Source organism: Panthera leo, chromosome D3 (genome assembly GCF_018350215.1).
Source record: "Panthera leo isolate Ple1 chromosome D3, P.leo_Ple1_pat1.1, whole genome shotgun sequence".
In the NCBI taxonomy this organism is placed as follows: domain Eukaryota; kingdom Metazoa; phylum Chordata; class Mammalia; order Carnivora; family Felidae; genus Panthera; species Panthera leo.
This window is the reverse complement of record NC_056690.1, coordinates 1,401,438-1,683,103: the sequence shown is the minus strand read 5'-3', so window position 1 is coordinate 1,683,103 and position 281,666 is coordinate 1,401,438. Positions and strand designations below refer to the sequence as shown.

Sequence of the window (281,666 nt, the reverse complement as noted above, 5' to 3'; positions counted from 1 at the left end):
GGGGGGGGGGGGGGGGGGGGGGGGGGGGGGGGGGGGGGGGGGGGGGGGGGGGGGGGGGGGGGGGGGGGGGGGGGGGGGGTGGGGGGCGTCTGGGGGGGGGGGGGGGGGGGGGGGGGGAGGGGGGGCGTCTGTTCAGGCCGACCACCCCGGGCTTTGACTCCGGGAGGGGAGGACCTCGAAAGTTCTGCCCGAGTCCTGTGCTGCGTCATGACGGGCACCGTTCAGGACGGGCTGTTTTCTACAGAGTTTCATAAAACAACAGCTTCGGAGGAGCTGTTGCCGTAGTTTCAGGAATAGCTGGTTGTTCTTTCAATTGTACTAAGTTTTGGAGGTTTTTCTTTTTTTCCGTAAAATGTTTGACCGCGGTTACATTGTTGTATCAAACAAAGATGGATACAGAAACTGCCTCCTGAAATCTCACTCCTGTGATGAAAAATTTGTTGGGAATCCTTTCATACCTTTAGCCTGTTTTGAATATGTACAAATATGTGGATTTTTTGCCGCCCCCCCCCCCCCCCCCCCCCCCCCCCCCCCCCCCCCCCCAATCTTGAGCTAAAAAGCTACTAGACTACATACTTGTGGCTGTTGTCTTACTGTGACTTTCCTTCTAGGTCAACATGGAGATTTGAGGGTTTTGGTGGGGCCCCCCCCTAAATTTTTTAAATGTTTATTTTTGAGAGACAGAGTGCAAGCAGGGGAGGGGCAGAGAGAGAGGGAGACATAGAATCCAAAGCAGCTCCGGGCTCTGAGCTGTCAGCACAGAGCCCGATGCGGGGCTCGAACCCACAAACCGTGACGAACCCACAAACCGTGAGATCATGACCTGAGCAAAGTCAGACTGAACCGACTGAGTCACCCAGGTGCCCTGAGACTTGAGTGTTTTTAACCAAAGGAATAACCTGTTTTGCTATGTTTAGTCATTTTAGGACCTTTAAAAGTGGGTTCTTAGACCTTTCGAATAAAGGAGGGGAGTTGTGTGGAATGCTGACTTACTGTTGATCTACTTCAGATTTGGGGACGAGGTGGAATTAATGAAGCATTACGGGGACAGATTGGATGTGGCAAGCTGGTCATTCACACTTGAGCAGGAAGTGGGATTCTAAATCTTGTGTGTTACCGTGATGTAAGAGTTTTCGACTTGGAAGAGGCCTTGAGAACGAATGGAGCAATGCAGATGACCTGGTTTGGGCCTGAAGTGAAGCCCGTGGTCCTTAGCAGTGTCATCTGTGTGGGACGTTCTACGCGCGTAACAGTCACTGTCAATCTTTCTTTCAGCCCAGTGTGCCATTATAATGTTTGATGTCACATCACGGGTTACTTACAAGAATGTGCCTAACTGGCATCGAGATCTGGTACGAGTGTGTGAAAACATCCCCATTGTGCTGTGTGGCAACAAAGTGGACATTAAGGATAGAAAAGTTAAGGCAAAATCTATTGTCTTTCACCGAAAGAAGAACCTTCAGGTACGTTTCTTGAAACTTCTCCTTTACTGCATTATGGCTTAGTCTAACATAAAATTCAAAGTAATAGGGTGCATTAAAGTGATGCGTAAATACGTGTTGTACGGATCAAAGGAATTTTATTTAGTTTGGAGCATACTCTAGAATGATCCCTGAGGAGTAGGTATTTTGTAACTAGTTTTTGCTTTTTTTTTAACTTATTTTTTTATTTATTTTTGAGAGAGAGCACTAGTGGGGGAGGGGCAGAGAGAGAGGGGGAGACACACTCCGAAGCAGGCTCCAGGCTCCGAGCTGTCAGCACAGAGCCCGATGCGGGCCTCGAACCCACGAACCGCGAGATCATGACCTGAGCCAAAGTCTGATGCTTAACCGACTGAGCCACCCAGGCGCCCCTAACTTTGCTTCCTTCTTAAACAGTACTATGACATTTCTGCCAAAAGTAACTACAACTTTGAAAAGCCCTTCCTGTGGCTTGCGAGAAAACTAATCGGAGACCCTAACTTGGAGTTTGTCGCCATGCCCGCTCTCGCCCCGCCAGAGGTGGTCATGGACCCGGCGTTGGCAGCGCAGTACGAGCACGATCTAGAGGTGAGATGCCTGTGCGCCCGGCGCGGCTCTTGTCGTGCCTCGGTGGACGCCTGGTGGCTCGAGCCTCACTGCGTGTGTCTGTCCCTAGGTTGCTCAGACGACTGCTCTCCCGGACGAGGACGACGACCTGTGAGAGCGGCTGGAGCCGGCGTCAGAAGTCTAGTTTTATAGGCAGCTGTCTGTGATGGCAGTGGTGCGGTGTGTTTGCCACTTTATTACATAGCTGAGCAGAACGTGTGCTTCGTCTTGGGGATGCTGAATGAAGGAGACGGATGGGCTTTGGAGTGAATGTGGCAGTTGAAAAAGTACCTTCATTTTTTGGACCTGCGTATTTAGCTGTTTCGGAGCGCAGTTGTTTCCTTCCTGAGTTTCAAATATAAGACTGCTATGGTCACAGTATCCAGTGGTGAAATTCATTGTCACTGTCCTTCCCATTCCTTTTCGTTTAGAATCAGAATAAAGTTGTATTTCAAATATCTAAGCAAGTGAGCTCCTCCCTTGATTGGTAAGCATTTTAAAAACCACTAACGGGGAAAATTGTGCCATGTTACTGTGTAAATTGCTATGTTGTTAGTGTCACTTAGTTTGAAGTTTTCCAGGTTACATTCTTTTTTTTTCGTACGTTTGAATCATTTCACACAAACGATAGGAAAGATGTCCCTAGTATTCTGTTTGGTAAGTTGTCATGGGGTGTGAATACTGTTAGTGCGGTTAAGCTACAGTGATGTTCATCCCCCCTGCCTCGTGACTAAGTAGCGTCACTTAGGGAAGAGCTTGAGACGTACGTGATCTCTCAGTAAAAGTGTAAAAGTGGTCCGTGTTTTATTAAAGGACGTTTCGAATAGGTATTTTAAGAATTACAGTTGCTATTTGTGGCAAAAGTAACCATGTTCTAATGTAGAGCTTCTTGAAGTCCACTGAAACCATACAAATGATGGCAGGAACTTGAGAGGTCTCGTTTGTTAAAAATGAGTATAAGCTGTGCATTTACTTGCTTTTTGTCTCGATGTTCCATGTTTGATGTAAAGCTGGTCTCTAGGAAGGTGGTCCGTGTTTACCCGCTGCTTTCAAGTATTCCCAAGCTTTAACGATGCCCAAGATGAAGGATTTCCGTTGGACACCCCACAGCCTTCCCGGTTTTTCCAAAAGGATTTCTGTGGCCGGTTCAGGGGCACAAATACAGCAGGAAGGTAGATCTTAGAATGGCTTCTCCGTGACCGTGAAAGCATTGCAGAATTCCATTGGCTTAAGCCATTTATTTTTGTATGATTTCCACATTTAGAAATGAGTGTTCCCTTGTTTGAGTTTGGCCCCATCCTCGCCTATACTGTAGCAATTAAGTCTTGAGTAAGCTCTTTTGCTCACGTGAGGACTGCTGTAGTTCAGTTTACCAAAGTTGTCTAGGTGTCCGCTTACCCTTAGACAATGACTTTCCTACCTAAAAAGATAGGGATCACTTAAATACATGGAAAGATGAGATCCAAAGGGTAGAATCGAAGAAAATTCAATATCGAGTAAATGTTATCAATAGATTGAATTGCTGTATGTGCTACACTGCTTAGTTCAAAACCAGATTTTGAGTCTGAGACGTGATCAGATTCTTCCATCATCGGGATGAAACTTCATTCAGATCCTTAACACAAGGCACATGTGTTTGTGACCCACGTGGAATGCCAGCGTGACGTGAATATTCAGAATCTGAACTGTAAACGTTAAATTTGGAAGCTGCTTCACTTACCTGTTTAATATGGGGTGGGAGAGAATTTACAAGTCTTAAAAATTTGCTGCAAAATACATTGCTTCTTTTTGTCTGGATTTGCTGAATTCTCTGTGGGAAGGACCGAGCAGTTAGCACGATCGCCGTCGTGTGAGGGGTACGTTTCTCCCTCCATTGAAATCTGCGGCCTAACGGGGGAGCCTTGCATTGAAAGCCTCCTGTGCCCTTATTGAGTTAATGCAGACCCGGGATGGTCTATTGGGAAAATCCGTGAGGCAGAGTTTGGGTTCACACAGTGTGGAGCGTTGGTGCCTTTGGGTGGCGTTTGTCCTTTCTGGTGACCTGTCACGAGCAGAATAAGTAACGGAGCACGGGCAGGGTGTAGGAAAGGCAAGATGCGTGAAAAGCAGTTTGACGATGTGCTGTGTCCTATCAGCACCTCCGGGAAAGGCAGAGGGTTGCAAAAATCTGTTAAACCTCTAAAGGAAACCTCTCGGCTGAGAAGTGTGTGTGTACCTGAAGCAACTCACTTGAGGATTTCTGGCGTTTTCTGTGAGAGCGTCCCTATCTTGGGAAGTTCAGGGTTGAGCACCTGCTTCAGATCGGCTGGACTTGCTAGCCGTGCACGTGGGACACACGCAACCTGCTGTGAGGACCCCCCCCCCCCCCCCCCCCCGCCCCGCCAAGTTGGGCTGCAGGTTCCTGCCGGACTAACTCCAGAATCAGGCAGGCGCCGGTCCGAGAGGTTCACTGCCACCCTTCCCGCACCCTTGACCCTTGAACTGAAGCCTGAAGCCCTGTTGGGGACTGGAAGGTGGGCCTGCCCACCGTACCCCGCGCTCTGAGTCCCGCTCAGGAACGGGTGCCCCGTCTGCAGCTGCACGGCCCCTGGGACGCCCCTCTCCGCCGAAGCCGCCCGCGGGTGCCGCGCTCTAGCTGCCCTGGTCTCCCGCAGCCGCCTGCAGATGGCCAGCTGTCCCCTCCGCCCTGGGTGAAGGGGTAAGTGGTGTCCCTCCCTGGTCTCTGCTCTCGCCGGGAGGGCAAGGGTCACCTTCTCCCTCCTCTGTCCCTGTCGACTGACTTTCTGAGGGACCCCTGAGGAGGAGCACTTGGGGGTTGGGGATGGGGTGGGACCACGGGGGATGGGGATCTCCCTCCCGGAGTTGGCAGTTTGCAGCCTCTCCCACCCACTTATTCTAGAGGAGTTAAGAGTGTGATGGGAACCTTGCCAGGCGGGTCTAGGGAGTTAGAACCTAACAGCTGAGCCATGGGAAGGGGACGGAAGCTCAGATTGCATTGGTCTTCGGTCCCTGCCTTTAACGAGCAAAGGAGAAACCACCCCGGGCGAGGGGTCCTTCTGCGATGTGGACAGAGGCTTTCCTGCGCCCTGAGCTACGCGCTCTGCCTGTGCTTGAGCGGGCGTGGGGGCCGCAGGACGCTGATCTGGAAACCACGGCTCAGAAAGCGGGGACTGAGCCCACTTGGGAAGGAACTGGAGGAGAGAAGGCTTTGGGGGCACAGGGGGTGGGGCCCCGAGGTGAGCCGGGCTGGGGGCCTTGCGGGGGGGGGGAGGGGGCATTAGCCCCCTACCTGGGACGCAATGTTCAGAGCACTACGGGAAGGGCCCTGAAGGGTCGAAGCAGCATTTCGGAGACCGTTGTGGCAGGTGTGGGGGCAGGTGCCCCGCCAAGGTCCCCTCCGTGCCACAGCGTTCCCGGAAAGGAGGGTGGCTGGTGGCCGTGACCAAACCCTTACCTGTCCAACACCCGTGTAGCAGACACGTGAACGGACACACAGTGTGGGCCCCAGGTGCCAGCTGTTCGTCGAGTACGCCTTTCCCTCCCATCCGAGGTGTAATTGGCAGCTCGAACTTGGGCACGTCTACGGCGTGTCTGGCGTGCGGTGTGGTTGGTATTTGACGTAGGTGAGACGGTCGCCCCGACCCAGCTGTTCGACGTGTCCGCCACCACCGTTGTTCGTGTGTGGCGACGGCATTTGTGGCCTGTGCCGCGGTCTCCATGCCGTGCGTGGGGTCCCCAGAGCCTCCTTGTGCGGAAGGGCTCTGTGCCCACCACCACCTCCCCGGCCCCGACCCCAGGCCGCGTCCATCTGCCCTCAAGCGGGCTGCTTTAGGTGGCCCTCCCGACTCTGCCTGGCGTATCTCGCCCAGCAGGTGTCCCCAGGGTTCACGCACGTGGACGGCAGGGTTTCCATTCTTAAGGCTGAGCGATGCCCCATTGTCCACATACGCCCCATTCCTCCGACGGGGCGCCGCGGCTGACGCCGCATCTCGTCCACTGTAACGAAGGTTGCCTCTGGGGCGGAGGGGGAAGGAGCCAAGCTCCCCCCAGGCCGACAGTCGAGTGTAGTGCGCGTACAGCTGGTGATACGCTCGGTGAGAAGAGCTCACGCGGCACATACCCAGAAGTTCGGGGATTCGGACAGTTGAGAAGTGCAGCCGCCACCCTTCCCTACCACGCAGAGGTGACTGTCGTGGATACTTGGTCGCGTGGCTTTTCAGACGTTTGTTTTCCCGAAGGGCAGGTTGTGCTAAGATACCGTTTCGTGACCATTTTTTACTTTTTATTATGGGCGTTTCTGTGCCAGGCGGTTTTATACCACTTTGGACGTTTGCTAGGGACCTGTAGGGTGTGGGCATGGGCCACCTTGGCGGATCGTGTCTCCGTGTCCTCTCGCGCCTTTCAGAGTGGGTTGAGCGCTAAAAGCGGAGTTTAATGCCACTGCTTAGAACTGCCGTGCACTACTCAAACAGCCGTGTCTTTAATTGTAACCTTCGAAGATGTGCTCTGCCCTACCAAATCCCGGCAGTTGGAAAACCAAAATTGGTCTTTATTTTTCTTTAAAAAAAAAATTTTTTTTAATGTCTATTTATTTTTGAAAGAGAGGGAGAGACAGAGCGTGAGCAGGGGAGGGGCAGAGAGACAGGGAGACGCAGAATCCGAAGCAGGCTCCAGGCTCCAGGCTCCGAGCCGTCAGCACAGAGCCCGACGCAGGGCTCGAACTCACGAACCACGAGATCCCGACCTGAGCCAAAATCAAGAGTCGGATGCTCAACCGACTGAGCCACCCGGGTGCCCCCAAAATTATTTTTTAGAAAGTTCTATGGGGGTGTCCGGTGGCTCAGTCGATTGAGCATCCGACTCGATTTTGTCTCAGGTCGTGATCTCGCGGTTCGTGAGTTCGAGCCCCGCGTCGGGCTCTTCCACGGTCAGTGAGGAGCCTGCCTGGGGTTCTCTGTCTCTCCCTCGGTCTCTGCCCCTCCCCAGCTTGTGCACATGCACGTCCCCGGCCTCTGACACGGTGCAAGACGCGCAGACGCCAGTGTGTGCTGAATCAACCCTTTTATCAAATGCCTCCCTTGCTGCCACTGACCGTGAGCTCCTATTTTGTGTTTTCAGAGGTCTTCTAAGCGAGGGGCACACTCTCGCCCCGTCTTCAAGTATTCGCCTCGTGCTGCGCTCCCATTTGGAGCCTTGGAGACGCCTACTGGTGACGTTGGGGTTGGATTTGAAGGGAGAAGATCCGGGTGGAAAGTAGGGCTACCCAGAGAGCTGGCAAGGAAACACAGAAATCGAGAGCTTAAGTTGCAAAATCACCCCCACCTAACGGCCCAGATCCCTCGAAACACCGCACTGAGTCTGAGGCACGACGGGTCCTTTGGTCAGCGTGGTTACCACGTGCGTGTGCTTACCCTGTGCTCTGTTAGCAGCTGCCGGTCGGTCACCGTGTGAGGAGCCGAGGCCACCCGCTGCCCGGTGCTGTCCCAGCAGCACAGACCGAGGGCAGGGCAGCAGTGGGCCTGGGGGGCTTTTTAACCCAAGTGCCGTGATCCGTGTCCCCGGAAGGAGCCTTTGTCATAACAGACAGTGAGTGGCGATTACCTGAAACCGGTCCCCAGCCATTGCTCTCCCTCCACTTGGGGCTCACGTTCCCCTAGACCCTCTTCCACGGGGGCCTCGATGCCCGAGGCTGCGTCCTGTCCCACGCTTGCCGGGGTCAGGAATGCTGTCCCTTCTGGTAACTCCTGCCTGAAGACCTGGGGTGGCTGGCTGAGAAGCAGTCTCCGGACCGCCTCCCCATTGGCAGTCAGAGGGGGGAGTCCAGGAGTCCGAGTGGGGAGCCCAGAGGCGGAGTCTCAGCCAAACCCCTCATGTGACAATCAGAAGGGGGAGCACAGAGGCAGAGTCTCAGCACCCCCCCCCATGTGGCTGTCAGAAGGGGGAGTCCAGAGGTGGAGTCTCAGCCAAGCCCCCCATGTGGCAGTCAGAAGGGGGAGTCCAGAGGCAGAGGCTCAACGCCCCCTCCCCCATGTGGCTGTCAGAAGGGGGAGTCCAGAGGTGGTCTCAGCCAAGCCCCCCGTGTGACAGAAGGGGGAGCCCAGATACAGAGTCTCAGTCCCCCTTGATGTGGCAGTCAGAAGCGGGAGCCCAGAGGCAGTCTCAGCGCCCCCCCACGGATGTGCATGTGGCAGTCAGAAGCGGGAGCCTCAGACCTCAGGACACACAGCTGCCTGTACAGATCGGGGCCTCCACCCACAGGGCAGCAGGGAGGAGGCGGTGAGCACCGAGCTGTCACATTGTAATGAAAATGGTTATGTATTCTTCAAATAATTGTTAATAACCAGCTGAACTGTTTATACTATTTTTGCAGAAATGAACATTTTTGTGTGTATGGCTTGAACAGTGTTTCCTTTCCAAGAAGTTGGAACGGGATTATTTGGTCAGAGTTTATTAAAGTCTCTGAGTTTTAAAAGGCCTCGTCCCACTGCTCTTTTGGGACCTGATTTATTTTTTTAATACCTTGGATTATGTTAATAATTTCTTCTGGCTCATCTTGAAACATTAAGGCTACTGTTGTAATCATTTCAAGAGGACGCGTCTCTCCGGCCTGTGTTCACTTCTGTCCCCTCACCCTCCCTCCCAGATGTCCCCTCCATGCATCCTAACACCTTGGTGCTGTTTTGGGGAACTCCGACTCCCTGAACTTCCAGAAAGGGGGGGAGGGGTGGATTCGGGCAGCCTCGCTTTTCTGTAGCATTCCTCATCTTTTTGTTTTAGAAGATTTGTTTTTATTTTATTTATTTATTTATTTATTTATTTATTTATTTATATTTTATTTTTAAAAATTTACATCCAAATTAGTTAGCATATAGTGCGACAGTGATTTCAGGAGTAGATTCCTTAATGCTCCGTATCTATTTAGCCCATCCCCCTCCCACCACCCCTCCCGTAACCCTCAGTTCTCCATATTTAAGAGTCTCTTCTGTTTTGTCCCCCTCCCTGTTTTCATATTATTTTTGCTTTCCTTTCCTTATGTTCATCTGTTTTGTCTCTTAAAGTTCTCATATGAGTGAAATCGTATGGTTTTTGTCTTTCTCTGAGTAATTTCACTTAGCATAATACTCTCCATTTCCATTCACGTAGTCGCAAATGGCAAGATTTCATTCTTTTTGATTGCCAAGTAAAACTCCATTGTATATAAATTCCACATCTTCTTTATCCATTCATCCCTCGATGGACATTTGGGCTCTTTCCATACTTTGGCTATCGTCGATTGTGCTGCTATAAACATTGGGGGGCACGTGTCCCTTCAAAACAGCACCCCTGTATCCTGTGGATAAATGCCTGGTAGTGTAGTTGCTGGGTCGTAGGGTAGTTCTACTTTTAATTTTTTGAGGAACCCCCATCCTGTTTTCCAGAGTGGCTGCACCAGCTGACATCCCACCAACGATGCAAAAGAGATCCTCTTTCTCCGCATCCTCGCCAACATCTGTTGTTGCCTGAGTTGTTGATGTGAGCCATTCTGACAGGTATCAGGTGGTGTCTCATTGTGGTTTTGGTTTGTATTTCCCTGATGATGAGTGAGGTGGACCATTTTTTCATGTGTCGGCCATCTGGATGTCTTCCTTGGAGAAGTGTCTGTTCACGTCTTTTGCCCATTTCTTCACTGGATTATTTGTTTTTTGGGTGTTGAGTTTGATAAGTTCTTTATAGATTTTGGATACTAGCCCCCCCCCCCCTTTTTTTTTAATCTTTTTTAATGTTTATTCTCAAGAGAGAGACAGAGCGTGAGTGGGGGAGGGGCAGAGAGAGAGGGAGACACAGAATCCGAAGCAGGCTCCAGGCTCCGAGCTGTCAGCACAGAGCCGGTTGCGGGGCTTGAACCCACGGACTGCAAGATCATGACCTGAGCCAAAGTTGGACACCCAACTGACTGAGCCACTCAGGTGCCCCTGGATGCTAACCCTTTATCTGATATGTCGTTTGCAAATATCTTCTCCCATTCTGTCGGTTGCCTTTTAGTTTTGCTGATTATTTCCTTCGCTGTGCAGATGCTTTTTATTTTGATGAGGTCCCAGTAGTTCATTTTTGCTTTTGTTTCCATTGCCTACGGAGATGTGTTGAGTAAAAAGTTGCTGCGGCCAAGATCAAAGAGGTTTTTGCCTGCTTTCTCCTTGAAGATCTTGATGGCTTCCTGTCTTACATTGAGGTCTTTCATCCATTTTGAGTTTATTTTTGTGTCTGGTGTAAGAAAGTGGTCTACGTTCATTCTTCCAGATGTCGCTGTCTAGTTTTCCCAGCACCACTTGCTGAAGAGACTGTCTTTATTCCATTGGATATTCTTTCCTGCTTTGTCAGATTCATTGGCCATACATTTGTGGGTTAGCATTCCTCATCTTTAAGAAACATCTCCAGGGGCGTAGTACAAGGAACCAGTACAAGGTCAGGGTTCCGCAGGGATTGGATTCTGCTGAGGCTCTGTCTCAGGCCATCAGTAGTCCTACCCCGTTAGAGCTCTGCCCCCGTGACTTCCCTGCATCCCGGCCCCCAGTTCCCAAACCAGCCACCCTGGGGGTTAGGGCTTCGGAATGGGATTTGGAGGCGTACAGACATCTGTCCCTATGGCTTGTCAGTTTTGAGAGTTCTTGAGGTGCAGATGGTCCTTTAGCCCTGCTGGCAACTGCTTCCTGATGTGCGGAGGGCAACCCGCCCTCAGTGCTGCCCTCGACTGGCCAGCCCTCCGCTCCCAGGGCAGAGCTCGGCCGCCCTGCGGCATTCAGTCCCCCGTCCTGTTGCCTCTCCCCCCCTTCCCCCTGCAGAGATGCCAGTACCTTGGGGGTGGGGGGGGCTCATGGTATCAGGATTTACCCCTGCAGTTGCTTTGCTTTGGTTTGATGAGATGGATTGGTTTCGCTGCCCCAGCCAAGTGAAAATATGCCCCCACCGCCAACCCCACCCTCCAAAGTCCCGCCTGTGAAATATTACTGCCCAAAACATTGAACCTGAATTGGATGCAGCTCATCACCATCAAGTTATAGAAATATGGTAAATTATGCTGCGCAGCTGAGTCCAGAATATGGGAAACTCAACAGAAGAATCAACTCCCCCCTCAAGGGGGGAAGTTGTGGCTTAAAAAGAGCCCTGAAATGAACATGAATGGAAGCAATCTGCGTGCCTTGTCTGATCTCGATTTTGCTGAAGTCTAAACACAACTGCTGGATGGTTCAGGAAACTCCGTGTGGCTCCCATGAGTGATAACACTGTGTCGGTGTGATACGTGTTCTGCAAGCTGGCTTTTGTCTGTGTAGGACATTTCTGTGGTGAGAGACAGTCCGGTCGGTCCTTGATCCCTAGCCTCAGCGCTCACACCAGTGCCGGCGCCATCGTCCCGCGAGGGACTGCAGGGTGGCAGTTTCCTAACCCGTCACCCCTCCTGTGACTCTTTGAAGAAGAGTGACTGTTTTTCATCACCCGTTTGGTTGCCCTAAGCAGCGGTCTATAGGGACGGGCAGAATAAATACTTGAATCTTGTCCTTTATCAGTCTTCTGGATAGCGATTTGATGTCCTAGCAACCTCCAGAGCTGACCCCCAAGATTGTTTTGTGTGTGGGATCATTATGCACTTGTATGGTTCTGTGTGTTTTGTGTCCTTCAAGACTGCGGTGATTAGTTTCCGATTTGGTGGTCAGTTGTGCTCTCTCTGGCCAGTGGGGAACTCCTCAGGAGAATTCCATATCACTTGGATAGGACCCTTTTCTCTTTTAATAACGTTTTTGCTTGCAGGCATGACAACGTCCTGGGGTCATCCTGACCCTTCTTGCTTTAGACCCAGCAGCAAGGATTTCCCCAGGAAGCCCTGGAGGAATGCTGTTTGGAGACCAGGATCTGGGTGTCTGGGCACCTGTCCTTACTAGTTGGCCCTTGTGTCTGGCCTTGTGGTTGGTAAAGACAGGAAATACATATTTTCTGAAAGGAAGAAATGAAATCAGTTCATAATGTTATATTCAATTAAAATTAAGATTATGCTTTTTACTTCTTTGACTTTATGTTTACATATTGTTAAACTGTAAAAAGATTACTGCTGTAATCTTGGTTTTTAATAATGTCAATGTAATTACATAATTGCTTTATCCTACAGCACATCATAGATCTAGGATAACGATACCAATACTCCCACTTAAGAGAATAACATGATGTAGTTTAAGATTTCTCTCTTTCTCTGTGTTTTCTTTCTGACTAACCACATGCAGTCAAAATGCGGGGTTTTAAAATCACTTGAGGGGCGCCTGGGTGGCTCAGTCGGTTGAGGGTCTGACTTTGGCTCAGGTCACGATCTCACGGTCCCTGAGCTCGAGCCCCTTGTCAGACTCTGTGCTGACAGCTCGGAGCCTGGAGCCCGTTTCAGATTCTGTGTCTCCCTCCCTCTCTGTTCCTTTCCTGCTCACACTCTCTTTCTCTCTCTTTCTCAAAAATAAATAAACATTAAAAAAAAAAAAAAAAAGAGAATCACTTGAAATAATTCCATCAACTTGATACAGAGTTAGGTTCATTTATTTTGGCTTTTCTAAAGGTTTTTTTTTTCTTTCTAAGTTGCTTTTTGTTTAAAGGGGAAGAAATATTTATGGTTCTAACACCAAAACCAGAGAAGGAATTAGAGAGGTCAAGATTTTATTTCCAGTGTTTCCCCTTCCTCATGGGAAACTGGCTTATTAGTTTTTGCTTGTCCTTCCACTGTGTCTTTTGGAAAACAAAAATGCACATTTTTATTTTATTTAATTTTTTTAGTGTTTATTTATTTTTGAGAGAGAGAGAGACACAGAGTGCAAGCGAGGGAGGGACAGAGAGACAGAGACACGGAATCCAAAGCACGCTCCAGGCTCCGAGCTGTCAGCACAGAGCCCGACGTGGGGCTCAAACTCATGACCCCGAGATCAACAAGAGTCACACGCTCTTCCCACTGAGCCAGCCTGGTGCCCCAGGTATATCGTGTTCTGTAACACTCAGGGATCTATTCAACAGACCCTCTGGATAGACAGTCTTCTGAAAGAACCCTTCTGAAAGGGTAAAGGTCCAAGGGTCGGTTTTGCTAGATATTGCCAAATTCCTTTCCAAAGGGTCACAGACGTTTTTGTTTCCACCAGCAGTGTGTCCTGTTTGGGCCACGGTAATTTTTGTCTGACAGTTACACATCTTAAAACACATCACATAAAATTTAGATTTCCATTTTCTCCTGAGAAATGGGAAGATCTGGGGACACGCCAGTCCTTACAGGGTTGGGATGGGTTCTCCAGGTTTTCACCACATTGGCTTCTGACAAACTTGAGCCTGTTTGCTGATATGTGGCCCACGCCTTGGTGTGTAAGCATTTGGATCTGTGAATTCTTTTTTTTTTTTAAGTTTATTTATTTATTTTGAGAGAGAGAGAGAGGGAGAGAGACAGCATGAGCAGAGGAGGTGCAGAGAGAGGGAGAAAGAGAATCCCAAGCAGGTTCAAGCTGTCAGCGCAGAGCCCAACGCAGGCTCAACTCACGAAACTGTGAGATCGTGACCTGAGCCGAAACCAAGAGTTGGAGGCCTCACCAGCTGAGCCACCCAGAAGCCCCTGGGTGTGTGAATTCTTGTTACCAGTTGTACTTCATGGTTTACATTTCCGTTACCCATGAATGAGCCAGAAAATGTAAATCTACTCGGGAATGTGTGTGTGTGTGTGCGCACATGCAGAGAAGGCTTAGCACGGTTGACACGGTTTTTATGTATTGTAGGAATCAACCTTTTGTTATATCTGTGCATCTTTCTCTGCGTTTTCACTGTATTTCTGTACCCTTGAATAGGGTTTGAAATAGTGGAACTATCACTTTTGTTTTAGGACTTTTACCTTAATTTTAGTAAGAAGCCAGCACAGAGGAAAAGGTATTTGCGTGGATTAAAGCAGGTGTGTGTGGGGCCTGGGCCTGACCTTGAAATCCAAATTAAGAGCAAGGATTTTATGTCGAACACCTGAGAATCGCCCCAGGCATCTGGAGGGCAGGCTTCGAGTGGTGTTTTTGGTAGAAATAGTGTCACTGAGAGGCTGAGAAAGATCTAGATTTTGCTGGTGAGCCATTCTTTTTTTTTTTTTCTTTTTAATTTTTTTTTTTTTAACGTTTTATTTATTTTTGAGACAGAGAGAGACAGAGCATGAACAGGGGAGGGTCAGCGAGAGGGAGACACAGAATCTGAAACAGGCTCCAGGCTCTGAGCTGTCAGCACATAGCCCAACGCGGGGCTCGAACTCACGGACTGCGAGATCATGACCTGAGCCGAAGTCGGCCGCCCAACTGACTGAGCCACCCAGGCGCCCCGGTGAGCCATTCTTTTAAAATGAAATTACCAAATATTTCGCAGTATTCAGTCCTTAACAATACTCTAGATTAGTAAAGCTCTTTAATATGCCTCCTTGGTATCCGAGCATAATTGGTATTAAAAGTAGTCACTTGAAATAAATCCATTTAAAACAAGCATCAGAATTTCAGAGTGAAGAATGAAAAATGATTGGGACTTTGTTTTGAAAAATGAAACAAAATTATGACAAGTTTAGTGTTTATTGCCATTGAGCTTGTCATTGTTATTATACGCCGATTCCTGGAACAGAACAGAAACGATTTGTGTGACTTCAAGAAGAACACAGTTCTTACAGAAGAAATATGGTATATTCTTGAGCACAACTTGATTTTCACAGCATAATCATATATATATATATATATATATATATATATATATATATATATATATATATATGTATACACACACACACATATATATATGTATATATATATTTTATCTACAAATGTCTGAGGCCTTTGTTAGTGTTTTAGCATTCAGATTATTCCCTCTGGAGCGCTGACCAGCCTTCTGATTTCTCTGCTTCAGTTTTAGCCAGGCTGCTTCTGCCACTCTTATTTCTTGGTGACTTTGCATGAACTTTTATACGGTTTACCAAATCTTGCTTGCGTCCTTTGTAGTACTTAGAATCTCTTAACCGATTTTTGCTGCCCTTCTGTTCATCACGGACCCCGACGCCAGTGTGGCTCACCGACTGGGGCAGTGGCAGACGCAGGCTGGCAGCAGGAGTCTTACAAGTGGTCTTCAGGGAATATTCCTGCGTTTGGGCGATTTTTGCCTGTAATCGCAAACTCAGGAGTGTTGGATGCTGGGCGCCTGGGTGGCTTAGTTGGTTGAGCGTCTAACTCTTGGTTTTGGCTCAGGTGGTGGTCCCGCGGTTTGTGAGTTCAAGCCCCACGTCGGGCTCTGTGCCGCCTGTGGTCCCCAGAGTGGTCCCGAGAGCCAGCCGAGGCCTCGAAGGTTCGCACTGTGGGGCACCGAGGGCCTTCGTCCCGCCCCTGGGCTCCACCTTGGGACAGGTACTCTGGAAAGACCAGTATGTTGGATTACCAACTACGTTAACAAAATGCATAGCTTTAAAAAGTCTTGAATGTGAGGGGCGCCTGGGTGGCAGTCAGTTAAGCATCTGACTTCAGCTCAGGTCATGATCTCACCGTTTGGTGCGAGCCCTGCATCAGCCTCTGTGCTGACAGCTGGGAGTCTGGAGCCTGCTTCAGATCCTGTCTCTCTCTCTCTCTGTCTCTCTCTCTCTGTCTCTCTCTCTGCCCCTCCCCCACCCATGCTCACTCGCTCTCTCTCAAAAATAAATGAAAACATTTACAACTTTCAAACTTTGTATTGAGGAAAATGTTAAGGGACTAGTAAAGTTAGTCTGATGGTTACTATAGTTAAGAGGATGTAGAAAGAACCCCGTCTAGCGCCATCTAGCGTCCTCAGGTAACAAATATGCTTATAAATGTTCACAGTACACACTGTTTGAGATCATATAATTATCCAAATAATGCTTCATAAGCCCTGAAACTGTATCTGGCATTTCCTTATCTCTCTAAGACAGGAGGGTTCTATTTCTCTCTCCTTGAGTATCAAGAGGTTTTTTAAGAGAGTAAAAAAGTATGGGATAAGTAAAAGATACAACGGAATTGAAACTTGTTATTTCCGCCTAAAAACATATTAAACTGTTTTCAATAAGAAAAAAAATTTCCTTTTGAAAAGAGGGTACCCATGTTTCTGATTTCCTGATCTATTTTTTCCAATGAAGGGGTTGTTTTCTTTTTAAATGTAAAATCTGTTTGGTTTCTCCTCTTGAGAAATAAATGGTATTTTTGACTTACAGTTTTCTTAAAAATGAAAATAACCATGTTCTGATTATACAGTAGTAGATATTAGGATTTTTGAAAAATTTTTTAAACGTTTATTTATTTTTGAGACAGAGAGAGACAGAGCATGAACAGGGGAGGGGCAGAGAGAGAGGGAGACACAGAATCTGAAGCAGGCTCCAGGCTCTGAGCTGTCAGCACAGAGCCCGACGCGGGGCTCGAACTCACGGACCGTGAGATCATGACCTGAGCCGAAGTCGGATGCTTAACCGACCAAGCTACCCAGGCGCCCCAGTAGTAGTTATTAGTTTAAAAAAAAATCCATACAGGGACGCCTGGGTGGCTCAGTCGGTTAAGCATCCGACTTCGACTCAGGTCATGATCTCGTGGTTCACGGGTTCAAGCCCCATGTAGGGCTCTGTGCTGACAGCTCAGAGCCTGGAGCCTGCTTTGTGGGTTCTGTTTGCTGCTTTCTCTGCCTCTCCCCTGCTTGTACTCTGTCTCTCTCTCAAAAATAAATTTAAAAAATGTTAAAAAATTAAAAATAATCCATCCAATTTATATAAACATGAAGGCCAAGTACAATCAGTCACATGTTGTGAGAGAAGCGCCTTGCATGGCCTCACGGCTCCTGCCCTCTTCTGTGTCCTTTTTCTCGGGCACTTTTAAATTTTATCGTTTTAATTTCCTTCCCTCCTCTTCCCACCCAGGTAACGAATGGCAACAAACTGGCAGGTTGTTGTTCCATAGCTTTCTCCAGTATCCTATCGTGTGCGTGTATACAAGTTTGAGTTTGTGATACCTTTAGTTCTTTGAACAGAACATGCATAACACTCCCCTGGTCCCAAAGCCAAGAAACGTACAAGGCAGGCTGGTGACAAGTCACTTCCTCCGTGTGGCTCTGGCCTCTCCCCACGAGGTCATGGCTTTAATTAGTTCTTACGAATCCTGCCGTAATTTGTGTCTGCATCACAAACACTCCTCTTTATTTTACTGCCATTTAAGAAACACACCAGGTAACTTGTTTAGACAAGACGCCTTTTGCTTTTGGTGCACAGCAGCATAGCTTGGGGACCTTTTCGTTTTGTCCGTCGAGATTTCTCTTTAAAATAAGCGCATAGCATCGTGGCTGCAGGGTGCGTTGGAGGTTAGGTAACCAGTCCCCTGTCGGGGATCTTTGGGTTGTTTACAGTCTTTTCCTATTAGAGACACGGCTTCAGATATAGCCTTGCACATCTGTCATTTTGTGGACGTGCGGGTATATCCGCGGGTGTTCCTAGCCTGGAGAGTTGGGTCACAGACCTGCTGCTGGCTGTAGAGCTGGTGGTCCCGCTGGCGGGGCGTGAGGGTTCCTGTTCTCCCATGGCGTCAATAACAACGTGTGCTGTTAAACTTTTGTAATTCTGCCATCACGATAAGTGAAAAGGTAATTCAGTGTGGTTTTAATTCGCGTTTTTCTTACTACTGGTGAGAGCGAACCATTTCTCGTGGTTTCATGTGACGCTCAACCGACTGAGCCACCCAGGTGCCCCATTTTCTCATATTTTTGGATCAGCGGAACCGCTAACCAATTTGAATAACAGTGGCAATTATAGGTATCAATGTCTTGTTCCTGATTTCATTTACTTATTTATTATTAATTTATTTATTGTTCCTGATTTTAATGGAAAAAGTATTAGTGTTTACTTTTTTTTTAAGTTTATTTATTTTGAGAGACAGAGAGAGAGAGAGAGCGCAGGCGCAAGCAGGGGAGAGGCAGGGAGAGAATCCCAAGCAGTCTTCACATTGTCAGCACAGAGCCCGATGCAGGGTTCAAACTCACGAACCATGAGATCATGACCTGAGCCGAAATCAAGAGTCAGATGCTTAACCGACTGAGCCACCCAGGCACCCTGCGTGTTTACTGTTTTAAGGGATTTTTTCTTCTTGGTCTTTGGCAAGTAATCTTGAGCATAATTAAGATTTTTATTTATAGAGATTTTTATTAGAAATGGTTAGTAATTCCGACAATGCCATTTCAGCCTGTACTCAATAATTTGGTTTTATTTACAAACTTTTTATTTACATTTACAAACCGTGAGATCATGACCTGAGCCCAAATCGAGAGTCGAACGCCTGACTAAGCCACCCTGGCACCCCGATGTAGCTTTTTAATGCCGATGGATTTCCTAATGCCAACCATTGTTGAATTTCTGGAATAAACCCTGCTTGGCCATCGAGTTTATTTCATGTATTTCTGCATTCTCTGTGAATTTTCGTGTCTGTGTTCCTAAGGGAGGTTGATAGGTCTGTGTTACCGTCACTCAGCGGCAGGGCCAGGCTGGAAATGTGTGTGTCCCCTGCACTGACTGCTGGGTGCCCGACCACTCGTCCTCTTTCTGTCCACCGCCTCCCCCATGAAACGAGGTTCTGGGTGATCCTCCCCTCACCCGCCTGCTCTGAGGATGGCAGGAGGTGAGGCCGGAGAGGCACGCAGCCCGGCTGGCCTATGGTACACTTTTAAATGTCAGAAAAGGTTGTGTTGTCTTAAAATGAACCACAGCTCTCTCTAGATTTTCTGCAGTCCAGAAATTCGAGAAGGGCTCTGTCTGCTGGCTTCAGCCTCGTACTGGAGGCATAGAGGGTTTGTATCAGGGTCTTGAGGTGATGAGGAATCTGAGGTGGGAAGGAATCATCCGAACTGCCTGTGTTTTTATTTGTTTCTTTTTTTTAAATTAAAAACACTTTTAAATGTTTATTTATTTTTAAGAGAGAGACAGTGTGAGAGAGGGAAGGGCAGAGAGAGAGGGAGACACAGAATCCGAAGCAGGATCCAGGCTCTGAGCTGTCAGCCCAGAACCCGACGCGGGACTTGAACTCATGGCCCCGAGATCAAGACCTGAGCTGAGATTAAGAGTCGGGTGCTTAACCGACTGAGCCACCCAGGCGCCCCACTGAAAGGTCTTTGAGTGGCTCCTTCTTAATGTGGCGTCTCTGCACGGATGCACCTTACTGGCCACCCCCTCTGTGGTCTTGCCACAGGCTCCACGAGCGGTCTTCTCTCTCCCTAATGGTGTCGGGACCGTGGGTCGGTGAAAACACCAACGTGCCGGTGGCTAGCCTGTACCCACCAGTGTTCTGTGTTCTTCACTGTGGCCGCAAACTGTTTTGCAGCGGGCCAGTCAGCTCATTGCAAAACGTGGGAAAAAGTATTTTGTCAAATTGTATGAAATTACTGATATTTTACACTTTGACCCCCAAAGTGGCAATTTCGTATGATTGCTCCAAATAGTTATGATTTGGCATCTTCCCGGCTTTTTATTTAAGTATTTCCCACAAATATTCTTCCGCAGAACACATGTCTGCCTTCTTCCCATCCAGCTTACTCGGCTTCTTCCCCAGGTTCCTAATTTTTTCTTTCCTTCCCCCAACCACTATTTCCGTTTTTAGTCCTGCCCATCTCAGCTACTGGGTGGAAAGCCGTCAGAAGCCATCTGTATCAACTTGAGACGAGTTGGTGGCTCTTTGCTCCTACTTGAGTACTGGCACTCTAAAAAGATTCCGGGTGACGCACGCACATCTTCAGTTGACATAGCCTAAGACGCTTTGACAAAGTGAAATGAAACGATCCGTGGTGGATGGTTGTATTTGTCAGGGTGTTTTTCTTCTTATTTCACATGACAGAAAGCCTACATCACGATGGGGTAAATAAAGTGTATTTATTTATGTGTAGTGAGAAGCCAAGACTTCTAGCCAAGAGGGAGTGATGGATGCCGGAATCCTGCCTTCCACCCTCCACACGCACAGCTGAAACAAGTGGAGAAAAAAAAAAGGCTGGGCAAAATAGATAAAACAATGGTTTTTAGGACGTTGAATTTCAGGCAGTAACAAAGAGGATCTCTGATATGGCCAAGAAATGAGGTGAGCCCCTCAAAGCCTCCAGCTTACTGCCTGGAGAGAGTGTGCATGCTGCGGCCTGGGAGCGTGACCCACGTGGAGCCCAGCAGTCCCCCTGGATTCGAGGGATGGACTTGGGGGTCGGAGGAGCAGAGGCAACTAGAATGTGCAGGCAGAGTGCTGGGAGGGAGTTGCAGAGAGAGAACCTCACCGATCAGCAGGGCGTCCTTCTTCGTGTGTCCTCATCCGAGTACCCGTGTGGGGCATGGCGGGAACTACCCAAGGGATTAGAGAGAACACATCTCAATGCACACACGGGGCTGGTTATAGTTCCTCTTCTCTCCAACCGGAATAAAAACTTAATAATTTACGGGCATTTTATGTAAATGCTTTTGCCTCAGAAAGGGTGCAGAATGGGGCTGAGACCTAAAAGTTGCTCAAATCTTACCTAAAAACTTAAAATCAAGACCTGAGGGGATTAAGTTGTTTCCAAAGAGCTGAATACATCCTAGAACAAAGTTCAAGAATATGTGAAAATGTCCAGCAATCGACAGTGTATAATTGACAATGCTCGGCAACGCATGAGAAATTACGAGGCATGCGGAGAAGCTGAAAAATATCACCCATAATGAAAGGAAGTATCAGCCAAAACCGACCCAGAAAATGGGACAGATCATAGGATTATTAGGAAAAGACATTCACACACTTATTGTAGCTATATCCATACGTTCAGGAAGCTAGAGGAAAGATTGAATGGGGGTATGGAACACTGATCTCTAGAGATGAAAACAATTTTATTAAAAAAGTACGTTGGATGGGATTAAGGGCGAAGGAGACACAACAGAAGATTAGCGAACTGGAAGATGCACAAGTAGAAAATATCCTAAGTGGAACAGGGGAAAAAAAAACCTGAATAAAATCAGCAGAGCATCAGTGACGTGTGGGATAACTCCAGTGTCCTGATATGGGTACACTTGGAGTCTCTGAAGCAAAGAAAGCGGAAAGACAAAATAATTGAGGAAGGACAGGCTGAAAAGCTCCCACATTTGAAGAAAGCTACACACCCACAAACCCAAAAATCTCAGTGAACTCCAAACACAAGAGACATGAAGAAAACCACGGGAAGGGAGACTATCATCACATTCCTTAAAAACCAGAAAGTCTTAAAAGCAGCAGGTGATGTTTTCCGTGCTGAGAAGTGCACATAAGAAGGGCAGCAGATTTTGCATCCGAAATGGTGCGAATGAAAAGACAATAGAGCGACATCTTTCAACAGCTGGACAGCAAACAAAGCCCCCAACTGACTCTTTGGAATTCTATCTAGTTAGAAAAAAATAGCTTTCAAAAACAGAGGTGAAATAAAGACATTTTTGGACGTGCAAATGCTAGAAGAATTCGTTACCTGGAGACTCTACTGTGAAAAATGCCGACCAGTGACACCAGATGAAATCTGGACCTATTCGGGGAACAAAGAACCCCGGACAAGGTGACTATGGGGGTACGTATGTTTCCTACTGTTTAATCTCTTTGGAACATAACTGGTTGTTTGATTTTTTTTTAACATTTATTTTTTGAGAGACGGAGAGTGAGCAGGGGAGGGGCAGAGAGAGAGAGGGAGAGAGAGAGAATCCCAAGCAGGCTCTGTGCCGCCAGTGCAGAGCCCGATGTGGGGCTTGATCCCACGAACCGTGAGATCGTGACCTGAGCTGAGACCAAGAGTTGGACACTCAGCCGCTGAAGCCACCCAGGCGCCCTCTTTTAGCAGCTTTCGAATGTACAGTACCGTGTTGTTAATGACAGTCACCGCCCCACACATTACATCCCTGGGGTGGGCAACCCACTTTAAATATAGAGTCACAAATAACTTAAAAGGATGGAAAGAGATATACCATGCTAACACTAATCAAAGGGAAGCTGGGTCGACTGTATTTCTCTCAGACAGTGGAAAAGCTTCTTAGTAAAGAAAAATGTTTCTCAGCAAAGAAACAGGAAGAAGTGGAGCATTTTATAGTCATAAAGGGAATCAATTTATCAAGACGTCTCAACAAGCATAACAAGCATCTTCACATGCCCAGTAAAAGACCATCAAACCACGTGAGGCAAATTTGACAGATGTACAAGGAGGAGTAGAAAAGCCCACCATCACGGTCAGATTAAGTCACCTTCTCAGTAACAGGCACAACAAGGGAAGATCCACGGCACGTTATCACGCAAGCTGAGCCGGCCGAGCCTTCTAGAACACTCTACCCAACAAGAGGAGAGCGCACAGTCTTTCCAAGTGCACACAAGCATTTGCCCAGAAAAGCCACATTCTGGCCACAAAACAAGTCTTAGTAAATTTACAAGGACTTCATACAAAATGTGTTCTTTAACCACAGGGGGTGAAAAATTGGAAACCAATCAGAGAGAAACCTCAGCCAAATGCCCAAGTATTTGGAGACTAAATAACACACTTCTACCCATGAGTCAAAAAAAAAAAAAAAAAAAAAAATCAAAACAGAAATTAGTGTTTTGAACTGAATGAGAATAGAAACAGTGTATCAGAACTTGTGAGATGCCCTTAAGGCAGGTCTTTGAGGGAATCTGTGGCATTTTGTTTACCGAGAGGGACAGTTAAAGCACGAAACACCGAGATTTGAGTAGACAAAAGGCTCCGTTCCATGACCTCAGCTTTCACCTTACGGATTCTTTTTTTTTTTATATTTTTATTTTTTTTTAACGTTTACTTATTTTTGAGACAGAGAGAGACAGAGCATGAATGGGGGAGGGTCAGAGAGAGAGAGGGGGACACAGAATCTGAAACAGGCTCCAGGCTCCGAGCTGTCAGCACAGATCCCGACACGGGGCTCGAACTCACGAACTGTGAGATCATGACCTGAGCCCAAGTCGGACGCTCAACCGACTGAGCCCCCCAGGCGCCCCTCACCTTACGAATTCTTAACAAGGGAGCCAGTGAAGTTCACTGTGAGCAGGACAAAGAAAATGGTTAAATGTCAGACTGGATTCAACAAGACAGGCAGTAGGAAAAAGCCAAGCCGAGCAAGAGCCGGTTCTTGGAGAGGATCAATAAAATTGATAAACCTCTAATCAGGGTTAAAAACAAGGCACGGTGTTCGGAATGGTAGGTAAATTAAGATATTGCAGGGATAATGACATCAAAATGTCATGCCATTAAATCCAAAAACGTAGAGGACAGACCCCGGAACACAAGCATTACTTCAGCAGCCCGTGGGGACCGAGAGAGACAGAGAGAGGGGCAGCATGAGTGGGGGAGGGGCAGAGAGAGGGAGACACAGAATTCCAAACAGACTCCACACTGACCGCGTGGGGCTCGATCCCACGAACCTCGAGATCATGACTTGAGCCGAAATCAAGAGTCAGATGCTTAACCGACCAAGCCACCCAGGCGCCCCTCCCCGCATCTGTTAAAGACACGTCGTTATACACTAAAGATATTGAAAACGTGTTAAAAATCCTCACCAAGAAAACTGTAGGCTCAGACGCTTCTGTGGCGGATTCTGACAAAGATCTGAATAAGGAACAGTGCAGTTTCTACACCAATGTCCGGACACTGAGGAGGAGGGACGACTTCCCGAGGCAGCTGAGGCCGGCATTACGTTGGTACCAAAAGCAGACACAGACACTGCTTGAAGCAAGGAAAACAGCGATCACCATCACTCAGAGACATTTATGCAAAGATTCTTAAAGTTTCAGCAAATCCAGTCCAATAATACATAGAGGACTCTTCATGACCAAGGAGCCATTAAAAATTAAATTAATTAAATTAAATTAATTAATTAAAAATTAATCAGTGTAGTTACACATCTCACACACCACGCCATGCGACCATTCCAATAGGATTCCAGTGAGCATTTGGCAAAACCCAGCACCCGTGCCCGGTGCAAAATGCCGGCAAAGTAGCCGTAGGAAGAAGTGTCTTTGGGTTTGTCTCTCGCAGCTTTGTTCTCCTTCCTCTGTCTTCTGTTGAGAACTTTGGTCATGAAAGCAGGTTGAATTCTGTCAAATGCTTTTCCTGAATCTAGTGAGACGATCCTATGATTTTTATCCTTCATTTGCGGATATGGTGTGTCCCACCCCCTGGAATAAATTCCACTTTATCGTGCTTTTTTTTTTTTTATGTTTATTTATTTTTGAGACAGAGAGAGACAGAGCATGAACGGGGGAGGGTCAGAGAGAGCGAGAGACACAGAATCCGAAGCAGGCTCCAGGCTCTGAGCTGTCAGCAAAGAGCCTGATGCGGGGCTCGAACTCAGGGGCCGCGAGATCATGACCTGCGCCGAAGTCGGAAGCTCAACCGACTGAGCCACCCAGGCGCCCCCATCCACTTTATTGTGCTTTTAATGCGCACCGTTGAAATGTTCGCTGGCCTTTTGTGGAGGATTTTTGCATCCACGTTCATCAGGGGTATTGGCCTAGGATTTTTATTTTCTTGTAATGTCCTTGTCTGGCTTTGAAATCAAGGTAACGCTGGCTTTGTGAAAGGAACTTGGAAGGTGTTCCCTTCTCTCTTTTTTTGGAAGAGTTTGAGAAGGGTCAGTGTTAATTCCTCTTTTTGCGTTTGATAGAATTCACCCGTGAAACCAGCCGGTTCTGGGCTTTTCTGGGAGGCTTTGGATGACACTTCAGTTAGTAACCCTTCTTGTGACCGGTCCGCTCAGATTTTCGATTTTGAGTCATGCAGGGTGTCTGCTGGATGTAAACATTCCCAGGCTCTACCCGGTACTTAGAAGCCAGCGTCTTCAGGGAATCGGGCTGGGAATCTGCAATTTTTTAAACAGTGCCTCTGAATTACCTTCCCATCGGTCAAGTTTGGAAAATCACCAAGATGAATGTTTTTTCACCCATGACGATGAAATGCTTCTTTCATCAGAGGATTCGCCTCGTGGCCCGGCGGCTGTGTCCTGGCCGGGGCCCTGGGTAACGAAAGCACGAGGGGCCATGGCTCTGCCCGTCTGGTGAGCAAGTTCGGCTCCACTGGGTTTCCCTGCGCTCACACGGAGTTCTGTTAAACGGAACGAACACCTCGTGGGCCATCTTTTAAAAAATTTAAGCTACTTACATAACCGCAATACTTGAAGCCTTCTAGAAGAAAATCCGGGCTTCCGGAGGTCACAGGGTCTGTGCCTCCCTCCCCAGCTCCCCTTCAGGCCGGCCAGCCCCCTGCAGACCCCAGGGTCTTTGTTCTTCCTGTTCTGTGCCTCCTCCCTGCAATCTCTTTCCCATTTGTTTGTTTTCCTCTCCCTCTTTTTTTCAAGTGGCCTCAAACAAGTTTATTCTCTTAAGAGTTCTGGGCGTCCGAAATGCAAGAGTGTCTGCAGGCTATGCCTTCTGGGGGCTTCGGGGGATAATCCTTCCCTGCATCTTCCAGCTGCTAGAGGCACCCCTTCCCTGGCTCGGCTCGGCTCATGCCCCCCGCCGCCCCCCGAAGCCCTTGACCTCTGCTTCTGTCAGGCAGCCTCCTCCCTCTTACAGGTCCCAGTGAGGCATCTGCACCCCATCTCAAGCTGCTTTAACTTAGTCACACCTGCAAAGCCCCTGTGGTCCGGTGGGGACCGGGACAGGGGCATCTGTGGGGCCGTCACTCACTGACCGGCCGCCTCGCTGACCGTCCCTGGGCTGGCAGGGGTGAGGAGCAGGCCCTGTACTCGCCCGGCGGGAGGGGGGAGGGTAGAGGGGCCAGCTTCCAGCCTCCGTGACTCTGTCCTCACCCCGGTCACACTCTGCCATCGCGGTGGCTTCACTACCCTTTCTTATCTGTTTTCACGTATCCGTTTACTACCTGTGTCGGGCCCCGTTCCCCACGCTCGGTGATCACGGGGGAGCCAAGCAGAAGGTTCCTGTCCTGGGGGGATTGGCTGTCCGCGTACCTTGCCCTTAACACAAGCACCCGCTGCCCCGCAGAACGTAGGCTCCCAGGGTGTGGGACCCACTCTCCAAGCCCCAGGAATTAGACCGCTGTGGGGCAGGAGCACCTGGGTGGCTCAGTCGGTTGAGCAACCGACTTCAGCTCAGGTCGTGATCTCACAGTCTGTGAGTTTGAGCCCTGGGTTGGGCTCTGTGCTGACAGCTGGGAGCCTGGAGCCTGCTTGGGATTCTGTGTCTCCCTCTCTCTCTGCCCTTCCCCTATTCACGCTCTGTCTCTCTGTGTCTCTCAAAAATGAATAAATGTAAAACAAATTTCAAAAGAACACTGGGGGGCAGCTCGGAGTCGCCCATTTACTGGCGAGCCACCCTACCGCCACAGGGGGGCGCCCACGCTCCACACTTGTGGCCACATTTCTTGGGCGGGAATCTGTACACAACAGTCCCCGGTTATCACCCCTCCCTCCTCGGACAGGGGGCGCGGGGCCCTTGTTATCAGTGACCGCGACAGGGCGGGAAGTTCTTGGGGAAGAGGCGCCACAGCAGGTGCGTGTCCGTGGGAGCGAGCCAGCCGCTCGGGCCGCCGGGGGCCGCGCCCTGGGCCAGGGTTCCTCTGTCTCGGTTCTTGGGTCCGGGCAGGGAGCTTGCTTGTTCCGTGAGGCCCGTGGAGGTCGCTCGCCGCGCCGTCGCAGGTGCCCGGCCTCGGACCGCTTGCGCTGCCTGCGCGCGTTTGGGGCGGCGGTGTTCAAGGAGATTGTTCCGCGTCCTGCCACCGCAGAACGTTCTGAGCTGAAAAGAGACTGGGTCTCTGGCCGAGCAGGGATTGGACGCACGAACCAAAACGCAGCAAAGCGAGCCAGACCTCGTGGAGGCTCCTTAGGCCAGGGTGCCCCGGGTCACCGGCGGGTTGGGCAGCTGCGCTCCCTGCGGCAGCCCCCCACTCTCCCCACCCCCGCGCCGGGTCACCGGGTCACCGTGTCACCGTGTCACCGTGGGTGGGAGCGATTGGCGCTCCTAGGACTGCAGGGCTCGGTCACCCGCTGCCCTGCAAGGAGTCCTAAGCTTCTAGAAGTTATCGGCTCTGGAAGCTGGGAGGGAGGGAAGGCGGCAGGATGTTAGCAAAGGAGGCTGAGACCCAAGCAGCGGGTGGCCCTGGTTTCCTGGGCTTCTCCAGCTGTGCCCCGAGGCACCCCCCCCCCCCCGCCCCGGGGAGTGGGCCAGGCTGCAGGGGGACCCCCAGGCCTGTGTCCCTCACCGGTTGTGCTGCAGGGCCTTGGGCCGCCCTTGAGAAGTGTGCTACAGCGGGGAACCTCACGGCCTCGTCCCCAGCCGCACCCGTGGCCTGCCTGCTCTCCAGCGCCCAGCGCCCGCCGCGTGGCAGGTCGCCCAGCTGGCACCGGTGGCTGGATGGAAATCCTGAGTCAAATGGAGCTTGGTCCCTGTCCCGCTGAGGCTACTGTTGGATTTCGGGAGACGCGGACGGGTCAGTGCTAACGTTTCACCAGCAACGTGGCGCAGCCGAGGCCGGGCGGGAAGGCACAGGCCAGGGCGTGAGCCCGGCTCAGGTCGGGAGGGAACGTGGAGCCGGGGATCGCAGGGTGCACAGGGGCTGGCGGGGAGGGCGACCGGCCGGGGCGGCCCTGGGGCAGGAGGTGTCCCCCTGGCTGCGACAACCGTGAGATTGTGGCGGGAGGCACGGGACCCGGCAGGATGCGGCAGGGCGCCGGGTGGCGTGGGGACCGCGGGCACTAAGGGGAAGGGTGAGCTGGAGGGCCCCCTCCCCTTACGGGAAATTCCGCATTTCTGTGGACAAACCCGTCTCTGCAAAGAGCGCGCACAAATCCTACGCCTGACCTTGGGCCTAGGAAACCGAGATGCGGCCTGGACTCCCCACCAGAGGGCGGCCTGAACCACGCGGCAGGTGCCCGCATAGGCTTCTGTGAAAGTCTCGGACACGTGGTCCCCGCGTCCCGAGAAGCCGGAAGCCCTCGCAGACAGCCGGCTCGCCGCATGTCCCCCTTCCCCGCTCAGCCCGGTTGGTCTCCAGGGGGAAGGAGGTACTGAGCTCTCTCCCTGATCTGTGGCAGGCGTCATAAGCTCAGGCGTGACGCCCCCCAGAGCCACAGGGGGGTATTATTCCCATCATGATGCGATCCCGACTCCAGAGGCGCAGAGATCTGCCAGATGGTGCGAGTGAGCCCTGGGGGGCACGTACTGCGTGTGCTGTGTGTCCCCATCTTAGAGGCACAGGGGTGGCCTTGGCTCTGTGCCCCCCCCCCCCCCCCGATCCTGTCTACACTCGGAGAAAGACGCTGGTGGAGAACAGGCCTCCCAGGGGAGGCAGGAGGCAGCCGTCAAGTGCAGGGCGTGAAGGGCGCTGTGGGAACAGGGTGTGGGCGTAGCCGTCCCGCTTCTTACATTTCCTGCTGTTCGTGTAGGTGGAAATAACGGGAGACCAGGAGCCCCGTGACCTCAGAGCGCGGAAGGAAGGTCAGCCAGTTTCCGGGAGGCGGCCGTATGTTCAGTGAGGGCACTGCCACGCTGACTCCCTGACGCTCATCATCTTGAACAAGTGCTCTTGTGGCTTTCCACGCTGAACGGGGGCCGCCAGTGGGGGCCCCGCGTCTCGTCTCGTCCTGGACTGAGCGCCCGGGAGCGGACAGGCCGCCACTGAGACCCCAGTCCCATCAGGCGCCTGTTCAGGAGGTGCCTGGAACAGCTTCTTGCTGGGCTCTGGCTGATTCCAGCCTGGGTCTCCAGGCGGCAGGGCGGGGTTGCTCTCGGCCACCACCTTCCTTTCTCCCTGGGAACGCAGTGTGACGTCCCCGCCCCGGCAGGGAGTCAGGCGTGGCCGAGGGAATACGGGGAGAGCCGGTGTCCCGATTCGCAAGCCTTCCACTCGCCAGACGTCCCCTGGCCTTGCAGTGGCTCTGTGTACGGCAGAGGGTCCCTGACCACCACACGAGGGAGCTGCACACGGGGGTGTCTGCAGACGAGGACGAAACCTGTGTCCTGTGTGAGCGTCCTACGCGTTTGGATTTCCTTGTTTGGGCAGCGGGCATGGTCTTACCTAATACAGACTTAGGTTTCTTCCGGATCTGGGGAGAGAGCGCTGTGAGAATCATACAGGGGTGCTGTCCCCACGGCCTGGTGGCCTCTGGCATTGGGGCCACAGCGGGCCTGACTCGATGCAAGAAGACTGTGTCCCTCAGGGTCCCTGAGAGTCTCATCCCCTGAGATGTCCTGTTCAGCATGCAGACACGTGCACTGCTCCGAATCTCCCAAGGAAGCCTTGCTCGGGCCCTTGTCCTCCAAGAATCAGGTTCTGTGTCTGCTCTCCGAATGGGAGGTGGCCCTTGGGGGTTCAGCACCGCCTTCACGGGCCCGTCTCGGCCAGTGCATACTGTATGGCCAAATGATGACCAGACCTGGCTGTTTGGACTGTCGTAAATTCATAAGACAAGTTCATGGACACCTTGCCAAGGGCGTGCCCGTTGGCTGCTGCGGCCCATGTAGTTGTGGGGAGGAGGGGGTGGCCGGCTTGGCAGAGCACAAAGTATGTGTAAACATTTCCCCCCGCTGATATCAAGTATATTAGTCAGGTCCTTGGTCGCAAGCCGTGGGCTGACGCTGGCTCTCTTGTGCCAAAAGGAACATTTGGAAAGGATGTTGAGAGCTCACAGAATCATCGGGCCTGGAGGCTCAGGCTTGGGAAAGAGAATCGACCAAGGTACCAAGGTGGCTCAGGATGGCCAGGCCCGAGGAATCCCGGCCGAGGCCGGGGTGTGAGAGCAGACTGCCTGTCTGTCATCTGGGATGTGAGGGCCCCTCCCGGGGCTCCTGGGGCTGGATGTGCACCTGGAGGGGTCCTGGGAACATGGACCTTTCTTATGCTCTGAGGCGACAGGGGAGGACGCTGCTCTCGGCCGAGCGGCCGCTCTGCGTCAGGCACTTTGTAAGTGAATCTCTCCCAGGACCGAGCACGGCCCTTTGGAATACACACACTTCTTTCCCTTTTGCGGGGGAGTCAACAGGGTTCCCAGGCTGGGGGGCGGGGGTGATTCAGCCAGCAGGTGGCAGAGGTTCACACTGGGCCTCGTCCGTGTCCCGTTCCGTCTACCACCCAACGTGGGGATCGCTGGGCACCAGCCATGACTTGAAATACGCTGTGCTTTTCACCGGGAGGATTTGGAATGAGACTCTGCAATTCGGATCAAGATAACACACAGCCAGTAAGAGTAAGCTGCAGGGGACAGAGGTTAAATTTCCCCACGGGGAGGCAATTTGGGGAAATCTGGAAGGGTTGGAGGGGCCGGCGAGGGCGGGGCAGGGAAAGGGGATAACCTGGCCCCAAAGTGAGCTGCTATCATCATCAAATATTTCCCTAATTGCGAAAAAATGAAGGGACTGAGGGATGCCAGGAAAATAAAGTCCAAGTGTACTAGGCGTTGGCTTTTTTGGCAAAGCAAATTTCTCTGTAACAATTTTTAAGAAGATATAAAAGGCATTGCCTCACACAATGATCTCTGAAGCCTGGCTTTCATCTGCCTCTTTAGAAACATTGCATTTCGAAGGGAGCCGTTAGCTGAGGTGGTGAATGTGTCTGCTAATTGCTTTCTGTTCTAAATCTAAGCAACACTGAACTCCACGAGGGAATGCAAACTTATCAGGGAAGCTAAAAGCAGAAATCGCCTTTGGCTGAGTTACAAGTGCTGTTTTCCTCATCGAGCCTGAATGTCTTCACGTGTTTCTAGAACATTCTTACGTATCACTTGGGAAGATCACAGGGGGGTTGGGGAGTGGGCAAGGGACCCTGTGCAGGTTCACGCACCGTGTAAGAAACGCTGGAACAGATCGGCTGACCGACTCAGCAAGGTGATGCCCAGGGAGACTCAGGTCTGTGGACAAGTGTTTAATCCCGAGCGTGGAAGGGACAGAGGACGGGGCGATGGGGCCACGCGGCTCGCTGCCTTAGGCGTTTAAACACCCGCGAGGATCCCTGACCCAGTGGTTTTATGTCCTTGTCAAACGCCGTTGGCAAATCGGTCGACACCACTCTGCACGGAGACTCCTGGCACCACTCGTCTTCTAGAAGAATCCAAAGTAGTTGGCAGTGTTGAAGCACACACAGGCTTTACCAAAAATTTGGAATTCCCAGCTTCTCCAAAAAACCCCACAAAACTCGTAAGGTCTCGCAAAATGGAGCCCTCGCTTCTGCCTCGTGCGAAGGACCGTCCTCCCAAGACAGGCGTGTAGCTTCCGGAAGCCCGGCGCCTTCCTCCTTCGCTGCGGCAGACACGGCTGGTCTCACCTTCCTAGCAGCGTGTGTGAGCCCAGACCCTTCCCTATCCTTGCCAACGTTCGGGCTAGTCCGCCTTTGTGGTTTTAGCCCTTCTGGGGTGTGCGTAGTGGGAAGTCGCCGTGGTTTTAATTTGTGTTTCCTAATGAGTAATGTGTTGCTCAATTGTTCGTGTGATCAGTGGCCCTCTGTACCTCCCCTGTTGGGAAGCGTCATTGCCCCAGACGTGGCTCTCTCCCCCGAGTTTTCGAGCTTCTTCCCGCCCGCCCAGAATCAGCTCCTCACGCCCCTCCCCGGACACCAGCCCTAGCTGGGCAGCCCCTGAGGCGCAGAGGGCTGACTCCCCGCTCCTCGGGGACCCCACTGACGCCAGAGGACAAGAGATCCCTTGCTGACACGGTCTCAGCAGTTCGGCCTCCTTGGACACGGAGTGCGAGGAAAACACATCTGAGCCTTTTCTGGTTCCCCATCGGGTGACCCAAGCCTTTGTTTCTGGCCCGGAGGCAGAGAGTTGGGGATCTCCCGGCACAGGTGAACAGGTGCACGGGGGAGAGATGGGGGGGGCAGCGGGAGCAAGACACATAAATACTGAAAACGCTATCCTTCCCAGCGTGGGGCTCATGTCCCAGAGGAAATCTTCTGCAGAAGTCTAGTCCATGCGGCGGAGAAGAACCCCCACAGCCCGGCCCTCTGCCTCTGCATCGTGTCCCCCCCCACCCAGGTAACCGAGAGCGGGGACAGACGCCCTTTGGCCGAGTGCCGTCTGCCCACGGCGGCTCACCACGCGCTGCCTGTGTGGCGCTCGCGCGGTGGGCGAGCACAGCCGTCACGTGGCGAGGTGGCGGGTCCTCGGGGCCGCGCGTCCTGCCTCGGCTCACCCGTGTTCCTCCCCGCTCTCCGCCAGGGGTGACGCGCCGCCCTTGAGGCTCGTGCCCCGCTGACGGCCGATTCCCGCAAGGGCCACCTGGGCCGTACCCGGGAGGGGCTCGTGGTTTTCCAAACACTTTCGCGTTTCTGACTAAAGAAGGCAGGCGCGGAACGGGGCGGCTGACGTCTCCGCAAACAAGCGGTTATTCATCTGAAGAGCCTCGTGCTAAATATAGACGCGAGGGGAGGTCAGGAGCTTCCCGAACGTACGCATCCTTTCGTCTGCTGGTTTAAGGGCCCTGAGTTGGTAGGGAATAGTCTTTGTTTCTGTCCGTAGGCAGAAGCAAGGGGCCTGGGGGGGCGAGACCGCTTCCCTGCTTTTCATCTCACATTCGGCAGCGGCAGGCAGACGGGTGGATTACGTGCGTTTGGAAAAAGTGCATTTGGAAAACACGAGGGAAGAACTCAGCATACGAGGAGGACGGGCGAAGAGGCGGGTTTCTTGAAATGCCGTGTCCCCGTCGGCGCCGTGCTTCCCGGAAGGAGGTGAAATGTCACCTACCAGGGCCTCCGACTTTCTGCCCTTCCTCCGTTTCCAGAGGCGTGTTCTCTCCTCTGCCTCTCCTTCCAGAACATTCCTGTGACTCTACATACGCTTGTGTAGAGACAGAGCACGCGTCTGTCTGCGTGTTTTACACCGCCGTACCGATGGCCCCGTAACTTGTGTTTTGTTTCTTCGCGCAGCCTTTCTCGGAGCCTCTCCTCGTCGGTACCTGTGGACCCCACCCCTTCTCTTGGCTGCTACACCGTCTTGCAAAACATGAATGCTTATCCAGCCAGTTCTGAAGCATTTGGGGGAATTCTGAAGCCTCTATAATTTACACAATTTGACAACTGGCTTTCGTTGCCAGGGGATCAATGATCTTGGATTTCCTTGTGTTTCCTAAAATCCCTGTCATTGTGAGGATGTCCCCCCCCCCCCCCAAATATCTGCAGCAAGTCAGGGTTCCTTTCTGGCAGCATTCTCCCCTGCGAGGTGCCCTCTTTCTCCTATATATTCATTTGCCTCAATTAGGCACTTTCTCCCGTTCCTTGATGACTGAGATTTAAGTACTCACGATTATGATGTTTATCAGCAACTAGTCTGGAGACATGATCACGATGAGTCAGAGAGGGAGCCCACGCCTGGAGCTGCTAAGGACTTCCCACATCTCTCCAGCACGAGGAGAGGGGCCGAGGGTAAGGCTGACGTACGGAAGGGCAAAGTTGCTGGACGGGACCTCACGCCAATGCGCCTGAGCTCCTGGATGCCGCCGTGCCTGCAGCCAGAGGCGCCACCGGCCTTCACCCCCACTGGACCAGTAATACGTTTCCCTTTTGCCTCCATCAGATGGGTTGGTAACGGATCCGGCCCTCCCCCAGACAGCGCGCCGATGTCCGATTCCGTCACTATCTTGGTATGTTTTGTTTTTTTTTTTCTGGTTTCGGCATCCTCCGCGAAGCTGTTTTTCTCTCTGATACCAATGTTGGTCTTCAGTATGTATTTCCCCCTTGCAGAAGGCCAAAGTGCCAACTGCGTATACAGCTCGAGTGTAATGGTTACTGTGTGTCCTCGTGTATTATTTCATGTTTGGCCTCGGAAAAAAAAAAAAAATCCAGCAAGAATTCTCTTCTGTGCACGGATGGTATAACCTATCTGGGAACACATTTTATGGCGATCTTAACTCAAGTGAGCTGGGAAAATAACAGGGAGAGGTTTTGCTGGCTGCTCGTTACATTTGTGTTTTCTTGTATTCGTCACTCTTGAGTCCCTGCCAAGAGTTTACATCTAATTGCCTCTACATCATACTTCCCCCCTCAAAGAGAAAAAACAGCGCCCTGTAAATTGGTATAAACACTTTGGCTGCACGGTAATTTTGTTTTCTTGTTCCACATGGACTCGCAAACTTGAAATTCTTTAAGGCGCCTCAGACTTAATCTCAGGCAGAGCGAAGTGTGAGGGGTGCTATTTCTCCCTTAATCAGAGTGTGCCGGGCACATTGGCCCACAATTCCCATGCTTTATTACTGTGGCGAACCAGAAGGGGCTGTGGGTAAAGGCTCAGGCGGGGAGAGAACACGAAGGGCTTTTTATGTTAAAGGAAGAAGCATTCTCTTGCAAGGAAGATGCCGCGAGACTGGGAAGGTTTCCAAAGCCTTTCAACCGTCGCACACAAGATCCCCGTGAAAACTTAAAAATAGCCCCTTCGGTGGTGCGTGTAAACGTGAGCCTGCGTGTCTGAGATGCGCGTGTGAGAAAGGGGAGAGAGAGAGGTGATCGCTACCTGTTGGTGCGCTAGCAGAAGAGAATGGCAAGGTAAGGTGGCCTTTAAGAGTATATGCCTCTTGGGGCGCCTGGGTGGCTCAGTCGGTTGGGCATCCGACTTCAGCTCAGGTCATGACCTCGCGGTCAGTGAGTTCAAGCCCCGCGTCGGGCTCTGTGCTGACAGCTCAGGGCCTGGAGCCTGTTTCAGATTCTGTGTCTCCCTCTCTCTGACCCTCCCCCGTTCATGCTCTGTCTCTCTCTGTCTCAAAAATAAATAAACGTTAAAAAATAAATAAATAAATAAATAAATAAATAAATAAATAAATAAATAAAAGTATATGCTTCTTTTTGCAAACGATTTTTCTTTTGGACACAGAGTGGCCGTACAGAGCAGTGGTTGGGAACGTGGGTGTTGGAGTATGACTTCCTCGTGTGAATCTTTACTCCCCTCCTCATAAATCGTGTGACCTTAGGAACTTATGTCACCTCGCTGGGCTTCGTTTTCCTGCAAAGCAGTGATTAAAAGTCACATGTACCAGGGCACCTGGGTGGCTCAGCCGGTTGAACGTCTAACTCTTGATTTCAGCTCGGTGATCTCACGATCATGAGATTGAGCCCCACGTCAGGTTCTGCACTGAGTGTGGAGCCTGCTTGAGGTTCCCGCTCCCTCTTTCCCTGCGCCCCCCCTCTTGCGGTCTCTCTCTCTCTCAAAAAAAAAATCACATGTACTCCAATAGTGTTGTTGTAGGGATTTAATACAGGACTGTCCGTAGGCACTTTGAACAAGGTCTGCATACGGTTGCTGGGTTGTAAGTGTTTGCTGTGAGGATGAAGATGAAGATGATGGTAATGAAGATGGTGATGAAGATGATGATGAAGGTGATGTCTGTGATGATGATGCAGATGTCTAGGATGGTGGTGGTGATGGTGGTGATGATGGTGGTGATGGTGGTGGTGATGGTGGTGGTGATGATGGTGGTGATGAGGATGAGGATGGTGATGGTGATGATGATGGTGATGATGGTGGTGATGAGGATGAGGATGATGATGGTGGTGATGATGGTGGTGAGGATGAGGATGATGATGATGGTGATGATGGTGGTGATGATGATGGTGATGATGGTGGTGAAGATGATGGTGGTGAGGATGAGGATGATGGTGATGATGGTGGTGATGATGATGGTGATGATGGTGGTGAAGATGATGGTGATGATGATGGTGATGGTGGTGATGATGGTGGTGATGATGATGGTGATGAGGATGGTGATGAGGATGATGGTGATGATGGTGGTGATCATGGTGGTGATGATGATGGTGATGAGGATGGTGATGAGGATGATGGTGATGATGGTGGTGATGATGGTGGTGAGGATGAGGATGATGATGGTGGTGAGGATGAGGATGATGATGATGGTGATGATGGTGGTGAAGATGATGGTGATGATGGTGGTGATGATGGTGGTGATGATGGTGGTGATGATGGTGATGATGATGGTGATGATGGTGGTGATGATGGTGGTGAGGATGAGGATGATGATGATGGTGATGATGGTGGTGAAGATGATGGTGATGATGGTGGTGATGATGGTGGTGATGATGGTGGTGATGATGATGGTGGTGATGATGATGGTGATGAGGATGGTGATGAGGATGATGGTGATGATGGTGGTGATGATGGTGGTGAGGATGAGGATGATGATGATGGTGATGATGATGGTGATGATGGTGGTGATGAGGATGAGGATGATGATGGTGATGATGATGGTGATGAGGATGATGATGATGGTGATGATGGTGGTGATGATGATGGTGATGATGGTGGTGATGATGGTGGTGATGATGGTGGTGATGATGGTGGTGATGATGATGGTGATGAGGATGATGATGATGGTGATGAGGATGAGGATGATGATGATGATGGTGATGAGGATGATGATGATGGTGATGATGGTGGTGATGATGGTGGTGATGAGGATGATGATGGTGGTGATGAGGATGAGGATGATGATGATGGTGATGGTGATGACGATGATGACGAGGATGGTGATGATGGTGCTGGTGGTGATGGTGGTGAATATATGAAGGAATGCAGAATCCAAGACCTTTGAGCACAGTGGAAGAGGCAGCAGAGCCATGGGGTCTTCCTATTCTGGAAGATGAAGATATGCATCTGAAGCCATAACTTTTTTGAGATTTTTAAGACAAACATATTCTTCGTTTGATCTTAGACGTTTTGTCTCTGCACTCATAATGAGGAGCTCCCCACTCAGGCTGTACCAGGTAGCACGAAGTCCTGGTGGGAGGAGGTAAAGTTGTTGCCCTTTCTTCACGTCAGTGTTGATCACCATCGTCTTCATCATCACAGACATCACCTGCATCATCACCACCATCACCAGCATCACCATGTTCCCCACCGTCACCATCATGACCACCATCATCATCATCACAGACATCACCTTCGTCATCGTCTTCATCACCATCTTCATCGTCATCCTCATAGCAAACACTTCATACGTTCAGCTCAGCAGCTGCACAGACTCAAGGTGATCTTCCTACCGGAAGGAAAACAAGACTGGTTGTAGACGTAGCAATACTCGTGGGTGGGGCTACAAGCCAGGGTTTTCCCTCCCATCTATGCCCTGATGTTCCTGTAGGTCTGAGTAACGTGTTGCGCAGTCTGTTCGGTAAACGTTGGTCCGCTCTGCTGGTTTATAATCGGTGGTTTATTCCTTCCTCACACAACACCCTTCTGAGTGCTTTGCACTCCTTTAGAGAAATATTTTATTCTGATCTCGTGAATGATTTGGAAAGATTTGCCTGAAATTGTGAGTGTATACATTGGGCAAGTTTTGCCCGAGGACACGCCCTAGTTCTCAAGTGGACTTTGGCCAACCCACCATCCCCCGCTACAGGATGTGGTTTGGAACCTAAAGGAAACGATTTCAGAAGAATATACCTTCCAGTAGCTTTAACATCATTAGTTTATAGATTAGAGATGGTATTATTTCCTATGTTTATAATTATCACTGGGCATCCTCTTTGTCTGATAATCTCTGAGTACGTGTATGAGGGAAATAACAATGTTGTGGTTCCCGCTGTTGTAGGAATAACTTGATAAAGGCTCAGAAAAGGCACATAAATGATACCCATATGACCCGCATATTAACATTGATAATAGTAATTAACTAGTTAAAATAACCTCTGAGAGATTATGTTCAGGTTTCAGGAAATCCGATCTGTTAAAAAAAATTTTTTTTAACATTTTTTTTAAAAGTAAATTTATTTCCTGGGGGACCCGGATGGCTCAGTCGGTTAAGTGTCTGACTCTTGATTTCGGCTCAGGTCACGATCTCACGGTTCGTGAGTTTGAGTCCCACGTCGGGCTCTGCGCTGACAGCCCAGAACTTGCTTGGGATTCATTCTCTCCCTCTCTTTCCACTTCTCCCTCTCTTCCTCTCTCCCTCCCTCTCTCTCCCTGTCTCCCTGTCTCCCTGTCTCTTTCCCTCTCTCTCTCCTTCTCTCTCCCTCCCTCTCTCTTTCTCTCTCTCCCTCTTTCTTTCTTTCTTTCTTTCTTTCTTTCTTTCTCTCTCTCTCTCTCTCTCTCCTTCTCTCTCTCTCTCTCCTCCTCTCTCTCTCTCCCTCTCTCTCTTCCCCCCCTCTCCCCCTCTCTCTCTCCCCCTCTCTCTCTCCCCCTCTCTCTCTCCCCCTCTCTCTCCCCCCCTCTCTCTCCCTCTCTCTCCCCCCCCCTCTCCCTCTCTCTCTCCCCCCCTCCCCCTCTCTCTCTCCCCCTCTCTCTCTCCCCCTCTCTCTCTCCCTCTCTCTCTCTCCCTCTCTCTCCTTCTCTCTCTCTCTCTGCCCTCAGAGCAGGGGAGGGCAGAGAGAGAGATTCCAAACAGCCTGTCAGCGCAGAACCCAACATGGGACTCAAACTCACGAACCGTGAGATCGTGACCTGAGCCGAAATCAAGAGTCAGACACGTAACCGACTGAGCCACCCGGGTCCCCCAGGAAATATGATTTTTAGTCGTTGCATAAATGGTGTGTTTTTATTTAGTGATATAAACAACTTACAGTTGTGAAGTGTGAGACAAATAGATGAGTTCAGGACATAAAAACTCTGTTTCCAAAAATTCTTCACATTCTGGGTTAGGCAATTTCTTAAGTGTGGTTTATAGACATCCAAAATTCAGGGATAAGGAAGTGAAATAATTTGCACTAGAACACATTAACTATTTATGTGTCTTTGTTCCGTGACACAGAGGTTCGTCTCTGTGGCGAATGTGGACACTCGAGGTAATTGGCATTAGCCGTCCGTGGACGCGGCCGTTCCCCTCACCCCGCCGGGGCGCTGGGCGCTATTTCTGCGTCCTTACGCTGCCCCCGCTTTCTGTACCCACGTCTGCACGCGGGAGGCTGTGCGCCTCTGTACCACACCCCCAACACCGAACAAAATCGGCAAAATCGTTCCCCAGCACATCTGACTCTCCCGGTAAACAGTCCGTGGCACCGTCGCTTTATTTTAGAAACTGCAATATGAGAAAACCCATCTTCTCTGGAATCCTCCGTGGGCCGGAGGCTCTCTGGGAACCGAGGCCAGGCTGCAGCGAAGCCCAACAGCTGGGGGTTCCTTAAACTCTTCTCCCCCAGGATTTACTGCAACATTTTAGGAGCCTCAAGGCACAGGGATCTCCTACCTGTATGACCAGCGACGTTCCAAGTAAAATAGCCTCTTTTTTTTTTTGGGTGGGAGGGGGGGAGGATGTAACCACAGATCGTCTTCTTGCGAGGTCAAGTGAGAGGTAAAACGGCCGGCCTGAGACTTCTGTCAGCTGGAAGGGGACAGTTCTGATGAGTTCGCCCCTCCCCCCTTGTCCTGTCCACTCGCCAGAATAACACCTAATTAATGAATTCCACGTGATTTGTTGAAAGAGCAGGATTTGGCGGGGATGTGAGCGTGCTGCAGTGGGTTGGGGCTCTCAGGTCTCAGAAGAAGAGGGAACAGGAAAGTATCTTTCGTTCTGGAAAGATCGGTGATAGCTGAGCAGGGCAGAGGAAGGGAGAGGCTGTGACTTCCTCCTGGTTTTTTAAAAAGTGACTTTGAAGGAACTGACTGTCATGTAGCTGCCTCTTTCCCTGTTCTGTTCCAGCTCAGCTGGCAGGGGAGGTGCATTCCACGGACTCTCAGCAAAACAGCGCGTTGGAAACAAATAAATATGGGAGAGCCCCGCAGGAGGGTGCTGGGGGCGGCCGCGGGGACCCAGGCAAGGACGCGGCGCGGCCGCCCGGCTCGCGGGGAGACGGACGCACTTGAGAAAGCGAGCCGAGAAGTGGGTGCTTCCATCCCCTTCAAATTACAAACCAGAAAGTCAACAAGGACCGTGTTAGTTATGCAAGCGGTTTCTAAAGTGGTTCTTGTGGGCGACGTGTGAATTCTGCAGAGCTTCCCGGAGTGGAAGTCTGTGCTTCAACCCGGGGACGCGAGGCCTCCAGGAGCCCGCTGGGGTCCCCGTGTCCTTCCTCTGCCTCAGAGCAGAGAGGCTGGCGCGCCCCGGTGGTGAACCCGGTCCCAGAAGCGCTTCTTCCCCTTTTCCCATCTTCCCACCATACCCCGTGAGTCTCCCCAGCCACCCGGCCGCTCCTGAAGGGCCCCCAACGTGGTGGCGGGGTGACGACGGGTCCCGATCTGTCCTCGGGCTCTGGCAGTCACTCCCTCCGACCCGCGTGGGCCCCCTCTGGGCCCTGGCAGAGCGGGGGGCTGGTTATCTATTGAATTCTGGGCTTCTCGGGGGTTCGGCACCTGACCTTCCCCTGGATGCCAGCCTCCGGCTGCCTGTCCTGTCCGGGTTCGTTCTTCTGAAATCGCACGACCGTCTGTCTCGTTGCTCAAACCACACACCCAGGAGCCGCCGTTGGCTTCCCAGAGCCCCTCCTTGGCCTCCTCTGGCTCACTATTACGTCCCCACCACTCTGTTTCCAGAAGCACATCCTGAGTTATCCTAGATCTCTGCCTCCCATCCCCCCAACCCCCCCGGGCCCGGGCCGCCATTACCTCTTGGTTGGATGTCTCCAGAAGCTTCCAAATGACATGTTCTACTTCCAGGGATGCCCTGCCTTCCGGCAGTCTACCATCCGTACGGCAGCCAGAACATTCTCGTAAACACGTACATTAACTCAAGTGCCGGCCTCTCTAAACCTTCCAGTGGCTTCCCATTCCCCGTTGGGTCCAGTTCCGCCCCCGTCACGGCCTCCGGGGCCGGTCGTGGGCCAGCCCGCCTGTTCCAGCCTCCTCTTGGCCCTGCCTCCTTTGCTCACCGTGTTCCGGCCACGTCAGTGTTTCTAGTCTCATCAATACCGGGCTCATTTTAGGGACCCCTGCGTGTTCCCTCATCCGGCTCCTCCCTCAGAGTTTCGCGTGCCCGGATCCCTCCGATCATTCAGGGCTCAGCTCAGACGCCAGCTGCTCAGCAAGAATGTTCGTCCCAGACCCTCGGCTACAGCGACACGTGCTCGCCCTCCCCCCGGTGGGGAACTCCAAATGGCACCTTACTTTATTTAACGCGTTCACCGCAACGTTCAACGTCCTCCCTTTTTGTGTACTTGTGTGTTCTCCCCCTTCGCCCGCGAAGAGAAGTTCCTGGAGGGCACACACCTGTTTCCAGCACCATCCCCGGTGCTCGAAAGAGTGTCTGGTGTGCAGTCGATGCTCCATAAAGCTTTGTAATGAACGAACTCTCTGAGAGACGGTGGGAGATGGGGCGCACTGCACCCGGTCCCCTACGTTGACGGGCTTCCGGGCACGTGTGTTGGCGACCCGCAGATTGCTGCTGCTGGGCTGGAGCTGAAGCTTCTGCATTAAAAAAAAAAAATTCCAGGGGCGCCTGGGTGGCTCAGTGGGTTGGGCGTCTGACTTTGGCTCACGTCATGATCTCGCGGTTCGTGAGTTCGAGCCCCGTGTCAGGCTCTGTGCTGACAGCTCAGAGCCTGGAGCCCGCTTCGGATTCTGTGTCTCCCTCTCTCTGCCCCTCCCCCACTGGCACTCAGTCTCTTTCTGTGTCTCAAAAATGAATAAATGTTAAAAATTTTTTTAAAAAAGAGAAAAAAGGCAGGTGTTGAGTCGTATCTCATGACTTCTCAGCATCCACAATCACATGAGCTAATTCTCTGTCTCTCTGGAGAGCCCTAATCGATACACCTCCCCTCACCCCACAATTATGTACTAAGTCTGAATTTGATTCCATGGGAAGTTGATACGATGTGGCCTTTGAGCTCTGAGAGCTAACAGTCAAATAAGAAAGTTAAAATAAAGACACAGACACTCAAAATTCAAGGCAGAACTTAATGGAGCCATGATGCCCTGGGTGCTGAGAAAGGGAGGCCGACCGTGAAGGGGTTGTGGTTAAGGGCATTGATTCAGGAGCCAGGCTGTCTGGGTTCAATCACCTGCTCCCCTTTTTATGACTTGTGTGATCTTTGGCAAGTTATTGGATGGTCGGTGACTCCGTTTCCTCACATATGAAATGTAGAAACTATTAGTACCTACATCATAGGATTATCAGAAACACTAGACAACGCAGTGTATTTATGACACTCAAAACAGCGTCTTAGATCAGCGTTCCGCACGCGGGACTGAGGACAGAGAGGTGGGGCAGCGTTTGGGTTTAGGATGAAGCGGGGCAGGGGAGTCCCTGGGGCGTCGTGCGCACAGAGGGAACAGGAGGGCAAGGGGGCTGGCCGGCCGCAGCTGAGATGTTTAGCTGGGAAAACGGGAAGGCGAGGTGATGGGAACGTTGGGAAGCTACGTGCGGCCACGGTGGGGAGGGACGCTTAGTAAGCATCCTCTCCGGTGGGTAATTGTCACTGAACACTTTGAAGTGGAGAAATTGCTGAGATGCCTTTATTTCTGCAAGAACTTACCTGCTTAGAAATTTTTGGCAACATCCAATGACTTGGAAAGACTCACTCCTTTCCTTTTGCTTGATTTGGGTTGATAGTTTGCTTTTTCTTTTCCAGTTCCTTAACGTGGAAGGATTGATTTGGGACTGGGCCTTCCTTTAGCGTGAGCATTCAGGGCCCTGAGTCTCCCCCCCACCTCCCTTGCCCCCGACCTCTGATAGATCGTATTTTCATTTTCACCCGGTTGAAAACATTTTCTAGCTTCCCTTGAGCATTCGTTACTCTTGTACCTGTGGATTAGTTGGGAGCATGTTGTTTAATTTCTGAGTAGACGGAAATTTACCTGCTATTCTGTGATTGATTTCTGGTTCAGTTTCATGACGCCCCGAGGCATACCTGGTCTGACTCCACTTATCTACGTTAATTAAGATTTATTTTATGGCCTGGGATATGGTCTTTCTCCGTGAATGTTTCATGTGTGTTCTGCTGTTGTTGGGCGGAGTGTTCCATAAATGCCAATTAGATCCAGATGGCCCACCGCCTCGCTCATTTCTTGTAACCCCCTTGCCGATTTCCTGTCTCCCCGTCCTCTCTGTGGCTGGGAAAGCACTGCTCACGTCTCCAACCACAATCCTACATCTGTCTATTTCTCCTTCCAGTTCTGCCGGGTTTTCCTTCCCGTGTTTCAAAGCTCTGTGGACAGGTGCACACCCATGTGGTATTCTTAGGTCTTCTTGGTGAATTGACTCTTTTATGTATGTGTTATTCCTCTCTGGTGTATTTTATGTATGTATTATTCCACCGTCTTTGGTGACGTTCTCTGTCCTGATGTCTGTTTTGTCTGATATTAATAGAACGAATCCAGCTTTTTAATTTTTTTTTTTGGATTAGTGTTTGCATGGTGTATCTATTTCCATTCTCTTTTCACTTACCTGAGTCGTTATGTTTGAAGTGAGTTTCTTGTAGACCGCATGTACTTAGGTCATCATGTAGAACCTAGTCTGAAAGTTTCTGTCTTATAATCGGCGTGTTGTTGGTTCGCTTCATAATTGGTAAGTTTGGATTTACGTCTACCATTTTACACATTTTTTTTCTGTTTGCTTCTTTTTTGTTCCTCTTCTTTCCTCTTTCCTGACTTCTTTCACTTTGTCGGAGTATATTTTAGCATTTCATTTTACGTATTCTTTTGGTTCTGACTCCACCTCTTTGCATAATTTTTTTTTTAATGGTTGCTGTAGGGATTACTGAGTCTATCCTCAACTCTTCACACTTTAATTAGGATCAGTATTTTACAACTTCAATTTGAATATAGGAATCTTGGGGCACCTGGGTGGCTCAGTTGGTTGAGCATCCGACTTCGGCTCAGGTCATGATCTCGTGGTCTGTGGGTTCAAGCTCCATGTCGGGCTCTGTGCTGACAGCTCGGAGCCTGGAGCCTGCTTCAGATTCTGTGTCTCCCTCTCTCTCTCTGCCACTCTTCCACTCGTGCTCTGTCTCCCTCTCTCAAAAATAAATAAACACTAAAAATTTGTTTTAATTTTAAGGGGCTCCTGGGTGGCTCAGTCCGTTAAGCATCTGACTTCGGCTCAGGTCATGATCTCCCGGCTCTTGAGTTCAAGCCCCACGTCGGGCTCTGTGCTGACAGCTTGGAACCTGGAGCCTGCTTCGGATTCTGTCTCCCTCTTTCTCTGCCCCTCCCCTGCTCATGCTCTGTCTCTCTGTCTCTGTCCAAAATAAATAAACATTAAAAAAAAAAATTAAAAAGAAAAAAAAAGAAATTCAGTATTTGGTATGTCGGGAGAGGCTCTCCCGGGAACGAACCTCTTGAAATGCAGCACCATTTTTGAAGGTTTCTATGGAGCTTGACATTGTTATTCACCAAGACAGTGAGTAAAGAATTAATTGCTAGTTTTGCTGCAGTGGTTCAGCATGATTTCCTAAAAGGTGCAAGATAATTGATTGTCTTTTTCTCTGCAGCTGATTTCACCCCTTAATGGCGAACTATATCGTTTGCTGGATGATATGCTAATTGCTCATGTGATGACGGCGGTGGCAATGACAGATGATGATTACTTAACGCTTCACTGTCACTTAAGATCCCATCTGTTAATGAAATGGACTTGTGGGCAGGTACCCCATGACTGTTTAAGCAGCTGAGTCCAGAGACAAAGCAGAAAACTCACTGGGGACTGAGGAATTATCTTAGGTGAATGGTCAAGATGAGGTCCACATCGGCATGTCAACTGTATGTATCGGTTAGAGATTATTTTCAAGCGCACATGACAGAAAAGTACACTCCGATGGCTCAGCCGAACAGAGAGGATGGCAGCCCCATGACATCACCAAGGACCCAAGCTCCTTCTAACCTTAGGCTCTTCTCAGCCTACAGGATTTTCAGACAAGTTTATTTAGATGTAATTCACACATAGAAAAGAAATCACCTGTTTCAGAGTACAGGTCTATGGATTTTGGCAAACACGTAGAGTCATGTAACCACCATGGCGACAAGATAGAGAAGGTTCAACACCCCCCAGATTCCCCTCGTGCCCTTTCATAGTTAACATCTCTTTCCACGCCCACCACCGCTAATACCCACTGACCGGTGTTCTGCGTCTGGTTTGTCTTTCCGAGAACGCCGTGTAAATGAACTCCTACGGCTTGCAGACTTCTGGGTGGCTTGTTTTCACCGGGGATAATAAATTTGAGTTTGATGCTGTTGTGGGTATCAGTATGTTTCCCTTTTTAGAAAAGCTGTATCGTACTCTAATTTCTGGATATGCCATAGTCTACTGATCCATTCATTCACAGGGGAAGGACATCTGGGTTGCATCTGCCGTTCGGAGATAATGAGGAAAGCTTCCGTGAACATGTGCATACGGGCTTTTGCGTGAACCTGTGCGTTTCATGTCTCAGGGAAGCACCTGCGAGTGTGATTGTTGGGTCGTATGGAGGGATACATTTAGGTTTTTGTGAGACTGCAAAGCCGTATTGCAAGGGGCTGAGCCATTCTTGACAGTAATGTAGCAGAGGGCGAGATGTGTTACCTCTGTTTTACCACCAGCACTTGGACTTGGTCTTGGGGCTTTCTGCTCGTCTAATAGGGGCACAGCAGTATCTCCTGCTGGTTTTAATTCACATTTCCATCCCAGGCTAAAGCTGTGGAGCACCTTGTCATGTGCTAATTTCCATCAATGCATCTTTTTTGGTGAATTGTCTCCTCAAGATCCTTTACCCGATTTTTGTCGGGTTTTTGTCTTATTGAGGTTTGAGTGACTTTCATCAAGAGACACGTTTCGCAGATATTTTCTTTCAGTCTTTTGTTCTTTTTCTTACCGCTGTCTCTTGAAGTGCTTAGGTTTTAAATCTGAAGAATGTCTCATTTTTTTCTCGTATGGTTTGCACTTTCTGTGTCTTTTCTAAGTAAGTCTTCGCCTCACTCGAGGCCACAGAGATTTCTCCCTATGTTTTCCTCTAGAAGTTTTACACTTTTAGATTCTATGTTTGGGACTATGATTTTGTCACGGTGCGGGGGATGGGTCGAGTGTCTTTTTTTTTAATTTTATTTTTAATTTTTTAAGATTTACATCCAAATTAGTTAGCATATAGTACAACAATGATTTCAGGAGTAGATTCCTTCGTGCCCCTTACCCATTTAGCCCATCCCCCCCAACCCCTCCAGCAACCCTCAGTTTGTTCTCCATATTTATGAGTCTCTTCTGTTTTGTCCCCCTCCCTGTTTTTATATTGTTTTTGTTTCCCTTCCCTTATGTTCAGAGTGTCTTTTTTTCTTGCATGTGGACATCCAGTTGCTCTGATCCACGTGTTGAAAAGACTACCCTTTCTCTATCGTGATCCCTTGCACTTCTGTTGGAGCTCCACGGGCAGGGTAGGTGTGGGTCTATTTCTGCGTTCTCTCTTCTGTTTCGCCTGCACAGTCTTTTCGTTGGTTTCACGCTCTGTCACGACCGGCAGCTTTATAGAAAGTCTTGACATCAGTACAGAAGTGTTCAACTTTGTACGTATTTTTCAAAATAGTTTGATAGCCATTCCAGCTTCTTTGCCTCTCCGTGTACATTTTAGAATTAGTGTGTCGATTTCTATCAGAGATCCTCGTGGGATTTGAGTGGGGTCATTTGGGGGAGGATTGACGTTTTACACATACTCTGTCATCCAACCTGAGAGTGCAGTACATCTTTCCAATTATGTAGGTGCTCTTTGCACCTATTTTGTTAGATTTATACCTATTTCATTTGGGTGCTATTACAAATTACATTTTTCATATTTTAATTTCCAATCATTCATTGCTCGCCTATCCAATTCAATAGATTTTTTATGTTGGAAGTATTTCTTGTGCGACCTTGGTAAACTCACTTGTTCATTCAGGTAGTTTATATACTATAAAGTATGTCCATTTAAATTGTACAATTCAGTGTTTTTTAATGAACAGAGTCACGTAATTATCACTATAATCTAATTGTAGGACGTTTCATCACCTTAAACCCAGATTTCTTTCTCTCATTTGGATTTCTGTTTAATTCTATTATGATTAGAGAACATACTTTATATGCTTTTGATCATTCATATTTTTTGAGGTTCTTTTATGGATCAGAATATCGTTTATTTTGGCGAATGTTTTATGTGCGCTCGAAAAGGATTTCATTTCTCTGTTGTTGAGTGTTTTATAAACGTCATTAAGCCAATTAGGTTAAAAATGTTGGTCAGGTCTTCTGTATCCTTAGTGATTTTCCGTCTACTTATTTTATTGATTACTGAGAACAGTCTCTGAATGCAGCTGTGGGCTGGTCTGTTTCTCCTTTCGATTATAGCTGGTTTTCTACTGTGTATTTTGCTGATTCTTCTGTTAGATATATATGTGCTGTCGCTGAATTCATGCCATGGTCCTTCTATAATGATTGTCTTCACCCTGAAAATAAATAGCCCTTGTTCTGCAGTCTACTCTGATAACATGGCCATTCCAGTTTCCTTTTATTCGGCGTTTGCAAGATAGAGTTTTCCTGTCTCCTTTTACTTTTTAACCTAGCTAGGTGTTTATATTTAAAATGCGTCTCTTGGGGCGCCTGGGGGGCTCAGTCTGTTGAGTGTCCGACTCAGGTCATGACCCCAGGGTTGTGGGACTGAGCCCCACGTTGAGCTCTGCGCTGAGTGTGGAGCCTGTTTGGGATTCCCTTTCTCCCTCTGCCCTTGTGCCCTGCTCATGCTCTCTCTCTCTCTCTCTCTCTCTCTCTCTCTCTTTCTCTCTAAAATAAAAAAAAATGTGTTTCTTAAAATGTGTTTCTTGTGGACAGTATATATTTGGGTCTTTATCCAGTCTGGGAATCTCTATTATTTGGGGTGTTCAGATCATCTAAATTCCACGCAATGATTGATGTGATTGGTATTAAATCTGCCATTTTTGCCAACTATTTTCTATTTATCTGTTCTTTGTTCTTCTTTTATCCTTTTGTTGCTGCCTTCAACTTAATTCAGAATTTGTTAGGATTCCATTTATGCCTTATTACTAGCTTATTACTTGTACCTCTATAACCTTTTTTTCCATTGGTTGCCCTAAGGGTTATTAAATGGCTTTTCAGTGGCTGTCATAATATATGTGTATTTAAAGCATCACACACTAGGGGCGCCTGGGTGGCTGCGTGGCTCAGTCGGTTGAGCGTCCGACTTTGGCTCAGGTCATGATCTCTCGGTCTGTGAGTTCGGGCCCCGTGTCGGGCTCTGTGCTGACGGCTCGGAGCCTGGAGCCTGCTTCCGGTTCTGTGTCTCCCTCTCTCTCTGCCCCTCTCCCACTCATGCTCTGTCTCTCTCTGTCTCAAAAATAAATAAAAACATTAAAAAAAATCATCACATACTACACTCCATAATAGTATACCGCTTCTGGTGTGGTATACATACCTCACAGCTGTATATTCCCACCTCCTCCCTCCCATCCTTTGTGATTTTTTCCTACATGTTACTTTTACATATGCTACCAGCCCACAGCACATTCTACTCTTTTCCCATTAGATGATTTCCTTTTTGCAGCAATCAAAAATAAGTTAAAAATATCTTTCCTAGTCACATCAGCTGTAACCATTTCTGGATATCTTCGTTTCTTCATGCAGATCCCTGTTTGTCTAAGGTCATGATATTCTGCCCAAAGAATTCTTTTATGTTTCTTGTATTACTGGTCGGCTGGCAATGGAGTCTCCCAGTTTGTGGTCAGCTGAAAAATGTTTATTTCTTTCATGTTTTTATTGAGATATAACTGACGTACCATAAACTTCACTTTTTTTAAATGTAAAATTCAATGATTTTTATTGTTTATTTATTTTTGAGAGAGAGAGAGACAGAGAGAGAAAGCGGGGGAGGGGCACAGAGAGAAAGAGAGGGAGACACAGAATCCGAAGCAGGCTCCAGACTCCGAGCTGTCAGCACAGAGCCCGACGCGGGGCTTGAACTCATGAACCGTGAGATCATAACCTGAGCCCAGTCCGACGCTTAACCGACTGAGCCACCAGGCACCCCAGATCGTCACTTTTCTTGAACCCCACTAGTGAGCAGGGATTTGGGGAAGTTGCCCAGCTCAAAATCATGTCCCCCCCGAAGAAGGGACATGAGCGTTGGCTGGCACGTGGCAGGGTGCAGGAGGAAAACGGAGCCCCCGTGGATGTGAAGAATGCAGAGGAAGACTGGTGACGGGCTTGGAGAGGTCGGGCGCAGGCTGGCATGAGGGCCGGAGCCTGGGCAGCTGTGCACGGAGGGGAACACGCACCCCCCTCAGGCCCTTCTCCGGGACCCGGCAGGCACTGGGGGAAAGACGGGAGGCGCCTCTCAGAGGGGCACATGTGCGCAAGTGAGCGGCCGCCTCCGTGCCCGGGCAGGACGCCTGCCTCCACCCTTCTGCCCAGGAGACAAAGTCCCGATGTCTCTGGGGGAAGGACAGCCAATGCTGCACCCCTGGGGCATGGCGGGGAGGGGGAAGTCTCTGCAGCTGGAGAAGGACAGATCCCAGGAGCCCCCAGACATGGAAGCACGGGGCCCGGAAAACAGAACTGCTGCACCCCACCCCCCCCGATACCAGGCTAGCAAGCAGCAGCACCCTGGTTGTGGCAGAGGCCAGGGCTCGAGGACACACGGTCTGATGTCCCGGCACACGAGGAAGGCCTGGAGCTGAGTTGGAGCGGGAACACGGAGACCCCCTCTGCCAAACTGAGGCCCAGCCCAGAGCAAGGCTGTGCTGCGGGGACCTGGCCAGTCGTGCACCGACGGTGACACGGCCCAGAGCCCAAACCCAGCCCCGCTCCGGACTAGATGGACCTAACACATGCACACGTATGCATACACACCTACACGTGTGTGCACATGCACGCACATATGCACACGTGCACACACATCCATGTGCACACACCTGTGCACGTATATACAAACTGTGACGCGCACAGTCATACGTGCACACAGTTGTGCACACACGCGCACATGCATACCTATTGTGCAATGCACTCTTGGCATGTGTGCGTGCAAACACGTGCACGTGCACACCCACCCACAAATACACATGCATATACATGCGTGTGGTGTGCACATAGATGCGTGCGTGCCTACGTACACAAACGTGCACACCCACGTGCGTGCATGACCACACACGCACTAAGGGCTCAGCAGAAAATGCTACCAGCGTGAATACCAAGTGCCTCAGTCTCCATGGTCTCACGCGTGACGCCCGGCATTCGTTCTAAAAGAAGGACGCACACGACAAGAAGGGAAAGCCGACCCCCCCATCAGGAGACAGAGCGACCACAACAGGAGACAGAGGATTTGATCTGGCTGCACCCACCATGCTCAGTGCTCCAGTGGAAAAGGAGGACAACCCTCAGGGGCGAATGAGAAACTTTTGCAGAGAGGTGGCAGTTGCGGGAAGGGATACATATTTCAAGCAGAAATGGTGCCGCTGAAAACAGAATGGGTCACAGAGCAAGCACCCTCCGAGCTCGTCAGAAGACGACGAGCAGAGGAAGGGCCGGTGAACGTACCGTAGGCCCCTTACACTTACCCAGGCGGCGCACAAAATGAAAACTAAGAGAATAATTAAAAAAACAGGGCATGAAGGAGCAACGTCACAATATCAAATAATCTAACACTTGTCTAACTGAAATTCCAGAAGTAGAGCGTGACAAGGAGACAAAAAAATGTTCGAAGGGAAAATGGCCAAGAGTGTTCAGAAATAATTAAATACATTGTTACAGACCCAAGAAGTTCAGACAATCCCAAACAAGATGAATCCTTCACAACCCCCTGCCAAGGCACATGATCATCAAACTCCTAAAAATCAGATATAAAAGCAAAATCTTGGGGCGTTTGTGTGGCTCAGTGGGTTGAGCGTCTGACTTCGGCTCAGGTCATGATCTCGCGGTTCGTGAGTTCGAGCCCCGTGCCGTGCTCTGTGCTGACAGCTCGGAGCCTGGAGCCTGCTTCGGATTCTGTGTCTCCCTCTCTCTCTGCCCCTCCCCTGCTTGGGCTCTGTCTCTCTCAAAAATAAAAAAGCATTAAACATTTTTTAAAAAGGTGACCATTTTGTAGATTCGGGGCCTGCTCTTGTGGAGGGTGATGCTCTTTCCAGCCTTCTACGTCCTAGGACAAAAAGCATGTGGTCTCCATTCCCGTGACAGCCCGAGAGCCACTGCCCTCCTACTTAGCACTTGCGCGCTCCAGCCAGAAAGAGGGGTCAAGGTCAAGAGCCTTCAGGAAGAGCAAAGATCCAGAGGGACTGGCCTTTCAAAGCGTTTCCTCAGAAGCCCGTGCCAGATGCTTCCATCCGTGTCTTGTCGTGTGTGGTCACATGGCCACCCTGGCTGGGAGGGAAGCCATCCTTTTTTCTTCCAGCCTCCAAGTCTCCCTTTATTTATTTATTAAAAATTTTTAAAGTTTTTATTTTAATTCCAGTGTAGTTAACATACCGCGTTCTATTAGTTTCAGACGTATAACATAGTGATTCTACGGTTCCATAGATCACCCGGTGCTCATCCCAAGTGCACGCCTCAATCCCCATCACCTTTCCCCCCCCCACTTCATCCCCTCCCCCGCCTGTGGTTCCCCCCATCCCCTCCCCACCGACTCTGGTGACCATCAGTGTGTTCTCTGTGGTTAAGAGTTTGGTTCTTGGTTTGTCTCTCTCTCTTTTTTTTTTTAACTTTTTAAATGTTTATTCATTTTTTGAGAGAGAGAGCGAGAGAGTGAGCGGGGGAAGGGGCAGAGAGAGAGACACACACAATCAGGAGCAGGCTCCAGGCCCCGAGCTGTCAGCGCAGAGCCCGACACGGAGCTCGAACCCACGAACCACGAGATCATGACCTGAGCCCAAGCTGGACGCTTAACAGGCTGAGCCACCCAGGCGCCCCACCCTGTCTCTCTCTTTTTTCCCTTTGCTCCTTTGTTTTTTGTCTTAAATTCCACATATGACTGAAATCCTATGGTATTTGTGTTTCTCTGACTTTTTTTGCTTAGCATTATACTCCCGAGCTGCATCCTTGTCATTGTGAACGGCAAAATGTTGTTCTTTTTATGGCTGAGTAATATTCCAGTGTCCGTGTGTGTGTGTGTGTGTGTGTGTGTGTGTGTGTGTGTGTGTGTAATTTCTTCTTTCTCAATTGGTCAGTCCATGGACACTTAGTTGTTTCCATAATCTGGCTATTGTACATAATGCTGCAGTAAACACAGGGATGCTCGTATCCCTTCGGATCAGTATTTGTGTGTTCTTTGGGTAAATACCTAGCGGTGGAATTGCGGCGTCTCAGGTTAGCTCTATTTTTAACTTTCTGAGGAGCCCTCGTGCTGTTCCCCAAGGGTCCGCACCACTTTGCGTTCCCAACAGTGCCCGAGGGCCTCACCTCACCAGCGTCTGTTGTTTCTTGGGTTGTTGATTTTAGCCGTCCTGACAGGAGTGGGGGACGGCGCGGGGTTTTGATCCGCACCTCCTGGCGGTGGGTGACGGTGAGCGTCTCCCCTGAGAGCGTTGCCGTCCGTGGGAGGCGATCCTTTTTAGTGGAGTTTCCTCTACCAAGTACCCTGGGGGTTCTGCATAGACAGGAAGGAGGAGAAGAAGGGCAGTTCTCAGTATCTGCTGCACAGCCACCTGCTGGAACCAGTCCTCACCAACTAAGCAGTTTCTTTACCCCCACAAGTTCACACCTGTACGTCCAGGCAGAGCCCTGTGCGAAGGTTCAGGGCCGTCACGACTCCAGATGCCCATGACCCATGGGACCGATGTACCTGCTGGGCGGTCTCATCCCTGGTTCTCTGCAAGCAAAGACGTCAGCGTGGGGGGGGGGGGGGCGGATAAGCAGGCAGGAGGGGAGGTCACAGGGAGGTCACAGGGGGGAGTAAGCAGGCAGGAGGGGGGTCACAGGGGGGTTACAGGGGGGAGTAAGCAGGCAGGAGGGGAGGTGGGGGGGAGTGAGCAGGCAGGAGGGAATGTCATGGGGGGGTCACAGCGGGGAGTAAGCAGGCAGGAGGGGAGGTCAGAGTGGGGAGTAAGCAGGTAGGAGGGGGGGTCCTGCGGGGGAGTAAGCACACAGGAGGGGAGGTCACAGGGGGGTCACGGGGTGGGTAAGCAGACAGGAGGGGAGGTCATGGGGTGGTCACAGGGGGGAGTAAGCAGGCAGGAGGGGAGGTCGGGGGTGGGGTGGGGGGAGTAAGCAGGCAGGAGGGGACGTCATGGGGGGGTCATGGGATGGGTAAGCAGACATGAGGGGTGGTCCTGAGGGGGGAGTAAGCAGGCAGGAGGGGAGGTCATAGGGGGGTTACAGGGGGGAGTAAGCAGGCAGGAGGGGAGGTAAGAGGGGGGGAGTAAGCAGGCAGGAGGGGGGTCACAGGGGGGTCACGGGGTGGGTAAACAGACAGGAGGGAGGTCATGGGATGGTCACAGGGGGGAGTAAGCAGGCAGGAGGAGAGGTGGGGTGGGGAGTAAGCAGGCAGGAGGGGAGGTCCTGGGGCGGGGGGGGGGGAATAAGCAGTCAAGAGGGCAGGGAGGGGTTGGAGTAAGCAGACAGGAGGGGAGGTCATGGGATGGTCACAGGGGGGAGTAAGCAGGCAGGAGGGGAGGTGGGGGGGGAGTAAGCAGGCAGGAGGGGACGTCATGGGGTGGTCACAGGGGAGAGTAAGCAGGCAGGAGAGGAGGTGGGGGGGGAGTAAGCAGGGGGGAGGGGAGGTCAGTTCAAGGTTCTTGAGCTGCCAGAGGGAAGGGGAGGGGCTGTTTACCCGCAGGCCCCGACCCTCTGGTCAGCGGTGCTCACTAAGCACCCCCAGTTCTGCGTGCCGATGCCTGTGGCCCGTGGGCCCCCCTAGATGTCCATCGGCTGAGTGAGAGAGGCCACGCCGGCCCCCGGAGAATGGCTGCTGGAAGGGAGGCGATGTGGCAGGGGGAGGTGCCGTTCGGGGAGATGAGCATGGGCGTTAGGGCCTGTGGTCTCGGGGGGCCTGGGGGCTCGGTCGGTTGGGCGTCCGACTTTGGCTCAAGTCACGATCTCGCGGTCTGTGGGTTCAAACCCCGCGTCGGGCTCTGTGCTGACGGCTCGGAGCCTGGAGCCTGCTTCGGGTTCTGGAGCCTGCTTCGGGTTCTGCGTCTCCCTCTCTTCCTGCCCCCGCCCCCCACCTCAAAAATAAATAAACATTAAAAAAAAAAAAAGAACGTGTGGCCCCAACAACCGCCAGACGTCCCGAGTCTGGGCGGCTCCCCGTGCTCCTCACGAGGCCCCAAGCTGTCCCCTGTGGGGCACAAGGACGGTGTCCACTTGGAACCTGCCACCCATGTGTAAGTCACCCAGTGACGTCGCCCCGTTCAGCCGGCTTCGCGCTTTGCTTCATCCCTGGAAACGCTTAGTGAATTTAGAGCCAAATGAGGATTTAGGGTCACTTTCTTTTTTTTTTCCTTTTCAGCTTTGTTGAGGTATAATCAATAAATAAGATTGTTATATTTAAAGTACGCGCGGTGTGATCATTTGATACAGGCTATAGAGATAATAGATACATGGAGGGGTTCCCACAAGGGAGTTAGTTAACACATCCCTCACCTCACACCTGGCTTCTTTGTTTCTTTCTTTATTTATGTGTTTTTTGGGTTTTACGAGTTTTTTGAGTTTTATTCTCTCAGCCAATTTCAGTTCTACCACCCGGTGTTCTCAACGGCAGTCACCGCGTTACACATTAGGTCTTCAGACCTTGCTCATCTTGGTTTTTTTTTTTAAGTTTATTTATTATTTATTTTGAGACAGAGAGAGAGAGGGAGAATCCCAAGCAGGCGTGGTGCTGTTAGCACAGAACCTAGCGTGGGGCTTGAACCCATGAACCGTGAGATCGTGACCTGAGCCCAAACCAAGAGTCGGACGCTGAATCGACTGAGCCCCCCAGGCGCCCCAGACCTCACTCGTCTTGTGACCGCACCCCCCCCAGCCCCTGCCAAGCCCATTCTACCATGTTCTACTAGTACAGCTGTTTAGATCCTGAATATAGTGATACTACAGTCCGTTTAAAAGGCTTAAGTAACACCTGCCTCAATACAAGCCTGGTGCACACTTCCCAAAGCACGACAGAGCTTTTCTCCTTTAGGCGAAACACACGTGCACACATTCAGAAGGTACTGAATTTTGAGCACCTATCAAGTCCTGATATATCTCGACGGCCGAGACTAGGAGCCAACCGGCGTCCGTCGGGGGTGACTGGATACGGGCGATGTGGTGTTTCTGCGCAACGCAGGGTGGCTCAGCCATGAGGAGGACGGGCCTGCCATCTGCGACCACATGGGTGAAGCTGGGGGGCGCTGTGCTGAGTGAAATGAGTCAGAAAAGAGGCAGATGCCGTATGATCTCACCCGTGGACTCAGAACAGAACAGAACAAAGCACCAGACTCACAGAAGCGGAGATCAGGTGTGAGGTCACCCGAGGCAGAGGGTGCGGAGTGGAAGAAGGTGCCGAGAAGGTCCGGACGTGCCGCCGTGAGGTAAGGGCGGGAGACCCACGCTCAGCGCGCTGACCGCCGCCCTGTGCTTACGGGAACATCGTGCGGAGTGGATCCCAAGGGTTCTCAGGACAAGGAAGAAAACACTGATTCTCTTTCTTTTCTTTATTTTGAGAGAGAGAGAGAGAGAGAGAGAGAGCGCAAGCGGGGATGGGGCAGGGACAGAGGGAGAGACAAAGTCTTAAGCAGTCTCCACGCTGAGGGCGGAGCCCGACGCAGGGCTCGATCTCACAACCCTAGGATCATGACCTGAGCCGAAATCAAGAGCCAGACGCTCGACCGACTGAGCCCCCCAGGCGCCCCTCTTTTCCTTTTTCCTGCGCGTCTCTGTGAGATGGATGGTGACTGAGTTGTGGTCATCGTTTCACGGTGTATGTGAGTCAAACCGGCACGCTGTGCGCCCGGAACTCACACCACGTGGCGCGTCAGTGATGACGGCTCGGTAGAACCAGGGGACGGTACTGAGCCCTGTTCTCGGGCTGAGGATACGGACCCAACAAGACAGAAGAATGTCCCCACCCCCGGGGGGCTTGTGTCTCGGTGGGGAGAGACATGGCAATGCGGTGGGGACAGAAGACAGAAGGGGGCAGAGGCAGGCAGGGCTTCGGGGAGGGAGCCCCGGGGCCAGGCCGCTGTCTGGGGACGGCCTGAGGGAGGTGAGCACAGGCACTCACAGTGATGCGCCCCTGCCCAAATCTGCACCCCCCGGAAACGCCGCCCTCATTGAGAGCAGGCTCGTCTCCACACGGGAAGGACACGTGGGAGGGGCAGGCGATGTGAGTTAGCACGAGCTGTGCTCTGGGGTTCAGATCAAAAGCCAGTCCGCGGGTGAGTGTAGATGCCTGGGGGGGGGGGGTGGGCTGCTTAATTTGCTTCCTGTCCAGTTTTCATTCCCACGGTCGCGGTGGGTGCCTCCGTGATCCGATGCCACATCCACGGTTAAAACAGGAAGGTGCTGGCTTTGTTCGGCCGGGGAGACGGGAGAGGTCGCCCAGGAAGGAGAACCCTTGGGAAGACTTTAGGAAGTGCTGGGAATCAGGACGTTATTCCATTTGTAGTCAGGGCTTGGGGCACAGTACAATTTTCTGACATTTGCTGGGTGTTCTTGCCTACTTTATAATAATAATCACAGCCGGCGGTTATCGAGCGACACTTTTTCCTCGCAAAACATGGTGAGCATTTATGGAGCGCTACGTGTTTCCTTCACACGGCGTCAGGAGCCTTGCACGCATCGCCTCCTGTCTCATTACAACCCTGGCGGGGGAGGGGCCGCCGCCTCCATCGCAGAGACAGGGACTCTGCAACACAGAGAGGTTCAGTGACTTGCCTAAGAACACACAGCCAGCAGGCGCCGAGACGGCCCACGGCGGGAAGCACTGGTCAAGTCACCAGCAAATTACAGCGGAGACTAATCGTCTGCGTGTGAGCGCGGATTTGGGGTAGATTGGGTAAACTTCTGGTCTTGAGCAGGTCGAGGCGCAGGACGGGCGAGGGTCTGCCTCTGTTGCCGCACGGAGAACACGACCCGTGGGGGACGGCGTAGGTCCGCCGCGTGCCCTGTAAACGACCCCGTGCCTTTCCCGCGCCTCTAAAAGGGTTAAAGAGAGAACCGTGGTCGCGCTTATCTGGGGGCACGCGGGTGTGGTTGATTTCCTCTTTCCATCCTCGTATCGCCTCCTTCCTTCGGGCAAACAAGGCTCAGCTCGACGCAGGGCTTACGGCTCGCGGTCCGTTTTCCGTTCATGAACGTTTGCTCTGCTTTTGAGGGCGCTGGCAGGCAGCACCCGGTCGCCGCGGACACGCGTGCCTGTCCGGTCGGCCGGCTGTTCTGGACGGACTGGTGTTAGGACCCAGGAAGGACGCAGCAGCCAGGAGTATAAATAGAGAAGCAGAACGAAGTTTGAGGAGAGAGCCTGACATCATTCCCTCTCCACCCAGAGCTGGGGCCGGACGGGGCGTCAGCCTGAGTCAGAGCGGGAGCTGGGCAGCGGGGCGGGCGGGAGCTCGGGGACGACCTTCGGAGCCGTCCAGCTCCGCCCGCGTCCAGGTGAGAGACGAGGGTCCGAGGGTCCGACTGCCAGCCTGGCTGCAGACAGACAAAGACTCCGGAAAGGAAAGCAAACACGGACGGCCCCGCGGGGCTCTGTGAGCTGCGGCCAGTTGGGGACCGTCCTGGAAGGGCGCCGATCGCTGAGAACGCTCAGGTTTGGGGACGAGGAGGAAGACAGCCGCCGGCTCTCCGGGACGGCTGCGTTTCACGCGCTAAAGAGAACCAGATTTCTTGCTTTCCGGACCCTGTGAAAATGTCCCTTTCCCAGGGAAGTGAAAGTTAGGGAGCACACGTTGTCACGGACGCTCAGGAATTGCACTCGGATCGCCTTTCAGCCTCCGAGAAGCCATGAGGAAGCTGCTGTGTCTGTGCTGGGGGCACCCCTGGCTGCTGCTGTTTTATTGCGATTTTCAGGTAACGTCTCTGGGCGGCTCTCTGGGCGCCTGGACGAGCCCCCTCTGCCGGAGGCTGTCCCGAACGTCTCACGGTGTGATCTTTGTGTGCAGGTGCGGACAGTCTACTCCAGGTCAGTGGCCCATCCAGGTAAGGGGACGCTCTCCCTCCCTGCTCACCGCCGTCCGCTGGCCCCCGGGCGCCGAGGTCCCCGCGCGCTTCGGCTGCGCGTCTCCGTGGCCAGCGGAGGGCGGCCCTCCCGCGGGCCCCCCGTCCCCGGCCGGCTGCCCTGCCCTCCGTCTCCTGGCGCCCTGCTCATCCTGGCACCAGACCTCGCCGTCGCCGGCCGCGGCGGCCGCCCAGAGGCCTCTGGCCCGTGGCCGTTGCCATCTTATGATGGAGTCTTGGCTGCCGCCCTAACTTGTGCCGTGTATCTTCATGCAGACTCCCCGGGGCCGGCAGGGCTCTCTGTCCTTTCTGTCACCGTCCCAGCTGGGGCTCACTGTGCTTGGGCCGCGGTGCGTCCTCGGTCTGCAAGCTGACCGAGGTGTGGTCCCCGGGTGGTGCGGTCGCGTGGCAGGTGCAGGCCCGTGCAAGGCGGGGGCCTGGTGAGCGGCAGGAGCCCCGGCGGCCGCCTGCGCGTGGTCGAGGGGAGCCCGTCGAGGTCCCCGAGACCTTGCTCGAGAGCCGTGTGAACGACGCCTGACCCACTGGTGAGCCCGCCTCCAACTCGGAGCGGAGGGGGGGCCGCCTGGCTCCTACCAGCCACTGTCACCAGCAGCGCGGCCCCTACGGGCACCGCTGGCATCCCCGCGCGGCTGCAGCGTCTCCCTCGCGGGTGATGCAGCCGGGCCGGTGCCCGCCTGGACCTCCCGTGTCCGCGGACGGGGTGCCGCCATTTCTCTTGCACCCAAACGTCCAAGTTCACTCTTCCGTTGGAAAAGGTGTGAAGGCCGTGAATTTCCCCGTGCTCCCCTTCCCCCACCAGAACGCTCGCGGAAGGAAAACGGGGCTCTGTGGCTCGGGCATCTCAGTGGAGGGCACGCGTGTCCGCCCCGAGGCTCTCCCCTCGCCCCCTTCCCACTGGGGTTCCTGCTGGTTCTCCGGACGTGACAGGAGGTGCGGCGGTGGGAGAGGAAGCTGGGGGGAAGTTTCCAGATTGAGTCTTGGCCACGTCACGTCCATTCATGGATCCACCCGTGTGCACGTGCCCAGGCCCATCCACATATGTCCACACCCGTGCACACATCCCCCCCCCCACCTGCCCACACCCATGCCTGTGCACACACATGCACACGCGTGCACACACACCCACACACATGCACACGCGTGCACCTGGACCCTTGACCCTCCCCTGCAAGGAGGGTTTGGATCAGTCTCTGCTCCACATGGAGACAGGGTCCCTCTCACGCCCTAACTCCGGGCGGAACCGACCTGGTTCTTCTCCAACTAGTGCCACAGGGAGATGACGGGTGTGCAGACGAGGGGACGCTGCAGAGCGGGGCGGTGACCACGCAAGCCCGCGTGCGGAGCCAAGGTGCTCGGCCATCTCACCGACGTCCACGCCCACGGCTTCCCTTCTCGTCTCACCTCCCGCGTCTCGGGGTCTCTCCTGCTCTGCTCGCCCCTTCTTTGCAAGAATCACACGGGGGTTTGCTTGTGGACGAAACCCTGCTGCTTGTGCTGTCTTCCTCTGCCTTATCCCCCCTTCTTCCTGTGTCTGTCTGCCTCCGTCTGTCTGTCTGCCTGTGTCTCTCTGTCTCTGTCTGTCCTTCCCTGTCTCTGTCTCTATCTCTCTGTGTCTCTGTCTCTTTGTATGTCTCTCACTCTCTCGGTCTCTCTCCACATACCTATGTCTCTGTCCCTCTTTCTGTGTGTCTGTCTCTATCTCTCTGGCTCTGTTTCTGTGTCTGTCTCTCTTTCCGTGTCTGTGTCTATCTCTCTCCGTCTCTCGGTGTCTCTGTCTCTCTCCCTACATCCCGTGCTCGGCTCAACCCCGTTTTCCCGCAGAAAAGCCTGGCCCCCAGCTGACTGTGCGGCGCCTTCGCCGGGAGGCCCCCCCCCCCCCCTGCTCCTGCTTCTGGGCCCAGGCCTGCAGGGTCCCGGGAGCAGCCCCAGAGGGAAAGCCCGTCCCCTGCACCTCTCAAGGGCGTCCACTCACTCAGGACACAGAACACAGGCCCGAGCCTGTTCCTAGAGGGCAAACCTTTGCAAACAACCTAAATCTCCACCCCTACGGGGACAGCTGTGTCAATTGTAGCATTTTCTTCTCCGGAAGTCTGAGCAGGAATGTAAAAATCTTGGATGTGAACCTTGTGCGGTGCTCAGAAGGGTCCTCTGAGGCGGCCTCTCTGCCCTCCTGCGGACGGACACCCAGAGAGAGCGGGTGGTGTGGCCGAGGTCTGCAGGGCTAAGAAGGCAGTGGTGACCTCAGGAACTCACTGCGGGGCCGGACACGTAAGGAGACTATTTGGGGACGACAGGAGCGTGGTGGGTGCAGGGCGGGAGGTGTGCACAGGACTTTAGGTGGGTCTCCGGGAGGGTCCCCAGCCTGCCCGGAGCCTGGTCTTCTGAGCCCCGGCCTGTTTGCACCACAGACCACACCAGACTTTTCTTTTTCTTTTATTTATTTACTCAAAAAATTTTTTTGATGTTTATTTATTTTTGAGAGAGAGAGAGAGAGAGACGGAGAGACAGACAGAGCGTGAGCAGGGGAGGGGCAGAGAGAGACGGAGACACAGAATCCGAAGCAGGTTTCAGGCTCCAAGCTGTCAGCACAGAGCTCGACGTGGGGCTCGAACTCACGGACTGTGAGATCATGACCTGAGCCGAAGTCAGACGCTCAACCGACCTAGCCACCCAGGCGCCCCCAGACTTTTCTTTTTACGGTCTAAGCAGGACTAGTGAGCCCTCCCTGTCTTGTGGGGACCTAGCACACTGCCTCGCGTGCAGTAGGCACCCTCTGTGCTGTCGGTCGGTCATGAGAGAGCCGAGTCAGCGAAGACAGCTGGCGCCAGATTTCAGCTCCCAGGTGCGCGGTCATCTGCCCCGTGTGCCCGCACCCGCCCAGGCAGCTCCCTATCTCTACTGTGTCCATAGGTGTTCGGTTGTGTAAATAACCGAAAGGCAACTTGCAATCATTTTGAGCCTTCGTATTATCTGTGTCTATCTGTGGCCGCGGACTGTCATTTTGGAGAGATGACAGCGTGCTGTCTTTGAGCGGAACCCGGAGGCTGTCCGGCCCACGTCCCCATTTACGGCTGGTGACGGTGAGGCCCAGAGAGGGGAAACCGGGCCCCCCGCATCTGAAATTTTTCCTCTGGCCACCGAGTCCTCGCTGGCTCGCGAGTCCTTCCTGGCTGAGGACAGTGCTAAGAAGCGTGATGGTCGATGAATCTAAATCCATCAATGGCACCAGCCAAGAAATGGCAGGGCATTTATGCAACATTTACCAGCGTGCCTTTCACAGATAACTTTTGTAATGAGGAAAAGGGACCTTAAAAATCTCCCGTATCCCGAATTTCCTGGCCCTGGGGACACAGAGCGGCTGGTTCCCGCCCAGCTCTGGAGGCCGGGTACCTTACCTCACCGGCCCTATTTAGAGGTCTGGGAAGCCAGAGCAGATGATTATAGTGATTATAATTCCCTGGAGTTACGTACTAGGTTTTATTTTTTTTTTCTGTGCAAATCAATAGTTTGTTCCCTTTATATATTTTTTATTGAGGTATCATTGACATATAATATTATCTTAGTTTAGCCATACAACATAATGACCCGATACTTGTATATATTTCAAAAGAGTCCCTGAAATATGTTGAGTTAATGTGTGTCACCATCACGGTGTCATGTGGCTGCAAGGGACAGTCAGAATCGCTAGGTCACAGCAGAAACTATCATTCATCTTCCTGGTGCAAAAAAGGTGTTTATGATGGAATTAAAAAAATAATGTTTGTAACCTATTGAGTAAATGGAAATTTGACAAATAGAGATGGGGGGGTATATATATTTTCGTAATTACATATATATATATATTCTTTCTATGTTTATCCATTCGTTTATTCATTATTGCATTTCATCATGCATTCTGCCTATATAGTTCTTAAAAAGTTATTTGCTAAGATTACAATTTTGGGGAGGATCCAAATGCAAAAATCTGGATTACACAGGCACACAGGCACACACACCCTGTTTTAGCCGTGAGAATGTGGTACGTGTAGAACACGGTGTCTGCACGCGAGACTCAGACACAGGAGACAGACAACAAACAAAAATACTCGACTAATAGTAAGTTCCACAGGCAAAGCAATAAGGAGTCGGAGGGCGGCCGTCGGGGGCCCCAGTGGGACTCCGGGCGGGTACTTGCCCGCACAGCTTTGAGGGATTGGGGCTTCTGCTCAGCGACGCCAAGAACAAGTCCTGGGGCAGGGCTAGGCGTTCGGCACCTGGGAGAGAAACTGAAGAGGAAGAATGAAAGGTTCTCTCTCTCTCTCTCTCTCTCTCTCTCTCTCTCTCTTATTTAGGGCCGGGGCGTGTCGGAAGTCCCATAATGAGCCACCGTATCCCTGGACTTGCTGTCGTGTCTAACTGGACACACAGTTTTAATGAGGTTCATCTGGTGGAAAGCAGGTGCTTGTGCAACTCGGAGATGTCAGCCCCAGAGTGTCTTATTCCCAAAAGAATGAGATTTTCTTGTTTTGATGACACTTTTAGGGCTGTGGGTTGTTTACGCCCTAGGGTGTAAAGGGGAACCTTCCTGTTGAATTCAGTTCTTGGGTACGTCTTATCAGCACCATGCAATGTTTTAATTAAGATAACCACTTTTTAAAAAAATTTAATTTTCTTTTTTTCTTTAAAGTTTATTAATTTGAGAGGGAGAGAGAGAGTGGGGAGGGAGAGAGAATCCCAAGCAGGCTCCACGCTGTCAACTGTCAGCTCCAACCCACGAACCGTGAGATCACAACCTGAGCTGAAATCAAGAGTTGGACGCCCCCGACTGAGCCCCCCCCCAGGCTCCCCAAAATAACCACCTTAATTGCTAATATTAAAATTTGGGGAGATTTCCAAAAAAATCTGCGAAATCTGGGTCTCTAACCTCCCCCTAAGAGTTCGCAGACCTCCCGCCCCGGAGCGGCTCTCGTCCTCGGGACACACGGTTCCCAGTGGGCCGCAGCCCTCCCTCCCTCCCTCCCAAGACCCACAGCCGACACCTGTTTCCGGCACCTGTTGCGGAATTAGGCAGCCCGCCGGGTGGGTGACCCTCGGGCCCCCGCGCACATGACAGCTCGCAAACCCTCCAGCGCGGACTTCCAGTGTGCTGGTTATAAGACGCCAGGGGCGACGACGCAGTGGGGCTTTGCCCTCGTCTGAAGCACGGCGACAGAGGACAGCAGGCCCTCTGCGGACCCCAAGCCCCCTTCTCCCACGGCCTCTTGCTAGCTTAGGGGGTCTTTCTGTGTGAACAAGACCACCGTCGCTTCACTCCGTCAGCCCCTCTGCCCAGAGCGGGTGGTGGCCGTTTGTACACGCGGATGCCAGGGAAGGATCTGTCATCCACGGGGTTTATGTTCTGAAGACGTGGGTTGTGAAGAATCCGTCGCACCTGCCCTTTGTGCTACGGCCGCGGTTTCCTTTTCTGGTCCTCCCCCGCCCCCGACCCACCCCAGATGAATTGACTAACAAGCCAGTGATGTTTCCCCTCTCCAAAAAGAATATCCTACGTTTTGGGGTGGGGGGAGTTTGGCAGAAACAGAAATGGGTAGTTTTGACTTTTGCATTTCTGAGCCTCCATATTGCATTGTTAGAGTCGCGTCGTTGCCAGGGGACATCGGCGGAAGCCACAGGTCTCCGAATTTTGGAAGTTTTTAAAGGAATACATGCCCCAACATTTGACTAGAACAGAAATAAAAAGGAACAGAAATCTCCCTCTTACATCTCACATCCAGTGTTCCTCATTTTCCTCGCCCCTAAAATACTGCTATCAGTTTCTAAGGGTACCCATAGTATCCATGCAAAATCTCTCTCTCTCTCTCTCTGTTTCTCCTTCCCTCCCTCCTTGCTGGTGGGACAGCTGGGTTTTCCACAAATAGTTGATAGTATCACATTTTTCTCTCAAGTTGATTTTTTTTTTTTTTTTTTTAACAGTATAGCTTGAGGAACATTTCCCATCGACACATGTGTCCCAGCCTGGTCACTTCTCCTAGTGACACCCTTGTCTATTACGTAGATGTTCCGTACAGATTACAGCCCTTCTGCTGATGAGCATGAAGCCTCTTCCCACGCTTTTGAGATATACATATATCTGCAAGAAATGTCCTCGTACATAGCTCTTTGATCCCGTGTGTGAATCTGTCTCTAGAGTAAACTCCTAGGAGCAGAATTACTAGATCAAAGTGCACTTAAAATTTGTATGGCTATTGCCGTATTGCTCTCCGGAAAGGCTGTAACTTCCACCAAAAGCACAGTGAACTTGCTGACTGAGTACATCTAATGGTCTGTCTGTCAGTCAGCCGGGTGGGCTGGGACAGGGTGGCTCGCTGTCGTTTTAACATGCCTCTAAAAATTATGAGCGACATCTTTTCATATATTTAAAATAATTTGCATTTCCTTTCCTTTGAACTGCCTGTTTATGTCCATTGCCCCAGTGTTCTGTTGGCTTAAATTTTCTTAATAGTAAACATTTTAATGAATACAATGCATTTCATACAGTTCTTTAAAAAGACATCGGTACATTTCTGTCCTATGTATTACATAAACATCATTCTCCTGTTCAATTTAGCTTGATTTATTTTTACATATGGAAATTAAAAAAAAATTTAATGTTTGTTATTTTTGAGAGAGAGAGCATGAGCAGGGGAGGGGCAGAGAGAGGGGGAGACACAGAATCCGAAGCAGGCTCCAGGCTCTGAGCTGTCAGCACAGAGTCCGACGTGGGGCTCGAACTCACAAACTGTGAGATCGTGACCTGAGCCCAAGTCGGACGTCCAATCGACTGAACCACCCAGGCGCCCCTTACGTAGGGAAATTTAAAAAATTCACATAATCAAATTCATTACCTGGTTTTCTCAGAAGTTTTCATTTTTATTTTTTTTAATAATTACATTTATAGTTTGATCCTTCTGGAAATTGAGATGGTAAGGAGTGAGTTAGGGATCTTGAGTTTTTTTGTAGGTGGCTAACTGGCTGTAAAACCTTCTGTTGAGTATTCCTCTTCTGGTTTAAAATAGCACTTTTATCATAAACTAAGGTTTCACATGTGCTTGGGGATATTTATGGGTCTTTTCCATGGAACTTTCTATTCATGTGCGGTTGCCAAATTCTCTTTAGAACTGTGTCTTTACAACAGGTCCTAACTGTGTGCGAGCGCTGGCCCCCCACCGTCCTTCGCTGCCCCGCTCCTGGCAGGTTTTGTTGGTTATTTTTGCTTGTTTAGTTTTCTAGATAAGCCCCATAATGAGATTTCTCTCACACAAAATCTCTCAGCATGTTTACAACAGATTTCCTCATATTTATGTATTAATTAGAGGGTTGGTTGATAGTTTTATGATTTTGAGTTTTCTTTTCCACAAATAGGTTAAATTCTTTGTTTATTCAAGGGTTCTTGTACATCCCTTGGTATTATTTTATTGTTTTCTTTGTGAGAATTTTGTACAATTCTTACTCTTTTGGACCTCAACGTCTTCTTTCTGTCGGCTGCATTTACAAATGAGAACTTTTCTCCCGCCTCGTGTTAGCGTTAGCGTTGGAACACAGGGACGCTATTTATCGACTCTTCGCCTGTCACGTCCGTATAAACCTCCCTACTCAGATCTTTCCTTACGTGTAAGACTGTTTCACTCACCAAATTCTCTTCTTATTCGTAATGGCGTTTCGTTTTTTCGTGAACAGTCACACCTCATTTGAAAATAAGGATCGTGTTATCTCCTCTTTAAAAATAGTTTTACGATGAATAACGCAAAGACTCCTTTATTCATTTTTCTTGTCTATGGTCTGGCAGACACTTGGAGCAGATGACTGTTAGTTGGTCCCCTGGACCATCCTTTCCCCTTCTGGGAACTAACCCCAGAGAGCTGGTCCAGGAGCAGATTGGAGCCAGGTGAGGGGCTGGGTGCCTGGGGGTGCGCCCCGCCTTCGCAGAGGGACTGTTACCCAGACCCCACCAGGGAGCCGGGATAGAAGCAAATAAATGAAGTCGTTCACGTGGCATTAAGTGGGACGAGCAGGCAGGCACAATCTGTCTGCACAAAATCATGTCCACTCAAAGTACAAGGGTCACAAAGGAAATTCTGAAGTGGTTAATTGTTACTATGCGGGAAGCAGGATGAGAAGAGAAAGACTGGGATCCGTCTCAGGGAGACTGGGAGGGAGCATCGCACGCCAAACCAGCCGGCCGGGCGACTTCTGCGGAAGCACCGACCCCTCATCTCCACAAATAGGCTAATGATACAATTACCTTGCCTTCGTTGTTACAATGAACTGAGGAGGTGTTTGTCGAGAGCCTTACATGATGTCGACAATATTGCTGTTGGTGTCCTCCTCTTTTTAAATCATTTTAACCTGATTGCTTTCTCTCGCCTGGTTGCATCAGCTAGGTATCACAAAACAATATAAAACAATAGTGGGATAACGGCCATTCTTGTCTTTCTCCTGACTGCCTAACAGACACGCTCCTTGTGGGGCCCCACTAAGCCTGGTGGCTGTTAGTCCCTTCAGAGGTTCAGAGGTGTCTGCTCATTTGTACTTATCACGCTTTCTCATGTCGAGGAGATGGTCACCAATTTCTGTGTATATATATTTAATGTCGATTTATTTTTGAGAGAGAGAGGGAGCGAGAGACAGAGTGTGAGCAGGGGAGGGGCAGAGAGAGAGGGAGACACAGAATCTGAAGCAGGCTCCAGGCTCTGAGCTGTCAGCACAGAGCCCGACGCGGGGCTCGAACCCACGAACCGTGAGACCATGACCTGAGCCGAGGTCGGACGCTTAACTGACTGAGCCACCCAGGAGCCGATTTCTGTATTTTAAGAGTTCTTTTATTTTTTTTATTGTTTATTTTTTTTTTTTTACATTTATTTATTTTTGAGAGACAGAGTGAGACAAAGTGAGAGTGGGGGAAGGGCAGAGAGAGAGGGAGACACGGAATACGAAGCAGGCTCCAGGCTCTGAGCCGTCAGCCCAGAGCCCGACGCGGGGCTCGAACCCACGAACCGTGAGACCGTGACCTGAACCGAGGTTGGATGCTCAACCGACTGAGCCACCCAGGCGCCCCTTAAGACTTCTTTTTAAGGGGCGCCTGGGTGGCTCAGTCGGTTGAGCTTCCGACTTCGGCCCGGGTCACGATCTCGCGGTCCGTGAGTTCGAGCCCCGCGTCGGGCTCTGGGCTGATGGCTCAGAGCCTGGAGCCTGCTTTGATTCTGTGTCTCCCTCTCTCTCTGCCCCTCCCCCGTTCATGCTCTGTCTCTCTCTGTCTCAAAAATAAATAAACGTTAAAAAAAAAAAAAAAGACTTCTTTTTAAAACCAGGAGTGTGTTGAATGTATGCAAATGCCTTTTTAATGAATCCCATAGTCCCTGTGATACAGTTCCTCTTCCCTCCATTCATGACATAGAAGGAAAGCATTTCTTGCCTCCTAATGATGATTTAACATCTTTATTCTTTTCTTCCCCCAAGGGTTTGAGGTCTTGGCTTCTGCTTCCCATTACTGGCCGCTGGAAACTGTGGACGGGATCCACGAACTTCAAGACACGACTGGAGGTAGACGCGGGTGGTGAGGGTACCTGAGGCCGCAGGGACGGGGGGGGGGAGGGGCTCCACGTAGGGCCATCGGGGGAGGCAGACAAGGACAGCTTCCGCTGGGAGGCCAGGCCAGTGGCGATGAACACACGTTGTAGAGATCCCCCCAATCATCGTTAACCCAAAGTATTTTACTAGAACTTTTATATATTTTTGTCATTGAAGGACAGAGCTTAAGGTTCAAACTCTTATTAACGTGTGTGTGTTTTCCCCAGTAACCATAAAACAAAGCCGTGGTTGGAAGCTCGAAGCTTCAGATGGTGCATCAATCACACGTAGGGGTCTAGATGTGTGTTTTCTAGACAAAACTGGCCTCATCTGCATGTCTGCCAAAACAGGGTCCATTTGAGCTGAGTGCTGGGACTAACACGTGTGTTCGTGGGGTCACCGTTTCACTCACAAAGGTACCCCCACCTACCAATCAGCTTCTGCACATGTCACCAGCAGTTCCCTCGAACAGACCGAACATCACTTAAGATGCTCCCGTGGTCTCTGAGTCCATGGAAAATGAAGTCTCTATCTGACTCAATTCAGACATTTGCCGTAAGGAGAAACCCCAGATGTGTCCGAGCTCTTTATTCCGTTCCAGCAAGAAACTTCTTCCCGGTAGAAGTTTTGAGTGGCTTGGATTTTTACATTAAAAATTTTATTTCCTTATCGTTCTTGATTATGTCAAACGGCTGATGTGTACGGCAAGGGGTTTACTGGGCAACCAGTCTAGCACATGCCCGCACACTGCTGATTATTGCACTTTCCAGACCCGCACACTGGCATTTTCCTGATCCCCTGACTTAACGTGCTGCCATAAATTGCCACCGGAGATTCTAAAATGTTTCCCTCACATTTGCAAATTGAGAGGCGTTCGAGCTGGAGCCTGGGCGGATCCGCCGGGGGTGGAAGGACCCACCTGTGCAAGACTGCCTCTGGGCACCCAGCAGAGAACGCACCGCTGCTCTGCTTTCTCTCCAAACGGTCTGCGCTGCAGGGATAAGTCCCTGGGAAGTCATTATATGAGCAGCTCAGGTTAAAATAAACTGCACTCCACCCCCACCCCATCATTATCTCATTTTATTTCTCAGGCCCTTTATTTCAAAGCCTGTGAAAAGTGGAAATTCACTGTTGACATAATTCATCGTCCAGGTCACAGAGACCAACATTTTAGCAGTTATTTCAAATGATAACTATATCTCTCTCCTAATGTCTCAACACACCTCATTGTTGTGACCAAATCAGTAACTTTGGGCATCTTGAACTCCTTCACCGGCGAGGAATTCTCACCAAGCAGTGCGATCATGGAGACACAGTTACGCTGGGGCCAGGGTGTTAATTTCCCTGAGATTCTGTGTGTTCCTGTTTGCCCCGAACAGCCGGATGGTGACGTCTTGCCGATGCTTCCCCAGACCATTCTTCACGTCACGATGCTCTGCGGTCTCGTTTCAGCGTGATCACAGGCTTCTTAAGAAACAGGGGGAAACAGGATCGGTCAGCACATTTTGCTGCCGGGGACGGCCGGGTGGCTTTGGAAGCCGTCTGGTGGTCACGCTGCTCGTATCTGTCGCTGAACCCTCTGTTGTTCGGTCCATTTGTCGTAATATCGTGCCATTGTCTTCATGCTGTGTTTCTACCTCACCAGTTGTGACGTCACCACCATGATCCTTGTGTTAAGGCTGTTTTATTGCCGGGCTCAGTTTCATATCTCTCAACTAGGTGTCTCAGGGGGTTGCACACGGCACACTGGAGCCCACGTCTGTGGCGAAAGCCAGCAGCAGTCATGCCCTGGCAGGCCAGGGCGCTGGCCATGACGCTGCCCAGTACATGGGGAGTGGGGGCAGGGGGCGGGAGGGAGGTGTGAGGCCCGGAGACAAAATCCAAGGTGCTTGCTGGGCGAAGGACCGATTCTCGGTGCACGTCAAGTTGAGAGGTATGCCGGTTCCGTTTGTCATTCGTGTCACTCATCTGTTGTGCTTTTTTCTTGTTGTCCTACCTAGTGTTGCGAACCCACAACCTCACTGTGCTTCCTTCCCATAATTCTACCTTTGTTCGTACCAATGACTCTGCCTACTCAAATTTCTCTGCAACTGTAGGTGAGCACTTGTAACTTCTGTTCCCTGTTTTGTTTGGTTTGCATCTGCAATGAGTTTAGACGTCAATTTGATTTGGTTCTATATGAATTCATTTTGTCTTGGCCAGCAGACAAGCATATACCCAAGAACATATAGCCAAGAACACATACCCAAGAACACATAGCCAAGAACGCACACACAAGAACACGTAGCCAAGAATGTATACCCAAGAACATGTAGCCAAGAATACATACCCAAGAACACATAACCAAGAACACATAGCCAAGAACATATACCCAAGAACACATATCCAAGAACATATAGCCAAGAGCACATACCCAAGAACATATACTCAAGAACACATAGCCAAGAAAATATACCCAAGAACATATAGCCAAGAACACATAGCCAAGAACATATACCCAAGAACATATACCCAAGAACACATAACCAAGAACACATAGCCAAGAACATATACCCAAGAACACATATCCAAGAACATATAGCCAGGAGCACATACCCAAGCATATATACTCAAGAACACATAACCAAGAACATATACCCAAGAACACATAGCCAAGAACACATACCCGAGAACACATAGCCAAGAACATATACCCAAGAACACATAGCCAAGAATACCAAACACCCAGTGTATCAGGAATAACTGCTCTCAGCTAGGTCTAGAGGAAGTGCCACCATACATTAGAAGGGGCTTGTAAGCTTTCACATGAGCAGGGTCTTCAAACCAGCTGCTTGTTTTCAGAACGAGACAGACACAAGATGAGCTACAAAAATGGAAGTTGGGATTTTTAAATGGTGTATATTCTTTGGGGAGGAACAGCATAGCCTTTGAATGGAAAAACTGAAGTTGATTTTAAAAGATCTCACCCCAAAATTTGATCTCTTATAAACATTAAAATCAGCATTTGTTCTGTAGGTTGGTTTTTTTTTTTTTTTTTTTTTTTTTAATTATTAGAAGCTATTTCATAAACGCCCACTAGAGTCAGGGTTAAATTATTATCTTACTTAACAACCTCAGAGCCCCTATGTTTCGTGTTTTCTTATGCAGCTCAAAGCTCCAGGGAGAGTAGTGTCTGTGGCACGTACCCAAGCAGGACAGAAAGTTCAGATACTCAGGCATCGGCCTTTCTTCTGTTCTCAGCACAGCACATAACCCGATTGCTCTCTCAGCTGTGACCTGTTTGGCTCCCAAAATTAATTTTTCCAGTCAAACAGTCTTGTTTAGGGGTTTATACAGCCTAACTCAATGATGTAACTGATAATTTAATTTTGCAATAAATTTAATTTTGTAAGATATAGATTCCACATCCCCCCACCCCCAGCCATAAATGTGATAAATAAAAAAAGGAGCGTAAGACAGAAGAATACTGAGGCCCTTTTGAGTGGGCTATCCACTTGACAGTGGTTGTTGGAAAACTGGAGTGGGCGTAGCCGTCAGGCCCACAGACGTCGGTCCCTCTGCTGTTCATCTCCTGTTGCTTGATAGCTCAAGGGCAGTGGGCATGTGCCCGTATGCAGAGGAGGTATCTTTGGGCGACTTTGACCCCAATGAACAATAAATGCCTAATCATGCTGGGCTTTTATAGTCCTCACTTATCGATTCTGTAAACCATTTACTTCACACACACCATCGGTTACATTTGCCATGGGGATGAGGCCCAATGGGAGGACAGAGCAGTGAGCACCGGCCGGGGCTCATGGCCACTCAGCCTGGTGCTGGCGGGGGCGTGACTCTGGGCTTTTCTCCTAGAGTGACCATGGATTCTTTCAAAATTGTGGGTTCCCACGTCTAGGATTAGGGGCTTCCAATGAGGACTCAAAGGGTGTGGTTTTATGTTCAAACATGTGCCTAAGTGTTCCCCTTAGAAGATGGCCAGGAAGGTCTCCGGACGTTCGGGACAGTGTCGCTCCTGGGAACCCAACTCCTGGCAAATGTAACGCTTAGGGTGTCCTTACCGTATAGAGCCCATCGTGTGTGAGTGTAGTAGTAAGTGACGACGAAGCATCGATATGAATATTCACACTACCTATCCCTTAACTACTGCTAGTTAGGTGGTAGATAGCGAGTGTTAATATTAATGAGCGTGATATGTAGTATTATTATAAGCGTAAATAACGCAGTACGTTTATCTCTAAGTTCTCTGTAAGACTCTTAACCCCTGGCGGTTGCTGACTTGGCATTGCCATTCTTGTTGCGCAGACATCATGGAAGGAAAAGTCAGCAAGGGTGTTTACCTCAGAGAGGAGAAGGGAGTGACCCTTCTCTACTACGGCCAGTACAACACATCCTGCATCAGCAACCCGGCAAAGTGCGACCCCGACGGTGAGTGATGCGCCCTCGCCGCGGCGGCAGAGCGCGTGGACGCGTGGCGGGCGGGGGGGGGGGGGAGGGCCGGGGGTGCAGGCGCCTGGTTTTCTAACAAGAGACGTGTCCCGGAGACGGAGAGCTCGAACACGGTCTCACAGAGACGGGAGAGCAAACTATTTCATCTCGTAAAGAGAAAAGAGCCGCCAGAGAAGCAGATGCGGTGATGTCACATCGGCGACTTGGACGGGGCCGTGGTACTTGTGGGAAGTAAATTGGTGGTGTGGCTCGTACCACGTTATTTCTGACTCTGGGGTGTGGACGGCGAGCCTGGGCGGGGCGGGCTCTGTGAGCCTCGTTCCCTGGGTTTCTTTCTTTTGCCCCCGAGCCCCGGGGGCGGAGGGGGGCTGCAGGTGGTGCAGGCCCGTGGCGGGAACAGCGCCACGGACGAAACGCAGGTGGGCAGCAGAGAAGTGGAAATTGTGTGCCGTTTCCCCTTTGTCCTGTGAGAAGTGAGGCCCTGCAGTATCTGAGGTTCTGACAAAGAACGGGTGTCCGGGCCACACTGTGAACCCGGCTGGAAAGTTGTTGTTTGGCGTCCCAGCGTGCTTCACCCCTTCACGTCCCGATACCCCGGGCAGGGTGAGAGTTTTCATTCTGGGGGAGGAAGTAAGGAGTTTAAAACAAGCCGTTCCGAAAGCGAAGGCCCTTTGGACATCCCACGTTCTTCTCAAAAACAACCTTGTGAGGAATTCGTCGTACACAATTTTGGGACAGAAGGACTGCAGTCCAAGAAAAACAAACAAAAGCTTAACAAGGCAAAAACATGTCGAGGGTGGGGGGGATACGTTTTGGATTTTACAGAACCCAGAATTTCGAGAAATGGCTTCGAGGCCCTAAACCACGGCCAGGTTTACAAACCCAGCGTTTGAGCCGTTCCAGAGTTCAGACAGCCCTATAAACACACCAGGCTTCTTTGTTTCTGTAAATGAAAACCAGCGTGGGCTCAGCGGCCACCACCTGGAGGGCCAGCGGGCAGGAGGGCTGGGAGGCTGGGGGGCCAGGAGACTAGGGGGCTGGGGGTGTAGGGGCCTGGGGGGGCCGGGGGGCAGGGGGCTGGGAGACTAGGGGGCTGGGGCCTGTAGGGAGCATCTCCAGGTCACCAGCTTCTCGGCTTCCCCGGCTCCTGGCGGGGACTTAGGTCATCGGGATGGGGCCACGGGGGAGTCAGAGCTCTGAGGAAGTTTTACCTGAACTTAGAGACCCCAGACTTGAGGCTCTGGGCTGATCCAGTCTGTGGCTGTTTGGCTTGGCAGGTGTGGAGCTAAAAAATATTTAGCTTGCTGCCAGTGTGGAAAACCAAAAATTTCACATAAATATATGGATTTCTAGTTTCTCTTAAGAAATCCCCCCAATGACTCTGGCTGGGCCACTGCACAGTGAGCCCCTTTGTCATGGACACTGTCCCCAGGGCCATCATGGGGAGAGCACGGGCTCTGGTCCCAGTTCTCTAAGTGTCTGCGGTGACCTCGGGCAACCACCTCACCTGAGCCCTTGTCTGTGCGACGGGTCAGTGACGGTCCCTCCTGAGGTTGCTGTGATGCCTAAAGGAGCCACTGCGTTCCTTGCTGCTGTGGCCCAGCTGTGAGAGGCCCCTGGCGGCAGCCCCGCTGTGGGCATTTGCAGACCCAGCTCCTCCCGCCTACCTGCCTGGAGAGTGGACCCTGTAGAGGGGCTCACCTACAGTAACCACCCACCGGGGCTGACTGCATGTCACAGCCACCAGACCTGTGCCATCACACGTGTGAGCACAGTTCCTCCTCAAAAACAGGTGAAGCAGACAGGCACGGGTCGGCAGGGGTGAGGCAGATGGGTGCGGGCTGGCAGGGGTGAGGCAGACGGGCTCGGGACGGCAGGGGTGAGGCAGACAGGCGTGGGATGGCAGGGGTGAGGCAGATAAGTGCGGGGTGGCAGGCACAGATGGGAGCTTTGGCTTCGTGTCCGGCTCTAAGGGCTCCTTGTGTTGTGTAGTCAAACCATCTCGGGGCCACTCTGTTGACCGTTTGGCCAGATATAAAACGAAGCCAGGACGCTTGACATCACCCTTGGCTCCTTGGGACGATGCTGGCGCCAGGCTTGGTGCAGATGCAGACGGAGGCTGGGCCCCCCTCGTCCTGCCTCCCTCTGTCCACATCCAGCTTTGTGGCGACCGAGCGCACGCGTGACATCGGAGGACCGCTGTGCGCGCTCCGCTGCGTTATTTGCCCGGTGTTTGCTCGGGCCGGGTTCTCTGAGGCCTCTGGGAGCCTGTATTTCTCGGTTCCAGAAAAACCAGATGTGAGCAGGGAAGGTCCGCTCGGCGTTTTCCAAGTAAAAGTCCCTGCAGCACACGAAGTCTGTAGGATGATTTCGGGTGTCGCTGGGCAACTTAAAAAATGAAGGGTTATGGTTTTTATCTGAACTTCCTAGATGTTGTGTAGGATGAGTGAGGCTTCAGCAAGCAGGAAAAATGGGTTGGCTTTTAGAACCGCGATCAGCGATGATAGTGATGGAGGAGGTGGTCAGATGTGAACCTCGTGAGTGACGAAGATGTGGGCACAGGAGATGCGGGGCCTTTCAGGACACCTCTGTCTCGGCCTCCTCCACGTGCTCGCTCTGTTTCTGTTCTTTGGTGGTGCTAGTGGGCTCAGACTTAAAACCCATTACATTTATAGTAAAAACTAACGTCAAAATAAACAGAGACGTTCCCCACTCCCCATCCACCAGGTCAACTGTTTTCATATTTCTTCCAAATTCTCTTGGGGTCCCTATTCATGGTTTTGACTTTTAGAAAGAAAGAAAGAAAGAAAGAAAGAAAGAAAGAAAGAAAGAAAGAAAGAAAGAAAGAAAGGAAGGAAGGAAGAAATAGGACATTTTACGAGCAGAGTTGAAGTCTGAGCTTTCCAAAAAAGAGTAAACGTCCCAGTGGCTTAGCCACCGGCCCCTGTGTGCCCTCTGCCAGGCCACCCCCACCCCTTCCTGTGCCCACTCCTGCTCCTGCTGGACCCCATCTCCATCCGCTTTTCGGCCTTCCTGCACTTCTGTCAGCTCCCCGTGGGTCTCGCTTCTTGGCAGATGGTGCCTCCTGGGGAAGTTTTTCACAGGCACTGGGTGCAAACAGGGGAAGCTTTTGAGAGAAGAGGGCTATCTGGATGCCTGGCCATTCTTGAATGTTAACCGAAGGAATGTCTGTGTTCCTTGAGGGTGAGGTGTCTGACTTTCAACCCCCGCAGCCAGCAGGTGCACAAGCGGGAAACTCAGCGGAGGGAGGGATCTTCCCGGAATGTTCTAGCACCTTGTTTTATCTGCCCGTAGACCTTGAGGGCTCAGCTCAGGTGTTACTTCCGTGGAGACGAGCTCACACAGGTGAGTCCCTCTACCTGCGCTCCTGTGGCTCCCTGGACCTCTCCAGCACTGGCATGGCCGGTAACGGCCGGTTCATCGTCTGCCTCCCTGCTCGGCCACCAGCTCTATGAGGGCAGGGCCCTGTCTGTCTTGGTCAGTGCTGCATTTTCGGGGACGAAAACCAGCAAGGTAGATGCTTACTGTGTGTCACTGAGCAGATATGTGCAGTTGGTCTTTCCGATGCTTTATTTCTTTGAATGCTTCTCATCAAGTGTTTGACTGGCTGCCACTTGAATATTGCCATGAAGGGCCCCTTGCTGCTCCCAGAGGAGCCTGTTCTGGTTTTGTACTCCTCTGACTTCTAGAAGTTGTTTCTGATCTTGGACTACATTCCACCTTGAGCAACGTCCACCTGTTACCACTGATGCCAGTTCAACTCTGAATCAGCTCAGCTGCTCTCAGGAAAGACCGTCTTCCCATTTCACTCATCAGCTTTCCCTCCTCCCTGTAAACATGCCCCGTGCTTCCCTCCCGAGCATGAGAATGTTCTCTGCTTGTAAACACCGGGAAGGCCGTGGGAGCCTCGGAGCAGCAGCTGGAAACCCTCAGCACTCACACTTCCTCCTTCCCAGCCTTGAGGTGACTTCTCCCCCCTTTGCACGAGGTTACTAAATCCAAAAGGCTGCCAACAAAATGTTGAGAGACTTTCGGGATGGAGTTTCAGGAAAGAGATTTCCAGAGGGGTCTGCCGGATGCAGGCCGGGCGTGGATCCAGCCGCCGTCTTCTGCCGACGGTCTGGGGCTATGGGGACGTCGGAGTGTGTGGAGCGGCTGACCCTCAGAAGAGTATTCATCAGTACACTCGCTTCACAGATGGAGAAACCGAGGCCCAGAGGCAGGCAAGAGTGGCCTAGAGCTGCACACTGATTTAGCGCGGTGAATCTCAAAGTAGCATTCACAGACCATGGACAAGTCACTTGCAAAGATGGTGAAATACGGTTTTTGGGCTCCAGTCCAGGCCTTACGGAATCCAAATCTCCATGGACCAGGCCTGGGAACCTGCATTTTTAGCTGGGACCTCCAGGTGATTCTCATGGATCCTGTCCCCAAACTGGCCAGGGCTGACCATCCCATAAGTGTGTTTTGTTCAGTGGTGTTATGTTGGTCTTCTCGGTGTGTGTGTATATATATATATTTAAAGTTTATTTTGAGAGAGACAGAGACAGCACAAATGTTGGAGGGGCAGAGAGAGAGAGAGAGAGAGAGAGAGAGAGAGAGGGAGAGAGAATCCCAAGCCGACTCCAAAGTGTCAGTGCAGAGCCTGATGGGGGACTTGAACTCCCAAACCCTGAGATCATGACCTGAGCCTAAGCCAAAAGTCAGACACTCAGGCCCCCTGGAGCTACCCAGGCGCCCCTTGGTTTTTACATTTAAATGAGCTTTCTAAACTGTTTTTAGCCGAATATCCTAGCTCAGGAAGTTTGCAGAAACAGCCTCTGATGGTGCTTTAGATGTTCTTTTTTTTAAAAAAAATTAATGTCCAACTTGTATATGAGAACATTTCATTTAAAAAATCTGTACTTTTGACTTAAGAAATCGGAAAATCCAACAATATTCCCTGTGCGCCTGGTGGGAGTTGGCTGGAGTCGAGGGGTGGCCCCTGGGACAGGTCGCTCTCTCCTGACTTCCTCGGTCCCCAGCACTCTCTGCCGCTTCCCTGAGACTGAAGGGACTTGGCGCTCACCACCACGGCTCGTGCCGTTGCTCTCTGACAGCGGTAGCGACTGGGGAGTGGCGGAAGACAGTCCCACAGCACGAGGGGTGTCGGGAAGACGCTTGAGAGAACCTTGTTTCCGGTGCCGGGGTTGAAGTGCGTATTTGATACGTAAAAGGCTTGCTCTGGGGAAGAGTGTGCGTGCGTGTTGGAAGAGGACAGTCAGGGATGCAGTCCTCCTGGCTAGATGGGCTTTTGGGTTCATGGGCTCTGTCGTTCACGCTGGAGTCTGAGACACCATCCCTAGGTGTCTCTGCTGTGTTTCTGGCTTCATTTCACGGATCACGTGTTCTCCTACCATTTTAAACTCAAACATGCCCGAAGGTGGAAAGCCTCCTGAGTCACCCGGTGTCTGTGGTCCAGATTCTCCATCACTATGATCTTCAGCTCATTTTCGCTCCACATTTTGCTCTTTGTGATATCATCTCTCTCACCTCCTTTGGCTTTTACTTCTCGTGTTCTAATCACGGAGCTGGGAAAAAATCTGAGGACATAGTATCAAAGCGGCAAGGCGGGATGGTGTCTACCCAGAGGACAAGTCCAGGGGAGGGCCATTTACTTTAACTGGTTTGGGTCGAATGATGCAATTATCTACGTTTCCAGGAATGCTGGAATGTTTGTCAAGACCAGTGGTTCTGAAGTTTGACTCACTTTTAAAACATTTGTAATTTTTACTCATATACAGGTACCACCTGAACTATTATCATACTTTGTGTTTTTCTTTATTTTTTTTTTTAAGTTTCTTTCTTTATTTCGAGAGAGACAGAGACAGAGGCAGCACTAGTGGGGGAAGAGAAGAGACAGAATCCCAAGCAGGCTCCACAAGGTCAGCACAGAGCCCGCTGTGGGGCTCGATCTCCTGAAACCATAAGATCATGACCTGAGCTGAAATCGACTTGGAAGCTCAACTGACCGAGCTACCCAGGCACTCCTTAGTGTTTTTCTTTAAATGTCACTCACTTGGATTTAATTGAAAAAGAAACTATCTCCCTCCCATGAACTGAAAACCAGTAACAGTAATTCCCGTAAATGGGAGACACCTCATGACCGAGTCCTGCTTGGGCATCGTTGCCCGCCGGGGGCTCTACATCCGACATGTGGCGTTTCTTTGCTAAATGGGGATTAGCAATTGTTACTTACGCTCGGACGGATTTGCTCCTTGCCGCAGGCCAGAAGAGCCAAGGACAACTGAGAAGGCAGCAGCTTCTCGTGCTGTGATTCGAGTTGTGTAAAGGCGGGTCTTTGCGCTAAAATTCTCTTGGACAAAGTGTCCAAGGCCCTCGAGTGGTGGGATTACTAACTCTTAAGAATACAGGGGTCAAAAATGTCATTTTAAGCAGCACTCTGTTGGAATGTGGGGACAAAGATGACACTTCAGTGTCTTGTGGGATCAGAGTTTGGGACCGGAGGTGGGAGCCTTGCTGGGCTTGTGTCAGGCGAGCCAGAGAGCCCAACCCGCCCCAGAGAGTCTCTCCACCCCCGGCCTGTGCCCTGGGGAAGCTCCTGGCAGGTGTCCCCCTGTCGTGGACACGAGAGGCTGTCAGAGCCCTGCTTGCTTGTGTCCTCTCCTGAGCACAGCGGCCGCTCTGTGGGAAAATCTGCTTAGGACCCAAGTAACGCCTTACTTGGGCAGGAGATGGGTGTGTGTGTGTGGGGGGGGGGGGTCTGTCTGCACACGCACACCAGGGAGACCACTCCCCAGGAGCTCCAGCTTCCAGAATGGAGGGAGACCCTCAAGGCCCCCAGTCTGTGTGCACCGAGATGTGTCTTAGCCGAGACCACGGTTTAGCCCTCAGGTGGCGTTGATGGCACTGGATTTGGATGCCCTCAGTTTCCCATTCCAGAACGTTCTGCAGCCTGCCCTCTGGCTCAGGGTAATTGTTGTGCAGCTGTGCTCTTGGCTAGCTCCCAGGCTGACGGGGTGTGGACAGGTCGCTCTCTGCTGGTGTCACGGTCTCACAAGGGACGTGGCCACCTCCACCTTGACCCGAGCACAGGAGTAAGAAGGACAGGAGGGAGCGTCCGCTTGTCCCTCCGCACCTGCAGCGGCGGCTCCGTCATCCTCCCCAAACCTCTCCCCAGAGTGTGCGTCAGGAAGGAAGGAGGGATCCAGGCTCAGCTCCTTATGGGGGCCTCTGGGGGCACCATGGGGTCAGGAAGGGAAATGTCAGCTGAAGAGTCGTAAAGCAAGAGAAACTCAACTCAGAGAGGGAATCGATTTGCTTATGGAACGAACGGCTTCAGGTAAGATTGTGTTTGGTTGGCTGTTGCTGTGCAACACACACACCTGAACTTTAAAACGTAAAACACAACTTGGTGTCACTTTTCCCGGTTCTGTGGGCTGACTGGGCTCAAGGCACTGTCGTCAGACCACGGCCAGGCTTGGAGTCACCCAAAGCTCACCTAAGACAGTTCTGTCCCTCTGGCTCTGGCGCCCCTGTGCCCACGTGTGTGCACGCCCCTGTGCGGTCTTCCCCCAGCTGCGCGGCCTGGACTCCTCACGGCTCAGACCTCCCAGAGGCACACAGCAGAAGCTGCTGGACAATTAGGGACTGCAGCTGGGCCTCGGCCAGTGTCCCTTCTGTTGTCCCCTGTGGGTCAGGTCAGGCAGAGGGCAGGTGGGGAAATTCGCCCTGGGTGCTGGCGGAGAGTGGCGAGGTCACGGGGCACAAACGGACGGGACGAGGGATATTGCGGGTGTCTTTGAAAATCACAGTTGGCCTCAGGCCGGGTCAAGGGGCTCAAGTCCTCTCCTCAGAAACAGGCGTCTCTCTCCGCTGACTCTCCCCAAGAAGGCACAGCAGTGTGACACAGGGTCAGCCCAGAGCGGATGCTGATGGGCACGGCCTGGAGGGGGCCCAGGGTGTGCGGTCAGGGGGGCCAGACTGGCTCTCCCGAGGAACACAGCCGTGCTGTTCCTGGGGGAGGCGGGTGGACGCCACGCTGGCCACACGGCCTGCAGGTCACTTTGTCCTGACTCGCTGCTCAGGTCCACTTTGAACCTGGGGCATGCAGGACACCGTGCCGAGTCCCCTGGCCTGGGAAGGGCTGTTCCTCTACCTGGAAGGACCCCATACCTCCCCTCCCCCAGCCAGCTGCCCTCCCGCCCACCATCAGAGGGGACAGTGTGTTCACCGAGACTTCCTCCTTGGCCCGGGGCGTTGTTGTGCACTGTTTTCTTGGAATTCCCGGTATCTGTTTTGTCTCCTTCAGTGAGTGAACGAGTGCTGTCTCTGGGGGAGGGCAGTGACTACAGGTGCAGCCTCCAGAGCTGTGCTGCCTGGTTCGAGTCCTGCCTGTCACTAGCTGTGCGGCCGCCCATGAGTCACTCAACCCCTCTGTGCTTTGATTTTCTTACCTATAAATTGGGGACACGAGTGACACCTACTTCATAGGGCTGTTGGGAGGGTTAACAGCTCACACGTGTACAAGTCTTGGGAGAGTCTTTGCTCCCAGGTAAATGCTGATGATACTACTTTTCTTTACAAAGTGTTTTCACATAGTAAGGAAATCGGTTTCTTGAACGTTAAATGCGTTATTTGTTATTTTCCCCCCTAGAATGCTATGTGTCTTTTGGCTTTGTTCTGGTAAATTATTTGCCTTGCAGGATTTTACATTTCTGCGCTTGGAAGTGTCAGTCTTTCCTTATGGCACCCGGACAGTATTTTTCTTTTCTTTTTTCTGTGTCTTGTCGAGAAAGACCTTTTCTCATTGTATCCTTTTGGGTAGATGACGATATAATGCTCATAGGAAGTAAGTGTGGAAACAATGTGTCAATCATTGCACTTCTTTTCCCTTCAGATTGTCTCTTCTTCGTGTTAATGACCCAGGAGCGGGAAGCAGAGATCCTCAGGGCGCTGGGATTAGCGGCTCCTGGAAGCTGATGTTTAAATATAAAGATAGAAGCAATTATCGTGCGGGTTAAATTAGCCAAAATGAGACTTGCTCACGGGCACTGCCATCTGCCTTCCATCTACCCTTACCTAACGCCAAACCGACGTCTCCTTCTTCTTTTTCTTCCGGGACAGAAAGGCATTTGGCCAAAGCGGGACTGAATAGGAGGAATTTCTAAACACAGCAGTGTTTGGAAAAAATTAACTTCTATGAATCCTCTGGGATCTCGTTTCATAACAAGAATTTCACAATGTGTGTGCTAGTGTCCTCGTGAAGCGGGTTGTGTCTGAGAGCAGAGAGGCCAGGCGGGGAGGCGAGGTCTGTGCTGGGCTCTGCTGGCCATAGCACCTGGCGGGTGGAAATGACGGGCCCCCCGCGCAGCAGCGGGTCAGGCAAGGGCCCTGGGGTCGCACTCTGCCCTCCAAGCTGCCTTCCATCCAAAGCCCCAGCCTCGTGGCCGACATGGCATGGCACCTCGGGCACTTTCTGCCCTCCTTGATAGCCCTGAGAGCACAGTCCCTGTGACCTGGGGTTCTACTCGCCCTCCTCAGAGGTCAGCAAAGGTCCAGGTCCCAGCCATCATTTTGAGGTTCCTCTTATACTTAAAAATTGGGGGAAATTCCAAACAAGGGTTATAAAATTATGCCATGTTTTAACATGTTTATGATAATCGTAATAGGGCTTTGAGCCCACAAAAGTATGATGCAGTATGACTGTCACAAGACAGCTGAACAACTTGTAACGTGTCAGTTCACAAGGCATTACAGTGAAGATGGTTGGTAACGGGATGTATGTTTATATTTGCTGAAAGATGTCTTCCTTTAATTCAGTGACTCTCAGGCTGTGTCCATAATCTCATTTGAAGGCCCAAAGCCTAAATTTGGTGCCATTTGTATAAAAAGGCCCAGGACAAATGGCCCTCCGGCTCTGTCCTTCCACCGCCAAGTCCTTGGGCCTGTTTTGATCAACTCTGGGCTCCATCCTCTCCTGCCCGGGCCAGGCTGAGAGGGATGAGGCCACTGGGATTACTTCCTGCTCTCGCACACAGTCCACGCAGGTCGTCAGCTCTGCACTCACACGTGTGCACCTGTTCTCTCCCTCCCTCCATCTGTCTGTCTCTCTCTCACACACATGCGCAGGTTACCCATATAACAAGGAACTCCTCACCCCCAACATCTGGACTTGTTTTCAGGTGAGACGCAGTGACCACTGAGCCAGCTCGTTCATAGTAGCATCTGAGCAAAGACCATGTCGTCCACGCGGTACAACGTGGGGCCAGCTCGGGACTTAGGAACCTGACTACCTGTGGGCTGGGTGTCTTGAAGGAAAGTTTAGCGGCCACGGCCTCCGTGGGCCCCACTCCGTTCCTCTGTTGGAAATAACAATCGTAGATGTCAAAACCCTTAAAAGTGGGCTTCCCCTTTTGACAAGAAATTCCCTCCTAGGAATTTCTCCTAAAGGCATATAATCTGAGGTGTGCCAGGTTTAGCTGGCAGTTCTGTTTGGAAAATAAAAAGCTGAAGGAGACCATGTGATACCAGTTTCGATGTAGCGCTGTGCAGAGAACGGGATGACGTGAGGCTGTATGGACACTGGAGGGATTTCGTGGACATACAGTAAGTTATGTGGTTTATAAGCCAGTGTGCGTGAGCTGGTTCCTTTCTTTGTAAAATATGCTTGTAGGGAAGGTTTTAGGAAGACTTACCAGGAAGACGCTTCTGGACTAAAAGGAAGAATAAGAACAGATTGTGGGGGCCCCTGGGTGGCTCAGTCGGTTGAGTGTCCGACTTTGGCTCAGGTCATGATCTCATGGTCTGTGAGTTTGAGCCCCGCGTCGGGCTCTGTGCTGACAGCTGGGAGCCTGGAGCCTGCTTTGGACTCTGTCTCCTCTGTCTGCCCCTCCTCACGTGTGCTCTGTTTCTCTGTCTCTCAAAAATAAATAAATGTAAAAAAAAAAAAAAAAAAGAAAAAAGAACAGATTGTGCAGGCTTTTATATTTGGGGGCTCTGGGGTCACAAGGCTGGAGCTTGGATCTAACCTTAATGATGGCTGGTGACCTTGGGCAAGCTGGCCCAGTGTCTTCGTTTCATAACGGGGGTGGTAACAGGGTTTTCACAATATTTAAGGAGAGAAGTCCCTGAAGACTCTTGGAAAAGTGTCTGGTACTTAGTAAGCTTTTGCTAAATACTGCCTATTGCTGTTATCGGAATTTTCTGAATTGAACATGCACTGTCTCTAGAATGAGGACAAAAGGGCTTTTCAAACACAAAGGAGCTGCTTCTGAGTTCCTTCTGCTGTCATTCCTGACCCAGCGCCTCTTCTTCCCTCAGGGGTCACGTTTTCTTTTTTCTGGAAGACGCACGGAGAGCAGTCCAGACCGATCCCTTCGGCATACGGGGGACAGGTCATTTCTGAAGGGTTCAAGGTCTGCTCCAGTGGCGGCAAGGGCTCCGTGGAGCTGTACACGCGGGAGAACGCCAAGACGTGGGAGGCCACCTTCAGCCCGCCAGGTAAGGGACCCCTCGGCCTCTGCTTTAAGGGTTTGCCTGGGAAGATGCTGGAGAGCGCCTGGGCCCCTCCCACCCCAGCTGGGCCCTGCCTCCGTTGCCTGATGCCCCGTCTCAGCCTCTGCTTCCTGGGGGGAAGGTGCTGGCCTGACCTGCCTGAGGCCAAGGTCGGGGTGGGGCTGGGGGAGATGAAATGCGGTACCCTGCCTGGTGCTTAGCATGGCTCCTGCTCCATTTCCCCCTCCCTTCCCCCCTCCCCTCTTCCTCCTGCTTCTTTTTTTGCTCCCCCTCCTCCTCCCTATCATCCCTCGCCTCCTCCCCCTCCTTCTTTCTAGTGGTATAGACTCGGCAATGTTTATTTAGAGTATGATGTGAAGACTTTTTGGAAAAGTGGCTGAAGACTGGGGAGGAAGGGGGGTCTGGAAGACAGGAGTTGGAGCCGTGGTGGGGGTGCCCTGGGACACGTGGGGAGTAGCACGGTGGGCCCTGACGACGTGGGGGAGTTTGCAGGTGGGCGTTGCGGGCCAGTGTGGCTCGGTCTGGAGATTCCTGCTTTCTCTGTGCTCCGTGGGGTGATGTGGGGTCGTGCAGTGGGCACAAGTCAGGGGTGTGTGTGTGGGGGGGGGAAGCTTGGGGAGCAGAGGGTCTGAAGTGGACACTGGACAAGGTAGAGGTGACCAGGGCCCCAGAAGTGTTGGGGTGACATTGAGGGGGAGCCCAGTCCAGGCTGGGGACTAAGAGGGAACCACGGAGCTGGCCACGGGCTGGCAGAGTGAAGGCCTCTAGGAAAATGCATTTTCTGGCCCATGGAAAGGAGGCTGTATGTCTTAGTCGCTAAAAGACCTGGAACCAAACAGGTGTGTCCGAGCCCTCTCTGTGCCGGGCTACCTAGGGGAGTGGGGGAGCCGTGCTCACTCACTCACACCAAGCCTGAACCTTGTCTGCAAAAGAGTCTGGGAGGATCTCGCCTGCTTGCTTTCTCTGACCCCAGGCCAGGAGTCTCTGCCTCCCCTGCCCCCCCAGACGGAACTACCTGTACCTTGTTGCTGGCTCTTATCACCTTCTGCCCAAGGTCAGGTTCTTATGTAACAGCCTTATCCCCGTGATCCTCGGGGCTGACACTGTATGGGGCACCTAGTAGGTTTCCTCGACATATTTTAAGGTAAAGTCTACTGAACTCTGTTTTTCCACCCAGGGAAATGGGGGAGAATTGTAAACATTTCTGCCTGGCAGTACACTCTATTTGTTCATTGAAGAAAGTTGTTATTCTTGCTTTAAATTCAAGGGCAATACACTTTGGACCCATTTAGGACCCAAGGGCTCTCCAGAGACTCAAGATTATAAAGTTGCACAGTCCTGAGCAACCTGAGCAAGAAAGTCCTAAGTAACTGCTGAGTGATTGAATATATATAATATATATATATTTTAATTATTTTATTTTTCATCATGATACATGTACTCTTTAATCCCCATTACACATCTCCCCTCTGGTGACCATCAGTTTGTTCTCTCCGGTTAAAGAGTCTGTTTCCTGGACTGTTTCTCTTTTTTCCCCTTGCTTGTTTTGTTTCTTAAATTCCACATATGCATGAAATCATATAGTATCTGCCCTTCTCTGACTTACTTATCAGAATACTCAATAGCTCCATCCACGTCATTGCAAATGGCAAGATATCATTCTTTCTTATGGCTGAATATATATACCACTTCTTTATCCATTCATCAGTGGGTGGATGCTTGGGCTGTTTCCATAATTTGGCTGTTGTAGATAGTATTTTTGTATTCTTTGGGTAAATACCCAGTAGTACAATTGCTGGGTTGTAGGGTGGTTCAAGTTTTAACTTTCGGAGGAGTCTCCACACTGTTTTCCACAGTGGCTACACCAGTTTGCCTTCCTGCCAACAGTGCACGAGGGTTCCTTTTTCTCAACATCCTCATCGACACCTGTTGCTTGTTTTTGATTTTAGCCATTCTGACAGGTGTGAGGTGGTATCTGATTATGGTTTTGATCTGCATTTCCCTGATGAGTGATGTCGAGCATCTTCCCGTGTATCTGTTAGCCATCTGGATGTCTTCTTGGGAAAAGTATCTATTCATGTCTACTGCTCACTTTTAAATTGGATAATTTGTTTTTTGGGTGTTGAGCTCTATCAGTTTGTTATAGACTTTGGATAATAACCCTTTATCAGATTCGTCATTTGCAAACATCTTCTTCCATTCCATCGGTTGTCTTTTAGTTTCGTTGGCTGTTTCCTTCGCTGTGCTGAAGGGTTTATTTTGATGAAGTCCCAACAGCTCATTGCTGGATGATTTAAGATGATGCCGGGCTCAAGATGATACATGTCCTTTAACGGGCTGCCTTATTCCTTCCAGAAGTAAGCCCATGAGATAACCCAACACTTGCAAAACAAAGCTGGGCCCTTCGTGGGGCAAGCTACCACCAATGTCTGGTGAACATTCTTCTTATTGGGTCACTGTGGTTCTCAGGCCAGAGAGAATGAGCCCAGAGGGTGGCCCTGACTACCATGATACCATCATGTTTATTGGTCTTACATGTACCATAATGTCAGAGCAGAGGTGGATGCCAACTGCCCTGGGCTGAATCAGGCCCTCAGGTAGGTTTTATTGTCCAATGGGTTTTATTGACCTGCACTATGATGGCCCAGGCAGGACTAAAGAAAAAGAATTGTTTTTTTGAACAAGTTACCCCCATTAGCTATTATTTCCTTTTATTTTAAAATAGCAAAGGATCTAATTTAAAATAGCAAAGGGTCTCTCTGGACTGCTTCTGGAATTTTGGGGATGGGGACAATTTCTTCTCTGTGCTTCAAAGTACTGAGAAAAGTTAGATCTATATTATGCAGGACTCACCAAGATTAACAGTGACTAATCATCTCAAAAGGGATTTAACTCAGAAACGTGCTTCCCACATCAGCAGAACAGTGATCTTTGTTCTTTCCAGGTCCCTACTGGACTCATGTCTTGTTTACATGGAAATCCAAGGAGGGTCTGAAAGTCTATGTCAATGGGACCCTGAGCACCTCCGACCCAAGCGGCAAAGTGTCTCATGCCTACGGGGAGCCCAGCGTCAACCTCGTGATCGGGTCTGAGCAGGACCAGACCAAGCGTTATGAGGTCGGAGCTTTCGATGAGTTCATCATCTGGGAACGGGCCCTGACCCCGGACGAGATCGCGATGTACTTCACAGCTGCCGTTGGTCAGTGGGCACAGGGGTGGGGGGTGGGCTCGGGCCAGCTCTGCCCGTCTCTGGGAGGACAGGGCTCCTTCCGTCCGCCTCCCTCACTAGCATTTCTCGCTCTGCGCTCTCCTAAGGGGACCGTCTGCGCCGCAGGCTGAGAGGCATCCTAATGAACCTCATAAATACAGCCGTTTCTCTAGAACACCTGTTCCCCAGGATGGAGAAACTGGCACCTTAACGGAGACACACTGAGATGAATATCCTGCTGGTCGCCAGGGGGTTTTGAGGTGTATGTGATGGATGATTACAGACCCTTTGGGAACAGGCATTCTGGGTCCTTTAGTACATCTGATCAACAAATGCTTACCAGGTGCTTCCTGCATGCCAGGCTCTGATGGGCCCTCAGGGACAGGTGGCCTGGGTTCAAACCTTCACTCAGCCACAATGAACTCTGGGACGTGGGAAGTCACTTTTTTGGCTGAGGTAAAATTCATGTAACATAAACTTGACCATTTTAAGGCATATGATCTGGTGGTACTTCCTATGTTCACCAGCTGTGCAACCATCCCCTCTGGTTTAAAAAGTCTAATCACCCCAAAAGTAAATCCAGCACCCGCTAGCTTTCACTCCCCATGTCCCCTCCCAGCCCTTGGCCACCGCTTAGCCAGTGTCTCTACAGATTTCCCTCTTCTGGGTCTTCCAACCACATGGAATCATGTAATATATGACTTCTTGTATCTTAATCTTCCCAAATCACTGTGTTCTCCTTTGTAAATGTATGGAAACAGTACTACTCATGTCCCAGGGGTGGGGGGCTGTGGAGCCACAGTGTCACGGGTGTAAGGCATCAGCACAATGCCTGCATGTGGCAGGTTTTCACAACATTTTTGCTGATTTACGATTAATATTTACTTCCCCCATTCTATTTTCACTGTGAGAACGAGGGAATGCACTGGTCCTTGAACGTGAAATAATCTGCCAAAAAATGACAGTCACTCATAAACATTTGTTGGTTGGCCACTGCATGGACACCAGAGCAGCAGGGGCAGGTCGGGACCGGGAGGTGTAGGTGTTAATGCAAGGCCTGCCCCCTCTCAGGTTCTGACAGTGAGTCCCTCAGCTGTTAGGACCCTGTGATTATGTGACAGAAAACACAACTTGAGTGACTTACGCCAACAAGGGAAATTAAAAAAAAAAACACAAAAAAAACCTCCCACAATGGAAACAACAGGAGAAAATCCGCTTCAGGACCAGTTTGCTCTAGGTGCTCACATGTGTCACTGGGAATCTCTTTGTTTGACCCCGCTTCCTTCTGGTGGTGCCACTATGGCTGCCCTTCCCTCCAGGGTTCCACCCCATGCTCGCAGAAGATGAACTTCTCTTTTCTGTCTCCTCCTGCAGCAGGACTGGCCAGGAGTCTCATTTGACCAGATGGATCCATGCGTGTCCCAGTTTCCAGGAGCTGAGAACTGCGGCTGGGGGTGTGGGATATGCTGACTGCCTTAGGCCTGGGTCACAGTCCACCCTTGACATGGCAGTAGGGTTGGCTTGTCCCAAATGCAGAGGAGAGGGGACTCCCCGCAGATGACCGGGGCTGCTGGCATGGCCGCTGTGTGTGCAGGAAGTCTGTGTCCACAGCGGCCTTTGACACTCATTCTTCACTAAGAAAGTGGAATTCATTCCTGTCACACAAGTGACAGAAGGACAAAATATAGGTCCTTTACAAGAAAGAAGGATATCAATCTTCTGCATTTTATAGCTTAAGATTCAGAGATTTGTCACCAAGACTAAAATGTCATCTGTATTTGTATTACTGAAAGCCTGAAACAAATCCTTCTTTCTCCATACATTACCATTTTAATAACACTGGGAAGACGTGTTGCTCTTTCTGGTTCTTGTGTCTGTACCAGCAAACCCTTGTCCCCAGGACATCCCAGGGCTCAGAAATGGGGTGATCAGCCCCACACATGGCACAGCCTTTCAGGTCACCTCACCCTCTGTGCCCCATGAAGGTGGTATCTGATTTTGGGGGGGGGGCATTCAGGAGAGGTGTTGCATTAACACCTACATATCCCAAGAAGTGCACACATGCACCTTTGCTGAGCCAGAACTACACCCATCAGGCCCCCGTATGGCTTGGGGACTTGCTTTTGGAGACAGGTCACATGACATAAAACACGTATAGAGAAAATGATCTGGAAGTTCCTTAGACTGCTCCATGTGAGTCGGTCCATCAGAGCCAGGGTCATGCCAGCTGTGTGAAGACAGGCATCTGGGCTGAGGTCCAGCCTGCTCTCAGGCCAGGCCAGGGCCCTGCTGTGTCTGGTCTGTAGGAGGAGGCAAAACCTGGTCTTTGCATAAAGCCCCGTCTGCACACCAAGGGTGAGCCCAAAGCAGGCATTTCTCTGCATGACCGGCCCAGAGGGGGTGTCCCCTTCTAATCCATTAGCCAGAGCAGGCCAGATGCGGTGACTCTTCCTAATTCATACAAAGGCAGAGGGTTGATCATCCATCACCGGGTCAGCTTTGCTCCCAGTGCTACAATGGATGGCCACCCCTTCCACAGAAAATCAGAGGAAGTAGAAGGCTGCGTTCAGAGTCGTGTGATTTCCAAGTTACATATTTTTTGAACACTGAAAACACACCCACACAATCTGATGCCCACAAAACAAGAGCCCCTTGGGACCTGGGACTCACAGAGGACACGAAAGATTCTCATTTCTTCTCGTAGCCTTCCAGGGTCATCGATGGCGATGGTGGGCAGGGTTGCTGGGTTAGTCCTTACCGTCCTGCACTTTACTTTGTGGACTCACACAAGTTACATGTGAATTGGATGGGACTCCTCTGTAACTACTTGGCATTTGAGGAACGAATGTCACTCTGACTTGGAGAACCTAGCGTTTGGGTCTCTAGTCCTCTGGGCAGAGTCTCCCCTTTGGCGTCTTGTCCCCCAGCTACTGGGCCCCACATAACCCGAGGGGCCGGTTACTACTGGAGCTAACTAGGGGCGGTGAGGTCATTTCCTTAGATCACTTCAAGCAACCTTGAGAGATTTTTCCGAAAATGAGGTAGAGCATCTAGTCTGTGTTCTTACCAGGAAATGCTAAGATTCGAAATAGCTGGTGGAGAAGAGGAAGAGAAGAGCAAATATGGCTTATCTTTGGTGTTAGATGTCTTCGTTATTTGTAATTAACCAAATGGAAAAGAATAACCAGAATCCTCAGGGTTGAAAGGACTCAGGAGGACAGTGTGCCCCACCACTTTGTCTGTCTTGCTTCTTCTGTCTGGGAGGGATGGTCTGTCTTGGCCCAGAGATTAGCAGCACTCTGTATTCCATCTCCAACTAGTCCAGGTGTAATTGAAGGCTGTTTCTTTTGGTTCTTTATTTATTTGAGATCGGTAAAAGCTTACATAAAATCATCTTTTTATGTGACGACTTGCGTGAAGGGTGTTCAAAAGCGATTTGAAATATAAATAGAAAAGTAATGTGACCTGGGAAAATCCATACCATCCACCCATTAAGCTAATTTATTAGCCCTGTATCTGTGCAACAGCATTCCTGCTCAGCATTCTCAGGCTGTCTTAGACAGGTCTGAAGCTGGAGAGTTTTGAATAAAGGCAGGCCTTTCTTAGGCTGGGAGAGTGACCACGGCTTAGTCCTTAATTCAGTGTTATTGTTTTTTTTCCCCCCCAGGAAAGCATGCTTTGTTGTCTTCGACGCCAGCAAGCTTCTTCATGACACCCCCAGCCAGCACCGTGGTGAGCATGCACACCGATCTCGGTCCCCTCTTGCTGAAAGCCTTTCGGCTTAGACTGTATGCCAGGGCTGAATTCCATCAGACAGTCTGGCTCTCTCTTGTTGGCAGTGTAGTGTCTGGGGAGGAATCATCCCTGGAGGAGAAGCTAACTTTGGCACTAACTCTGGATGCTCAGCTGACTGAAGGGAAAGTCCTCTGCTTCTTGTGGCCTGTGGCCAGAGGGGTCGAAAGGAAGTAAACCAGACGCCCCGGGGACACAAACACAGAGACCGTCTCCTGGGCAGGCGGCACAGCGAGCGGAGAGCAGGGGGCTGTGCGTGGATGCATGCCTTCTGTTTGCGCCCCTCGTCCCGTCGTCTGAGGAGAGATCGGTCCACTCAGAAACGTCCCCCTCTGGAAGCAGTATTTGTGATCATGCTACTTACCTTACTCGGGAGCTTTAAGGGGACAGCGAGGGCGCAGACTCTTGCACCATTTGTGTGGGTGCAAATTCCAGTTGTTTCCCATGTGTTTCTGGGTCAGCATCTCTGTGCTTAGTTTCAACTCTCAAACAGGTGCGTGTTGCTTGAGGTGGTCAGTACGTGTCAGAGTCACGGAAGCGCCTCATATGCGATCAGAGCGAGTGCCATCGTCACGGGGCTTCACGAGGCACGCGGCCTGGGGCACACGCTGAGCTTCTTGGACTTGCATCCCCAGCCCGAACTCACACCTCTGATTCCTTTTAGCTGCCCACCAACGCCTACCACCCTATCATAACCAACTTGACGGAGAAGAGAAAAAACCTCCAGAGTCCAGCAACGGTACTGAGTTACCTGCGAAACGTGTCCCTCAACTTACCCAGCAAGTCCCTCTCCCAGGAAACGGCGCTGAACCTCACCAAGGTAAAGCTATTTTTTTTCTGCGCCTGGCAGATCAGAGCAGGCCAACTGCCAGATCCAGGAGCACAGGCGTGTTTTGTTTGACCTGCACAGAGTCATAGAAAAGTCGTGAGCTTTTAGGTAAAAGTCTGGGTTACAGACTTCTCGTGAACAGCCGGGTGGGGTGGCCCCTCCAGCCAGCTCTGCCCAGCACGCTGGGGCCTCCCTCAGCTCAGACTCAGCTCTTCACCTCCTGTTCCCAGGTCCGCATCCACCTGGCGGCTGGCCATCTGGGTGTGCCACCCGGCCGCCTCCCTTGGCAACAGGTGAAGGGTGGGGTTGGGTCTCGGGCAGACGTAGCCCTGGTGTGCACACAGCGTGACCCCCCAGTGCGAGACGTGCACGTCGGTGGGAATTGCCAAAGTTACCTAAAGTTAGGTGCCATTTATGGGATGGAATCAAGGTGCTTTTCACTCTGCAGGTCAAGGTGGGGGCCGATCCCTGGCTCTCGTGGCCTTAACTTGATCTCAGCACCAGGGCTCTCGGCCGAGTGGGTTTCCCTGGGGAGAGTGCAGTGTAAGGGTCCCGAGCAGGGTGCAGAGGGCTGACAGCAGGGTTGAATTTCCCTCCACGGCTGCTTGCCCAGTGCCCTTGGCCACGCTGCTCATTTACGATATGGGGGCGACAACAGGATACTCGGCTCGGGGGACCCAGGTGGGCTCGTGCGAGCGGAGAACAGAGTCTGGCACAGGTGAGCGCTCAGTTAGGGTTCTTCGTCCTCCCTGACCCGCTGGCTGCAGACGGACGTGGAGGAGCTCGGGACACCCGGGCGTCCTTAAGGGGGGGGGAGGGGTGAGTGCTGACATCTTTGGCGCGCTGGGTTCCGGGGTCCTGGCCCCTGCCCCGTGTCCCCGGCCAGGCACCCACCTTCTGCCAGCCTCGGCTTCTCCGCCAGCGCGGAGAGGCCATTCCGCCTCATCCGCCTCCTCGCGGGAGTGGTTCTGGCCGCCGGGGACTAGCAGCAGCACGAAGGACGTACTTCCAGACAGGGGCGAAGGAGTGCTCCACCTGGGCTCCAGCGCTTCGGTCTTCCCGCACGCCAGGGCTCTGGGCGGCAGCGCAGTTCTCCACACACTCCGCCGCGTTTCCCACCGGCTGCCGGGGTAGCGCCACACCCCACGCGTAACCGACCGCCTCCGGGAGGGAGCCGGAAATGCTTTCCCAGGGTTCCCCGTTCGGACCTCCCTTCACAGCTCATTGGGCAGAACTCGGTCACATGACCACCACCTGGCCAGTCGCTGGCCAAGGGGAGCAGGCGGGGCGTGATGGCTCAGCCAATCATAAGGAGATGGAGGCGGGAGCAAGGTGCTGTACTTGCACACTTCCAGGACACCCCCCCCCCCCCCAACCCGCTCCAGGCGGGAGCCCTGGGGTGGAAGGAAGGATTCCCAGGGGGCGCGGGTACGCGGTGGGTGGGCGGTAGCCTCCAGGGTATGTTTGTGTTGGAATGTGGAATCCAATCAATGCAGGTTTCCACAGGTCATTTTGAAGCTTGGTGATTTCCTCTTTCCCTGCGCCTCCCTCTTCGGGCCTCCTGACAGGGTGGGAGATTGCAAACTCGGCCCTGGTCGACCGAGGGCGGAGTAGAGGCAGCGGTTCACCCGCAGGGGGTGGCCGCAGCCTCGGATCCGCCGGAGTTTCATCTGTAGGGCAGCCTCTTATTTTGCAAGGGAAGCCGCATGCCTGGATCCTTCAAGTGGAAAATAATCCAATTTTTAAGAAGTGGACAGCTAACGGACATTTGAAAGCAGTTATTTGCGGATTTGTGAGGCGGGTTCAGCCTGTGGGCTCTCGGTTCGGGACCTCTGGTGTGGGCCCCGGCGGAGAGACCTGCCTGGGCGTCCTGCAGACGAATCCTGCAGATTTACTCCAAACCCCACCCATGTCTGATTGGGTGAGAAGTAAAAAACCCTTGGCATCCATTATCCAGTTTTCCATGATGTCCTGGCTTCTCACTGGCTCGCACTGGGAGGGGGAAAATGAGGAGAAAGCATTTCCCGTGCTGGGTGATAAGGACACCGTTACCGTATCTGGCTGTGGAGTACTTGAGCTGTGGCTAATTCAAATTGAGATGTGCCCTAAATGTAAAATATGGCCTGGATTGCTAAAACTTGGGACAAAGAAAAGAGTGTGAAATATTAAATTGATAATTTTTATGTTGAGCACGTGTTGAAGTGCTGTGTTAGGTATATAGATATAGGACTAAGTAAGATATATTCTGAAAATTAATTTCGACTGTCGCCTTTTAACTTTTTAAAATATGGCTACTAGGAAACTTAAAGTTTGAAATGTGGCTCGCATTATACGTTTATTCCACCAAACTGCGCTAGAGTAGGAGTCGGCAGATTGTAGCCCGTGGGCCAAATATAGTCTGTTGCTTGTTTTGCTAATCAAGTTTTATTGGAACGTGCTCGTTCAGTTCTGTGTTGTCTGTGGCCGCATTTGCACTACAATGGGAGGGTTGAGTGTTTGTGACAAAATTATACTCAAAGCTTAACCGCTTTACTAGGTGGGCTTTAAAAAAAATAAAAGTGCCAACTCCTGTTCCAGATTATAAATTCTAAGATGCGTGCTAAGCAGTGTCATTTTGTCTGCCTTTAGGCTTTCTTAAAAACCATGGGAGAGGTTCTTCAACTGCCCAGTTGGATTGATGTGTCAGAGGTAAGACAAAAAACATTTGAGCTTCAAAACGTACATACTTTGGGAACTGCCGCGTCTTCCCAGAAGTGGGATAATTGTGGCCCAATTCACATCTCTAAGAGAAATGATGCATCCCTCCGTCCCTCAATCTGGGACATTAGAGCTCAGACCAGATATACAACTGATTTGAAGCGCCTTGTCTTCTGTATGGCTTAAGGGTTGTGTGTCAATAACATGCCACTGTTCTCCACACCGAGCAGGGAGGGGGTTGCACTTCTCCATGAGGACTGCTTACTTGGTTGACGTTTATCATTTTTAAATGATAAATTTTTTACCGTCACTTTCTTCTCGAATGGCAATAAAAACATGTTTTATGCTTAAAGATCAGTAGCTTATGTGAAAAAAGTGGAACACGTGGCAATATGTACTTCGTGATAAGTGTAAGAACCAAAAAAGCTTCTCTTTTTCTCTGAACAGCAGATAGAGAATGGAATACTTTTTTTCTTTTTAAAAGTAATGTCATTGACTTTGCTGTTTGATAAAACAAGTTAATAAGCTGTAGAGAAGGTAGAAACTGCAGACGGTAAGAAATATATGAAAGAACAGTCACCTGAAGTCTTACGGCACACCGTGACCCCGAGCACTCTTGCGTACGTCCCTTTCCATCTAGTTTACGTTTTGCTCACGTGTATATATTCCACAAATACTCTGTATGCGTGATTTAACCTGGCTGTCCTTAACTATGTCCAGGGCAGTTTCCAGCAACAGTAGGTGTATCAGTCAGGCTAGGCGAGGCTGTGCTGCAGTAACAAAGAGGCCCCTGCATCTCAGTGGCAGAGCACAGGTGAAACTTTTCACTGATGCAAAGTGTGAAGTGGGTCTCAGGAGCCCTTTCTCAGTCCGGTGACCTGGGGTCCTGGCTCTGTCCATTTTCTTATGTTGTGGTCTTGACATGGGACCTACAAGGTTGCCTGGCGGGGTGGGGGACGCATAACTGCTTAGCAGGGCCATACCCACACCGGTCTAATATTAAAGTGCCTATTCTCCTGAACCCCTATAATGTTAAAAAATATTTGCCAGTTGCTGGCAGAAATGTTATTATGAGATTGCTACAGGATTTACATTTGATGAACTTTTTATTTGAACAGTTTCAAACGGAATGAGATTGGATTTCTAACCCTGGCAAAGGGAGGGGGGGAAAAGGATCCTGAATTTAAGATTGGGATAATCTTACCTAGAAACCTTTTCTAAAAGGCACAGCCGTCTAGAGTTCATGACCCCCGGGGGTGGCTCTGTACAGGGCTGCAGCCTGGGAAAGCCTGGGAACATGGCCAGCGGAGGACCTGAGTAGGCCCATTTTCTCAGCATCATTTTAAAGTGACTTTTTTTGAATGCTCTGCCACAGAACAGAAATGATCATGAAACCATTCAGGCTTAGGCAGGCTCAACTGTTCATTAGAGAGAAGGTACGAATCAGCCACTGCCCAACAGAACTGCCGGCCAGAAACACAGATCTCCATGTGCTCCACCGGGCTTAGCTGATTGAAACCAGGCCACAGGCCTGAAAGAAAATGTCTAAAATTGGCCTCCCTGTTCTATTTCCACCTCATTAGATTCCCACGGAGCGTGTGTTTGTGAGAGAATGCTAAGGTCGCTTAGCTGACAGATGGTTTTCAGAAAGGCGGGAAGGAGAGAGGGGCACGATGGCAGACGGGAACAGCCACTGCGTGCCTGGGTGGCTGAGAGGCCCTGTCCCTGGTAGATGAGTGTCTCACGATGAGGGACAGTCAGCCCAAGGTGGGCTGTCTGCAGAGATGCAGGGTGACCAGGAGGGACCCCTGCCTTCTTGGGGGCAGCAACCACTGGGATCCTCTCTGCTTGGGGGATGCAGAGTAAGTGGAGAGGGCCCTTGGAGGGAAGGGGTGCGTCAGGAAGGTCATGCAGAGAGGATCTGGGGAGCTGGCATCCGTCCCCTGCATGTAGAATAGGGTGAAGCCGCCGGTGTCCTTGTCCTGGAGGGGACTTGGGGCCAGTCAGCCCCTTCCACGGGAAACAGAAGGGGGCATGGCAGGGCCGGTCAGAGATTGGCTGAAGTTCCTGGTGACTTCAGGGTACAGCTGGGACTGGGTCTTTGTCACCTGGGGCTAGGCCTTGGAGCCAATGGCTTGGGTGGCCCGGGGGACTGTGTTCCGCGGGCTCGGTGGGGCGTTTGCCTGTGAGAGGGGTAGTGGCACGGCTCCTTCCCATCCGGTCATGGAGAGGTCAGGCCTGGCCCACCATGGCCTCGGCAGACGCGGGGCGCTCTTCCTTTGGAGGGGGAGGGGGCACCGGCGGCGCCAGTGCGGAGCCGGACCCCGCGAGCTCGGCGAGTGCGTCTGGGGAGGGCAGTTGTGCCCGTTCCATTTGCTCAGTTCCTTCACGTCGTGTCGTTTGCAGGACAACGCCATCGTGCTGGGCTTGATAGAGACCGTCGACACCGTCATGGGCCACATCTCTTCCAACGTGCACGCCAGCGACCCCCAGGTCACCATCATTGGCTCTTCCTCCATGGCAGGTAGTCGTCCGCCCAGGGCGGGACGCGGCCGTTGGTGGGGGCGGAGGCGCGGGAGCCGCGGGAGGGACGCTGGCCCCTGGAGTTCGCGCTGACGGCCCTGCGTCCACCTGCGCGCGCTCACGCGTGCGCAGACACTTCCGCACAGGTGCGCACCCACACGCGCACAGGCGCGCACACAGCGCACACACATAAGCGCACAGGTGCGCACAGACGTGCGCAAATGCGCGTGCGCAGGTGCACACGCAGCGTGTAAACACGCGGGCACAGGGGAACGCACAGCGTATGAACGCGCGGGGATGAGTGCACAGGCAGCGTCTACACACACGTGCAGGTGGGCACACACACGCGCACAGACGGAGCACCACGCCCATCGGCCCAGACAGACCTCGCTGCTTTTCTGAACTGGGTCGCCCTTACACAGAATTACACTTTGTGGGGAGAGTGAGATCGGGGCACACGTGCTCAGCCATGATGCGGACGCAAAGCTACGTAAGCATTTGATGGCGACTGGGGGGCCAGCCTGATCTTGTGCTCGGTCGTCTGTGCTCGGAACGGAGTCGAAAAGCCGCGGCTCCTTTGAGTGCCTGTGAAATAAAAGGTGCAGAATCGGGTTTCCGAGAGCCACCTGGAGGCTTGGCCTAAATCTGCCTCTCCGGGATGGTCGGAGCAGCGCTTCCCTCCTACAAGTCTTTACCTAGGGAGCATTGCTGAGCTCCACCGCAGCAGCCGGGCTCTGGATCAGAAGCCTAGTTGAGCCACATAGGATAGTTGTAGTGGGAGTTAGTCGGCCGCGATGGCTCCCTCCGTGCAATGACACGTTTGCCTGACGGCCGGAGGTGTGTGTCTCGGGTGCCTTCCTCCTCCTGTGTCTCACGGGGTCCCCCAGAGGGTGGTGAGGAGCGGCTCCCCCTCCGCACGGGCAGGGGGGGGTGCTCATCGCATAACTGAGAGCCATGGTGACAGAGGCCCGGAGGGAAGGAGGGGTCACCTCAGGCCACGGGGCCCCCACAGCGTGTGGCCGGATGGACACGTTAGCCACGCTCGAAATTACTTTCCCCGGACTCTTATTTTTTCAGGTCGTCATTTTCTAGAGGTAATTACACTACCCGGGGGAGCATGTTCTTTTAAAAACAGCAGAGGCAGATGGGGTTTTACAGCCCAATTTCCTGCGCCGCGGAGCTGACTGACTGTGGCTTCCTGTCTCTGGCTTGTTCTCAGAGTTCTCTGTGGCCAAACTCCTACCCGAGGCCATAAATTCCTCCCACTACCGCTTCCCGGCTCAGGGGCAGAGCTACATCGAGGTTCCCCACGAGGCTTTCTGCAGCCAAGGTGAGTGCAGCTGCAGGGCCTGCCCGGGAGCTCGGGCGGGGGGGCCCCGCCAGTCCTCAGCCCTTCCAGATGTGTTGCCAGCTGTTACCTGGCGAGCCACCGCCCTCAGACCTGCTCGCCTCTTCCTGCGCTCCGGGCCGGCACTTCTCAGGGTGTGGCGGGAAGCTCCCGAGACGCTCACTCAGAATGCTGATTCCCAGTGCCCTCCAGCCTCGTGAACTGGGACTTGGGACAGGGGCGGGGAATCTGCATTTTGGGGAGGCTCTTGAGGCGATTCTGATCCACCGGGAAAGACGCCTTGTGTCCTCCCAAATCTGCACTGAGACACATCAGCCGCATATGACTAGATGTGGCCGTCTCTCCCCTCCCCTTTCCCTGGCCTCGGGCTAGGTTTGGGGTTTGTCTGCCCAGGGGGCCTGGGTTCTGCTTCTGTCTCAGGGGTTGAGGCAACTCTGGCCATTTCCACTGTAGTCACAGTCCCTCCAGACTCCTTGAAAAGTGACTCGTCACAGACTCGTCCCTCGGGGTGTCAGGGGAGTCGTGGATTTGACTCAGCTCCTGATGCTCTGGCCAGAGGACATGGGATTCCCAGGGTTCTGCCTTAGAGACTGGGGACCAAGACCAGTGTGGGTGGTGTAGGATCACGGTGTCCCCTCCCCAGCAGGGAGTCCCCACTCACCAGCCCTCGGGAGCCCACCTCCGCTCCCTGCACCATCTTGCTTGCCTGTGTGAAAGGTGCCCGGGGATGTTACGTGACAGCCCCCTACACTTGGGGTGAACTCCAGAGAGGTCTGGAGATGATGCTCTGATCCGCCAGGGGCACACGTGACCTTTGCTCATCTCACACACCTGGCTGCATGAGCGGGAAACCCTCAGTGTTGCCGAGTGAGCTGGGCCGCAGCCTCGTGCTGTCCCCTGTGAAGGCTCCTCCCACCGGCAGCAGGACTTACTGGTCACGAGCACTGACCGGTGGCTGGAATTCCTGGGAATTCCGGGTTCAGCCACTTACGGGTTGTGCGGCCTCATGCAAGTTACCGAACCTGCCTGTGTCGCGGTCTCCTCATCTGTGAAACGGGGCCGGTGTTCGTACTGGGCTCATAATATTGTTTCGAGAGCTGAATGAGCAAAGCCCCTCTACGTGGCACATGCTGAGACTTAGAGGATGTTAAAGACATTCCTGAAATGCTAACAGAGTCAACAAATATCCCCGACGATCCCGGGAAGACAGCTAACCGCTTATGCTCCAAGCGCTCTCCGTGAAGCGGGTGGAGGGAAATAACAGAAACAATGATTCCTGCTTCAGAGCTGTCGCACGGCAGAGAGGTGGGACCCAGCCGAGAGGCATGAGGGGCATGTATGTGGTCACTGCCGCTTGTAAACCCTGCGTCTGCAGGCTCGTTCAAGCATGCGTGTTACTACAGATGCCTCATACGCCAGCAGCAAACAGGACGTGCTCACCCGGAGGAGCAAAGCTGGAGGCTGGCGCTGGGACCGCCCCTCGAGCGGGGCCCGGTCCCTTCGCGAGCTCTAGCGTTTCTGGCGAGTCTGGCTCCCCCCCTGGGAGCTGTTGTATCTGTCTGTCTGGAGTTGACTCAGGGGAGGAGCAGGGAGTCATTGTCACGGTTGAATCCACAGCTGAAGGGTCACAAAGTTTCTACTCAGACTCATGGAAAACTCTACCCTGAGAGTCCCTCACTTTCTCCCTCCCCGCCCTCCCCAGGAGCTGCCCCCGGGGTTTTGGGTGAGAGGGTCTGCACTGTGCGTTGCTGGGCAAGTGGGTTTGGCTGGGGGCTTCGTCACCAGGAAGATTGACAGGTGTCTGTGACCCTCTGCTTTTCCCCAGCCTGGACCACCATCGTGGGCCTCCTCTACCACACGATGCACAATTACCTGGACAACATCTGGCCAGCCAAGACCAAGTGAGTCCCTCAGGGTCACATGGTATGGAGAGGGCAGTGGGTGTGTGTGTGCTTGTTTGCTGGGTGGCTGTGACACCGCCACTTCCCTGCCATCACAGGCACACACAATATAGCCTTGGAGGACACTGGGGGTTCGGCGGGCCCTGGGTGGGCAACCTGAGAGTGCAGCAGTCAGGTGACCATATCTGCCCTGCCTGAAAGGACCTGCGTGACTGCGGGCGAGTGACCCAACTGCCTGAGCCTCAGCCGCCACTTCTGTAGAGTGGGAGGACAGCGGCACATGTCTCCAGCAGTCAGGGTGTATTAGATACGTTGGCTTAGGCGGAAGGTGGGGAGACTGGGGTCTCATGAGACTAAGGAGGCTTCAGGCACAGTTAGATCCAGGCACCCAGGGGATGCCTTGTGATCTGATCTCTCCATGCCCTGTCTGTGCTCACTTCTGTGTTGGCTCACGTCCAGGGAGGCCTCTACATAGAAGCATGGCGGGCTCCGGTAGCTCAGGGACTGCCCCCCCACCTCTGGGTCCTGAGGTCTCCGAAGGAGAGAAGCCTTTCCAGAATGTGCTGGTGGAAACTCAGGGAGGGCTGTGATTGGTCCATTTGGGTCATGTGCCCCTCTTGGCCGCCCCCTTCATGGTGCCCGGAGCATCCTGCTCTCTCATTGGTTAGGTCTGTTCACATGACCCTGTGGAAACACAGGGAGGGCTGTGATTGGCCCATTTGGGTCCTGCCCCCTTTTGGCCCTTCCACTCATGGGGGTGTCAGAGCATCCTGCTGTCTCACTGGTGGTGTCTGCTCACGTGGGGGTGGGTCAGCCCTCTCAGACCACAGGGAGAGGCTGATTCCTCCGAGAGGGGAGGGGAGGGGAGGGGAGGGTCTGTGCCTCCCTTTTCATAGGGTTGCCCTCACCCCGGCTTGGTGAGGCTCCACTTGGCTCTCTTGCCCCCCAGCTTCCCCCCTGCCCGGGAAGCTGCGGGCCCCCTCTGCTGCCCTGCCCTGCGGGGTGGGCTGCGGATGCTGGTGCTGGAGCCGGTGGTGTGGACCCCTCGGTAATGGGGCTGTGTGGATGTCGGCTGTGTGGACCCCTCGGTAATGGGGAGCAGGCTATTTGAACTGCGTCCGGATGAAGGGTGGGGGATGAAGACCTTGTGGAAACACGGGTGGCTGAGCCCCGGCGTCCTGTCTCCCAGTACTGCTCCTTCCCACCGCCTGGAGGGACGCAGCCTTTGGGGAGAGGGTGGCCTAGGGAAGGAGATGGCCACGATTCTGCTCTGGACCTGGGACCCATCGCCCTGGGAAGGCCTGCGCTTGGACAAGTTTCCTTATAACTAAGGAGAGGGGCCCTGCCAGTCTTTGTGTGTGATTTCCAGAATTCTTCAGGAGAGCCGTCAGAGGAAAACGCCACCGCTTTTTCTCAAAAAGATGCCCTCCCACCTCTTTGGGGGGACGCTTCTCCAATCCCAAGATTATGAATGAAAACGGGCCCTTCCCTGGCCGCCCTAATCTGCAGCTCTCATAGCTGAACGTTCAGGCCGATGCGGATTTGTCGTCGCAAAACAGGAGCTGTGTGTTCCTGAGGCGGAGCCATGGGGGCCAAGGGTAAGGGCGTGCAGGGAGAGCGGCATCTGGACCCCCGTCCACATCTTCGTTCTGCCTCAGACTAGCAGAGGAAAGAAAAGGTGGAACGCGCATTTCAGGGGACAATTTGCTGTGACCGAGTCGAATCATGACCCCAGCCAGGTGCCAGCAGACTTTTTCATAAAGGGCCAGATAGTAAATATTTTTGTCTTTACGGGCCATACTGTCTCCCTCACAACTACTCGTCTGCGCTGGAAGTGTGAAAGCAGCCTCAGACAACGCGGAAAGCAGTGGAAGCGGCTGTGTGCCAATAAAGCTTTATTTATAGGAGCAGGCAGCCGCCCAGGCCTGTGTTTGCACACCCCTGCTAGACGGTTCTGTCAGTGCTGGCAGCAGCAGATGGGGGAAGAGGCCGTGTTTGTCCTGCCCCGCGTTGGGGTGGGGGGTGGGCCAAGGCTCTGCCTGAAGCCTGCAGGTGGGACATTCAGGGCCTTCAGCCTTTAGCGCCCTGCTGCCCTCACTGCCCCGGCTGCCCCCAGGGAGGACTCTCGGACGCCTCAGAACCCTTGCTGGCGTGATCTGGACCCCCGCGGTCAGTTCCTCTTGTCTCTGAAAGTCGTGGGCTCTGAGACTCGCACACCAGGTGGTTCCCCTCCCCCCACGGCCCCCTGCCCCTTAGCAGTAACGCGCGCCGACTGCCGGAACCTGTCGGCCCCAAAAGTACACTCCTCTCCCAAAGTCCAAACATCTTGCAGTGATGAGAACGTGTTTTTCATGTGTGGGATCTTCAACCCGGGTGAAGGTCTAAGGTCAGCACTTGGTGCAAAAGTGTCTTCTTGTTGGCGACATTAACCTGGGAAACAAAGTCGCTGAAATGGCTTCTCAAGTACAGCCCCCATACGTGCGGCATCAGGGCGGGACGGAAGTCACCAGCAGCGTCGTGGATGGCAGCACAGAGTCGGTGCTGGGCTCCTGGCTCTCTTCTCCCGGCGGGGCCCTTACCGGCTGCGTGAACTGGGCAGATGCCTGGCCGTCTCCGTGTCGTCCTCTCTAGAGTAGGGGTGGGGACAGTACTGATGTGTGAGGCTGCCTTGAGCGCCAAGTGAGTTAATTGTTTAAACAAAGTGCACTGCTCCTAACGACATCTGTAAGTGCTTGCTTAACGAGATCTGTAATCACTCGATAAGAGGATTGGACGTCCTCGCCACAGTGACTGGAAGAGAATTCTGAAATTCCGCGCCCGGTTAGGGTTAGACTAGTAGAGCCAGCTGCCTGCTTGCCTCCACAGCCGGGCCCCTTCCCCTAACGTTCTGCACGGGGCCTCCGTACACGGAAGGTTTCCGTAAGAAGGGAAGGGGCGGTGGGGTCGTAACGTTCTCTCGGTCGCCCTTGGGGGCAGGGTGGGGCCAGCACGTGAGTCTAGGGCATGAAGCTGGGGGTCAGGCTGGCACGGGGTCACCAAATCCACGGCCACGCCCTGGGCGGGCTGCTGCAGGGGCCCCGGCAGCCACTGGCAGGGGCAGCGTCTCACTGTGCACGGGTCCTGGGGGCAGGTGGCCGGCCCCTGCCGGGCCCCCTGGACACGGAGGGTCCTTGGAGCGTCACGTGCCCCCTCGTGATGAGGACTGCTCTGCTCTTCCCAAGGGCCGTGCTGTGCCGGGCAAGCACCTGGGACGGCCGTGTCCCTCAGAGCGGGGCTGGGGATCCGCGCTGGGCACGGCGTCTCCGCTCCCCCTCCACAGGTGGAGACCCGGGCCCTCTGCGGGATGTTAAGGCTGCCGGGGGCAGAGGCAGGGCTGTGACTCGGGTCTCTAGGTCTCCGCGTCTTGTTGACGGAGTCACGTGTGCTGCAGGAGAAGCTCCCGGGGGCTGCGGCTTACTTAAGTGTCCGCTCGCGTCCTTCTTGTAGGGTAACGCCATCCGGTCAACGTGGGAGGAATGACAGAATCGGAGACGCCGCCCTGCATGCAGTCGCTGATGGGGGCAACGTCATCAGTGGGTGTTAGCACCGCCGGGTGAGGGGCAGTCGTGGAACGGGGTCGTGCCCTGTCGCCTCAAGGGTACTCGTTAGTTCACCAAGCGAGCAGGGTACCTGAGGCTGGAGACGGCTGTCAGGTGCCACTTCAGCCAGCTGGTCACTCTCAATATGGTCAGCGCTGGGGCGTGGTATCCTGTGTCCCCCCGGTGCGACGCCATGGAGGGAGTTAACGTGGCCCGTGGAGTGATCCTGCCCCCGGTGCGTGGCCTGAAGCCCCACGCGAGGAAACCGTCCACAGATCTAAAGTAAGGGCCATTTTGCAAACGGCGGTTTGCACTGCTGGACGTCCACGAAAGAGGAAGAACCGTGGGGACCGTCCCAGAGTTCAGGGGCCCGCGGAGCGGCGCTCCCTGGCGAACGCACAGGCCTCGTTGGGACGCAACAGCCGAGAGGCACAGGCGGGGACCAGGCGTCGCATCGTGTTAGCGAATCAGTGTCTGGCTTCGGAGTGTGGTGACTGGGCCTCGCTACGGAGGAGGCTGACTCTGCGCTTAGAAGGGGCTTGCTAGAGCGTTTAGGGGGAGGAGAGTCACGGCGTGCTTCCTCGCGGTGCAGCAAGAAGAAAGTTGTACGTGTGTGTGGAGGGCTTGAGCCCGTCAGGTGATGTGACTGTGACACTGGCAGGGGACCAGGGATGGGGCCCTAGGAGTAGAGCGAGTGTTCACTGCACGCTTTCTAGCAAAGCTTCTGCAGGCTTGACGGGGAGAGGGGTTTGAGCTCAGTCGAGGGAGGAAGAAGACTACGCCCAGCGCGTTGGCCGTCAGGAAGACGGCTCCGTGGGCGGACACACAGGAAGGTAGCAGAGTCCCCCGCCAGACTTTGGAGAGCGGGTGGCAGGCAGGCAAGGTCCCAACCAGGCAAGAAAGCAGCAGGTGACCGGGTGGCCCGTGCGGGATCCCAGGGACCCCACGTCTCCGGCGCTCCGGGGTGGCTTTCCAGAGTTGAAGTCCACGCAGCAGACGTTTGCCGCTCACTGACTGCGTGCAGGCGGGCTAGGACCGCGGTGAGGCAGGCAGGCGCCCGGGGCGCAGACCTCAGGGAGGCGCTCACTCGTGGGGTCGTACAGGGGCCGCGTGTGCCAGGCCCTGAGTGTGGGCACCTCCTTAAAACCTGCGTCCCGGGCTCCTTGCCTCGCCCCCGTCTTGGCCCTGAATGTCACTTTGACCTCATAACTCCATGAGGCAAGTGCCGTATACATCAGGTAGGGGTCTTTCGATCGGGGTGTAAGGAACAGAGAAGCTGGCTTGGACTGTCTTAAGTAGGAGGGTAGTTCATTGGATCGTGTCGGCTGAAAGGCGCATGGGCATTTTGGCTTCAGGAGCAGCTCGATCCAGCGTCCAGTTGACGTCACTCTGCTCGTCTCACTTCTGCCCTGGTGGGGGGCTCCTCTCCCAGTTCATCTCTTCCCTCCCGATCGAACGGCTGCCAGGGCACCTCCTTCAGGGCCGACGTGGAGCCGAGAGAACCGAGGGTCTCGGACCCAGCGTTTTCCATCTGAATCTTGTCACGTCTCCTTGGACTTTCCCGGGTCATGTGCCCACCTCTGCACAGTCACCGTGGCCCGAGGGAGGCAGTGCCCTGGGTGGTTCAGGCCTGGGCAGCAGGGCTCACTCCTGAGCCGATGGAGTCAGCAGCAGGGCACATTGGCTACAAGGGGGGCAGGGGGTGGTCACCTGGAGGAAACGGAGGGCCCTTCACGAACGCACGCCGGGCGGCAAGACCACAGGTGCCCACCACGCTACCGTTGATCCCATCTTTTTATAAGCTGGGAGGTTAAAGTTCAGACAGGGTAAGTCACTTACCCAGGGTCACACAGCTGAGTGAGTGGGATTGCCGAGATTCAAACCCAGAGCTTTGTCCTTTCCATCCGTCACGCTCCCTGGGCCACATCTTCTTCCAGCAGACTCTCTGTGAGGTCGCCCGGGGTGCCGGCCTCCAGCCTCGCAGAGCAGGTCCCGGATGACGGGACTCTCCCTGCAACATGGTAGTGCCCGCTTGTAGGTCTCCTCTGCGGGTCCTGGTGGGTACTGAGCGAGACCAGTCAAAGCTCCCCCCGAGAAAGATTTCAGTCTCCAAAGTTTCGGCCGTAACGTTGAATTCTGAGCCAGGTTCTAGCTGCGTTCCCTCCCCCTTTTCTGTTCTGTAATGATTTTCCATTTCCTTCCAAGGATTGCTGAGGCAGCAAATTACAAAACCCACCCGCTGTCTGCAGCCAGCTACCTGATTTCCCTGGAGGTGTCCCCACCGCCGACACTGTCCCAGAACTTGTCAGGATCTCCTCTCGTCACGGTCCAGCTCAGGCACAGACTGGTGAGTGAAAGTGAATCCGCTCTTGCCTCTGGTCTTTGATCTTGCACTGAGGAGACTGGGTTGTCTGTGGGGCCACAGAGAGACTCTCAGGTCGCCCTGGTGCTGGCCCACGCTGGCGTTTTCCTCTCCCCAGAGCTCCTTTCCTGAGACTGTTTCTGGGAAGTCCCTCAGTGGTCACACGGTGTAGACCCTGGGGAAAAAGGCCTTTGGGACCAGACGTAGCTTTCGTAGACGTGTGTGGATGGATGTTTCTGATTTACAGTAAACGTCCTTCTAGGGGCACCTGGGGGGCTCGGTCGTTTGAACATCTGACTTGAGCTCAGGTCACAAGCTCGCAGTTGGTGAGATCAAGCCCGGCGTTGGGCTCTGTGCTGTTAGCGTGGAGCCTGCTTGGGATCTTCTGTCCTCGCTGTGCACCTTCCCCGCGTATGCACGTGTGCTCGCGCGCGCGCGCTCTCTCTCTCCTAAAAATTAACATTAAAAACAAAGTCGTTCTTGGAGGAGGGGGATGTGTGTCTCGATGGTGCCATCAGTGTGTGCTCCGTGGGAACCACGCTTTGGAGCTGAGGGCGGGGGGGCCATTTCTGCGCGGTTTTGAGTGACGAGTTCTTGGTCCTGCTGTGTCGTAACGGGGACTCCGTCGCATTTGCTTCCCTGCCGTCAGTGGGTACGAATGGCAGGTGCGATGGGACACACATGTGCTCTGTCCTTTAAACAGCGCGAGCTTGTCTCGTGCCGGGATGCGTCCCGAGATTCGGTGTTGATTCAACACCCAGGCGGCGTGTTTTTTAAGGAATTTATTTCAGAACTCACCATATGTTCAGTCGTTTGCACTCGTGCCGAAGACATTTCCTTCCAGCATTTTCTACACCATCCTGTCCCATCCTGTTCCACCAACCTTAACTGAGGACTTACTGTGTGCCGACCGCTGTGTCCCAGGCCTCTCCTGTCCGTCCCCTCCCTCTGCACACACGGTCCTGACCTCGGAATGCCCCGGCACCCGGCCTCTCTCTCTTTTTCAAACAATCACGAACCATTAAGAGAATCTTAAACTGTGGTAAAATAGACATAATCTAAAACTTGCTGTCTTACCCATTTCTAAGCGCACAGTCTATGGCATTAGCACATGGATGCTGTTGTGCCACCCCCATCCGTCCCCAGACGCTGCCACCTTCCCAAAATGACGCTCTGCCCTCGCGGACGCTACCCCCTGCCCCAGCCCCCAGCGCCCACCACCTGCCCTCTGTCACCGTGAATTGACTCCTCTAGGGACCTCACGTAAGTAGAGTCCTGCACTGTCCTTCCTTCTGGGACTGGTTTATTCCATCTGGTGTCGTGTCCTCAAGGTCCATCCACGTGGAAGCACGTGTCAGAAGTTCCTCCTTTAAGGCTGAAGAGCACTCCGTTTTCCTGTACGTAAAACATGCATTTTCTGCGACCCCACATTTTGTTCACCCGGCCGCCCACCGATGGGCACTTGGGGTGCTCCCCGCTCCTGTCGGCAAGATGCCGAGCTTGTGGGTGTGCAGGTACCTCCTCCAGACCCTGCTCTGGTCCTGGGTGTGCGCCCAGCAAGTGTCCTGGAGCGACGCCGTGCCTCTGCGCGCTCTGTCCTGAAGCCTCTCTTCCAGCTACATAAACTTCTCCAGGTGCCCAGAGGTCTCGGGCTCACCGAGCGCAGGGCCCTTTCCAGCGTCTACTGTCTCCGATGTGTGGACAGGGTTGGGCCCCGTCGATGCCCGTGGCCCCTCGACCCCCTCACTGGCTTCCAGGACGTGTCCTCTTGGGGGGCCGCCCCCGTGCCCCTGGCCCGTCCCCGCTGCATCACCTCCTCTAACTCCTTGCACAGGTGTCCCTGTCACACGACCACGTAAGTGTTTACCTGTCCGAATCCACGGAAATGCTGACGTGTCAGTGTCGCCACATACAGAGGTCACTGAAGACCCAAACCTACGCGGCCCCCGTGGCCTCAGCACAAAGTGTCTGTTCCGGTGGGTTTCCCAACTCTGGGTGCCCAGCAGGGCGTTTCCCCTGGGCCTGCCACTCCTCTGCGCTCCTGGCTTCTGCCCCGGTGCCGCCCTTCCCTCCGTCTGCGCCTGAACCTTGGTGCCAGCCTGGGTTGCTGTCTCTGGTCCCCACCCAGGACCCGTCATCCCCTTATTCCCTTGGCTCAGAGCCCTTGTTCCTCCTTAGTTCTGCTGGGCCGGGGGCTTCCCGACTGCCCCCGTGGCCGCCTCCCCCCGCATGCCCAGACTGAGCTTCCAGAAGCCCAGACCACGTGAGCCCACCCACCTGGCCGGCATCGTCCGTGACTCAGGTTTCTCTGAGGAAGAATCTAAACTCTGGGCCTCGGGGACAGATCTCTGGCCGAGCGTCCCAGTCCGGCTTTCTGCGTGAAGCCTTCCCTCCAGCGAAACGGGAGAACGGTGGCTCCCAGCTTTGCTCAGGGCGGCGGCTCGGTGCGCGCTGAACATCGCCACCCCCCTCCCCCCCACCGCGTGAGCGGCTCTGTCCCCCAGCTGTCCTGTCGTCGGCACATGTTCGCACGACTCCTTCCAAGGAGAGGATACTGGTCCCCGGGACGGAGGTCCCCCCTCTGCCACCGCGGGAATGCCACCACCATGCAGAGGGAAGATCTCCGAGGCTCAGCGGCCTTGGAGGTTTGGTCTGCATGAGGGGGGCGTGTCTTTAGCGTTCCCGCGGTGAGGGTGTCACAGTGTGGCCCAGAGACAGCGCCGGCCTGCAATCGAGAGCGTGCAAATGCAGAGAAGGCTTCTTCCTCAGGACTCGGGCCGTCGTGGGGTTGAGGTTGAGGCTGCCCTAGTGGAGGCGGAGGCCGGGAGTCACGGCGGGCGTCGGGGCCCAGACTGGGCCTGGGGCTGAGGGACCCCGGGCTGAAGCCAGGGCAGCAGACCCAGCAGGAGGGCCAGGGACCTGCCTGTGGCGGGGGGGGGGGGGGGGGGGGAGGGCGACGGGGAAGACACGGGGCTCGAGTGCTGGGCTCTGTGGGGTCCAGACACCCAGTGAGTTCACACGGGCACACACACATGGCACACACAGCACACGCATGGATGTACATAGAGCCAAAACACACACACACACACACACCCATGCCTGGTACACACACAGACACACACATCTACATCAAGTACACACACACGCACATCCATACCTAGCACACATGGACACGGTACACGCCCCATACCCAGCACGTGCGCGCACACACACACACACACACACACACACACACCCCTCTATTGTGTGGTCAGGCGGGCGTGAGCCCTGGAACTGGCAAGGGGGGGAGGTGAATTTGTTCCACTTATCAGGGCTCCTTCCTCCTCACAGGCCCTCTCTGAGCAGGGCCACCCCAGGGTCCGCCACCCTCGGGACCCCACACCTCTGCCTGCTCTCCCACCCACACAGCCCCAGCCCTCCTGCCTTCTCCTCTTTCAGAACGGGGCCGCCCCTTGTCGACCCCACACGACCTTCCTCACAGCGCCCACGGGCTGCGGGCGGTAAACCGAGTTACTGCACATTGTTAGATTGTGGTGCTTACTGTTGGCGTTTTCCCGAGGGGGGGGCACCATCTATGGGACCCTGGCTCCCTCACCTCTGGCCTCTCCCCTTCCGGGGAGCACCCTCCCCCTCGATGCTGCCTGGTGCAAACTGTGCTTTTGAAGGGTGGCTCGTTCCAGGGTTTTCCCAAGGAGACTTTCCAGCCAACGAGACAAAACCTGAAACTTTTCCAGGGGTCCGCTGGCCCCGCGAGGGAGTATTTCTACCCCGCCAGTTCTTCTGCGCTGTCCTGCCGTCTGCTTATTTCCTGACGCGTGGACGCCTGCGTTAAAAGGGATAATCTCATTGTTTCCTTAAGAAACCAACTTGGGTCAGTTCCTGCTCTGAAACAGAGCCCAAACAGAGCTTGCTGGTATTGAGCAGTTTTGCTTTGAGACCCCCACGCGTATTCTGGTCCCGGGTGGGCCTGCGGGCGGGGACCGGGTCGGATGGATGAGGCAGCCGGGGTGGCCGGGCTCTGTGTCCCGTTCAGCATCGTGTGGCCGGCCGAGCCTTGAGCACGTGTGCGCGTCGGGAGTCCGGCATCCAGGTGCCATTGTGGTGTTTGCTTCTTTCTGGTAATCCAGAGTCCCACCCCTGTGCTTCGGCCCACGCCGCTGTGCCGATCCACGGCCGCTGTGCCAGTTCTACTGTGCCCGTCCCCGCTACGCAGATTCTCGGCCGCTGCGCCAGTCCTGGCCATGCCGATCACAGCCACTGGCCCCCTTTGCCGATGCAGTGTCCCGTCTGACTCCGGGGAGCCTGCTGAGCGAACACAGCTCGGAACGCTCGGCCGGGCAGCCGGTTAGAGGCTGTTGAGGGGGACGCGAGCGCGAGCAGATGCTCCCCGCCCTGAGATGTCCCTGAGGGCCCCGGCCGGAAGGGAGTGCTGCGGTCTTCTGACTAAACGTGGGTCAGAGATGTCGGCGTTCCCGCCAGTTAAAGTCGCTCACGGCATCTGATGTGGATTGTAATTTGCAGCTCAGGATTGAACCCTCACCTTTCCCTGGTCAATGAAGGCGAACCTTTGCTGCCCCCGGAAGGTGGCCAGGCCAGCGAGACGTAGATTCTTCGGGCGCTGTGAAAATTAGAAAACCCAGATGAGCATTTCAAAGAGCTAGGTGTCATCAGCTTTGAGTGCTGTTGTCTGAAATTCACTCATCAAACGGGCTTTCCCTTTGACTGCGAGTCCCCAGGACAGGCCATGGGTCAGGATTGTCCTGACGCCTGGAGGAGATCGAGTCTGATGACGAGATCCATGAGGTTCCAGCAGCAGGACTCTGAGAACAGGTGCAAAGGGAGGGTCTGCCCCTCTGTGCATTCTGACCTCACCCCCGGCTGAGCCTCGGGCACGGTGGGAGCACACACTGGCCCTGGCTCCCCATGGCAGCTGGCGAGGAAGCCCGGGCAGGACGGCGGGGGCTCAGAGACTCCGGTCAGCGCCTGCCGTCCCTGTGTGTGGCCATCGGAAGGCCCCTGCAGAGTTGGCTCGGGATAAGCACGGCGTGGCGGTTCAGGTGGCCGTGAAAGGTGTCCATCAGGAAGCCACTGCAGGTAATCACGAGGGCGTGTTAGTTCTCCAAGACACTCATGTGCTCACACGTTCGCTTGTTCGCTTGTTCCGCAGACACTGGCTCCTGATGTGGACCAAGCGACTCGCCTCTCTGTGCCTCTGTTTTGTCGTGCGTAGTAATGCGTGCGGGGGTGATAAGACATCCACGGGGTCAGTTAGCTCTTCCTGCTCCGTCTGGGTCTTCTGTGCAGAAACGGAGGCCAGCCGTGGCTAACTTTAGCAAGCAGAGTTTTCCAGAAGGACACCTGCTGGCACACAGGACTTGGGGGGAGGGGTCTCAGCCCAGGGGCCCTGCCCTGCTTTTGTCACCTCAGCCCTGTGAGGTGAGTGGGCGCTGCCCTGTGCTCTGCGCCTGTGGCCCCGACCCAAACGCAGAGCCCCAGGAGGGAGAGCGAGAGGCTGTCAGTGGCCCTGGGGGCCGCGTGCCTGCCCCGGGGCAGAAGGTGGCAGGGAAGCAGGTGTCGCTCCCCTAGGAGCACACGTGTGGTGCTGTCGGTCCAGTGGTGGTGGGCAGGCGGGCGGGAGGAGCACATGCCAGCGCCGACGCCCCCGCGCACTTGACCCCTGCCCCATCTGGGTGTCAGACGCAGCTCTGCAGGCTGAGGACCACGCGTCCAGAAGCGTGACCGGTGCCAGTGCCGAACGAACAGACTCTCCGAGTTGCCTTAAAAAACAAGGAGGAGAGTTTTATTGGCGCTCAGGTGAGGCATGCCGCCCGGGCCCCACGACCTGCGGAGAGGAGAGCGCCCCGGGACCGGGCCGGGCCGGGCCGTGGGGCCGCGTGTACTTCCTGCTGCATCAGGAGTGCTGAGTCGTGGCCGAGGACGTTCCCGAAAATCACGTTTGTCTCGTGCGTTAGCTCGGGCGAGGCTGCAGGCTTCGGAGGCGCCGGAAGGTAGGGAGGTCTCTCCTCTTCGGTGTCAAGTGTGTCCCGTAGGTTATTTGCTCCCGAAGCAGACGTGCAGGGCGTGCTCGGGGCAGAGGCTGAGCCCGGGCTCCGGAGCCTGACATCCGCCCGCGGCCAAGGCGGAGCTTCTCTGGGCGCCCGGTCCCCAGCGTGCAGCGTCCGGGGGCCTTCACCCCGGCGTCCAGACCCATCGGAGCCCCGGAGACGCCCGGGGCTGGTGGACGGAGCTGGTCTCCCAGGTGCTGGGCCCCCGGCCTCAGGAGTTGGTGCCCCAGGGGCTGCGGCTGTGACCGTGGGAACATGGTGCTGGGGCCGTTGCCTTGGTCCTGTGGTTCCATGGGGCATCGCCACAACTTGTGGTTTTGTGAAAAGAAGCCACGAATCTGGATTTTAAATTATATCTCTGCGTTTGTACCGTTGGCACTTAATTCGGATTTGCTTTTCGCGTTGTTGACTGAAATATACCTGTGGGTTCAAGTTCAGCTAGGAGGTCACCACTTTACAAGCTCTATTTTTTTTTTTTTTAGCTTTTAATTTGAAGCGATTTTAAACTTCCAGGAAAACTGCAAAACAGTAGCGTTTCCAGGTACCACTCACCCATGCCCCTTCCTGCTGCTGTTTTAAGTACGATCTCTGAAGCCTGGAAAGGAGCGCTGATGGTGCCTCGCTGCAGACAGGCGGTGGTTCTGTCCGTTCACCTGCTGGGGCTCGTTCCCGCGGCGGGTCCGGCTCTCGGCAGCTCCTCCAGCCCGTGGCAGATGTGCGGCTTCTTTGTCTCCGTGACCGTTTTGCTTCGCACGGTTAGTTTGCGGGGCGTCCCTCACTTTGGGGACGGTCTGATGTTTTCTCGGGATGCGAACCTGAGGGTCATGCAAACCTTTGGGGTTATGGGCCTTTGACGAGAAAACCACAAAAGCGAGATCAAGCTTTTCTTCCTGTGTCTCGTCAGCCTCTGTTAGTTTCCTGTGGCGTCTCGGAGTCCAGGTCCGGGTATGGTGGGGGGTCCACGTCCACGTGTGTGGGGGGGGTCCCGGTCCAGGTGTGTGGGGGTCCAGGCGCAGGTGCGGTGGGGCTGGCCCCTCCCCAGGCCTCCCCTTGGCCCACAGATGCCGCCTTCCCACCGTGCGCTCAGAGGTCGTGCCCTGTGTGCGTGTGGGCGGCCCGCTCTCTGCGTCTTACAAGGACAGCAGTCGGAGTGGACGGGGCCTCCCTGCACCTCGTCACCTCTGTGGGGCACTGCCTCCCCACAGAGCCCCATCCTGCGGTGCCGGGGGCCAGGAGCCCCTTCCGTGGGTTTGGGGACACACAGGCAGCGAAGGGTGTCACCTGCTGTTCCTGGTGACGTCCCCTGCGACTGCCTGGTCCGGGTGGCGTCTGTCAGGTTTGTCCCCCGTCAGCTCACCGTTGTTCCCTTTGCAAATTTCGAGTGTCCTGCGGAGGAGAGCACAGAACTCCACAGCTGCGCTTTGTCTCCTCGTATCTCACCGTGAATTTTATCTCCCGTTGGCGGCTACTGCCTGTAAAAACTAGTGCTGTACCGTTTGTCTAAAGGCGATTTCCCGTTTCTGTCATTGCTTCTACATTTGTTAAGTAGATTCTGTTATGAGAACAGCTTGCTATTTATGGGCCCAATCGCTTATTTATATCGATAGGACTCACAGATATTTATTTTATTCTGTAGGTTATAATCCAGTGATTATCCCATCCCTGAACATCCGGAGCTTTCTTCAGTTGGCTCCTGTGTCCCTTTGATATGCCTTCCTGGATCTTGAGTCTTTCCTTACCGTTAGAGGTGTTCTAGGCTCGTGGAAGCAACCTTTTCTCCAGGGAGCCCTGCTTCATCTTACTGGGGACTGGCGTTTAAACACCAGGGTCTGGGTGCCGGGGGCGCTCACGTCTGCCGGGGTGCCACTGCTGCTCGAGGCCCTGAGCGGACAGAGCCGGGAAGTGTGTGAACGCACGCACAAGCAAACTCGCGTCGGGCGTACGCATCTACATGCACGCGTCTGTACGTGTGGTGTTGAGACACGAATTCCTCCTGACAACTGTTTCCAACCTGACACCCAGGGGTCGTTCGGGCTTTTCTACATTCGGGGCCTCCTTTTCCCGAGTTAGAAACCTGGCTGTCGTGATTCTCAGTGTTTTCTCGTGTTTGTTCAAGCCGGGTGCATAATTCTGGAATTGCTCAGCCCTTCCCCTGTGGGAAGCAATCGTACTAACTGGAGGACGGTCTTCGTCCTCTTTGTCGTTAGCCATGTGCCGTGCGGTTCTGGTTGTTTGTCAGAGCGAGCCGGGCTGGTTTTCTTCCCTTCAGAGTGGCTTCGTGACTCCTTTGTGACACACTTAGATCCGCCTCTGCTTGTTTGCCTCGCGCGATGGGTGTGCCCCCCTTGTGGCCATCTTAGGGGCTGACTTATTTGGAGCGTGCGGACGTGGCCCCGCAGGGTCCTGAGGTGAGATGTGTACAGGCAGGTGCCCGGGGGCTCCACTGTGGGGCTTTATTCAGCCATCCGGGGCTTGTCGGGCTCCTCTGCTGCGCGTGGGCATTTGCGCTGTCACCCACATTTGTCGTTACAAACGATTTGTTGCAGTGAGTGACCTTGTTCTGCACCTTCCTCTGGGGAGTTCGTGTCTACGTGGAAGCGGGCCCTCCCAGGCCTGCCTCTGCCCTCCCTCGTGCTGGCCCTCTGCCGGCGTCCAGGGGCCGTGGAGTGACAGACTGTGGAGAGAGGGAGACGCTCGGGCCCTGCCAGCGCGCTGAGTCTGAGAATGAGCGCTCCGGCCCGATTCTGTCCTTTACCTGTCTTGAGATCTCTCTTGAGATCTTGGGTGTTTAATTCATCTTTGAAGATGCGACGCTGTGAGCCGTGAGCCACAGCTAATGAGGAGTGGATTTGCCAGATTAGGTACCTCGCTATGGTTTGGGGAGCGGCAAAGCCAGATGAGAGCGAATTCCTGCCCATGGTGGGGAGGGGGGAGGGGGAGGCTGGGAAGCAACAGGTGTAGGAAGCTCTGCGGGGCCGTCTGAGTCCAGACTCCGTGTGACCCGGGTCCCCGTGGACGGCAGTGGGAGGCGTGACCCGGGTCCTGGTGAGGGCGCTGGGAAGTGTGACCCGGGTCCTGGTGACGGTGTTGGGCGGTATGACCCGGGTCCCCGTGGACGGCACTGGGAGGTGTGACCTGGGCCCCTGTGGACGGCGCTGGGCGGTATGACCCCGGTCCCCGTGGACGGAGGTGGGAGGTGTGACCCGGGTCCCCGTGGATGGAGGTGGGAGGCGTGACCCGGGTCCCCGTGGATGGAGGTGGGAGGTGTGACCCGGGTCCCCGTGGATGGAGGTGGGAGGCGTGACCCGGGTCCCCGTGGATGGAGGTGGGAGGTGTGACCTGGGCCCCTGTGGATGGCGCTGGGCGGTATGACCCCGGTCCCCGTGGACGGAGGTGGGAGGTGTGACCCGGGTCCCCGTGGACGGAGGTGGGAGGTGTGACCCGGGTCCCCGTGGATGGCGGTGGGAGGCGTGACCCGGGTCCCCGTGGACGGAGGTGGGAGGCGTGACCCGGGTCCCCGTGGATGGAGGTGGGAGGTGTGACCTGGGCCCCTGTGGATGGCGCTGGGCGGTATGACCCCGGTCCCCGTGGACGGAGGTGGGAGGTGTGACCCGGGTCCCCGTGGACGGAGGTGGGAGGTGTGACCCGGGTCCCCGTGGATGGCGGTGGGAGGCGTGACCCGGGTCCCCGTGGACGGAGGTGGGAGGCGTGACCCGGGTCCCCGTGGATGGAGGTGGGAGGTGTGACCTGGGCCCCTGTGGATGGCGCTGGGCGGTATGACCCCGGTCCCCGTGGATGGAGGTGGGAGGTGTGACCCGGGTCCCCGTGGACGGAGGTGGGAGGTGTGACCCGGGTCCCCGTGGACGGAGGTGGGAGGTGTGACCCGGGTCCCCGTGGATGGCGGTGGGAGGCGTGACCCGGGTCCCCGTGGACGGCGCTGGGAGGTGGCTTTGAGGGAAGTTGGAAGTCACCAGGGCTTCAGATGGAAGGTACTGTTGACGTGCTTTTTTGGGAACACATTCTGTTTTCCGTGAAGGACGTCCTTTCGGCTTCTAGGTGCAAGAAGCTAAGGACAGAGTGTTTGGAGAGGCATCTCTTTGTCGTAGAAGGTCTTGCTGTCTTTCAGTGGCCCTTGATGTCTTCTTGCTACACACAGTAGCATCCTGCTGGGCCCAGAAGACGGTGAGAGTGTGGGGTGTGTGGTTCGGGGGGGGGGGGGCACAGACACTTCCAGAGTCTCTGAAGCAGCTTGCATTCCGGGTCTGCTGGTCTCGATGTGGCGCCCAGTGCAGTAGTGCTGGATGGTGGCTAGAAGTCTGCGTTCGTGTCTTCTGTGAAGTCGGAAGGTGCCGGTTTCAAAACCAGAGAAAAAGAAAGGGTAGATTAAAACGCAGCCCCTGTTTTAATGGTTGGTTACTGCAGTTATTTTTAAAAGAGAAAGGTTTTGAGCAAAGACTCTCGTCTCGAGGAGCGGCGGAGAGGAATTTTTATCATACCCAGAGAGGGTGGTAATTGAGGCTTGTCTTCGCCAGGCATTCTCTAGGGTTTTGGGGCTTTTTCTTTTGAAGATTGCTTTTGCATTTCTGAGGATGTTTTTGGAGGCAGGCTTTTTTGACTTAAAGCGATACGTCTGATGGGAAGCATTTCTCGAGGAGACCTTCGCCAGCGCGCCGTGTGGGGCGAGCTCGGAAGAAAAACAGGGTGCGGGTGGTCTCCCCGACTCTGCCGGGGGAAGCGTGGGGTTTGGCCGGCAGCTTTTCTGTTGCGGCGACGGAGCCAAGGCCTGAGGCCCCGGGTTGAGGCGCAGAGTGGAGTGTGGGCTCGGAGGGGTCTCCGAGGGATGGTGGAGGCAGGCCGGGCCTAGAGCTGTCCTGGGGGCCCCTTAGCGGACGCCTCCTTACCCCTCCGCCCCTGCTGCCCCCACCGCGGCATTGAGTCTGTTACCCTGGGTGCTGGGCACCATCGGTTTCTCTGCTCGTGAGCCCAGTCGGTGTTCAGACCCCGGGCTCTGGAACGTGCACAGTGAGAACGTGTGTCGCAGGCATGCCTAGGGCCGGGGCTGCCTTGTCTCGGGGCTCCGTCACGGCCTTGGGCCTGTTCAGTTCCCCCCGGGGCACTCACTGGTTTTCTTAAGCTTCCCTCCTGAGCCTGGCAGAAGTCTCCTCTCCCCAAAGTGCCCGCCTTACTGCCCGGGGGGCACGTTGGTCACTGAGAGCCAGCACACCTGTATCTCGTCGGCAGGGCTGATCAGCGCCAGGCCCCAGGCGATCAGGCCCCCAAGTGACGCCAAGCCCCCCGGCACTCACGTCTCCACGGGCACAGTGAGGCGCAGACACACGGGGGCACAGAGCTTCGGCCCCTGCTGTTCGCTGGTCTTTCAGGCAGGAATCTCCCGACTCCCTCGGCATCCGCCTCTTTCGCTCCCCATCGCACTGAGGAGCTGCTTCTTGTCAGGGCGTCCCCGCCGTGGCGCCGTTGTTGCGGGCCGTCCTGTGCATTCGGGGTGCTGGGCGGCGTCCCCGGCCTCTACCCTTCCGATGCCCGGAGCGCCCCAGTCCTGCTCGCTGCTGCGTCACTGCCTGCCGTATGAACGTGTGTAGCACTCTGTGCATGGTTTGGCTCTCCTGGTTTAGGCTGTGGAAGAGTCACTTCTCTGTGCTTCTCAAACTATGACCATCAGAACCAGATGTAAGAGAAGCGCAGGCAAGTGGGCTTGATTCCGGTCTGAGGCGTGAACCCTCCCGGTGGGTTGTAGTGTGCAGCCGTGACTTCTCTCGGATTCGTTGTGAGTGAGAAAGGCGCTTCCTTGTCTTCTTATGGTCACTTTTTGGTGCACTAGGGACCTAGAATATTCCTGCCTTGCAGGCTATAGTGAAAACCACGGTGCCCACATATGGCTGTTTGAAAGCACAGCACGCACACATGTATGAATGTACACACACACCTGCGCACATGTACATGAGCACAAACACACAGGCACGCACGCAGGCACACCCATGCACACACACACACACAGGCACATACACATAGGCGCACACATGCACGTATGTTCATGCAGGCACACACATGTGCATGCATGGCACACATACACATGAGCGTGCACACACACATGTACACGCAAGCAGGCACACGTACATACACGTGCACACATGCATGCACACACGTGTGCAAGGCACACACAGGAGCACACACATGCACACACGTGCGCACAGGCACACACACGTGTGCAAGGTACACACAGGAGCACACATGTGCACACAGGCACACACATGTATGTGCACACACGCATATCTGTGCACACAGGCACATGCGCACACACGTGAACACGTGCACACATGCACGCACGTGGACACATGGGCACATACATACATGGACACAGCCACATGCATGCACACATACATGCACACATGTGGACACGCGTGGGCACACGGGCACCCGCATGCATATGTAGTCCAGCATGGTTGAAATCCCACCAGCCGCGATAACCGATGTTCACATTTTGATGCTCTCCCCTCAGGAGCTTCTGCAGCTAAACTTATGGGCTGTACACATAGTTTCTTGTAAGTGGGGTACGCTCTCCCTGTTTTCATTTACCATGCACGTTTCCATGCTGATAACGAAACAGCGTAAGTCATTTTCGTGGCTGCGTTACCATGTGTCTCTTTGTCATCGTTCTGTGGCTACACGTTGTTTGTTTCGTGTTTTCATTATCGTGGACAACACCCTAATGGGCCTTCCGTGTTCCTGCTCAGTTACCGCTTCAGGTGAGCGTCGTAGGGTTGCTCCGTTAATGTCTGCACGTTGTTCTTCCACTTTATACTTCATCGTGGACGTTTAAGGCAGATCTGCATTTCCTCAGTGCAGGGGCCAGTGGAGTCCTAGAACCACATGTTGGAGCTGGAGTTCACACTCTCCAGACCCAGCTTCTCAATCCTCACAATTTTGAGATGTTGTGTGTCAGGGAAGTACAGCAAGCTTATGGGAATGCACACGCATGAGTGCACAGCATGGCAACTCTTCACAAAGTGAACACACCTGTGAGATCACCCACACCCCATCAAGGACCCCTCCCAGGTGGCTCCATTGGTCAGATGTGGGTGGGATGACAGTGCTGCTTGGGCACAGGCATGCCGTGTGGGAACCGCGCACACCCACAACCCACAGTTTGGGTGCAACCCGGGAACGGAACTGCCAGGTCCTAGGGCATGCATGTATTCAGCCTGGGTTGGTAATGCCAAGCTGGTTCCCAGAGTGGATGCTGATTTACCCACCACCATCAGCATGTGACAGTCCCAGCTGCCAGCATTCAAGGTGTCTCTTGTTCCCACCTTAGCTGTCCTGGTGGCTCACGGTGGCTCATTTCTATTTTTGCTTTTTCCTGATGACTAGTGAAGTTTGTCACTTTTTTGCATGTTTATTGAACATTCTGATATCCTTGTCTGTCCTATTCAAGTCTTTTGCCCATTTCCCTGTGGGTGGTCTGCTTTTTTTCTCTTACTGATTTTTTTAGGACTTCTTTATACATGTTGGGTGGGACTCATTTGTTGGCTACGTAAATGGCAAATACCTTTTTCACCTGGGTCTTGCCTTCTTATTCTTGGGGTATCTCCTGATGAGCTGCAGCTCTAACCTCTAACGCAGCGTGATGTGCCAAGCTTCTCTTCATACCGCGTGCTCTGTGTGCCCTCTCCCCGAACCTTGCCCCACCCAGCGTCGTGAAGGAACTCTTGTGTTTTCCCTCCTAGGCCTTCTCTGATTGTCCCTGTGTGTGCTGCGAAGCATAGTCAGGGTCTCCATTCTCCAGGAGGGTCAGCATCCCCTTCAAGGCAGTGTCACCTTGTTGTAAATCAAATGACTGTGTCTGTGTGGCCCTGTCTCTGGACTCTGTTCCTGCTGCCACTACCCACTGACCTAACCGTCTTAAGGCTCTAAGACCTACATGGGGCCCTGGCTTTGTTTTTCTGGGCTGCCTTGGCCATTTTGGGTGAGATACCCATTTTTACATTTGATACCCATAACACACTGCCCTTCAGAGGGTTGAGCAATTTGTGCTGTACACAGAGGGGCTTGCCAGCACCGATCTCCCTGCATGGTTGCAAACTCCAACGAGCACAACGTCGCATCGTGCTGGTGTCATTCTTATTTGCAGTTTTATTTTTTTTAAATTCTTTAATGTTTATTTTTTAAGAGAGAGAGACAGAGCGTGAGCAGGGGAGGGGCAGAGAGAGAGGGAGACACAGAATCCGAAGCGGGCTCCAGGCTCCGAGCCATCAGCACAGAGCCCGACGCGGGGCCCGAACCCACGGACCATGAGATCATGACCTGAGCCGAAGTCGGATGCTCAACCGACTGAGCCCCCCAGGCGCCCTGCGGTTTTATTTTTTATACCATTTGTGTCCTTACTGACTTCCAAGTCCTGTCTGCCTGTGACATCATTTACTAGCCTCGTTTGTTATTTTGACTGTTTTGGCCACGTGCCAGTCAAAACGTGTCTTTCGTCAGGTGTCCACTGCTTCTCCAGAAGAGGGGTGTGCTGGTTTCCTATTGCTGCTGCAACAGATTACCATCAGGCAAGGGTTTGAAACGACACGGCCTTACTGTCCTGCAGTCGGGAGGTCAGACTCCCGAGCTCGGTCTCATGGGGCTAATAACCCAGTGTCAGCAGGTCTGCGCTCCTTCTGGAGGCTCCAGAGGACGATCTGTTTCTTGCCTTTCGCTGCTTCTAGAGGCACACCTAAACGTCTCTTCCTGACCCGACTTCCGTAGACATGCCTGCCTCTCTGACAGGACCCTCCTGCCTCCCTCTTGAAGGGGCCCCGCTGGAGCCTCCAGGATAACCTTCCCATCTCGAGATCTTTAGCTTAAGTCCATCTGCAGAGTCCCTCCTGCCGTGTAAAGAGCATCCTCGGGTGCTGGGTATCTCTGGGGGATTCGGATGCTGCACATCAGCAGGAAGCCCCTTCCAGCTCCGCGGCGTCCAGATCCCTGGAGAAGATGCTCGGACGCCTCGGCATGCACAGCCACCACCGCGGGGCGGCACCGTCCCTCCTGGGAGCCGCTGCCTCCAGCCCTCCTCGCTCTGGCTGATTTGACCGGACGTGGAGACAGACAGATGCTTGCTGCTCGTCGTCCCTCGGCCGTTGAGGCCACGCTGATGTGGACACTGTCCAGCCGTGTATCGGGGCTGGGGCGCAAGGTGTCCTTCTACGTCACAAGGAACAAGTAGCCTGCTTGCTTCTGTGGGACGGCAAGGCGTCTCCCCTGGCTGGTGTGGCCACGGGTGGCTGCTGGACAGTTTGTCACGCGATACCTGCGGCGTGTCGCCGTGAGGCTGCGAAGGAACAGAACCCGTCCCTTAGACAAGCTGGAGTTCGCTGAACGCAGGGGGTCTGTTGCCTCAAGTGAAGCCGGTGATCGTGTGGTTCAGGGACCGGCGCAGCCCCCGGGCCCCTGGCGTCTTGTATGGCGTCCTAACCGCTGCCGTCCTCCCGTGAGGCACCGCAGGTGGCACGGGGATGCAGGAGACGCGCTCGGTCCCCGCGCTGCTCCGTCCGCATCCGGGGATGAGCGCAGGGCAAGGCCTCGTCCCTGCCTGCAGCGCCGCGCGTGGTTGGTGCGCTGTGCCTCGGGCAGCTGGGCTGGCCTGGGTCACGGCGTTCCCTTCGAGAAAATGGCTAAGGTTCGTGCTGCCTTCGCTCCTTTCCAGCTCATCCTCTGGCCCCGCTGCCTCGTGCCACAGCGTCGCTGTGTCCAGGTCTCTGACGGCAGGGCCAGCGAGAGCTCGGGACTGTCGTTCCCATTGGGCCCGGCCTGTTTTCTTCCAGGGTCTGAGCCCGGGGCCCTGGCGGGTGTTCAGGGGTCGGTGGAGACTGTGAGCAGCGCTGTTTTGACTTGTCCTTGAGATGCCCCGCCCCACAACTTGCACAGAAATAGCTACATCACACACATGTTCTGCTCAGTTATCACCCCCCACCGCATCCATGGTCCCACCTCTCACCCCCCCCACCCCCAGCGCCTCCGTGGTCCCACCTCTCATCCCCCCACCCCCAGCACCTCCGTGGTCCCACCTCTTACCCTCCCCACACCCAGCGCCTCTGTGGTCCCACCTCTCACCCCCCCACCCCCAGCACCTCCGTGGTCCCACCTCTCACCCCCGCCCCCACACCCAGCACCTCCGTGGTCCCACCTCTCACCCCCGCCCCCACCCCCAGCACCTCCGTGGTCCCACCTCTCACCCCCGCCCCCACACCCAGCACCTCCGTGGTCCCACCTCTCAGCCCCGCCCCCACCCCCAGCGCCTCTGTGGTCCCCCCTCTCACCCCCCCACCCCCCAGCACCTCTGTGGTCCCACCCCTCACCCCCCCCACCCCCCAGCACCTCTGTGTTCCCACCTCTCACCATCCCCCCAACCCTGTCCCACGGGACCCACAGTGCAAACGGCATCCGCTTGTCTCTCCAGGGCGGGGAAGTGGGGAGAAGGTCCAGCTTGGCCTGAGCCGAGCGTCTCCATGAAAACGGGCCACGTCTCAGCTAGTCGTCAGCGGGAAGGACTGTGATGAAAGCTGTCTGGAGGCCGCACTCACCATGTCGGGGGAGAGAGAATCCCAAACAGGGAAACCATCGTCCTCGTCCCCAGCAGACGTTCCAGCGCAGGGGTGGCTCAGGACGTCCAGCCCTGGTGGGCTCCTGCTTTGTGCCGGCCGAGTGTGCTCCTACTGAGAGCAGGGACGCACAAGCCGGCCCACCCATCCAATGGGGGCAGCTGGGCCCGGGGGAGAACATTCGTTTGGAGAAGGCTGCCTTTCCCCTGGGGCCCAGAGAGGTTTGCCTGCTTCCGAATCATGAATTCGTTGCAAACGTTTTAAAATTGGGAGATTCCACCTAAAAACTAGGACTTCTCTCTGTTTTCCCCCTGGGATGACAGGGGATCTGAGAAGGGCTCCGGACTTCACATCTGAGCTGCCATCCACTGGGCTCTGAGGCCCTGGGGTGTTCAGGTCGCCTTCTGGGCCTGTGGGAACCCAAGTTTGACACCCGTGATGTGACTCTGCCTCCAGGGGAGGCTCTGTTGTGGCTCCGCTGGCTTCCCAGAGTAGGGGGACTCATCTGAGGGGGATCCGCAGGTGGTGGCTGATGGGACAGCCAGTAAGGAGGAGGGCAGTGTCACCACCGGCTCCCCTTTTCTCTCCTCCTCCTCCTTGTTCCTCCTCCTCCTGAACTGATACCGCTCCTTGATAAGGGTCAAGTGTAAGCACTCATGTCCTTAGACCCTGAGTTTTCAAGTATACGTGAGAACAAACGCGTCACCATTAAATAGAAGATGCTCACGTTTGTCTCAGTTGTGTGGACCCAACATTTTGCAGTGCCCGGGGTGGGCAGCTGGCCCATGGGAAACAGTGTGCGAAGCAGCAGGGTTTTGGAGGCGGGCAGCTCTGGAAGAGCCCCAGGGGTAGCCCTGGACAGACTCTGTGATCTGGGGTGAGGCGCCCGCCCTCTGAGACTTGTCTGTGATACGGGCTCGTGATGGCGGTGAGCGTCCCAGCCCCAGGGGCAGCGGGAGGGACCGAGCACAGGGAACAGCACCGTGAAGCTGCGATGTCTTGTTCCCTCTGTGGCTGAGCTTGCAAAGCGGTGGCCCTTTGTGCTACGTCCAGCCTGAAGATGACCCGGAGTGTGTTTCAGATGGTTTGGAAGCAGTTGCCAATATTCAGTCAGGAGACTTTGACCTGAACATCCGACTTTCTGGTTTTTCTCCAGAAACCCGAGTTTCTGGTAGTGCCGGTCCTGCCGGAAGGCAGGATGGTTGGAGAGGAGAGGTGACTGTGCCCTGGGCCACCTGGAAGGGGCCATCATCCCAGCTGGCCTCCCCTGGGGGTGACACGTGTCAGTGGTGCGACCGTTTCTCGGGAATGCCCTTGCATCGCTGGGGAGCAGGACCTTCACGGAGCACAGAAGATCAGGGGTGCTGGGCCCTGGGGGGATGAGGTTCAGGCTCAGGCCTTGGGAGGTGCCCAGAGGGAGCCGTTCAGGACCCCGCGATCACAAACAGCTTCGTCCTGCTGGGTCAGGGCCGGGCGTTGGTCTGTAGCTGCAGCTACTCCGGACAGAAGTCAGTCAGTGACAGCAGGAGGGGCCTTCCCATCTGGTCTGCACACCCTGGGGCACGGTATGAGGCCATAAATGGCTCCCTTGGTGCTTTGTGGAAGGCCAGGGATCAGTGGGGGCAGGTTTGATGTCGTGTAAACCAGTGTCCCTATCAACAGGGAACAGTGGTCTCGGCAGCGGCTGCTTTCCTTGGGATGTGACAACCCCCCCAGGCTTCCAGGGTGGGGCCCCAGGGACTGAGCTTCTTCCAGAACCTGGCCCCCTCCTCCAAGCCCAGGATGGCTCTGTACTTGTCACTTCGTGGCACTCATCGGGGTTGGGGCTGCAGGGCCTCCGTCAGCTCCCCTGGAGAAGGCTCCTGGGGCCTCTACGAGGTGTATCTACTGACGTCCCACCGGGCAGACCCTTTCACTCTGGACAACGGAGAACAGGTGTCTACCTGTCACGGACCTATGTCCTGCTCCCACCTGGGCACATAGGGCTAGGCTGAAGGGGGGCAGCAGGGGCAGGAGACATCCAGGCCTGCAGCCTTTCTGGAGCATGAATGGGGCGTGGACGGTGTGTGGTTGGGGCCCTGGGTCATCTCTGAGTTCCCCTTCCCGGGGAGAGCGTTGCCTTTCAGCCCAGCCTGCAGCGGGCTGGCCGCGCTGGCGTCTCGAGCATGGGAACCCGGACCGTCCCCGGGGCTCGGCGGGGAGCCGCAGTGCGCCTTCCTGCGTGCTCAGCGGCTGCAGCTGTGCTGGGGCCCAGATGTGCCGAGGGGTGTGCCCGCCCTTCCTGGTTTGCACCCTCAGCCTCCGGGAGGAGCTGGGACCGGGTGGGGGCCCTTGGCGCATGGCCCGAGAGGGAGTTTCTGTGACCTGCGCTCCTTGGATTTGCAGGGTGGAGGGCTGAACCGGGCGCCGTCCCAGCTGACGCTCAGATCGGCAATTTATTCCACGATGATAATAGGTTGTTGATCCAGTAACTTTTTATAGTTCACATAAAAGGCTTTTGTTCTCTGAGAAACCATTCCTCATTTCTGGGCAGGACGGGATCTTTTTTAGATGTTGGCGTGGCCCTCCTGTGCACTGTGGGACAAACCCGCACTCGGGGCCGGGAGTGCGCCCTGGGCCCGTCCCGCCGGCGCAGGGCGGCGAGGCCTGCTGTCTGTGCTCCCCAGGCCGCCGGAGGGCCAGGCTTCTCCTCCTGAGCACTTCCTGGCGCTCAGAGACGCGGGGGATGCCGGCTGCCTTGTCAGACCCCAGGTCCTTGCTGAGGTCAGGCCAGGCCACGGCTTTCCCACGCGCAGGAAAGCAGCGAAGCAGAGGGAGGGGGCCCCGGGGTGGACGCAGGAGGAAACAAAGAGCGGGAGCACAGAGAAGCAGACGCCATCTCGAACCAGCCCCCTCCACCTTGTGTTAGCTGTGTGGCCCCGGGCTGGGCCCTTGGAGTCTCTGGCAGGCCCACGTGAGGGCCGGCGGCTGACGGTGTGGGGCAGGTGCCAGGCGTGGCAGCTGGCACTCAGCAGGGAGAGGCTTGCGGGCGCGGTGCCACCAGGCACGGCCCCGACTGCCCTGGGCCTCGCCCATCTGGTTCCCCCCTCGTCCGTACCCTACGCGCTTCCTCTGCGTGACAGCGATGAACTTCTTTTCAACCTGCACGCCCACTTTTCTAAGTAGCTGTGGGCAGAGATTCTGGGCGTGGGGCGGTCGCCCCGGCATCTTCCAGCGTGCAGGCAGAATGTGGCCTGAGTACCACCCGAAGTGGCCTCCTGCACCGGAGGTGCTCAGAGGAGCTGTTTCCTGGAGAATGCCGCCCCTGGGACTAGCTGAGCCACACGACATCCTCGTGAGCCACTACATGTGTGCTGCGTGGGGGCTGAAATACGGGGGCACCCGTGTGGTCTGTAGGGAAGCAGAGGGCGAGCCTGGTGCCTGCTCTGGGGGACACGTTTCGCTGGGTGGGACTGGCCTTGCATCTCCTGGGGGCCGGTGGCGAGACGGAGAAACCACCGGACCGGAGGGGGTAGCGGGGCAGTGGGAGGGACAGCGGGAGCCCGTCGGAACTGACCCCCTGAAGCCTGGAGAAGCGGGGTGGTTGCTTGGGGCTTGCAGCTGTCATCCTGGGTGGTCAGGAAGTCATCTTCGGACTTGTCTCTGTGGTCTGGTCCTTATGAAACCGGGCAAAAAGGCTTCTTTTGCAAGCGTTTGGAGCGTGTGTTATATGACGCGGTTCCAGGCGTTTGTGCAGGAGGCCGGGGACTCCGCGTGTCCCAGCTGGGCGTCATCTGCCCGCCGGTGGCCCACAACACAGCTGCGTCCCGTCCCTGAGTGAGAATCAACAGCGCCGCCAACGTGGCGGTCAGGCGGGACACGCTGGCGGCCTGTGTGGCTGGGAAGTGCTTTCGTCGGGTGGCCAGGTGTCCTGGCGCTGCTCACGCTGAAACGTGACTGGCAGCTTCCGGCCCAAATTTCCAGAGTCGCGAACCGCGCCCGTTTCCACGTTCACCCTCGGGGTTCAGCGGGAGGGACGGAGGCGGCCCGTCCTCCTGGGCCCTCATACCTGCCTGAGGTGGAGGGTTACACGGATCCACCCCAGGAAACAAGAGCTCCGTGTTCCTCTGATGGTGGATACTGGCAACCGGCCGTACCGCCGCATGCTGCCTTGCGTTTTCTGCTGTTTATTTGAAACAGAACTGGGGTGTTTGTGTTTACGTGGTAAATTTCCATCGAGAGTCCTCTCCGTAAACGATTAGGAATTCCAGTCATGACGTAATTTTCTGGAGTGTTCGATATTTCTGACAGTGGCAGACATCTCTTCAGCCTTTCCTGACCCGCAGGTGCCCATTCAAAGGCAGAGAGGGTGCTCTCGTGTCCGGGGGCTGGACTCTGGATTGAAGCCCGGTGGGGAGGGGCTCAAGCCCCAGCCGGAGGGTGGTCCCACCTCTTCTGTCTTCCCCTCCTTAACATACGCGGTTTGTGTGGATGTTTCCTCCTCCAGCGACAGAAATCACAGCTTTTGTGGCCCCAGGAGCTCTGAGCAGAAGCCTCCAGACTCATCTGGGTCTGTCTATACGGCAGACCCCTTGATCAGATCAGGAAGGACACGCTGCCAGGAGAGAAGGGCCCTCAGGAGCAGAGCTGAGGGGTTGCTGCCCACACCATCAGCCGGAAAGGCTTTGCCCACGGTGTCACCAGAGCCCCAGGCCAGGAGCTTGCTCTCCGGGTCTGATGGCATCGAGTCCATGCCGCGGCCACTGACTCAGAGGTCAGATGGAGGAGGCCAGCGAGGCCACAGCAGCCTGAGGGTACATTCCTGGGCAGGGTCTGGTCCAGGGCAGGGTCCAGTTCTGGGCCAAGTTGCCCGAGCTCCTGCCACCTGCCCCGAGAGGTCAGGGGCCACGGAGCAGCCATGGGTCACGCCACATTCCTCTCTCTGTGTCTTCTCGTGTCTGGAAATCGGCCCCAGGGCGAGCTCTTCTGCAGCCGGCAGGCACACCATCCGGTGGGAGCTGGAGTGCTGTGTCCTGAGGGCAGAATCGTTGCCCTTGGCCACCACCGTCACCGGCACTGCCTCCCCCCGGAGTCAGGGGGTGGCTGCCAGGGCTTCGGGTGAGGATGGTGAGGAGGCGGCCGTGTCGCCCAGCCTGGTTCCCTCCCCCGGCGGGATCGGGCTTCTCTTTTCAAGGCGTGGTCGGGGGAGAAAAACACTGACTAGCTAGGACCTCGTGGTGAGGGGCGTCTGCGGAAAGAAGGGGAGAGAGCCAGGAGCCAAGGTCACACTGAGCCAAGCGCGAGCGGTCCCAAGCCGCCGGAGCGACAGAGCGCTAGGACACGCGCTTCCTCGGTGGCTCTGTGGGCTGCATTGGAGAACACGGCGGTGCTGGCCACCGCGAGCAGGGCAGGGGCCACAGGGACTCTGAAGCCGCCAGGGGCCCCACCAGCCGCAGCGTGAGCCTCAGCGGCCGGACCTGCCAGTGGCCCAGCTGCGCCCACAGGATGGAGCGTGGCCCTTGTTCACGGCTCCTGACGCACGGGGGCTCTCCCGGCCCCGCTGTGCCGCGCTCAGGGCCAGCGGTCCCCGGGTCCACATGCAGCTGGGCGGGCTGGTCCCTCGGAGCTGGGCCCCGGGCCTCTGCGCTGGTTTTCCAGGCCTCTCTCTGGGCCGTGGTGTCACTGCCTCCTCGGAGGACCTCTCACCGGGTTGCCCCTGCCCCAGGGTGGGGCGGGGTGTCACGGGGCCGTGGGCCCCTCCGCCCTTCACTGCCCTGGGCCACGGCTGCCTCTTCCTCTTCTCGGTATTTATGCCTCTGAGTGTTACAAAGGTTTTATTCATTTTGTCGCGACACCCTTCCTTGTTCGAGGCTGCTTAATTCTGCCAGTGTGCTCTGCCCCAGCGGGAAAGCGTGTCTTTAAATAAGAGCTTTTCCCTAGAAGCAGGCACAGTGGTTTGGAAAGGCTCTGACATGCTTTCGGTGCCCCGAGAATGACAGGCTTTCATTTCAGAAGTTACTGCCGCGTTCATACCCCAGGACCTTTGGCTTTTGGACAAACCAACCATTCCCTGTCTGCCTCGGTCAGGAGACCTCCTGCTTCCTTCTACCTGCTTGCGTCACTGTTCGTGTTCAGGTCAGTTTGGCCACTGAAACCTTGTCTTCCAGGATGGACGTTCAGCCGGATGATTATTTCCCTGTGGACATCCGTCAGTTTTGACAGTTTTGTATCCATTAAGCAAATTTGTTCCGACATTCCTGGTGGCCTCCTATGTGCATGATTCTTTGACTCTTCCTTGGAGGTGGTAGTAACACAGTTCATGCCTCCTTCATCAGCGAGTTAGACAATATCTTTAATACGTGTTCATTTTGATCTCTCTGAGAGTCATGATTTTACCTTTGTGGAAAATTGTCTTTTAATGACTGGGAAGATAATTTAAGGGAAAGACTGTAATTCCTCTGTTAGAAAAGGAGTCTTTTTCATGTGTGTTGAATGTCCAGGAAAATTTGGATTAAGCTGTTTTGCTTATGAACTTGTAAAATAGAGCGGCAAATGGAAAATCTAGCGTCTCTGGTCTCACGGTTCTAGAATGCACATTGTGAGTTCGACATTCTTACCTTCTTCTCTAAGTTAAATTGCTCACCTTTCAGGGAAAATAGCATCACTTTTAATGTGGTTTATGGATGAGTTCAAGATCGAAAACACGATTTGTTATTATTAGCAGCCACAGAACCAGGCTGTAAAATAGATCAGAATTATATAACCTCTCCAGTCCACACCATTATCTACACAGGAATAAAAATATTACTCTCCTTGGTGTGGCCCCTCGGGGCATACCTATAACTGCAGTTTCCTGATTATCTGCAAATCCCGCAGCTAAAGGTTTATATTGAGATTTCTGCTTCCTAGCTTGTGTTATGAAAACAATACATTTTCCCCCCAGTTGAGGACAGCTGATAGACACGGAAACGGCATTTACTGTTCTGATTGTCAGCCCTTATTTTCAGACATACGTTAGAGGGCAAACTATAGTTTATGATCCAGGAAGATTTTCTTGCTGTAGGAAAAAAACCAGACATGTGCCATTGGAAACAAGAACCAGTGAGGATGATGAATTTAGGGACCACGGTCCCTCTACACTTACAAAGAACGTGTTCACGAAACTTGGGCCAGCCACGTGGGAGTCCTGGGTCTGCTGGCCGCACAATTCAGGGCCAGGAGGGAAAGGCGGAGATCGATATGGGAGCGACCAGCAGATCATTACTGAAGCCGTGTTTTAAGTTCTGAGTCTTTCTTTTCTTCCATCACAGCACGGATGACAGTAAAATTAAGTTTGCAGAACATTTTTGAAAAATTCAAACCAGGTGTCTAGGGAGAAATAACTTATAACCCAAATATTCCATGAGCAAGAGGCGTCTGGGAAGAAAAATAACACAGAAAGAGGTCTAGAAGCAAAAGCTGACCGCTTTGATGTGGGTGGAGGGTGGAATCTGACACCGGGGGCGGGGGGCTGTGGCCGGACCCTCCCCGGATGATGGATAATCGCTTCCCTTGTTTTGGCCCAGACCACACAGGAGACACTGTGCTTCACAGTGAGAACACAGCGTACCCCTCGGGATGCAAACGTGGGTGTTCACCGAGCCACCGGGGCCCCAGGAGGCGGGAGGAAGCCCCACGAAGGAGCGGGGTCCTGGGTCTGTTGTGTATCTGGGTGTGCTGGATTGTCTGTGTGGGACTCTCAGTTGGTGACAGATAGTGGAGACTCGAGGTGCTGGGGAGGCAGGGGAGGGTGATCCCCAACAAGAGTAGCATTGTCCACGATGATGGGAACAACACTCGGTGATCCGCGGTCCCCTTCGCTGGCCGACCGAGGAACCCCACGTTCCTGTGCAGAACGCGGCTCATCAACACGGGGCCTAAATACAGAAAGCCCTGCTTAGTGGGTCGGTACCTTCACCTCCCGCAAGCCTGTGTTTCCTCCGGCTGGCGAAGTGATGCGGTGGAACCCTTTTAAAACCTTTTATTTCGTGATGAGGACAGATTCACAGGAAGTTGCAGATTGCAGAGGTAGAAGAAAGAGGTCAGTGGAGCCCGCGCCTGGTCTCCGCCGTGGTTACGGACGACGGAACTGATTGTGCAGCTGCAGAGCCGGGGTGGACGTCGGCACGTGCTGTGGGTGTAGACGGTTGTTTTAAGTCAGGTGTGGGCTCCCGGAACCCCCGCGGTCACCAAGATGCCCACCTGTTTTACCCCCGCCCCAACTCCTGGCAGCCGGGGGTCTGTCCTTCGTCTTTATAATCCCGTCCTTCTGAGAGAGGAATAGTGAGAATTGCACCGTGGGGCACCTTTTGAGCTTGGTGGCTTCTCTCTCTCAGCCGAACGGGAGGCCTGTCCTGGTCACTGCTGCTTCGGGCTCGCGCCTTCTCGAGGCAGCTGGTCGCGCGGCGTGGCGGGCCCCAGCGCGCCCGGCGCTCACCCGGTACAGAATGTTCTGGTTGTTCCCAGGTGCTGGCTCTCAGAAGAAGGCCACTATAAACAATCGTGCACAGGCTTTTCTGAGGAAACGGCTTGTATTTCTGTGGGATAAATGCCCAGGCGTTTTGTGGGGTCACAGGGGAAGCATTCTTCATATTTTTCAACACTTCTGGACGATGTCCCAGAGCGGCTGTCCCCTTTCACGCTCCCAGCCGCTAGGTGTGAGCAGCTCAGCGTCCGTGCCCTCGTCAGCATCTGACAGGGTCACCACCTTCTCTCTCCGTTGCCCTCCTGGTGGGTCTTCATTGCCTGGCGGTAGCGTTGCTGACGTCTCCTCTGGGGCCTGCTGCCCGTACGTGCTCGTCAGTGCAATGTCTCCTTGTGCCCCGCGTTCGTTTTCTAACTGGATTCTGCGGAGTTTGTGTAGCTGAGTTGTGAGAGTTCTTTATATGTTCTAGACCGCACGCCTGCGTCACACGTGTGGTTCGTGGACGTTTCCTGCTAGCTTGTGTTGCTGTCCTCTTCAAGGGCTATTTCACAGAGCTGAGGTTGTTAATTTTTAGGAAGTCCAATTTACAGATTTTTTTATATTCAGTTTTTTTAGTGTTTGTTTATTTTTGAGAGAGAGAAAGACTGAGCATGAGCGGGGGAGGGACAGACAGAGAGGGAGACACAGAACCCGAAGCAGGCGTCAGGCTCCGAGCGGTCAGCACAGAGCCCGACGTGGGGCTTGAACTCATGAACTGTGAGATCATGACCTGAGCCGAAGTCAGACATTTAACCCACTGAGCCACCCAGGCGCCCCAGGACATGTTTTTATAACTCATTTTCTTTCTACAATTAACCCCGTGTGTTTGGGCAGTCATGTTATTTATTTCATGCTCCTGAGCACGTGCAGAACGTATTTTTAGAAGCGCTGCCACGGGAGTAAATGGCACCTGATGTTAATAAGGAGCCTATTTTCTAATGGGAGGAAATGATGCAAGAAAATTGAGGAAAACTGACGATCCCGCACCGAAAAGAGATTTTTGCGACTTGTGTGAATTTGTCTTAATTCAGATGAATCCCAGTGTGTTTTCCACCCTCCTCTCTTGGACTAGAAGGGAGAGGGCCGTGAGGGCTGGAGCCAGGGGGGGCCTGGGGGCCGCCCTTCCTGAGCGTTCTGGGACCCCTGACGTCTCTGTGTCTGTGGTTAGCCAGAGGGCGGGGGCAAGTTGAACCCTGAAGCCCGGGCCGGGAAGGTGCCTCGATTCTGTTTGAGGCAGACCGGAAGCAAGTGTGCGTGGCAGCTTCAGACTCGTGAAACAGCAGCAAGCACACGTGGCGTCTGGGTCCAACGGCCCTAAACTTGTGGCTCAACACGAGATCTTCCTTTACAAAGACAAGCATCTTTGCAGCTCATGCATGTGAAACGGGTGGAGGCTTCCGGAAACGCCCCCAAAGCCCACTGCCGACAAAAATGGACTCACAGCCGCCCTCCCTCCTCGCTCCTGCCTCCTCTCGGCCCCTCTGGTTTGCTCCGCCGGCTGGCCGTGTCGGCGCCTTTTCCGCTGAGAACCTCAGGACTAGGTGTCACCTGGGCACGGGGGTGACTTGGAAACACGTCGGGCTGTTTTGAGGGGCCTGTTCTAATTGCAGACCCCGTGTGACTTCCCAGATTTTTCCTCTGTTTTGGCCCCGAACATCCCAGCAGTTCCTGTGCCTGTTTCCCTCCGCTGCCGAGCCGGCTGACGGGCAGACTGTGAACTGGAACCCGACGGTCCCGGGTCCTCAGGCTGTTCCTCTGGAGTCGGGGGGTCAACGGGACAGGGTGTGGGAAGCCACAGAGGATCGCGCTTGAGAATTCAGACCCCCCTGGAGGGTCCCAGAGTCCCAGGGGGCAGTGGAAAGACCGAGAAACTTGTGTTCCGGGGTTGTGCGAGCCCCACGTGCCTGTGGCCCCTGGTCCCCAGGGCTCGGTGGGCATCTCTGACCCTATTCCCCAGTGGCCGTGGTGCTGACCTCCCAGCCGCACTCAGCTGCAGGTGGACAGAAGAGGCAGGTGGGGACGCTGGGCTGTCACCTGCAGGTAAAACGAGCTCACGCCAGCACCACACGGGCGTCTGCGTCGTGCGGTTGGGATGGGTCCTTCCACAGGACAGACCCGACTTCGCCACCTCCGACTCAAAGGGGCCTGGAAGGGTCGCGGGACAGGGAGGTTTGGGCAGCATTTGGGCAGGGGAGGAGGGCGGGTGCCTGTGTCAGGGCCTTGGGGGTGACCTCGGATGATCTGATTGTCACCTTGAACTAGGGTGCCTGTGGTCCACACGCACCTGGGGCGAAGGGGATGTTGTGTGCATGTGAGCGCAGCACGCAGGCACGTCCTCAGTGCCCCCCACCACCTACCTCTCCCCGGAGCCAGGAGGGACAGCCCTGTCCACGGACGGCGAGCCCCTGCTCCGCTGGGTCGCAGGCCTCTCCACCCCGACCTCTTGTCCTCTGGCCTGTTTCTGGAGGTGTTTCCTCAGTCGTCTCCTCCATGGGGCCCTGCTACCGGTGCCGGGGTCCGTGTGGGTGTCTGCCAGGAGGGGCTGCGTCCACCCTGCTCCCCTGCCTACAATTCTCAAAGACAAGGAACATCAGCCAACACCAGGATTTTGAGGCTGATTAAGGGGTTTCTTCATCACCTCTCCCCTCCAAAATTAACTTTGTTTTTCTTGCTTTTGTCAAAGATGGGACACCCCAGCCATCTTTTGTCAAAGATGGGACACCGACAGCCTGGCTTGTCGGGAGACGAGCTGGGTTGGGGACGAGGGTGGCCGGCTGAGAGGACTGCTCCCCACCATCCGCCGAGGTCCCTGTGCACTGCTCCCTGAGCTGGGAGTGTGGCATTTGACTCCTTCTGGGGCTTTCCTGAGGGTCAGAATTAAGGACCGTGGTGCCTTCTGTGTATTTGCTGGGAGCAGCGACAGGCATTTGTCTCTCCCCCTGCTTTGTAGGAAAACTATATACTTGGATGCGAAGCAAACAGATTTCCAAGCAAGGGACGTTCATGGGTTGTTATCTCGTAGATTTGTCTGCGCCTGAGATGCGTCTTCTGGAAGCAGACACCCTTCTGCACCGTGATTATGGTCGGTAGGCAGTGGATACTCGATTAATCCCGTTTTCTTCTCCCCAAATGGTTGAGTTTTCCGAGAAAGTCTCAGGCCCCGCAGGAGTCGCTCCTAGGGCCCATGTGACACCTACGTGAGTTTGGGGACGTCAGGTGGCTTGAAGCAGGGCCAGCTTCCTGCTGGAAGGCCCGCTCTCTGCAGACCGCAGCGCCTCGGCGTCAGGGCACAGGAGGCGTGCAGATGAGGGTGCTGCCCCTCGCCCCGGTGAGCACACCCCGTTTCCCGGTCCCGTCGCTCGCGAGGCTGCGGGGTGTCGGCGCCTCCCACGTTTCTCCAGGAAATGGGGCCGTGACACAGATGACTCACCTTCCTGTCTCTGGCAGCGCTGCTCCCCATGTGTTCACCAATCACGCTCCTGGGAACATTCTAGGCCTCCGTTCTTGGAGACGTGCTGAGGGCCTCCGTTCCAGCGGTTGCAGACTCCAGACATGAGGAGGCGGTCTGCTGTTCTTGGCGCAGGATGGCGCGGGGAGGAGCCTCGGGTGCCAGGGCGGGAGTTTCCCGGACCCCAGGCCCCGGGGAGCACCGTCTGCGCCTCCGCTCCTCTGACCACACGCGCGCTGGGCTTGCCGCGGTCGGGCTGATTTTTAAATCCCCTCGAATTCGGATCTGGAGTCAGAGCGTCGGGACTGGGAGAGGCCCCTTTGGCCAGAAGTGAGAGCGAGCCGGCTGCACGCTGCAGGCGGTGGGGGAGGGCATCGCGTCTCCCTCGGGCCTCAGCGCCCCCCGACGCGTGCGCCTGGCCGCGGGCTGCCTGCAGCCCTCGCTGGCGCCCACCCGCCTTTGCGGCACACGAGAACACACACACGCACCTGCCCGTGAACAGTGACGCCTGGTGCTCCTGGAGGGCGGGCCCAGGGCTGCCCGGGGCCAAGGGCACCCCAGCGATTCTAGGTGGGGGCCGCCACCTGGTCCCGATTGGACTTCGCACTTCGTGGGTTTGTGTGTCGCAGTTCCCCTGCTCACAACCTTCTGTGTCCCCAAGCGGCTGCAGGATGAGACTTTGCGCGTCTGAACACGATGTTCACAGTGGCTGGGACACTGAGGCGGGGGTGGGGGGGGGCAAGGGGCTCTCAAATTAATGGGCGTCACCCCAAGGTCTTGTGAAAACCCCACCCCCTGTTTCCGAGTGCCGGGGGGGCCTTGGATGGGCCACGCCAGGCTCCTGGGTGATGCCTTTGAAGAGCGTCCTCTCGGGGGGCGGGGTGGGAAGGGGCACCAGCAGGTGGCCCAGGTGGCGCGAGGTCAGGGGTCTTGGGTGGAATGTGGAAACAGAGTAAGAATAAGTGGAGGTTTGGCCTTTTTAGCTCTTCCCTGGACTCCCTTGGCTCTGCCGTTGCGTGGCTTGGCCCCTCCGCTTTCTCTTAGGGTTTGGTCAACTCAACTCATTTCCCTGGTACCAGCCCCTGTGCCCTGACGCGGCAGGTGCTCGGAGAGAGGATGGCCTGTTGGTTTCTGATGCAGCCCAGCCCAGTGGACCGGGCTGTGGCTGGACACCCCCTCGGGCACTCCTGCCCGTGTGGCAGTGCCGACCCCGGGGGGCAGCAGGCATCCCTGCCCTGGGGGGCCTCACTGTCGTGGAGGAACACAGGTGACGCACAGGCACGTTTCCGGTGGTGTTGAATGCCGTGTAAAAGGTGAACTGGGAAAGGGAGGGTGGTGGGGGCGTCTCTAGGCGGTGAACGTGTGAGCAGTTGGGGGACCGGCCACGGTCCCGGGCAGGAGGGGTCTACGGAATTTCCAGGCACAGACAACAAGGCATCAAGATAATGCTGGTACTAGAGGGAAACAAAAGGGGTGAAGATTCCGTTTTGCCAAGATACCGGTAATAAACGGCACACGTAACTGTGTTGTGCGCTCGGGGATCATCAGCCATGGTTCTGGCACGCAGCCAATGACAGATGACCCTCTGGTTTTTGCGGTGGGTCCAGAGGGCACCCGTCAGGGCTGCTGCAGGCACATCTTGGCGCCAGGAAAGAGGAACTTAGGTCCCGTCTGGAGCCGGGATGGCGAGGGAGCCGCCCTGTCGCTCACCTCTCCTGCAGCAGGTTGGCTCCCGCGCTGGCTCCCACGCTGGTTCCCACGCTGGCTCCCACGCTGGTCCCCACGCTGGTTCCCACACTGGCTCCCACACCGGCCCACACGGCCCCTCGACCAGGAGGGGTCTCGTGAGCAGCGCTGGTGGATGAGACGATGGGGTGAGTGGCGGGCGACCACGTGAGGGGTACTGACTGGGACTCTGTGAGACACCGCGAGTCCGGGGCGGCCCTGGCTTCCTGCCGCGCTCCCGCTTCCGGAGCTTCCCAGTGGCGGTTCTGGGCGGACCCCCCGCGATCCGTCTTGGGCAGAGCCGCTGCGGCCAAGTGCCCCAGCTGGCATCCAGGAAAGGTCCAGGGCTGGAATGTTCTCTCTTGGGGGAGAACGAGAGCCCCAGGTTGATCTGGTCTGCTCATTCCTCTGTCCTCATTCAACCAGCCCGTGGTAAGAGCCAGCTGGCCAGCAGGGCACAGGACAGACTTCCTGGTGGGGAAGACAGCACACAAACAAATGAGTGAATATGTAATCTGCTGCGTGGTGGTCGATGCTGAGGAAGGGGTGGACAGCGCAGGGGTTGGTACCGTTTCGACTGGGCAGGAAGGTCCCTCTGGGGTGACCAGGTGGCACAGACCTGCGGGAGACCATGTATCGTCGGGGGGGAAGAGCACTCTCAAGGGAGGACGGCAAGTACAAAGGCCCTGGGGCGGGGCCCTGGCTCCTGGGCTGGTGTGGGCGAAGGAGAGGAGGGGGTGTGAGGTGGTCGATGCCATGGCCTCTGTGACCACGACGGGGTTGAGCTGGAGGGTGGGTGGCCTCTTGTGGCACCAACCCAAGGTCTCCCGTGGGCTGGGGCGCGGTGCTCAGCTCAGTGCTAGGAGCCTGGCTTGTCCAGCGGCCTCATGAAGATATCTATCTTTTCGTTTCAGTCCCGCCGGCAGCGCAGCGAGGCCACCAACAGCAGCAACCAGGTCTTCCTGTATTGTGCCTTCCTGGACTTCAGGTACTGCCTGCTTGGGGCCACGGCAAGGACTGGAGGGGGGGGGGGGGGGGGGGGGGGGGGGGGGGGGGGAGGGGGAGCGGGGAGGGAGGGGGAGGGTGTAGGAGAGAGCAGGGGAGGGGAGCACCGGGTGGGCAGGGGGGAGGAACGTGGTGTTGGGAGAGCAGGGGTGGGGGGAGCACAGGGGAGGGGAGGGGGAGGGGAGGGGTGTGAGGATGGGGGGAGAGTGGAAGAGGAGAGCGGGGGGGGGGGGGAGACCGCGGGGGAGGGGAGCAGGTGCGGGTGGGCGCACCGCGTCCAGGTTACGGTCCGGGTCACCCTTCTGGAGGCAACACGGTAGCGTTGTCTGTAAATTCTGGAAACGCCTCGGGATGCAGGGCAAGACAAGAAGGAGGCACTGGTGCAGGTGTTCTCGGGGGCCACGTGGGACTTAGCAGGACTCCGCCCCTGAAAGCCCGGGCAACCAGTGCAGCCAGGGCGCCACTGCGGCCTGAGAAGGGTCCGTCGCCCTCGGCTGTGCCGCACTGGCCGGTGTGGGGGGGGGGGGAGGCTGGGCGGGGGGCGCTGGGCAAGCAGCTCTTCCCCGGCTGGCGTGCAGGCCTCCCAGGCCTTCACGGCCCACACTGGGGTGCGCTGTCGCACCTCAGCCCTGCTGGAGCTCGGTGAGCTGGAGCGCAGGCCAGGGGCGCCCTTCTCTGCGCCTGCGTGGGTGTCCCGGGATCCGCCGTCACGGACGATGTCGAAGAATGCCTGTCCCCTCCCGCTCTGCCCTCGATCCCCACACCGCCGGCGTGGTGTGGGCGTCCGCCGTCCGCGTCCCCACGTGTTCTTTGTTAGCCAGAAGCGCACGTGCAGAAACGGCCACACCTCTGTCACAGGGCTCTTGAGTTTTCACAGATGAGTGACCGTGGGGGTCAGGATGCAGAACGGGCCCGGCCCCTGCCCCATCCGTGTGCCCGCTTGTCACTCCTCCCCGGACTCCAGCTCCTGCAGCCGCCGATTTGTCTTCCACCAACACAGTTCTGCGTCCACGAGAACGCCGCGGGGACGGAACCGCTGTGTGCGTAGCCCGTGGAGTCCGGCTTCCTCCCGTTAGCATGAGGACACCCGCGTCGTCGTGTGTGTGAACGGCCCCCTGTGGTCATTTCCTGCCGGGCGGCCCCTCCCTGGCTCCCTCCTGTCCGCGGGCCGCTGCTGGGCAGCGTGAATGAAGCTGCACGCTGGCCTGCTTTGCGTCCCGGGGAGGAAGCCCGTTTGCCCGGGTGCCTTGTTCGTTCACAGGTCGTCGAATGTCATCTGCTACCGTGTCGAGGACTTCTGCGTCCGTGTCCGTGTTCGTGGAGGAAATTGGTCCGTAGTCTCCTTTTCTCATCAAGCCTTTGGGTTTGGTAGCAGGGTGACCGTACCATTGTAAAGGGTTCGTTCCGGACAGTGTAGGTCGAACTGGTCTTGTTTCTTCTGCAGCATTTGATCGAATTCACCACGGGGCCGTCTGAGCCTTAGTTTTTGTTGTTGGCAGGCTTTGAAGCACGCGTCACGCGTCTCTGGTTGGCACAGAACCATTCGGGCCACGTGTCCTCTGTGTTCTGGCAGTTACTTTTTTGAAGAACGTGTCCGGGCCACGTTTAAAGTGCGTGCACGGAGTAGCTCGCGGTGTCCCCTCGCAGCCTGAGTGCACGTCAGACGGTCTGTGTCCTCGTCCCCTCGCCACTTCCTCAGCTGGCGCCTGCCATCTGCAGCTCCCCGCGCCTTCTCGGCCGCTCGCACGAGAGGTTATCGGTCCTACAGATCACTCTCAAAGGCACCGCCGTTGGTTTGGAGTGTCTTCCCCTCTTGCATTTTTATTCTCGATTTTGTTGACGTAGTCTCTTCTCACCCTCTTGCCGTGGGATTCGTTTGCCCTTTACTGTCTAACTTCCGAGAGTGTGGGCTTCGGTCATTGGTTGAGGCCTCGACTCTTCCCTGACGCAAATGCTTCATGCTGTGAATTTTCCTGTGGACGCGGAGTTGGCTGTGTCCACGGTGTTGGCACGTTGCTCTTTCCCATTCGGCGAAACGTGTTTTCTAACCTTTCTCGTGACTTCTTCTTCAAGCCACGTGTTGCTTTGAAGCGTGTTGTTTGGTCCAGCTGCTCGGGGATTTTCCAGAGATCTTTCTGCTGTTGATTTCTAATTGATTTTTTTTTTTTTTTATGATCTGAAAACATTCTTTTTTTTTTAACTTCAGTCCTTTTAAATTTGTAGAACTTGCTTCATGACCCAGCATGTGGTCAGTGTTGGCGGATGCCCCTTGTTTCCTTTACGAGCGTCTGTTCCCGACGGGTGCTGTTCTTGTCACACACTCTCCACTGCAGACACGTCAGATGAGTGACCTTCTGGAGCCACTGGAAATAACAACACGACAATTACGTGTTTTCCTTCACACCTGTCTGTTTTCACGCTATTCTGACTCTGTGCGCGGATGGAAGTTTCTGTCTGGCGTCGTGGCCCTCGAACTCCTCACGTAGCGCAGGTCTGCTGCCACTTCCTGTTCGTCTCCGGATGCGTTTGTTCCATTTTACCTACGAAAGATGTTCACCCTGCGCTGAGAATGCCGGTCACTTCTTTCTAGACGTCAGGCATGGTATCAGCACGTTATTCCAAGCGGGCTTCCCTGGGGACCTTCTGACCTTCCTGACCCCTCCTGCTCCCTCGTGGCAGCCGCGCTGCCGAGACTCAGGAGTGCGTTTTCTCCGTGACCGGTGTATGAGTTAAACGTACGCTCAGAGGAAATCCGCGGTCTCGTTCCGATCCGTGTTCCGTGTCCCGTACCACCACAGTTTGGGCTGTGGTCTGCCCACGTCGCTCTTAACTGCCGTGTGGGACCTTGGTACATTTGCCCCACGTTTCAGCCACGCGTGCCAGCGAGTGGGCGTTTTGCGCGTAGACCCAGGCGTCCCAGGTCACGGGGTCGTGCAGGTTCTTGGTGTCGCTGGGCCCGGCGCCCGAGGCAGGTCCTTCGTGCGTGGCTGGGGAGCCCGCCTTCCTGTGGGTGTCCCCGGGAAGTGCGTGTCGCTCGAGGGGGGAGGTGCTGCGTGGGGCTCGGCTGCCCTGGCCGATGCGGGCGTCCTCACGCCTCTGCGGCTCCATCCGGGAGGATGTGACTCCCGTGGTTTTGAGATCCCAGTGCCGTTCTGTGTACAGAGAGGCGCACTGTCCATCCCCGTGACCCTGCTCATGTGGCCCAGCGTGTGCCGGTTCCAGGCCAGCCCCTCACGGGAGCGTGGCATCTGTGTGCTTCGCAGAGGGACAGAGGAGCCACGTGGAGCCCGGCTGCCGGCCTGGCTGGCTGTCCTCGAGGTCCCGGGAGCGTCAGGCTATGAGGCAGGGCCTCGGGGCCTCTGACTGACGGTGCTCGCTGGCCTCTGCTGGGTGCCCCACCTCCGTGTGGAGAGTGGACCGTGCATCCCAGAAAGTGCCTCTGAAGCCGCTGTCCCCACCCGGAGGTGCCCCGTGACCCTCTCCTGCCCCACCCTCGGCTTCTGTGGCAGAGCCTCACCCGGACTACGTTCGTGTGGGGTGGCAGTGAAAGTGCCACCAGGGCGTGCTTCCCTAGGGGACGTGGGCCCCTCCGGGGTGGCCTCGTTTCTCATCTGCTCCGTCCACGGCTGACAGTGCCACTAAAACTGAACGTAAAACAAAGAGAAACTCCCACCAGCTACTTTGTCCATCTTAGGAAAGGTTTCCCCGAGGACCCCGCCTTTGGCTGAAGCAAAGATCTATCTTTGCCCATGAGTCAAAGTTGTCATTTTGGGAGGGACCATGGAAACATCATCTTGAGAGTTAAAAAGTACAAAGAGACGTACCGAAGAGAATCGTCATCACTGATATCGTCACCATAAGAAGGAATAATCGTGGTTTGCTTGCGGTCACTTTAAGAAGGGTTACGAGTCCCAGGTCAATACGTTGATCTCTAAAAAAGTAAAATGTTGTGAAAAAACCGACATCCCTTTGGCTGCTATGCCTCATCCTCTCTTGGGAGGTCACCAGTCTGGGATGTTCTCAGTAATTCACGTGTAAGTTAGGCCCACGTTCACGGAGAACACACGATCTCTTCTGCTTCACGCACCGCGTGCCCCGACTGCACCTCGTGCACACGATGCGTTAGGGCTCGTGTTTCACCCACGTTCATACACATCCCTGACCGACGTGCTGCATTTTGTCACCTCTGTGAGAGCCACACGCTTTGCTCACCCAGCGCCCCATGGCGGCCACGGGGCTGCTTTAATGTTCTGTGGCGTCACTCGGCGGGGACCCCTGGGTGTGTCCTCTGGGCTCACGTGTGTCCCCTCGGAGCTCTCTGGAGGTGGGACTGCCGGGTCCAGGACGAGCACATCTTGTTTCTCTGGGCCGTGGGCCAGGGGCCTCGGGAGTGTGTCGGCCGGGAGGTTCCTTGCTCTCCTGTCCCTCGTTGCTGTGCCGCCCGGCCGGCACCGGCACGTCCACTCCCTCAGCCGGCTGCCCCTCTCTCTCCTGTGTCCCCAGCTCCGGAGAAGGGGTCTGGTCCAACCAGGGCTGCGTGCTCGCCGAAGGGAACCTCAGCTACTCCGTCTGCCGCTGCACTCACCTCACCAACTTCGCCATCCTGATGCAGGTGGTCCCACTGGAGGTGAGAGCCAGGCGCCCGGGTGCCCGGACCCGAGCAAGTGCCCTTCCTACCCCAGGCCGCGGGCGGCTGGGGCGAGTCACCTGCCAGAGTCTCGGGCGGGGGGTTTCCGCCGCAGCGGGGTGGACGGCAGCCTCCACTCGTCAGGGAGACCCTGTGATTAGGGACATTTGGGAAGCTCTACTTCTCTGGCAAACAGAACAAAAGGAAACAAAGCTTTGCTGCAAGCTCCCTAAGGCAGCACCTGTGCAGACCCCAGGTCCTTCTGGAAGACCTGTGTGCAGGTGGGAGGACAGGTGTGCCAGCATTCTCTGCCTTCGGTCACCGGGCTGAGAAGCCTGTGCTGTGGGAGAGTCGGGGTGTGTCCATCGCAGCATGGGGACGTCCTCGGCTGTAACCAGGGCGCACGAGTGTCCAGAGAAGGTGTGAGGTGGTGACACACAGGTGCACATATGCACTGTGTCCTCTGAGCGTTTCTGCCCTGGGATAAGAGGGGGGCTGCGGGCGGAGCTCTGGACTGTTTCCAGACCTGACTTCCAGCTCCAGGGTTAGCAGGTGCTGTGGTGGGGAAGGGGACATCCAGAACCTTCTGCTGTCCTCCTCTCTCACTGGAGCCATGACCTTCCCTGGAGACTCAGGTCAAGGGTGGAGGAAGGCCCTCCTGGTTGGGTTTCTCTGCTTCAGAATATTTAATCTTTATCTCCTGCCAGACCGCACAGTTGGCCCTAGGAGCTAGACGTTCATTTTATTGGTTTAAGGCGAGCAACGTTTAGAAGACAAAAAAAGTGCTCTTTAAAAATGCAGCTGCCTCAGGATAGGCTCCTTTGAACTGTTATCAGTCCCTGACTCCTGTGTGTGAATGACTTCATTGGCTTCTAGACCCCAAAGGAGACTGAATTTCTGTGTGCGGGCAGGAGGATGGGGAGGAGACGGGGATCGGTCCTAAGGCCCTTGGAAAACCAGGCACCTGTACAGACACGTTCTGTTTCATCCCAGACTGTGTTTTGGAAATTGAAAACTCTGACTTACAGCTTTGACTTTCTGGCTCCTCCTGAAGAGTCAGAGGGTTCGGTGATGCTGGGCCGAGCAGAGGCTCCCTCCTCCCGCACAGCCGTGCACCGTCCCCGCTCGGCACACGGCCCCCCCCCCCCCCCGCCTGCTCATCGGGGCAGGTGCCCGGAGCCCCCAGGCCCCTGTGCCGTGCCTGGGGAGTGAACTGGGGTCTGGAGGGCCCACTCCGCTATCGGGGCCCGCTGCGCCCAGTGCCACGACCGGCACATCCGGTCCATGGGGCACTGGTGGGAACCTGATGCGCGCAGGACTGTGGAAGTCTCGTTTGGCCTGGCGTGACTCCTCGCAACCCCGGGTCGCCACCTAAAGACTGGCTCTTCGTCCGTGACCACTGCACGTGCACCTGCCCTGGGGTTTGGCTGTAAACTAGAGAAACGGTGCGAGTTCGCTCTTGAGGGGTTTGTGTGCTAGTGAGAAAGACAGGTAAGGAAGTGACGTGGATGACGCGTGTGGGGGTGGGGAGGCCTTTTGATCGTGTGGTCAGGAGGGGCTGGGGGGGGGTGTGGGGAGAAGAATGCCCCAGGCCGCGGCACAGCGAGTGCAGACGCAGCAGGCGGGAGGGGGCTCGGGGGGCTCTGGGCGGAGGTGACGAGCACGGGAAGGGCTCCTGCCTTTGCAGGACGTGCCATGGATTTTGTGTCCGGACTGTGAGTTGCTTATAGAGGCTCCAGAGGGGAGTCCCTCAGGCACACGTGGAAGGGGACTGGCGACTGCTTTCAGGTGTCCTTCAGAACGTTCAGAGCTTTGCTGGGCGATGCTGTCACGGCTTGTGTGCGCCTGGTGCCCCGCGCGGTATATCTGTGTTCAGGAGGTGTGACCCCCAGGCCGTCCCAGTGGGAGTGACGTGCGGGCAGCAGCCGCCCCTCAGGTGCTGGGCACCCCCTTCCCTTCTGGTCCCTGTCCCCCGGGCCCTCTGTCACCCCCTGGCCCCTGGGGCTCTCTCTCACCCGCTTTCTCTCCCATCCCCCAGTCTCTGCCCTGTGCTGCCTGAGTCAGGGCATGGACTCTGGCTCTGCCCCATCAGCAGCCGGGAGGTAAGGGAGGTGGGCCGGGGCCAGTGAGGTGGGGCCAGTGAGGTGGGGTGGAATGGAAGATTCCAGAACTCCCTGAAGTGCAGAGGGGGCCTCGGCTCCCTGGGCTGCAGGAGGCACCCTGGGACACTCCACCCTTCCCGGTGTCCTGTGCCCACAAACACCCCTCACCAGGGGGCAGGCCGCGGGAGCCGTGCCTGCATTTCTCCCTGGGGGACGTGCCCTTCTCCTCTCCTGTCTTACCAGGGCCTCAGCCTGCGTGGCTCTGCCATGTCCCTCTGGGTCCCACGTGGAAGTCAGCGACCCGCCTTTGCTGTTCCGGAGGGGGGAGGCCCCAGGCTGCCACCCGCAGAACGTTTGTGTCTGTAGGGCGGGGAAGGTCCCAGGGTGCTGTGGCCAGGTCCCCTCATTTACAAGTGGAGACAGTGAGGCCCAGGCAGGGGGCTGGGCTGGGCTCACTCATTCATCCAACAAGAAATTACTGGATTCGAGGTGACGACCCCAGGCTTTGAAGGCATTGCTCTGGGCCTGGGGAACGCAGCCCTGGGACTGTCACGGTGCTTGGGATCTTGAGTGGGGACGCAGACGCTCCACACTTGAAAGCGCGCTGTCCTGTGGTGATGAGGACGACGTGGAAACCACGTGGGGTTGGGGAGGGTGCTGTTTGGAAGAGGGCAGCCCGCAGGGCCTCCCTGAGAAGCTGGTGCGGGTGGGCGGCCTCAGGGAGGAGGGCGTGGCCGCAGGAACCTGCGGGGACGGAGCAGGTACGAGGCTTGTGCACAGAGGCAGGGCTGGGTGGCTCTCGGGACAGGTGCCAGGCTCAAAGCCAGAGCTGCAGACTCAGGTGTTGGGGGCAGAGAGGTAACCGACGTCAGGGAAGACGGGAGTGGGGAGCAGGCCATGAGCGAGTGCTGGTGTGGACGGGACAGGTGCCTGGCGGGCACCCCGGCCGCAGCCTGCTCTCTGTCTCCAGGGGAGCTGCCGTCCTCCTGTCACAGGTGAGGGCCTCGGGGACTTGCCCAAGGTGACTGGGGGACGATCCTAAAGCCGGGGCCCTGCCCCCTGGAAAGGCCGCTGGCGGACAGGCGGGTGCAGGCAGGAAGCCGGCTCTGGGATGTTGGTGGGATGGAGTCAGCCAGCCCAGTCAGCTAGAAAAGCCAGTCACAGAGCATTTACGATACAAATCTGTCACCACTCAATGTAGGTGACACCAGATTTGGACAGTCTGTGGGTGTCTTCGTGGAAGCAAATCGTATCTACTCATTGCCAGGAAAGGTTGATTTGAAAATGATTCATAATTATCCGTGCTAAAAATGAACATTCTCAGGAACGTTAAAACATAAAGGCAGTTATCACACTAGATGCCAAATCTGTGGCAGTTAATTTAGTAAGAACAGCGGGACTGGCTTTCTTCCATCTTCCTGAGCCCCTCCCGGGCTGGGTCTTGGTCCAGGGTCTCTCCTGGGAGCTCACCACCTTCCCTCTGCGTGTCTCCCTGGGCCGCACCCCTCCCGTGAACCCCCCTCCATGTGGCGCCTGGGGCAGCGGGGCCGGGACCCCGAGGGATGTTCCAGGCCTCGCTCTGCTTGCTCTTCTCCGTGGGGCCCCCACCTGTTCGTCAGCAGGACCCCGGTGGGGGCACCATGGCGAGCGGGAAGCAGGCCCGGATGCCCTCCCACTGATTGCTGATCGTGCAGAGTCAACGTCCTAGACACCCCGGCACGGTCCCCGGGTGGCTGGTTTGCGGGGATCCTTTTGGCCCAGAGCACTGGTCACCCTGGCTGTGGCTGGCTTTGGTGGCTGTCACTCTGCCGGACCTTACGTTCTCCTATTAGGATCATTTAGTTAATATGATAGCCGATACACGTGTGTGTTCTCGACGATCAGGCGGCAAAAAGGAAGGCAGCGTCACCCCATCTGTCTCCCGGTCTCCTGATGCTGCTCCTGCAAAGCCACACCTGTTCCAGCGTCTCCCCTCCTCCCGGAAATGTTCCCCTCTCCCCCGCGTGTGTGCACCCCACACGGGCTCAGGGCCGTCTCTCCCGCGGGCAGTGTGTCCCCACGTGCGCCCTCACGTCCGCTTCATCCTTGCCGCACCTGCTGCACATCAGGAGCCCGGGCTCGGAGGGCACTTGGCCGGTCACCTGCTGATGGGCTCCAAGCTGGCTTCCCGTCCTTGGTTCTTCCCTGCAACCCAGCAGTGCACCGTCCGTACACACTTCTCTAGGATGACTTCCTGGCAGGGGGACCTGGGGGCACTTACGCTGCTCTCGGGGGATCCCGTACCAGTTTATACCTCCTCCAGCGGTGGACAAGAATGGGTGACTTTGTTGTAAACGTGAATCCCAAAAACTCGGCCCCAGCACTTCCCGAGCTAAGTACACTTCAGACGGGGCTGGGGAATGGCCCCACCTGTAGATCTGGGGCCACGTTCATCATGAGTCGTGACGCCAGGCACCTCCCAAAAGTCACTTTGGCCAAGAATCCCAAGAAAGTAGATTTTTTTTTTTTTTTTACTATTGGATAAAATTATCTTCAGGTTAATTTTGGAACAGTAGTTTCCGCGAATAGCCAAGAAAATTAAGGAGAAGAACAGGAGAGACTTTGCACGGCACAGTGGACCCCTGTGAAGCCTAGTGGCCAAAATAACTTGGTGTCGACGTAAGCCCAGGAAAGCAGATACGCGGAACAGACCCCAGAACAGACCGAGAATTTCAATACACCTGTGAGAATCTATGTCGTAGAATTCAAAGAATGAGGAAGTAAGATGACACGTAAAGTCGAGCATTCACAGCCTCGTCTGTAGTGGAGAGAACAGAGTAACAGAAGTATTAACCTAACGCCAAGGAGCGCACAGGTCCCGATACCTCTCCGCCAAGGAGGACGGCCCACCTCCGCTCCTCTGTCAGCAGGACAAGGACTCCACCAAGGACGGACGTGCAGCTGTGAGAGTGAGTTGGAGGGACCGGCTGGCCTGGAGGGACTTCCACGGCATCGTTATGTGCAGAGGGCAGGGTGCAGAGTAGCGCCCAAACGTCTCCTCTTTATAAAGTCGTGTGAGGTCCCCGTGCACGCGCTCGGCGACGTGAAGTGATGTCTCGCTGTGTGATCGAAGAAAGGTACAGAAGTGCCTTCTGGGCTGTCAGGGTTGGGAGACGCTGGACCGCATTCCCGGCCCGTGTGCTAATAAGACCCCGTGCGTGCATCTGTGAGGAATCAGGGAACGCGATTGAACAAGAAAATCAGTAGCCGGAAGAGGCCGTAGGCAAGGCCTGCTCGTGGGTGCGGGGCTTCCCTCCTCCTGACACCCCGTGGCTTGGTTGGAGCCTGGCGTGGGGCAGAGGCCGCGTGGTGTGAGCGGCACGTGGAAGAATGGGTCCGTTCCGCGGGAGAGGAGCTTAGGGAGACCGGGAAGCCGTGTCCCCCGACGCCAAGTGTGGCCGCATCAATAGTAACCCTGACTCGTGCTGCCATAACGGCTTGGGCACACGGACCTGTTCGCCGTGTTCAAGGGCAGGTAGACGGGCGCCGGACTGGTCACCTTTCGGGACGGGCCGGCAGAGGCACCGGGGACGGGGGGAGCCGGGCCCTGCCGTGGTGGGTGCCGCGTGGCTGGCCCAGCCGGGACCCGGGAATGGGCGGGGCCGCGGTAGCCGGCTCAGAGATGAATCCCTAGGAAGGGGAATCGGAACTGGCAGGATTTGGCGGCGGAGGAGGGGCTGACGTGGGGACCAGCCCGTCCCGCCTGTTTCCGGGCCCCCCACCCGAGGTGCACGTTCCGGGGGGACAGTCTGGTTGTCTGCACGGTGATGGGCGGCCCCACCGAGGCTGCCCCCGTGGCAGGGTAGTGGTGGGCACGGTCCCTGAGCTGGCGGATGCCCAGAGGCCGCCTTGCCCGCCCCTTGGCTCCTCCAGTGGGTCAGCTGTCCCGGAGCTGCGGATGGGGGGTCGTCGCAGTGAAGGAGCAGATCTGTGAGGCGGAGCCACAAACCCCAGCCCCGGCCTGGCGGCCGGCCGGCGGGCCTGCGTCCTTTAGCCCGTCGTCAGTATTTCGAGAGTCCGAGAAATTATCTAAAATTTTTGGTTCTGGTTTTCTTCCAAAAACAAGAAGTGTGTGCGCCCGGAGCTTCCTGACAAGCCGCTGCTGCCCCCCCCCGGCTCCGCTTTGCCGCCCTCCCCGTGCCTGGGGCTCAACCTCTCTGCTCCTCCTCGTGGTTCGCACGGCTCTTCTGCTTCTCGAAAGACAGAGAAGCCTCTCTCACGCTTTCCTGGGAGAGGAAGTGACATATGCACTAAACGGGGCTTTTGGAAAAAAGCGGAAGGTAAAGGTATTTCTTTTTGGAAGGACAGTTGCACTTGGTTGTGATGTACGCAAGCTCCCAGGTGGCCTCGCGAATTTGTGCGAAAAGCCTCTCGGGAGCCGTCGGGGTCTGTGGTCTGTGACTCAGAGGAACCCGTGTCCCGAAGCAAACTCCAGGCTTTTCTGGGCATTTCTAAATCTGGCCGCAGGGTGGGGAAGGAAGGGCACCGCTGGGGCACACCACGCCGCCTGAGACGGGAGCTGTAGGGCGTGTGTGCGTGTGTACATGTGTGTGCGTGTGGGCTGGTGCGTGTGTGTGTGTGCACGTGTGCGGGCAGGCGAGTGTGTGTGTGCGTGTGTGGGTGTGTGTAGGCAGGCTAGTGTGCGTGTGTGGGTGTGCAGGGGTCTCATCTCCCCAGCACCCCGTCCCTCAGGCCCTCCGCACTCGGGCCCCACGGTTACAGGACCCGTGCTTGGCGGCCACCCGCCAGATGCAGCTGCCTGAAGCCACTCGAGGGCTCTGGCCTGGCCGCCAGGGAGGACGCGGGTGGCTGTAGCGTGAGGACCTAACGACACGGCCGCACTGGGGCTAACACGCCTGCTCTCTGAGCTGTACTTGTGGTCCCGGTGGGCCTGTCAAGAGCGGCCGTGCGGGCGCTCAGACGTGTGGGCGGAGGTGGGCACGGTTCACCATCGGGAAGCCGGCCCCTTCGTCGGGCGGTCCCCGTGTGCGCAAGTCACTTACCCGTGGGAGCACCTCCTGTTGTGTGGCTCTGCCCCCCCTCGCCGGGGTGCGGTCAGCAGGGGCCCCGCTCTGGCTCCTGGTCAGCCAGCTCGGCCTGCGGCCAGTGCCTGCTCCGAGCCTCGGCCTCCCCGTCTGTGACGTGGGTTCCTCTCTCCGTGGAGCTGTGCTGGGGATCACACCCAGCCCTGAGCACTGAGTTCTGAGCACCCGGCCCCAAGAACTGAGCCCCAAGCATCAGCCTAACTGAGGTGACAGTGACTTCCAAGGGAGTGTGAGGGTGCCCCGGGGTGACCAGGTGGCTGAGGAGCCTGGAGGCGTCCTGGGGGAGCAGGAGTGGGCTGTGTGCGGCCGGTGTCAGCACGGAGCCTCCCCGTGCTTCATTCTTTTGAGGGATGGCCCTGGGGGACCCTGGGGGACGCCGGGGGACCTGTCTCCCTATTGATGGCCCTCCCTGCACCCCCCAGGCCCCTGGCTCTCTCTCCCCTGCCCCTCCCACCCCTCCCCTGTCCCCTCTCACCCCTTCCCACCCTCCCCTGCTCCCTCCCACCCCTTCCCACCCTCCCCTGCCCCTCCCATCCCTTCCCACCCTCCCCTGCTCCCTCCCATCTCCTGCCTGCCGGTCTCCCTCCTCAGCTCCCCACTCTGGTGGCCTTGCTGCCTCTCTGGGGCCAGCATGTTGCCTGCAGCCCCATCCCTCCCCCCAGGACCCCTGTCACGCAAGGAGGCCCCCGTGCTCACCCGGGATGTGTGGAAGCAGGCCCCAGAGGCGGGAAGGAACCCGAGGGAGAAGGACCATGCTGTGGAGGCGGCAGCTGGCTGGGTGCTGCCGGGAGCCGGCCCTTGTGCCAGCCGGGCCTGCAGTCCTGGCCACGGGCCTCGCTGGAGTCAGGCCCCTCCTGCCACATTTCATTCTCCTCCCTCCTCCCGCCAGACCCAGGTTGCTACCGTTAGAGGAAGGAATTGCTTCCTTTACCGGAGACGCTTCTGGAAGAGGCCTCTGCTCGGGGGCCGCGTGGGGGCTGGAGCTGCCCCACAGAGGGAGGCAGTGGCCTCGGGACCCTTGTACTCCTCAGGCTAAGGCCGAGGGCGGTGGCCGGGAGCGGGGGCGCAGGGTGACGAGCCAGGGGGAGCAGCGGCACCCCTGTCCAGGAGGGTCTGACGTGAGGGACCCGGAGGCCAAGGGCCCGGTGCGGTCAGGCGGTCGGCTCCGGGCCGCCAGGCTGAGCTGGGGGCCGGAGCTGTGCTGCTGTGGTGGGGCAGCCCGGACTCGTCCACCGCTTCTTGTCAGAGGCGTCCTGACTCTGCACCGTGGGGGGAGCCGAGGCGGAGAGGGGCTGCCCGGGAGCCAGGGGCCCCGCAGGAGCCCGAGGCCTCTTCCTAGGCCTGTGACGGGGCGCCGGGACAGGAGGGCACGGATGCTTCGTGTCGTAAAGGTGGAACACGGGCCGGGAGGATGCCACGGTACAGAGAGCAGAGGGTGAGCACGAGGCTGGCCCTTCTCCCCGCGGGAGGCAGGAGCGTGTGGCCCTCTGTTCTTGCCGCGGAGGGGAGCTCGCTCTGCACACCTTGGAGGCTGTGCCTCGGTGTGCCGGCCCGCCTCACGGGTCTTGACCGTGGCAGGATTGCCCCCGGTCTCCCCCGGCCTCCGTGGGTAGACGTTCAGGCGTCCACAGCCCTTGGCCTCTGCCGACGTTACTGACTGTTCGCGGGTGCGTCCCTACAGTGGGTCCCCGAATCCAGCTGTGTGCAGATGTATATCTGCACAGGTGTTCGAAGCTACCGTTGGTGGGGCCCGCTCCAGCCCACCTCCTGCAGGGAGGGTCTGGTGGCTGCTGGGCTGGGTCCCCGTCTCCCCGGGCACACGCCTCCCCCGACAGAATGTACAGGCTTTGCAGCAATGTTGAAGCCCCCCCCCCCCCCACCACGTATAAAGCTGGTGATCACACAGTTTCTGTCAGTGTCTTGGGGGCCGGCAGCCTCCCAGCCCGACTGGCAGCCTCAGGGGCAGGGGTCCTTTAATGAGGTAGGTAGCTTGAGGAAGGCAAGTCACAAGTGTTTTTAAAGACACAGCAGCCCCCTCTGTGCACGGGGGTGGGAGGGTGTGCGGGGAGATGCCACTGGGTTCGCGCCCGTGGAATCCCCGATCCGGCCCCCGGCACTGCCCCTCAGCCAGCCAAGGAGCTCATTTCTGCTGTCCTCAGGGCTGTGGGCTTGACCTGCAGCCTGGACTCTGCAGGGGATGCCGGCTGGCGTGCAGCCGGCACAGGTACAGCTGGCGAAGCCCCGGGACTGTCACCAAACACGGCCGCCCCTGGAGCCACGTGCTCGTACTGGGCCCAGGCTGAACGAAGGTGTGTGGCTCAGCGGGGGGCCAGAGGCTTCTGGGAGCTGGATTCTGGCAGCCGGGAGGCAGGATGTTGGGGCAGAGCTGGGGCGGGCCGTGGAGGTGGAGGAAACCGCGCCGGTCAGGAGCTGTGAGGGGCCCCACTGAGGGGCTGCAGGTTCCCCATTTGTCCTCTGCCCCGCTCGGCCTCGGTTCCCTTGACAACTGGCTTCCCCCGGTGCAGCCGAAGGGAGACGGGCACACTGCGGTCTGCCAGGTGTGCCCGGCCTCGCTGGGCCCCTTCCGCGGGCAGGTCTGCTATGGCGTCCGCCAGGCTCTGCTCCTGTCCCCTCCTCCCCTTGACCTTCCTGCCCCCTGGCGTCGGGGCTGTGGCTGTCCTCCGGGGTACCTCGCCGTCATTGCTCTGTTTTTCCAGGGTTCCCCACCCCCTTGGGACCCACTTCCCACGCCGAAGCCCGTCTACCAAATCCCGGGAGGGCCCTGCTCTCCTGTCTGGACCCTCCCGACGGAGCAACCAGGTGGTGAGCCGGAGATGCAGGGCGAGGGAAGGAATGTGGGTCTCATCTGGGGCAGCGGCCGGGCGGTGTCCTGCCCGGGGGAGACCTGACCGAGGGTGCCTGGATGCAGTGGGGGGCAGGGAGGAGCTGGAGGGAGGAGAAGGTGGAGGCTCTGGAAACCGAGAGAGGACGGGCTCAGCTGGGGTTAGCAGGGGAACCAGCAGCACTGGGTGATGGGTGGCCTCTGAGGGCAGGGGAGGGGCCCCAGGGACCCTCAGATCGGAGAGGGGGGGTGAGAGCTGCCACCCCTCTCTGCGCTCTCCAGGCGCCTGCGCCGTGGCCCCGGTTTGTTTCCATCGGGCCTCATCCAAGCTCGGAACGACCGACCTTAGTCATTCACTCGTGCCTTTGTCTGCTTCCCCGCTGCGTGTGAGCTACGTGCTGGGCACACGGTGGTGCTTAATGCGTGCCTGTTGCACCCGGAGGCACAGGCCCACCGCCTCTCACTAGCTGTGTCCTTTCCCCTGCTGCCCTCCCGCTGGGCTGCCCTCAGGACTCCCTGTGTGCACCCAGCAGGCGCCCAGTAAGGGCTGGCGGCAGGTTGGGCAGGTGTGGGTGTGGGGCTGGGGCTGGACTCTGTTTATCAGAAGCTCCAGGCTGAGCGGGCCGGCAGAAAACAGGCGGGTTTCGGTGCGTGTGGCCGACGGGCCGCGGCACGCACACAGGAAGCTTCTGCGCTGCGCCGCGAACCGGCCCACGCTAGAGCCCCGGAGCCCCGCCAGTCAGCAAGCGGAGGGGCACGTTCCTGCCGTGTCCACAAGATGCTGCTGTAGGTTAAGGAAGGCTTTCATGGGGGGCCGGTGAGGAGGGTGAGGCTTGAGACTTTCTCCCACCCCCCAGCCTTCAGCAGACGCCTCTGGACACCAGTGTTCTCAGAGCTCTGGGTCGTGACACAGCAAGAGATCCATTAACGGGAGCTCACCAGCTCTCTGGCAGAAAGATCTAGGTGGCAGTGGGGCGGGGGAGAGCTGGGGCCCCTCAGTGTGGAGATTCGTGCGTATTTGGCTCGGGGCCAGAAGGGGGAGAGGGCGTCACAGAGCCAGGCACCGTGGTCACCCTTGCTCATATTTCCGTGGTTGTTTAAATTCATTTCCATGTGGCGGGTGCCACAGAGGTGGCCCTTAGTTCCTGCGAAGAGCTGAGAGTCCGGATGTCTGTAAACTCTGGAATCTGATGCTCGTCCACATCTCCAGGCAGAGCTAGTTGTGACGGTGACAGTGACACTTTCTTTTCTTTTTCTTTTTTTTTTGAAGTTTACTTATTTTGAGAGAGACAGAGAAGAGGAGGGGCAGAGAGAGGGAGAGAGAGAATCCCAAGCAGGCTCCACGCTGTCAGCACAGACCCTGATGCAGGACTTGAACTCACGAACCGTGAGATCGTGACCTGAGCCGAGACGGAGTCAGACGCTTAACCGACTGAGCCACCCAGGTGCCCCTAATGGTGACCGTGAGACTTCAGTTGCCTGTGACAGCAAGAAAGGGGACCTTCCCTGTTCAGTATTAGTGTTACATATTCAGTTTTATTCCCAGCTTCTGGAAATTAGCACCTTCTCCTCTGTAAGAGCACGTCCAGAACCATCTCTGCAGGTGTCGGGAGTCGCCCCCCACCCTGAGAGTTGGAGAAGTGACGAGTTAAACACAGCTAAATATTTTGGGTGGACCCGCAGAATTTCTCAGAAGACTCGCACTGCTCACATCCACCTGAAGTCTCTGTGGGGACAGAGGATGCGGTTTCCCTAACCGTGTCTGACACCGGAGACGTCACTCCACGGGGGATTTGCTAACAACATGTTGCAGGAACGAGAGTCTGAGGCCGTGTGGCACGGGCAGGTGGCTCTGTTCGCCTCCCTAGGGCGTCTGATGGATCGGAACACCTCTGGCCTGCCCATCTGCTGGGAGTGGGGGGAGAAGTTTGGGGTCCAGATCCTGGGACGTGGCTGAGGACGTAGCTGCGGGAACACACTGGTCCCCACACGTTCTGCCCGCTTAGGGACCCCACGTGGGTAAACAGGAGGTGACTAATGAGGGCTCGCCCCCTCCTGCATCTGGGGCTGCGGGTCCAGGCTTCTTCCCCACCTCCGTTCCATCACGGCTCTAAAGTGTTTCGTAGCCCCTGGGGAGTCAGTTGACCAGCAGTGAGTCACAGACGTGGAAGAAGTAAAACCCATTAAGTTGTCCGTCTTCAGGCGCAGTCCCGCTGGCTCCCAAATTGCTCTGCACGATCCACTTACAGTCCCCGGAATTGGGGTCTCCTGGGCCTGCAGCCCTCCCGGCAGCCCTCTTACATCCTAGGACTTGCCTCCTTTTACTCCCGATTAGGTCCTGACGAGCGGAGGCCGAGGCCCCGCGGTGTCGAGGCTGAGGCCGGAGGGACCTTGATGTCTGCTGTCCAGCGTGGATGGACATCGGCGATGGGGAGGGGGCTTCAGCTGGGTCTCTGATACAGACAGAGCCAAATCCACCACGGGAAGCACAGCAGGACCTCCTGCAGGGACGGGCACTGGGAAGCTGGTCTCCCAGGAGCGACTCAGGGAGCACGGAGCGTTTTGGAGCCCAGGGGCAAGTGAGCCTGACCCGAGGCTCCGGCTCCTTGGGCCGAGGGAGCCACCATTTGGGGTCGTGTTGCTAGGTGTGCCGTGGCCCGTGTCACCCTCCTCCGTGGCCCGTGTCACCCTCCTCCATGGCCTGTGGCACCATCCTCTGTGGCTTTGCATCCGATTTGTTTACCGTTCATTTACCAAGTCCGTTACGCACTACTTGATATCAGGGGTAATAGCCACCCCCACACAGACTCGCAGAGGGCATGTCTCGTCTCCCTGGCGCTGCTCTAAGCACCATAGCTGCGTAAGTCGTGGGGTCCTCAGCAAGCAGTCACACCCCACCTGGGTCATCCGCTGGGACTCTGTGGGCATTATGGCTCTGAGGTCAGGGGCTTCATCAGCCCTGGATGCTGCAGTATAGACCGGGAGGCATGGGGTACAGCTCGGCAGTGGGGGCGGGACGGGTTGGGAGGGCAGGGGTTAGGCCTTGGCAGGGCAGAGGCTGGATGGGCAGAGGAATTGGAGGCATTGGTGGGGTGATTTGGGTGGAGTATTTCCAGAGAGACCCAAGGGCCGATGCCATGGGACTGGACGGACCTGTGTTGCTGGCGTTAATGGGGCATCTGGGGGAGACGCAGGACCTGGTGGTCACCACCACGTGCGCGCTGGGACCAGCCCCTGGGGCCCTTTCCAATGGGAGCCCTGTCGCCGCAAGACCCGCGCTGACCCCTCTGCTCTGCCTCCCACGCAGCTCACACAAGGACAGCAGGTGGCGCTCTCGTCCATCTCTTACATCGGCTGCTCCCTGTCCGTGGTCTGCCTGGTGCTCACGCTGGTCACCTTCGCCATGCTGTCGTGAGTCATCCTCTGCTCTGCCCCCTCCGTGTCCAGGGAGGTCTGCCGCCCTCGTGTAAATGTCAGCACCGCCTGCCCCACTTTGATTTCCCTCTGGCATTTGTGGTCATGAGGTGGCAAATGTCCGGTCATCGTGCATTACAGTTGGACGGCTGTTCCAGAGTTACTTTTCATTTTGAGATCCATGGTGCAGGGAGGGGTTGGGGGTGCTAGAGAGGAGGGAGGAGGGAGGCAAGAGGGGCTATGGGATTGGAGGGCACCCTGCTTTCAGTGAAGCTCGAAAGTTCTGGGAGGGTCTCCAGCCCACAGGCTTTCTGGTCCTTGGACTCCTGAGAGCCAGAACTGAGGACCTCCTCCCCCAAGGTAGCAAAGCCGCGGCTCCATAGGGGGCCCTGGTGTCAGCCGCTGGGGAGGCAGGAAGGCACTTTCCCAGGAGGTCCCCACCCCTCCCAGCTGAAGCTGCCAGGGCAGAGCTCAGGGGGTCTGTGCAGCCCCCAAGGAGAGGGTGGCAGCTGAGTCCCTCAGTGGCCCTTTATGAACTGGGACGGCAAGCTGAAATGAGCCCTGTTCGTGGGCAGACAATAGTGATGACACCCTGGCCGCTGCTCAGGGCCGTTGGCCTCACACACGAGGAGGGGGGGGGCCTCCTCCCTCTGGGGCTGCTTGGGAGCCTGTCTCCTCCACCTGCTCTGCAGGCGGGTGATGCTCCAGGGGTTCCTTGGGGAGCCCAGTGTCCCTCCTCGCCTGCCCCGGCTCCCTCAGGACACCTGCCCCTGGCCCGGCTGTGACCACGGCGTCCCCGGGCTGGCAGCTGCAGCATCAACATCATCAGCAGGGAGAGGTGCTCAGTTTCCCAGAGCGCTGGGAACACGGGGAGGCCGGGGCAGTGGCATCCAAGGCCGGCAGGAGGAGCCGGGGCCCGTGTTGAGCTGGGACATTCGTTCTTTGGTTCCGTCATCCCTCGGCTTTGCTCAAGAAGCCGAGTGCCCAGGAGCAGGAGCACACGCTCCCCGGCCAAGGGAGATGAGGTGGAGCTACTTTCCTGGCAGGAAGTCCTCCCTAGGGGCAGACCTGGCAGGCGTGGCTGGTGCAGATCTGAGCCTGGAGAGGGCTGGGTGTTTGAGAGCCGGAAGAGGGCACTGTGAGCGGGAGTAGGAGCAAGGAATGACCTGGGTCAGAGCAGGGGCCAGAAGGGGGGGCAGGGGCCAGGCTGTGCAGCCCCGAGGCCCGTGGAAGGAGCTGGCTGGTTTCTAAGAGCAATAGGGAGCCACTGAGGTTTCACAGTGGGGAGTGACCGCATCTAGGTGGGCTTTCTAAAGGCTCGTTTGGCAGCCCTCGGGGGAGCGATAGGGGGCAGCTGGGGCTGGGCCGGGCCGGGGCCTCACCCCTACATCTCTGCCCTCAGCTCGGTCAGCACCATCCGGAACCAGCGCTACCATATCCATGCCAACCTGTCCTTTGCTGTCCTCGTGGCCCAGATCCTTCTGCTCATCAGCTTCAGCTTCAAGCCTGGCACAGTGAGTAGGCCCCCTCTGTCCCTCCCTCCTCCCTCTGATGTCACCCGGGCTGGCACCTTCTGCTGGTTTCTTCAACTCAGAACTCAGACTGCATCCCCCAGATGGAGCAGGGGCTTGTCCAGGAGAAGCGGAGAAGGCAGGCCTGGGCTGGGCTCTCTGCTCCCCATGGGCTCAGTAGGGAAGATGAGCTTCTCCTCCCCCTAGGGCCCTCCTCCTCCTCCCCCTAGGGCCCTGGCGGCGTGGGGGGCATGATGTGGAGAGCTGACGCAGACCAGCCCTCTAATCCTCGAGATAGGCCCAGGCTGTGCAGTCCTAACCTCCTGCTTAGAGATGTGGGAGCCGGTTACAGCAATTTGCCCATAATGACAGGTGGCAGGAGCTTCGCGGCAGACATAGAGTGACCTGGGTGTCGGTCCCAGAGCGGCTAGTGGGCGGACGGTGCTCCCCTTGGGACGCAGAGACGCGAGCTGCGCATGCCTGATACTTGCCTCTGATGCGCATGTGGGGGCAGATTAGGGACCTCCAGCCGCGCCCCTGGAAACCAGGTGCCGAGCACACGATGCTGTCCTGAGAATGAGCTGATTGGGGAGCACTGTGAAAGCAGAGCTTGGAGCGCCCGACGTAATCATGCCGTTTCTGTCTTCAATTCTCTTACTTTTTTCTCCTTATTTTTATTATTTGAAGGTAGTATATAAATTTATATCCCCCCTCCCATCATTCCGCCCCCTTCCCGGCCTCTGTGGACATGGGCATCGGATGGGGGCGCCCCCGCTGCGGCCTAAGCCGGTCGGGGTTGCTGGTCCAGCTCGGGTACCTGCTCACAGCCAGCGGCCCACGTGGCTGACAAGCCCCAGGCTTGCGGGTCACCTCCCGGATGGCTCCGCCCATTCCCCAGAGCCCACCCCATTGGCCGGGTTGCTCACGTGTCCGCCTCCAGCCAATCCTGCTGCGCACTCTCGTGTTTATGCTGATTGGCCGCGCCTGATCGCCCGCCCTCTCCTGAACCAATCGCTGTGCCGGAGTCACCCGCCCCAACCCTAAAGCGGGGGGGGGGGGGGGGGGGGGGGGGGGGGGGGGGAGGGAGGGGGCTAGAAAGGGAGCCAGGACCCCGCCCCGCTCTGCCTCCCCGGGAAATGAGGGCACGTGAGGAGCAGATGTTCCGGAATTGGACGCAGGAACCGCCAGAGAGATGTCCGCTTGTGTGTCTTCGCTCCCAGGTCCCCTGCCAGGTGTTGGCCGTGCTCCTGCACTACTTCTTCCTGAGTGCCTTTGCCTGGATGCTGGTGGAAGGGTTGCATCTCTACAGCATGGTGATCAAGGTCTTTGGCTCAGAGGACAGCAAGCATCTCTACTATTATGGGATAGGATGGGGTAGGTGGGGATGGAATGGGGCAGGTGGGGATAGGGGGCAGGTGTGTGGAGTACAGGGGGATGGGATGGGGAGGCGGGGATAGGAGGGGCAGGTGGGGATATGGGGCAGGAGGGGGAGGCAGGAGTAGGTTGGATATGATTTCATCTTCACATGACACACCTCTGAGAAGCCAGGTGCTCTTAGACTTGAGCTTCCCCATGCTCTGTTCAAAAAAAAAAAAAATCCGTTCCCACAGAGCGTGCTTGGAGTTCTCTGTGCTAATGGCCTGTATCCCCTGCACCTGGGAAGAGTTCCCGCGGCTCTGGAGCTAGGGCAGGGACCGTGTCTCATTCCTCTTGGACTGGCACCCCAGCATTAGAGCGGGGCCTGGGAGGGGGGGCAGCCTCTAATGCTGGCCTGCCTCTCGTAGCATAGAGCCTCTGCCCTGCGAGTGCCCTGAGGGGAGGGCAGTCAGGGCCCGGTGTCCTCAGCCAGGCACAGCAGGGACATGCACACCGGACGTGGCGGCTGGATGGAGAAAGGGAGGTCTGGTCGCTGCTGCTCTTACCTGGAGTAGAGTTTCTGCAGGAGACACGCAGGCGGCCCACCCCTGTGACATAGTGTAGCTCTCGATGGGCCCGGGGACAGGGAGCAAGTCGTCTTCTTACCAAGACTTAGTGGGTTTTCTTGAAGAAGGTTTTCCCGGTTTGTTGTATGCTCTTAGGAAAACGCAGAGTCGTTTGGTGGTTGTGGGATTTTTAGGCTACTTTTCACCAGTTAGGATCGTCTCCCTGAGGGGCAGGTCTGTGGAGCAGCTCATGGCTTCATTCCGGAAGCCCCCTCCCCACTGACTGGACTCCATGAACTTCCTTGTTGCCCACCCCATCCCGAGGAGTCCCTGCTTCCTGCCGGAGTCTGCGTCGAGTGGGCTGTGCCACTGACACCTGGCATTCTTGCATTTGCTAGAAACGTTCACCGACTGTTAGGGACCTGCTTGCTACTTGTTCCTGGTTTTCTTCCCATGGATTTAGTTTTCACAGTCCTCATTGTGCAAGGAGAAGATAAACGTGTTTATTTTGTGCTGGGAGCTGCTTGATGGGATGTATTTGGGGGGTGGTGGACGAACACTCTATACCCTCACGGTTTCCGCAGCTGCCTCCCAGCTGCTGGGGCCACGCAGGGAGCTGGGCCGGGATGTCCCACGCCCCCTCTGTGAGCGCCCCCAGAGCCTGTGCCCACCCTGGGCTCTTATTTGGGCTGCAGGATTAGAGGAAAAAATAAATTATTTTTACCCGTATTTAAAAATTGAGAGATTTCATATAAATCATAGAGATCTTTAGAAAAGTGAGGTAATCTGGGAATCCCGAGTTTATAATCCTGTGTGACAGCATTGTCTGGGCCTGTGTCATTTCTCATACCGATGTAGTCCCTGCGGGTCCCTGAGCGAGTGGCCCCTGATGGAAGCTGTCTGCAGAGAGAGCCCTGGGCAGGGATCCCGCAGCCTGCGGCCTCTGTCTCCCATCAGCTTTTCCCTCGCTGATTTCCTCAGGGCTTGCGAGCTGCAGCTCTGGTTCTGATTGGGGTAGAGTTCGCTTTGGGCTGCAGTAAAGACAGTCTGCGGGCAGCGGGGCTCTCTCTGCCTTCAGTTCCTAATTAAGAAGGAGCCGGAGGCTGACCCGGGGCACGGGGACACCGCGCTGCAGGAGCGCCCCTCTCACAGAGGCTTCTTCCCGCGGCGTCCGCCCCGGGCTTGAATCCCTGGGGACTGTGTTTCAAAGCCAAGTGGGGGGGTGGCGCTGTTGAATCAAGAGCATACCTTGAGGTTCTGTTAGATGTCAGGCCCTTACAAGTTAGGACTTGTAAGGTGAGTGAACTGTAATCTGTCCCCCAAGCATCCCTGTGGGAGCAGGAGGAGATTATGATAACCGTGTGCAAGTTTACTTATCTGTGCAGCAGACGTACCTCTGAGTACACAGAAGTGACAGACGTGCAGCTTGCTTTCTTTTTCTCTGTTACAACTTAATGTCTTTGGTGAGTTCCTGCTCATCTGGGGCACGCACTTAATCGTAGTTAATTCTGGGCCCCACTTGCCCTTGGTTGATCTGGGGCTCCAGGAGCTGGCGCGGTGCTGAGGTGCAGGTACACGGCCAGGGCAGGACAGGTGCAGGACCGCAGGTGCACGGGCCGGGTCGCCGAGCAGCGCCCAGCTCTCCTTGCCAGAAAGCCGCATGCCTTTACCTCCCGTTTCCACTCCGTATCCCTAGCGGCCGCGGCAGTGGGAGGGGCAGTGCCCGTGGCAGTCCCGGGGGGTGGAGGGGTCGCTGCCTAGAGCTGGTGCTGGTTGCTGGGAGAGAAAAGCGGACGTGGAGGGGCATCAGACCGAAAATTAACTTCTCGGTCCAGAGAGGCACATGTCACTTCTATCCACAACCCGTGGCCCAAAATGAACCTGGTGGCCCCAACGGCCTTGGGGCGACGTGTGCGAAACCTCCACACGCCCAGAGAAGCATCCAGAAGTCCGTGGCAGATGGCACTGGGGACCCAGGCAGAAAGGCAGACCACGTGTCTCCTGGCTTCCTCTGCCTTTCTTTGTGAGACCTTCTCCCTCAGCCCTTTGCTTGTCCTGGCTGGTAGCTCCCTCCACCCCTCCCTGGGGAATCAGGGGGCCCGCTGAAAGTCACTTCTGAAGGTCGCCACATTCCAAAGAGGGTGCGTCTACAACTCCTTGAGGTAAACATCCATGCGGCAGGGCCGGAGGAACCCCGGATTGTCCGCAGAAGCCCGTCGGTTACCGGGATTCGAGTTTCCGGTGATGGCAACAGCAGGAGGGGAGCCAGAGTGGCTTAATAACAGCACACGGATTATAGGGATTGGCCTCACACGTGGCCGCATCACATGGGGTCCTCACAACAGCGTGGTGACCCGGGTGCTCTTGTGTGCATTTCCACAGTGAGACCGTGGAGGCTCCGCGAGGGTCAGGCACTTCCTTGAGGCCACACAGTGGGTCTGGGGCGGCCCTGGGAACAGAGCCAGGCATCCCGTGGCCCCAGAGCCCAAGATATGTCTGCTGGCTGTCTCCTCACCCTCGTTCTCCCGCCTCTGAACACACACAGTCAGCCAGGTGCTGGGCTCCTGCCGTGTGCCTCAGAGACCGCAGAGAGTGGGGGACCCTCTTCTCGGACAGACCCTCTGTCACTGCCCCAGGGGGCGGCCCCTGCCGGACGGAGGGGGATGTGGGAAGAAATGGCGAGGGAGCCGCCAGCATCGCCTTTGGGATCAAAGGAATCGTGTATGCAGAAAATGCACCTGTCACTCATCCATTTCACTTCAGGCAGCAAAGGGATGCCAACCACTGCCGTGGGCCGGGACCGGGGGCGGGAGGGTGCGGGCCGTGGCTCAGAGTGAAGACCTTGGCCACCCACTTTGAAAATACCTCTCCAGAGGCACCTGCGGTCCTTGCCGCACCTTCCGGAACCCGCCGGGATGGGGCCCCGTGCCCGCTTGCTGTCCTGTGGACCCAGAGAAAAGACGCCGGCACCGGCCCTTCCTCAGCGAGGCTGGGGCGCCGGGTGGCTGGTGGTGCTTCGGGTCGATGCCTCCTCGCCATCTCGGGTGCCACGTGATCTTCCCACACCAGATGAGCCGGGCGGCGAGGATGCCCTGTGTCGTGTGTGGACACCGAGGCCCCTGGGAAAACAGCCCCTGGTGCGCCGTCTCCTGTCACGTGGTCCTGGGGCCGCCCAGGCGGGAGCCGCGGCCCACGGCACCAGGGCCCAGCTCGCCCGCGGAGCACGCAGGTGTGACGGAGGGCCACGGTGAGAGGGCTCCTCTGTGGGCCGGGTGGCTCTCCCGGACGCTGTGGAACGCATTTGAACTGCTTAGACATAGAACAGTGGCTCAGAGCTAGGACAGACCTGCAGGAACTCCCATTCCGGGACGCTGTTCAAGACCGAAATCAGAAGGGCAGGGAAGCCGCCGCTGTGAGCGCCCGGCAGAGCCGGGGCACACTTCCCTCTCCTTCCTCTGGGGCCCCGGAGGCTCAGCGCAGGCAGGTGGGTCCCCGTGTGTGGTCACCACCGCCAGCCTCCATTCTGGGAACCAGCAAGATGCAGCCCTCCTTGTCAGCAGCCCTCCCTGTCTGGCGCCCTGGGAAAGCCGGCCAGCGGGTGGGTGGGTCCTTTGCCGCCCTTGCCCTAGGCCCACCCTTCAGGGCAGGGGTGGGGCTGCTGTGCGGGTGTCTGGTGACAGAGGCCCCCGGGATGCGCCGCTCTTCTGGCAGCCAGAGCCGGTCCTTTTCAGAAACAGGCTTGGATTCGTAAGGGATGTGATTCAGAGTTCATGTGTACGTGTGTGTGCACCTGAGTGTGAGTTAGCCCTTGGCTTAGACTGAGGCTCCCGGAGGCCGGGGCAGCGCCGTTTCTGAGCACATAGCTCTCACTCCTTACATGCACTGGGCGTAGACGAATGAGGGATTGGCTGGATAAAGGAGGCCGAAACATTTCCTGCGCTCGTTTTCCACAGGTTTTCCTCTCGTCATTTGCATCATTTCCATATCGTTTGCCATGAACAGTTATGGAACAAATAACAAGTAAGTGACGGGGTCGGGGGGGGGTGGGGGTGGCTCCTGGCATGTGGCAGGGCTTTCACAGGAAAGGCCCCTGTGTGAGGCCCCAGGCCGTGGCTCTGTACGGGGCTGGCCTCCCCAGGCCCTGAAGTAAGGGCGACCCCAGCTGCGCCCCCCGCATTGTCCTCCCCCCCACCCCCCCCACTCCCCAGCAGAGGCTCGGTGGCGGGGCGGGGCTCACCGGCTTTCCTGAGAGGACAGGGACGCATAGAGCTCTGCAAGGACACGTGGGGAGGTGCTCTGTTTGCAGTCGCCCCTGTCCCGTCCCGGGCGGCCATGCACCTTGCAGGGGGCTGCTCAGGCTCGCTGTGCATTTCGCGGAAATGGCTGCCTCCGCACAGCAGGTGCGAACGAGCACTCACAGGGGCCGTGTCCTGTCTCAGGGAACCCCTGTGTCCTGGAACGGGGGCAGAGAGGCACCTGGGAGTGGACGTGGGTCACCTGACTCCTCTGGGCCTCAGTTTCCTCATCTGGGTGTGGGAGTCATCGTGGCTCCTCCTGTGAGGGTGTCAGGGGATGCACACCTGGGGTTTGGTGTGCTGGGGGCCCCCGTGCCGCTCAGTGAGCGGGGTGGAGGGAGTGAACGAGGCCGCCTGCGGGGACATCCACACCGGGTGGGGTGAGGACCGTGCCCTGCACCTGCCTGACCCTGGCCAGTGGGCAGGGCCCCCAGGGCTGTCCCCAGATCTGGGAGTGGCCTCTCCTGGGGAACCCCAGGCTCTTGGCCATCCCGATGCTCTGGAAAGAAATGAAGTTACGGCGAGGCTATTACTTGCCTGAGTTCCTGGAGTCCCACCTTGGAAGCCTGGAGGGATCCCCCATCCTGGAACTGGACGCTGCATCCCACATGAGGCTTCTCTGGAAATGCGAGCATTGCTGGGATCCCCGGGGACCTTTTCTCTCAGGGGCGCTGCAGGGAGGTGTGACCAGCCTTAGCTAGGAGCAGAGGGGAATGGTCAGGACCGTGTCACCTCATGACTCCTCAACGCTCTGATCCCTTGCAGAAGGCACAAATTAGGTCAGTATTTGAAATGCTCTCAGCCCTTGCTGAAGGTCAGTTTGTTTATTTTTCATAGCAGAGTTAAAACTTATTTTGGTTTTTGACCGAACTCTGCAGAGGTGGTGATTTTTCCTACTGAGAGGCCCGTGAAAGCCTCCTTTTCCCTGAGGTGGTCTGCACACCTGGAACGTTCACCCCGAGAGTGAGAGGCACGAGGTCATCGTGGGTAGCACGCAGAGACATCGGCTGGGGTTAACTGTTACTCTGGCTGCTCAGATTGACCCCTGAGCGGAAAAACGTCCTGCCTTAGCAGCTGCCCCCCGGTGGAGGTGCCTGGCGCCCCGGGGCACAGGAACAGTGGTGTGGAGGTAACGCTCTGCTTCCGTCCACAGCTGCTGGCTCTCCATCACGAGCGGCGCCGTCTGGGCCTTCGTGGCCCCTGCCCTGTCCATCATTGTGGTAAGTCCCGCCGGTGGGTGTGAGGGCCCCCGTCTGCAACCTGTCGCAGCCCCCGGGCGTGCAGCCCGGGACCCCTGTCCCCAGATGGCTGGCCGGGAGGCGCAGGTGCGCGCAGCCTGCCAGGGTCGGTGTGCACCGCGGGGTCTTTCCCTGAGGGTTCTCGCCCACGCCCTGTCCTCGCGGCCCCAGCAGGGACCTTAGTGTGCGCCTCGGGAGCGCGGGATCATGGGGGACAGAGAACGCGACCCGAGGGGCCGGTGATGTCGCAAGCAGGCGCGCTGGCCGCTCTGCCTGGCCCGGGCTCGAGGGAGGCTGCCGCACGCACGGGTGCTCTCACCTCCGGCCAGGTGGCTCCATCCTCAGGCGGGATGTCCTGAGGTCCTCGGACGTCACGGAATTACAAAAACAGCTTTTGTGGTTCTTGCTATTGTTCTTCCCACATTTCCCACAAAAGTCTCTGGATCGAGTCTCGGCACTTCTGATGCGTCAGGCTTGGAATGTTGCAGATCATGGGCCCCTCGCTGTGCCTGGGGAGGGAGTTCTCTAACTGGCCAGTCCCCACAGGGGCCAGAAGATAGAGTATTCTGATTGGCCAGTCCCCACTGGGGCTAGAGGAGTAGAGTGTGCTCTGATTGGCAGGCCTGGGTCACCTCTCTAACCCTGGGGGTGGAGCTGGGTTTCAGCCTTCCCTGAAGCAGGAGACTCCGGGTGGGGGAGGAAGTGCCCCGAGAAAGTCCGGGTGCGGTTCCCAGAGGAGGGGCAGCGCACGCGTGGGACGGGACCATTGCAGTGTCACGGGGTTCCCTTCGGTGTGGGGACGTCCCGGGTGCCCCTGCACCCCGCAGGTGTGCGGCCCCATCTGGTCGGGGCCCCGCTTCTTCCCGACTGGGGGACGCCAGGGGTGGCATTGGCCAGTCTTGGCTAAGTTCCCGTGGTTCCTCAAAGGAGGGTTCCGGAGTGCCCTCGCACGTGGTTTCCCACAAAGTTAGGGTTAATAGTAGGGGTGCAGGCGGACGAGCATCTTTCCCTTCAGGTGTCACCAGGCTTTTACGTCACATCTCTCTTGCCCCTGAAGTAGCTGTCTGACAGATGCCACTTAGTGCTTCGTGGAGGGCAAGCCAGGGTACTGGCGTGGGTGGGGTGAGCGGCGTGCCAAGTCCTGGCCCCAGAGGGCATCAGTGTTGGTGGGTGTCGTCATCATCATCATCCTCCTCCCTCTTCCCCTTGGGCCTCCCCTCCTCCCTCCTCTCCTTGGTCCTCCCTCTCTCCTCCCTCTGCCCTCCCCTCCTCCCCTTGTTTCTTCTGTCTTTCCCCATGGTCCACCCCTCCTCTCTCCTCCTACCTTGTTCCTCCCCTCCTCCATCCTCCCCTTGGTCCTCCCCCTCTCCTCCCTCTGCCCTCCCCTCCTCCCCTTGTTTCTTCTGTCTTTCCCCATGGTCCACCTCTCCTCCCTCCTCCTACCTTGTTCCTCCCCTCCTCCCTCCTCCCCTTGGTTCTCCCCTCCTCCCTTGGTTCTCCCCTCCTCCCTCCTACCTTGTTCCTCCCCTCCTCCATCCTCCCCTTGGTCCTCCCCTTCTCCTCCTTCTGCCCTCCCCTCCTCCCCTTGTTTCTTCTGTCTTTCCCCATGGTCCATCCCTCCTCCCTCCTCCTACCTTGTTCCTCCCCTCCTCCCTCCTCCCCTTGGTTCTCCCCTCCTCCCTTGGTTCTCCCCTCCTCCCTCCTACCTTGTTCCTCCCCTCCTCCATCCTCCCCTTGGTCCTCCCCCTCTCTTCCCTCTGCCCTCCCCTCCTCCCCTTGTTTCTTCTGTCTTTCCCCATGGTCCACCCCTCCTCCCTCCTCCTACCTTGTTCCTCCCCTCCTCCATCCTCCCCTTGGTCCTCCCCCTCTCCTCCCTCTGCCCTCCCCTCGTTTCTTCTCTCTCTCTTCTCCCCATGGTCCTCCCCTCGCCCTCTTTCTCCTCCTTCTCTTTTTCCTGCCCTCCCCCTTCTCCCCAGAGACACAAAGCAGGTTGAACCCCCATAAGTAGAAGAGGCTCAGCCGTGGGCAGTGCAGGGGGTCAGGTGCCCAGTGACGTCAGCCGGAGCCTGCTGCTCGCTCCGGGGTCCGTTGCCTTGGCGCTGGCTGCACCTGAGGCAGGCTCTCCTCGGCGGAGACAGGCAGAGTCAGCTCCTCGCGCGTCCCGCAGGTCTGTGATGGGGCGGAGCGGGGAGAAGCTGTTCCCAGTGGTCCCAGGAAGTCCCGGGACACGCTCTGATTGGCTGCTAGTGGTCACATGTCTGTCCCAGAGCCAGTCACTGAGGAGGCGGATGATGGCCAGGCCAGTGTCACGTGACCGCTCGGGGGCCAGAGCTGGGGGTTCCCCAGAAAGCCGCGGGGGGGAGGGGGGGGCTGTGCTCTGGCACCCTGGCCACTACCTGGGTGTGTATCTGGTGCCAGGCCTGCTTGGGGACGGGCGTCTCCGTCTCTGCCGCCCCATTTGGGTGTCGGCCCACGGGGGCAGGGCGCTGATGTCAGGAAGGGGTGGCCCGCGGGGGCCTCCCACATCCTTGCTGCCCACCCCGCGCTAACCCAGTGTGTCATCTCCACGGCCCCACGTGGGACCCCAGATGCACACTCCACACGCCCCCCGGGCCAAGAACCTGGGACACGTTTTCCCCGTGCACCTTCGCCCCGGGGCCCCAGGCTGTGTGCTGACTCACACTTGTACTCTCCCCACTGGGACCCTAGGACACTCTGCAGAGCACCCCCACCCAGGACCCCAGGACACGCTCTCTGTGTGCACCCCCCACAGGGGCCCCAGGACACGCTCTCCACGGGCACCCCTTCTGCTGGGCCCCCAGGGTGGTCACGAGGCCGTGGTGCTGCCTGTGAGCTGCTGCCTTTGAAGGGTGTGGAGTCCTGCCTTGGTTGGGGGGAGGGGATGCCTCCCGGACTCCTGTCCCTCATTGTCCTCGTTCATTGCTTCCCCATCTGTCATCCCAGCCGGCCGTCTGAGGACAGGTCACCCCTGCGGGCAGTCAGCGGGGCCTGCTCCCCCCTGCACCCCTGCACGGGGCAGGGGTCCCCTGAATCCCCCGCCCCTCTCCCCAGCGGCTCCTCTTAAAGCTCGGCTGGCCTCGTCCCGGGCTCCTGGGCACCAACGAGGCCGTGGGCCTGGTGGGTGATTGGACGTGAACGTGAGGGAAGAGGCCGGCCGTCTTGTTTATCCTGGCGAACGTTCTGCAGACGCCGCTCAGAAGCGGGGCCGCGCCTTCTCGGAGGAGGCTTTCCAGAGGGACGAGATGAGGGACGCCATTGTGGCGTCACTGACGTCCGGGGTGAGAGGGACAGTGGGTGCTGCCGGCCCCACACACGAGCCGTGTCCTTGCACAGGATCAGTTTGGCTGTGTCTCCTGCCAGGTGACACGTGCTTGGGGTCAGCCCGGCGATGGGGGTGATTTCCTTCCCTTGTGCAGCCCTGAGAGTCTCCGAGGTCCTCCCTGGCCACAGGGCCTGAGCCTCTGTGCTAGAGGAGAGGCAGCGGAGGCCCCGGCTGTGGCCTGCGCGCTGAGCTGTGTGGGCCCAGCAGGGCTCTGCGGGGAGGGCTGGGTGACAGGGCGGTGGGGGCCCCTCCCGGGGTGATGCCCCTGCGGCCCTGGCCACGCCCCGGGGGCTGGCCTGGACCCGGCTCCTGCTCTCTGGCCGTGGGCAGATTTGGCCTGTGGGGGCAGGGGCTCGGAGGGCGGGAGGGCGGGAGGGCTCGGAGGGCAGGCTCCTTTTTTTAAAATGCTTGTTTATTTTTAAGAGAGAGAACAAGTGTGAGCAGGGGAGGGGCAGAGAGAGGGGGACAGAGGATCCGAAGCAGGCTGTGCGCTCACAGTAGAGTCACACGCGGGGCTCAAACTCGTGCACCGTGAAATCACCACCTGACGTGGAGTTGGACACTCGACCGACGGAGCCCACCGGCCACCCTGCCCTCAGGCTCCTCGTGCAGGACTGTGGGCGGCCGGGGCTGCCCCATCCTCCATAGGCCATGTCCTGGCCACAGCCCCTGGCCACGGCCTCGTCCACAGCCCCGGCCACGGCGCTCCCTGGGTCACTCCGCAAGTGCAGAGACCCAACGGTCTCTGCTCCTTGGGTGCTGACCCACATGTGAACGCCCATCCCCATCCCCTCGGCCCTTCTGTGTCCAGGAGGGGTGGTCCTCCCCGGGGGTGCCTGTCCCCGCCACTGCCCTGCAGCTCCGCCCACCAGCCCACAGATCTGGCCCGTGGAAGTTGTCGGAACGGAGGTACCGGGCACGTGCCGGCTGCCGTCTCCCCAGAATCCTCCAGGCACACGCCTAGGCTGGCCTTTCTCCAGGAGAACGACAAGGGTGTGGGGGGCGCAGGGTCAGGGAGACCACGTGGGAAGATGTTGCTGAGACCCCAGCGTGTAGGGGTGAAGACCCTGCCTCAGGCGGGGCCTGGGAAGAAGAGAGGGGTAGGTTTGAGGCCCATTCTGGGGAGTCTGGGACGACAAGGAGGCGGACAGATTGTTCCGGTGCCGAGCGTGGGGCTGACGGAGACCACGAAGGCTCGCGTTCCTCACAGGGCTTGCGGGGACAGGCTCTGAGGGGCGAGCGCGCCCACGGAAACGCCCTGTGTGGCCCACCCCTTGAGTTGGCCTGACGGTTTCGTTGTCGTCGTATTTAAATTTGAATGCAGGGCTCCCATCAAACGGCTGGGTCCGTGGTGAGACCAGAGTAACCCAGTAACATCGCCCCCCCACCGGTGTTCCTGGGCCGACAGTGAACCCGCTGGCGGGCAGGGCGGGCAAGACCCTGGTGCGGCTCCCCCCACTGCCGGCTCAGAGCCCCGTCCCGGTGATCCCTGGCCCCCACGGCCCGGCCGCCGCCCTGGGAGGCTGAGCCACCGTCTGGGGACAGACCGTGGGCAGAAGAGCTTCCTCGGGGGAGAGGAGCTCAGAGGAGTCCGGCCCGACGCAGAACCCAGCAGGGCGGGGCGTGCACGTCCAGGGCGGATCTCACACCTGTTCTGTACAGGAAGTCTCCTTCCAGGAGGGGCCGAGAGGTCAGGAAGGGGACGGGGTTGGGGATCGGAGCGCCCCTCCTTTCATTAAGAGGGAGCTCAGAGGTGGCCCGTGTTCCCCTGTTAACTGATTTTACTTTAGCTGCAGGAGGTGATGTGTCCGTGTGTGACGGAGCCTTCAAATCCAGGGGCTGTCCCCTGTTTCCGATGCTATCCCTTGTCCCAGGGGCTGTCCCCTAACCCTAGGGCTGTCCCTGGGGGCTGTCCCTTGTCCCCAGGGCTGTGTGAGGCTCGGCTGCGGTCATTTACCAGAGTAAATCACTTCAGGGGATTACAGGGGCTTCAGTCGGATCCTGTGTTCTCTCTCTCGCTCTCTGGGGTCCGGGAGGACAATTCACCTGCTCAGCCCAAAGGTAGAAACAGGTCAAGACAGACTCCAGGCCCCTTGGTAACTGAGCCCCCCTGGTCAGAGCATGGACATGGCGGGGGGGGGGGTTGGTTTGAAGGAACGTTAATGACAAGGGTGAAGAAGGAAGTAGCTGAACGTGTGAGCACCACGTGCCCTGTTCTGTGTCCTCACTGACCTCCACCCTGCAGACCTGAAGGCCCAGGCGGGAGTGGCCCCCCCTCCCAGATGTTTCCGGCTGATCTGAGTTTTAACGTGACTTTGGTCAGTGACAGCTGGGGACCCGGAGGAGCGCCCACCACGGCACGGGGTCCAGTACCGGGTGCCAGCATCCCAGGTCCCCAGGCTGGCTGGAGCCACCGTTACCATTTCTGAGGGGGCGTTAGCTCCTGGCCCCGTCCAGTCCCCCCTCTGGATGTCAGCCACAAACCCTCGGGGGCAGCAGTCCTCAAACTTGTCACATGATGGAATCATTGGTTCCCACCTGAGCCCCACCTTTTGGCTTTACTGGACCTGGCCCTTTCCCAGCTCGCAGGCGATCCCACTGGGGAGGCGGCTTGAGGACCGCGGTGCTCCGGGGGGACATAGGAGAACCCTGGGGCCAGGCGGGAGGAGGCGCGAGCTGAGAAGGGGTTCGGTGATTTCATAGCCAAGCGCAGGGGTCCGCTGACCGTGGCCAGTGTGGCCCACTGTCCACTCTTACGTACGGTTTCGTGGGTACACAGCCACTGCCGGGTACTTACAAGCGTCTGTGGTGGTTTTTGTGCTACAGCAGCCGAGTTGTGTACAGGGACCGTATGGCCCACAAAGCTGAACATCCTGTTTGGCCCGTCACAGAAAAAGCACGTGGACGGACTTAGGGCCAGGGGCTGCAGTGGGGGGTCCTGCCCACTCTGTCGGGCCTCACACTGGCCTGGCTCTTGGGGGTCCTCTTACCCCTCAGAGGACCCCTGCTTGTGTGCCGGGAGTCATGTCCCCATTTTCTCAGATGCCGTCCGCCTCACTTCCCGACCCTGCCCGTGTGGGGCGTGCAGTGCTCTCTGGGTGCACACTCACGTGAGTACGTGCTCGGGAAAGAGGTCTGGCTGGGGCCGGGCGCCGGTCTGGGGGGGATGGTCCGTGCTGTTCTGGTGATGTTGGCCCCAGGGGGACTTCGGGGGACAGTGAGGGGTCACCAGGGCCTGCCGGGCCTCGAGCTGGGGAGGAAAGGGCAGAAGTGAGCCCCTTGCAGTAACAGCCCGCCGGGTCACTGCACAAACGTCCTGATGAGGAAGCGACGTGGATGCCACTCCCTGAATGACCCCAGTTAGGTTCTGTGCAGGCTCACAGGGCCAGCAGGCTTTGCAGAAGCTGTCGACCCCCAACGGCAGGGAACCCCGGGGGTGAGAGGGTCACCTTTGCCTGCATCCCCCAGGGGCTTCTTCAGTGCAGACTCCATGGGGCAAGGGCCTCCAGTTTTGGGGAGAATCTCGGGAGTTCTGGGACCTCCTCCTCTGAGAAGCCAGGGTGGGCCTGCCTACGTAGAGGCGCAGATATAGAGGGCGACAGCGACAGTCGCAGATGCCCAGACGCAGAGGTCCACAGGGACAAAGGTCGATGCACACAGTGGTGTCTTCTGTATGTTTACATGTGATGGTTTCCCCGTGAGTCGTGGTGTATGTCCCGACAGCGTCTCACGAGGCCAAGGAACAGGACGCGGTGCAGACCCCAGAGCCCTGTCCTGGGCTTCCCCCCACCCCCGCCATCAGCGGTCACATGACCTGCAGTGCACATCCCGCCCCCATCTAGTTTGCTAAGACGCAGCCCGTGAATTATTCCTTCGGCGTCTGTTGGCTGTTGTCACCCAGAGGCGCTTGGCTGATGAAACACCCGCTCTCGTGGTGCACGTGCCTCACCCCAGGGCCTCTCCCGACGGCGACCAGGCACCAACCAGGATGAGTGGCCAGGGCCAAGGGGGAGGCCCACTTCTGTTTGGGATGTTCCCGAAACACGAGGTGTTTTTGTCTCAAACCCGCAGCCTCCCCCTGAATGAACGGGTCGCAGGGTTGGGGGTCAGCACCTCCTGACTGTCCCAGCTGATGGGACTGTCCTACGGAGGCCCGGAGAGTGCTTGCCAGATGAAAGCACACAGACCCAGGCAGGGAGAGAGCCCGGGAGGGGGGGAAAACAAACCCCAGAGAAATCTCCGGAGAGACGGACGTGATGACAAATTGTAGCCAGAAATGCCGGTGGCTTAACCGTTGCTGCCACGCTTCTTTCTGGGTCTTCATACAGAGCCAGCAGGTGACAGAGGGCTTGAAATCCCATCAGTCACCAGCTGTGTGCCCCCCCCACTTCCCACAGTGGTGGGGGGGGGGGAGTCACGTGAGCTTGTCCAGTGGCGGGGGCGGGGTGAGGCTCCCTCTCATGCGGTGCCGGTTGACGAGGAGTCGTTTGACTTAGGAATTTTACCACACGTGCTTAGGAAGCTTAATGTGTCCGGCGTCTGCCCCATCTCCCTCCGCTCCCGTTTCCGCCTCCTGCAGCAGACACGCCCGCCGACTGCTTGTGCCTCCTTGGGGCCTTCCGCGGATGCTGGCGAACGTGAACGTGTGCTCGCCGTCTGGGGCCCGTTCCTCACCGTGTCTGTTGGTCTCTGGCTTTAGCAGTGTGCCGGGGGGGGGAGCGGCTGCAGAACCGGCGGGCTGTGACCCCCAGACCCGCGGCCTGCTCCGGACAGGCAGGTGGTTTCCAGCCTCTTGTTGTTCCAGACCAGGCCTCGGCTTGGCCCAGGGGTCGAGGAACCCAGGACGTAAATTCGCAGAGTGGATGGGGCCGGGCTTGCAGGGTGTCAGACGGGACCAGGGTGAGCCTCCCCTCAAAACGCACGCAAAGCGCTGCCAGAATCGTACGCGTAAGAACACAAACGGTTCAGAATTCAGAACCCTAGGTTTTACCGAAGGCATAAAGCTGAAAAGCAATCATTCAAGAGAACCGAGTCCCGCGGTTTAACGCGGGCTCCTGGCCTCCCTGCCCTCGCGCCGCTGGGAGAGGCAGGGGCGCTGCCCGCTGATCTCAGAGCGGAAAGTGCTGAAGCGGTCACTGCATCTCTGTGGCCCTTTCTCCACGTGGCTGAGTGTGGTTTCTTGTGGTCCTAACACGATCAGCCGGGGAGGAGGGGTGGAGGGCTCTGCCGCCGGCGAACTCACATCGTTGACCTCTTTCGTCCTCCCTGACCCTGGGCGACTCTGTTAGGGTCCTCGTTGTGCAGGCGACAGATGAGGGCAGGTGACGTGCGTCTGGAGCCGGGAGCCGGGCCGCCCGGGGTTGAGGTGTCGGTGCGTGTGGCACTTGAGCCTTCTTGGCGGGGTGTGGTGGTACAGGCCGGGGCCCCTCCCGGCCCCCAGCATGGAGCCCTGGAGGCCGGGCGGCCAGGCCGGGAGGAGGCTGACAGCGGAGAAGGAGTGGGGAAGCACTGAACTCTGGGGGAGTGGCTGCGAGGCCCCGGGCGTAAGGTGGTGTCAGCAGTGGAGCCTGAGGAAGGCCTGAGGCCGGAGCCCCCGTTAGGAGGCCTCGGAGGCAGGTGCCAGGGCTGGGAACGCAGACCTGCCCGTGGGGACGGCCGCCAGGGTGGGAGGCCTGAGCCCCTGCCTGCAGTTCTGCGCACCAGGCCGGGGTGGGGAGGGCCGCCTTGCCTGTGAGGTCGGCCGGTGAGGCCTTGTCGTTGCCCGTGGTCAGGCCTGACCGTGCACACAGGGTTTGGGCCTGGAGCAGGACTCCTGGGCGAACTTGTCGTTGACCTCCGGGTTTTGCAGAGGGAGGAGAGAGGTCCCGGCCACAGCACGGGCCTGGATCCTGCAGTAGCAGAAGGAAATCCTGGCTCTCGCTCCCCCTTGCCGCCTCCTGCCTTGCCAGGCTCACTCAGGGCCCTGCAGAGCTGCTGGGGAGGGGACAGGTTGTGCCTGAGGCTCTGCAGAGACCTCCTCAGCACCCCCGCCCCACAGACCCCAAGGGGAGCCTCCCAGCAGGTGCCTAGCCAGGAGGCAGATGCGCTGTGGCCTCCAAGGATCACGTGGCCGCTGGCCTGGGTGAAAGTGGCAGGTGCCTTTATGGATGCGAGTTCTTATCTCTTCAATGATCCGTTTGTGCTGTGGGCGTTGCGACGGTTTCTCATCAGATGGGGAAACTGAGGTTCCAAGGGCATGAGCACATCACGTGGGGTCCCACACAGTGAGCAATGTTGAAATGAGGTTTGAACCCCAGGCCTTCCCTTGCTGTGTGCCTGGGGGCAGAATGCGCTGGGTGGCTGCCCTTTCTCGGCACAGACGTGGGCTCCCAGCAGGTGCTCGTCCGTGTGCCAAGTGGAGGTAAACGCTCAGGGACCCATGTGGGTTACGTTTCTGCAGTGACGCCACCTGCTCGCTCAGAGCGAGGGGGGTGGGGTGGGATCAGGACCCTCACCTTGGCTTCCGTTGCTCCCCTGTGCAGGTGAACGTCGGCATCCTCGTCGCCGTGACCAGGGTCATTTCACAGATCAGCGCTGACAACTACAAGATCCATGGGGACCCTAGTGCCTTCAAGTAAGCTGGACTCTGGGCCATCGCTGGTGGTCTCGGCCACACGCAGCTGCCCGCAGGTAGCAGGCGGGGGGCACTGGGGAGCCCTGGGCTCACATCCTTGCTTGCCTGCTATCTGGGGACAGCTCCACCCCAAGGGCGAGAGGCCACCTGCGGGGGTGAAGGAGGAAGATCGCTGGTTCTGTCCTGCCTCGGCCCTGCCAGCAGCCCCCGGCTCTCCCGTCTGTAAAGGGCTGTCGCACGGAGGAAACTCCTCTGGGTGCAGCTGCCCGAGGCGCTCCCGGGCTGGTCCGTCTGCAGGAGGAGCAGGTGTCTCTGGGGAGGGACTCCACCCCCCTGCTCCTGCTCCTGCTCCTGCTCCTTCCGCACGTGACGAGGGGACCCCAACAACCCTGGCCCAGTTAACAAGAGGCCTCAGGGAGCTTCAACTGGACGTATTCTCCCCAAGATCTTCTGTTTTGATGTTTCAATTTTTAAGAAAAAGCCAGCACGTTTTGAGACCCATTTCTCACAGCCACTCCTCTCACATACGGGTTTTCCAGGATCTGAAGATGAAGCTTAAGTGGTCCGTGATGGTTTGTTCCCAGATTCGAGGGTTTTAACTGCAGTGACTTTAAGAAAACTTGTGGCTGCGGCTTCCCCGGCAGCTGACCTGTGCGAACCGTCCTTGGCTTTCAGGGTTTGTGGCCGGGAGCTGCCAGGGCGGGGATCTCGGGCGTCCCACCGGGAGGCTCAGCGTGGCCGTGTCGCACTTCCCCCTGGAGCTGCTGGACGCGTGTGAGGCACCTGTGCCTGCTCGTGCGTTTGTCCGTCACTCACTCACTCACTCGTTCAGTCAGGGGTCACGTCCCGAGAGCCCACCGGGCCCTGGTGCGGTGCCGCGCTCTGGGGTCGCGGGGATGAGGCCCCAGCCCAGCCGTGGGGGAGCTCGCGGCCTAGCGAGGAAGCGGACGTGTGGTCACCGTGCCCAGCTACGAGGGGCAGGCAGCCGCTGAACTGAGCGCACAGCTCACGTCGGTCTCCGGGCTGCCCGCTGAGGCCCTGGGACAGAAGCCCCGGTGTGCAGAGCTGGCTGTTTCAGAGGTCGGGGAGACGGTGCGCTATGTCAGGACACCTTGGGGTCAGACGCTGGTCCGGCTGGCGCTCGGTGGGCGCTGACTCCGTGCAAGCTCCGCCCCGGGCTTGCAGACGCGGGAGGGACCACGTGCCTTCATCACGGAGCCCACATTCCGAGAAGGAGCCTGCGAGGCTGATGCGGGGCGTGCCTCCCACCCCGCTGGGTCCGCCCGGCCGGGGCCTGGCGCTGCTCCCCGCCGTGGGTGCCCGGGATCGGCGTTCCCATCGGATCGGGGTGGTCAGCGAGGGCGCCCAGAGGGCGCGCCGGCTGCCGGGTGCGGAGCGCCGGCTGCAGGGGAGCCGTAGGGGAGCTGCCGGCTGGGTGGGGACCCCCCGTCTCAGGTCCCGAGCGGTCAGCTCCTCACCCAAGATTACCCGCCGGGCGGAGCCCAGGCCCGGCCCCCAGCAGGGCCGTGTCCGCTCCCGCTCAGAGGCCTCCGGTCGAGAGGCCGGTCCCTTAGACCCCCCGTCACCTACCCACCCCCGCCAGAGTGGCCGCGTCCATGCACCTCTCTCTTAGGTTGACGGCGAAAGCTGTGGCCGTGCTGCTGCCCATCCTGGGAACCTCGTGGGTCTTCGGCGTGCTCGCTGTCAACAGCCAGGCCGTGGTCTTCCAGTACATGTTTGCCGTTCTCAACTCCCTGCAGGTGAGAGCCTGCGGACTCCCGGGGGAGGCCGGCCGCCGCGTGAGCGGATGTGCGCGGCAGGCTGCCACCGGGGCGGGAGGGAGACCCCCTCTCTGCTCTTGCCACACCCCCTGGGGGCCCACGGCGTGAGCCTGCCCCGCGGCCGGGCGCGGAGGCGTCGATGGGGCACACGCCAGCGCCCAGCACACGGGGCCTGTGGGGTCGCCACCCGGTTCATCCCGCCGGTGTCTCGGACTGGCGGGAGGCGCACTCAGGCCTGAGAGGGAAGACGGCAGCCTGCGGGCAGCTCTGGAAAGGGGGCCGGGCGTGGGGAGGCGGCGACGGCGTGTATCTCGGGTCTGGGTTCACACGTGTCCCCCGCGTGGACGGGCAGGGAAGGGTCAGCAGCCTGGAAACCCGAGGCTTAGGGTGCTCAGACCTGCGTCCCCAGACACACAGCCCCCCCAGAGGAAGGGTGGAAATGGGTGCCCACCGCCACCCACAGCCCACACAGCCGAGCCGAAGGCTGGATCCTGGCAACCGCGAGCACGGCCCACCGGCCCTCGCTGTGCAGTCCACACCGCGTCCGGGTCTTCCTGACCGGGGACCGCATCTTACGGACGAGCGTCAGGCTTCTAATTTGTAACAAGCTTCCACCCATCGTCTCCCTGTGGTTGTTCATAGAAGAGCGTGACCGGTTTGGCTGGCTGTAGCCCTTACACGAGCTGGGTCCTGGGCCACCTCCCTCCGCTCTGGATCCCGGCTTCCTCCCCCATTCAACGAGAACGGGCCCCACTAACGGGGCCGCTTCAGCGCTGAATGAGATGACTCGTGTGAGGGGTCGCCTAGCGCTGGACGCGTAGCAGCTGTCTCCGGGGCTTGGGGGACATCCTCGTTCTCGTGCCTGTTTCGTTGTTATCATCGTGCTGTCTGAGATGAGGACACCAGGGCTCAGTTTAAGGAATTGTCTGATGTCCGTGCCGTTGTCCTTTCCCAGCATTTCTGCTCATTCCCGGGTCCAGCCTGTCTGGGAATCCACCTCTGTAGACGCCTTCGCCCAAACAGCGTGGCCGTCACGCTGGTGCCCGCCTCTAGGTTAGATTTCAGGGTGGGACCCGGGACGCCCCTCCATCCTCGGGGGCTCCAAACCGTAGCATCAGGATTGGCACACAGCTCACCTACAGGCTTCCTGGCACTGAGCCGTGCCAGGACCTCTCCAGTGCCCATGTGGCCTTGGGAGGAAGCCCTGGAAAGTGCCGCGATAAAACGCAAGGGCCCTAATCCTGTGTTCTCCCCTTCCTCCCCAGGGGTTTTTCATCTTCCTTTTCCATTGTCTCCTGAATTCAGAGGTATGTCTACTCTACTTCCTGATGATACGAAGCAGGCTGTTCATTTCTGAAAGGGCACGGGGCGCAGCAACTGTCTTGCCCCGTCAGGCTGGTGTCTGGGAACGTAACCCTGGATAGGCTTTGGTGGGGGCGACAAGTTGTGTGCAGTGGGGCTGCTTTCCGTCAGCCCTCCTCTCGACTTCTGGCTGCTGAGCAACACTCAGCGTCCCCCTCCTGGCGTCAGGCGGTCCCTGCCGGCTCTGCGGAGGGCAGGGGGGGTGGGGACAGTGGAGGCAGCCGAACTGTACGCCCTGGACCTGCTCGCTGCTGCCTGGCACGGCAGGGACAGTAGGATGTAGGTGGCCTCCCAACAGTCCTCCCCGAACGCATCTGGGGTGTAAGAGGGAGGGCTCGTGACCACGGGGTTTGGGGGGACCGTGTCACAGGGCCTCCACAGGCCCTGGGGCAGCTGGGGCGGGCTCGTTCTCAGTACGGTGTGGGCGTTGCACCTGCTGTGCACTCGGCCACGGGGAGGGGAGAGGCTCCAGGCCTTGTCCCTCAGGATCCGTACTTGTGCCAGGCAGAGGTCCCACCCCACCTGGGTGCTCTGCAGAGGGTCCGTTTGTACAGGGCTGGGTCAGGCAGCGAGGGAGGGGAGCTGGGGGAGGGGCAGGGGGGTCGCTGAGGATGATGGTGACCGGTGGGGGAGGGCTCACATGATTGCCAAGACCAGGGAGCAGCCCGGCAGAGCCCGAAACTGTGGTCCGCCAGGTGGGAAGGCCACGCACAGCCTACCCTGCGTTTGCGTCTGTTGGCTTTTTATCTCCATTGTTTCTGCTGCCGTCACACTCTGCCCCCTCCACCGCTCCTTGTTGAGTGTGTCCCATACCCCGTGCAGAACCGTGACGAGGCCGGCAGGGGCCAGGCCGGATCCAGCTCTCCCCCTGTGCGGCCCTGGCACGGTGATGGGGACACGGTCCGCACCTGCCAGATGAGGCAGTGCGTCTGGACCTGATGCTGCCAGACCCTGCCCGTGCCCTGCCGCTGGTGTCCGGGGCTCTCTTTCGGCACGAATTCCTAGGGACCTCGGAGAAAGATCTCTTACTGTTGCTGTTCCCACCGCTGAAATTGCTCCTAACCAATCCCCCGTCCGCCTTTGAAGGTGAGGGCCGCCTTCAAGCACAAAACCAAGGTCTGGACCCTGACGAGTAGCTCCAACCGCAACGCTAACGCGAAGCCCTTCAGCTCTGACATCGTAAGTGCCACGCGGCGTCCCGTCTGCGCCCCCGCTTCTCGCTCCGATCCTGTCCCGAGCACCTGCACCCTCACCGCGTGGACCCGCAGGCTCTCGTCTGCTGTGCTGTCCCTGTTGCCTGGAAAGCCGGGGCGGCTTCCGGGCCTCTGCCCTCGCGGGCCTCCGGGACCCGCAGCCTCCGGCGCGCCTCTCGTTCCTTCCCCGAGCCTGTTCTCGGCAGGGCCACGTCGTGCGGGTGGCTGCCCGTGCGGGTCGTGGCGGCGAGGCCCGGGCGCCGGCGGTTCTTGCTCAGCCCGCTCGTACCTGACGTGGCCTGCAGGCTGCGTGGGCTCTGGGTGACGCGTTGCCCACAGCGGGGTCCTCCGTCCTGGTGGTGTCACGCGACCTTGTCTCCTGCCCGTTTCCCCGGGGGCAGTGCTTCTGTGTTGCGTCAGGAGGACGGAAGGATCAGCTGGCCAGGAGGCGGGCCCCGGGCATTCTGCTGGTGTCCCGGGGAGGCGGGACGGTCACCAGGCACAGCCCACCCATCAGGGGTCTCCTTGCTCTGCAGACGCCCAAGAACCGGGGTCTTGGCTCTCGGGGCTCTCGACAAGCCTGTCCTCTCAACACCGGGCTCCTTCGCCTCCCGCGGAGATGCAGGCAGGGCCACCGGGCGCCTGGGGCACATGTCGGGCGTCCTCGTGGCACCACCACCTCCGAGCTGAGCCCAGGGCCTGGCTCAGGGGTCCCGTCCTCGGGAAGAGCCTCCCGGGCACCCCCGGTGCGGTGTTGTGCTGCCTCCGTCTGCACGTTCTGCTTATTTGTGCGAGCGTGACGTTGTCTGCCTCCCACGGGGTGCGCACCCCCGGGAACAAGGACCTGGTTGGCTCTGCTCGCTGCCGTGACCCCGCAGCCTCCGGCAGCAGCGAGGTGTGCTCGGTAAACGCACGTGGAGAGCACACGGCCGGGCGGGCACGCGGCAGAGGGCGCACGCCAGCCCCCAGGCGCGGGGCCGAGGAGCCCGGGCGGAAGGCGGAGAGCAGTGTGGTCTCGGAGTTCAGGGTCCTCTTCCTCCGGGAGCAGGGGGGCCCGGCGGGTTCGAGGGGAGCCTCGCGCGGCTTTCCGGCCCGGCGGTTCCGCGCCCGCCGGGACTGGTTTCCCATCGTGGGGCAGGGTCTTCTCAGCTCACTCCTTTGTGGTTTGCAGATGAACGGGACCCGGCCGGGCACAGTGTCCACCAGGCTCAGCCCCTGGGACAAGAGCAGCCAATCTGCGCACCGTGTGGACCTGTCTACCGTGTGAGCAGGGAGGCTGCAGCCGCCGTCCTGCTGCTCAGAACACCCCCCGCGGACGAACCACGAGAAGCCCTCTGCCTTCACCACGAGACCCTCTCCTCGCTGCTGTCTGGATACGGGAGTCGTGGCCCCCGGGACAGGCTTCCTTGCCTCCCACCCGCCCCGTGTGACAGAGCCCACCGCCGGGCCCGCAGCCCTCCCGGCTCTGGTCCTCCTGTGGCCGAGCGACTGTCCCCCGGGGCACCTGCCGTGGGCGCACAGGCCCCAGGGCCTGCCGCACCAGGAGGGCGGGTTAGCCTGGGAGCCACGATGGGGCCTTGGGACCAAAGGGGAGGGTCCCGCGGGGAGGCGGAAGCTCCCAGAGGGTCAGGCAGAGGCGGACGGGCGTGTGGGGAGCGTGAGAAATGTCCTCGACCTGCTGAATCAGCCGCAACAAGCTCCGAGGAGCCAGCGCCAGCTGAGGGGGGCCCCTCACGCTCCGGCCGTGCCGCCCCTGCCAGGCCTCTGCGGGGCCGGGGCTTTGGGCTGGGGTCTGGCCGCTCAGGCCCGGCCGCGGGCGAAGAGCCAGGTGGGCCGCTGCTGGGAGCGCTCCGGTCCCCCTCAAGGTCGGCCTTGACGTGGGCCGCGCCGTGAGCGCCCGAGGCTTCCCCGCGCCCGAGGCTTCCCCGCGCCCGCGGCCCCCGGGAGCCGGCTGCCGGCCTGCGGTTGGCTTCCCGCGGTCCGGCTTCCCGGAGCTGCTTCCTGGTCACTCACAGACACCTGTCTGTGTTTAACGGGCAGACGCGGTGGTGGGCGGTGCGGCGGGTTCCGTGTTGCTGCGACGGCAACCACGCCTCGCCGCCCGCACGGCCACCCGAGCCACGGACCCGGGGACGGTGGCCTGACGGTGGCCGGGTCTTCCTGTTGATGTTGCTTTGCAGACTGGGACTCGGCCCCGTAGGAGATGGGAGCGACCCTTACTCCTCTACGCGCGGGCAGGGTCCTTGACCCTAGATGTGAACCCAGACGCCACCGAATATTCGGAAGCAGGCTGTGACCGCTCCTACCGTGGCGTCAGCACTAAGTGTCTGTGAGACGCGTGGGTGAGAAGTTCAAACCCGTAGCTGATACTGGAAAATCTTCCCGTAAAACTGTGACCGTGGTAGCATTAAGCCCTTCCCGCCCCAGGCGCCCACCGGGTCTCGGAGTGAATTTTCTCCATGGTTCTGTGGACCTTCTCCATCTTGGTCGGGTGCCTTCCTAATGCAACGCACCCCCGTCACGGTGGGCGCGGCAGTCACCCACAGGCGTCTCCTGCGTGGGGTGGGGCTGGACACAGAGCCACGTGTCGACCGCAGGGAATCTTTGTTCTTCCGTCCCAGTGAGGCCCCGGGCACAGCAGCGACTCGGCACAGGGTGACGACGTCCGTTACCTTCTGTGCAGCCCCTGGGGACGGGCTGGGGTGTCGACCGCCACGGAGACCCCGTGTGTAGCGAGAAGTCCGAGCGTGCCCAGCCCCTGCCCAGGCTTCTCCTCGTGACTCCAGAAACCAGATCGCTTGTAACTCACGGGCATCCTTGTCAGGCCCGTGAGCACTATCCTAAGGTCTACACGTGGGGTTTTGTTTCTTTTGTTTCTGGTGAAGCAAATCAAGTAAGGAACCGTCTTCACTTTAGATGGATTTCTTTTGTTTTAAACTCAGCATATTCGCTCTACGTAGCTAATCTGTCAAGGGAAGTAATGAACAAATTGTTATTTCTAATGAAGGAAAGCAGTGCACTTTATTTATAGGCTATAGATTTCGGCTTCTGCGGTGCTTTATTATCTACACGTAATTTGGCCAAAGATAAGAAATTGGAAAGGACAGTGTGTTTAGAGTAGTTTATGGCACAGGAAAGACGATGGATGCCACTGAGGAGTGAAAATACGTTGTAATTTTTATGAAATAAAATCTTAATGTCCTTAAGATGAAGTGTAGTCCTAAGGTCTTTTGCTTGTGGGAGATGAGCGGGACTGAGTCTCATGACAAAAATCTGTAGAGAGACACATGGGTGAAATCTTGCCCTGGGATTCACTCAGCAGTTACTTATTCAGTGCCTACTGTGTACTGTGTGCCCGGCACGTCCTAGCTCTGGGGACACCGTGGGGGATGACGCCCCAGGGCTCTTGGGAGCCTCCCTCCCCAGGGCGGGCCGGGGGGACAAGCACCGGCCACGGGGCGGGGGGGGGGGGCAGTGGGGAGAGGGTCTGTGCAGCCCCGTGTAGACGTGTGCTGGGTGTGGGAGCTCCAGCCACCGCCGGCCGCCCGGCCCCGTGCATTCGCTTTCTCACAGTGTTTGCAGGGATGGCAGATGTACCTTACTCGGTCCTACGTCGTATCTGCCGCACAGCCGTCCGCTTTTAAACTTCTCCACCACCTTCCGTATCGCTGTGTCGCGTTCATAATTACAGTTGTAATGGGTATGCATAAAACATCCAATTACATGCAGTGTTTTACCAGCTCCTTGAGTTATCTTAGGATTTCCACGCTTCGGTGTTCTATACGGTTCATGTGCATGTGACGTTACTGTTGTGATAGACTTTGTCTTCGTACACTGGGTAGGTGCGTCGGTAGATGGAAACTGATGTCTTTGATGTTCTGCTTATGGCTTTTTCTTCTTACCTCGATTATTTTCCAGGTTAAAATTTCACAGTTGGGTTTCTGCGTCAAAACGGAAATAATTCCGTGGCTCTTGAAACGTTTTTCCAGATTGTTACCAAGATAGGTACTGGGTCAGCGCTCAACACCAGTGAGAAGTTATTGATGACTCTTGTGTTTTCTTTTTTCAAATATTTAACCAGCAAGGCGTGTTTGTCGTATTTTTGTTGCCAGTTTAATACGTGTGAACGTGTCCTAATGTGCGTCTCTCTGGTCCCTGCTGAGAGCTTTTCACGTGCCTTTACTTCCTTTCCCTCCTCCCGGAAGGGAGCTGATAATTGGGAACATACAGGGCGAGTAAAATCACGTGTTTGCCGTGTAACTGTCTCACTTGGGTGCTGGGCGTCCCTGTCCCAGCCTCCTGTGGGGGGTGTGCCCTGTGATGGACACTGCCCCGGGCACCACAGAGGCCGCCTGCTCTCGGACTGAGCTCAGCCCGCGACCATCCTGAAAATGCCTCGCTGCTTGCTGGGGCACCGCATCCACACGGTGGGCACGCTTCCTGCTCACTCCACCTGCCCTGATAGGGAGGCAGGCGCGGTGGGTGGGCCGAGGGCCCCCCAAGGCGGCTCCAGGGAGGGTCTCGTGGCCCCCCGGTCGCACCTCCTCCCGTGGGAGCCCCAGAGGCGTCGCGCGGCGGCCTCCTCGTACTCGCGCGGCTCCCGTGGAGTCCGCCCCTGCAGGTCTGTGTCTGGCTGGGCGCAGATCGGCCTTGACAGCATCTCCCGCCACGTTTAGGCGGTTCGGCCGTGAGGGCTGAGGTCGAGGGATGTGGGGGTGCTCCGTTCACAGCGTGGGACCGTTCCCTACTTTTAGAAACAGTTTTGTGCATTTTTGTCGGGGGATGGTTGACGTGCAGCACCCCGTCGGCTTCAGGTGCTGATCACGAAGTTTGATGCTCGTGCACGGTGCGAAGCGGTCCCCACAGCGAGCCTGCGCTGACGTCACCAGACACGGTTGCAGATGATGCGACGAGGTGTCAACAGCCACGCGTGAAAATACCCGCCACGCGGTCTGTTCCGCCCAGGACCGCTCCGTTTTGCGAGTGTGGGTTTGTACCCCCCGGCCCCCTCACCCACTGCACTGCCCCCCGCTCCTGCCCCCAGCAGCCAGCAGTCCACTCCGCTTCTGCGCGTCGGCCTTCTCCTATTCTCCACGTGAGGGAGATCGTGCAGCCTCTGTCTTCCTCCGCCCGACTTCCCGGCGCACGACTCCCTCGCAGCTCTCCGGGTCGTCCCAGATGGCCAGCACCCCGGTGTGTGCACCACCGTTTCTTTCTTCACTCTTCGTTGACAAGGGTTTCGTATCCTGCGGCCTTACCAGATTCCTTCATTAGTCCTGTTTGGCGACTTTCCCGCGTACAGGGTTTTCTGTGCATGACATCACGTCACCTACACACGGAGGTATGTCACCTCCCCTGTAGGATTCGGGTGCCTTTTATCCTCTTTTCCTGCCTGACCGAATGGCCAGGGCCCCGAGCTCCGTGCTGACGGGAGGTGGGGACAGGCTCCCTTTCTCGCCCCTGATACGCGAGGCAAAGTTTTCACCTGCTCACCCGTGGGCTCGTCACGTGAGGGCTTTATTATGCTGAGAGTTTTCTTTTTTTTTTTTTTAAATTTTTTTTTTCAACGTTTTTTATTTATTTTTGGGACAGAGAGAGACAGAGCATGAACGGGGGAGGGGCAGAGAGAGAGGGAGACACACAGAATTGGAAACAGGCTCCAGGCTCTGAGCCATCAGCCCAGAGCCTGACGCGGGGCTCGAACTCACAGACCGCGAGATCGTGACCTGGCTGAAGTCGGACGCTTAACCGACTGCGCCACCCAGGCGCCCCTATGCTGAGAGTTTTCTTGATCGTGAGAGGATATTGACTTCTGTGCACGCTGTTCCTGCAGCTGTCCACAGGGCGTCGGATTCTCTTCGTTCGTCCTGTTGGTGCGGCGTGGCACGTTTTTCGGTGCGCACGTGTTGAACCATCCAGGGTGGTTTTAGTGAGTCGCTCGCTGGTGTTCTGAGAATTTCTGCATCCACGTCCGTCAGGGATATCGGCCTGCAGTTTTCCTGGAGTGTCCTTGTCTGGCTTTACCCTTGTGACGTCCACTACCCTTGTCTGGGTAACGCTGGCCTGGTAAACGAAGGCCGGGGGTGTTCCCTGCTTTTCAGTTTGCTAGAAGAGCTTGAGAAGGGTTGGCGCCAATTTCTGTATATGCTTGCTGTGCCTTCGCTCGATCCCGCAGAGCACCGGCCAAGCACCGAGAGCCTCCCTTCTGCTCTCCCGGGGCAGCGTCACTTGCTCGGAAGCGTGCGGCTTCTCCAGGGAGCGCACGGGGAACCGGCCACGGGTGCTTGTGTGTGTGGTGAGCTGCGCGGTGTTGGGGGCTCCTGGGGCGAGTCTGGGGACCACGGTCCAGCTTCCTCACAGAGTCTGCAGCGTGCTCAGTGGTGACCCTGCCCTTCGGATGTGCTCGGAGAGCCCCGGCTGCGTCGTCCCGGCTGCCGCCTGCCGTCCAGTCCCGCAGCCACCTCGTACTCCGGGCGGGATGGGGAGTGCGTGTCCGGCAGTGTCCGCGCAGCTGGGGAAGCCGGCCCGCACTCACACACCCTCGTCCCCGGGAGGAACCACAGGCCAGAAGGTCCCGGGCGGCGAGTCGGGCCAGGCCAGCGGGGCCACTCTGGGGAAGGGGGTGTGAGCGACGAGAAGCCGCTGCCCCACCCTCTGCCGTCCACCTGCCGAGTGTCTGCACTCCCGCGCCTCCACGAGGGCTGTCCTCCGTGGGCGACTGTCTACAGTGGTGTCCCTTGGGCAGAGGGTGGTAGAAAACTCGGTCCGCCGTGAGGACGGTGTGTCGCCCCCCGCCCCGTCCCGAGCAGATCGATGGATTGGTTTTATCTTTTGTCGGTTGTACTTCTGGCGTCGGGCCGAAGAAATCTTCAACAAATCCCAGGTTGAAAAGATTCCTCTGTATTTTCTTCTAAATACGTAATGGTTTGCCTTTAAATTTAAGCATAGGGTCCTTTTAAAATTGAGTTTTGTATACTGTCGGAGGTTTGCATCGAGACTCGTTCTTGTCCGTGGAGACCCTCGTGGCCGCCAGTGGCCCCAGCCCCATCTGTCTGGGGGGCTGTCCATTCACCGCGGGGCGGTCTTCGCTCCGTCGTCCAAGGTCAGTTGACCACTGTGTTTGTGAGGTTCTAGTTCCGGGATCTCGACTCTGTCCCTTCCTTCATCTGTTGGTCTGTCTTTTCCTTCCGACACCGTGCTGTCTTGACGACTGTGGTTTTGTGGTTAAGTCTAGAAATCAGGAAGTGAGTCCCCAAAACGGGGGTTTTCTCTCTCACTGTTGTGGCCGTTCCAGATATTTTGCCTTTCCATATAAGTTGTAGAGTCAGTCAGTCTGTCAAGATCCACAAAATAGCTCGCTGGGATACTGATTGGGCGTGTGGTCAATCTATAGATCGATCCTGAACAACTGATATCTTCGTGATATTGGATCTTTCAACACAGAACTCTGGAGTATCTCTGTTTATTTACACCTTTAGAATTGCTACAATTGCATCTTTAAACGTTTGGTAGAATGCAGGCTGACCTGCTGGTGAGCCCACGACAGGCACCCTTTGTTTCCCTCAAAGGGTGTTTGATTTCCAGCATTTTATGTTGGCTCTTTCTTGGAGTTCCCATCTCTCTGCTTCCATTACCTGTCTGCTTTTGTACACTGTCTACTCTTTCCGTTACAGCTCTTAACATCGGTCACAGTTGTTTAAAATTCCCTGCCTGATGATTTCATCGCCACCTGTGCAGTGCTTGAGTCTGGTTCGGGTGCGTCTTTCTTCCGTGACTTTTTGGCCCACCCTGCGTGTTGCTGTCATTCAGAGCTGTCCGTGTCTATCTTGGGTGTTGGGAACCCAGGTAGGCGGGACATTAGCGGGAGGGTTTGTGCCGTCCGGCCGGGAACGGGGCCGTGTTGAAAATTTGCCACGGCCGCAGATGCCCACGGTGTTAAGTTCCTCCGTGGTCCTTGTTTTGGTCTTTGCTCCAGGCCATGGACCTTCCCTGTGCGCTCCTCAGAGAGCAGCTCTCTCAGCTGTGAGCCTCGGGTACCCTCTGGACCTCGAGCCACGGTGGTACCACGTGGGGCGGGGGAACCGCTCTGTAATTTTATGACACAGATTCATCTTTTACCGGGTCTTGTCTACGATGGTAGTCCTCAGCAGTGTTCCTCCGGTGAGCAGGCACTTCCCCCTCTCTGGGGACACGGGCAGACCAGGGGGCCCGGAGAGGTGGCGAGGTGCCCGCCCCTGGAAAGATAGAGCTCTGATACCGTCCTTGCCGCGCGGGGTAGGAACGTGATGACGACGGGGTGGGTATGAGCCATGGCCCCTGGCACCCAGCAAGGCGTGCTTCGGCTGCGAGAAGGATTTCTCTCCTCCAGCCCCGGACCTCATGGCCTCTCTGGAGACGCACGGGCCTGAGGAGGGGGCGCCAGCAGACAGGCTCTCAGCGGCGGTGCCCGGGTATCTGGTCCTCCCTCCTGGGGACTTTGGTGCCACCTGAACTCCCTGGAACTTGGACTTAGCTCTGGAAAGAAGGTGGAAATGAAGGCACGTGATCCCCGAGTCACCGAGTTGTCACCTGGCAGGATGGAATCTGAAACAAAGGCTCAGTTTCTCCATGTCTGTGTGTGGATGAGTCCTGGGTCCCCGACCCTTTGGTTGAATTTTATCCTGTGGAACAAGGGAGCAGTGGCAGGGACTTGAACTTTTTCTCCACACGGCAGCGCGCGGCACGGGGTCTCGGCCAGCACCGACCCTGCGCCTTCCTTCCTGGGATGGCCTTGAGTTTTGTGGATGTCCCTCTCCCGTGTGACTCAGGGAAGGGTGACCCCGGCCCCAGCCCAGGAATGAAACCCGATCACCATAAAATGGGCTCTGCGGTCCCGTTCTCCTTTCCAGGGACTGGTTTACGCAAAGGTATGGGAGGTACCTCAGCCGGTGACAAGTGAAGGGACACTGGCCCCTGCCCAGGAAGCCTGGAACCACGGGGTGACCCAGGGAGCTGGCCAGACCCCCGCCAGCCCCCAGTGACGGCGGTGGGAGGACGCAGGTTGCTGGGGTCCCTGATGGCAGACGGAGCTGCTTCTGGACCCGTCTTGGAGCCCCTTGGGCCAGGGAGTTTTCTGTTGTTCGCACCGGAGGGCCCCTGGCATCCCTGGGTGGTAGGAGGGGCCCCATGTGCCTCTGCCTCGTGTTTGGGGCTGAAGGGCTGTGAGGGCCAGCCCTGGGGGACGCCGCCTGCTGCCCTCCTGTCCCCCGGCTGACGCGTGGCTCTCCCTCCCCGGCAGGCGTCCTCACGGGAGGGTTAATGAAGGAGATTAACGGGCCTAATGGAGTCTGTCCAGATAAACGAGAGAGGGGCCTGACCCCTGCAAGCTGTGGGGCGTGTTCACGTCACTGGAGGTCCTGGGGCCCCCTCCGCTTCTATTAGGGGAACGAGCTGTGTTTGTCCGTTTGCAAACCACTCTGTCCCTCTGTTCTCCTGGTTTTCCAGATCTCCGGGTTTCCAGAGATTTCTCCTCAGTGAGCCGACTTTCTTCTCTCCCTGGGGGGTCCTCCAGACAGACCCCGGGCAGGCTCTCTCCCCATGTGGGGGCGGGGAGCACCGGGCCCCCAGAACGCTCACGCCTGGCCCTGCCCGGAGAACCACTGTGCCTTCCCGGCGCCCATCCTGGGACGCGGGCCGTGGCTGCCGTGGCTCCGCGTGAAGCTGCTCCCCAAGCCTGGAGGTGGCCGGGGAAGGTCAGGAGGGCGGGGTCAGATGAGGACGGCGGCCTGCCCGTCCCAGGCAGCTGGAACGTAGATGTGGGGGCTGGAGCTCACGCAGCCTGCTTCACCATAAGGAGGAACCAGATGTTGAGAAATTCCTAGAAACAAGATAGACGAGTGAGAAGTCACTTCTGTCTTGCCTAGGCTCCCGTGGACTGTGGTTTCCCTCGGCTCAGGGCTGACGCTCCCCCCTGGCGGGTGCAGCCCCACCGGGACGTGTCCTGCCCCTCCCCCGCGCCGTGCTGACTGCAGACTGCACCCTCCCTGGCCTTGGCTCAGCCCCGGGCCCCTCAGGGCAGGGTGGGCTGGGGCTGGCCTCACGGAAGATGCTAGGCCGGGGCCCAGGGTCTGCCTCTCCGAGGGGCTCCCAGGGCGTGCCGGGCTGCACCGGGGGCAGCAGGGGCTTGGACCTCACCTGCCTGGTGGGGTCCCAGCCCAGGTGTTCTCACCTGTCTGCGCCCCCCGCCGCCCCCTGCCTGCGAGAACAGCCCCCAGAGAAAAGCAGTCGGCAGAGAGGGCTCTGATGTGGACGGACCCGGCTCACGGGGAGGGCGGGCTCGGCCGTCGTCGTGGGTCCTGGAGGCCCCTCGTTACTCTTCGGTCTCGAGTGACAGAGACGTTTTACCTCCCGCTCCTGGCCGCTCCGGCCAGCTTCCTGCCGCGGCGCCGTCTCGCCCCTGTAAGACAGGACGCTGGGCGTCAGCGGGCGATGCCTGGAAGCGGCCCAGGATGGGTCCAGGGGATGCGTCACCGGCAGGGCCGGTGGGTTTCCGGGTTGCTGGGTTAAGATCGGCTTCATTTGTCTTTTGTGATGCTCGGCTGGCGACGGGAGGCTGCGGGCAGGGGGCGGACGGCCCGCACTCCCACCCCGCCTGGAACACTGGGATTGCCGAGTGGAGGCGTCGTGAGTCCCTCCCGAGCAGAGCGTGTGACTTCCTCGGGGAGACCTCCAGAGCCCTCTGCCCTCTGGCGTGGTGGCAGCAGCCTGGGTCCTGGAGCTAAGCCGAGGTCCTGGGGAAAGTGGTCGGAGTGAGGAGCAGGGCCAGGGTGGGAACCGGGTGGGCAGAGAGAAGTTACAGGAGACACGGGGGGCCGGGCCGGCAGGGCCAGGTCACGGCAGAGCTGGGGGACCCAAACTTAGAGACGTGGATGGGGCAGTGAGCCGCAGAGACAAGGCACGAATGAGCCTACACAAAGGGCTCTGCTGCAGACACGTGGATTCTGCCAAAGAACATTCCAAAATTGGGGAAAAGCCAGTGAATTCTTGTCGCCGTACTCTCTGAACTCTTCCTCAGGGAGCCCCAGGGCAAAGGGCTGGGACTGTTTCCAGAATTTTGATCTCCCCAAACTCCAGATGCCCTCGGGGGGTCTTGTCAGGTCGGCCTACGAGGTGGGAGAACCCCGTCTTCCCGTCTGTCGGTGGCGGACTATTCAACGAGCGCCGTTCATTTCTGGTAGGGTGTCTGCACGCTGTCCCATCTAATTCCAGTGGATGTCCCACTTTCAGCCCCATGTGACTTTATCAGAGGTTCCTCGTAGGAATCAACCTTTTATGCCTGGTCGCCACCTGATGAGCCCATGCCGGAATCTTCTGTGCTTTGTGAGGTGGTGGGCGTGCACTTCTAAACAGGAACCAGCTTTTACAGCCTTACGTCTGTGCCTCCCCGAGAGTCGTCAGAGCTTTTCCGGCTGGAGCCCTAACCGCTCTCTTCAGAGGTGCACACGGCGGGAAGCAGGTGAGGCAGGCGCTCGGTGTAGACATGGGGGGCTGAGGACCACCACGGGGCAGCAGGATGGTGGTGGGGGGGCTGGCTAGCAGGTGGGGCCACGCAGGAGGCAGGACAGAGTCTCGCAGCGGGCTGCAAAGTGAGTGGGGGACATTGGATCTGATCTTGGGAATGTGGGGCCTGCGGGGGAGGCACTGGGCTGTGTGTCAGACCCAGCACTTCCCAGGCGGAGACCGTAAACTTGAAGAACACCGGCTGGGCAGGACTTAGAGGTGTCAGCACTTAAGCAGCTTGGCTGGGCGGCCAGTGCTTAGCGAGGGAGGAGATTCACGTGCGGTTCTGATTCCCGGACGTTCTTGCTCGGTCGGGGCTGGCCGAGCCCGTCCCACATGGCGGCCGTGCTGGCTGGCGCTGGGCAAACAGACACCCCTTCACCGGGCACGCTGCCCCCCGTCCATTGTGTCCCCAAACCACCTGTCTGAGGGTGTCCCAAGAGGTCAACTTTGCATCCATTGGAAATTGAAGACTGCTCTTGACCTTGAGAAGGTTTGAGCCCCAGGTCAGAGGAGGGCGACGGACAGACGAGCAGTTCAGCAAATCACAGCATCCCGTCAGGGAAACGGGGTAGGAGAACCCCGAGCCAGGGCTGTGGGGGTGTGGCTGGCAGAAGGATGTCCCCGAAGGTGTCCACACTCGATCCTCAGGACCTGTGACCGTGTCCTTTTACAGGGGACAAGGCACTCTGTCGACGGATGAAGTTACCCATCTTGAGATGGGGAGGGTGTTCTGGATCCCCCGTGTGGGGCCTGGAACGGGGGACCTTTCCCGGCTGGCGGGGTCCAGAGAGAAGGAGGAGGACAGGCTTGCAACGTCAGAGGGGCTCTGAAGGGGGAGCGAGGGGCCCCTCTCGGAGGAAAGGCCCTCGGCTGACAGCCCGAAGGACACAGGGGATCAGCCCTACGACCCCAGGAGCCGCCAACGACCCCGCGTGAACGAGGAAGCGGGTCCTGCTCCACAGCCCCAGAAAGAAGCGCAGCCAGATGGTCCCCTGACTGTAGCCCAGGGAGCCCACATCAGACCTGTCACCTGCACAACTGGGACAGAAGAAATTCGTGTCGTCCGAGCCACTGACTGTAGTAACTCGTTAGGTCAGCAGCAGGAGACCAAGGAGAAGGTTCGTTCAGCTGGCACTGACCGGAAGGTGCCCCACCTGACGCCAGGTGTGTGCGCAGGTGCTGGGGTGGACGTGTCGTGGGGTCGGGACACAGAGGAGGGCGTGGTGAGCAGGGCAGGTGCGCTGTCCGAGAGGCCGTCGGCACTGTCAAGAGTCGCCCGCGGATGCGATCGGGTCACAACCCAGGATCAGAGCGGCCCCAGGCCCGGACCCGCGAGCAGCATCCGGGCAGCACGTGAGGAGCGGCCCTGGCAGGTGACGTCCGACGGCTGATACAGGACGTGCCGGGCGACGTGTGGGTACAACGGACGCGTCAGACGTGCGACTCCAGGACGTGAGTGCGCCCTGTGCCGCTGACCGATGACGTCACACGTGGGGATCTGGGACGTGACGTGCCCCGTGCGGCTCCGACAGACAACGTGGGACCGTGAGATACAGGAAGTGACGTGGGCCGCGTGGATACAACAGATGACGTCAGACCTGCGGCTCTAGAGCAGGACTTGGGACGTGCGGCTCTGGCAGATGACGTGGACGGGCTGATACAGGAGGGGACATGCGCCCTGAGCCTGTGACAGATGACGTCACACGTGGGGATCTGAGACCTGACGTGCCAGACGTGCCGATATCACAGATGGGGACACACGTGGGGATCCGGACGTGACTGCGCCCCGCGGCTCCGATGACGACGACGGCACCCCGAGCCGCGTCCCCGCAGGATGCCCATCCAGCCCGAGCGGCCGGGAGGTCCCCGCGCGGAGCCCCCTTCCCCTCCCGGGCCGAACTCCTCCTTAGCGGCCGGTCCGCGGAGTCCCCTCCGCGCCAGCACCGCCCGGGGCAGGTGTTCCCCGCCACCCCCACCTCCCCCCCTCAGAGCGGGTCTCCGGGCGGCAGGTCGAGACCCGGTTCGGCCGGTGGGCCCGTGTCAGACGGACCGGGGGATGGGGCGGCGGACCCGGGGGGGCGGTGCCCGCACCCTCCCTCTGCCTGAGCGCACGTCCTCCGACGGAGCCCGAGGGCCATCGCCAGGCCCCAGAGGAGGGGCCCCGACATGCCCGGGGCGGTGTGGTCCCCGCCGGTGTCATCTGCCAGCCGCCGCCGCGGGGAGGCCCGCGTGTGCCAGGGAGGCAGATGGTTCTCTCCTCTGCCTAAGGTGCCTCCTAGCAGTTCGGCCAGCTCAGGGGCGGGAGCAGCAGGTGTTTTCCTGCCCTGCGCGTCAGCCTGGAGCAAGCCCCGCCCCCGCCCCGCCCCCCCCGGGCAGGTGCCGCCTCCTGCCCTGCCCCCAGCGGGGCCCCTGAGCGCCAGAGCAGAGGCCCTGTGGCTGGGAGAGAAGGACTCCCTTCCTCCACCCCGACCCGGCCCCCTGTCCCAGGAGGGAGCGGCGGTGCCCGCGGCCCGTGACCCAGGCACCGAGCCCGACGGAAGGGAGGTGAGGTGGGGGTCAGCGGTCGAAGCGAGAGGCCTGCCCGAGTCTCAGACGCCTGTCCCTGCATCTCAAGCCGCAGCCCCGAGGGTTCGGGCCCCTTCCCCAGTCGGGGCCTCTGACAGCCCCCTTGAGGCCCCCCCAGGTGAGGCCCCCTAAGTGTGGACCGCCCCCCCTAGTTATGGACCCCGGGTGAGGATCCCTCGGTATGGACCCCCCCTAGATACGGACCCCAGGTAAGGTTCCCCCAGATGTGGGCTCCCAGGTGAGGCCCCTTGAGAAGCCCCTACAGGTGAGGGCCCAGAGAGCTGCCTTCGGGGGTCTGAGCTCATGCACTTGACGGGGACCAGGCCTGGCCACGCACGGGGTCTTCTGGGAGGGAGGCCCACGCGTCCCCTGCGCTCACCCTCGGGCCGGTCTCTGGGAACGGGGCTGCGCCTCTCTAGACAGTGGGGTTGGCACCAGCAGTCGGGACGCCTGGGTCCCCACGGTTCCCTGGCGTCTGTGCCCCCTGGGGAACTCAGGGCGGGGTCCGTGCATCGCCCACACCTGCCTGAGGCCCCAGGTGAGTGGCTTTGCAGCAAATGCCCGAGCGTGGGTGGGAGGGAGGGAGCCCTGCCAGGGGCGGCCCAGCGCCCTGCTGGGTGTCCCCTGCAGCTCAGCCCAGGGATGAAGGGCAGGTGTGTTTGCTGTGCTCCCTGGCCTTAACTGCAGGTGTGAGCAGCAGCAGGAGGAGGAGGGCGTGTGTCAGGAAGGAGTAAGGAGCTCCTCTGCAGGGAGAGGCTCCGGGTTTCCAGAATGTGGAGCCGGCGTCCTGCCTCAGGGCCCAGCCCGCGACTGGATCACAAGGGGACCCGCGTCCTAGACCTCAGGCCGTGGGGCCGCGTTCGGGGGCAGCAGAGCCCGGCTCCAGGGCGAGGACGTCGTCCTTGCGTGATGAACGTGGGTGCAGGTTAGAAGCGCGCACGGGCAGAAAGCAAGCGGGACGTGCGGCAGGACCCCCCGAGCCCCAACGGTTCCCTCTGAGCCGCCAGATGGAGCCCCGGCTGGTGCCCGTGTAGGCGCTGGGGGGTTTGCTCTGCCCCTGAGGCTGCAGGAGGGAGGGGTCTGTGGGGAGCAGGGGTCCTGGGCACCTGCCTGCTCTGGGACCTGAGGGGCTGTGGGGGCGGCTGGGAGCAGGGGCCCCGCCGGAGAAGACCCGACTCAGGAGAGCAGGAAGTGGGGGTGCAGGATGGAGCGGTGCTGTCTGCAGGGCTGGGCCAGCAGGGAGGGGTTTCCCACCATCCCGTGGGAGGCTGCCCGACGGGTGGTGAGCTCCCCATCACCGGGAGGATTCGAGCACACATGGGTGATTGGGGCTCTCCTGGCCCCGGGCTCTCAGACAGGAGCCCTGGGGGGGGGGGGGGGGGGGCTGGAACGTCTCGTCTGTGGAGAGGAGCCCTGGTCGGGGATGACCCGGCCTGGAAGGCACTGGCAGGAGGCAGGACTGGGAGAAGTCTGGGGGGGTCCCTCGGGAGGGGTCTTCCTGTGGGACAGCTCGGGATGTGCTGACTGAGTCACCCCCTCCCTGAGCTGTTGTGTTTGGTGAACTGATAGGGAGGCTCGTTTCTGATTCAGGACCTGGTCCCCCCCAGTCCTCCAGTCCCTCTGTCACAGGTGGGGGAAGGGGAAGGAGGAAGCCAGGGAGCCCTGTCCCTGTGGCAGCCCCCCTTGGCATCGCCCCTGTTAGGCCAGGGTCCTGGTGTCTGGGAGGGGCAGGTGGCCAGGGCAGGGTGTGGTCTCAGGCGTGTCAGGGGATGCTACACGGGGGGGGGGGGGGGGGGGGGGGGCAGGCGGGGTGCTCAGGATGCTGACTGCTCCTGTGCTAGGCAGGTGGACAGAAGCAGAGATGGCAGGACACAGTGCAGCCCCAGGAAGGGCCCCCAGTCCGGCCTGCAGGCCCTGCCTGGAGCGGAACCTGTTCTCTCTGGGACAGTCCCTGCACCTGGGGCCACGGCAAGGAGGGACCCCCAGATTCCCACGGGAAGTGATCCCAGCGCCAGGTGCTCGTGGTGTCGCCAGCGGGGCACGGTGGTCGGGACGGCCCGTGGGCTCTGTTGACCCCGCCAGGGTTTGTCCTCCTTGTTGGAGTCCCCGCAGGGGTGGGAGGGGGGCCTGGGCAGGGTCATCAGGTGAGGTTCGAACACCCCTGGGTACCTGACTGAGCCCCGGGCAGGCCGTGCCTGCAGCCCTCAGGGTCACCTGGGCTTCGTGCCCCAGGAGCTGACTCTCCCAGGGGTGGGAGCGTCTCTCCCCACTGCCTCCTGCCCGGGGCTGCCCTGACAGCCTCCGCCCAGCTGAGGAGGCTGGCGGGGGGGGGGGGGGGCCTGCACCTGTGTTTGCACAGAATGACCCCAGGTGGCTGGGTATTTTAATTTAAATAGTTCAGCAGGAAGCATGAAAATCAAGCTGGGCATATTTCTGCTTAAGGACAACATATTTTAAATACTTATGGATTATTTATTCCCTTAATTCTCCTGAAATGCAACCGTAAATCCTTATTATTAGATTTTTAACGAATATTAACTTCTCAAATGAAAGTCAAGTTTCTGCTCTTCTCGGAGAGGCCGAGGGAGGGGGCAGAGTGCGTCTGTCAGGCTCTGGAAGTGCCGACTCCGAGGGCAGGTCCTGGTACCCGGAGCCCCGGGGGCAGGCCCACCAGCCGCGTGGGTCTGGGGTCTTTACAGGAAGGAGCGGCGCCTCCCCTGCCCCTGAGGAGGGGTTCCATGGAGCCATCACGGTTCCGTGGAGCAGGTCTGCTCAAGCAGAAGTTTCGGCTCTGAGCCTTAGGGGCCCGCCCGGGCCTCGGGGTGCGGCTCGCTGGGTGCAGGTCCCCCAGATCAGGCGTGAGCCCGGCCCGCTGGAGGGCCGGTGGGGCCTGAGCGGGTGCGTGGCGGGGTCAGGGGCTCCGGGGGAGCTCGGTGGGCGGCCAGCTCCGTCCTCCGGCAGCTGGCTCAGAACTGCAGTGGTCCTCGTGAGTCCCAGCCGGTACTCCCGGGCCCTCGACACTTAGCTCCGGGCAGCGCCTGTCCCACAGTCCGGCTGGGCTGTTCACCCTGGAGAGCCGTGGGCCGTGTCCTGCAGTCTCGTCCTGTAATTATCAGCCACTCAGGGACGAGGACCGGGCAGTAACCGCGTGCCTCCCTGCTGAGGGGGGGTCTCCTGTCCCGCAGCATCCTCAGCAAGGCCTGATTGGTTGCCCGGGAGAGGCCACCCTGGGGGTGCTGACTGAGCCTCCCTTGGCCTCCAGGACATGGGTCTGAGGTTCCGGGTGGCTCCGGTGGGGGCTTGGGGCTGCCCAGGGAGCTGGGCGGGTGGTCCCCGTGCAGGGGGAGCCTGGTCCCCTAGCCGGGCAGGCAGCCCCAGGTCACCAGCGAGGCCGCTGAGGCACAGGTCGGGGCCCTGGGCTCTGGCCAGGCTGCCTGGGCTTGACCCCGGGGCCGCCACCCCCTGGAGGTGAGGTTGAGGCATCCTTGATCGAGCCTGTCTGCACCTGCGGGTTCCCGCCCGCAAACGGGGGTGATGATAAACGCCTCCCCAAAATGAGACAAGGAAGTGCTCTGAGCGTGGCCCGGTGCAAGGTGAGCTCATTCAAACTCAGGGTCAAAGCCCAAAGGAGGCTCAGGCCCCGGATCCCACATCCTGTGTGCTCAGCAGGCAGAGGAGTTTCTGACTGTAATTAACACCCCCCGCCATGGGAAGTCAGGCACCGCCCACCCTGACCAGGTGCTTGTGGGGTGGAGGCCTTCCCTGTGTGGGCACTTGAGGCTGATCAGGGAAAGGACCAGGTGGGTGTTGTGGACAGGTGCCTGCAGGGGCGTCCCCTCCAGCCAGCAGAAGGGGGAGCCCAGGCGGGGCCGCAGAGGGGCTGTGGTGTCTGTGAAGACCTTCACGGAGGAGCCTGGGTCGCAGGACCGCAGGGGCCGGAGGGGTCTGGGCTCTTTCCTGCCCCACGGTGTGCGTGGCCTGCCACAGAGGCTGGCTGTAGTTTCGCCGCCTGTGCGAAGCAGGCGAGCCCTAAAAGGCTGAAAGTTGCTCCTCTGTCTCCATCTAAAGCAACGAGATGTGTCAGCCTTGGCATCTGGCAGGGGTGGGCAGTGCGTGCTGTGAAGTCAGCGTGTGGGCTCAGTGTGCGGGGCCGGAGAGAGCCCTGGGCCGGCTCCCAGTCTCCCTCACAGCCGGCCTCAAGCGCGCCCTCCTCCAGGGGGCAGAGGCACAGGGGTGTGTGTGCAGGACGCCTGCCGGGGTGGTGGCGGGTCCCCGGAACCAGGCACCGCTCCCTGGAGGGGCCTGTGCCGCACAGTTCTGAGTTCCGGAGGCGGGAGGGACTGCCGCGTGATGCAGCAGGGGAGAGCAGGGACCGTCCCTGTCCCAGGACAGTCCTAGGACGTCCCTCATATTCCCTGGCACTTCTGCTCTGACTGGGATGCCTAATTCCTGGGGTGCATCCACAGTGACCCGACCGGTCTCCGCCATCAGGCACATCTCCTCTGGCCTGTGATGTCCTGTGATACCCAAGGTGTGTCTAATGTGACCTCGGATGTCTCCCTTATTCCCAGGTGTGTCTGAACTGGCCTGGGAGCTCCCCAATTCACCACAGGTGTCTACACTGGTAGTTCTTATTCCCCAGGTGTATCTACTCTGACCTGTGATGACTAATCTGTTGTGTTTACTCTTACACCGGTTACACCCGAATTCACGAGTGTACGTACAATGACCTCTGATGTCACCCCGTTGTGCAGGCTTTTTGGCTTTGACCTAGGGTGTCCTAATTCCCTAGAGGTGTCTACCCTGAACTTGGATGACTTTCTAACTCTCCAGTTGTGTCTACTCCTACACAGAACGTCTCCCTCATACCACAGGTGTCTCTACCCTGACCTGGCAGACATGGAAGCACGCTTCCTAGACTAGTCTGCACTGCTGTGAATGTCTCCCAGCTTCCCCAGGTGCGCCATCACTAGCCTGCGATTCTCCATAATCTCTGAAGTGTGTCCAGCATGAACTTGGATGTCTCCCTAATTATACTCACCTTTGATGTTTCCCACACAATTGTCCAAGTGTGTCTACACGGACTTGGGATCGCTCTCTCAATGTGTCTACACTGTGTTCGAGGTGCACACAGTGATGTGTCTACACTGTGTTGGGGCATCTCCCTTAATCCCCAAGTGTCTATACTCTGATACGTGCTGTGTCCCTAAATTCCCAGGCTGCACTGACTTGAGTGGTCTCCCTGATTTTGCAAGAGTTTCTCTAGTGACTTTGAAATCCCAGTAATGCCCCCAGGAGTGTCTTTACTCACTGGATGTCACTTGAATTCCCTGGGTGTGTCTTACCCGGACCAGGATGTCTTCCTAGTTTCCCCAGGGTGGAGAATGTGGTCTAGGATGTCTCGTTATTGCCACTGTGTGTCTCCACCGACCTGGGAACTTCCCCCGAGTCCCCAGGAATCACCCTAAGAAACCTACCTAAGACCTGGGAATCTTCTTGGAGAAGCTAGATGTGTATACAGTGACCTGGGGGGTCCCCCTGCTTCACCAGTGTGTGCATCCTGACCTGGGGGGGTCCCGCTGCTTCATCAGGTGTGTTTAGACTTACCAGGCATGTTGTTCATAGTGCCCGGGTGGGTCTAAATTGTATCGGGATGTGTATTTCCCAAGTTGTGTCTTTTTAACCTGTGATGTCTTTATAAGTCTCGGTTCTATATACCGCAATCTCGGATCTCTCCCGAATTCCAGGAGTGTGTATACACTGATCTGTGAAGTCTCCCTCCTTGTGGGATTTATCTGTATCTCCCCAGATGTTTCCCACCTTACCTGGCATTGCCCTATAACTGCCTAGGTGTGTCTACCATGAACATGGATATCTTCCTATTCCAGATGTATCCACACTGACCTGGGATGTATCTACTTAGGAGTGGCTACTATAAACTGTTTCATACCCCTCATTCCTTGTGTGTATCTATGTTGACCTGGAAAGCCACCTTAATAACAGTGTGTTTACGCTGAATTAGAAAAAAAAAAAAATCTCTCTAGCTCTCCACGTGTGTTTACTTTAACTTGATGGTCTCCCAAACCCCAGGTATATATACGTCGTCCTGGGATGTCTACAGAATTCCTGAGGTGTCTCTAACTTAACCTAGCGTTTCTGCCACATAACCCAAGTGTGGGTACTTTGATTTGGGATGGGTCCCCGATTCCCCCGGTTTGTCTACACAGACGCGGGATGTTTCCCTAATTGTGTAGACACCTGGTTATCTATACCTTGAGCTGGGACATCTAATAACCCACGTGTGTCTCTGTTGACCTAGAAATTCTAATTTTCCCGCTGTTTCCATACTGACCTAATAGGTCTCCCTAATCACCAGGCATGTTTTTGACCTGGATGTCTCCCTCTTCGTGTTGTGCCTACTCTGATCTGGAATGTGCCACTAAGTCCTCAGCTGTGTCTACACTGACCTGGGACGTATTGCTCATTTTCCAGATGTGTCTTCAATAACCTTGGATATCCTCTTAATTCACCAGCTACGTCTGCGCTGACCTGGGATCTCCCTCTAATACCCTAGATATTTCTACCCTGACCTGGAATGTTTTCTTCATTCACCAAGTATGTCTGCCCTAAACTTAAATACCTCTGAAAATTCCTAGGCATGTTTTCTCTGATACCCCCTTGTAGCCCACTTGTGTCCACACTAACACGAACAAATTCCTAATTCCCAGATGTTTCTACTAGGACTTGGGATGTCACCCTCCTTCCCCAAGTATGTCTGCTCTGACCCGGCACATGTCACTAATTCCTAAGGTGTGTGTCCACTGACCTGGGATATGTCATTAAAACAGGGGCTTATCTGTACTGCTATGGAGTCTGTTTTCTCTGTTGTCCCTACACTGGAAGTGTCTCCTAACTGCACAGGTGTTGGCTGTCTTGAACCTCAGTGTCTTCCTAATTCCTGAGATGCATCTAGACTGACTTGGACCGTTTCACTAATTCCTCAGGTCTATCTACCAAAAATGGTATCTTTTCCTAATTTATCAGGGGTGTCTACACTGACCTGGGATAGTTTCTTAATTCCCTAGGTGTTTTAACACTGCGCTACTATAACTCCATAGGTTTCCAGGTATGTATACCTCAACATTAGATGTGTTGGGTTTTTAAAAATTTTTATTGGGATATAATTGACGTAATATAACATTAAGTTTTAGCACATTGATTTGATACGTTTTTGTGTTGCAATAGGATTACCACCGTAGCATTAGTTCATACATTTATCCCACCACAGATTATTTCTTTTTTGCAATGAGAACAGTTGAGATCTAGTCAGCAGCCCTGACGTTTGTCACACAGTCCTGTTGGCTATAAACACTAGCCGTACATTCGATTCCCGAGCTGCTTTATCTCCTGGTTACAAGTTTCCACCCTGACATCTCCCCAGTTCTCCCACCCCCCAGCCACTGCAGCCACAGTTTGCCCTGGTTTTGCAAGTTTGACTCCTTTCTTTACATATGAGGGTATACACTATTTGTCTTTCTCTGATTTATTTCACTTACTGTGATGTTCTCAAGGTCCATCCTGTGGTATAAATGTCAGGATTTCCTTCTTTCTCGTGTCCCAGTATTCCATGGTGTGTCCACACCACACCTTTAAAGCTGTTTTTTTTTTAATGTTTATTAATTTTTGAGAGAGAGAGAGACAGCATGAGCAGGGGAGGGGCAGCGAGAGAAGGAGACACACAATGCAAAGCAGGTCCAGGCTCTGCACTGTCAGCACAGAGCCCGATGCGGGGCTCGAACTCACAAACTGAGATCATGACCTGAGCTGCAGTCAGATGCTTCATCGACTGAGCCACCCAGGCGCCCCACACACCATCCTTCTTATCCACTCACTCATCGGTGAACATTTCAGGTGTTTCCATATCTTGGCCATTGTGAATAATAATTACTATAATGGGGCGCAGATATCTTTTCGATAGCGTATCTTCGTTTCCTTCAGGTATATACCCAGAAATGGGTCTCGTGGGTCATACAGTTGTTCTGCGTTTTTAAAGTAGCCTCCATGTTTTCCATGGGGGCTGAACACTCCCACCACGGCGCACATGGTTCCCGTGTCTGCGCGTCCTCACCAACACTTCTCCCTTGTCGTCTTGGTGACAGCTGTTCCAGCAGGTGCCAGGTGGTAGCTCATTAGGATCTTGATCTGTATTTGCCGGATTATTAGGGTTGTGGAATATCTTTTCATGTATGTACCTGCTGACCATTTGAATGTCTTCTTTGGAAAAATGTTAGTTCCTCTATTTTTTAAAAGATTGTTTGGTGTTATTACTGAGTAGTATGTTCTTTATATATTTTAAATTTTAACCCTTTCCTCAATGGTTTGCAAATATTTTTCTCATTCCATAGACTGCCTTTTTGTTGGTTTTTTTTTTGTTTTGTTTTTTTTGTTTTTTGTTTTTTACTGTTCCTTTGCAGTGCAGAGGCTGGTTAGTTTGACACCGTCCTGCTGGCTTTTTGCTTTTGTTGTGCTTTTGCTGTCGTATCCCCAAAACCATTTCCAAGACCAACCTCAGGGAGCTTCTTCCTGCGTTTTCTTCTGGGAGTTCTGTGGCATCAGCCCTTATGTTTAAGTCCTTAATGTATTTAGAGTTAATTTTGGAGAGTTGAGTGGTGTAGGAGAGGAGTCCAATTTCATTTCTCAGCAAACAGCTGTCTAGTTTTCCCAACACCATTTGCCGAAGAGACCCTCCTCTCCCTATTAGGTATTTTTGGCCCCCTTGTCAAAGAGTAGTGGATCATAAATGTGTGGGTTTATTTCAGGGTTCTCTGTCCTGTTTTATTGGACTTTGTTTTTATGCCAGTACCATATTGTTTTAATTGCATGGTTTTGTAGTAGAGTTTGAAACCAGGCAGTGTGATGTCTCTGGATTTCCTTTTTTTTTTTAATCAGGAGCATTATATTTGGGGGTGCCTGGGTGGCTCAGTTGGTTAAGCATTGGACTATTGTTTTTGGCTTAGGTCATGATCTCACGGTTTGTGAGTTCAACTCCCTCACCGGGCTCTGTGCTGACAGTGTGGAGCCTGCTTGGGATTCTCTCCCTCTCTCTGTCCCTCCTCCACTCACTCTGTTTCTCTCTCAAAAATAAATAAACTTAAAAAAAAAAAAAAGATTGTTCTATTTGGGTCATTCTTTGGGGAGAGTTCCATATAAATTTTAGGATTTTTTCTGTTTCTGTGAAAAATGCCATTGGAATTCTGACAGGGGTTATGTTAAATCTGCATATGGCTTTGGGTAGTATAGCTATTTTAACAATGTTAATTCTTTGCTTCCGTGAACATGGGGCATCTTTCCTTTTGTTTCTTCTTCAATTTCTTTCATCAAGCTCTTGTAGTTTTCATTGTGCACATTTTTCACCTGCTTGGTTAAATTTATTCCTATTTTTATTGTTAAAAAGTTGCTCTTGTGAATGCAATAGTTTTCTTTTTCAGATGTTCCACTGTCAGTGTATACAGACACTGATTTCTGTGTGATTTTGTATCCTGAAATTTTACTAAATTCATTGATTAGTTCTAATAGCTTTTTTAGTGGAGTCTTTAGGTTTTCTATGTATAACATCGTATCACGTACAAAGAATGACAATTTTACTTCTTCCTTTCTGATTTGGATGCATTTTCTTTCTTTGTTGCTTGATTTCTCTGGCTGGAATTTCCACTGCTGTGGGTTGAATAGGAATAGTGAACTCTTTTCTTGTTCCCGATCTTGATGGTGAAAGACTCAAAGTGTTTCTTCTGGGTATGAGGTTTGCTGTGGGCTCGTTGTTGACCAGCTTAATTATGTTGAAGTGTGTTCCTTCTGCACATGACTTGTTAACAGGTTTTATCATTAAAGGTATAGTCTGTTGAATGCTTATTCTGCATTAACTGAAATGATAGGAATTTTTTTCTTTTACTCTCACATGTATCACTTAGTGTATGTTGAACCACCCCCGCATCTCACGGATAAGTCTGTTGCTTGTGGTATTATATAACTGGTCTTAGGTGTTGAACTTAGTTTACTAATATTTTGTCAACCTACTATCGGGGTAATGCTTGCCTTGTAAAATAAGTTTGGAAGTGTCCCCTCCTCTTCAGTTTTTGGGACTGTGTTGGGGGAGGAACAGCATTAATTCTTCTGTAAACGTTTGGTAGATTTCAGCAGTGAAGCCACCTGGTCCCGGGGTTTTCTGTGTTGAGAGGTTTTTGGTTGTTGATTCAATCTCCTGACTCATTATTGGCCTATTCAAATTTTCTATTTCTTCCTGATCCAGGCTTGGTAGTAGTCTCTTATGATCCTTTGCATTTCTGTCGTATCAGTTGCAATATCTTCTCTTTCATTTATGATTTTGAGTCTTCTTTTCTTGGTCTAGCTAAAGGTTTGTCAAGTTTATCTTTCCAGAAACCCAGCTCTTAGTGTCATTGATCTTGTCTGTTGCTTTTCTGGTCTCTATTTCATTTGTTTCAGCTCTGATCTTGGAGAATCTACTTCCTTCCCTATGCAGACTTTGGGTTTAGTTCTTACCTTTCTAGTTCCTTGAAGCATAAAGTTACATTGTTTATTTAAGGTGCTTTTATTTTAACATTTGCACTAGTTACTATAAACCTCCCTCTCAGAGCTTGTTTTGGAGCATGCCGTGGGTTTTGGTGCATTATGTTTCTGTTGTCATTTGTTTGCAGGTATTTTGTTTAATTTCCTATTGATTTCTTCTTTGACCCATTCATTGTTCAGGAATGCGATGTTTAGTTTACACATTTGTAGATTTCCCAGCTTTACTCTTTGTGTTGATTTCCAGTTTTGTACCATTTCAGTGAGAAGAGATACTTGATATAATTTGTCTTCTTAAATTTGCTAGGACTCATTTTGCAGCCTGTCATATGATCTGTCCTGGAGAATGTGTGTATTAGGGAACAATGTGCATTCTGCTGCTATAGCTAGAATGTTCTATAAATGTCTATTAGGTCCATTTGGTCTAATGTATGGTTCAAGTCCAATGTCTCCTTGTTGATTTTCTGTCTGGATGATCTATACCCATGGCCGAAAGAGAGCTATTAGAGTCTATTATTGTGTTGTCTTTTTTTCCCTTTCAGATCTGTTGGCATTTGCTTAATATATTTAGGTGCTTTAACGTGTGTAAGTTTGACTGTCATATTCTTGGTAAACTCCCTTTATCATTATGTAATGACCTCTTTTGTTACTGTTTTTGGCTTAAAATCTATTTTCTCTGATATAAATACCCTTGCTTACTTTTGGATTACACCCTCATGAAATATCATTTTCTGTCCCTTGACTTTGAGCCTATGTGTGTCCTTAAACCTGAAGCAAGTCTCTTACAGCCAGCATGCAGTTGGCTCTTTTCAGAAATCCATTCAGCCACCGTGTGTGTGTCGATTGGAGAATTCAGTCCATTTGTATTTAGTGTGATTACTGGTAACAGAGTGGCGGCTATAGGAAGCCCTTATTACCTGTTTCCTGGTTGTTTCGCACTTCAATTTTCCCTGTGCTGTTTCTGCCCATTTTTGTATCTTGATTTTCTGTGGTGGTCCGCTCTCTTTTCCCTTTGCTCTTTTGTGCATCTACTTCAGAATTTTGCTCTGTGGTTACCAGGAGGCTGACATGATCTATCTCAGATAAAACAGCCCATTTGAAGTTGACAGTGACTCCACATACAGAATCCTCACTCTTTACCACTTGTATATTTTTGATGTCACAGTTTTTCTCTTTTGTATTGTGTATTAATCAATCATAGTAGCTGTAATTTTTATATTCTTTCCCCTGGACCTTTATGTTCCAGCAAAGTGGCTAATCTACCATCGCAATCTGACTCGTGTGTCATGTCGCTGATTAACGTCCCCTCACCTCAGCTGGAATAACTCTTCTCTGCATTTCTTGTAAGGAGGGTCTAGTGCGATGAACTCGCTCAGCGTTTGTTGGAAAAGTGTCTATTTCTTCATTTCTGAAGGATAACTTTACCAGATATTCTTGGCAGGCAGTTTTTTTCCTACAGCACTTTGAATTATCATCCACTCTCTCCTGGCCTATAGGCTTTCTGCTGAGAAATGCACTGACTACCCAGTGAGGGTTCCTTTGTAGATTACAATATTCTCTGCATGCTTTTCGGATTCTTTGTCTTGGATTTTTGACAGTTTTGTCATGGTGAGTGTGTTTTGGGGAAGGCCTGTTGCCACCGGGATAGGAGGGTGGTCTATCGGCTTCCTGAACTTGGCTGCCCAAGTGTCTCCCCGGGTCTGGGACGTTTCAGCCATTATTTCTTAAATAAACTCCCTGCTCCTTTTCGCTTTCCAGAATGCAATTTTTCTGATACTTGTACTTTTGATGGAGTCGCGTGGATCTTCTAGGCTTTTGTAATGCTTTTTAATTCTTTGTAATCCCGATTGGGTTATTTCAAAGTTCCTATCCTGTAGCTCACTGATTCCGTCTTTCATTTTATACACTCTGCTGTGAGTGCCCTCTATTGCATTTTTCATCCCATTCATTGAATTCTTTAGTCCCAGTTTTTTGTGATTTCTCATTGTTAAATTTCTCATTTTGTTCATGTACATACAGCTTTTCTGATTTTTGTTAAATTGTCTTTTGTGTGTTTTCTTTGGGCCCCTTATCAGCTGGGTCACAAACTTCAGCCTTTGTGTTTGGTTGTTGGAGGGTTACTGTTGCCTTATGGTGACGATGCGTTCCTTGATTCTTCACTCACGTTCGTTGTCCTTTTGCGGTGCTGCTCTGGTGTAGAAGTGGCGGACATCGCCTCAGTCTTTGTGATCCCCTCCAGGTGGGAGATGCTGTTAGTCGAGCCTGTCGGGCCTGGGCTTTTTCTGTCCTTGTGTGGACATCCCTGTCCTTGCTTCCTGCCCTGTCCTGTAGCAGAATTCTTGAGCTTGTAGGCCTTCTCCGGTCTGGAGAACTCCCCTCATTTCCCGGAAGGGGGCCCTACAGACACTTGTGTGGTGCATCCTCTGCCCACGGGGGCAGACTGGGCAGGTGTGGGCTCAGTACTCTAGGTGTGGTGGATCCTCAGGGTTCTTCCAGAAGCTCACATTTGGACTTCAGTGCTAATATTCTCATCTGTCTGTTTGCTGATCCTCTCTCCCCCGGAGTCATGGACGTCCCTCAGTACTCTGGGTGCTGCTGGAGAGAAATGGGGTTCTCCTGCAGCCCCCACACAGCTGGAGAAGCCGGCACTCCCGGTGCTCCCTCCCACGTGGGAGAGGCTGCTGCTGCTGAGCCCCACGTGGCGTCACCTTTGGGGAGGGGTGGCACCGGCAAAGTTCCTCTATTTCCAGTGGATCCAGACTCCGGGGATGTGCTGGAGCCGCCCCTGGGGCAGCTTGGACCCCACCCCCACCCCCACCCCCACCCCCACCCCCACCCCCACCCCCACCCCGGCCTTCCTTGTCTGTGCATTTCTGTCCAAGTCAGCATGCTCGAGGCTGCCCCACTGGCGGCAAGAGGGCTCCCGCTGGTTTGCAGCCCCTCGGAGGTCTGTCTGCCTATTTCCAGGTACACGGTTGGGTGACGCTCCTCCCAGATCCTTAGGCGTATGGGGCTGGATCCCAGAGGCACTTGCGTTCACAGATGGATGCCTGACGAGTTATTCAAAAAGGGAGACACAAAGCAGGGATGTCTTACACTGCCATGATGCTCTGAAGGCCTTTCTGATACTCCAGTTACGTCTACACTAGCCCGGGATGTTCCCCTCATCCCCCCTGGTGTCCGCACTTGACCTGCTGTGTCTACTTAATACCCCACGTGTTACGCTGACACGGTTTACCTCCCTATTCCCCAGGTGCACCCACCTTAATCTCAGCTGTCTAACTGCTGAGGTGTGGCTGTTTATAGCTGGGATGTCTAATTATGCAGACGAGTCTATACCGAACAAGGACGACTTTCTAAATCCTCAGGGTGTGCCTATCCTGACCTGGGGTGTGTTCTTCATTTTCCAGGTGTATCTACGCTGACCTGTGATGTCTAGTCCCCTGTCTAACCAGACCTGGACGTTTCCCCAGTTCCCCAGGCGTGTCCACGCTGATCTGGCGGGATGTCCACCCTGCCGTCTCCCTTGTCACTCTGGCTGTCTACCGGGGCGCCTCTTTACCCCACACAAAGTCTAACGTGACGCGTAGTGAGTGCTTCCTCGGGTAGTTCAACTCTGACTTGGGTGTCCCCCAATTCTAACGTGATGCTCTCGTTCCCCAGGGGGAGCTACCACGATCTAGGATGTCACCTTGATTCCTCAGGTATTTCCGCATGGACCCGGGAAGTGTCCCTAACCCCCCAGTTCTGTCTACCCTGATCAGGGAGACAGGTTCAGGCTGTAAGCACTGAGGCCTCCCTAGTAAGTCAGGTGTGTGTGCACGTGCCTGGAGGGGCATCTGTCCCGACCTGGGTTGTCACTCCAATTCTCCAGGCTTGTGACGTCTCCGTGACCCAGGATGGTGTCTGGCCTGAGCGAGGACTCCCTCCACGCTCCAGTGTTGCTGGTCCTAGCGGGGAGGTGGACTCTGTTCCCCTGGGGTGTCTACCTTTACAAGTTAGTCTCCAGAATTCCCCAGCTGTATCTCACTGGAACTCCACAGAAGTGACTTTCTCTATCGCAGAATATCTACAGTTACAGTGTTTGTGCAGTAGTTAGCTCGTTCCTTCCCTTAGCAGTACCAGTCTTATTCAGAGAGTAAAGAGTCTAATACAGGTTTTGCTTGTATAAACAACGCGCAAAAAATTGAAACCCATCATGAAAAGTGCAGATTGGCTTATAAAAGTAAAAACTGAATTTAACCGACTAAAAAGATCAACTGAGTACACTGGCATTTGATGAATTCAGGAGACATGGTCAGGGTCTATGCACGAGGGGGCAACAGAAAACGTCGCAGGTCAGAGTAAACACCTGGAGAACCCATGGCCCAGAGCTGCTCTGACATGCCTGTACAGAGACCTTCCAGGTCAGTGTGGACGCAGTGGGATATCAGGCAGACATACCAGGTTATGGTGGGCACTTAAGCTGTTAAAGCACTGCCGGTCAGCATAGACCCAAGTGCAGATAAAGGGAGGTATCCCAGCATGGTGTAGACATACCTCAGGACCAGGGAGACATCCCAGGTCAGGAGATCAACACCTGCGACAGGCAGACGTCCGGTCAGGACACACACACCTAGTGGACACGACCTACCCAGCCAGGGCAGACGTGGCCGGGGATTTCGGGAGATGCCGCAGGTCGTGTAGACTCACCTGTGCAACCAGGCAATACCCAAGATGAGGCAGCCAGCCCTGGGAAACGGGGAACCTTCCACTAAGACCGACCTGGGGAATGAGGTGCACGTCTCGGGCAACACTAGACACGACAGTCACGGCCAGAGATGCTCCCGCTGAGTACGGACACACCCGGGGCACGAGGGAGGCGTCCCTGGTCGTGGAGACACACACGGGCTTGGAGAAAACATACAAGGTAAAGGTAGCCACAGCTGGGGAGAGCTGAACACCTGCCAGGTGAGGGCAGCCAGGTAATGGTAAACATGGGTCACCGAAACATCCTCTGTCAGGTCAGTATAGACGTACCTGAACTATGAGCAGATACACCGGGTCAGGTGAGACACAGTCGGGAGAGAGGGAGCTATCACGGTTCACAGTAGGGACACCAGAGTTCTGAGAGACGTTCCAGGTTCTAAGACACACCTTGGAAACGTGGGAGACATCCTAGGACAGGGCAGACAAACCTGGGGAATAAGTGACACTTCCCTGGTCAGCATGGGGACACAAGGCGTATCTGGTAGACGTAGCAGGCCGGTGTAGACACACCTCTCTCCCCACCCGCAGCTCTGGGGGCTCCCGCGGGTGGGGCCTGACCACAAGGCAGGAGGTGGGAGCCCCGGCCACACGGCCCGCAGGTCAAGGCGCGGGGAGGCAGTGGGGTGAACACGGGGGACAGTGGATCTGGGGCGACAGAGGGTGTGCTGCACGAGAGCCACCTGGACACACCCGAGCTCTCACCTGAGGGTGCCACACCTGGACGCTCTTGAACGGTCGCGGGCTCGTCAACGCTGGACTCCGTCCACCGGGCAACCACCAGGGTCCCCTCGGGGTGGGGGGGGGTAGGGGGGCGCAAGCTCTGGTCCCCACCGCCCCGCCTGGCTGCCCCGTCCCGTGTCCCAACGGCCCTCTGCCACCCGAGGCTCCGCACTGCCGCGCGATGTGGAAGAACCACACGACACGGAGGTGGGGAATCTGACTCTCTCCTCCAACTGCCCTGGTTCCACCGAGACCAGCAGTAAAGAGGAAGCACAATAATAAACCTGCCCGCGGAAAACCAATAAGAAGCGGGGCCTCGTGCCTTTGGCAAGAGGAGCCCAGGAATGCAGTAACTTTTTGCCTTAACTTCCCCTCCACAGGCTCTCGGGAAGGATTATCTGCTCGGATCCCAAGATGAGCCATTACGAGAGCCTGCTGCTTGAGCGGAACGCCTCTGGTCTGCAGAGAAACGTAGTTTTGCAAAGCGCCAGATCTCAAGACCTGGGGCTTGGCCACTCTCCAGGGGCGGGAGGCCGGCCCCCCAGGGAGAGACGGGGTCGGGGAAGGGACCCCGCCGCAGAGCTGACCGCACGAGTAGGCGCAGGTGGCCATGGTGTCCCCCGGGCGGGCCGATGCCAGGGGGGGGCACACAGGGGTCACTTCTCCCTCGCGGCCGCCGTGCTCACGAACCACGAGTACCTCGTAAACCCCTAGGAGTGGGATCGCTGGGCCACATGGGTCTTTCCGAGACTCCCCTGTGTTTCTGTGGGGGATGTTTGTCTCCCGCACCCACCGGCAACGCGCTCGGCCGTCGGCGTCACAACCTGGGCATCACGTCCCAGCCGACGCTCGCTGTGCTGCGCTTCTGATGGTTGTGGGACCTCGCGATTGTCCTGTGTCCCCTGGTGAGGAGTGAGGGGAGTTCCAGTTGGGCGCTGACCGGCCATCTGTGCGTCGTCTCTGGAGACAGACTTAGCCCATCTTTTAATGGGATCGTTCCTTTGTCGCTGAGCAGTTTTTACAGATCCTGGGTGTCGGCCCCTCATCAGGTGAGGGAGACGTTTTCTCCCGTTCTGTGGGCTCTTTAACTCCCCTGATGGCGACCTCTGATGCCCCAAAGTGCTTCCTTTTGTGAAAGTCCAATTTATCTGTTTTTCTAGTTGCCTGTGCTTCGGGTGTTAGAGCCAATAAATCACCACAAATGCAACGTCATGAATCTTTTCTCCTGTGTGTTCTTCTAAGAGTCTTAGGTCTTAGCTCTTACGCTTGGGTATTTGACCCCATTTCTGCTGATTTGGGCATATGGTGTCACGTAAGGGAGAGACACGTAAGGGTCTGGTGTCACGTAAGGGAGAGACACGTAAGGGTATGGTGTCACGTAAGGGTCCAGCCTCTTTCTCTCACACACGTGTGGATGTCCAGTTTTCCCAACACCATTTGTTAAAGAAAAACCTGTCTTTTCCCCCGTTGAATAGTTTTGGCACTCTTGTTGGAAATCAGTTCACCAAGTTTATGTGGCCTTCTTTCTAGGTTTTCTCCTCCAATCTGCTCGTCTCTACTTGTGTTTTATGCCAGAACAACACTGTTTCTATTGCTGTAATTTTGCAGTGAATTGAATCCTCCAACTTTTCCCTTGTCAAAATTATTTCGCGTATTCCGGGTCCCTCGAAACGCCGTATGAAATTTGGAACGTACTTTTCTGTATCTACAAAAAAAGTGTCCCGGGCTTCGGGGGTGATGGCAGTGAACCTGCAGAGGAACCAGCATTTCAGGAACACTGTCGTCCTAGCGGCGTCCCGTCACCCGGCCGTGAACACAGGGCATCTGTCCGCGTATTAACGCCTTCCGTGGTCATTCAGTAACACGGTGTAGTTCCCGTGAACAAGTCTCCTGTCTCGTTGGCCTAACTTGTTTCTAAATGTCTTACTCTTTTTGACGCCATTTTAAAAGGAATTGTTTCCTTAATCTGAAACGCGAGTGACTTCTGCCTGTTGATTTGTGTCCTGCCGCCTTCCTGAGTCTGTCAGCGCTGACGGTGGTTTCCCGTTGGAGACTTCAGGGTTTCCTACATGTGAGACCGCGCTGCTGTGAACACGGGACCTCGGGTCTCCCTTCCCAGGCCACCTCCCCCACCCACACAGCTGTCCCCCCGCGGCCCCCCCGGTGGCCCCCTGCCCACCCACAGTCCCGGCTGCCAGTTTCTGCTTCTCGAGGCCGCAGAGTCCGATCTGTTCAGAAGAACTAAGTAGACGCGCTCACTCGGCTCAACTCACCTGCTCGACGGGCCGCGTCCGGCTGGGGTTTTCTTTCCAGGCTCCGATCACGCGGTGTCCGAGTTCCCCACCGCCGTCGGACCCCGGGCTTGTCCTGCGGCCCAAAGAGGCCTGGGGCCGCCCCGCTGCAGAGACGCAAGGCCACGTGGCATTAGGAATCCAGGGACATGGCGCTCTGTTCCCCCCGAGACCGCGTGCAGATGGCCCTGAAGCCGCTCTTCTGCTTCCAGCACCACACGGGCCTTTACACGAGGCTGCGTCTCCCCCCGGCAGGAGCCTCGGCGAGGGGCTGTGGGGATGGAGGCGAAGGACCCCAAGCCGGGCAGGAGCACGTGCCACAGAAACCACCCAGAATCCACCGGGGGGAACAGGCGAATGTGCAGTGTCTGCTCAATCTGACGGAGGGGCTCGCGGCTGGCTGCTCCCGGTGCCCATGGAAGTGCCCACGCGGGGACGCTGAGCACCACCCCCCACTCAGGTTCTAAGCGGCTTTTCTGGAACGGACTCCTCGGGAACAAGGGCGGACGTGAAGCGATGTAGACACAGCCCGAGTCACCAGCAACGAGGGCCCGTGGGAAGAGTCCCGGCGCACCCGTCGCTGGAGCCCACCCGGCCCAGACCCGGCCCCTTCTCCTGCAGAAGCGCCGCCCCGCTCGTTGGAAGGCCCCGGGACGTTTCCAGCCCACTGCTTCTGGCTACTGTTGCCAGACACACGGGGCAGGTGTTTCTGCGGGGCCTCCGCACCTGCCGATGCCGGAGGAAAGGCCGCGGGGTCCTGTCCGCGGGCGGCCTCGTTTCTGACCCGAGCGCAGGTCACACCCGGTGCTCACTGTGAAAATCTGCTGCGTCGTGCACTTGGGATTTGTGACGTAAACTTCAGTAGAAGGAAGACAGACGGGTCATTCCCGGGGACGATCGGGGACGCGCTCTTTTAGGAAAGGGACTGGGACGGGTCCCACTGTTTTTATCGGCATCTCCTCCTTGGGACAGGGTTACGGGTCCCAACCCTGGCGGACTCAGGCGCGCCCCAGCGACCCTGCTGTGGCCAAGTAAGTGTGGGGGGGAGTTATGTGTGTCACTTCTTCCTTTCAGAGGCCGCTCCCGCCATTCTCTCCCTCCTCCTCCCTCCTCCTTCCTCCTTCCTCCTCCTCCCTCTTCCTCTTGCTGGTCCACTGGTCGGTGGTGTCTTACCTGTGCCAGTGGATGGCTTCGCATGGGCAAGAGGCAGAGGGGGAAAGCCAGCAACAATGGTGTGCGTTAAAGGTGGCCTGGAGTCACAGCAGGGAGAGGGAGGAGGAGGAGGAGGGGTGAGGATGAAGAGGAGGGGAGGCGGGGAGGACTGCCTACCTAACTTGGAGATGTACTGAAACACTCCAGTACTCACACAGTGTGGCGTTGGGGAGAACACACACACATCGATAGGACAGAAGAGGACCCAGCAGTCGACCCACGTGAACACCGCCAGCCCGCCTCTGACACAGGAAGGAAAGCAAGCATTGGAGCAAGGGCAGTTCCGGCAACAAACGTGCTGGAACACCCAGACGTCCTCCTAGGAAAATGAACGAGCCTGATGCAGACCTTACACATCTCATGAAGACTGACTCAAAAAGGATCATAGGCCTGAAGTGCAAAAGTCTATAAAGTTTCTAGAAGAAACTCAGGAGAAAACACAGGTGACCTTGGGCAAGGTGAGGACTTTTCAGCAGTGAAGGAAATAACTGATAAGCTGGAATTAAGTTTTCAAACTTTTGTTCCATGAAGAACACTGTCACACGGGGAAGGAAAACCACCCTGACACGGGATTTTGTCACCAAGATACATATACAAAGACTTCTTGAAACTCAACGGTCACAAACAACCCAATGAAAAAATGGGTCACTGACTAGAAGAGACACCTCACCAAAGGAGACAGACTGATGGCAAATAAGCATTTAAAAAAATGCCCCACATCATCCGTCAGAGAAAAGCAAATAAACACGTATCACTAGGCACCTGTAGAACAGCCCAAGTCCAGAAAGCCCAGATCACAGACAACACCAATTTCTGGAGAGGACATGGCGAAGCCAGAACTCTTGCTCATGGCTGGCAGGGATGCAAAATGGCGCAACCACTCTGGAAGACAGTTTGGTGGTTTCTTAAAAAACTAAGCATAGTCTTGGCCTAAGTCCAGCAAGCTCCCTGGTATCTACCCACTGGAGTTGAAAATTTATGTCCACACAAAACCTGCACACATTTATAGCATCTTTAATCATAACTGCCTCGCCTTAGAAGCAACAAAGATGTTCTTCAGCAAGTGAACAGGTAAACTGTGGAACATACAGAAAATGGAATATTGTTCGGTGATAAAAAGAAATGAGTTTGAAGGTATGTCACCATGGCGGCCTAAGACAGCCCTTGTTTTTGTCCCCTCCGACAATGAAAATTAACGAAGATAAACAAAATTGACAAATATTTAGTGATGCTAAGACTCAAAATCAGAAATGGAGAGACATTACGATAGATACCTCAATAATAAAAAGGATCCTAAGAGACTGCTACAGATAATTGGAAACCACCAAACTAGATAACCTAGAAGTATGGACAAATTCCTAGATACACACAACCTACCAAGATTGAATCAAAATGAATTAAAAAACAGGAACAGACCAATAAGAAGAGATTTAATCAGTGACCAAAAATGTATCAACACAGAAAAGCCCAGGACCAGATGACTTTCCTGGTGAATTCTACCAAACATCTGAAGAGAAATCAACACCAGTCTTTCTCAAATTCCTGCAAAAACTTCAAGAGGAGAAAACACTCCCAAACTCATTTTACAAGGCCACCATTACCTGGCTAAAGGCAAGTAAGAATAATACAAGGAAAGAAAACTACAGAGCAATATTCCTGAAAAACACAGATGCAAAAAGTCTCAACAAAATATTAGCAAACTGAATCCATCAGCACAACTAAAAGGATCAGACATTATGAAATACTATGATTCATCCCTGGGATGCCAGGATGGGTTCAACATACACAAACCAATAAACCTGAAGCTGCACGTTAAAAGAATCAAGATAAAAATCATACAATCATATCAACAGATGCAGAAAACACATTTGGCACAATACAATATCCTTTCATGATAAAATCCCTCAACAAACTGGGTACAGAACATACCTCAACATAATACAGGTGACCTACGACAAGCCCACGGTGAGCATCATACTCAATAGTGAAGGTTAAAGCTTTTCCTCTACCGTCAGGACAGGATGCCCACTCTCACACTCCTGTTCAACACAGCACTGGAACTCTCAACCAGAGCAGTCTGGCAAGAAAAAGAAATAAAAGGCATCCAAATTGGAAAAAAAGTAAAACTGTCTTTATAGACGATATGCTCTGAAACACAGAAGATCTGAAGGACTCCAACAAAAAAAATTAGAACTAACCAATGAATTAAGTTTCCAGATACAAAATCAACCCACAGAAATCAGCTGTGTTTCTAGACACTACCAATGAAATATCCAAAAAGCAAATAAAGACAAGTATCCCATTCACAATGGCACCAAAACCAAGAAAATATTTAGGAATAAATTTAGCCAAGGAGGTGAAAGTTCTGCACAATGAAAACTCTAACACCCAGGAGGAAACTAAAAAAGACACAAGTGGAAAGATGTTCTGTGTTCGTGGATCAGAAAATTACTGTTGTTAAAATGGCCATACCACACAAAGCCATCTATAAGGCCATCCCTATCAAAATTTGAATGTCATTTTTCACATAAATAGAAAAAAAAAATCTGTAAACATATGGAAGCACAAAAGACCCTTAAGAGTCAAGACAATCCTGAGAAAAGAACAGACCTGAAGGCATCACACTTCCTGATTTCAAGTTAAAATACAAAGCTGTAGTGATTAAAACAACATGGCACTGATCTAAAATTAAACACACCGACCAATAATGGAATGGAACAGAGAGCACCGAAATACACCCTTGCATATACAGTCAACTCATATTTGACAGAAGAACCAAGATTACTCAATGGGAAAAGGCTGGTCTCTTCAATCAACCGTGTTGGGAAAGCTGTCTAGCCTCGTGAACAAGAACAAAACTGGACCCCTAGCTTACACCATCCACCAAATAATGTGAAGCTGATTAGTGATGCAGAACACCCGAAACCACGGAAACCTTCCAGAAGGGTGTGGGGAATAGGCTTAGGGATCCCCTGAGCTTGCACCAATGGGTCAATAAGGCATAAAGAAGTAGAAAGCCACAGGATGTATGCGTCCAAGATTAGGTAAACAGGGCAAAGGCTGCCAGTATAGGACAAAGGTATAGGAATAAGAAATCTCAGGATGAAAACCTCCAAGATGAGGTAAACAAGATTAGGTATGCAGGGCGGAAATGCTTCCCAACTTAGTACAACAGCAGAAAGCTGCTTTCACAGGAAGGAAGGACCAAAATAGGTAAGCAGGTAAATAGGACTTTAGACCTCTACGGTATGAAGTTGCCCAGAGAGGCGCTAATTAGCGACAGAAAGGCGCCTTGTTGACCCTGAGGTAGCATCTCCCTCTCATCCCCCAAGCTAGCTAAGATAAACAGATGTGGTGCCTCATGCCTGCTGTAAACAACCATCTGCCCAGCACCAGACTTTGTTTTGTATTGACCCAAACCCCTAAGACCACATACCTTCAAAACCCTCTTTCCCTCATATCTATGAGTTAACATCCATGGTTTCATTGTCTCTTTGTGCACGTCCATTACGCTTGTAAGCCTTCTGAACGTAATAAAAATGGAGCAAGGACCTTTACTCAAATCTCTTGTCTCCTCCCGGACATTAGCCTCCCTCACATTTCAATCCTGCGTCCACTCTCTTGCTGGACAAGAGAGAACTCCAGACCCAGAGTCTACGACAGAAGGGAACACAGTGAAGAAGCACCCTGACATTGGTCTTGGTAATGATGCTTTGTCTAGGACACCAAAATCACAAGCAACAAAAGTGAAAATTAGTAAGTGGGATTACCACAAACTGAAAAGCTGTGTCAGCAAATGAAATCCACAAAATCAAAGACAACCTACAGAATGAAAAAAAAAAATTCATGAATCAGATATCTGATAAGGGGATGTTAATATATATAAAGAACTCCTACAACTCAAAGCCAAAACGGTCGATTTAAAAATGGGCAAAAGAAGTGAATAAATGTTTTCTCCAAAGAAAACATCCAGATGGCCAGCAGGTACGTGAAAAGATGCTCAGCATCACTCAGCATCAGGGAAATGCAAGTCAAACCCACAAGGAGACATCACCTCACACCTGTTAGGATGGTCATCGTCAAAACCAGTGGAGATAACAAATGTCGGTGAGGATGCGGAGAGAAGGGAGCCTTGGCGCACTGCTGGTGGGAAATGGAAGCGCTAGGGTTGCCATGGAAAACAGCACGGAGCCTCCTCGGAATGTTAACAGCTGAACTACCCGATGGTCCAACGGTCCACTTCCGGGTGTATTTCCAGAGGGAATGAAACACGGTCTCAGAGAAGTGTCTGCACTCCCACGTTCACTGAAGCATTATTCGCAACAGTCGAGACACGTTAACAGCCTAAGCGTCCACGGGCGGGTGAGTGGACAAAGATGTGTGGACAATGGAGTTCGGCCTCAAGAAAAAAAGAAAATGCTGCCATTTTCAACAACATGGATGGGCCCTGAGGGCATTAAGCTAAAAAAAAAAAGTCAGAGAAAAACAAATACTGTATGATCTCACTCATATGTGGAATCTTACAAACAAAAAATAACTCAGAGGCAGAGTGAACTCAGAGAAAGAATGGTGGTTATCAGGGGCTCGGGGGCTGGGGGAAGTAGGGAGAAGTTGGTCAAAGGGCCAGACTTCCAGTTAGAAGGTAAATTCTGGGGATCTGAGGTACAGCATGGCAATTATAGTTAATACTGTAGAGTAAACCTGCAAGCTGGAAGACAGTAAATCTTGACTGTTCTCACCACAAATAATGCTAATTATGTGAATGTAATGCAAAAGCTGACACCTCCATCAAAGTTCCACATCAACACACATTCACCTTAAACTCACACAATGCTGATTATAACTCGGGAAGGCTGGGAAAGAAAAGGAAGTGAGCCCTCAAGCCCCGAAGAGACGCGGAGGAACCTTGGACGCGTATCACTAAGTGAGAGCAGCCGCCCTGGAAAGGCCACCGGCTGCATGATTCCAACCGTACGGCATCTGGACAAGGCAAAACCAAGGAGACAGTAAAGGATCAGTGTTGCCAGGGCTCGGTGAGGATGAACAGGGGATTCTTACGGGAGTGAGAATACTGTGTGCGGCCCCGTCGTGGTGGATATTTTCTATTACACCCTTGTCCAACAGCAAGCCCACGGAACGTCCACCACCAGGAGCAAACCCTAGGGCAAACCGTGGCCTCCGTGATGAGCTGTGGTTGTAGGTTGAGAAGTAATGAATGGCTCAGCCGGCAGAGGAGGTTGATAAAGGCAGGGGGGGTAGGGGGTGTGCACGGGGCAGGGAGACATGGGAATCTGTACCTGCCTCTCAATTTTGCTGTGGACCTAATGCTACTCTAAAAAAATTAAACTGTTTCCTATTTTTAATGATAGTTGTTCTAAGCTAAGTTTACAGAGTTGGTTATTACACATGGATTCATAAATGCTTATTTGCACAAGTGACCTGCTGTTGCACAGACTGCTCTGAGACGGGCTTTAAGTAGGCCCCACGCCAACTTGGGGCTTGAACTCACCACCCCAAGATCGAGAATGCCATGCTCCACCAACTACGCCAGCCAGGCACCCAAAACAAACTATTTTAGGGGCGCCTGGGTGGCTCCGTCAGTTAAGCATCCGACTTCGGCTCAGGTCGTGATCTCGCGGTCTGTGAGCTTGAGCCCCACGTCGGGCTGTGCTGACAGCTCGGAGCCTGGAGCCTGTTTCAGATTCTGTGTCTCCCTCTCTCTCTGGCCCTCCCCCCATTCATGCTCTCTCTCTCTCTCTCTGTCTCAAAAATAAATAAACATTAAAAAAATTTGTTTTAATAAATATTTTAAAATAATGACTCATTTTTAAGCTTAAATTCATGTAAATGGCCCCAAATTGCCCTCTTACTAATTGCTACCCAAATACAGCCTGTGAGGGCTCTGAGACTCAGCCTCCTCTCTCCTAGTTTAAAACGGATTTAAAATGCAAATGCAGCCACCACCATACCCACCACACTTGCTCCTCCTGAGCCCCTGCCCCTCCCAGGTACCATTCCCCAGGACCCTGGCCTGACACAGGAGCCATGGCAAGGGGGGCTGCCACGGGGACAGGGCTCCCTGGCTTCCTCCTTCCCCGTCCCCCACCTGTGACAGAGGGACTGGGGGACTGGGGGGAACCAGGTCCTGAATCAGAAACGAGCCTCCCTATCAGTTCACCAAACACAACTAACTGCTCAGGGAGGGGGTGACTCAGCACATCCCGAGCTGTCCCACAGGAAGACCCCTCCCGAGGGACGCCGCTGTGGGCTGGGGGCCAGACTTCTCCCAGTCCTGCCTGCTGCCAGTGCCTTCCAGGCCGGGTCATCCCCGACCAGGGCTCCTCTCCACAGACGGGACGTTCCAGCCACCCCCACCCCCCCCCCAGGGCTCCTGTCTCAGAGCCCGGGGCCAGGAGAGCCCCAATCACCCATGTGTGCTCGAATCCTCCCGGTGACGGGGGAGGGGGGGCTCACCACCCGTTGGGCAGCCTCCCACGGGACGGTGCGAAACCCCTCCCTGCTGGCCCAGCCCTGCAGACGGCACCGCTCCATCCTGCACCCCCACTTCCTGCTCTCCTGAGTCGGGTCTTCTCCGGCGGGGCCCCTGCCCCCAGTCACCCCTGCTCCCAGCCGCCCCCACAGCCCCTCAGGTCCCAGAGCAGGCAGGTGCCCAGGACCCCTGCTCCCCACAGACCCCTCCCTCCTGCAGCCTCAGGGGCAGAGCAAACCCCCCAGCGCCCACACGGGCACCAGCCGGGGCTCCATCTGGCGGCTCAGAGGGAACCGTTGGGGCTCGGGGGGTCCTGCCGCACGTCCCGCTTGCTTTCTGCCCGTGCGCGCTTCTAACCTGCACCCACGTTCATCACGCAAGGACGACGTCCTCGCCCTGGAGCCGGGCTCTGCTGCCCCCGAACGCGGCCCCACGGCCTGAGGTCTAGGACGCGGGTCCCCTTGTGATCCAGTCGCGGGCTGGGCCCTGAGGCAGGACGCCGGCTCCACATTCTGGAAACCCGGAGCCTCTCCCTGCAGAGGAGCTCCTTACTCCTTCCTGACACACGCCCTCCTCCTCCTGCTGCTGCTCACACCTGCAGTTAAGGCCAGGGAGCACAGCAAACACACCTGCCCTTCATCCCTGGGCTGAGCTGCAGGGGACACCCAGCAGGGCGCTGGGCCGCCCCTGGCAGGGCTCCCTCCCTCCCACCCACGCTCGGGCATTTGCTGCAAAGCCACTCACCTGGGGACTCAGACAGGTGTGGGCGATGCACGGACCCCGCCCTGAGTTCCCCAGGGGGCACAGACGCCAGGGAACCGTGGGGACCCAGGCGTCCCGACTGCTGGTGCCAACCCCACTGTCTAGAGAGGCGCAGCCCCGTTCCCAGAGACCGGCCCGAGGGTGAGCGCAGGGGACGCGTGGGCCTCCCTCCCAGAAGACCCCGTGCGTGGCCAGGCCTGGTCCCCGTCAAGTGCATGAGCTCAGACCCCCGAAGGCAGCTCTCTGGGCCCTCACCTGTAGGGGCTTCTCAAGGGGCCTCACCTGGGAGCCCACATCTGGGGGAACCTAACCTGGGGTCCGTATCTAGGGGGGGTCCATACCGAGGGATCCTCACCCGGGGTCCATAACTAGGGGGGGCGGTCCACACTTAGGGGGCCTCAAGGGGGCTGTCAGAGGCCCCGACTGGGGAAGGGGCCCGAACCCTCGGGGCTGCGGCCTGAGATGCAGGGACAGGCGTCTGAGACTCGGGCAGGCCTCTCGCTTCGACCGCTGACCCCACCTCACCTCCCTTCCGTCGGGCTCGGTGCCTGGGTCACGGGCCGCGGGCACCGCCGCTCCCTCCTGGGACAGGGGGCCGGGTCGGGGTGGAGGAAGGGAGTCCTTCTCTCCCAGCCACAGGGCCTCTGCTCTGGCGCTCAGGGGCCCCGCTGGGGGGAGGGCAGGAGGCGGCACCTGCCCGGGGGGCGGGGCGGGGGCGGGGCTTGCTCCAGGCTGACGCGCAGGGCAGGAAAACACCTGCTGCTCCCGCCCCTGAGCTGGCCGAACTGCCAGGAGGCACCTTAGGCAGAGGAGAGAACCATCTGCCTCCCTGGCACACGCGGGCCTCCCCGCGGCGGCGGCTGGCAGATGACACCGGCGGGGACCACGTCGCCCCGGGCACGTCGGGGCCCCTCCTCTGGGGCCTGGCGATGGCCCTCGGGCTCCGTCGGAGGACGTGCGCTCAGGCAGAGGGAGGGTGCGGGCACCGCCCCCCCGGGTCCGCCGCCCCATCCCCCGGTCCGTCTGACACGGGCCCACCGGCCGAACCGGGTCTCGACCTGCCGCCCGGAGACCCGCTCTGAGGGGGGGAGGTGGGGGTGGCGGGGAACACCTGCCCCGGGCGGTGCTGGCGCAGAGGGGACTCCGCGGACCGGCCGCTAAGGAGGAGTTCGGCCCGGGAGGGGAAGGGGGCTCCGCGCGGGGACCTCCCGGCCGCTCGGGCTTGATGGGCATCCTGCGGGGACGCGGCTCGGGTGCGGCTCTCCGACGTCATCGTCATCGGAGCCGCGGGGCGCAGTCACGTCCGGATCCCCACGTGTGTCCCCATCTGTGATATCGGCACGTCTGGCACATCAAGTCTCAGATCCCCACGTGTGACGTCATCTGTCACAGGCACAGGGCGCATGTCCCCTCCTGTATCAGCCCGTCCACGTCATCTGCCAGAGCCGCATGTCCCAAGTCCTGTTCTAGAGCCGCAGGTCTGACGTCATCTGTTGTATCATGCATTTCACGTCCCGGAGCCACACGTCTGGCGTTGCCTGCAGAGCCGCCCGGCACAGGTCATGTCTGGATCCCCACTTGTGACGTCACCTGTCAGAGCAGTGCGGGCATGTCACGTGCTAGAGCCGCAGGTCGCATGTCCTGTCCTGGATCCCCACCTCTGATGCCGTCTGTCGTATCCACAGGTCGCGCACCTCACGGCCAGTATCAGCCGTCCAATGTCCTCTGCTGGGCTGCACGTCACACCTCTGTGTCACCCTGTCCGCGTGCTTTCTCAGAGCCCCACAGCCCACCTCACGTCCCGGGTCCCCACGTTCGATGGTCCATTGTATCCGCAGGTCAACGTCCCTGAGCCGCACATCAGAGGGTCACCACCTGTTACCTTCCCAGGTTGCACATCACATCCAGAGCCACACGTCTGTGGCCGCCATCTAGGGGAGCTGCAGGGCGTACGTCCTCCCGTCCCCGCCGACGGCGTCCACAGACCCGGCAGCTCCTCCTCCCAAGCCCCGTGTCCTCCCGAGCCCCAGGCTCCACCAGAGCTCAGACAGCGCTGGCAGGAGGCCGCACGAGCCCGTGGCCGGGCCGTGCCCGCAGACGCGGGGCGCAGGGCCCCCAGAGAGTCCCTGGCAGCCCACCAGCCCACGCTTGACGGCCCGGCCTTTTCCCTGCAGACCCTGGTCCCGGAGTGTCGCAGAGAGACCCGCTGGGGCCTTGTCGGGACGCGCGGTGGGGACCTCGGCCTTGCTGGACGGGACTCCCGCGGGCCCTGGGCTCGGGCAACAGCTGTGGGGATCCTGAGGCGGGGCGGGGTGGGCCCAGGCAGTGAGGGCTCCTGGACCCCGCCGACGTGCACGGTGGACCACACCAAGTCCACGACCTGAGCGCCTGCTTGAGGGCGCCCCTCCCCGGGAATCCTCGTGCCCAGCGACCACCGGTGTCCCAGACCCCAGTTCGCCATGAGGCTGAGCCCTGACCTGCACGCAGTCCCTTCTGTACAGGTTTCTCCCTAGGGGGGTCTCAGCCAGGGGTCCAGGCAGCCTGGGGGACAAGCAGCTCTGCTGTGTCCTCGTCAGGGGATCAGGCCGGGGTCTCAGCTTCTCTGTGAGCTCCTGCTTTCCCAGGACAGGAGCTCAGCCAGCCAGGAGAGAGGGTGCGAAAAGCCAGCGTCCGGTGTCCTGCCCTGCGACTGCCCAGTGCCCAGCCCTCTCTGGTAACAGTCCCTGATGGGGACCACCTCGGACCTGCTGCCTGGCCTGGCCAATCGGAGCCCGGTTCTCAGACTCTCGTGATTGGCTCAGAGTATGCCTAGGACTCACGTCCATCCAAGCAGAGCCCCGGGAGCTGCGTGGCCGGTCCCAGAGGGAGCCTCTAGACTGTGGGATCTGAACCTGGGCAGGTGGCCTAGAGGTGGGGTGGCCATCTGCCCGGGTGCCCCGTTATGTAAAGTAAGACAGGGGTTGCGTTTACGTAAGTTAGTATGGTGTGGGGGGGGGTGAGGGGGCTATCGTTACATAAACTTATGCAGAGACTGGCGTTACATAAACTAATAGAGAGACTGTTAGACAGACTACCGCAGGGGCTGCCTTTATAAACAGATACAGGAATTGCTGTATAAACACAGGGACTGTCACCATATAAACTAATACACTGGGTGCCTTTACATAAACTAACACAAGGACTGTTCTTAACTAGCACAGCAGCCACCTTCAGGGAGCAGCTGGCATTATATAAACCAATACAAAGATGAAGCCATAAAACGGACAGAGAAAACTGTCCATGGATCTAACTTTTTGAAGTCCTGGATCGTGTTCAGTCAGACGAGTCGGTAAATCTCCTACTTTCTCTAGGCCAGTCTGCCCTGGGTTTTCCGTCTCTCGCACCCGGAGGGGCCTGGCACGATACGCTCCAAAGTCCTCCAGGCACTGCCTCTACGTCTCCCTGTGTCTCTTACCCACAGCCCCCTGCCTGGGCCAGCTCACGGTCCAGAGGACAGCACGCTGGGGGGAACAGCCCGAAGATCTGTGGCTTCAGGAGCACTGCCAGGTTGACCACATGTCCTCACAGAGAGATGCCCGGCACTCGGCGGCTCTTGGAATCGGTCCTGATTCTTGCTTAGTGTGCAAAAGAAGAGCGTGCCGGGCAGGTTCCCGCTAAAACGGGCTGGGGATAAATCGTTTCTCTGCAAGAGAGGCATCCTTCCTAATGCAAAAAGCATGAGTTAGAGGGAACTGGGCCCGGGGCATTACTGTCCCGAGGTGGCGGTGGGGGAGGGGGAGGGGAGCCTGGGTCACGGGCCATCCAGGTGTGGAGAAGTTTCCACAGCAAACAGTCACTCTGGCAGAGGAGCTGCCTGGGAGGACCGGTCGAGGCTCTCCGGACACCGTGACCACACACACTCCAGACTCCACCAGAGCCATCGATACTCCTTCCCGATAAGCGTAACTCCCCCGGGGAACCAGGGCCACCTGTCGTGAACTCGGCGTTTCTCCCAGCTTTTACCCTGAAACCGAACAGAGGCGTCCGTCCTCTTCCGGCCGCGGCCGCGCTTCTCCGAAAGGCACGGTGCCACGTACCGCAGCTCCAGGAGCACAGCCAGGCTGAGCCTGTTTTCCGTCGGGTGGATCTGTCCACCGCGCAAACAGGTGGCTGGTGTCCAGGCCTGAGGCTGGCTCAGACCTACACACCTAGTCTGGTTAGGGATGAGCGGGGCCAGGGAACGAGGCGCCACCGTGTCCGACGCTCCTGTCGTGACGCGGCTGCCCTCCTGAAGTCCTAGCGTGGGTGGCACTTCTGTAGGAGGCGCACGTGGCTTCCCGTCGACACGGCAGCAGTCACTCACACCCTCTGTTCTTTTCCCTAACACAGTAACTGAAGAACCGCTAAGAGCTCGGTGCCCTGCTGGGCAGCGGTCTGTGCAACGGAGAGGCTCTGTGACTATGGCCCAACGTCTCCCCAGCCCTGTGACAGCAGCACGTGAAGGAAGCTTTTCTCACCTAAGGAGCAGGAAGGTGATACCACCGGGGCAGGGAGTATCCATCAGACTAGTCTTCCCCATAGCATCTACATTAGGTTTCACTGTCCATCCAAGCAGCCATTCAGTGAACGTTAGTAGCACGTACCGTGTACCAGGCCCTGGGCTAGCTAGGTACGGTCCGTGATCGGATGGTGGCCCCACAGAGAGCCATGGAAATAGACCCAATGGTCAGAACTCCTGGTTTCAGGTGACAGGGTGACAGCAACACAATTCCAGGGGCGCCTGGGTGGCTCAGTCGGGTAAGCGTCTGCCTTTGGCTCAGGTCATGATCTCACGGTTCGCGGCTTCGAGCCCCGCCTCGGGCTCTGTGCTGACAGCTAGGAGTCTGGACCCTGCTTTGGATTCTGTGTCTTCCTCTCTCTCTGTCCCTCCCCTGCTCATACTCTCTCTCTCAAAAATAAATAAACATTAAAGAAAAAAAAAAAAAAAGAAACAGAACTCCAAATGCCGGAAGTCAAGGGCATTTGTTGGTCAAGGCCCACGAGGACGGGTGCTGAGCTGGCTGTTCTCTGGGCGCCCCTCATGTTCCACTCGTCATCCTTCCTGCCCTGATCTGTCCAGGGAGGCCCACGTCTGCCTGAACGCAGCAGTTCCTCACCTTCTGGTTGACTCAGCCAGCTGAGGGAGTCGGAGGAGACTGGAGGACAGAAAGAGAGGGAAGTTGAGGCATTTCTCCTCTTTCCTGCTGGCCTGTGGCTCTGGCAGAGGCTGCACTTCTCGAAGGTCACAGATCTGCCTGCCGCCGCTCTCCCGGGGCTACACCGCTCCCTGGCCCCCAGAAACCTTGCTCTTCCCTTGTCACGCAGACGGGACCAGGATAAAGACTCCCGGCTGTCGCGAGGCCCAGGGCTGCTCTGGCAGTACGCGGGTCCCCTTCACTTGCCTGCACCCCTGACAACTCTGGACTCTTCGGTTGTCCGTGTCGGGTTGCCATCCGGTCCCTCCCGGATCCCACCTGAGTCAGGTGTGCCATCACACTACGGGAGGCAGAGAGGCGTGAGCTTCGGGAGCAGCAGACACCAGACAACTGAACATCCTCCCGTCCCCTCACTCCCGGCTCCAGCTCCGTTCTGTCCCATGATGGGCCAGCCTCTCCAGGTGGTGGGAAACGTGGGGGTCCACAGACCCTGAGCCTCATGCCATCGGGCCACGGCCACTACAGAAATACACGCCGTGTGTGTTCCACCTTGGAAAATATCAAGGAAGTGCTCCGACTGCTTTGGTCCATCTTGAACCCCAACAGGTATGGGGTCAGTGCTTCTCGGGGGTCACTGAATGCTCGTCAATGTTAACGTGTGAGTCAGATCGACACTATTGCTTCCCCGATGTCCTCTCACCGTTCCGGAGAAGGAGCCAGAGACTGCTGACTCTCGGGCTCCAATTCTTTCTTCATTAAATCCAAGAGCAATGTACCAAGCAGGCAGAACCACTTAAATGAGCAACTGGAAACACACCTGGGGGTCGGGTTTCTAGATCGTCACCCCAGATCTGGGCCCAGGTGTCTGGCTGTGTCTGGGCCCTTTCAGGGACCGCCGCTCCACGAACAGGCTCAGGTGTCTGGCCGCACAAATAATGATGCTTGTTCAGGAAAATGAGACGAATGCCTGAATGCTGGGAACGCGTGACTGCATTCCCGGGGCTGTATCTTTGGGACGATCCTGTCTTTATCTGACATTCAGGTGGACCACTGTTCCTAGAACTGAAAGGCAAGTGAGAGGTGACTGTGCAGGAAAATCACTCACAGGGACAGAGGCCTGGTCCTCCCGCACAGTCGGGACTGACGTACGTGTGCCCCTCTGAGGACTGCGCGTTCACAAATGGCTCAGCCGGACGACACTGCTCGGCAAGACGGGCCGCGCGGCCCAGTCCTTTCAGACAGTGACTTGCCCGCACGCGGTCCGGGTCAGGTGCGCACAGACTAGTGGCGTCTGGCTGGCCGGATCCCCGCGGGTGGGGGGACGGAGCATCCCACCTGCCCCACGGCGAGAGTCACCCGGTGGGACCAGAGACCGCGAGAGGGAAAGGCTGTCTGAGGGAACAGCGTGTTCCACGGCAGAGGAAGGACGGTTGACACACGGGTCCCGGGAAGCGCAACACGTGACTGTCACATGACAAATAAGAAGAGCGATGACTGTTGAAGAGAGCGAAGCGGCGCTGGCGCCATTTAAGACGTCATCAGGCATCCCGCGGGCTCGTCAGCCTGCTGTGCCGCAAACGTTTTAAGAGGCGATTTCCATCTCCCTTCCAGCGGGAGCTGCTGTCTTTTTGCTTGCGGACTGAGATTTGTGTCAGCCACTGACTCACCGATCTCACGGACCCAAACTCTAGCCTGTCTGAAGGCACCGGTCTGATCTCTTCCTAACATCGTGGGCGAGCACCTGCACGCGGCTGGCGTCGCGGTCTCAGGTCCGCCTTCTTCATCTCGGATTATCTAGTGATGCGCGGAGAGGGCCCTCGGGACTCGGAAACATCCCCTGGTCCTTCCTGTGGGCTGGGGCAATTGAGCCCCCGGGTTTAGAGGAACACTTTCTTCCAGAATGAAGACTACAATTCCCAGCCCTCCTCGCAGGAAGGCTGTGTCCCAAGACAGTTTCCACCAATGGCATGAGGAAGGAAGTGACTCGTGGTGCCTCTGGTTATGCCCCTGAAGCCCGCCCTTCCTTCCTCTGCCCTCCCCCGACGGTCACGGGTGAGCGTGCGCCATCTCGGGTCACGAGGAGCAGGAGGCTCGGCCAGGGCTGGGACAGCAGAGCTTGGGGACGGGCTGTGCCGGTCCAATTTCCAGACACATAATTACGAGCGGACTCAGAGAATGGAAGTCCCCCGCCCCCCACATCCAGGGTGTGCTCGGCGCTGGGCAGCGGCAGCAGAGGGGGCCAGGTGAGGCCCGTGGCCAACCCTCATCTCCAGTCCTCCCACCTTTCTGCGCACACCCGACCCGTCACAGAAACCGCCTCCTGCCTGATCAGCAGAGTCACCATGTGAGATAGTGACTGGTGGCCGGGGTCACATGAGGTCGCGTCACCTTGGGCGAGGAGCAGCCGGCCCCACTGTGACACCCTCACTCCTGGACCCGAGGCTCAAGTTTCCCACCCCTCACAGGGGAAGGCAATCTCTGGGCTGGGGAAGAGAAATCTGAAAGAAAGAGGAGACGAGAGGAGGGTCTGAGAGGCCCTCCCCCAGCACCCTCCCCCACACCAGCTCTGAAAGGCAGAACGGCAGGCACCCCCCCCACCCCAAAATCTGAGGCCCGAACACAGGGGACTTGGGTTGGCTTCCCACCTGGGATTCTGGGAGCAGTGGCTTCAGGGGACCGCGCACAGCCAGAGCGAAGGCAGGGGAGAAGAGCTGGCAGATGGGGCTTCAGGGTAGAGAGGACCCAGGAGAGACCCTCTGGGTTTGCACATCCCGATAAGCAGGGGGGGGGGGGGGCAGTGTGGCGCCCTGAGTCCCACAGAAGGGATGGGGCACCAGGGACACGTGCTGGGTCAGGGGACGTGAGGTCAGGCATGCTGACCATGAGGACCAGACCCCGAACGGGGACGTGCGTGGTCAGCAGACATCGGCACCGGACGTGACGACTGAGGGTCCCACCCTGACCCCATGTCAACCTGAGAGAGGACGGAGAAGGCCCTGTGTTGTCTAGAAGAGGAATCTCACACCCTGACGGACGCCATTCACCTGGAACGGAATCTTTTTCTGCCATTAGGCAGAGTGAAGGCTCTGGAGGAAACCTATAGTCTGAAGGAATCAAGTTATTTTACACACCTGAGTTGACTGCCTGGCACTCTGTGCCGCTACACTTACGAGCACACTTCTTTGGGGAAAATAGTTACTGTCAGCCTCACAAACATCAAATTTGCGCTAAGGCCCAGGAGGATCAACATCAATTTTTCTTCTTAACCAGGAAGCAGGGTTTGCCCAGGGCCGAGGAGGCGGGTGTGGGTGTGACCCCATCTGGAGTCTGGAGGGTGGGTTTAGAGGGACCTTCAGGGACGTCAGGGTGGGCAGAAGGGCTGCTCCGCCAAGGACTGGGAGTAGCAGGGCGGGGATGGGAGGCACAGGACAGATGGAGGGAAGAGGACGGAGAGAAAAGGAGGACAGACAGCCGGGCTGGCGGACGCAGCACTGGGTTAGGGAAATCCCGGGGGCGGGGCTGACCCTTTCCTCAGCGCCCCCCCCCCCCCCCCGCCCCGATGTGGGAGCAGCCGCCTCCCCCCACTCTGGGAGGACAGAAGTTGGCACAGAACTTCCTCATCAGACGCCGGCTCCTTCAGTCGTTCACGGGGTGTCACCAGTCACGTGCTGAGATCCTGGCAGTGTCCACTCAGGGCTGATGACTGGTGACCGGAGCTGACAAGGTCCCTCCCGCCTGGGAAACACACCACATGCAACAAAATACGTAACACAGGGATGATTTCAGACAGCGGAAGAGGCTACGACGGAAATGAAGGCCGTGAGTAAAGGGGAGACTAATGCGGGAGGCCACCTTCACAGCGTCCGAGAAGTGCTCCGTGAGGGGACTTCTGGTGCCAAGACGGAAAGGAGGAGCATCAGAAGGAACATTCTAGGCAGAAGGAAGGCAGACGCGACGTTCCGCCAGACGCGAAAGAGACCAACCAGAAGAACCTGAGCCCGCGCGGCATGGACGGTGGGAGAGGCAGGCTCGGCCCCACCAGGTCGGGCGCAGAGGGCAGTGGGCCAGGTCAGGCGCACCCTCGTGGGTCCGGGCGCACAGTCTGGACGCCCTCCTCGCAGCAGGGGAAACAGCAGGCGCACACCCACGGTCATCCAGAAGCTGTTCCACCACCTACTGGCGCGTTCCCTATCCTGCTCGCTCATCTTTCTCTAGAAAAGCCTTCCTCTCGGAGACCAGTTGCTCCTCTTGGGCGCCCACATGCTTTACGGAGTATTTCAAGCTCCGGCGGGGGACCCGGGGGTTCGCAGGAAGTTCCCGGGATACCTGTCCAGCCTGATGGAGGAACGCCAACCAGATGGCAGCTCGGAAGGGGACACGGGCTTGCGGGGCCCTGCGGGAGCCTGTGAGGAGCTGCGGGACTCCACCTGGTCATCCGAGCCCCCGTCCCCGCGGCCCGGGCCTGTGCCCACCAGGCAGCGTCCAGGCCTGAGCACTGACGCCGTGGGGCTTCTGACTGGGACAAAGGGTGCCACTTCTCTGAACTCGAGGGCTACCGGTTACCGAGTGTGGGGCATCAGGGAAATGCTGAGAGGACCCCGGGGGTGGCCGGGCCTGCCGTCAGCATCAGTAACCCTTCTTCAAGGGTTCTTCCATAGGCGTATCGATCTGGGGACGTCGCGGTACAGAATGCCAACCGCCTCTCCCAGTGTGCGGGCCACTCTCCCTTCCTCTTCAGTGTGCACGGGCCATGGGATCAATGTCCATGCAACGGGTAGGAGAACAAGCACCGTGCCCTTTAGAGAAGGGGCACATCTGGAGTCCGCTTAGGCTGTGCAATGCTGGGCTTAGTGTGCAATGTTCCCACACTAGCAACGAGAGAAGGCCAGGTCACCTACAAAGTCGTGGCTCTGAGCCCAGCAGAGAGCAGAGGATGCAGGGAGAGCAGCTGACCTGACACAAAGGAAGGAAGGTGCTTCCCAGGACACACGGGGACGGACCACTGGCTCGTCCGGGTCACAGTGAGAGCAACGCAGGGCTTTCACGGCGCAGGTAAGAACATTTCTTCTAGACTGTTCCATGGATTTCTAAAGCTCAGTAGGGGCTGGCTGGCCTGTGAGCATAGAGTTCGAGAAGCCACAGCCACGTGGTGAGTGTGCCACCGCCTGTCGCTGCTCCGCGGACCTTGCTGTGAACCCAAGAGAAAGGTCAGGAGACTGGAGGACGCCGCCCTCTGTGGTGTTGGCCCGGGAGAGGGGCACACTTGCCACTGTGGGAAAGGAATGAAGCCCTTCCAGGCCCTTCTCCCCGGCTCAACCCATGTAGCAAAACCCTCACACTTCGCGGGGAGCCCAGCAAACCCTGCCACCTGCATGACATACATGGAGAGAGACCCTTTGTGGCCAAGGGCAGGGGTCACAGAAGCAGAGAAATACCCTCCTGGGGAAGAGCTGTAAAAACACCCCGGGCCCCGACCACAAGAGATACCTTCTGCCGGCAGACGGCAGGAAACCCCCACGCAAGACACATCAAAATGACAAGGCAGCGTGGGGCGCCCGGGTGGCTCAGCCAGTCGAGCGTCTGACTTCAGCTTAGGTCATGATTGTGCAGTTTGTGAGTTCGAGCCCCGCGTCGGGCTCTGTGCTGACAGCTCAGAGCCTGGAGCCTGCTTCCGATTCTGTGTCTCCCTCTCTCTGCCCCTTCCCAGCTCATGCTCTGTCTCTGTCTCTCAAAAATGAATAAATGTTAAAAAAAATTTTTTTTCCATGATGCGGCAGCGTGTGGCTGGCACTGGGGGGCCAGGATCCCCGGGAAAGCCTCGTGGAGACCTAGTGACACAGAGCCTACCTGATCCTGACACTACCCAGGACAGCAGAGAAGCCCCATCCCCCATCGAGAGGTCAGCCGGCACTGAGTACAAGTCACAGCAGAGGACCCGGGAGAGGGGCCAGTGTGCAAAGAGACCCCGCCTGAGGCACAGGCTCATAGGTACGGCCTAACGCTGAGGCTGGAACACGGACACTGAGACAAATCCCCAGCACCTTCATCCCCACCAGAGGCACAAGGAAGCACTAGAAGAACCTGACGGCTGAGGCACACCGACGGGAACCACGAAACAGCAACATCCAATTCAGCTCAACTCCTGCTGGATTCACTCGCCCTTCCCGCCCCCCACCCCCAGCCGCCAAGAGAGGCCCTCGCTAAACAAGAGGCGTGCACATTTCCAGGTGTAAATATTATTCTCTCCGTTTCCGTTGTCCATTCCCATGGCCAACCTTCAACTAAAAAGTACAAGACACAAGAGAAGACCAGGGGGAAAGCCCATGGTCAAGAGACAGAGCAATCGATACATCCAGACTCAGATGTGACCCAGATGTCAGAAAGCTGTCAGTGAATTTAGAACAACTCTGATCATCACATTAAAGCTTCTAGCCGAAAATATGGAGAATACGAAGGAACAAATTTCCAGAGAGACGGAGACTATAATGCTCACGTGGGAGAAAATGCATCGTAGTAACACACGTAAGCATCCTTTTCAGAGTGGCTCACAGCCAAGAACACGGCAGGTCGCTATGAACCGGCCAGTGACCAACCATTCAGCTCAAAGAGGGAAACCGAGGAACCGAACACCTCTTTGACCCAGGCTGGTGTTCAGCAAACCGTGAACCAGAGTAAAAGCTTTCCTGCCGTTTGGTTTGTACTGTGCTACAGAACACCGAGGGCCGAGGACTTCTGAATTATGAACGGAGCAGACAGAAAACACGGCACAGAGAAGAAGCGCAGACTTCAGACCCCCATCTCTCGTACGAATACGGGCTCTGCCCCTTCCGGCCACGGGACTTGGACACGTGATTTCAACCTTCTGACCTCATTTCCTTCATCTGCCAAACAGACACAACCACAGTACTTGTCTCGGCGGGATGTTGTGCGGATTAAGGTCGCAAGCAGACACGGTGTTTGGCACACACTAGATGCCTGAGATACGGGGACTGTGATTGTTCAGCAGGGACTGCCCTGTCTGTCTCCCTTTGTTTTGGTTCTAATGTCAGTCACCTTAGATGTTTACAAATAGCCAGGAGCCAGCAGGGAAATCCTGTGGAGGAGCAACATCTCCTGAGGGGAAAAAGAAATCTGCAAAGCAGAAGAGTCAGACAATTGCACTAATGCCCACAGAGATAGCTAACGTTTCAGGCTCAGTGCTGACTCCATATGTATACGCCTCGTACCTCGTCCTCTGTGTGACATGCCCTCTTTAAACTCCCAAGTTCACAGACAGGAGAGGGAGCTAAGAGAGATGGAGTGACGTCACCCAGGCCACACCGCAGGGGCGGCACGGGCCCCCCACTGGCCGGCTGACTCCAGACTCTGCACAGCTCTCCGCGAAGCCACACCCCTCCCAGGGACAGGAGCACAAGGTCGTCTCGGAGCAGAGCCCAGGGAGGTGCAGGGGGAAGGACACACAGCACATGGCGGGGCCGAAACGTGTGAAGACGTTCCAGCGATGGGCTAGAACAGAGGACGACAGACGAGAAGTGGCCGCTGGTGCTGACAGTGATAAACAACACCTGAGTGGGGACCCGTCTGTGTGTGTCACCCTCCTCTGAGAGGAAGAATTCCTGGATAAGACAAACGTAAAACGTCAGGATTAAAATTGCACGTGAGGAGAGGCCGCCTCCGACATTTCTCAGGAAACCTGCTTCGTGAGCCGACCCTGTCGAGAGGTCCTGGGGTTCCACCCACACCCCGTGGATGAGTGCCTGTCGCTGTCTGATCCTCTCAAATGCTGTAGTTTACATGCAGTGACTACTCTGAGGCCGATTCCGTGTCCGACGGGCCCGGGACCAGGAGCCCCGAGCAAGCCTGCCAGAACACGGGGGGCAGAGCTGAACCGGTTTCGTTTCTCAACGTTTGCCGCACTTGACGTGCTCGGCAGGAATCCCTCGCTGAGGAAAGCGGCCTCCAACCCTGTGTGGGGTCCCCGAGGACACATCCAGGGCCCTGCATCCCCACAGCGCGCTGAGTGCTCGGAGCTGAGCTGGGCTCGGGATGTGAGCGTGTTGTTCTGACGGGCAGTGACCGGGCATCAGGCATGATAATCAGACCTGCCAGGGGACCGTCTCTGCAGCTGGCGTCCTGCCGCTTGGGCTGGGTGGGGTCAAACGTTACTGCACTTGAATAAACACTGGACAAAGCCATTCATCTTTCGAGAGTGCTGAGGGCAGAGCACGGACAGTCACCCGGAGACGGAGACGTGCATGGACTCACGACTGTAAGGGCAGAGAATCATCAGACCGTCTAGCAGACCAAGTTGTGCCGGGAATCTCCCGACCACCTCAGAGAGACCCCACCCCAGGGTGCTCCCTCCAGCGTCTCACACCCAGCCCCCCACCCCACCTGTCCAGGTGCAGACTGTGTGGGCGTAGACAGTGGGCCATCCCAGCCAGCACTGTGGGGGGCCTTTGGGGGTTCCCAGCAAGGAGCCCTGGAGAGGCAGGTGCAGGGGGAGGAGGGGGAGAGCGGAGTGAGGCCAAGCGGGGGGCGGAGCATGCTCCCAAGTTAGGCCATTGACACCCTCTGCACCACTGGGCTGTCTACACTGGTCTCTCCAGAGAGACGCTGCCGGGGGCCCCTGCGAACATGAGCAAGTCTGCACCTGGGGAGGTGGGGTTAACTCCGAGAATGTTCCCATATTCATCATCTTTCTGTGGACACTTTCGCAGGCCTCCCAGGCTGCTGAGACAGAGAGGTTGCCCAGGAGCACTGACTGCCGAGAGCACCTGGCCCAGGTGAGAAAGGGGCTCCTCGGGCAGGTGACCAGCGGCCCTGATCTGGGAGGAGGAGAGACACCTGAGAGAGAAACAGCCATAGCGACGGTGGCCTTCCCCCCTCCCGGCCCACGTGCGGTATGTTCGGACTTGGGGAATGCTACACGCTTGGCTTTACCTGTCCCAAGAGCCCAGCGAGGGACTCGGCGTGTACGTCACTGCCCAGGTGGCTCTGACTTAGGAAATCTTTTGTCCCCAAGTTGCTGCTTCCTCCGTCTCCTGAAGAATGTGAAGATCTGGTGATCAAACCCTTGGGTCAAGGAGAAACCAATTCCAAAGCTATTGTGAGAACCAATGAAGGGCAGAGGTGGTGTCCCACAGCAAAGCGGGGAGGAAATGAATGACAGACGCCCAACGGCAGACGTGCAGTCACAGTCGATGTGCCACTGCTGTTTCACTGTGGACGGACCTTGAGCACAGGTCCCCAAGGAGGGACGCACCTGCCCCCAGGCGTCCCCAGTGACAGCTCCTTAGAACGCAGCTCTGACTCTGGTCCTACTTGGCAGGGTGTGGCCTGCACTGTTGCACGTGTGACACAGAATGCAACTCCCCACATTGGGAGATCCCCGTGTTAAATCACAGATGAATCAAGACATCGCCGTGCCCGCAGGCGTCCTGGGGATAAGGAGGAATCAAAGATCAAACCTTCCGCGTCAGGTGGAGAAAGTAATTTTGACACGTCGCCGCACGCTGTTAGGAGGACTCGTTCAAGCTGAAGCGGAATCCAAAGGTCACTGCCAGGAGGGCCACAGAGCACCTCCTGGAGAAGGGGGCGTGCACAGGGTGACCCCGCCCCCCAGAGCTGTAGCTGACCAGCTGAGTGGGAGGGGATCCGGGTCCAGGCAGGAGATGACAGCCTCACCTGGGAGCTCCTCCCCGCTGGTGACACTCCAGGCCAGTCCGCCTGTGCCCCCTCTGAGTCGGTTACCTCTTCTTGCAGGACAGACCTTCCAAAAGGGTTGTGGCTTCAAATGTCAGTGGTTCCTGACTCCCCACAGTCCTGGGGTCAGATTTCGGGCGGGGCCCCGCTGGTGGCTCTCTGCTCCACCTGGCCTGGCTGGGTCACTCCCTCAGCTGCTGGCCAGGCTGAGCTGGAAGGTTCTGGAAGGCAATTCTGCACCTGCCACATTCTTTTCAGTGCCATTTAAAAGAGCCCAGGTAATCCACCCTCAAGGTGTTTCCATGGAGACGCGTTTCATCACCCAGAGGGAATTCTGGAGAAGAATCTAAAAAGGGAGTGAAGGCTGTCAGGTGTGGATTCCTTCACATCTGAGGGGGTTTCTGATTCACAGGGCTTGGGGCTGTTTCTCCTTGAAGTTCAGACAGCCAGGACTCCGAGTGATGGGTCATTCTGACCTTGAACTGGACACTAACCAATCTTGTCAAATCTCTAGCCCTGGTTCCCTCCTTCCTTCACTGGTCTTGATCTCAGCTGGGAAAAAGGGGACTCCAGACATTCTGAAGGATAGCGTCTTGGATTCAGGAATTCCCTAGAAGAGCCAGAACCACTCCCCTTTGGGGAACGTAGGAAGCCGAAGCTTACCGTGCATCTGAGGAAGTGACAGGTCTCCCCCTGGGAGCGTCCAGACTGGCTGCCCAGGGCCCGCCCCTCCCCTGCGGCCCCGCCTGCTCTCCTGGATGCTCTCAGCAGTGAAACACGCAAACACGCGCCAGGCCTTTGCACGCTGAACACCCGCTTCTCCGCCACACTCACCCCCGAACCGCGGGCTCCAGCTTGTTCCCACACACTCAGAATCTTCCAGGGACACAGGAGCCGCAGGACCATGTTCTCATGGATCATCTGAGTGCTTTTCCCTCCCCCTGGCTCCTGTCACTCTGGGGTCACCCCCACCCCACCCAGGTGGGCTGCGTTCGGGGGCTCAGGGGGCATCACCAGCGGTGGAGCCCGTCCACGTGCCCATCCCCTCCCAACAGACCCCACGTGTTTAGGAGCACACCGCAGGGAACCCAGATAGAGGGAACTTTCTCCGTCCTTCATCCGAAATCAAACTATAACCGGCATCGCGTGTCTCTCTCCAGGAAACTACCTGGGATGACGTGGGTGTGTCCCTATCCTGTCCCTCTGCAGTATCGGCTGCATGTTCGGATGTGCACCTGACCTGCGCATGGGGGGTGGCCCCCGTGGAGAAGAGGTCTCTGTGATGAGAACTGTCGCGCCCTGCCCGGGGTCTCCTCGCGGCCCGCGGCGTCTGGCTGGCGGGTGTGTGGGACCCTCGGGTCTGTGGGAGAGGAGGTGGGGCCAGGGGCTCGCGGTCCTGTCCTTCCAGCACGCGCCTAGGGAGATGTGGACCCGGCCCCACAGGGACGTGCAGCAGGGGCTTCCCTGAGTGTGTTGTGGGGGCCGCCACCTCCTGGTCTCCTGGGACAGTGGAGAGGGAGCCCGGGGAAGGGCGAGCCTCGGAGGACGATGCCGGTTTGAGCCACGGAGCTCCTGTACGCTTGGCCATAGGAGCACATGTCAGACTAGGGGTCTGGATTTCTCTCTTGTCCAGCAAGAGAGAAGACACAAAACTGAATATGAGAGAGGCTAATGTCTGGGAGGAGACAAGAGCCCTGAACAGGGTTTTCGTCTCCGTATTTACTGAACTCTCAAGAACTTACATACGTGGTGAACGTGAAGAAAACCATCAGAGAGCAAATGTTAACTTGTGTGTAAGAAGCAAATGGTCTGGGGGGCAAGAAGAGTGTTTGATCAAGGTACACTGGTGCCAGATGGAAAGTAATTTCCTGCAGGTGATGCAACAAGTTTCTCGTGATCCCAGTACAATATCTCGCTAGCTCACCTTGGGCGTTTTCGCCCTGTTGTGGCAGCTTTCTGCTCTAAGCTTTAACCCGTTTACAGAAGCGTAGGAATTCCTGAACGTATTTCCTGACAAGCACGTGTGCCAATCAATCATTTGTAAAAATAAGTGTCCTAAACAGAATGAAAGCTAGAACACAGGGCCATCGACGTGTGTTTAAAGAATATGCCCACAAAACAGCAATGGGCATTTTGCAAGAGCACTTTCAAATAAAAAGGTAGGCATAAGCCAGTTCAAGGATTTCCTAAGAATGAAATCTTAGGAGTCTCAAACACCCTCAAACCATAACATAAAAATTCAATGAAAGTAAAAAGGATACTATTAAACACAGCTTTACGGTTTCCCAAGGGCAAGAGTGAATGCGTAATTAGGAGTGGAATAGAGGCTGGGGGGGGGGGGGGGGGGAAATGTGCCTGCAGGCAGCTGCTGCGCATGTGCAGAGGCAGCCGCGTGATTTCCCCCGCCCCTTTCCCTTGAGGTCCAGCGAAGGAGATGCCAGGACAGAAGCTGGGAGACGCTGGGAGGCGGTCATCACTTTGCCTGTGCCATCCCCAGGGAAGGACTGTGGGCCCCACCCTCCGGCCTGGCCCCTGACCAGCCTCCCCTGGTCTCCTCTAGCTCTGCCACGTGCAGCCCCGCCCTTCTGCCCTAGCTCCACCCACCGCCTCTAACTCCCACCCTCATGTGGCCCCACCCTTCTGCTCCAGCCAACCCTCTGACCCGACCCCACCTTTTCCCTCTAGCCCCACCCTTGTCTGGCACTGTCCCTCCTCTCCAGCCCCGCCCGCTGGCCTGGCCCCGCCCCAGGCTTCCACCTGGGCTCATGACTTAGCCACATAGCACACCTGCCCAGAGTACACATCTGCCCGGACAGATGGTCTGGCGATGGCTTGATGGCCTTTTGTCTGTTGGGTGGAGCCCAGAAGCCCCCAGTGATGCAAACCCCAACCCTCCTCAGCTGGCGGGATGCCCGGCTCCGGACACCCCGGACATCTGAGCATTGTTGTTTCCTCTCCCTGTGGCCCGGTCTCCTGGCCACCTGTACGGAACCCCAGGAAGGGCAGCGTCCTCCTGTCCCCCCCTTCCTGGGGAGGAGCCTGCAGGGAGGGAGTCCCTGGAGTTCCCTCCCTGATGCGCCCTCACCCCTGCCCGGTCCTGGTGTGGGAAGCTTTGCTCAACATCGGGACATTGACATTCTGTGCACACAGACAAGTCTGTGGAAACAGTAACGATGACCGATGGGGGTTGAAGCTCTTTTGCCATCAGCAATTTTTTTCTGCATTTCTCATTTTGGCTTCATTTGGCCTCAAACAGGAAGAGTCAAGACAATGAGGCACCATCCGCAGAGGTGGCCTTGGAAGGAGGTCTGGGGCCAGCAGGTGCGACACCGGACTGCAGGCGGTTCCCTCTCCCGGTTACCAGGACAGGGAGTGATCAGGCCTCTCTGAACCTCAGTTTCCCCTTCTGTGTAACGGGCTCTGGGTCTCCCATCCTAACCTGTATCGAAGGTGTCCACCTTGACCCATCTGCACGGCTGCGCCTTCCCCGCCACCCACACCTTTGCCAGGTTAACTGCATTCCATCTCCTGTGCCTCCGCCCCGCCCCGCCCTCTAAATCACCAACACAGTCACTGCCTCGCCGCTGTGGTTTCCCCTGGCACCCAAGCCTCAAGCGCAGGGATGCCAGCATCTAGACAGAAAAGTGGAGGGATGCCAGCATCTAGACAGAAAAGCGGGACTTGGTCACGCTGATGGTGGCAGAGCTGGAGGGCAGAGGATGACCGAGGCCCATGCGGACATGAGCAGCTGCAGCTGAGCCCCAGCAGAGGGAGTGAGGGGTGTGAGCAGAGCCGGGGCACCCCGGGCGCTGGGCAGGGCAGGACCACCGCCAGCCGTCCTCAGCAGAAGGACCCTGTGTGGGGCAGGACCGTGGGGGCAGGGCACCCGGCCAGGGCTGGGACCCCCGGAGGGGGCTCTGCAGGGAAGCTGTGAAGCTGGAGGGACACCCCTCTTTCAGAGGCGCCGGCCCCCTGCGGTCGCCACCAGCACCCCTGTTGTCAGGACCTGGCAGGGTCCTGCTCTGTGAGCCCAGGAGCTTGTTTTACAGAGCAAAGGAGGGCGGGGCCTCTGAATCAGCCAGAAGCCCCCACTCCCTGCACCCATACACTCAGAGGCTGGAAGGGCCCTGGGCCTGGGCTGTGATCCCCACCCTAGGATGCATCTCCCCACCTCCCAAAGCAGGCTGTGTTGCAGACTCACTGGACCTCGTGAGTCCCCAGGTCATCATGCGCCTCCCCCTAAGGGTTCTGGCCTCTTGTCCCTCTGCCTACAAGCCCTCCCTGCCCAGGTCGGTGCCTCGCCACCACCCCCTCCCCACCCCGCCGTCTCTGCTCCAGCCCCTCCCCAGGGAATTTCTCCTGTCCCCATGCCCCCCTCCCCGGGTCACCTCAAATAGCCGTGCTCATCACCACAGAGGCAGGACGTGTGGAGGCAGATGGCAATGTCAGGTGGGCACCCCGACCTCTGCCCGCATGCTGCCGAGACCTGGAGGGAAGGGATTTAGACATCCTCCCATTTATGTTCTTGTATGTCTGACCAAAGGAAAAAAGAAAAACAACCTTCCTGGATACCAAACCCCAGAGAAAGCAGTGTTTAAGAAGTCTTGTTATTGTGAGTCTTTTTCATGACTCTGATCTAGTTTGCAGAGCATCCCAGCAGTGGCAAAAGCAGGCACCAAGACCCGGCAGGATCCTGCTGAAAATGGAGGCCCCAGAGCTCTCATGGGATGCTCGGAGCTGCCTGCCGAGTATCGGCCAAAACGGACACAGAGCAACTGGCTATTAACTGGCCACTGTTACAAGGAAGGCTCTGTTGCTGCCCTGCCCACTTCCACACTCTGTAAACTTGTCCAACACAAAGCGAACCAGCGAGGGCTGGGCTGTTGGTTGGTTGTCCGTGGCGCTCCGCGGCTCCAGGAGAGAGGCTGGGCCCGAGCCCAGGGAGACCGAGCCGGAGGAATCTGGGCCGGCCAGCTCTCACTGTGTAGCCACCACCTACTGAACACAAGGACATCTCTCTCGTGGCTCAGCAGGTGGCAGGGGGCGCTCGGCTCGGGCCATCCGCGGGGTGGCTGCAGGTGGGCTGATCCCCACGAGTCTCGGGCGGCTGCACACCAGCCTGTAGGTCAGCGGTAGGCTCTTGTCATCCTCGACCAGCAGACTCTTCTCAGGGTGACAGCAGGGGCACAGGGAGCAGGTCTGACGGGCCGGCCCTTTCAAGCCTGTGGTGGTGGCACCTGCCCACTAACACTTCCTTGGCCAAAACACCTTAGATGACCAAGTGCAAAGTTCAAAATAAACCAGTATATTCCATCCATGGAGGTGGGCACGGGAGGGGGAATATTCCTGAAAAGTCCTGTAACGTCCTCCAGAGCACAGCGCGTGCGGGCCCGGGGCCTCCAGGCAGCTCTCCCAGCCCAGACCCGCCTGTGTCCTCGGCTGGCTGGGGGGTCCCGGCCCTCACTGCCCCATCACGGGGACTTGATGACGTGGTAGGCTGTGTTGCCGCCCTCCTAGGACGACTGGATAAGCACGAAGGTTCTCACCAGGTCCGTACAACCTGCCGCAGGCTCTGCGGCCTCGGGGTCCCCACATCAGTCCAGCGCTGGCGAGGAGGGTTAGAAGTCTCTTCCCCAGGAACGGGACGACTTCTCACCGTCTGACGCGTTACCAGCTTGATCGTCCACCCACTGGGGAGGGTTTTCGCGGGGGGGGTGGGGGGGGGAGTCCTGCGTCTGAACATAAAAGCCCGTTGCGATCCGATCCCCTGCTGTGGATAAACACGCTGCACGTCACCGTCCAGGAGGCGTTTGTGAGGAACAATTTTCCTTTCTTAGAACGCTCTGACCAAAGACATATTCCTCACACAGCCCTCATAAAATATCCGTATGTGGTAACTTTGCACTGGCTGGAGCAGTTACAACGTGCCTGGTAAGTGTGTAAAAGCATTTCAGGCTCCAAGCCTGCAGTGTTCCGAGAGTCAACGCAGAACACTCTCCTCCAGCTGCCTTCAGGATCCTGATTTCCAGTGCGGTGAGGAGCCAGAAAGCCTAGAGGCTCACCGTCACTCCCTCCCCACTCCCCTGGCCGAGGTCCATCAGAGCCTCAAACCAGAACTGAACGATGGCGGCTCCCACAGGAAGGGGTGAAGAATCGGGGCCCACAGCTCAGCCAAGCCCCTCCTTTAGGGAGGACTGTCTTACACGCGGGAGACAGAGGTGGGAGCCTTCCCCAAGGGATGCACAGGTCAGGAAGGAAGGTATGATCCAGCAAACCTCTAGGAGGACCACAATCTGACCCTGGGGACAGCTGCACTTTTCTGCAGAGGATCAGATTAAAAATATAACGAGAGGAAGCTGCTGTACACAGAGATGCTGAAGGGGAACCTGCAGAAATTTTTTAAAGAGAGAAAATAGAGGAGAGATGAACCCCAGGAGCCCATCCCTGCTGGAGTTTCTAAAGGACACACACAAACCACGATGAGCAGGCTGGGAAACAAAGTCCGAAATACAGCGAGTTACAGGGAGTAAAGGGAAGGACACGCTTGGTGTTGTACCGAATAATGTTTGCATGAGTCTTACCCAAGGAGGAGATACCAAAACCAAACAGGGCTAAGGGCTGCATATTAATAGCCTATAAGCCAGGGGGCAATGGCTGGAATACATAATTATAATTTACAAAGGAGAGAAAGACACTAAGGAATTCAGTGTAACAGGGAAAACGCACACGGCAAAAGCGCAGGCAACACTACCAGAAGACTCGCAGAATGCTTATCCTACAAACTTCTTGAGAACACAAGGTGCTGGAATATATGTGTTTCTGGAGGTGTCTAAAATGTGTCTGGAAGGTTCACAGAAAGCAGACTTGCCTCCGGAGAGAACCTGCAGATCTGCTCTGAGCGCACGCTGCGGGGAGAGCCGCGGCCGTGAGGAGTCATCGCAGTCTCCTCGAGATGGAGCAGCCACAGCTCGGACGGAGTCACGGGTGTGGACATAACGGGAGGAAACCCAGCAAAATGGGAGAGGAAACAGGCTCCGGTGGCAGTTTCTTTTGGGCGGATCTACCTGCCCATATTTATGGTGATGGGAAGAGGCCAGGGGAAGACTGACCCCAGGCAGGGTGGCACCTGAGGAACCCAGGTGGCAGGACTCTGGTCCAGCACTCGCGCCATGGGCCTCTCCTGCTTCTGAGCCACTGCTCCTTCTCCCTGGACAGAAAAGAAAGAGCCCCAGAGGTCCAGAGCTTTAGTCAGATGAATTCCAGAATGGAGTGTAGACACCCCAGATGAGGTTTAGACGGACCCTGCCCAGGTGTTGGCAGGAAGTGAGGCGGCCAGAGCTCTGTCACCACCGAGTCAGAGCGGGAAGGAGCAGGTCCTTCCTGGGGCTGGCGGAGCGTGGGACAGCGTGACTTCACAGTCACACCTGTGAGGGGGCAGGTGGCCTCAGCAGGAACAACGGTCATCGTGGGGCCGTGTCTGTGCCAGAATCCCACCTGAGCCGGCTCCTTCTTTTTTTTTTTTTTTTTTTTTAATTTTTTTTAACGTTTATTTATTTTTGAGACAGAGAGAGACAAAGCATGAACGGGGGAGGGTCACAGAGAGAGGGAGACACAGAATCTGAAGCAGGCTCCAGGCTCTGAGCCGTCAGCACAGAGCCCGACGCAGGGCTCGAACCCACGGACCGTGAGATCGTGACCTGAGCCGAAGTCGGACGCTTAACCGACCGAGCCACCCAGGCACCCCTGAGCCGGCTCCTTCCACCCCAGGAGCCACCGCCGTCTTCTAGCCGAGGAGTCCCGAAAGGGTAAATTCGCCTTCGTAAAATTATAGACCCCCACGCTGGCAGCAGACCGGACTGCAGTCGCTTGTCTGAAGTTGTCTCCCTCGTGAAATTCTGCTTATCAGGCGTCTCCCGAGGCCCAGCAATTTCTAGCACCGAGATCAGCAGCAAATCCACCGAAACCGGCGTGTATGGGATGTGGCAGGTGTGGTTTCCGGGCGCTACTCCCAGGTAAACTGACTCGAGCCCACACAGCAGTCCAGCCTCCTCCACCTGCCGCAGGAAGGCCCCTCTGGCAGAAGCCTCCTTCTCAGCAGGCGCCTCCCCAAGACGCCCCCACTTTCCACCCCACCCCTGCCTGACCTGGAGACACGCACGGCCCCAGAACAGGACCCAAGGACAGATACCATCCAGGTGTGAATACACTGAGTGCACTGACCTCCAGGAACGAGGGCCCCGCAGGGGAGGGTGGACGGAAACGGGACGGCGCTGGGGCAGAGGGAGCTCCCGCTGGTGACAGAGGCCTCCTTCAGGACCGTGTCCCACGGGAGGAGGAGACGGTTCCTGAGGGACGTGCCTCCTGCCTGACGGGACACCAGGTGTGTCTGCAGCCGAGCGAATGCTACACTGGAGGCCTGGCCCTTTCTGACCTCAGGGAACATTCCAGCAGCCAGTGCCCGATTTCTCCCAGAATTGTAGAGACAGACGAAATCAGAACACTGATGACGGGCATTTGTTTCCTTCCCGTGTCCATGTGAGGCCAGCTCCCCAGCGACGTTCTCCAGGCGGCTCTCCCCACACGCCCGGCTCAGAGGCCCCGAGGGGAGCTGATCGCAGCCAGACTCATTCCCACCGTTAAGCAGGATGAGCCGAAGCTCACCGAGCACCCCCTGGGACACGCGGGGACCTTGCAGGTACTACAGGCTGGAGCCAGGAGGTAAGAGCTGGAGGGACTTTACCGAGAAAGCAACCAGGTCAGAGACCAGGCAAACAGGAGTGACGGGCACAGCCGATGGGCGGCCAGCAGTCAACACGCATTTACCGGGGCCCCGTGTGGACCCCGCTCCGCGTGAGAAACGGGACACAAAAATGCCGGATCCACAGCCTCAGCGGCCCCACGTTACGGGGGCTGGAAGGGCCGGACTTTGTGTTGTGCTGGAATATCATGTACAGTGATCGAGGGAGGGAGGACGGAAGACGGCACGCTCTCTGCCAGTCACGGAGCCGACGTCACACCAGGTAAGAGACACTCCCCTTCGGACAAAGGCAGGCTGCCTCCGTGGTTTCCACATTAGACGTTAACTTTCAGGGGACACACGGACCCCTTCCTAGTCTGCCATCCTGGGGGGGGTATGGTTCTCGAGAAAACGTCTATGGTAGTCGTCAGTCGCACACACGAGCCTGGACACCTTCTCCTTATAAAGCCAAAGCTTAACTACTGCGGCTCTGACGACGTCCCCAGGCAATCCGCGCCTCGAAGGACCCTGTCACCTGCACCCTCAGGGAAGGCCTTGCCGATCGGCGCTGTGCCCTCCCACCAGAGACCCCCACAGACGCACAGGGCACACGGGGAATACACAGCTGACAAGTGTCTGGACGCCTGGTCCAGGACGACCACCACCTTTCCCGCCACCTGACTGGGCCTCACTGTCAGCTCCCCGGCGGTGACGTCGTCGTGCTACACTTTTCGCAGATGTCACCGCTGGGGAAAACTGGGAAACCAGTGCCTGCCACCTCTCCGCATCACAACAGCCCAAGCCTACGACGGTCTTGAATCAAAACCTCCACCGATATGCACGTCCAGACCCTCTCCTGTGGTCTCAGTTCTGTGCCTGGTCTCTTTGGGCCTGCGTCTCGGGCACCCGCTGCACAACGCCACGCGTGCCTGGTAACAAGCCATGCTTCAAGGAAGGACGCGTGACTCACGCCAGACCACGGGGACACCAGGAAACGGAATTCTGAAACTCTCCGTGGACCCGGTGCACAAGTCAAGCACTTCTGCCGGGGCTTCCGAGACTACGATATAAGCCTGGCCACCTTCCAAGGTATCCTGACACCACGCGAAGAGCGTCTGTCCGAGAACGCAGCGAACACGGAGGCAAGCTGAGTGCCGAGGACAGAGAATCCCCAGAGACGCCGACGGCTCTCCTAGATCCATCCGTGCCTGCAGCTAATTACCCACGGACGGTCAGTTACCTACATCAGTGAACGTTTCTGTGCTTAAGCCAATTCTCCTCAGAGTCTCTGTCACTTGCAACCGAAGTTGTCATTCCCTGTTGCACCTCCAGCACCCACACGGAGGAAAGCAGAGCCAAGAGGGGTAAAGAGGCAGCATTCTGATACCGTAAGCTGACGTCCTAGATCTGGCCGTGCCCGAAGCCAACAAACTATGGAGAGCTAGCTCACGTCAGTCAACACAGTCTCTGTCTTGAGCCAGTCTGAGCTGACATTTCCGCACTTACAGCTGGGGAAGTGCAGCCGGTCCTGCTCCACTGCAGCCGGGAACACTGGTCAGCATCAATGGACACTTGGGGGGAAACCGATGAAAACAAGAATGAGCGTGAACGCGTGTGACAAGACCACCACGTGCTCTTGCTGAGCACCCAGAGGGGACAAACGAGGGCTCTGGGAGGACCCGGCACATCTCATCTCTGCACCTGGGAGGCTCAAGACCGGTGGCCTGTGGAGACCACACCTGGGCTGGGACTTCAAAGAGGAGTAGGGTTTGCAGGGAGGACTCCTGAAAACAGACAGCATGAACAAAGGTCCTGGGGCCTGCTTGGAGGGTGAGGAGAGTCTGTAGGGGTAGGGGTGGGGGTGGAAGAGGAGGAGAAGGATTTAGAGGCCTGAGTCCTGGTGAGGAGCACGCACACCAGGGTCCAACCAGGTAAACAGGAATCACTGCGGGGGCTCCAACCCCGGGAGGGTTAATGCAGGGGTCAGTGTGGGAAAGCCGAGAAGCCAAAGGTCAGTCAGCCCAGCGACCTGCCCCCGAGCACCGGGGTTAGAGAGACCGAGAGAGGGGTGGGGCTCCCTGCGCTTGGCCACAGCGCCCGCCCCAGCCCTGGCGGAGATGCAGCCCCTGCAGGAACAGGTGCAGGCAGAGGGGATACTCCGGGTGCTCCGCCCTGACCCTCCACCACTGCCTCTGATGGACTAGTCCAGGCAGAGACCAGCCCAGCCCGGGGCCGGGGAAATGCAGGGGGAAAGGAAGGGGGCCTGGGGACCCAGAACGACGCCCTGGGCAAACGCTGAGATGCCAGAGATTTCTGGAAGCCCCCAAGCGCGCTGCTCTGAAAACATCACTCTTAACGAATGGGGCAGAGCGCCTTTAGAAGAACAGCCGTCTCCTTAGAGCGGCAGGAAATGTAGTTAAATAATCAAAATTCAATTCCTTTTAGTCTAGACGTAATGAGATTTCGTAGAATTATAATTTCAAGTGCAGTATACTACATAATGACTCTCTCAAATGTGATTTTCTTCCCCAGAAATGGATTACTGGGAGAGACTTGGCCCGGCTACAAACGGTGCTCAAAGCCGATCGGGAACACGCGAGGCCCCTGCCGACGCACGAATGGCACACGCTGTGTCACCTCCTGGGGTCCCAGCCCGCTCTGCCCTGTGCAGCCCCCCCCCCCCCCCATCCTGCGAGGATAATAGGACAATAACCTATTAGCGTTTGATCCTCAGCGACGTGCGGCCAGTGGAGCTGAGCCCAGTGACCCCCCCCCTCCCCCCGAGGCAGGAACGAGGACATTCCACCCGGCCTGGGGCGGTGGCCGCTCCTTACGGCACCCTCCCCCCACACCCCGCCCCGTGGCCTTGTGGGTGTCCAACGTCAGTGCGAAGGTCGGACGAGGGGCATGAGGGGCGGAAGTCCGGCAGGCTCGGGTCACTCCTGCAGTTCCAGGGAGGCGGGGGGCCACGTCACCCCAGCCCGTGTCTCTGTAGCTCTGCCCGTGCGTGTAAGTGAATGAATGTTCCTGGACTGGCGCGCGTGAGTCGTGTACGTGCTCGGGTCTAAGTGTGCAGGGGTGTGGCCCCCGGCGTCCAGCGGCAGGAGGGACACACACAGGGAACACCGGGTCCCCCTCCCCGGCGGGGTCCCGCCCGCGGCTCCTCCGTCATCAGGGTCTTACCTGTAGCGACAGGAGCGCCGACAGCGGGACCAGGCATGGCGCAGGGCAGGTGCTCCCCGAGGTCAAGGCGCACACGCGGCCCCTGCGCCTGGGGGACACGCGGCCTGGGACGCAGGCGGTGCGGGCGGGTCTGAGCCCGCGCATTTCAACTCGCCCCGGGAGGTGGCCCTGGGCGGCCGCTGGGGACGTCGGGACGCTCCCGGGCCCGTCGTGGGCAGAGACTCGGGGGCCGCGTGCACGGGCTCCTCCACGGACCCCTGGCTGCCGCTCGGTCCCCGCCCCCCGGGGACACAGTCCCCTCAGGCCACGCGGCCTCACAGACCCGGGCGCCATCTTCCTCCCCGGCTCTCTTCCCGCGCAGAGGCTCACGGGAGGCTTCTGGTTGGCGGGCGCGGGTCACGTGGGGCAGGGCAGCTGCAAGGGCCTTCGGGAGAGCGGCGTGGCTTCCACCCTGGACGTGTCCACGTGGGAAGGGAGTGCCGGGAGGCGGGCGGGCTCGTTCCCATCCGCGCGGGCTTCTCCTGGAGCCCAAGCTCGGGGACGGGACCTGTGGGCCCCCCCCTGCGCCCACCACGCATGGTCCCCTCCCCGTCCTAGTGCACCAGCCCGGCCCCACCTGCGTTTCTGGAACTTTCTCCCCACAGCCCCATGCAGGCCTAGCTCCCGTGCCGCCCCCCCGCAGAGAGGCTCCCGCACGTCCCCTGCTGGCACCCGCACCCCCGCCATTGCCGGACACCACACCAGGCCCCGAGCGCTGACCACGCTGCACACGGGGTTCACCACGCCCTCCCTCTTCCAACGCAAGATCAAAACGGGGCACGTCCTCGCTCTCGCAGGTGTCAGGACCCCAGCAGACGCCCGCCACGGACGCTCCGGGGCAGCTTCCCAACAGACCAAGGCTCCTCCCAGCAGGGGCCTGGGGATACACCGACCCAGTTTGCTCACAGATCTGCGGTGTGGCGGCCCTGAGTGTGCGGCTCCCTCGGCGGGCGTGGCTGAAGTGCCTTTCTCTCAGGGCTGGCCACACTTCTCCTTGACCCCAACCTCACGTGAGCGTCATCGTTAAAGGGCCCGACCTCCGGCCTACACCGACAGCGATGATGATGGATGATGGTGGACGCTGAGGAGGTCCAGGGTCAGGCCCTGTCTGTCTGTCGGTCTGTCTCGGGTTAGACACCGAGAATGTGGGCTGGGTTCCGGATGAATGCAGGGAGAGGTCTGCAGGAGGGTGAGGGAAAAGCCATGCTGCATGTCGCCAGCAGGTTGTGTCCCCAGGCTCCTGCCTGGAGCCCAGCTCTGCAGGGAGGCGGGCAGAGCCTGGCCCCTCAGCTGTAGCCTCCCCGTCTACAGAAGGGTACGACGGGCTGAGTCAGCCCAGACCGGTGTGAACCCCTCTTCACCATTGACGCACACTTTCTGAGGCCCACGCTGCCCTCTGCTGAAGCAAACAGGGCAGAGGAGGAAGAAGAGCCATGGGTGGTGATGGCAGCTGGGCTACTGGAGGCCAGCTTCCCGACCTCTCAGGACAGTGGAGCGTTCTGGAGTCAGCCAGCAGAGCTAGTGGTGCATCTGCTGGTTTGTCCCCAGGAAGGCTGGGGCAGGGAGGGGTGGGGTGCGTCGGGGCTTGGCAGCGTGGGACCAGCTCCCGCCCTCCTGAGGGATGAGGGGACAGCAAGGAGAGAGGACAGAGAGATGCCTGCACCCCGGGGCACTGGGAACATCTGGGCAGGGCCACGCTGAGGGGCATCGGTACCCACCGCATTCACCCATCCCTCGGACGCAGGCTCCGCACCATCCAAGAATTCTCCGTGGGACGTTAGAGGAAGCTGTCGCCGGCCTCAGACCACAGAGGACGTTCTGGGGTCAGTACCGGAGCAGGTGCAGCCGGTGATGACCAGAAAGCGAGGGAAGTTCCCCGGCCAGACGATAAATACTGGTGTGTGTGGAGCAGACTTGCCCGTAGAGAAAGAACGAGCTGTCCCTGAGAACCTTTACAAAATGTGTGCAAAGCACAGAACATAAAGACTAGCTTCCTTAACAAAATAAATCTTCAGACGTTATCATTTTCACAGCTAGGGCACAAAGAGGACAGCCTTTTAGAAAATAAAGTAACTTGAGCACATCACACATTTTCCCAATCCCTGTCCTTTCTCGCCACTTCTCGGGGGTTGTCTGTGGAACCTGTGCCCTGTTTGCCAAGCAGAGGGCAGCGTGGGCGTCAGAAAGTGTGTCGTCAACAGCGGAGGCTGGTTCCTGGTGGGGGTCTGCGGTGACCCAGCCGGTCCTACGCTTCAGCGGACGGGGGACCCGCCCTGCTCACCGCATCCTCCTCTGTGTCCCGTCCCCACGTCACATCCACCCCGGCACCTGTGCGCACACCTGGCGTCAGGGTGGGGCACCTTCCGGTCTGTGCCAGCTGGAGGTCGGCTTCTGCCGTGCTCCCCTCATCTGGACACAGGACCCTGGGCTGTTGTCACCCCGTCTCAGGCCTTCCTTCTGGAAGTTCTGCCAGACTTTCCACTTCATTAGACGGCACCTCTGGCTTCACGTGGAGTGGAGAACACCAGCGTCGGGGTTCACGCCGGCACCCACATCCTCGATCTGCGGCTCTCTGATAGGGAGCCATGCCTGTGGATGAGGAAGCAGTTTCCAAAGCCAGGCATCAGGTTACAAATCCAAATCCATTAGCGTGTGCAGACCTTCCAGATCGCAGTACGCTTAACTCAGTACACAAGGCGGGGATCTTCACAGATCTTCACGCTGATGCACTGAAGCCCAGCCTTCAGACTAGGGCAGACACAGACCCGTGGAGGAGCACATCAGGAGGGGGCTTGGAGGGGCGCTGGCCCAGGCTGAGGTTGGGGAGAGGGGCAGGGGACCTGTAGGGCAGAGGCTGGGCTTGGGGAGGGGGCTGGGGACCTGTAGGGCAGAGGCTGGGCTTGGGGAGGGGGCAGGGGATCTACAGAGCGGAGGCTGGGCTTGGGGAGGGGGCTGGGGATCTGCAGGGCGGAGGCTGGGCTTGGGGAGGGGGCAGGGGATCTGCAGGGCAGAGGCTGGGCTTGGGGAGCAGGGCAAGGGATCTGCAGGAGGGACCAAGGACCGGATAGGACCAGGCACGGCACAGGGGCAGCTCCCAGACTCCAGCCAGGACTGTCGGGAGGCTTAGCTCTGCACGTCTGGGCTGGGCTAGGGAAGCAGGTCTCAAAGATGTGAGTCCACGCCCAGAAGTGAGGAGGAAATGCCCCAGCGGTGTCCCCTCGTCTCCTTAGGTCAGGGTCCCTGGGTGGGAAGGGCTGGGGCCTGAGACATTGACCCAGGCTCTGCGGAGGTCACCTGCAGGCGGCGTCCCAGCATCCACCTTTCCTTCTAGGTCCACCCATGTGTCGTCTGGAAACGCAGTCCCCGAGGTCAGACCCGCGATCCAGGGACACCTTGGCCGCGGGGGATTTGGGGACCCAGGTCTGGTCAAGGAAGGCCCACACTGTCTACGGTGATTGGGTCCGGGACAGTCACATGTCCCTGCCCAGACCAATCAGAGTGAGCATCGGCGTTGGTCCCTGGTCCAACAGGAAAGGCTCTGGCCCGTCCCACTGGCTGCAGGGATTGGTTCAGGCCCAGTCACGTGCCTCCACCCCAACCAATCGCAGTGAGTTGTCGGGCTTTGCGGCTCGCTGAGGGGAAGGCCTGGCTTCCGGGAGGAGCTGAGGACTCACGCCCACCGCCGCTGTCTTGTCACCGTGCAGGGCCCGGAGGTGCGAGGTGACGGAACTCCTGGACCCCTGGGTTCCAGAACCCTGACCCGACGAAGACCAAGATTTGAGAGGGACGTTCTGATGCCATCGCTGGAGCGCTGGATCCAGCCGTGCCTGAGTGTGCAGGGCAGGGCCGGTCTGCGGTGGCTACTGTCACTTCCAGCGCGGGGACCCTCCCTGCTGCCTGCGGCGGGACGATCGGGAGCCGCATCTGGGTCGTGCTCCTCCCAGCGCAGCCCTGAGCCTCCACCGTCGGGCTTGTTCTCAACCTTCGGGGACGTGAGCAGCGCCCGGGCCGTGGGGACCGAGGGGCAATGCCCGTGGTCTCCCTGGTCTCTGCGGACTCCCCGGCCTCTCTGGTCTCTGGTCTCCCCAACCTCCGCGGCCTCCCCAGTCTCCGTGGTCTCCCTTGTGTCTGTGTCCTCCCCAGTCTCCGGCCTCCCTGGTGTCCGTGGCCTCCCCTGCCTCTGCGGCCTCCTCAGTCCCCCTGGGGCCCTGGAACTCCCGAGGAGACGGGACACGCGCGACTGAGCGTGTCGGCAGCTGGAGTGACGTCCAGGCGGCACGAGCAGCCGGACCGTGGGAGCAGGTGGACCTGAGGGCGCTCAGAGCCGCGGACACGGGTGTGGGCGGTGCAGAGAAGGTGGGGGTGCTACGCAGGCGAGCGACACCACAGCGGGCCGTGTGCAGGTACTGCAGGTGACCCAGAGAGAGCGGGGACACGGCCGTCACAGACTGCAGGGCGAGGAGCCCACCCCCACCCCAGTGGGGGCACCTGACAGGCGGGCGGTCACGGTGTAAACGCTCAGGTGGAGCCCGGGCAGAGCTAGCAGCACGCGCACGAGGTACGCGCCAGGTAGCACGGAGGGAGCGTGGGATCGGGGGCCACGGGCGACAGCACCGTCACACGGTAGGACGTGCGCAGGTGACACACGGCCCTTCACACCCAGGGGAAGTTCGCGGGCGAGCGGGCGGGCCCAGGCATGGCCCTCGATTGGCCGCACCGACAGCGCGGCTGTGACCCACACGCAGGCCGACCGACACCGGCCCCTGGACTCGGAGGGACTCGGAGGTTAAGCGGGAAAGGGTCACATAGGGGCCCAGTGATCCCTTCCAGCCTGAGAGCGGGACGCTCGGGCCAGCCGAGTCGGGACACCAGGCTGTGGGGTGACAAGGACCCTCAGCGCGTCTTCACGCTTGGTCCGGAGGGGGAGATGGGGTGCCGCACTGAGCCTCGTTTGCACCGCACGTCACGGTTGTCACGCGTTACCCTTCGATCGTCCGCAGAGAAGAACGTCGACGCGTTGTGTCAGACATTCGTCGTGTGTACGCTTCTCTCTGAGCTCCGGTGGTGCAGTGAAGATTTGCAGTGAAGCCTTTATCTGTTAGATAAAAAAGAGCTTATGCGGAAGTTCCTGGTTGACTTCTGCATGAATCCTCCCGGCCTCCTCCTGCCGCGCAGGCCGGCCCAGCGTCCCTCCCGTTACCAAAATGGGGCTTCACCGGGAGGTGGGAACCGCCCAGCTGCCGGGTGGAGAACCCCCGGATCCTGGGGGGCCCGGGCATCCCCGAGGGTCGGGATGGGGGCTTCAGGTGGGGGCACACCAGGTCGCGGTGCCCAACCCTGACGGCTCAGAGAGAGGCCGAGCGCGGGCCCTCACGTGAGGCGGGCGCTGGTGGAACCGTGGGGAGCCGGGCTGTGCTGGACTCTCCATCCTGGGACCGGCTCTGTTCTACCTGCCAGTGCCCTGGGAGTGCTCCCCCTGCCACGGGTCATCCCAGGGACGCTGGGGATAACTCGCTGGCTGGGCCACGCAGGACCCTGTCCCTGGGAGGTGGTGGCGTGGGCCAGGTCCCCGAGGAACACTCATTCACCCAGGTCGGGGCAAGGGGGCTGCTTCCTGGATGTTTGCCCCTCGGGCCGCTCTGAGCCCGGTTCCCGAGCTCCCCCTTCCTTCACGCTGCGCACAGGGGAGCAGGAGCGGGGAAGGGCTCTGAGTTCTGGGTGAAAAGCCATTAAATCTCTCAAGTCTTCTCCCAGGTTTTCTGATACTCGGCGCCAGAGGAGCCCGGGTCTGCAGCTTGGACCCAGAGAACCGTGACCCGTTCCTGGTGGACATGGTCACCCGTGGGTGTGTGGCCTCGGAGTCGGGGTCCTGGGGAAGTGTAGGCCCCTTCTGCATACGTCCACGACTTCTCCAGCTTGGCCGCGGTAGGGCGGGGGCTCCTCACCCCCTACACACAGACCCCGCATCCCCCAGGCCCGCCCACCCTGGGACGGGCTTGGGGGCTGGGCCATCCCCTTGGGACAGTTCTGCCCGGGCTCACCCTCGGCTCTGCTCCCAGAATGTCGCTGGTCCCGGTGCTGCTGGCAGAGCAGAGGGAGCCGAGAAAGAAGGCTCTGTGCGAATTCACAATGCAGCGAGGCTTTGAGAAGACATCAAAGTCTGTTCTGATTGCCAAGAACCAAACACACGTCCGGGAACGTCACTGCAGTGACCTTGTGTTTTCGTCGCCAGGCCCTCCCGGCACGTCTCCATTCTCTCAGGTCTCACGTGTGATCTTAGTGCAGAACGATACCCGCCTCAGTTTTCATTAAAAGCTCATAGCATCTGAGAGTGTTTAGAAGGAAAAGGACACCGTTCTCTCCTCTGAGATTAATTACGTGCTTGTTGGAGCCATTTAGTGCGTCCGGGGAGTGTATGACAGCCCACGTGTCCCCTGTGGACCTTGCTGGACTTTGTCACTGCCTGCAGGTGCTGAGCGGGTCCAAGGACGAGAGCTTTCCGGGTCAGGTGATCGAGACTATGGACGGTCTACAGTCCCCAGACTGCTGCGGGTTCACAGTGTGGCTCGAGGCCCCCTGCTGCAGCCCTGAGTGCTTGGACCGCGGCTCACGGCCCGTGCACTGGGGTGACCTCGGCCCTGGAGTCGCTGGGGTGTCAGCCACAGTCAGGTGGTATTTTCCAGGGGAGAAGCTGTCCCTGTGTCTCCAGGCCTTTCCTCTCCTTCATGTATTTATCACATGTTTTCTGAGGAGCCAGCCTCTGTCATTGGTATGAGAATATAGTCATAGCAATACAGACTCATCCCTGCCCCCAGGTTCGCAGCGTCGAGAGGGATACAGGAAAGGAATAACTAATGTAAAAACACAGAATTGCCAAGTGTACTGTTTTGGGACAGAAGATTCCTGGGAATCTGGGGAATACATAGAAGGAGGTTCAGAGCACTGACAACTGAAGGGCTTGCAGTCGAGGACAGGGCGTTCCAAGCAGAGGAAAAGCAGGTGCTAAGGTCCTGAGGTGAGAGGATGCAGACCCCACAGACCCGTTGTGCCGGGGAGGGACGCTGCGTGAGGCTCGCCCCAAGCACATGCGGTTCTTGCTGCTTGAAGTACAGCTCTTCGTCTGTTCCCTGATGTCTGATGTGAGACGACGATGACATCAGCAATACCAATGTCCCCATACCACAAATGAGGGTATCGAGGCTCCTGTGGATAAATAGCTCGCCCAAGGCTCTTGCTCAAGAATGGCAAGGCCACGATCGGAAGCAGGCCACGTGGCTCCCTGTGTTGGGCTTCTTTGAGGTGTCTCTGTGTGGCCTGAGCTCCAAGAGGAGATGGAACACGCTGCAGAGAGACTGGGTGTGGACCCAGAGCCGGGCTGTGCGGCTGTGCAAGCTGCTGTGTGTTTCAGGGTCCTTTCTGTTACGAGCAACGGCAAGCCTCAGCCCAACCGGCGTGAGCGAGAAGATAAATTATCGGTGCGCTTAGCTGGAACGTCTAGCTCGATTTCAGGCCTGGCTTGATCCAGGTGCTCAGTGAGTGGCATCGGCAGGGTCCGTTCTTTCCTCCTCCGTGCCGGCTCTGTCCATCCTCTTTATTTAACGTACTCTCAGAAGTCTCAAGAGATGCTGACTGCTTCTTCACAGAAGGCAGGGTCTCTTCTGCGTGGGCCAGAGAATGCCGGGTTGAGGCACATGACGTCTGAACCAATCACCGTGGCTCAGAAGGAGGCGCTGGTGGGTGCAGGCTTAGAGCATATGAGCCACCCCACAGAATCCAGAGGAATGTCGTGTCTGGGGTTCTGGGCCAGAGGGGAGGCCCCAGAGGTGAATGGAGACCTGGAGACGGACCAGGAAATGGAAGCGTGAGGTACAGCAAATTCCACTTTCCAGGCCCTTTGGGCGGGGGTCGGTGTGCACGCCAGCTCCAAACACAGAGGGCGAGGACAGACGGACGAAAGGGGCGGCCACTCCAGATGGGTGGGCAGGTGGCGAGGGACCTCCCGTCTGAGGCTTGTCTTGGCCAGAGGATGAGGAGATCCCTGCCCTGCCCCCCGAATCCCAGAGGCTATAGAGAGGCCTTAGTGGGGCTCTGTCACCACACCATCCAGAGGGTCTCAGCACCACATGGCTCCTTCGAGGCCACGTTCTTGAAAACGGCTCTGACGGCAGGAGCAGTGGGTGGATGGCACCGTCCAGGGATGGGACGGTGGGGGGCCTCTGACTGCCTGGGGCCAGGCCCACGTCCTCTCGATGGCCTTCTCCAACAACGGGGGAGGTCACTGCCCCAAGAAGAGGGTGTGTACCGGGGTCTGGCGGCCGAGACGGCAGCTCTAGGGAGGGGAGGACAGCTGCTGCTGGGACACAGTGGTCCAAGTGTCAGGAGAGCCTCAGATGGCCCAGAGTTGTGCCCGGCCCTCACCCACCGGGCACTCAGGCTTGGGTGGGACGGAAGGCCCCAGAGTCCGATGGGGGGCTCTACACCGGTGGTCCTCCAGGTGGCTGCCTGTTGGAATGACCCAGGAGGCTTCAGAATGACCGGCTCGGGCTCCCGTCTTCAGAGGCCCTGGTGCAGGTGGCCTGGGGCACAGCCTGGAAATCAGGACTCTTAAATCTCCCCAGGTGACCCTTGTGTAGCTGAGACTGAGCCACAGACGGGCCCTCTCCACACACGATGGCATCTCCATGCCCCAAACCACCTGGGACCCTACCCTGTGTGAGACTGTTCATCCCACCACCCACTTAACTCTTCATTTTTCCACGTCTGCCTGGGGGCTTCCTCAGTAACTGGGGGACAAATCAGCATCTGACCTGGCCAGCCCTTCTTCTTTTGCTGTGCTGATTTGCTGACGATTTCCTGGGTGATACGGAGACCGTGGTTGGGAGTTAGATGGATCCTCACCTAAGCCTGGCCCGAGAGGAAGTGACTGAGAGGTGGCCACTGAGTTCGCCCCCAGGGCCATCCCAAGCACATCACATCCAGCTGGCAAACATGTTTCCCCCTCCCCCCTCCTCCCATCCATCCCTCTACCCATCCTCCATCAGTCCCTCATCCCTGCATCCCTCTACCTGTCCATCCTCCATCAGTCCGTCATCCCTGAATCCCTCCACCCATCCACCCTCCATCAGCCTATCTCCCTGCGTCTCTCCACCCATCCATCCTCCATCCGTCCATCATCCCTGCATCCCTTCATCTGTCCACCCTCCATCAGTCCGTCCATCCCTGAATCCCTCCACCCGACCATCCTCCATTAGCCCGTCATCCCTGCATCCCTCTATCCGGCTGCTCACAAGGACCAGCTTTGGATGGACATCTCCACATATGTCTGTGTAAAGGGAGATGCACCCAGACCCACATCTCCCGGGAAGAAGATGGAGGTACAGTCTGACCGAGTGTGACCCCGATGTGACATGTTTACTAAGAACTGTATGGACCTGTGTGTTGTGCAGTCGATTTGGATGCAGAAATTCAGAGTAGGTGGAATTCTTAAAAAAAAAAAAGTTTCATTTTTGCATGGCTCTAAATTTGAATCTGCTTCCTATTGGGTGGATGGAGGTGGTTCCTAAAAATGTGTCCCAGCAACGTGATGAGTCAGAGCACCAGGCTGAGCAGGTTCCAGTGTGGATGGAGAGGAAAAGCCCGGATGAGAGTCAGTGAGAGCCCAGGCCCATTAGCACCATACCTAGGATCTGGGATACGGATGTATACAGTAAGTACTCAGCAGCGACCTGGCAGCACGGCTGCATGCAGTAGGTTCTCGGCAACGGCTTGAGACTGTAGAGGTACACAGTGGGTGCTCAGCAAAGGCCTGGCACCACGGGTGTATACAGTAAACCCTTCGCGATGGTTTAACACGGTGGATATGTGTGGCACCTGCTCAGCGACCGCCTGGCACTATGAATGTCCACAGTGGGGGCTCAGTGATGGTCTGGTGGGCGTGTCTCCACAGCCAGCCGTTCACCAGATCCTTGGAGGGGTGCCAAGAGGGGAGGGGGGCTCCTGAGACCCACGACAGGTCACATGCCCTCCAGGTAAGGAAGGGATTTTCAAGATGTAGCACCTGTGGGGGGGGGGGGGAGGTCACCTGAGGAGGTGTCAGTGAGCAGTGACAGCCAGGCCACAGAGGCTCTCAGGATGACCCACTAACACCCACCCGCATACACTGAGCGCCTACTCTGTGCAGGCCCTCCTCTGGGTGCTCCTTCACTCAACTGAGCAGCACCAGGCGGGAGGCACGTCTCTCCATCACGACGGGGCACATTCATCCAGACAGGAACACCGTTTGAAGGAGCCTCCACTTCCAGCAGCGTGGCATCGAGTGTCAGAATCCACGAGACGCTGTGGGCCCCCACGTCACGCTCCCCCAGCACGAGTCTGCTGGGCAGGAGCCCAGGCACCCGCTTCCTGGGAGAGGCACCGCGGATGCCTCTGGCCTTCTGCAGAAGGAACCATCCTTGTCAGAGGGGTGTCTTTAACAACCTGAACACAAAGTCACGTAGTGCTGAACAGACGCGGGTCACAGTCAAGGGCACAGAGTGAGCGGACTTTCATTTGAAAGACCGAACTCGTGTGTAGATACACTTGTCACGTCTCGCGTTCATGTGCTCCGAGTGTCTTGGGCAGTTCCCTCTGGAGGATGTGATTGTGGGGGCTTTTCTCTTTCTTCCACTTGCATATACACTTTATTTTTGAAAACAGCTTTATTGAGATATTTAAATTTTAAACTTTAAAGTGTGTATTTTGTAAGAAAAGAATTATGTTAACAGACAGCAGAGGACCTTAGACACACAGCGGTTGGCAGCTGGGTACCCAGGAATGTACAGACCCAAGTGGAAAGGATTTTGTACCCTAATTAGAGCCACGCACATGATGGGACGGGAAGCGGTTGAAAGAAACATCTAGCAGGAGCGTGAGGTTCATAGGCGGATGTAAAATTCTCAAGCATCTACTTTAAAAAGTTGCTTTAGGGGCGCCTGGATGGCTCAGTCGGTTAAGCGTCCGACTTCAGCCAGGTCACGATCTCGCGGTCCGTGAGTTCGAGCCCCGCGTCAGGCTCTGGGCTGATGGCTCGGAGCCTGGAGCCTGTTTCCGATTCTGTGTCTCCCTCTCTCTCTGCCCCTCCCCCGTTCATGCTCTGTCTCTCTCTGTCCCAAAAATAAATAAAAAAAACGTTGAAAAAAAAAAAAAAACAAAACATTAAAAAGTTGCTTTAAATCAATAATAATAAATTGTGCTATTGGCCTAAAGGCAAAACTTGATTCATTTTTCCAGAAAAACAAAAGTGTGGGAACGTTCTGCTCAGCAAGTGACAGAAATCTCTCGCGGGGTGGGAAGCCCACGCAGGCAGAGACATCCAAGGATGGATCCCAGACGCCACGTGATCACAGGCAGTGGGGTGCCGAGGAAGGGCCCCTGCGGACTGGGGGGCCCCAGAGAGGCCAGCAGGAGGGGAGGGACAGTGATTCCCTCTGGTTTCAGCCAGACTCAATGTCGTGAAGGGTGTAGCAACCGTGGGGGGGAGTGCGGGCCGTCCGCCCCCTGCCCGCAGCCTCCCGTCGCCAGCCGAGCATCACAAAAGACAAATGAAGCCGATCTTAACCCAGCAGCCCGGAAACCCACCGGCCCGGCCGGTGACGCATCCCCTGGACCCGTCCTGGGCCGCTTCCAGGCATCGCCCGCTGACGCCCAGCGTCCTGTCTTACAGGGGCGAGACGGCGCCGCGGCAGGAAGCTGGCCGGAGCGGCCAGGAGCGGGAGGTAAAACGTCTCTGTCACTCGAGACCGAAGAGTAACGAGGGGCCTCCAGGACCCACGACGACGGCCGAGCCCGCCCTCCCCGTGAGCCGGGTCTGTCCACATCAGAACCCTCTCTGCCGACTGCTTTTCTCTGGGGGCTGTTCTCGCAGGCAGGGGGCGGCGGGGGGCGCAGACAGGTGAGAACACCTGGGCTGGGACCCCAGCAGGCAGGTGAGGTCCAAGCCCCTGCTGCTCCCGGTGCAGCCCGGCACGCCCTGGGAGCCCCTCGGAGAGGCAGACCCTGGGCCCCGGCCTAGCATCTTCCGTGAGGCCAGCCCCAGCCCACCCTGCCCTGAGGGGCCCGGGGCTGAGCCAAGGCCAGGGCGGGTGCAGTCTGCCGTCAGCACGGCGCGGGGGAGGGGCAGGACACGTCCCGGTGGGGCTGCACCCGCCAGGGGGGAGCGTCAGCCCTGAGCCGCGGGAAACCACAGTCCACGGGAGCCTAGGCAAGACAGAAGTGACTTCTCACTCGTCTATCTTGTTTCTAGGAATTTCTCAACATCTGGTTCCTCCTTATGGTGAAGCAGGCTGCGTGAGCTCCAGCCCCCACATCTACGTTCCAGCTGCCTGGGACAGGCAGGCCGCCGTCCTCATCTGACCCCGCCCTCCCGACCTTCCCGGCCACCTCCAGGCTTGGGGAGCAGCTTCACGCAGAGCCACGGCAGCCACGGCCCGCGTCCCAGGATGGGCGCCGGGAAGGCACAGTGGTTCTCCGGGCAGGGCCAGGCGTGAGCGTTCTGGGGGCCCGGTGCTCCCCGCCCCCACATGGGGAGAGAGCACACCCGGCGTCCGTCTGGAGGACCCCCAGGGAGAGAAGAAAGTTGACTCACTGAGGAGAAATCTCTGGAAACCCGGAGATCTGGAAAACCAGGAGAAGAGAGGGACAGAGTGGTTTGCAAACGGACAAACACAGCTCGTTCACCTAATAGAAGCGGAGGGGGCCCCAGGACCTCCAGTGACGTGAACACGCCCCACAGCTTGCAGGGGTCAGGCCCCTCTCTCGTTTATCTGGACAGACTCCATTAGGCCCGTTAATCTCCTTCATTAACCCTCCCGTGAGGACGCCTGCTGGGGAGGGAGAGCCACGCGTCAGCCGGGGGACAGGAGGGCAGCAGGCGGCGTCCCCCAGGGCTGGCCCTCACAGCGACCCCCTCCAGTCCCAAGGCCATGAGCTGGCTTCACCCTGAACCCTACCCTCTGAACTCAGGAAGGAGTGGTCTCTGGTGCCTCATCTGTGGTTTTATCTTCTTTCTGAAACGTTTTAGGTGTTGGCCAGCTCCTCCAGACATGTCATGGACTGTTTTTCCTGGCTCTACATTCTCAGTTTCCTGCCCCTCTGATTCCTTACCTGCCTCCATCATTGTCCTTCCCCCCGGGGACCCCTAAATGCAGGCATTCCCCAAGGCTCTATTACTGGCCACCTCTCCTTTGCAAATTCTCCCTTGGGATGCCACCTACCCCGCCCCCACCACGGTCCAAGTATCACGTGAATAACTCCCGTCTCTGCATTTCCAGCCCTGAACCTTCTCCAGACTCCGTCTACGCCGAAGTTCTGCCATGTGACATCCCTGATAGGCTCAGGCTGCGTCCAGGCACCAATACCAGCTCCCGCCATCTTGTTCAAGGCAACTCATCCTTCTGGCGCCCAGGTCCCAAGTATTGATGTCTCCTTTGATCCTTGAATTCGGCTCGTGACCCACATCCAATCCAAGACCAAGGTACAGGAGTCTCCTGGATCTGTTTCCAGACAAAACAGGTGTCAGTGATGGCATTCAGTGGCACCGAGAGAGAGAATCCCAGAGTCCCATGTTGGTTGAGTCTCAACTCGCTGAAAAGCAGGGCTATCTCCAGCCACCGAGCACCGTTCTCTCCCAGGAGACTTTCGGGTATTCTCCAGGGACCCTCCCTGGGGTTCACAAACACCTCAAAGAAATCCCATGAGGGCGTGTGGCTGACGGGGGCCGTACATCAAAGGTTGCTCCTTCCCAGTCAGGTGGCCACTGAGTAAATGCGAATGATCAGCTCCACACAGCACGTGCAACACCGGGGACACACGGTTCCACACGTGGCAAACAGGTATCCGAGGGGGAAATGCGTCATGCAGGCTGCAGAGGTGACGGCTACACACAACAATCTGAGGCATCTCGGCGGTAATTTCCTTCCCTCTTACCGGCAGCCGGTGGGATGAATGCAGGTGCCCCTGTGGTACATCATTTGATGGGACACCTGCAGCTAGGAAGTAACCACGATGCAGAACTAGAGAGACCAAGTTGACAGTCAGACTGGACATCCAGACACGGCCCCTCACCCGGCCAGCAGAGTCCACATCTATGCGGGCTGGGGAGGTGACTAGGGCCGTTGGTGCTGGGGGGGTGGGGGGACATCTCCCCAGACGTCAGTATTGACGACAATGATGCACCCCCATGAAGAAATAAGCAGCTCAGGATTGCATGCAGAGGGCAAAGCCTCGTGCCCCAGTGGAGCCCACGGACCACGACTAAGGAGATTTACTGGCTTCCTTAGAGGATCATGTTTCTCTCCTCGTTTGATGGTCGATCCTCATTGACAGCCAAAGTTGAAGTTTCCAGGATAAAGGACAAGCACCCCGTCGCCGTGGTGCCTGTCTGCTCACCACGCCGTCTGAGGAGAGCCCGGGGCCCACGTGTGGCAGCGGATGTCAGAGCGGGACCTCAGAGCCCCGGTTCCCCTCCTGGGGGGGAGACGTTGTCAGGGGACATTGATCCTAATGGGGACACTCAGAGTGAAGAAACCTCCTAGGGCTCCTTATCAGAGATTCTCGAATGAGAGTGTGCGTGAGCAACACGCTCAGGACGTGGTAAAATGCAGATGGCCATCCCCTGCCCGGAGTTCCTGGCTGCGCAGGGCTGGAGCTCACACTGGTGATTGGTCATCAGGCACTGCTGGCTGAGAAGGTCCCCTGTGACGCTGATGCTGCTGGTGGGGGGAGCCGCTTTGAGGACCAGGGGGTGTCACGCTAGAAGACCAACCTACCAAGCTGGTAGCGGACCCAGTCCTCTGCACCTCCCCAGAGAGCTTGGGGCAAAGGAGCAGGCCCTCCAGCGGGCGGAAGGGAACATTGAGGCGACCGAGGTCAAGCTTGCTGGATCATGTGACCAGACACCTGCCCCCTCGTCGGTCAGGATGACAGAGACCCCAGGTTGTAAATCAGGAGGGCCCTCCTGCGTCCTTGTCGCTGGAGTCTCACCATCTGGGTGGAAATGCACTCCCGATACCGTACCCGACCCCGTGCCAGCCTCCACTCGGGGAGCAGGGATGCAGCGGTGGAGGCAGGAGCTGCTTCCTGGGGCCGTGACGGGGACAACAGGGGACAACAGGGCACACGGTGCGGGGCGAGCACACAGCGGCTCTGGGCGGTGAGAGCTGGGAGCCTGGTGGAGCCGGGCTCAGGCAGCGGAACCGGTGCTTCTGCTGGAAACCAGGGCTGGGGACACTGGCTGACCCGGAGCCAGGCTGCAGGGAGGGCGGGACAGGCCAGGACACCGGGGGGCGGGGACAGGCCAGCCTTGCAGTATGGCACTGCCTCCTCCCGCCAGGGAAGAGAGACAGACGTGCTCCCTGACCCGGGAGGCCCTTCCTGCCCCCCGGTGCTGCCCTCGCCGGCGTCCGGAGGCTGAGAAGGCCCAGGAGGCCCGTAGCCACTTGTCAGTTTAATTCACGGTGTTTGGGATTCATTACAGAATAATTGTCTTATCGATTTGCGGCTGACATATTTACTGCTTTTGCTTTCAGATCAGAAAAGATGCAGTGTAGCTAAAGCAACTTTAATTATGTGGGTGCTTGGGAATCGTAAGAGTTGTGGGCATTTCAAATACTTTATTTTAAATTCTGGAACATGGAAATGACCATCCATGACAAAATTTCAGGCCAGCGGGACGGGCGCCCCGAGAAGGCCCTCTGCGTTCTCACACCTCAGGCCCCTTCCCTGCCCCCACCTGGCCCCCGGGCAAGGCTCCCCTGTGCACCCAGCCCGCCGGCCGCAGGGTGAGCTTGCTCACACGTCCCCTCTTGTTCCGGAAGCCTCATTCCAGCTGGGACGCCTATTTATCTATGACGAACTCAAGGGGGAGGCGGCCCTGGAAGGGCACCCTGCATGGGGGCTCGAGAGCATATGGGGACACTGCCGCCCCCACCCACGCACGTCCTGGTGCAGGAACCAGAAGGCCGGCGGGCTGCATGCTCGCTCGGTCAGACAGAGTCCTGGGGCCAGTTTGCAGATGGGAGGGTGCCAGGGCCAAGCTGAGCAGGGAGTAAAGATCCTGCCCTGGGTCTGGCACGTCAACCCCTCCCACAGATGGAACCCGGTCAGGTCTAAGCAAGGCGATCCGAGGCGGTCCCAAGGTACACACGCCCTCGACTCGGGCCACTCTGAGGCCCTCCCAGTACAGGGCATGACGATGATCAGGCAGGCCCCCTAGCTGCTCGACCTGGCTTCGCACAACCCGGTCAGAGGTCGGAGGCTGTAGGACAACACGGAAATCCCCACCACCTCGGTGTCTGGAAGTTACTATCAGGTGCCGAAAATAACCCGAGGGTTTTCCACGGACAGTCTGGCTGGGTTACTCACAATTGCCCAACTCCCTGCCATGGCCCACAGAAAGCCAGGAGGAAGCCTTGGGAGGAGGAGGAGTTCTAGAAGTTTCTAGAAGTTTCTAGAACTCCGCCGCGGGAGTCTGCCTTGTGGACTCCTCACACAGTTTCTGGCCGGCATCTGGCACATGCTGCCTGAAAAAAGGCCCTCAGCCACCAGAGTTATGAGATGTGACTCCAGGAATCCGGAGAGAAACCAGCTCCTCTGCTATTTCACTTCTTTCCGGAGCATCAGGACGGCCAAGAGCCTGGGGCTCCCCGGGAGAGGGCACCCCCGCATCTGGGGACGGCCCTGGGGGCCCTGACCACTGGCCGGGGTCAGGCCACCTCCTCCGCAGTGGATGTCCCCGCGGGCGGCCTCGTTCACTCCCTCCACCACTGCTCACTGAGCAGAAAACTGCCTTGACTCCTGTCCAGTTCCGTTCAGTCATTCATGCTCCTGCCCAGTAAGTGCCAACGGGACTCCTGGGAGCCGCGGGCGTGTGTGCCAGGAGCTGGCGTCACAGAGCAGGTGTCACACACACACTGGGAGGACAGCGGGGGGAACGGGCCGGGTGTGGCCTGCAGACACGGAAGACGGGGTCCAGCCCGAGGAGGCCCGGGGAGGCAGGCAGGGGCACACGGGTGATCCGGGACGAGAAGGATGACGGGCATTCGCTGGCGTTGCTGGATCCGCACGCAACCCACGCCCTTGTAGTAACGGAGCCTGCATTTTCCCTGGAGCGCCATCGCCTCCGTCGTTCTGTGCGGTGGGGGCTGGCTCCTCCCCTGAGCTGGGATGGCTCTGTGACCCAAGCCCAGCTAACCGCATCATCAGATTCCCCTGCCGGAGACTCACCCGGCGGCGGACACGGAGCCCTGGGCGGAGCACGACACTCTTGATTTTTCACCTAAATGACTGAGAAAGAAGAGCGCTGAGCTTTCTAGAAGATGCAGGTATTCATGAGACTCGGATCCCACATGGAGACCCATGGCACGAAAAGGGAATCAGATTTGTGAGACAGAAAGGGAAGACAAAACCGCGGAACTGTCACAGGAGCCCCTGGATCGAGCCACGTCTGAAGCCGTCACCCTGGATGTTTTTGTTATACGAGGCAGTGAATTCTAGTATTTGCGAGAGCTGCTTTGAGTTGTGTTTCTGCCACTTGAGACTGTATTACGACAAAAACAAACCTGCCTGATATTTTTCAATGCCATGTCAGGGTCTGCTTGGGGACTGGGAATTGGAAGAAACTCTCGTCCTAATAACGAAGATTTAAAAACTTGCTCTGGATCAGCGTTTCCCAGAGCTCTTAGTCATTCTGTATAAAGAGCCCCAAGTTCAATAGCACCCCGGGGAGCTCTGGCCTGACCACGGGGAACCTCTCTCTTCCCCTCTTCTAGAGGACACTGGGTTGCTTAGAGATTTTATGAGCTAATGTGTTTATGAATCTCAAACAGGGAGGGAGAGACCCAGCACTTCCCAGCCCAGTTGTCCTGGGAGTTTGTTTTGGAGGGCACACACGGAAACACAGTGTCCTCCACGCACACGCACACGTGCACACACACGAGAATTTGGAGGTGAAACCGTAGGCATCCAAGTCTATTTCTGGAAACCACCTACTCTGGCTACAGGGGACATGGCGCGTCCTCGGGGCTCTGTCCGTTGGGCACCTGAGCACCTGAGCCTCTCTGTCTGCTCCCCTGCAGTGAAGGGAAGCGAGCCGCAGAGGCTCCCGGCAAGATGCTAAGACGTCTGCAGCGGGAGCCTCACACAGTCGTCCGAGGAACCGCCAGCCTTGTGCCCGATCAGAGTGTCTGCTTCCTGGACACGTTTTCCCAGCTCAACCACATCTCGGTGCGACATTCTTCCATCTGGGATCCGACGCCCACGCGTTTGCCCCACGGCTCTCCCGCTTGCTGGGTCTCCGGATACTTGGGAGACGGTCTCTGTACGGAGGAGGGGCCAGGTCACAGGGTAGTGGCAGTGACAGAGGGTCTGTCCGAGAAGAGGGTCCCCCACTCTCTGCGGTCTCTGAGGCCAGGAGCCCAGCACCTGGCTGAGTGTGTGTTCAGAGGCAGGAGAACGAGGCTGAGGAGACAGCCAGCAGGCAAATCTCGGGCTCTGGGGCCATGGGATGCCTGGCTCTGTTCCTGGGGCCGCCCCAGACCTGCTGTGTGGCCTCAAGGAAGTGCCTGACCCTCTCGGAGCCTCCAGGGTCTCCCTATGGAAACTGGCCGTGAGTGTCTGGCCCTCAAAACTGCTTTGCTTGGACTCCACAAGTTCTGAAATTATCTGTTAATGTGTCATACTTTCAGGTGGATCAAGGTTGACCCCCGCCCCCCCCACGACACCAGTTCTCCTACACTCCGCTGTTTTACAGGTTATGTGTCCTGTCTGGTCTTGAGGACACATGGGTGTGCAACCCCGTTAGGTGTCTTCAGGGAAAGCATTCGTGAAGAACAGAGCCCTGGTTTTCATAACACGGCCCCATCCAGGTCATCATACTGTGTTACACACCGTGTTGTCACCCTTGCCTTGTCAGCAGCACCTCTATTCCAAACAGATTCGGGCTGGAATAAAACATATGAAACATTAAGGGAACAAGGTAACGCAAGGCCGGCAGAGACTCTGTGTCCACCAACATCCGTCCCTCCTTCCTCCTCTCAGTATGACACCCAACCTCTGATGCTAGCTTACCCAGCTCTCTCCAGACACTACATTTTCCAGAAGCTTTGCAGAGAATACATTTCCGACCATGCCCTGTAGAGACTACATTTCCCAGCATTCCTGGCAGAGACCGTCTTTCCCAGCATCCCTTGCAGAGACCACACTTCCTCCCATCCCTGGTGGAGACCATCTTTCCAGCATCTCTTGTGGTGACCACCTTTCCCAGCATTCCTTGCAGAGGCCACACTTCCTCCCATCCCATGCAACCCTCAGCGATCCCGGCTACAGCACCCTGAGCCAGTCCCACGTCCCCTTGTCTAAGGAAGCACCTTGCCTTCCTGGGCCACCTGCACGTGTACTGGGAACCGTCTTCAGCCAGCTCTGAGGAGTCCCCAGGCTCCCTCCTGACTGCGGCCCCTCTCCTACATTGTTTCTCTCGGGCACTGCCGTGTTCTTTGTTGCCTTGTTTGCTGCCTGTCCCCCACCGCACTGTAGGGACGATCAGAGCAGGGGTGTCCCCTGAATCCTCCCCAGGTGTTCCAGACTTTAATAAATATCTGCTGAATGAACAAATGAATGAATGAGTCTTTGTGAGGCCTGGGCCATGGTTCTGCATGCGGGGGACCCAAAGGTGGGACCTGCCCTGGGGGAACTCGTGGTCTGTGGCCAAAGCATGGGGACAAGGGAGGGGGGAAAATGCAGCAAGGGCACCCGAGTTGTGCCGGCAGGACAGGAGCCAAGAAAGTGTCTGCCCATCCAGATCAGATGATACCAGCTGAGTCAGTGGCCACCAGACAATGTCCAGGATGTGGAACCCATGGGACGTGGGAATTGACCTGAGAGCCAGGGTCTCAGGGCGTCAGGAATGGATCCTGGTTGGGGGGCTGGGGGGACATGGTGCTCACACCTGGGCCACCACCTCAAAGCTCACGTGGAAGGAAACAAGGTGATGTTGGAGGATAAGGAGGCTCAGACCTCAACACTCAGGCAGCACCAGGGATGCCTTGTGGCAAATGCAAGAACTCAGGGTGTCATTATGTAGCCCAACCCTCCAGCAGGAAACAGGGCCTCGTATACGCACCATGACTCCTCGGTGTGGACAAGAACAAAGTTAAAGACACAAGCCAGCAGGTCTTTACCATTATTGCCCCAGGGGAGTTTCCTTCCTCTCCTGCCCTCCCGGGGTGCTGAGAAGAATGAGGATAAAGACTGCCACCTACCCCCTTCTTTTTAAAAAAAAATTTTTTTTTAACATTTATTTTTGAGACAGAGACAGAGCATGAACAGGGGAGGGGCAGAGAGAGAGGGAGTCAAAGAATCCGAAACAGGCTCCAGGCTCTGAGCCGTCAGCACAGAGCCCGACGCGGGGCTCGAACTCACGGACCGCGAGATCGTGACCTGAGCTGAAGCCGGACGCTCAACCGACTGAGCCCCCCAGGCGCCCCGCCACCTACCCCCTTCTACCCCACCTGTCTCTGCCTCCCCCACCTGCCCCCCCCCCCACAAGAGTAAGGGAGAAGAAACAAATAGCCAGTGCCCTGGACGGAACCCTGAGTCCCACTGTGCCTGGGGGGCCAAGCAGAGAGATGGACCCACGTTTCTGGTAACGCGGTTTGAGCTCCTGGATCCGGGCAGACACGCAGCCAGCACTTAGCCCCTCAGGATCGGGTCTGAAGGGACCGGCCGCCCCGTGGAGCCGGTTCAGGGCCTCTGACGACGGGGCGCACCTGTCCTGCCCCAACCACCAAGCCCCTGCCGAGGGCGCATGGGCACCTCGTTCCCGCCCTCCCCCTTTGCAATTTCTAGAAGGAAACCCCAGAGAAAGGAAGCCCCGTTTCCTCCAAAACAATCACCCGAACTCCAAACACACTTCTTTCCATCACCCTCTGTCAGGACGCCTGGTTACCAAGGCAACCACGAGACTCACTGCACACTTTCCTTTATTGTCTCCCGAGACTTTATTAAATATTCCTCTGCCTTTCAAGTCCCCCACCCAAGATGGGAGGCATCCTAATGACTGTTCACGGGTGTTTCCCGCTGGAGGGAGCTCCTGTGGAAACACGTGCCTGTGTCCTGCCGTCTGTCCAGGCTGGGCACCCGGGTGGGGCTGGAGTCTGTCGCTGGCAGTGACCTGTGCTGCCCACACCCGACCCGAAACTCACTTCTGTCTTCCCGGCCTCCCCCACCCCTGGATTCCCAGCCACACCTCCCTCCCTGGCTCTATTTCCAGTCTCGGGCCGGAGTGTCCTTCATGGGTTCTTTAATGCTATTTAACCAAAATGGAGTCGTCATGATGAATTATGGATCAAACATTCCCTGACCCGAGCTGCTCAGGGGCGTGGGGGGGGGGGGGGACAGTAAGAGCCAGGAAAGTGGTATCTGTGTGACCCAGGGGTGACGCTTCCTGACGACCCTGTGCCCTCCTGTTGCCACATTCGATTTCGCTTGCCATTGACAGACAGGTCAGGGGGTCAGGGGAAGGTGCATTAGCTGTCCCCTGAGCGCCGCCCCCCCAAGTCTGGGATTCTTGATTTTATCAGATATTACTCATGCTCGTGAGCAGTTAAGACAGCGCAGGGGTGTCTAGGATTATGAAAGTGAAAGAACACTCAAGAGGTTCAGCCATCGGACAGAATCTTGTTTGACCTCGAGGTGATGGGTGGCCTTTGACCTCAGCTCCTAGCATCGCACCTCCTGGTAGTAAGTGTTCAGAAGTGAGTTCGGTCCACCTCTTGGAGTGGAGAATCTGGTCCATCAAATTTTGTCCCTGGAGACAGGGACAAGTGGTCTGGGGACCAAGGACAAGAGCCTGACTTTTTCCCACAACCCTTTACACGCTTAGATATTTTCCTCTGCATTTATTATCTGCTTCAAAAATAAAAAATAAAGAGACTATTAGAAGCACCCAGCCAGATGATGGTGAGGTGTCTGATGAGTGTGGTGATTATAAGACAACCCTGCCAACAACTCGTCTGTGCACACCGCCTGCTGGAACACGGCGTCCATGACTCTCTCAGGAACAGCGCAGCCTGGCCCCAGAGGACCGTGTCAGGGACACATTCGGACTCGTGTCCTCCTTCCCAAACCCTTCTTCATCCCCGCGATCCTTCGGGATGATCCCCTGTTTACCTGAGACGGGCTCGAGTCTCCAGCACCGGTGAATGATGACTCCAGGCACATCGTGGGGCCTTCCGGGGACTATCGCAATAGTCCCGAGCAAAGAGGGTGCCAAACATCAGCCTTCGTCTTGGGAGGAAGAGAGGGAGGCTGACCGTAAGTTCTGCTGCCATGACGAGTGTCTTAGTCCCCTCGGGATGCCGTCAGGACCCCAGAGCCTGCAGACGTACAAACAACACACACTGGTTCCTCACGGTTCTGGAAGCTGGGCGCCCCGGGTCGAGGGGCTGGCAGATCCAGTGCCCGGGAGACCCCCCTCCTGGCTCACAGATGCAGTCTTCGTGCTGTGCCCTCACGTGGTGGGTGAGGGCAGGGGTCCCAGGGGTCTCTTTTACAAGAACACGAATCCCATTCACGGGGGCTTCACCCTCATGACCTAGTTGCCCCCCAAAGGCCCCACCTCCTAACACCATCACCCTGGGGGTTAAGACTTAAACATGAATTTGGGGAGGACCCAAACTTTCAGACCATGGCGACCCGGGTTTTGTTTTTTCTTGGCTGCAGTCATTTTTTTTTTTTCCCCCACAGGGCAAATGTCCCTGTGGCATAATTTGTTAGGGCCTTCCATATACTGTGATATATTCACTTTTTTCTTCCCAAATTCAGCATGCCGGTCACAGGAACAGGAGAAAAGTAATTATTGCATTTGTCTGACAAGGATCGCTGAACAGACGAACGAACAAATACAGAAGGTCTGTAATTGAGAACACCGCGGTCCTCATGCAGAGCTCCCTCCGAATTCATCATCTCGGGCGGGTCCGTCCTAACTTCCAAGACTGTGTGTTCCATTTGGCCTCTAGGCGCTTATCACACTCGTTTGTATTTTCATTAGGTCGCTTGCTTGTCTTTCCACAGGACAAACCAATGAGAAATTAAAAACAGCTTAGAAGCATGTGCTGGTGCCATTCAAACGTTTCGGGAAGCGCTGGGAACAAACAGCAGAAAATCCATGCACGTTGTCACCCCAAAATGAGGTAGGAGGCTGAGTGTTAGCAGCAGGCCGCAGCGGACATGGGAGGGCAGGGGACTGGCCGTGGGCCGGGTCCTGCGGGAGGGTGGTCCCCAGCAAACCATCCCCCCCCAGCACAGCGTCTGCAGCAAGGGTCGCCTGGGGGAACGAGCTGGTGCCTGGGACCCCGACGGACTCAGACGATGGGTCCCCCGGGAAGCTTTGGGGGCACAGCAGAAAAACGCAATCGTGTTGTGCTGGCCTGAAGGAAAGCGCAAAGGGAAAGAGTCTCTTTCGAGCTGAGGTGTCCTGCCTGCTGGGGGATCAGGAGGCCTTGCCGTCCAGGGCCTCCCTGGGGGCTGACATTTCTGAAGGCAGGTTCAGCCTCTCTGGGCTGCAGTGGGGAGGTGGCCGCATCGGGGGTGAGGGGCGGGGAGGAGAGCTCTCTGTCCCTGGCTTGGGCAAACCACTCTCCTGGTGGCCTCGTCCTCTGTCCTTGCCATCTCCCAGCTTCCCTGTGAGGGGACGGAAGTTCCCCACGGGGAGCTGAGGAGTCCTGCTGATCACCGAGAGCAGAGCTGAGACCCACTCATCAGCGACCCCTGGACCACCCAGCTGCAGGTAAGTCCCTGGAACTTTCTTTATTCAAGGCCCCACGTTCTCTGCTTCACTCTTGCCCATTTGCATGAGAGTCTGTCACTTAGGGAGAGAGCCCTGACTGACACCAACAGGCTTTCTCCTGCAGGCGACCTGGAAAGAGTCCCGCTGGTTGGCACCTGCTGGGAATCTGCCTCCACTGCTGGCCGTGCTTCCTGGGATGGCCTCATTGACCCCCCAGGGCCCTGTGATAGGTTCTGTCGTCCCATATCCAGACGGGGAGACTGAGGCCAGAAGGAATTAAAATTCGTGCCTGACAGCCTCTAGCCACCAGAGGGGGAGGCACCCAGGAACGTGCACGCGCTGCCCCCAGCCCAGCCCTGAGCCGCCGTCCTGGCACCTGGCGTGGGGCCACCGCCCGGGGAGTCCTGGCGATTTTCCCCCCTGATTAGCAACTATGCACATTTAGTTACATCTGGTTTCTATGCTTCATTTAGCAGGTGTAGGCCATTCACCTGTGACGTTAAGAACTACAAGTTCAGGGGCTCCCGGGGGGTCTCAGTCGGTTGAGTGTCTGACTCTGGCTCAGGTCATGATCTCACAGTTCGTGGGTTCGAGCCCCACGTCGGGCTCTGTGCTGACAACTCGGAGCCTGGATCCCACTTTGGATTCTGTGCCTCCCTCTCTCTCTGCCCCTCCCTTGCTCACGCTCTGTCTTGCTGTCTCTCTCTCTCAAAAATAAAAAAGAACAAAAAAAAAAAAAGAACTACAAATTTAACTCTCTGTGTGTATCTCCTGTACATCATACATATTGAATTCTACACCTTCCATGTTTAAACCTCCATACACCCCCAGACTTTATCAAATTCCTTGTTTATTTATTACTTATTTATTTAATTTGAATCCAAGATAGTTAGCATGTAGTGCAATGATGGTTTCAGGAGTAGAATTTAGTGATTCATCACCTACTTACAACACCCAGTGCTGATCCCAACAAGTACCCTCCTCAATGCAACAGGCGGGGGCCTGACCAGGACTGCCTGGCAGGAGGCAGCAAGCTCCACTCCTGTCCCAGTGAGGACTGGAGCCCTGGCCGCAGCCCCATAAGCCAGGGAGGGTCCCACAGCTTCTTAATGTTTACAAACCAATGAGACACCATTTTCCTCCACCAGCAAGAACTAGGTTTCACTCACTCACTGTTCAACCAACAGTCCTAACTTATAAAAATATCTTCTCCACACTTCTTAGCACGTCGTCCCTACCACCTGTTACCATGACAACGCACACACCCTAATGAGTTAGGTTCATGAATCCCTGACGCCGATGGGGAGAGTTCCCCCAAGTTTCATCCATCACCATTTCACGTTTAGGCTCTCAGCTCTTACGGACTTCTCAATGTTTCCACAATCCTAAATGACCAGGTATTTCCCTCAGAGGCTAGGCCCTATCCATGGGTAACTTAAACCCCATACACATGGGGAGCGTGCGGGAGGAAAGAAGCGGAAAAATCAGCTTTCGTCTCAGAAGATGAGCTCTGTTCCAGGAAGGCTCTGCTTTGTAGCAGACATCACAGGGAACAGATGAATTACATATCCCCTCCTCCGCCACTCAATGCACTTCTCACTGAGTAATTATTTAATACTTTGTTCCATTTTTAGGAAAAAAAAGTAGACACACACCAGGGCCTGGAGATTAAGCTAATTAGCATCGGGGTGGGAACTCGGCTGCTTTGTGACTTTTGTGTAACAAAGAACAGAACAAAAAAAGCTTCTTTAAACTATTTAATGTGAGACCTCCACCTTAGCCACCGATTTCTCCAACTCAGATAAATTAAAAGAAATTTGCATCAGCTCTTATTCTACAATTATCTGCAAAAAATCGCTAGATTTCAGATCCAACAGGACAAGGAGAGGGAGAAGAGAGATAGGTTTTCCACCCTCAGCCCCATCATGCTTCCTGGAAAATGAGGGAAGCCATTGATACGAAGGTTCTCTGATAACTGGCCTTTCCCAGGAAGCACGTCCGTGGCAGGCAAGTGAGTGGAGCCAGAGAACAGCTGACTCTCCCGGGAGCTGGGGGCCTGGAGGTGAACGGCACACCACCAGCACCGGCACCGGCACCGGCACCGGCACCGGCACCGGCACCGGCACCAGCACCAGCACCAGCGCCCGCCCCAGAGCTGGCCCTCCGGAGAAAGCCCGCTCGTTGGCAAGTGGCGGCCCAGCCCCTGGCGGCCTCTCCGGGGCCTGAGCGGCAGGTGGGCGGCGCCCTTCCCCGAAACAGGCTCCGCCCACGCTTCTCCTCCCCCGCGGATCACGACACGTGTGGTCCAAATCTGCACCATGTGGGCTCTGCCCGCCGGCACCGCCAGCCCCCCCGGTGGCGGGACGCGGAAGGGGCTATCTCCCCGCGTTACTCCGTGGCGCGTGACCGGAGTCCTGAGCGATTCCACCCCGAGGACACACGGCCCCATCCAAGGCCCTGGCGGCCGCTGAACCCGCGTCGGGACCCGTGACGGCAAACCGGGCTCGAAGCAAACTCGAGACTCCCTCCCCGACCCCGTCCTCCGAGGCTTCCCCACCCGGGAGGATGCGCCCACATGCGTTCTGCTGTGACAGGCAGAGTGTAGGAGTCCCTGAGACCCCAGTGCTCCCGACCGCTCCAGGACACGGTCCTGCCCCGCGCACTGCCGTCCGCCCCGCCTGGCACAGTGCCGGCACACAGTGGGTCTCAGCGAGCACGTCCTGATGACGGAATGGGACCCCTGGGTTACAGGCACACGGTGGGTCTCAGCGAGCACGTCCTGATGACGGAATGGGTCCCCTGGGTTACAGGCACACAGTGGGTCTCAACAAGTGTGTCCTGATGACGGAATGGGACCCCTGGGTTACAGGCACACGGTGGGTCTCGGCGAGCACGTCCTGATGACGGAATGGGTCCCCTGGGTTACAGGCACACAGTGGGTCTCAACAAGTGTGTCCTGATGATGGAATGGGTCCCCTGGGTTACAGGCACACAGTGGGTCTCAGCGAGCACGTCCTGATGACGGAATGGGACCCCTGGGTTACAGGCACACGGTGGGTCTCAGCGAGCACGTCCTGATGACGGAATGGGACCCCTGGGTTACAGGCACACAGTGGGTCTCAGAGAGTGAGCCCTGATGATGGAATGGGACCCCTGGGTTACAGGCACACAGTGGGTCTCAGTGAGCGTGTCCTGATGACGGAATGGGTCCCCTGGGTTACAGGCACACAGTGGGTCTCAACAAGTGTGTCCTGATGATGGAATGGGTCCCCTGGGTTACAAGCACACAGTGGGTCTAGCGAGCACGTCCTGATGACGGAATGGGACCCCTGGGTTACAGGCACACAGTGGGTCTCGGCGAGCACGTCCTGATGACGGAATGGGTCCCCTGGGTTACAGGCACACAGTGGGTCTCAACAAGTGTGTCCTGATGATGGAATGGGTCCCCTGGGTTACAGGCACACAGTGGGTCTCAGCGAGCACGTCCTGATGACGGAATGGGACCCCTGGGTTACAGGCACACAGTGGGTCTCAGCGAGCACGTCCTGATGACGGAATGGGTCCCCTGGGTTACAGGCACACAGTGGGTCTCAGCGAGCACGTCCTGATGACGGAATGGGACCCCTGGGTTACAGGCACACAGTGGGTCTCGGCGAGCACGTCCTGATGACGGAATGGGTCCCCTGGGTTACAGGCACACAGTGGGTCTCAACAAGTGTGTCCTGATGATGGAATGGGTCCCCTGGGTTACAAGCACACAGTGGGTCTAGCGAGCACGTCCTGATGACGGAATGGGTCCCCTGGGTTACAGGCACACAGTGGGTCTCAACAAGTGTGTCCTGATGATGGAATGGGTCCCCTGGGTTACAAGCACACAGTGGGTCTAGCGAGCACGTCCTGATGACGGAATGGGACCCCTGGGTTACAGGCACACAGTGGGTCTCGGCGAGCACGTCCTGATGACGGAATGGGTCCCCTGGGTTACAGGCACACAGTGGGTCTCAACAAGTGTGTCCTGATGATGGAATGGGTCCCCTGGGTTACAAGCACACAGTGGGTCTCGGCGAGCACGTCCTGATGACGGAATGGGTCCCCTGGGTTACAGGCACACAGTGGGTCTCAACAAGTGTGTCCTGATGATGGAATGGGTCCCCTGGGTTACAAGCACACAGTAGGTCTAGCGAGCATGTCCTGATGACGGAATGGGTCCCCTGGGTTACAGGCACACAGTGGGTCTCAGTGAGCGTGTCCTGATGACAGAATGGGTCCCCTGGGTTACAGGCACACAGTGGGTCTCGGCGAGCACGTCCTGATGACAGAATGGGTCCCCTGGGTTACAGGCACACAGTGGGTCTCGGCGAGCACGTCCTGATGACGGAATGGGTCCCCTGGGTTACAGGCACACAGTGGGTCTCACTGAGCGTGTCCTGATGACATAATAGGTCTGCTGGGTTAAAGCACACAGTGGGTCTCGACAAGCGTGTCCTGATGATGGAACGGGTCCCCTGGGTTACAAGCACACAGTGGGTCTCAGTGAGTGTGTCCTGACAACATAAAGGGTCCCCTTGGCTACAAGCACACAGTAGGTCTCAGCGAGCGAGTCCTGAAGACATAATGGGTCCCCTGAGTTACAAGCACACAGTGGGTCTCAACAAGTGTGTCCTGATGATGGAATGGGTCCCCTGGGTTACATGCACACAGTGGGTCTCAGAGAGTGAGCCCTGATGATGGAATGGGTCCCCTGGGTTACAAGCACACAGTAGGTCTAGCGAGCACGTCCTGATGACAGAATGGGTCCCCTGGACTACAAGCACACAGTAGGTCTCAGCAAGTGGGTCTTGATGACAGAATGGGTCCCCTGGGTTACAAGCACACAGTAGGTCTAGGGAGCACATGCTGATGACGGAACGTCTCACCTGGTTACAAGCACACAGTGGGTCTCAGCAAGTGAGTCCTAAGGACAGAATGGGTCCCCTGGTTACAGGCACACAGTGAGTCTCAGTGAGTGTGTCCTGATGATGGAATGGGTCCCCTAGCTACAAGCACACAGTAGGTCTAGTGAGCATGTCCTGATGACGGGATGAGTCCCCTGGTTACAAGCACACAGTGGGTCTAGGGAGCACATGCTGATGACGGAATGTCTCCCCTGGTTACAAGCACACAGTGGGTCTCGGCGAGTGATTCCTGATGACAGATGGGTCCCCTGGGTTACAAGCACACAGTGGGTCTCACGAGCCCTGATGACAGAATTGGTACCCTGGTTACAAGCACACAGTGGGTCTCAGTGAGTGAGTCCTGACAACGGAATGGGTCCCCTGGGTTAAAGCACACAGTGGGTCTCAGTGACCATGTCCTGATGACGGAATGGGTCCCTTGGTTACAAGCACACAGTAGGTCTAGGGAGCACATCCTGATAACGGAATGTCTCCCCTGGTTACAAGCACACAGTGGGTCTCACGAATGAGCCCTGATGACAGAATGGGTCCCTGGGTTAAAGCACACAGTAGGTCTCAGTGAGCATGTCCTGATGACAGAATGGGTCCCCTGAGTTACAAGCACACAGTGGGTCTCAGTGAGCCTGTCCTGATGATGGAATGGGTCCCCTGGGTTACAAATGCATAGATCTCCTCTTTTGGAATCCTTCGGGGAGGGCCTGGGGCTCAGATTGTCGGAGTCCCAGGGACGGGGTGAGGGTGGGCTCGTCCGGCAGGTGCTTGTCCCGTGCGCCCCTCAGGGCGGGTCCCCATTGCCTCCGATTTGCTGGGTCCTTTGTGCCGCCGTGTACATGTGATGGGCCCAACCGTGCAGGAGAAATTCTAATTCTAGAAGCATCCATAATTAATAATGATGGTGTGTTGGCTGATGCAGCAGCATTTGGCGTTCAGAACGGCCTCCTGGCCATGCGGCAGCCTCTCAGGACGGAAAGGCCTTCAAAGGGTCCGTTCCGCATCTTGCCTTCACGGACCAGCGGCCTGAAAAGCAATTTAGCTGTGCTCCCGGTGAGGCCTCGGGAACTTCCGGTGGCCACTAGATTCCCGCACGTGGTCCCTCACGGACCTCCTGAGCTTTGCCGTTTGGCATATCGCCCCTGGTCCCGGCCCTCGGCCTTCAGTCACCCCCCGCCCCCCGCCACACACACACACAGGCAACCCTTCTGTGTCGTCTGCTTCCTGCACGGCCCCCGTCACAATGTGAGCGCCACGATCACGGGGCCCGGGTCTGCTCACCCACCGCTCTGTCGCCAGTGAGTCCTGGACGAAGGATCTGATGAGTGAGCGAGTGAGTGAGTGAGTGAACGAATGAATGAGCACTTCAACGGCACGCACATGGCCAGCTCGTGCCCGCGCACGGGTCCCCACGCTCCGGGCCCATGAGCGACCTGGGAGCCGGTTCCATGCAAGCATCTGGCTCTCCCCCACTCTGTTCTCTGCGCTGGGAGTCGGGGCTGGGACCCGGGGATCCGCATTATTCACCAGGCCTTCTGGAGGCTTCCAATCTGACGCCAGGTGAGGGCCCCGCCAAGTCAGCCTCGGGAGGGAGACCGCTCTCCCAACAGAAGGGGGTGTGCGACGCTGGGAGGCGGGATCCCGCTCTGCCGCCCGCAGGGCCTCGCTCCCCATCAAGTGCTCACCAGGCTCCAAAGGCAGCAGCGGTCCCCCCTCCCTCCCTGTGCGCAGCCCGTCCCCGATCAGGATCCAGTGAGGACAGTGAGGACCGGCTCTGTGTCCTTCCCGCTCGACCCGAGGAACCGTGTCTACACTGACGGTTTTGAGGAGAACATACAAACACCTCCCAGGAAGAGGCTCTCAGTGCCTGCGAGCAGGGGCTGAACTTGCGTTCACCAGGCTGTGTCCTCATCATAGCGGAGGTTGGGGGGGGGGCAGCGCATCAGGACTGGGCCCCCGAAAGTGCAGATGGGCTGCGGACCCTCCACCTCCACTCTGCTCAGGGTCCATTCAGAGCAGGCCTGCTGTGCCGCTCCAGCATGAGGCCCGGGGAGGAGACGGGGAGGGTTCCGGGCCCGGGAGGGATGGGTGTGAAAGCCCCAAGGTCAGTGCCAGGGGCCAGCTCAGCTTGGGGGCCAGAGTCCCCGGGAAAGACAACACAGCCAGCTCTCTGCCTGCTGTCTCCTGGCTCAGGGGGTGCACAGAGCAGACGCACAACACACACGTGCACACGTGCACACACAGGACACAGGCACACAGACACGTACACACACGAGCACAGGCGTCCTGGGATGCACCTGCACGTGCATTCACAAGCATGTGCACACACGTGCACACAGAGATACTCACTTGCACACAAATACAATGAGCACATGGACAGACACACACACATGTGCACATGCACAGAGACACACGGATATATGAACACATGCGTGTGCATACACGTGAGCACACGCACACACACATAGACCCACACACACCTGCTGCAGGAAACACCGTCACCCCTGTGCCGTCTGCATAATCCTGTTTGAAAGGACTGTTTCCTCTCACTGAGTTGTTCCACACCTGCCACCTGCCACAAGCCTCGGAGAAGCCAGGCCCCTCTGGGTGGGGACGGTCTCTGGTTCCTCTGCAGGAACCCGCCATCGAACATCTGGACAGCTGCAGAGCTCGCCGTCCTGGGCACCTCCGATCCCCTGCCTCTGGGAAGGGGCTCCCCATGGATGCCCGGAGCTCATCAAGTCTCATCTCGACGACAGTCAGGAGCCTGCTTTTCCCCAAACTGGAGGGTTTGCAGCCATAGGACACGGCCCGTTCATTTCAGAGAGCGGAGGGCTCGGCGGAATGTTCCAGGACCTTCTTGGACGAGGAACTGGGAGCTGCTGATGCTGGCAGTAAGGCTGGACAGGCCGTGAGAGGAACATAGCGACCTCAGGCAGCTCTGGGGACACACGGGCACATGTACAGTGTGGCCCCCATTAGCTCATCCCTGGCGAAGCCCCAGGCTGTACTCAGAGCCGTCAAAACGTGGGCCAGCCTGTCACTGGTCACTCACTCACTCAGTCAGTCTGTCCACCGGAACGGGGGCAATGCCCGGATGCGTTTGAACCGGGGTGTGTCGGGCGAGGGCGGGCAGGATGGTGTGGAGTGTGGCCCCAGAGTGACCCTGTGTCCGTGGAGCTCTGCCCTCTGATGCGCGGGGTGAGCCGGCAGTGGGTTCGGGGCACAGGGGGACCTGAGACCCCATCCCAGCCGGGCCTGGGTCTGCTGCCTCACGGGGCTCCTTGGGGGGCACTGGAGGGGGCCCTCCTGGGAGGGGGCGGCTCGCCTCGGGCCCCAAGCGGTCAACCTGCTGTGCACGGTGCTCCCTGAACAGAACCCACCCCCCCGCCTCCATCCCGGGGAGGTCAGGGCGGAGGGGCACGTGCCGACACGGACACACGGTGTCCCCAGCACTTGATCCCACGGGCACGGCCACGGCCAGCAGCAGCGGGAGCCCCCGGCCACGGTCCCCCGACTCACGCTTCTCCAGCACAGCAGGCCCCTGACTGTGCAGTGGGAAAGCCCCGGGTCACCGCCACAGGTCTGCGTCTGGGAGGAGGGGCCGGGCCGCTGTGGGGTCCCTGCGGGGCTGGCTCGTTCCCAGGGCCCCCTCCGGCCACCGCGGTCTGCTCCCCTCCCGGCGGGGCCGGGTCAGGGACCAGGGGGCGCTCGAGGGGAGGGGCTGCAGCTGGGCCTCCTATGAAAGGCCCTCAGACAGCCACACAAGGCGGCCTTGTTGGGGAGCAGCCTGCCCCAGCCCGGGATCTCCTCCCACGGGGGCAGGAAGGGTGACCCGGGAACGCGGTCGATGGCCCGCGCTGTGTGGGGTCACTGCCGGTCTATTTCTAGCTCCAGCCTCTGGCCGCCAGCATCGGGCCTGAATGACGCTCTTTGCAGCACGGCCCATCCGCCCTGTGGCCCTCGTGGCAGCTGTCCCCTCACTCAGGGCAAAGGTGACAGATGTGGGCATGGAGGGTTGGAGGGCACAGCTGTGACGTGGACATGGCAGAGGCCTCAGCACCACCGAGGAGGCTCCCTGGGGACCCCGGGGCACAACGCCCTTCCTCTACAACCTTCCGTGGCTCCCCGCTGCCGTGTGGGGAGTCCAAGCCCCTCCTTCCCTGAGGTCGCCCCGTCATAACCGCCCTCGGTGCCCCCACCTCCTCTGTCCCCTGGGGGAGGCCACGAGCCTCCCAAGGGCAGGGCCGGGCCCCCGGCTCCCCGAACCAGGGCGCCTACGACAAGACTCAGCAGAATCCAGGCGCGTCAGAGACAGGCCCAGCTGTGCGCGGGGTGCCGATGACAGTGACACGCGCCCCCAGGCAGGAGGTGGCAGCCACATTCCTTCCCAGCTGGAAAGTGCTGGTCCAGGCGCCCGGCCCCTCGGGAGGTGGTGGGGGCGGCGGCCCCGAGGGCCCATGGGTGTGGGGCCGGGAAGGGACTCTGCCGGCAGCCAGTCCGACCCCTCCCGGACCAGCTGGGGACGGCGGGGCCACTCGGCTTCGCTGGGCCTCAGTCTCCTCGCCTGTGAGATGGGACGAGAATCCCAGCAGGAGCCTCCGGCGCTGCTCTGGGGACGAGGGAGCGAGCACGCGGGGCCCAGTGAGACCGCGCCTGGCACGGGGCGCCCCAGAGCGCCCGCGGCTTCCCCCGGGGTCAGTGATGACAGGGGCACACGTTCTCTCTGCAGACTGAGCCCTCCCGCCGCTCTGAGCCCACGGGGCTCACAGGACCAGCCGGCTGCCGCCTCCCTCGGGGTCCGCGCGGGCTCCAAACCTCCCGGGTTTCAGGTGCGCCGCGCTCAGGGCAGGACTCGGTGCTCACACCGCTGGGGAGCCCCCATCGCGACGCGGGGCCCCTGCAGACCTGACGCCCTGGGCCGCCTCCTCTGAAGACTGGAGTTGGACGCGGACCCCCTGAGGCCACGGGGTGGGCACCAGCCTTCTCCCCCAGCCCCACCCGCGCCCGTCTCAGTGTTGTCTGTGTCCTGTCCCCCCAGGTGTGAGGAGCCCTGAGACGGAGCCTGGCCCACGACCCCTCTGCCCTCCTTCCGCACGGTTGTCGACCCGTCCTCACCACAGGCTGGACGGGCCTCCTCTCCTCCTGACCCCTGCAGGCCCTGAGCTCCGGGCGCCCCGAGGTCCGGCTGGGGGGCCCCTCCCCGGGCCGTGGCAGTGGTGAGGGGGCCGTGGCTGGGAGCGGCAGGATGTTTGTGGCCTCGGGCCCCGGCGTGGTGTCTGTGGCGGAGCCGGCTCAGAGCAGCAGGACTTAGTGAGTCACGAGGAACACTCTAAAGGCTCCTAGAGATTTGGGGGACCAGGTGTCCGATGGGGAGCGGGTCCTGATGTCACACAGGTGGGCTAGGGACCCGGCAGAACGAAACCAGACAGGCCCGGGCACAAAGGGGAAAGTCATGGCAACCTCGGGATGGGGCAGCTTCAGGCACAGCTTGATCCAGTAGCTCAAGCCCTGGCAGCAGGGCCTGACCTCTCAGGATTCCTGTGCCCACGTCCCCCCCAGGCCAGCATCTCCTCCGTGTGACCTCGACTGAAACGCGCTCTGTCCTCTCAGCAGATCCAGCCGCCTGCCACCCCCGAATTCATCCCCCTGGCCATCGGATGGAATGTTCTGGGGGGAAAGGGCCAGAGTGACATGCCCTCACCTGGGGCTGGGGGCAGAGTCGGCCCCGCCAGACCACAGGGCCAGAGTAGGGGCGAGGGCCCCCAGGTAAACCAGCTGCTGTTCCCTGAAGAGGAAGGACCCGCCTGGCTTGGCCGCCCTCCAGGACCCCCGTGGAGTCGTCCCACCGGGTGTCCACATTCCTCTTGGGGACACGGGGGCTGCCACCCCCCAGCCCCAGGACGCCCGCAAGCTTTCCCTCCTCGGGAGCCCGCAGGTTCCAAACGGACCTGATTCCAGGAGAAGGGCGCAAGGACCCCTGCCCCGGGAGGAGGGCTGAGCTCACCTTCACGCACCCGCAAGGTCGCCGTCCCGCCACGTCCTGGGCTGCCCGTCCCTTCTGTCCAGGTCACCCTGGGCTGGCCTCTGAGTGACTGCTGAGCTCACCGGGAGCAGCAGGACAGGCACAGCCCAAGGACGCTTGCTAATGAGCGAGACTGGCGGTGATTAGGGGCTGACAGGCAAATGCTGAGGCTCTCCAAGGTGGGGGAGGAAGCGGGCGATCAGAGAGGCTTCTGATGCTGCGCTTCGTCCTGCTAATTAATTGCATGGAAGCTGTTAAAGTTTAGGAGGAAAGCGGAGATGATGCAGGTTCACGGAGTCTCTGGAAGATTCAGTTAATTTATCTGGTTCGGGAAGTGCCAGGGGCTGCTGTTGGACAGCGCGGAGCAGAGGGGGTCTGGGCGGCCCTTGCTCATTCTCTGCTGCCTGCCGCGCGTGGGGGAGGGGCCTCCGGGCTCAGCAGGTGTAGCCCAGGGCAGGTCCGGGCCTCGGTTTCCCCACCGGGAAGGCTGGCGGGCGGGGAGCGAGGACAGCGCCTGCCCTGTGGGTGTCTGTGGGGTTCCTGGAGGAGGTGTCCGGGGAGCATCTGGCAGGGGGCCTGGCCCATCCCCCGCCCCTCGTGTGTCAGCAGAAAGGACCTGGAGATGGGCTGCCCCCAGCCCCCACTGCGGG

At 56.7% G+C, this 281,666-nt stretch overlaps 2 protein-coding genes and 1 long non-coding RNA gene across 5 annotated transcripts in view; all 3 read left to right on the top strand.

Moving 5' to 3' along the window:
• Window positions 1-3,826, top strand: part of RAN (RAN, member RAS oncogene family) — a 5,302-nt gene extending 1,476 nt beyond the window's left edge. Inside the window, exons 5-7 of the mRNA XM_042911005.1 lie at window positions 1,276-1,463; window positions 1,878-2,048; window positions 2,137-3,826. Of these exons, the coding sequence (XP_042766939.1) occupies window positions 1,276-1,463; window positions 1,878-2,048; window positions 2,137-2,181 (404 nt within the window). The 3' untranslated portion in view covers window positions 2,182-3,826. The remainder of the gene's footprint in view (window positions 1-1,275; window positions 1,464-1,877; window positions 2,049-2,136) is intronic.
• Window positions 3,827-57,312: 53,486 nt separating this feature from the next.
• ADGRD1 (adhesion G protein-coupled receptor D1) lies at window positions 57,313-180,400 on the top strand. 2 transcript variants are annotated; one of them, XM_042909901.1, is made up of 26 exons: window positions 57,313-57,853; window positions 57,946-57,982; window positions 67,496-67,579; window positions 69,607-69,702; window positions 71,906-72,028; window positions 83,393-83,572; window positions 86,532-86,786; window positions 90,463-90,527; window positions 91,252-91,407; window positions 94,045-94,104; window positions 96,520-96,637; window positions 97,856-97,966; window positions 99,810-99,885; window positions 105,669-105,810; window positions 137,061-137,134; window positions 141,655-141,778; window positions 155,114-155,217; window positions 156,623-156,734; window positions 157,952-158,105; window positions 162,607-162,673; window positions 164,102-164,168; window positions 174,051-174,142; window positions 175,776-175,902; window positions 177,189-177,230; window positions 178,372-178,464; window positions 179,650-180,400. In XM_042909901.1, the coding sequence occupies exons 1-26, from the start codon at window positions 57,788-57,790 to the stop codon at window positions 179,743-179,745; spliced, it is 2,721 nt and encodes a 906-aa protein (XP_042765835.1). In that variant the 5' UTR covers window positions 57,313-57,787; the 3' UTR covers window positions 179,746-180,400. The 2 variants fall into 2 exon arrangements, with proteins under 2 accessions (XP_042765835.1, XP_042765834.1); XM_042909900.1 differs by lacking the exon at window positions 69,607-69,702.
• A 65,527-nt stretch (window positions 180,401-245,927) lies between these two features.
• On the top strand, window positions 245,928-248,301 carry LOC122203401. Of its 2 annotated transcripts, none has more exons than XR_006195160.1 (3): window positions 245,928-246,014; window positions 247,610-247,751; window positions 247,972-248,301. It is a non-coding gene; the product is annotated as an uncharacterized LOC122203401 (long non-coding RNA). The 2 variants fall into 2 exon arrangements; XR_006195159.1 differs by lacking the exon at window positions 245,928-246,014 and adding an exon at window positions 246,893-247,323.
• The last annotated feature ends 33,365 nt before the right edge of the window (window positions 248,302-281,666 follow it).

What these genes read in the sequence shown, in the direction of transcription:
- ADGRD1 (XM_042909901.1), top strand. Translation starts at nt 57,788, where the DNA reads ATGAGGAAGCTGCTGTGTCTGTGCTGGGGGCACCCCTGGCTGCTGCTG. An exon ending in GGCAAAGTGCGACCCCGACG is followed by an intron (nt 72,029 to 83,392) that starts GTGAGTGATGCG and finishes TTCTTCCCTCAG; the next exon opens with GGGTCACGTTTTCTTTTTTC. An exon ending in GTCACCTTCGCCATGCTGTC is followed by an intron (nt 155,218 to 156,622) that starts GTGAGTCATCCT and finishes CTCTGCCCTCAG; the next exon opens with CTCGGTCAGCACCATCCGGA.